A 279,639-nucleotide genomic window follows, 5' to 3' on the forward strand; every position below is an offset into this window, starting at 1 on the left:
GAACTGAAACACACTGTAAACCACTGTAGTCATATGTAAATGTATTTATCTATATGTGGGGTCAAACATGTACACGTTGGGGGCAAGAAAAGTTCAGCAGTGTAGCAGCATGCAGCTAAAACAGACTGATAATACATAAAGTTGAAAGGGGCGGCATCTGTTACCCTCCGTCCTTCGCCAGATGTGTCTATGTTGCCTAGGTTACTGTTCTGGGCAATCTCCGATTTTGAATATGAAAAGCTGTGTGCGCATATCCGCTTCAGAAGCCGCGCGCTCTATAATACATAACACCTGTGCTCAATCCATGTCGCTCCTTTTTTTCTCTCTCTCTCTCGCTCTCTCTCTTTAAGTTTGTCCTCTTTGACACCCTCGAAATGACGTGTAAACGTGTATAACGTAAATCAGAAAAGGTTACGTTCTGTGTTATCTCCGTGCGCGGTGTTCTTCTGTGTGACATATAGACAAGACAGAATAATTTAAATCACGAAGAAGGAAGGCCACTGCACATATATTAAAGTACCGGCATGGTTAATGAACGTGCATCTAGGTGACTGTGGATACGTTTTGGATAAGGAGACCTGGAGGCTTTGGTAGGCATATATGTGCATGACGTGTTGGTATATTTATAGTACAGCCATGGACAAGTTTATCATGTATTTATTTATTTAATTGGTGTCTTACGCTGTACTTAAGAGTATTTCACTTATACAACGACGGCCAGCATTATTGTTATATTCGACCTAGGTATAACTGACATGAAGACCCACATGCTTGCATATATGTAGACTAGTTGACGTATATATAGACGTAAATGAGAATATCATATTTGCCTGTTTGGTGCTATTGCCACAAGGCTTTACATCGCATAGTAAATTTACTGAGATATGCACCCAGATGTAGAAGACGTTCAGAAGCAACTGACTGAAGACGTTTAGACGTATATAGCTGTATATAGGCCTAAATATAAACGGTATTTCTCAGCGAGCTAGGCCTTTCTTCTAGAAAGTAAGATACATTTATACGTATACCTACACATACGGATATTTCCATTGTATATTCGTAAAATATAGTGATTATGTGTAGAATTACACAGCATAATGCACCTAGAGTCCAAGAACTTTACCTGCAAACCTTGAGGTAAACCTGGAAGTCCATGTGACATTATTGTCGCTTAACAGTATATTTATGAATTTATTTCACTCGTGTTTTGCCCAGTTATCAAGAATATTTCACTTATGCGACGGCAACCTGCATTATGGTGGGAGGAAACCGGGCAGAGCTCGAGGAAACACACGACCATCCGCAGGCTGCTGACACACCTTCCCACGTACCGCTGAAGAGGAAGACAGCATGGGCGAAACTTGAACTCAGAGTGGAAATATTGGTGAGAGGCTCCTGTGTCATTGCGGCGCTCTGGCACGATATAACAACCTCGGCCAAGGAGCACCCCCACCCCCACCCGTGAACAATAAAGCCAGAATATGGCCCCTAAGATCACCTCAGGATTCAAATATTTCGCAATGTCACGTTAATTTTTTTCCATAAATATGACACAACACACATAATCATTGAACTTTCTTCAGTTTATAGAAGAAACACGCCATGCTTGGCCACACGACAAGTTGTTACCCATTGCTACCGTTAAAAGCCAGCGTTCAATAAAAACATGCCTTGGTGGCCTGTCTAAGTGTACAGCATGTATGGTATATCTTGCCGTGTGTCAAAAATTGCATTGAGTTTCCAAAAAAAAAAAATTAAGTGGTTCAAAAGCACGAAAACGCATAATACTACAGTGATCCGGAATTATCTTGTTATACTGGTTGAAACACAGCTCATGTGAGCTATTAAATTGCAACTGTAAGCGTTTGAAGACATTTCATTTGCATTTCTTGTATGATATCTTATTTGGTATTCGTCTTTTTGCAAAATATAGTAACGGTGAAAACTGCGCACCGTGTGACTACGGACCTGGGGTTTGTTTTTTTTTTCTTTTTTTTCATGTGGGCAATGTACGAGTTCAAGCATGTGCGCAGTTGTCATAGTTACAAATGATCACTGTCAGTCAGTCTGGTACTTCCGGTGTCAACATGAGCGAACACGCTTCGTGAGTTAAACTTATATTTTCGTGTTTAAGTCAAGTTTGCTTCATCTTGTAAACTACCTTAGAGAGGACGTTAACAAAGGAATCACCAGACAAAGGAATCCCAGAAAACTCAGGTAACATATTGACTAAAACGCACTATGCAAGTAGCTGTAAGCTTTTCATGTGTTAACATGTTGTTGTTGTTGAACTATCTTCATATCCTATTTCGAAAGTGTACTTCGACCATATCGTGGCGAAATATTCCAGTTCGAAACATGATAAACAACCCCGATCAAGACCTTAAAGGTGTACTAAATTCTCGTGCGAATCGATAGAAGATACCCTTTCAATGAACTGATGTCTCCCCACATATTTTCATACTACTCAGTACAATGGCTTCTTTCAGAGGCATTTAGGAATTGGGATGGTATATATTGACAGAGGCATTACTTATGGATAACAACTCCTGGATTTATTGCGTAGGTGACGTTTCGATGTAGGTTCTTACATCGTTATCAAACCATATGAACATACAGAGATACAAGACAACATATATACAGTAAGAGAGTGAGTGGTGTAAAAACAGGCAACAATGTAACCCAGATAATGGCTTCAGGGTTTAAGGCGGTCATTGTCTAATCTGATGAGGTCATTGTGGGTGCACGGTAGATGGTACCCGCTGTCTCGGTTAAGCAGAACAACCAGTCAGACTACAACAGAAGGAAACTGCTGGAAGCCATCATGATCCGACGACACAATCCACAGCTTAACCGAGACAGTGGGTACCACCTACCAAGCACCTACCATGACCTCATCAGATTAGACAGTGACCACCTTAAACCCTGAAGCCATTGTCGATGTTACATTGTTGCCTGTTTTGACACCACTCACTCTCTTACTGTATATATGTTGTCTTGTATCTTTGTATGTTCACATAAGGAAATCAATTAAAGAAGAAGACAGGGAAAACAATAAGAAGACCCATGGGACCAAAGAAAATTAACACCTAGGAAACGAAGATCAGAAACATGAAAGACATCATAACAATAGGACTATCTCTTGCTTCAACTAAGCGGATGAGGCGAAATCCTTGCTCCTCATTTATACTTGTCGCACCTGTTACAGGCACAGGTTTCCAGTACGCTGGTTTTTCCTGGACGGCGTCCGGTATAGGTGGCGGGAGCTCCTGAACTCCACGTCACAGAGGAGGAAGCAAGAGAACAAAACTGTTAACCAATAAATAAAAGCACTACTGTTTTCTCTCTGTGTAAATTTCTGTATAGGCAACTCATTGTAATTCTTTAATGTAGATCTATGTATTTCTAATGTAAAGATAACGTTAATCTCTATAAATAGCTTACTATTTATCCCCTTTCTGTTAAATGACCATGGCAGCATTTGAACCTATACAATAAGCTATACACATGCTACCACAAAGAGGTTTAATCTCACTAATTGACTCATGTACATATGTAAATAGTATACCAATGCACTGCTATTATGTAACCAAAATATTCATGTGTTAAAAAAAAAAAATAAATAAAACACTGATTTGATGGGCCACGATATCTGCCAGGAAAGTGACCCTAAAACCAGTATTTAAACAAAATTGTATGTTCACATGGTTTGATAACGATGTAAGAACCTGCATCGAAACGTCACCAACACAATAAATCTAGGAGTTGTTATCCAGAAGTAATGGCTCTGTCAATATATACTCAGTACAATGGACCTGCGTCTAGTTGGCTAAACTAAAATTTACTATGCATGATAATTTTAAAAGGTGGAAATAATATTGAAGTTTACTTCTTATATAATGCTTCTTGTTAATAGTGCATGTATTATTATATGTATTAAAGGTCTTTGGAAATTCTTTTGAAAATTGGCAAAAAGCGTTGATTGCAGCTGAACAGAAGCTGAGCTACAAAGGACACATTTTAATATCATTTTAACTTACCTCTCATGAGTAGATTTTGTTGCTGAAAGAATATTTTCTTGTATATATGCAGGAACAGTTCAACTGAATACCAGTGATGTAAGTTTTCTTTAGTTTAAGGATGAACTAATCACTCATTTCAGATCTGTAGTCATGGTGAAAATACATTTAAAGAAGGGAGATGAAAGCCAGTTTTTGTATGAAACAACTGTTACAGCACCAGTTGAGGAATTCTTACATGATGCTGTTGTAATTTACAATGGGCGTCTAAAAGTTGATAGAATATGCGCAGGTAAATGAATTACTGTTTTATTTCTAAGACCTCCATTTTTAATATTTTTTTTTTAATTTTATTTTAATCTGCTTAGTAACAGTTAACCAGTTTATCACATTCCAAGTTATGTTGATATTAAAATTATGTGCAATCTTGTGTGTGTTTAAAGCATATCCTAATCAGTATATAGGACTATCCCAAGTGAGAAGCTGACTATATCATTGTATTTATAACCATATTTATGTGAGATTCTATAGTTTATTGTGATGAAAAGGATCTAAATTTAAATCATTTCAAGCAATATTTCATGCCTTTGAACATAAGCTTTCCACACAAACGGGTCTGCTGTTTTGACATAAATCAAGATTATCTTGAATGGTTTGAAAATGACATGGATGGGGGAAAGAAAGTGTCAGTTTTCATTGTTTTGTTCATGCAGTTTCATAGCACATGCTCTTAAATTGTGTGTAGAAATGGAAGAACTAGCCAAGCATGGGGTTACGCTACCCCCGAATATGCAGGGTTTAACAGAAGAACAAATAGAGGAGTTAAAACTACGTGATGAATGGGGAGAAAAGTGCCAGCCCTCAGGAGGATGTGTGACCAACAAGGATACCATTGGCAGGAGAAACGGTCAAGGTGCGTACATGTACAGCTTCATACAAGAAACACTGATCCTTTGAGCCAGAAGAGGGTGTACCTCTATCATGGCATGTCTAAACCTCAATGCGTTTTTTTGAGTGGTGGTTCAACGAATCACATGTGAAATACAAAGGGTAGTTTCGCAGCCCATGGCTTGGTGAATAAAGGCTTACATAATCTTCCTGACACAGGCAATGTGCTCTATGGCAGTTACATCCTTAAATGACCATGACACATGTTTCCTTCAATTTGCAGCCCCAAATGAAAAAATGGCAGAGATGCTGAGAAAGACAATAAAAGAAGCAAAAGATATGATTTCAAAGGTATTTTATGTGCAGTTTAATTCTACTTGAATGTTATTAAGTGGTATTCATTACTTGCAGGATTTATCTTTTTAATTTGGTGTGCATTTTCATGTAGTGAGTAATCATTGTGACTGTCAATAAAATAACGTAATCCTGGTATCTGAAAAAGGAGGATCTCTGAAAGTATGAAAGGTGTGTCAGTTTGCACAGTGAACTAAAGGCATCCTATTACCATTTGTATATATGTCTAGCATGTTAACATTAATCTGTTTTGATGCCATCTGTAAAGGTAAACATTTTGATATGATTGATTCCTTTTGTCATATTGATTATCAGTGCTGAAGAGATCACATACATAATAATTCTATCCTTTGCCATTCCAGGCAAATGTTGACAACAATAAATTTGTTACACAAGCCACAGTGAAAGAGGCCCTTGACATTTTGCGAGGAGCGACGATGATAGTATACCCCATGGGCTTACCTCCTCATGAACCCATCAAACTGGAGTGTGATAATGAGGAAGATCTCTCAGGCACGCAGGTGAGAGATCTTCAGTTTTAGTCTGCATTCCAGAAAGTTATATTCATGTAGAAGACATGACTAACAAGATTTTGTATGTACATACACATATGTCCAGTTGTGATTTGATGTCAGAATTTGTTATTTTCATCCGTGAGTATGTTTTCATCATCTGTCATGAGATATGTGTAAATGTTATCTTTACATATGATAATAGTGAAGAATTGATGGCATTAACTGGTTAGGTCATTGTCTTTGTGCTGAAGTATGTGTTTTACATCCTTGACAGGCTTCTCTAGAAGTCATTGATCCCAATGCAGCTGCGGTTTGGTTCTCTGGTAAAGAAATGATGCCAGGCAAGAAGTTATGTGATTATATTGGGAAAAATGAGAAAACCAAAATTGTCGCCAAGCTACAAAAGGTGAGCTATTTGAGGGCACATTTTTGTAATTTTCATGATACATGACAACTGTTATTATGTATAGTAATAATTTGATCCTAGAGTGTCGTATTGCTGGGCTACAGTTTACATGCAATCTTCTGGAGAAGACATCCCAACCTGGCCATGACCTGCTGCGTCAGAAGCTGAGGAAATCATTTTGCTATTTATCTATAGATTAGTGAGTTTATGTTAACGCAACCGTTTTTAGCTCACCTTACACAATAAGGAGAGGTATTGTGTGTAGGGGATCAGATATGCTGGCAGTGTTGGTGTCGAGTTTCGTTAATGTTTTGGGCCAATCATAGGGTTGCCGTGGCCACCCATAGTACACAGATAGCCAATCATCGGTAGCGGTTTGCATATCAAAGACCAAGGGAGCTTTTTATATGATAGCTCAACATTTCCTCAGCCATTCACACGGTTGCATTTGCCACCCATAGTACATGGATTTCGAAATGCATTTTAATTTATGCAGTTTTACGAACTGCTCAATCAGGCAAGATACTGGTAGTCTGTGAATTCCTTGTTGTATTTGTCTGAGTGAGTAATAGCTTAACGCCACTTTGTCAATATTGCAACCGTATTGTGGCAGTTATTTGTTTGATATTAACTCGCCAGTGATACATGTCAAAGTACTGACATTTGGTTTACATATATTAAGGGATCAAACTCAAAAGATTTAACTCCCTTGATATGACTTAAAGTTTGCTGATGTGGTGGAAAACCATAAATGCTCATTCAAAAGACCTAAAATGTTAGCCAGACGCAATGGATCAGTTGGCAGAGCATCCACTTCAGGGGCGGTATAATCCAGGGCCAATCCTTGGTCAGGTCAGACCCAAGACGAAGTTGTAACTTCCTTGCTCAACATTCATACGTTGACCCGTATCAGTACAGTGGCTCAGGTGGGCTGGCTTCCCCTGCCTTTTGGAAGTCATCTCAATGAAGCAGCACTAGATAAAAGAACGGAGGAAATCCATCCTGTGGCACGATAAGGACTCCTTCGTCGTAATCTGACTGAAATGTATTCAAGCATGACATTAATCCATTAGCACTCACTCACTCACCCTAATATAGCATAGAAGATGGACAGTGAAATCTTGTTTATGGTAATGTTTTGTGAAATTTTCAAAAAGGAGATGGCATAAGTGGGTTGATAATCTGGATTATCTCCCCTTAACAGCACTGCGTACTTCCTTATTTAGTACACCTTTAATGATTAACTCTTATTGTGTGGGATGGAGTGTTTCTGATATTATTAGTTTTCTACCAGTATCTAGGGGGAGAAGAAGTTTGCACTTCCAGACTAGTTTTCTGGCAGATGGTTTTTAAAAAATGGTTCTATATTGAAAGATAGCCCCGTAAATGGCTGTAATAAGTTATCGATCAAGTTTGAGTTTTGGATCCCTACATTCATTGGGGACAGAATTGTGGCCTTTTTGGAACAGTTTTGTTATTGTATTGAATTGTAACTTGATGCATGGCTTTACAGTAACAAGTTACAGATTAGGTTTGAGTTTTAGGCCACCAATTTCATTTGGGTCAAAATCGTGGGGTTTTTTTCTGTTTTTAAGAGTTTTTGCTAATTTTTTTTAAAATGGTTTACTATTGAATTAAAATGGGATACAAAGCTTAAACATGACAACCTGCAGATCAAGTTTGTGTGTCTTTTTTGTATATTTCCAGCAAAATTTTGACTATGTTCTCTTGTGAACTTGGGTATAGCTATTCTGATGGCCCAGCATGATAGGAGGCATGTTCTGCTGTGGCAGTACTTCCAGAATGCATGTGTTTTAAGTTTCTCAATTGCATTGTATAGGTTAATAAACAAGATGGATAGCAAGAAGTACATGTATCAGTTGTTCAGTTTGTGTGTGTTGTATTTACAGAAAGGGTTAGGAGCCCCGTCCAGAGAACCTGTAGTCAGTCAGGATCAGCAGAAAGAGATGATGGCTTACTACTACAAGAAACAAGAGGAAATGAAGGTACTATGTGCTCTAGTTCTTACTTTAATAGCTATTGCTCTGACAGATTTTGATGTGATGTGTTCTAAAATGAGGTAAGAGATGACTTACATGAATGACTTCATTATTTCTTAAATAATGTGCTTCTTTCCTCAAATACAGATGACCACCAAATTCTACACCTTTCTAGTTTGTGCCTCAAATGTATTGGTTCTGACTGCCTAGTTCACCATTTTTATCAATCTTTAGAAATTTGTTGGGAGAGTACTCTAATTCTAAATAAATAAAAAGCAATATATTTTTCATGGCAGTAATTCATCAGTGATACACAAGCTTTTCTGTGTTATAAGAGTAAAATCTTCAGCACTGACAGTTATAATTGATGTGAAATGCCCATGAATATTTATAAAGTATGTCTGTCAGTACAGATTATCTCTTCTCTCTTACAGAAATTGGAGGTAGAAACTGATGACTCTTACCTAGACCGACCTTGGGCTGATGGCCAACAGTTAAAACGACAGTTCCAGGGTTTAAACAACATCAAATGGGGCCCCAGATAACGCAGCCAGTGCTTTCCTTTCATTCCTTCACCCTCAGTGCATATTTTCACAAAACTGGCTGCTCTGACAATACATACCATTAAACTTCCATTTTCGTTTTGTGGATGTTCAAAATTAGTTTCCTAGATTTTTAGAAGACTATCTTGTTTGTTAATTCATGGTTCAATTTAAGCTCACTTTCATTCAGTTTTGCCAGGGAATGATGTTGCTTTCCATTTACTGTTTCGACTTAATCATTGCTGAGAGAAGTGTGGGGGTGGGATTCCAGAACAGAATAAATGTTATATATGTATAATTATGACAAAAATTCTTGGGAGAACACATGTTTCATAGCCTACACATAATGAGGAAGGGATAGAACAACAATGTTGAACTTTCTTTGCCAAGTTATGCTGTGACACATGGAAGGGGTGGGGGTGAGGGTCTTTGTTATTCATGATGATGTCATACAAACCAGATCAGAATCATTAGAGACTATAAAGAAACTGCTTTTACATAAAGTTACGATAGAAGTTTGAGTTACAAATTGTGATATTGAGACATTCAGTGATACTTCACACACACTAGATGTTGTGGGAGATATGAAACCATCATGTTGATATGTTTGTGATTTCTAACACTTGGGAAATGTATGACCTCTTTATATTAGTTTGACATTCAAATGTGTTAAATAAAGCAATATATTATAACAGAACCATTGTTTTGAATTGTCTGTGAAAAGGGACTCTCCACAATGTTAAATCATTGGTTTGAATCGTAATATTTAGTTACAGTTTACATACTTGTGTATATATGAATGGACTGAGGCTGAGGCTGCACACTGCTGTAGGCGCCCTTATTGTATCAGCTTGCATTTGGTTCCTGGGGTGATATAAAACACCCATCCAAATAACCATTCATGATTCAGGGACCAACAACTTGAATGTAGCAACTAGCTCTGATGTCAGTTCCCTACCTGCTTGGAACACAATCTATTTCTTAACATCAGACCTTAACACTCAATAGATAAATACTACAGTACATAGGCTGCATTTATACCATTCACTTTGCAGCAGACAATTTAACTGTCTTGGGCTACATGCAGTTTGCCAAGGAGTAGGCTCAGCCTAAAGTATACTATTACAGCAGGATTTCTGACTTTGATGTAGTTGACCTACAAAACTACATCTGTTTGTTTCTTTTGTTTGTTCATATTTAAATTAATGTTTCTTTGTGCATCATTTCAGCTGAATGAAAGCTCTCTCTGCAACAGTGCAAGCTATCCTGACATGGTCTTGCAATACATAGCTCTGGAAATTTCTGCATTGTATATAGAGAGAAGCTTGCTGCAGAACTTCATACCCGAAACACTGTAAACTTAGTTATTAATAATTGAACCAATTTCCTATGCTGTGACAACCATCATGTACAGAGCTGTCTCACTTAGATTTATGCAATTCACACAGCTTGCTCATATGGACAGTGTCGTGTCTGAGTCTACCCCAGTTAAAACCCTGTGTCTGGTTTGCTGGGTCAATATTCACTGAATTCAGTGTGTGATAAAGATAAAGGGAGATAACTTCGAGAGCTTGTGATGTCTTTTGACGTGTGGAAAGCGAAACATTAGTGTTTACCGCATGCGAAGACGTGTAATCGGCTGTTTGTTGATGCTCCGCAGCAAAATGTCTTTCTATGCAGTTAGAAAGGGAAGGAATCCCGGAGTATATCAGACGTGGTTAGTATGACTAGGAAGGTCTTTCCGGTAAAGAGAAACCAAAAATCTTAGATAATGATGAACATGTATTGCAACAACAACAACACATGGAACCTATCATATCTGAAAGCCAGACATTCTGATTACTTTTCCAGAGAGAATTTCTTACTGTACGTGTACCTAAAACCTGTATTGTTCATTTTTATGCTAAAATGGTCTCATCTGCCTATCTATTCTGGATTAAATTGTCTTTGTTTTCACCTCCAGTATTCTAGAGTTTGTTTTATGATTGGCTCAGAGCAGCTATGATATCACGTCAAAACTATGAATATATTGAAAAGCAAACGTCCTTTTGCCAGGCTGCATGATGCACAAAATCCACCCAAACATGCCTAAGACATTGTCTATCCAAATGAATCTATTCCCATGTCTACAATATCCACGACAAGCCCACGATTGCTGTAATTACCACAGTCTCCTGACATTAGTGGTCAGTTTAGGAAGATGCTAAACTACCGGTACCCATAATTCTGCCACATTTATATTTATTTATTTGATTGGTGTACTCAAGACATACTCAAGAATATTTCACTTCAGTGACGGCCAGCATTGTGATGGGAGAAGCCACATTTATAGAGAGAATACATAAGTACACAATGCCACTTATGCTGTAGTCATCATTGAAAACTCCAGCAAGCCCCGAGGTACCACATGGAAAATGTTAGGAAGTGAGGGATAATGGGATTCCTCATACTTGTCCGCTTAATTGGCCTCATTGTGTGAGAGGAATGAATGCTTTCGGCAAAAATACACATCTCTTGTTTTCCAACAGGGCACAGTGTCAAGAACAAGTTGCCAAATTCACAGGGGCAAAATTCCGGAAATTCTCCACAGAGGCTGAAGCTTGGGAGTTTGTCAACGAGGATGCAGGTGAGGATAATCAAACATAAATATCTCTATATATCTCTGTATATTTGATAATCTCAAAACATTTCCCATATGATCTTGTTTTATTACCTGCGTTTAACATGATTCTGCCAGATTTATAAGTGTGCTAAGATTATACCAATATGGTATTTAGCCTAATTGCGGCAATGAAAAAAAGTTTCCCTTTCAGGTGTTACCTAGCTGAGTATGTTCTTGATTTAATAGTCCCTCCACTGAACAGGTGTGTTTAATATCCAGGAAAATGTATTCTCATAATATCATACTGATTCCCAAATGTCCTTGTGGATCTGACAGGGGAACTGCTAAAATAATGTGGAGGGTTGTATTATATTTATATGCAGTATTCTTGAAATTTGTGTAGTTTTCAAACATGTTGCAGATTTTTGTTAGTATAACTGATGTAATATCAATGGAGGTGTGTTCTTACGGACACATATATGAGATTCAGATAACGTGATGTATTTGTCCAAAAGGCCCAGGAGAATTGAGACTGAGCTCAATTTTAATAACATTCTTTTTTTTAACTTACTGGAGATATGTATTTGTTTTCTAAACTGGCCTCTATGAGCACTTTACTTTCAGGTATGTCCTCATCTAACTCATACAGCCAAGGGTCAGTGTTGGGAAGTTCAGATAATGGCCTACAATTCAAGATACAGGCTATCATGTCCACTATGAACTTGTTCAAACAGCAGCTCACATCTCTGAGTAGCCTGGGTGATAAGTTGTCTACTGAAATTGAGGATTTGCAATGTGCTGTGGGTTTGCGCTCTGGAGGTCTGAGCCCAGCCAAGTCATATACTCCAGGAGTGAAGCGAGCCTTCACCACAGGTACAAGGAGCGGGCAGTTTGGGCCTCAGCCTCCCAAGAAGAGCAACTTGAGGAAGACAAAATCCCAGGATTCCACCCCAGAATATTGGACAGGTGGGAGAAGAGAGAGCAGTAGAGCTGCGATGATTTATGCCTATGGCAGTGTTAATTCAGCTGAGTCAAACCTGGCTATAATGCCCCCTTTGTATTACCACTCTCACCTATCACCATCCAAGTACCTGCTGCAAAAATCTGTAATGTTGTTTTTCATAAGCTACGACCACCTTCACTTAACGTCAGGCTCCTTTCTGGACAAAAGGTATTAAAACCATTACTTAAGCTCTCGCTCTTCTGTCATTGATACCACCAGAGACCGTATAAACAGCTGGCTTGTATAAACTAAGAATTGCTGAACATGTGACAGGCCAACTTCTTATTGCATGCATGGGTACATGAATTCTACATCATGTGTTATATCTGAACCACAGACTTCCTGAGCTCTATGAAATTCAAGCTGAGTCAATCAAGTCCACCATTAGCCATCACCACAAGCTGTTATTGGGAGAAAAAAATGAAGACAACTCAAGGTGTGATATCTCATTAGTTATGGGGTGCACCATTTAGGTGAATGCGCTACTTACAGTGTAGACTTGCAGATATGATAGATCACACACCAATGCACTTGATTTATACCTGTAGGACTTTTTAACTTCAGCCATTGCTCTGTTTTATTTATTTATTTCTTTTTTTCTATCATGCAGCGTCATCATATCAGGTCTGTTTTTTTAACGAAAAAATATTAAGAGAGGTTCAAAATATTGAAAACATTGCATGATTGCACTATTGACACATACAATACACAGACCCTCTGGGTGCCGCCAGACTCGCTATTCCTGATTGCAGTGTTGACACATACAATACACAGACCCTTAATGTGCCGCCAGACTCGCTATTCCTGATTGCAGTGTTGACACATACAGTACATAGACTCTTCATGTACCGCCAGACTCACTATTCCTGATTGCAGTGTTGACACATACAGTACATAGACTCTTCATGTACCGCCAGACTCACTATTCCTGATTGCAGTGTTGACACATACAATACATAGACTCTTCATGTACCGCCAGACTCACTATTCCTGATTGCAGTGTTGACACGTACAATACACGGACCCTCCGTGTACCGCCAGACTCGCTATTTCGCCAGCATGGCATCAGCTCCAAACCTGGCGTTATAACGAGGTACTTGCCAGCTTCAGATTGCAAGATTATTTCTCTACATCCCGTAGTTCTCTATTGGTGGCAGTGGTGGTTGAAAAGGTTGTAGAATTAGGGTAGTCACAACATCTTTTGTATGGTTCAAGAAGTAATTTTTTTTCATGTTAGATTTTTATAATATTGTATGTGAAAATAATTCTGCAAGATATTGTGAAATTAATTTTGAAATATATTGTGAAATTTCTTCATAGATTTTAAATGAATTTAAGTTACCTTATGGTGCTTAATCATTGCCTGCCCATATATGCATAAATATTTATTTCTTCATTGTAGTACAATAACTACAGAATCTTTCATGGCACAGGTCTTAACCAGTGGGTTTACTCTTTTGCAGGAAAGAAATTCAATGAAGAAGATGGAGTTACAGTGTATACTGATGGAGCTTGTGGGGATAATGGGCGAAATGGAGCCAGGGCCGGGCTGGGTGTCTTCTGGGGTGAAGGGGATTCCAGGTGAGCCCTTCAGCAGTCAGTCACAGATTTTGTAGCAGAAGAATAGGTTTCTTCTTGGCAATAATATGTGTAATGCACAACTTGAATCCAACTCTAACTGGTTCTGTTGCAGCTTTCAGTCAGAAGGGCTGTGGTTTTCTATTGACCTATAAAAACCAAATAAAGTTGACTTGTGTCAGGTAAACATTGTGTGTTATTATATTTCTTGACTATGTTGTCAACAGAAATTTGAGCGAGAGATTACCGGGTAGACCCACAAATAACAGAGCCGAAATCCATGTGAGTACACAGATGTTATGTCAGACACTGTCTCTAGAGTGTGCATTTTAATTGGAATAAATTCTTGGTTTTGTGTTATGGTTGGAAAATACATAGGGTACGTAAGTAGGAAGGTTTTTCTTTTCAGGAAAAAAAAAATTATTCTCAATTTCGTTTCACCATTTAATCCCATTCACCCACTTCAAGTCCTCATCGTATATCTGACATTATTGATCCACATTTGTTCGCTGTTGAAATAGCAACTAAAAATAGTCAACTAAATTTTAGAGGTTTTCATCAGGGGAAGTGACTTCTCATTTCTTGTTATTATGTGATTATCTCCACTTACTGAAAAAAAATTAGATAAGGATGGATAGGTAATGCGAAACCAATGTTATTTTCCACTTGGCTTCAAGTCACTTGTATGATATTTATTTTCTCCTTTTCTGTTAACTAACATGGAAAATGAATACAGATAGTGTATATCAGTGCATCAAATCAGACCCTTATCTTGTAATACTGAACATTTGAAATATAAAAGATTGTGGAACTTGATATGTGAAGAAAAAATCTCAGTGGTTAAAATGCATGTTTGTCTAGGAGGATTTAAGAGTGTATATTTATATAGCTTTACTTTCAAGACCTGCAAATGATATGTATTTAATTCATTGAGAAATTATTGACTGAATCCAAAGTTGAGCTGTTTCTTGTGAAATTACTCAGTAAAGACAAAAATCAGCTGAAGGACAGTGGCAGAGTGCACACAGCAAAATTGTGACATGTGTTTCTATTGCTGTGTTTTACAGGCTGCCAGACGTGCAGTAGAACAAGCCAAAGCCTACGGAATAAAAAACCTCATCCTTCATACAGACAGTCAGTTCCTCATCAACAGTATGTGAATTCTTGTCATATTTAATTTTGTCGCAAGATGTTGTATTCTTAAAGAATTAATTCATGTTATCTTCTTAAAGAATTTATATCGTTATTAAAATTATGTTTTAATTCACTGTGTTTAGAATCCATATTGTTTATTCCTATTTTGTGGATATTGGTTTTACATGTATAAATTTGGTTACAGGATATTCATGCACTGATTTTCTCCTTGCCAGGTATTACAACCTGGATCAAAGGCTGGAAGAAAAATGACTGGGTGAAAACAACAGGAGAACCTGTAATAAACAAGGAAGATTTTCTACAACTAGATCGAGTTATTCAGGATATGAATATTAAATGGGTGAGTGGGACTGTTGTGCAAACAGAAGACTGTCTGATGTGTCACTATCTTCTTACTGTCGAGGTCTAGTATGGGCTTTTGATAAGAAACCACAAAATTCAGTTTGTTACCAAGTAATCTCAATACAACTTGCACGGGATGGATGAGTCATCTCTGGCTTTTCGGATAGGTGATCCTACTCTGGCAACACTGGTCTTTCTGGATTACCATCAACACATTGGGTGTATTAAACTTCTACATTTCACCAAAGCAGAGTAGATGTGTCCACCTGCATGAATTATCTCAACTAGCACCCTGTCATCAATATTGATCCTGGTTTCCTTTAATATAATAGCATAACTTTGGTTTGTTTGAATCATTCTAGTTGAGCAATGTAACAGGTTGTGATGGCTGAAAAAGTGTTGTTTCCTTACATTCTCAAAATCGAACAACTAAAATTATGTATCCCTTGAGTTTAGTTGTGTTTGATCTATTCTACAGGTATCTGCACTTCCTTTGTCCCCTACAGTAGCCATTACCTTTATCTGAACTGAGGGGTCGTTTTGGTTGTGTAAAATGGCATGCTTCTCAATTTATTCTCTTGACCTTGTTGTTTCAGGTTTATGTCAAAGGTCACCATGGAATTCCAGGGAATGAAGCTGCTGACAGACTTGCCACAGAAGGAGCCAAAAAACCACAGCCATGTTCATGACAATGTAAATAAACTGTACATACATGCAAAGGATCTCAGAAATTTTATGTGTCTGATGGCTGGGAATTATTGAAAGAAAATACAATTGAAATGGGAAATTTCTCACATTTGGATTGCCAGTGATGTCATTTTCAGTGTTTTGTGTTTTTTCTTACTTAAAATTTCAAGCCCAGATTTCAGACCAACCTCTTGCTTGTTTCTCTGTGGCTTCATACTGGGTACTCTTTCAGGTACATGACAAAGGATGATCATTTCCTTCAGGCTTTGTTAGTTTTCCGCGCTTTGTCAGTCCCTCCAGGCTTTGTCAGTTCTTCCAGGCTTTGTTAGTTTTTCCAGGCTTTGTCAATCCCCCCAGGCTTTGTCCATTCCCCCAGGCTTTGTCAGTCCCCTGGGCTTTGTCAGTCCTCTCAGGCTTTGTCAGTCCCCCCTGGCTTTGTCAGATACTTCAGGCTGTGGTTGGTAGTTTGATTCCTCCAATCCATTTTTGGTTCCTTCAAACTGTGTTAGATTCTTCTAGGGTGTGTTTGGTTCCTCCCTGTAGTGTTTGGTTCTTCCAAGATATGTTTGGTTCCGCCAGGCTGAGTTTGGCTGCTCAGGCTGTGTTTAGTCCCCCGTGCTATGTCTGGTTCCTCCGTGCAGTCTTTGGTTCCTCCATGCAGTCTTTGGTTCCTCCATGCAGTGCTTTGGTTCCTCCATGCAGTGCTTTGTTCCTCCAGGTTGTGTTTGGTTTCTCAGGCTGTGTTTGGTTGCTAAGGCTGTGTTTGGTCCACCATGCTATGTCTGGTTCCTCCATGCATTGTTCAGTTCCTCCATGCAGTGTTGGGTTCCTACAGGCTGTCTTTGGTTTCTCCATGCAGTCTTTGGTTCCTCCATGCAGTGCTCCTCCAGGCTGTGTTTGGTTTCTCGGGCTGTGTTTGGTTCCTGCAGGCTATATTAGCTTCTCCCAGCTATGTTTGGTTCTTCCAGGCTATGTTTGGTTCCTCCCGGCTATGTTTGGTTCCTCCAGTCTGTGTTTGGTTTCACGGGCTGTGTTTGACTCCTGCAGGCTATATTAGCTTCTCCCAGCTATGTTTGGTTCCTCCAGGCTATGTTTGGTTCCTCCCGGTTACGTTTGGTTCCTCCAGTCTGTGTTTGGTTTCTCAGGCTGTGTTTGGCTCCTGCAGGCTATATTAGCTTCTCCCAGCTATGTTTGGTTCCTCCCAGATATGTTTGGTTCCTCCAGTCTGTGTTTGGTTTCTCAGGCTGTGTTTGGCTCCTGCAGGCTATATTAGCTTCTCCCAGCTATGTTTGGTTCCTCCCAGATATGTTTGGTTCCTCCAGTCTGTGTTTGGTTTCTCAGGCTGTGTTTGGCTCCTGCAGGCTATATTAGCTTCTCCCAGCTATGTTTGGTTCCTCCCAGATATGTTTGGTTCCTCCAGTCTGTGTTTGGTTTCTCAGGCTGTGTTTGGCTCCTGCAGGCTGTATTAGTTTCTCCAAGCTGTGTTTGCCTCCTGATCATAGGCCTATCTTCTGTTGTATGTGTGGAGTACTCCTTGAGCACAGCATGCAACGGCAATCTGCCCTCCTCGCACTGTTCATGACCATTTGTACAGTCCAACATTTACACAATTACACTTTTCTTCCGTAAAAGTGCTGCACATATCTGTACACCATTGCTGGAAAAGCTGTAGTAATGTGAAAAAGCTTCTCTGGTTTCTTCCACTTCCACATGTCATTGCTGAAGTGTAATGTTAATGTGACGTGAATAATTTGTGTCACAAGCAAAACAAACATCTTAGATTAGCTTCCATTTCCAAAAATCACAACATTGTATAAATGCAACACACAGGATTTGTTTTTTTGGTTCATTTTTTCTTTATTTATTGTCCTTTTGTTTAAAGCCATGTTCTCAATTGTAAAAAAAATGGAACTTTACCTAGTATGCTAGCAGTTTGGAGCCCCACACCTTTACGATCTAACTCGCCCAAATATACATGACTTTCCTTATGATACAGATTTGCTACTTTGATTAATCTTTAATGTTGCTTTCAAAATTATTTTTGTCACATCTAGGTCCTCTGTAGCTGACACATTTATTGTGACGCCTCCATGGAATACGACAAGGACACCTGGCACTACGCCATATCCAGTCACATTTTACGGACACTGGGTCAACCAGTACTTAACCTTTTTCTAATAAATGTTAAGCAAAATGCAAAGTAGTACCAAGATGTAAGTGTTGACTGGACTTGAGACTGGATCTACCATTTAGGAAGCAAACGCTGTATCCACTTTGCTCAGCAGTTGGTCGGTGATGAAACAAAAACTATAAACGACAGGGAGTAAGCACTTGGAATGCATATTTTTTATATTTATTTACAAATTATTTAAATGGTACACTTATAAAATAGATACAATAATCTATCTGCAGACCGTAAAAATCATTCTGGGTATACATTAAAATGTACAACAAAATACAGCAACATGAACAACCTGTGATTTCTGCCGAGAAAAAAGACATGTAAGGGGTATGGTAGGTTTACACTTGACCTCCATCGAGCACCACAAAAATTCCAGCTGTCAGACGGCTAAAAATTCTTTGCAAATGCAGAGAAATGAAAAACTAGTATTAAAAGTTTTGTGCAGAAAATCTCAGTATACAGTAACATATACACATACCCGTTTTTGTAAATGCTACAAACAATACATTACAACATTCAAAACCAACAAAATAAATAGTAACAACACATAAAACGGGGGGTGTAGAGATAATGAAGTATGCTATTGTATCCAAAGCAGCCAGTTGTCGTTAAACTCAATGATTTAAATGATTAGAGGGAAATGACAATCTCAAAGGCAAGCCTTTGTATACAACCTATTCAAAACGATGTCTGAAAATATACCTTTACTTTTTAGCATGTTTGAATGCTAAAACAAATATTTATCACTATATTAATAGTGCTTTGAAGCAGTAACATTAAAAGACTTTTTTTCTTCCTGAACCAGATTTTAATTCTGAAATTAGCTCACTGCCACTGAAGTTCAGCAGGTGAAAATGTAGATCTACACTGCAGGAACCTTGAGGAGTTTCAAAAATTGCACTGAATTATTTTTAAAAAATCAAAAAAAAAATATACGGCAAAAGTATTTTCAGAATGTTTCTCACTGGAATATATTTGATTGGTCAATATCTTGACACCTTTACAGTTTAATACTCCAGTTTAATATACTTTTTTTCACTGGTATTTAGCCTGGACAACAAGTGGACACTTGTATAATTACTAATTTTAATGATACATGTTATTTGCTTTTGAAGTGTACTTTCGTTCCCTGAAGTGCATGTACCACAAAGCTAATCAGTTTTTACATGATCACTGACATGAGATATTTTTCTGTTTGACAGGACTAGAGCTTAAGCCAGGAATTCAAATTTGTACAATTTAAAAGCACATATTTAATATCATCTGACATTCACCATCAAGAGATAAAATTCCAGCTTATTATAACTCACTGTAAACCTTTACTTTGTCGTTTTGCTTACTGATTTTGTAAAGTAAAATACAAAAAGAAATTGTAAGTACCATGGCTCAACTGTTTACCTCGCCATGGCATAGCTGCACTATTGCAAGTCAAAATCATTCAATTAGTCAGCTGCTTGCTTCTGTGCTTTGATGTTTTTGTGTTTTGATCATGGTTGTGACCATATAACAATATAACATAACAAAAACATTTGTATCAATTAATAAAAAAAATTGTGATTCTTTTGAGTTTTGTTTCACTTCACTGGCATGTATTTGTATTTTTAGATACATGTATATTCAATCAGAACATGACAGTTTATGCATACACTTTCATTAAGCATGTTATCCAAATGACATGTTAAGCCCATCTTAACCTCACAGACTATATGTTTCCAAATGACATGTTAAGCCCGTCTTAACCTCACACACTACGTTTCCAAATGACATGTCAAGCCCGTCTTAACCTCACAGACTACATGTTTCCAAATGACATGTTAAGCCCATCTTAACCTCACAGACTACATGTTTCCAAATGACATGTTAAGCCCGTCTTAACCTCACAGACTACATGTTTCCAAATGACATGTTAAGCCCTTCTTAACCTCACAGACTATATGTTTTCCAAATGACATGTTAAGCCCATCTTAACCTCACAGACTATATGTTTTCCAAATGACATGTTAAGCCCATCTTAACCTCACAGACTACATGTTTTCCAAATGACATATTAAGCCCATCTTAACCTCACAGACTATATGTTTTCCAAATGACATGTTAAGCCCGTCTTAACCTCACAGACTATATGCTTCCAAATGATATGTTAGACCTATCTTAACTTCTCAGGCTATTTTTCCAAAAGACACGTATAGCACTATGTTAATGTGCGTATTGTTTAACCATTGCCAAAAGGACACAATGATGAAGAATGTAAATATTCCTGTAAAATAACCAGTAATGTCCAAGACAACAACCATCTAAGAGCAGGCATGTATATTCAGTATTTCCACGCAAACATGTACTATAGGTTGTATTTATATATAATTTACATCATGTACTCATCATACAATATACACCATTATGACTAACAGGACATTTAAAAGATATTTGGCACTTATTCCATCCTCTCCTCACAAGCAGTTCAAGGTCCATGCAGATCGGACTGAATGGCATCTGATAATTGCAATGAAATTCACAAATTGTTACAAGTCATGGCCAACTCAGGTACCCAGGCCTAGCATTTCAGGGGAATGATTTGTATTACTTTAACTAAATAAACCTGTTCAATATATGGCCTATGTATAGGGATACAGAGTGAACTTCAACACTGCAGGTGTAAAAATGTTCAAAAAGGTTGTTTGTGACTTTGTTCATCAGATTTCTCACAACCATCGATCTGTAAAGTGTAATATAACTGTCCAAAAATCCATTAGAATTCTGTAAGGCTGTCGGTTTGTATTAGTTTCTTAATTTTTCTAAAAAAACAAAAACCATCGACCTTGTATCTGTTCAAATAAGATGAACTGGGCATGACGAGTATTTGTAGACTGTGCATCAGACAGACAGATGTACCCACCAACTTTTGTTGTCTGTTGCATGTGTATCATTAAATCTGAATTTTGATGAATTCATATGTTCATTTATACACCGCCATTAAGCAGCAAAAAAAAATGTAATTCAAGATTCTGACTTCACAATAGCGCATAGTGCCAAATTTTCTTCACTTTCCCACAGTAGCATTCAAAAATCAAATAGCATAATTCAGATACATCTAATTTATATGATTTTCGGGTATTCACCACTTTTTGTTTTCTTGCATGCAAGTTTATGTTAAACTGCACAGATTTTCACTGATATCATTTAATACACTTATGTCACAAGTAATATAATGTGGACTATCGAGTACTCAAGGCAGTACATTCCACATTACGAGGCAGCTGTGTTGCCGTCTGGAATGCGCCATCTAGTAGTGGACTGGTCAGTTCTCGGCTTTAAATGACAGCTGTATCTCAATCCACTTTTCTTCACCAACGAGAAGTGTTGATCTTTTTCTGAAAATTTCCCTACTCTTAAAGAGCTCAGGTAACATAACTTGTTACTGTTATTACAGCCAATTTCTTTCTGTTGGCATTTCAAGGGATATGGATTCACTCTCTCCCTGCTGAAAGGAATATTCACTTCACACCAACAACATTCCCATCCAATCATCTGTGAGTGCAGTTTATCTGGTATGAGCCAATCAGGAAACCTGTTTTCTTGTTCCTTAGCCAATCAGACCAAGGCTTACTGAGGGGAAATCAATTGGTTTCATCCACTGAAATGCTCCTTTTTATTGCCCAGTTGATGCATAGGCAACTCATTTAGGATATTCACTACAGAAGCCTGTAGCTTTCTGTTTATCACCAAGATTAGGGTAAAGTCCACAATGGATCACAGGTATCCAACACATAAAGTAATAAATAAGTGCTCTTCAGAGAAACTCTGTAATGGTTTAACCATAGTAATAATTATTAAGGCTCCGTGACGTGGAGTCATTATGAAGACTGAGTGGTCCTGTGCGCTCACTGCGCAATGTTCCGCGTGGACTAAACCGAACCACTTCTATTACATCTGCAGTAGAGTCCGAGTGGTCCAGAGAATGGATGTCCTCTATGTGACTCCTCATGGAGGTGTGCGGATGGGACGGTTCAGAAATGTCAAGCTTAGCTCGAGCATTCCGCTTCTGCTCTATCAATAGTTTTATTATCACCACTAGCAACAATATGATGAGTCCAGCACATGCTCCTAACACTAAATATAATATGGCTCTTTCACGATTTTCTGCAAAAACGAGGGAAAAATATGGCATTAATTATGACATATGCACATAGTGAATAAAATTTTCAAAATGGAAAACTTTAAGATAGTTTTAAGACAAAAATTACAATTGTATGTTTAGTGGGGGGGGGGGGAAAGGCAGTTAAGGAAATAAATCAGAACTAAAAATGTCAGAAATTAATTTTAGAACTTACTGTGTAAATACTGTAATATTGTTATCCAATCTGCCAGAAACCCAATGGCTCTGGAGTTTGTAACGATGCTAGGGGAGACAACTGTGGCAGTCACATTCACACAGTTCACAGTTGCCACTCCCTGTAGTTCAGGTGAAGATATGGACTCCAGTTCTGTCAATAGCGAATCCGAGTTGGAAACTGCAAAATATAAACAAACAATCTGTTACCAATGTTATCTATTCAGAAATTCCTTTGGCTCTGTGCCAAGATTTCACTGAAAGTCAAATACTGTTTTATGAGCTGCAGCTTAAGCCAGTAAACTGGATTTAAATACGAAGCCCTTTCAATCAAGAGCCAAATTATTTTTTCTGGAGCAATCCATTCAAGTGCTGGGTGTGGAAGGATGAAACACAAAAATGTACCACAGCTTTGTTGTGACCATATGAATGTCTGACAATTAAAACACAATTAGACACACCCACTAGATGCAATAACATAACATTTGATTTAACTCACCAGTTTGCCAATGATTTATACATGTACTTGATACCATGCCAAAGTTTGTGGAGAATGTTTTGAAAAATATCGCTACAAAGCAATTGTAAGACAAACAGTGAACTGCAAAGAAGTTCTATTCCATTGATAATTTGATTGGTTGATTCACTGGGTGGTGTTTAGCACTGTTCAGAGGAATTGTTCACTAATACAACAGGTTTATGGGTGGGAGAAACCAATCAAGTGCTCGGCTTAACCCACTGACCTCTAGGTATCTGACAGAGGAAACCACGGATCTTCGTCAGGTACCTGACGGAGTAAACCACTGGCCTTCGTCAGGTACCTGACAGAGTAAACCACTGGCCTTCGTCAGGTACCTGACAAAGCTTTTGACTTCAAGTTGCTGCCAAAACAGCAAGACCTGGATTTGAACAAGAACCCTGATTGGTCAAGGGCCTGATAGTCACAGTATTGACAATTTGAATTTAATCAGAAAAGTCATGCCCACCTGATGAGGATGGATGTTTCTGATCGGTGATGACAGAAATGGGACCAGGAGATGACGTGGATGTAGTTGTGGTTGTTGTGGGTGCCTGAGTTCTCAGCACCTGCAGTGGTTTTGTCGTGGTGACAGTGGATGATGAGAATGTGACAGTGGCGGCCGCCATGGCAGCATCGTAATGGAACGTTGAAGGTTTGGGAATGTAGCTGGCCTGGCCGTCAAGTCCCACTGCCTTGCCCTTACTACGATGCCTCTTCCGACCGCCCCCAGGGGAACGCCCTCCAGACTTGTGACCCATATCCTTCAGAATATTCTTTGGCACTGTAAGATAAAGTAGAAAGCCTTGTTTGTCATATCTAAGTGGATAAAGTTGATAATACACACCTTTGTCCAGTACCCATAGCACTACCCTCCAATCATAGTAGAAATAATTTAAGTAAAGGAGGTTTCAACAAACCCTGTGATCACGCCGTCATAGGTAACACTTTTCTCTGCACCCTTCCGAAATGCTTGAATCAATAAAGCACCTGCATTATTCCATCTCAGAGGAAACTGGCACCCACCACTTAAGTTGATTGCTCTATATTGTGATTGCTTTTCACTGTGTGATTTTGCTCTCTACGGTTCAGTATGTTCTCACAAAAGACACTTCAGCTAACACTTAGCCCAAACTTAAACCAGCGTAACCTGTCATTTATGCCGAGCAGTAAGCTGTGAAATTTTGTGGTGGTCACAGTGAATGGTATGATTTACACGTATAACATGGGGAAGGACAAACGGGCAAGAGACATGTTTTCTTCTTTGGGCTGTTCAATTGTACAACTATATGCCACTTCAATGCTTCAGCGATTTAATTATCCAACTACCATTTCCATATCTTCCACCAAGTGGCACTTATAAGCCCAATCCTATGAGTTGGAGGTACCTGTAGTTTGCTTCTTTCTGCTTGTGGCTGCACATTCCTACTGCCATCTTATTTATAGTGCTTTAATCATGTATGTGAACCAACATTAGATAAAGTCGACTTTAGTCCAAATGGAAAACTGTTTCTTCAAGTGATGTTTTACTCAATTTTCCAGCTGATGTCTACAATATGATAGATGTCAGAGCAATGTGTGTCAAAATACAACACTTTAAGGAAGAACACTTAAGTTCCATGAATCGTGAAATCTCATGAGTAGCATCAGTTCCGGCTTACCCTTTGAACTGTTAGTGAAGTGCAGAAAATCTCACTCCCTGAGGCTCTTATCCCTGATTGGAGTCACCCTGGCCCTATATTGGGAGCCTTCGGGCAATCAGCCCTCACACACTTTATCAACACATCCAAGCCCAATGTAATCTACACCAGCAGATTCCTCACTAGGATTTAAATTAGCAGCCTACAAATCTCTAGACAATCCAGATAAAAGGCAAACTGATCCACGGGGTGTCTGCCGGACAAAATAAGCCGAACACAAAGGAACACAAAAAACCACAGCTTTGTTCTTTATCTGCGTAATAAAATCTTGTGATTTTATACATATGTAAATGAGGTTTAGAGTTAACCGACAGATCAAAGGACTAAAGCACTACCTTGGGGCTAGAGAAGGCAATAATTCAGTTTGATCCCCCATGTGGACAGGAAAAGGTGTGGCACATACAACACTGTGCAGGGTACATGTACATAAATGTCAATAATGAAAACTTGGTTAATTGACATTCAAGTATAGGACCATAATCAGTAACAATTCTATTTATTCTGGAGTTGAGAGAAAACAACCATTTGCATGGACAGTTTAATTCTACTGAAATATTTAGTTCTACAATATCGGCTAACTCTACTGTATTTATAATAAACCAAGATCAACAGGGAATAAAACAAATAATAATTTAGTTTAAAAATTTAATATAATAAATTGTTGGTGTCGCCAGAAAGCACACTAATGCTCACCACATGTATAAATAGCAGTGAGGTATTTGCTGGTGCCTTGAGCACAGGGGTTCCCAAACACCTCCATGTCCGCATCTACAGTACAGTGCTTACGGCCATGACACTTCTTCATCACAGCTTCTATAGCCATCCCTGACTGGCAGTCTGCAAAGGTCAAAGGTTATACAACAGTGAGGCATTGCAATCTTTTAACAGACAATTGGGAGGGTAATACTGCCAAAATAAAACTGTTGAAAGTTTATATGCCAAGGAAGCACTACAAACAGGATAAAAACTTTTTTTTTTAGATATTTGTTAAACATGTATATATAACAAGCATTCTTGGATGGTGGCTATGTAGCTAATGTAGCAAAAGATATCCCAAACAACTTCATACCAGTCAAGTCTCTGATGTGACATCATGATTCAAATCTAACATAGCATGTGATAATTCACTGTATATAGAGCTACAGATAGGCATTTATAATTAATATGTAGTCAACTGAGCAAAAATCACAAACTTATAGCCAAGATTAATTTGCACTGATACAGATGAAAGTTTCATAAAACTTCATATTATTTCTCTACACCCCACAGCCCTCTCAGAATGTTTCAAAATATTGGTTGTGGGGGGGGGGGGGGGGGGGCAGGGTGTTGAAAAGGTCAAAGAACAAGGCTACTTAATCCTACATGAAACTGACTCAAACAAAGTAATATGGGAGACCCTAAATTTCTCTTCTTTTCATTAACAATTTTTCAGACTTTATTAACTTTTTCCACTACACATATATAGTAGCTGTGGTAATGGTTTGGTGTGGCCTCCACTCCACTGACCTTTAGCCCACCTCTCCACACACATAGTCAGCCCCACACCACTTCACCAATCCACTCATTTACTTGAGCTTGTTTTACAATATCATCTGGAGTTTATAAACTTTACCCACCTAAATATTTACATATCATATACAGGCTGGCTTACAGCTGACAGCAGTTCAGAAAGTCTAAGGTCTGAGCAAATACTCCAGGAAAAAAAAGACAGAAAACACATGGCCTACACCTTGCCACGTATAACCTCTGAGCTTTGCCTTTTGACCTTTCACCCTGTCAGATGACCTTTAGCTCTATCACATGACTAAACAACTTGAGCTGCACATTTGCACAGTTCCTGCACACATTAAAATATGGAGATTTGCTTTCTTTGTTTTCTTCTCAATTCACACATATTTTCCACTTCAGTTCATGTTGACTCATATTGTCAGCACAAAGCTCTTCCAACAAAAGCCTGTTAATGTATGCAAATATTGAAACTCTATAGTCTGGTTATAAAAATCACAAAAAAAAATCAAAAAAGCTTTGCACATATGGGAGTTCTGTGATTCAATACACATGCAACCTTATACAATAACTGAATTTTCTTTAACCATTTCACAGCTCAGAACTACCCTTTTACACTACATTCACAAGATGCGATATGTTGAATGAACTCAACAAATTCTACAAGTGGAATGGAAATTGAAAAGGTCTATTTTATGAGTCACTTTCAGACGAACCCATTGATTGAATGCTACAATCGCTAATCGAATGTAACTGGTCGACTGGACAATCGCTCAATGTGTGCATGACTTCTGGTAGATTTTGAACACACAGTATCACTTTATACATATGCATCCTAATAAAATTATCATTTTCATGTTCAAGATTTTTCTTTTTATTTACATTTAAACTTTATCTAACATACCCTTTAATATGAGTAATGCTGGAAAGCTAGTACTGGTGTAATCAGATAAGATTTGTTACAAATGGTCTAGCCATTTAATTCCTTTCTCTGGTCAACTGTTCACATGCATCAAAGGCACTTACCCCATTTCATGTCAAGCCCTGGGGACTCTCTGAAATCATTTATGTCTCACTACTGAATCATCTCACTACAGCTCTGCTGTCCATGATGAAATTAGTCTTATTGGTAACTTTAGTCCCACTAACTGCATTGCAATTGTAAACCCCTACTGGATCCCCTTGGGTAATGATTAAAGGATTTCCTTACCAGTATCTCTTCCCCCTGATGATGGACACTGGGGGCTCCCTCGGGGAGTCCTGCCAAACATGGCAGAATAGATGACCAGCCTCATAGAGCGGCGACACCACAGCACTAACCTCTCCCCTTCACATGCTGTCTTAGTCTTGAACTCATCTGGAAAATAAATAAATAAATAAACAAAAAAATAAACGAAAAAATAAACAAAAACTTCTCAATGTATGGCTACAGTAAGAATTTATGTTCACTAACTACCACAGACTTAAGATTTCACCAAGCACGTAGTACCCTTTCATTGCAAATGAACCATAGTGAACTTGATCTTGCTAGATAATCACGGTGTCTTCTTCAAACCTCCAGCCACATCCCAATTCACATACACACCAGTACCAGGCATCCCACCTTAAAAGATGCACACAATCTTCACATAGGACATAATCAAGCAAGCTGGCATAAATATACAAAATACCATGAAAATATATGTACATATTTTTTGTGTATGGAGAGTTTGAGTTCAGAGATACGCCGGTTCAAATCTACTGCCAGATATCCTTTGAAGTTTTTTCTGTAGCATCTAATGAAGGTCTGCTGTACAAGTGTGTCTTCAGTGACAGCTGTGTTTTGATACCATGCCCTGGATGTCAGGCTAGTTATCACTGGCCTTGCACGCTCACAGAATTTAAGTGTTTAGAAATGATACTACATGGAGTAATGAAGGCTGCATCAGCCCGCTAGCCTGCAAGAAATGGCCAAATTAAGCGGGAAGTGGGGAAGGAAGGCCATGTAAAAACTGGCCAGCTGTATCGGCCAATCTCCATGGAATTACACCTCATTTCTGCTCTATCAATGAAATCTTCAACGTAGTCTGGGACATCAAATAAATCTTTATGCACAGTTACATGTAATGATTTCCCCAGACCCAGGGGAATGTGGAGGGAGAGAACAGCTTGGATCTGGTCACCCCTGGGAAGTTGACAAAATTCCTCCAAAGCGATTCTTCAGCATTACCCACCCTACCTGATAACTGCTGTAGTAAAGTGAAGCACAATCAGAGGGTCTTGTTTTCAATGGAAGATTAACAGTTAAGAAAGTCCATGATGCAGGACAAATCATAGAGCAATTGCACCCAAGTAGGTTTCATGTGGCTGAATATGTTAAGAAACTATAAAGATGTCTTATTCCTTCAGATCTCCATTCTCTTCCATACCCTCATCCCCTCCATCTCCATCCTCCCACAACAAAACCCCACCCACCCCACCCCCTTTTTGAATACCCCTTACAGAGACCCCCTAATCAACAGTGCAGTCATTCCCCTTCATGCATTTCTCATCCCTGCAGGTCAATCAGAGTGTTTTCACGCTGCATGGCCCTGCCCAGGAATGTCTAATGACTTGACATGTGGGGCAAACTTTGCTGGATTTAGGCCATTCTGGGGTGAAAAAGTCAGCACTATGGGGTGCCTACATTTACCCCTTCAAATGTTCCTGAATGTGGACAGACTAAGCTCATGCCCAGCTCTAGTTACAGATTTGTGTGTAAAACACTGTATCACTTACCTCTACCTCTTTTGTTGACCATTTAACAATGTTTACATTAGTTAACATGTGTACTTTTGTTGGAAACATTATTGAAACAGTGTTACAGTCTCCACAAGCCTTTGTTTACAACCACTGAACCTTACCAATAAAATGTGGCTAACACAACAAAAATGTGATCCTGTAGCTATTAAGCAATCAGATTAAATTATCACAGTTATTACCTCATAATAGCTTTTGTGAATTTAGTGCTCTGTGGTATATCTATATAATGGTAGATATAATGAATGGAGACGGTACAGTGTCAAACTAAATAATTTAGATAGATGTTCACATGAGAAACTAGGATCCAGGGCGTGGCAGTTGATTACAGTTTTTCATGTCATAACACATAGGAAACTACGGAGACAAAGAATCATATAAAGTTTCCTGATCCAGTACTATATTGTGACAGATATGCAATAAGAGTACATGCAAGGTTCCTCACATATATGTGCAACCAGCTCACTCCGAGTTTCCCGCTCAACTGACTTCTTCATGTCACTGCACAACTCTCTTATCATATGTGTGAATACGCAGAAATATATAGTACCATATTTAATATAGCGATCAAGATGGATCAAGATTAGCACACGGAGGCTTTCAAGAATCTTATTTCAAAGGCTGATCTTATTCATAAGACCACACTGCACATATTCATTTGATCAGTTTAAAAAATCTTGTTACATATCTTTTGTCATCCTGTGAATGCTTAATACCTGCCTTGAGACAATCAAGACATTAAACCCACCAGGTGAGCCCCAGCCCTGATGTGCCTTATAGGTAGAGGTCTAATATAGGTATAAACTAAAAGTTTATGAACCGCGAAAGTATAAAGGTTTACCTAAAGTGGGTAAACACCTGTGATACATTCTACTGCTGTCATGTGTGCCGATACAGATGTAGCTACAACACATGAACCACAGGAACAATGTTCTGAACCAGTGAACAATACTTCACTAGTAAGACACAAATGATGCTGATCAGACTATGAGTGTGTTTAGGTCACATTTGTGGCAGACTAAACCCAGCCACCTAAGCAGTATACAAAGGAAACAGACTCAGCCACAACAATGTGTTAATGAGTTTTTAGTGGGTTTAGTGATCAGGAAAAGTGGTGGAGAACAAACTAAGGTCTCTCACACCCCCTTCACCAGCACCATTAAGGTAGACTCTAGAAGGACATCTGGCAGAAAAGATCCTGTAAACATTTGTCCAGAGATAGCCTTAAGTCTGGTCTGGCAGAGTTCCGCTAGAACATGGTCACAAATGCCAGGGCCAAAGGGGCGAAGAAAGGAAAGCCAATCCCTCTGTAAGCATACCCTAGAAAGTTTTCATCTAGAGACATCTCCATGTTGGAGAGATGGACTCCTACTTTACTCCACTGAGCTATGCGATGTCCCTGTGCCAGGGATTGACTTGTGGGTAGTGAGGTGGAGAAAAGCCAGGCTATGCCAGGAATGTACAGCAGCCTGACAGGCAGGAACTCCAGGTCAGAAGACAGTGACAGTACTTAACATTAGTGTCACACCCCCACCCCACTGTCCACCACCCTAGTTGACACCTCTGTAACAAGGACTAAACTCTACAGAGAATAAACGTGATCTATTCAGCGTGATATGTCTAGAAGATAAAATCTCGCTCTTAGACACAATCTGGAACACTAGCTCAACAAAATAGCATTTAACTTTTCATAGCTTTTATCCTGTAGATCTATCATTGCTGACAATATCTGACATTTTATCAAAATTCTTTGTGGCCATGTTGGAGTTATAACTAAATAGCACTTTACTAACAGCAATCTTTTCTTTCCCTTGGCAACTGCAGCATTCATGTTAAATATTTCACAAAGAAATGATACCAAAATGGCAATCATTCACAGTGATTGAGTATACAGTCAATATTTCTTACCCACAAAGTTAAGATTTTCTATTTTCTTATAAGAAAATATAATGTCTGCTTTTTAAAAGTATACTTATTGCAAGAAGATAAATATGATGAGAGTAACTTTATTTCCCTCAGAATTTAAACTTAAGTCTTAGTAACCTCAGTAATCAGTATTTACACAAACTTTGATCACCCCAAGAACATTCACCAAGATAGGTCTGGGCCTATGGTCACTAACACAGAGTGACATCTTGATTGAGCAGAAAGAACTAATAGACTGGTCATCCAACACTTCCCTCTGTCCATCAGCTGCTGACCAGTGTCCTTCAACAGCAGACAGATGGTCAACAGCCACAATCAGACTGACAGAAGTCATTCTCGATTTATGTTCTCATCGGACTCACCACTGTTTCAGTTCGGCCAGTCATATTCATTTACCATCATACAAATTCCATAAAACGTATCAATTAAGAAAAGCATATCTATTCAATGTAATCGCTGATTATGACTACAATTTGCTTTCAAAACACTGAATAATCTTTTAATACATTGTACTATAAATATTGTGTGTTTTTGTGAAAAATCATCCTCTTACTATAACTGAACTCTAACAAGCCAGCCATTGACATCTGGATGGGTAGCTCACTGGGTAGAGTGATTTCAGCTACACAAGAGTCTCATGCGAGTCAGAATTTTCAATGGGTCTTGATTTATCCGTGTAGGAAAACGTATTTATAGGATTAAACACAATACAATCCAATGGTATACAATACCATACACATGTAGTTCAAAGTAAGCTATCAAGAGTAGTTCCCATCTAAATTATGGCTATCAAGCAGAAGGGAACTAAAATCTCTTAAAATGACTTAAGTGAAAACACAACCCATGGAGAATAAATGAACATGGTTTTATGCCATCTCAGCAATATTTTAGTCATATCATGTCAAGATGTATATAACTTGGCCACAAAGAATTTTGGTAAAATATAAGATAATCAGAGCAAGTCTGAAGATATATCCTTCATCGATATCATATACCAGACAGCCAGCATCAAGCCAATTTTATACCCCTGAAGACAGCCTGTCTCATGTCTGAATCTATCAAAGACTGAAGACCATAAATAAACAGAGGCAGACAGTGGACTGGTCAGCCCTCAGAAAGGGTTGTGTGTAGAGGTGGTCAACTGATTGCAGGAGATGTAGCATGACTTGACCAGTGAGTGACCACTATCACTACTGATAATGGATGACCAGATGAGCTGCCCACAGCATGGTGTGTTCCTACTCTGACAGATAGAGGGAATGACAACTGATGTACTTGAGCCGTATTCATCTTCCACATGACTGATTTATACCAATAGTCTTAACGGGACTTAATCAGGCAAGGGAAGATACTGTAAATGACCTAAAATTTTGTCCATGACGAAGTTTGCTCATTTCCCCTGATTCTGATATGTCTATTACTCTAAGAAAGGTGTCTTGAGTTTTCTTTGGAAGATAGGGTGACATACTACTGCAAAAATGCAAGTTTTTACAATACGAGTAATATTTTATGGCTCTAAAAATTATCTTTCTGGGTGCAAGTTTAGGTCACTTCAAGTACACTACTTTGAACAGCCATATGGAGAGGTATTAAACAAGCCTGTTTTAGTGAGCAGTGTGTGGACCTGAGGTTCCAGTGTAAAACAGGGCTTTCAGTATAAGAGATGTATGAGAGACCCACCAGGCAACTTTATGGATGGTTGAAACACCCATCTAATAGACAGACAAACCTGACAGCAATGTCTTCATGTATGTTTACCATGGTAATGAAAAGACTGAGAATAGTATGACTTACTTGGTCTACATTTGTAGGCCACCTCCAGGTACTTTCTGGTTTCTGGGCAGGGGTCCTGTGTGAAGGTCTCGGGGGTGGCGACCACCCGGCAGTGACGGCGGTCCTGACACAGCTTCAGTAACACCTGAGGAAAATACAACAGGCACTTTGTGGTACAATCATGGAATATACAGAGACTTTGTGGTACAATCATGGAATACACAGGCACTTTGTGGTACAATCATGGAATAAATAGACACTTTGTGTTACAATCATGGAATACATAGGCATTTTGTACTATGCAATCATGGAGTAAATAGACAGATTGTGGTACGAGGGGATAAACAACCATGGTACAGTCATGGAATAAATAGACACTTGATCATACAATCATGGAATAAATAGACCTTTTATTGAAAATATGACTGCTGCAAGAATATAACCCCTTTAAAAGCCCAGACACACATGAGGAACAACTGAATGCTTATGTTATTTTGCCACAACTGTGAACAAAAAAACAAACTATGTGTTATAATCATGGAAAAAACAGATAATCTGTATTACAGTGACAGCATTTAATGATTCAGTAAAATGCAGTCAGTGTAAAGAGCAGATATGACACTTTGTGTTAGCACTGTGGAACTAATAGACACTTTATTTAGCAAGAAAACAAAAGGTAGTATAAAAAGTAAAATTTTAATTCCTACAATTCAAATGGAAGAACATATTACTTTCATAGAGTATTCCCTGCTATCCATATAACCTTAGTCATGTTCATGACACATTCATTCAAATTACATCATACATCAACCTCTGTGCAATATCTGAAAAAGTAGCATTATGTTCAGCTGTCCAGTTCTGGTGAGTAACCACTGATTTATGTTCCAATATCTATAACAGCAGAGAAGGAGTGGCTGAAAACTGAAAACCCAGGATCAACAGCAGGAGTTGATCACTGTGACTCAGGGGGGCATTTCTAAATAACTGCTCACCTCCAATTATGACTAAGTGATGGAATCCCATACAACAAAAAAAAAAAAATATATAAAAATAAAAATGAGAAGTACAACAAAAAGAAAACAAAATCATCCAAGATTTTAGAAAATGCAAATCCAGAAAAAAAACAAATGTTTAAACCAACTCTGAAACACCAGATCAAATATGGTACATGTACTGGCTTTAAGCATTTCATTATACGTGATATCAATGTTTGAGACTAAAAGTGAAGATATATTACACATACACTTACTATCTACATACTTTTGCCTCATACACCTCATACGATACAAGTAAACTGTGTCCCCCTATGTGTGATCAGGTGGGTTGTTAGCGAGATTGTTATTACTGTCCACACCTGTACACCACTCTCCACTCTACAAGCCACTTCAATCTTATCTGTGTGCAGACACCCGCTTGATCAAGATCTGAGACACTGCCACCATTAATACTAGATCACAACACTGGATCCAATCAACACACAGGGAGATAAAGATTATATATTGACCAAGGCCCTTATCGCCACATAGGGGATTTGACAGATCCCAGAGGCCTTTTATCACCACTACTTGGAGAAACCATGTGTTATTGTGTGTGAGGTAAATACAAACAAAATGAAATATGAAATTTGTATTGATTATGCTGAAATAACCATATATACTACAACCATAAACCTATATCTTATTTACATAATCCATTTCATAACAAGTCTGTGAATGTTACAGTTTAAATGTACACCTGATACAATCGTGCCGCCTCATTTTTATGCTTAATTCCACCATTTCTTCTGATGCTCTTCACCTGCAGCAGCTTCCTCCCATTCAGAAGATTAAAACGACACAAGTTACACATAGTAGCACATTTCAAGCAGCACAAAGGCCTATTTACCACGTCACGTACGTTCTTACATTATTGCATAATCCCCCAGATTCCGCACTATTGTCCCCTTAAGTCTTTTGTCTCTCGTTCCTTTTAGCCTCCCTGTCAATAGCCCCACAACCCGACACCCACCCCCTTGTTTTCTGCCCAACCTCAGATCCTACATTATGTCACACACATGAGCCCTGGTAAATATTCTTCATGGAAGCACACAGTTGCTGCTCTGTTCCCAGTGTTTCTGTTTTCTCTTTTATACATTGTGTTTTTTTAGGCAATATATTGATTTCCCGTAAACAGACACATCACCTGGCTTATGTGAAGCAATTACCATGACAACCGTCAATTATATGCCCATGAAGCAGACTCCCGTCTAATATACACTGTAAACCTTAACAAGGCCTGACCTAAACAGGAAATAATCAGTCAGCCTCTACACTGACAAGTATCCGTCTGGTCTTCTGGTTAATGGTTATAGCAAAAGGATATTCCTGTTCATCAAAAAGGAATCCAAAGTGAAATTATGTAGACCTAACATTTCAGAATGAAATTACGCACTGTGTAACCTGGGATTTATATGGGCCAGCCTAAAGGCCTGTACTTCTCCACTGGGGGCTTATGGTAGGCTACATTATTTGTAAAATGGTAAAACACTTGAACACAGGTTGCAGTAAAAACCCAACCCACTATAGTACAAGTGGCCCTTCAAGTTTCCCTAAATATTTCATTGCTAATAATGTACAATTGGTAAACAATGACAACATGTTTTTATCACTCCATTTATTAATTTCCCTCATTAACATTAACTTACCATTACTTGTGGTTGGACAATTAAAAAAATAATTCTCTTCCCATCATAAATTATCTATTTATTTATTTAGCTATTTATGTTCTTTGTAAGTTTGTTTTTGGACATATTTAAAATATAAGAGCTAAGGACAGCTTTGTCAATCCTACTGATGCAGCTTGGATTACAAATTCAGATTCATTTCAATTCCGTTAAACTTAATAACACAAATGTATTATGGGCCTACATGTACTGAAAAAGAAATTTAAATAATTCGTGACAGGAATGATTGTTATAAAAATTCTTCAAGGCTTTAAATCAAAATGCCCCTTCACATTTGGTATAATACATTATCCATCATTCTGAAAATCTCTCCAGAAATCTCTCCAGAAATCACTAAAAAAGAAGAACCTTTTTCTTTGCACTTCATCTGATGGCGTGTTAATGAGCACCCGTGCATCTCCCAGACTGACATCTCAGTTGTAATGGATGGGTCCAATCTCCGTATTGTCAGTGATCTGAGTAACATATTCAGATTTTTTATGCTTTAATTAGTTCTTCATAGGGCTTCATCAAAAACCACAAATGGCACAGTTCTATATTTTGAGAAAAACACAATATTTAAAAAACAACTCCAAAGAAGCAAGTAAATAAATGTCAATTAGGCCTAATACTTGCACATCAGCACAGTTAATACTTACAATGTACAAGAGACAGATATTCCATGAATAAGGTAGTTTCACAATCATTCTGCAGGTTTAAGGTAAATCCTCTCAATCAAGTGAATGATGGGTGCATTACCCAGGCAGTCTTATTATGGACATATAGAAATCTCCAGTCCATTGACAGAGGTTTCTTGGAACTGTATGGACTGATCAGGCCTAGCTGGGATCAAAACAGGATGTGAGGTTGAGAGGGTGTGATTGGGCACAAGGAATAAGGCTGTTATCCCAGGGTACACATGGTCTGCGTCTGGGGGGAGGGGCCCTACCCTTAGTTCTGACAGTCACCAGACACCACTGAGTCAAAACCAGAGTTACACACCAAGATGGCCCATCCTTCACCAGCAGGTAATGTAAGACACTGACCACTCCTCCACTGACCTACCTCCTGAGTCAGCCCTGACCAGTGGATACACTGTAATCAATCAGTGACACACTATAGACACTTTGTATCCATAGGCTGGAGAAAAACAGGTACAGTGTATCAAGTCGGCAGAAATGATACATGTACATCAACAATGTATTCATGAGAAGGGCTTCATTGGCAACACAGTGACAGGAGCAAGTATACTGTCATGAAGGTTGTGTCAGTCACTGGAAACTGTGGCCTCATCCTTAATCAATGGAGATTCTCTGTCGAGGAACGCCTTCACCAAGACTCTTATTTCAGACAGCACATAACACAACCCAATTTCCTGGCTAATGCCCTGGCTGTAAACAGAGCCTGTGATCAAAGTGTCTGGAAAAGCCTTGCACATTTCCCCAAGGTGGCTGCAACAGGCACTCGGTACAGATCAACACAATGTTACATGTCGCAGCTTCCAGCAGCCTCCCAAGGTATACTCTCTCTCAGCTCAACTTGGAGATGCTCTTAAAATCAATAGCTCCGCTATTTATAATTCAACCATGACAGAGCACTGATGTCACTGCTGAAGCTGTCCTGCCTACCCTAGTAGCTAGCTGCCCTGTCCTCTGCCCTGTTGGTGTGGCTCTGCTGAGGGACAGAGCCTGACTGAGGTTCTGTGAGGGACAGAGCCTGACTGGGTGTTTCTCCTGCCAGGCAGCTGCCTCTGGAAGGGTTGTGGTTGGGCTCTCTCCCTACCCGCCGTCTCCTCTCCCCCTGGGCAGCCTGAAGCAATCTCCCCAGGCTCCCTAGGTCTGGTCCCTTGACCACACCGCTGATAGCATGCCAACCATATTTGCCTTAGAGCAGGCTTAAGAAAACCAGACCAACTGAATTGTGCCTTATTGCTACCAGCTTGGAGGTCAGCCTGTTGGTCAGTGGCTGGAGTCCTGACATCACACAGTGGACAGGCAGCTGTGGTCAGCAGCAAATAGTGTGAACTTGTCAGCCAGGCTAATAACTACCAACTCTCTTTCCCTCCCACCATGGGTCAGTCACCAGGGCTGTTCAGTTCCAGGCCCTGCCTGCTATTATCATATTGATTGCAGGGCACCTCTTGCCCCCTGTGCGCTACCTCTTTCCCTCTCTCTCTCTCTTGCTCTCATAGAAATCAATGCTGAAGTCTGCTGTAACCTCTTCTCCAGTCAAACAGAAAGAGTGTATCTGACCATATGTACCAGGTACTTAACACATCTGTAGACTGGTGAGATGAAGGATAAGGATTGACACTTGTGGTTATACCTATCAGAGACTTAAGTCCTCAGCTCCAGTTTCACCAAAGGGACAGTGGATGTGAGAAGGGTTACTCAGTGTAATACTACATACACCCCCATGTAGATAATCACTCAGGACACCCCATTAGTAGGGGGGCAAATATATACAAACATGTAACCCCATGCATGGGGGAGTAATTATAAGTAGTTGGTTCAGACCACATACACACACATTAACATGTGGTAGATTACGGTACCTAAGGCATTACATCAGGAACAAGGAGTAGTTATAGTACTGTCCACAGCTTTAATCAGCTTACCATGTATTAACACCAATTTCTGATCTGAACTGACATGAAGTAAACATTCACACCAGGAAATGTAAACAAACTTGCTGGTAATTCCAGAGGCCGATTGTCACTTGCTAACTACTTACATATCAACAATCACAGACATGTACATGTACAGGCCAATTGCCCACTGAGATAGAGATGTTGATGTTATCAGATCACCTCATCTATAATGTGTTGGTTTACAACACTCGATCCGCAGTTTACAGCATGACAAAAACAATAACTGTACACTGTGGCTGTACCAGTAATTCTACAAATATAATAATTAGGAACAATAATAGAGACAAAAGATGTATGACTAACGTGTTTCAACGCATACAAGTGGTGTCCACTGAGTAGCTCCTTTCAGCCTCAACCAAGGACTTACACAATGCAAAGTTTGTAGCAAGGCTATAAGTCCATGCCTGAATGAGACTCATGAATGCAAAACTTTAACACAATACATAAAATACTTAAACATAACATGGATTCTAGAAAAGAAACTTGAATTTAGGAATTTTGCAATTTATGGTAATTCACAGACATGCAGAATATCAACACCAGTACATTCCCCTCAAGTTATTGTGCCTTACACGTCTGCAAAATATGAGCCCAATGAATGTTAACAAGATAACATCCTCAACATTTACCTGGACATTGCTTAGTTCTTAGCAGACACTCATGCCGACCCATTTACCATAACAATGATTTTAACACTCATCAACCAAGTTGTGAGTTTTGTCATTTACAGTAACTAATATGCACAATGAACATTCACGACAGAACGTCCCACTGGTTTCATTGTGCTTTACATGTATGTAAGTACATCCTAGGGTCAACACATGCAGTACTATTTAAGGTGCGACCCTTAACATTTACAGCCATCACTTTTGCTGTTATTCAAGGATATTCAGGCTACAACATAAGCTGCATGTACTTCGTAAGGTAAAGCTGAAATCAAAAGATATCAAGATGAGGACTTTACTATCAATTTAATAACTAAGAGACTTTTTTTTTTTTACATTTTATATTGCTAAAATTTAGACTAATACTATTCACTCTTCACCCAAACCAAAATATCCAACACTGATGAGGAATGCGGGGTAAAAAACTGTGTATGGAGGTTCAGAATTTCTATTTTGGCAAGAATGGCAATTTTATGGGTGTTAAGAATTGTATATCAAGTCACAGAAGTGAGTTCATTTGTCAACGGTAATTAACTAACTTGTCAACCAGCATATTTATGAGTAGATGATATTACCAGAGGGAAGTCAAGAGCCGGGGGATGTTAACACTGAGATGAACTGACAACAGAGTGCTCCACTTCACACAGAATACCTGGAATTAATCACTTACTAGATGATAAAAAAAAACTCTGACAGATGTGAATTATCAGTCTGACAGCATTTTAATGTGCTTAGAATATACAGATGAGTGTTGGAAAGGATAATGATGTCAGAGGTCAGTCTCATTCCTGATCAAACCTCAGATACCTTCACATGAACTGAATCGCATACCAAGGCGCCCGAGTACACTAGCATAGGATTATATACCTTGTGCATAAATATTATTCTGGTACTCCATACATTCTTATAAAATGTAATACAATTATCTTAATAATTAATTATAGTTATATTATATTATATACTATATTATAGTTGTAAAATATCAAGCTTCATCTTAATAATGAGCTCTTCACAGGGTCTTGGAATGTCCTTCAACAGAGCTCTTGCCAAAAATCAATTGGGGAAAATATCAAAATAATCAAATGAAATATATATATACTTTCCTTTTTTTTAATGAAGTATGAAAACCTGTTTTGTTCAAACTAGATGTAGGGTCTGAAAACTGAACCTGATCTGAACTTGCTGTGGTAAACCCATGTACCAAGTTTCATTTCAATATGATGAGTCATTTTCAAAATAAGTCTGGAAAACTTTTGTGATGAGTGGACGGAGTGACAGGTACGGTGCTCACCTACAGCCACTCTCCATACCATAACACCCGCCCGGGTGCAGGTATGGGACTAACAAAAGGGCATTTGGCACTCATCATTATGTCTGGCCTGCTATTTTAATTCAAAACTATATATCAATGACCATAAATAGAAGGCTTATAGATGTTGCCATACACAAATCTATTTATACATTTATTTATTGGATTTGAGTCTTACTCCATAATTTAGAATCTTGCTGGTTACAACAGTAGCCAGCATTATGGCAGGAAGAAACCAGGTAAAACCCGTGGAAATCAATGACCATCCACACATTGCTGACAGATTGTCCCACAAATGATCAGGATGAGCTGGACTTGAACTCACAGCGACTGCATTGTGAGAGGCTCCTGGGTCATTACGCTGCACTAGCAGACTAACCACCAGGCAACTGAACCCCGACACAAATACCTCTGTACAGTAGTACCACTTACACATTATGTAATACATGCCAAGGATTTTAGCACAATATTTTGGTAGCTATGTGGCTGCATCCTGCACCTGGTGTATTGGTTACTTGATGGGCTTTAGTTGGTAAACTCCATGCTTAATATGGGTGAAAAGGGGGCAATTTGTCACCCACATCTGAGTGTAGCAGTTACTGAGTGCCCTAGAGAGTGAGTACCCTAGAGAGAGAACGCTTAACATTCCAGTATTTCTTAGGCAGAAACTGACAAACATTGCCTACCTTTAAGGAAGTTGTGGCCAGACAGTTCGTGTTTTCACGCTTGGGCGATAACAAATCTTTAAGCTGAGTTTTCCTTGGTGGGCACATGTCACGGCTCGGCATGTGTCGCCCGAATTGGGCAAACTGGATGGTTATATTGGTGGTCTCTGGGCACTTGATTTTCAACACCTCTCCTTCACAGGCGTATCCTTGAAATGTGTAAAGTGTACTTGCTAACAGACCTGAGGGGAGAAGAAACATAGATACATATTATATGTACATTATATTTTAATTTATTCTTTACTTTTTTTTATCTTTATTCAATGGTGTATTTCAAATTTGCTAAAATGACTTTCTTGCCTTTAGTACAACAGGAGTCATTATGTACAGACTTGTTACAGTAGAGGAATGGGCTTATTGCATGCTCAAGAAAGTTAGCCTACAAGTAACCCACAATGAAAAACAAATGGGATTACTCTATCCTATCTGAATCCCAATTAACATCACAGACCATGTTGACAACTCAGTATAGGATCCTGTTAGTCTTCTCGAGGTGTATGCAGGAGTTATTCCCCCTGTTTGCATCTCTCAATATTCTTAGCCATGTAGAGAAACAAATCTCACTTAATTATCATTTCGTGTGAAATTTAAACAATCTATATGACACCTTTTGATAATGAAATGCAGAAAGTCTGAAAATATGACATGATCATACTAACAGTTCTTACCAGAAGATTTAGCTTTCAGAAATAATATATATGCATGTATCAACTAAAATTGCTGTCATCACTCTCAAGTTTCGACTGAATTTTGTACTTGTAAATGCATTATTTTAATACTTCACCAATGTCTTAAGTTGTACTAAAAGAAAAACTTTCGGATGTCATCAGCTGTTCATATGTATGATGCTTGAATTTGGTTCCAGTCAGCACTTCATCAGTTCAAATTGGACATAAATAAGTAATTTAACATGTTGAAAGGGCAGCTTTAATGACAAATGAACTCCCGTGTTTTTCATCATTCTCACAGTATAAGCATAAGTCTGCAGGTAGACATACTGTATGTACATATAAGTATCACCCTCTGTATTTATCAAGCACATGTGCTGGTAGTTTTTGTGAATTTTTGTCAAGCCCTTTGTCCCCAAGCACTCACAGCAATGTGTTCCCAGTTAACCTGACAAATTCACTAGAAAATCTTGCTCACATGTGCAACCCATTGCCTTCCCCCAAAAACTCCCCACACAGAGTTTGGGTTTTTTATGAGTTATCCTGACAGACATGCCCAAGTAAAAAGACAGACAGTGACATCACACATCACCATTTCTCTCTCTCCCTAACATAGCCTTTTTTTTCTCAACTTAAAAGCAGTTTTAATTCCCAAATTCAAACTGATAGCATAGCTTTGCAGGCTATTAGTTAGACTGACCTCCCAGCCTTAGTTCACCCAACATCTGGCCAATGTTTTCATGTTTTTTCCGCTTTTTTCTCATTTCCCCTTCTGTACCCCATACCATGCATTCCATTAGCAGTGTGTTGTTAAGTATTGCCCACACTTTTTCCCATCAGCTTCCTCCATAGGTATATTCACAATACCAACACACAACTGGACTTAACACAGAAACTCCCCACTCTGTCAATTTTGTTACAAGCCAAGAATCCACGAGAACCTATGACTTGAATATTAATTTTTTCAAACACAGTAATACAGAGATAATGACTGCAAAATATATGATACAATAATTTTCACTACAGAACAATTGTTTTCTTAAGAGAGCTATAGGTTCAAGAATCTTTGGAAATTCATAACCCTGTTTCTTGTAATTTCTCATAAACCAAACTTTTTCAGTAGGTATGCAGTTCTTTGTGCAATCCATCGGATCTGTAGTCAGTGAAAAAAAAGGTTGGCTTTTAGATGTAGTAAGCCATGGACATTTGCCTGGTGAAGTTACACCACTTATCTCTGTCCTGGGATGAAGTTGATAACAATTCTCTTTACATTGAGCAGAAAAAACTGGATGGCATCAAAGCTAGGAAACCTATAAGAAAACATATCAGGCAGGGGTCATAGAGGTCATTCTGAGTCATGTCAAAGGTCATTAAAGTAAGGGGGAGTTTTGACAGGGTAGATGGTATTGTTTACTTGGGATGTCTGGTGACAGCACCACTTCAAAGGCTCTATCTGGCAAACAGCAGGCCTAGCCAAGGCTATCATGGTATAATCAACAAGGAAGAGACCAGGAACCAATTAGAATCCACCATTTTAGAGCAAACTTTTCTCTACTGTGTAAGCTATGTCAGCTTGAATACACACTACTCTGCTTGAAGACACACTACAGTGTTTGAATATGTGGGTATAGATTCAATGGAGACTTTCTACAACCAACTCCAGCTCAAGGCACATTTATGCATATCAATAATAACAACCATTTCTACATAGTGAACCATATTTGTTAACATGTTTACTGGATATCCAACCTAAATATGTAAAAGCAAACTATCCCAGTAGATAAAGATAAAAAAGGGAAAGAGAATAAAGCTTAAACTCTTTCAGTCTTTGCTGAAAACAAGTCTTAAGAATTCTTGCCAGCACTGTTGAATGGCATAATGCAAAAACTCCCAAAAAAAAAACAATGAGAAATCGTATATTTGATGTTTCAATATTTTGAAAAACTGAGAAGTGATATATTTGAGGTTTCAATATTTTGAAAACTGAGAAGTCGCTAATTTGACATATCAATATTTTGACAAAATTTTATTATCATCTTCAGGATACGCAAGACATTTTATCGAAATACTGAAACCCACAGGGTCAAATATGTGACTTCTCCTTTTTCCCCCAGTATCTATGCTTTTGCATTATGCTAATATTATATTGGTGGGTAAACACATTATTGTTTAAGTGATTCATGGAAATTATTTCATTTTATATTAACGGTGTGATCATGCCCAAGTTTTTTATCTGAGGGACAGCTGGAAGGAGTAGGAGGATTTAACATCAATGCCCTTATCTTAACCATGTGATAGGCTTATAATTATGCATACATTGTGTATACTTACAAGTTTTCAAGTTCTCACATACAATACCTGTATCTGACTAGGAAAAGAAAAGAGTCAGTTTTGATGAATGGTCCTTCTTTACTCTTCAAGACCAAACTAACCTTGACAATTCAGTGCTTTTTTTTTCATATCATACTTGGAGAGGTTACAACACGTACGCCCCTTTCAAAATGATTACACTTTTTATTGGCTAGTTTTTAGTGTATATCCAAGTTACATGAGACATACTCAAAACCACAATGTACGACCAAGTGAGTACCATGGTATACATCAGCCTGACATAAACATGAGAATAGGCTACACTCTCCTGACCTGTAGGGGAAATTGTGCCCTGTGGGTTCTAATCATCAAACAAAACCCTGAGCGAACTGTGAATGAAGAGTCAAGCCCTCAATAGCCTGGTATTTACAAACCCAGTACTCGCAGCCATGGTACTTCGAGGACAGTGCAAAATTCCAGGTAATTAATAGGTATTTGCCCTACCTGGCCTAGATCTTCTCTCTCTGGTTAGTGAGCTAACATCCTAATGGGCAGATTTTATACCTACAGTCGACACCTCTGCTATTAACCCACAGACTGACCTGACACAGGTCTTTACTGATCACATATTTACCTGTAATATTATCAACTCACAATTCACCCATATGGCTTACAGCCATCATACTGTGATATGCGATTTGTAATAACACACCTGTATACATATATATATTTACACAACTTGTAAGGAAAGTGTAATTTACAAACATGGCAGAGGGCAAAGATATATGTAAAGATATTAGGATGGAAGCAAAAACCGTCTATCTGTAATATGTTCTCAATGACAATAAAACATTAAACCAAGTTATTAATTTTTCAAGATCCAAGTTTAAACATGGTATACTTTAATTTCCTGACCTAATCTGCATTTGATTATTCATGAATAAATTACACCCACGCAGATTATCACTAAACTTTTCACTATAGGATAAATAACAAGTTCCTGACATTACGGATGGTCATGTGGCACAAAACTGTTTTCAAAATAACAGCAAATTGATTTGTGAAGTCTAGGATGTACCGGTTTAGCAGTAAATTTACTGATAGTCTGTCCATGCTAGAGTATATATAACACACAGAAGATATAGCCAGCCATATATAGCCACAGGTACATCAATACTCTACAGAAGTGTACTGCCTTGTTAAGCTCCCTCGTCATCTTTCTAGGAGGTACATGTACTTGATTTACATACATAAATTATCCACAAGCATAACTCATTACACTTGAGATTACAGTGAGATGTTAACAATACATTAGGTCACATTCCCTGTGATTAATTATGCATAGATCAAACAGTTATATAATGAGATATTTAACTTCAATACATTACCATTATTTTTCGACAGTTTCATGCCATTGTCATTTTAAACAATGACAGAAAAAGCAAAGAAAAAAAAGATAATTATACCTTGTTTGTTGTAGAATTAAACTTATTAAGAAGGAAATTAGATATTTATAACCTAATTTATTTTCCAGAAAAAAATATAAGGGTGACCTTTAAATGCAGCATGTGTATTGTTAGATTTATTACCCTTTGTTTTTATTCCAATTCAACATACAGTAACAAGAAATGTTTACCAAGGCTGACTTTAAATTATTTTACTGTGATTGGTTGTTGTGCCATTATAAGTACAACACACTGAGGGCAATAATACATAATAATACACTGCATGTTATACAGACTGTAACAAAACCAACTTCATGAACCAAGAAATTATTACTTTGCCCAGTTTACTCACTCAAGAATTCCTAACAGTCTGTGCTAACAGCACTATGAAATCTAGCCCCGAAAGACTCCAACTTCTTGCGTCATTGGAGTTTTGATGCTTACAATGTTAATTTCGTACTCAACGAAGGTCCAGGCGGATTGTCTTTGTCTTTGTTACTAACAAGACTTCAACGACTCCAGGCCAGTATAAGAAAAGGAGTTGGAGTCTTTTAAGGACATATGAAATCCTATCACCCAACCACTTTTCCATCTTTTTCAACAACATAAACTAATCCTTATTTTCATAATTTGCACCAAAGAAATCACCAAACAAAACTTTATTTCCATAATCTTGTGAAAGTGAGTCCAGTGTTATAAGCAGTACAACCTTGACATACATGACCTAACAATGTATACCCTTGAATGTATATATGTATATCCATTAAGGTACACCTTACAAATTTACCTGTCCCAGAAAATTACATCAATTAGCCTAGATATTACAAGTGTCCAACAGCATGATGGATTTTCTCAGATAACTAAAATTACAAGCAGTTTGCCTCTTTAAGTAGAGATACAATGAAAGCACTGTGTTTTCGGATTCATGGCAACTGTGATTTGCCAAACTAGCAGTATCAGATTCAGGATGTGGGTGCCATATTGTTATTGGGTTACTCAGTGTAACACTCAATGGGTGTCTTTAAACTTTGCACTCAAATCCTATACAAGCCTCCTGCTACATCTGGTTGAATCCATCCAATAAGCTAAGGAACTCTAAAGAAAGTTATTTTGACAACCTCAGTATTTCTGCGTTCATTAAGTTACTATCTGAAGAAATATGTTTCTACATGTCCAGTTAATCTACAAGCCATTTATGACTGCAGAACTTTGGCTGATACCATCCTATGATGAGAGTACAATAAAAAGATCTTCTATTTATTATTTGACATATATCCAACATTATATTAAATATATTAATGAATGAATGCATGGAGCACTATATCTCTGTAAACATTTATATGAAAATGTAGCAAATGAAAGCATATACCATACAAACTTACACACTGAAGCAGCAAAACTTGTGTGAATCTATGACTACATTTTGTGCGTTCATCATGTAGTTGCCAGGTCTATGTCAGGTGACACTGACATACAGGACATTTATAATGAACAGGTATACTATCTCTAAAGTGATCACACACCCGACAGGTAAATGATCGAGGTTACCTATACCACCCAGGTGAGATGGGCACACACTCCTATAGAAACCTCACCAACTGTGAAACTCCCTTTTTTCCACAGTAAGCAATCTGATCACCTGAGCTGGGAAAAAGACTTGCTTGTTTTCACCTGCCTAACATCTCCTCTGCTCTGACACAATGCTAACACTGATCATAAGTATAGACACTCTCAAATGTTTTGACTATTTTATCCTCCCAAACAGCCCCAGTTCCTATTCCTCTCACAACATGTATTTACTTTCCTTTAACTAGATCATGCTTTTCCTTACACCATATCAACAAACTTGCTAAGTATCTGGTTGTCAAACAATGAATTCTTGAGAACAGTTTTCATTTAATATCAATTTTGATCTCAAGAAATCACATGATTAGAGAATGTAAATCAAGTTTAAGTAAAATTAATGGGGGCCTCCGTGACTCAGTCGGTTAGCGCGCTAGCGCAGTGTAATGACCCAGGAGCCTCTCACCAATGCGGTCGCTGTGAGTTCAAGTCCAGCTCATGCTGGCTTTCTCTCCGGCCGTAAGTGGGAAGGTCTGCCAGCAACCTGCGGATGGTCGTGGGTTTCCCCCGGGCTGTGCCCGGTTTCCACCCACCATAATGCTGGCCGCTGTCGTATAAGTGAAATATTCTTGAGTACGGCGTAAAACACCAAGTAAAATTAACGTACAATTACCAATATCACAGACTCAGTGTCATATAGAACACTGCTCCGCCACATGTCTACTGATTCATCAATATCTCAGTCTCGGTGTCATGCATAATAATAATGGGAAATCTGCACCATCTGTTTACTGATACACACTGTGCATACTGATTACCGATATCACAGACTCAATGTCATATAGAACACTGCTCCACCACATGTCTACTGATTCACCAATATTACAGTGTCTGTGTCATAATGATACATAACACCACAGCACCAGGGTGCTGACATGCGCTCAGCACTTCACAGCACCTCATTACATAACCTTCACACCTAACTCCCACTCACAATCACCAAAGTTCATCATGCAGGTATTGTTTCATCAGGTGACGTAAGATAAAACACCTGTGATTTCCCACTTGACAGCTTCCTTAACCTATCCGCTAAAGGCATTATCATGATTTATTATGTAGAGCCATAGATATTTCTTACATGGCTGCTAATTCCCACTTATAAAGAAGTCTAGATTATTGTGTCACCTCTGAGTGCACCCTGTGAGCTCTTTGAAGAGCACCCGTAAACACATTTGACTGCATTCCATTATGAATTTGTGACATTTGTTAAGTTTTTTGGGAAGGTTGATGTGTTTAACCATCTTGCTTTACAGCATAGCTGCAGGCTGTAAGTAATGGAATTGTTGTCTCTTTGGGTGGTCCTGCAGAATTGTCTTCAGCAATAGACATGCACAAAAGTAGAAATGAAATACAGTGTATGGAGGCCAAAAACACCCAAAAATTAAACAAAAATCAATAAATAAATATGTCTATGTAACAATGGTTAGCCAATCGCCCATTACAGGCTTTCTTGGTATTAGACTAGCATTAGACCAACCACAGTTTAATAACCCAGTCTTGAGTATGGTGTAAAACACCAATCAAATAAATAAATAAATAAAATAATCCAGTATTTCTAATACTCTATTACCACCATAGCTGCATGAACAACTCTACTGCTTTAGTACTGTAGTTTTCATGATGAGTTTTAACTGCACAGAGCCAGTCATGCATGCATTATTTAGCCTGTTTAATGATTACAATAAATAGTGTATTTATCCCCAATGTTATAAGGGAAAGGACTGAATAAACAGCATGCAATCTTCTCATACTTTACACAAACTGTCCGGCACACCATTTTCTCTCTCACCTAGGAAAACAGACAGACACTGTTGTGCCTAAATAAAAGCTATGGTAAGTGATATATGGCTTTTCCTGGCAACAAAGTCTAATTACTGTCCTGTTTTTATCTGGAAGTCCAGTGTGAGAAAACAAACAGCATGGTTCCACCAGGATTCCTCAGCTTTTACTGCCTCCTGTAACTGACCATATGTGTTCTGTTATCTGATGTTGCAACAGTTTATCTTATCCCAAGAGCCTGGGAAGATCTTATCTCTACCTGTTATCCCTGGTTACAGCTTGATGTGTTGTCTATCCCAACTCCTTCATTACCAGCCATTGATAAGCTCAGATTCTCCCAGTCAAGCTGAATTAAAGCTGTGGTAAACCTGGCTGATGTGTATATGAGGGTGACAGACTGTATCTAATCCCTGGCTGTCCTAGTGTCACAGCAGATAGACCACAGCTGTGTGGGATGTGTACAACAGAAACCCTTAAGACAATATCTCAGTCTAGTACAATCTCAATGTTTATTAAAAACAAATTTAAGAAAATACCATGAACATGGCTATATTTCACTGAATAAGTTCTGTATGTAATTTTCTGGTGTTATTTGGTAGGTCATAGAAGACATGGTCTGCACTGGGTAACAAGTCAATTTACATGATTTAAGGGCATAAAAGTAACAGAAATGGCATATAAATGTTTTGACAATTTTAAACAGTCATCCAGACTATATGGGAATGTGAATAAGGTAATAGGTTAACAGTTCTTTTTTTTCTGCATCAGATATTGCCTGGGAGCCCTATGTGAATAGGGAAATAGACAAATAGTTTTTTGGGATCACAGATATTTTTGGTGAAGCCCAAGGTCATCATGGGGTAACTATGGCAGCCATTCTATAATATACATGTATGAGACAATACTTACTACATTATTTTAAAAGCATCATTAATAAGTGTCTGTAGTGATTCATAAATTCCGGGCCCTTGCAATAATTATTTCACATAAGCCAGTTTTACAACATAATATGTGCTGTCAATTAAACCACTAAAAGGTGTAGGACAAATATTATAAATAAAGTGTTTAACTGTTTATAACACTGTACCAGAAATATTTTCACTTGTACATGTTAAAATACATACAAATGTAAAAAGTGATTACATTAGCATAGTAACTAACAAACTAATAATGAAGATGTTTTTAGAACATGTATTGCTCCAGTGTTCGTGGTGTCCCGGGTGCCAGGTACAAGCTCAGTCCATTAAGGTTTATCTAGTGCACCACACTAGTAGTCAGAGTTTGTTGTCTCAGATCTGACAGAGATAACCCTGCTGGATCCATGTTCACTTCTGTCCTTTTCACTACTGCAAGGGCAGATCAAAGCCCTGTCAGTCCCCTGGGTAAGTGGCATTATCACTCTACCATCAGGAACTAGCACCCACAACCTCTGGCAGGGGAGCTTCCACTAACAACCAGCTGTGCTTCATGCCCCACTTACACAATAACATGAAAACATTGAAGTTTAATAAGGCTATAGCACTGTATAACTATCTTCAAAACACGAAAAAATAATCTGACCATAGTGTATGTTTGTGTGGGTTAACGGTGTTACTTCCTGGAGAAGGTTTTACTAAGTACACACATAACTACTACACCAGCTGGTACTATATGTGCATTACAGTGCCATGATAATTATGTGTACATGATACACAACTTCAAAATGGGACAATTTTTCCAGGACCATGTATTTGTCAAATATCTCTCCAGCATTCGAATACAGAATATAATGCATGCATGTTATTACTTAAGTTCAGAATTCAAACATAGCTACAATTAAAATGTTTAAGAAAGCTTAAAAACTGTACACTGGCACAATGTACCAACCATGATTTGAATTCTTTCCTGTTCTGAGTTTTGCTTTTTAAGGACTTACAATTTATGACTTAAGTATTAAGCTGCTTGATAAATATGGGACCTAGTGCCAGGATCCCAAAGATGCCTTAGACTAAAGTCAGACTTTGTCTTAACGTGTCGTATTATTCCTGAGCTTATATTTGAACTTACACCCTAGTTTTCGATTTCAACGTAAAGAACCACTACGGTTCTCAGCATTGAAGTAAAAATCTTTCGATGTAAGTCCCAATTTTAGCGCATTAACTATTTGAAGATAAGACTAAGTTTGACTCAAGTCTTAAGGCAGCTTCTTGATCCTGAGGATTGGGATCAACACTAGCTTGGTTCATACCAAAGACTTTAAAACTGGTTTTTGTTGTTGTCTCACAAGACACTCAGCACTGAGAGCTTCGACGAAGGAAACAGGACTAGATGGCTTGATGTCAATATAACATGACTGGGTGGGGTGTCATGTCTGGTGTCTTCAGCATGATACTTCAATGTTCGCAGCACAATGGTGGCATGCACTCACCCTACCACAAGAAGACAGTTTACGTTACCACACAGAATTACTTCCCATCATCATATGACTGAAAAATTGTTATGTGCACCGTAAAACCCAAGTATACACACACACAGACACCAAAAATAAATATAATGACACAACAGTTATGTGGATCACAGGAATCCAGTGAACACTGAAGTTTATCATTATATCTTATGTCTTATCATTAAGACACTCAGTAAACTTCTTCACACAAGCCTTGTGCGCTGCTGGCTGTCTATAGGTGGTCACATTCCTGCTGACCACAGAAGCTGGCAGTGACGGATGGCGCAAAGCTCAGACACAATGTCTGATGCCCTACAAAGTGTCAACCTCACCCAACACAATCAGTCAAACAGCCAGTTCTGACAGACAGATCCCCATCATCCGCTTCAAACTACACAAACCACATCAGGCCACAATCAGATGATGTTGTGTGAACACACCGTTTTTACCTGGTAATTGACACCATCAGAGAGGTTACTTGTTTAGCTACAGGTTAATCACGGACGCCAGGCATTCTGCATTTTGCCTGTGCGACTGTAGATACTTTAACAGTGTGAAGAACTTTCCTGAACTACTACTGAACAAATATCTGAAATCTGGTTCATTTTAGGTCTACATATCCCTGAAGTTGTCATAATGTATAAAGTATTTTATGATAAAATATCCATATTTGTTAATTATAACTCCCCAATGTTCCTTGCAAAGTTTCAGTTTCATGTAAATCCCATTTTACGATTCACTGGACTTCTAAAGTGTATTGTACTCATATGAACAGATGAGGTACTCAAGCAGGTAGTTGCTGGAAATCTAGAATAGGTCAGCTTTGTATAGAATACAGAGTACAGCAATATAAATTCCTCCATGTCACAAACTGACACCACTATTAAAACAGCCTGACCACCCACATGTGCACGGGAGAGGTGTGAGAGTGGACCTGCGTTGTGGTTGATTTAACTGTTCCCCCATCCATGTAGTCCACACACCAAACATAGATAACAATACCATGGTTTACTCACAATTACACTAGACACTACACCCTCCTCTCTATACACAGATGCAATGGCACAATCATCTGTATTGGAATATAAGTGTACAAAACACAACAATAGTCCCAGTTTACTTACAATTATTTCACTCACCTCTCCCGCAATAGGCTGACTGAAATACAGGCTTAACCACATCCCATGTCACCATGGCTACAACCTACCCATTCATTATATCCCTTTTCAGAATTCTTCACTGTATATTTCACAACACAACCAATAGCTTATTATTTCATTTAATCACCTGTTAGCTTCTGCATACTTATCATAACAATAGCAGATCTGTAAAAGAATCATGTCTCTAAAATGTTGAAATTACTACTTTCTAGAAACTGATATGAGCTAAACCAAATAGTATATCATTTTTTTTGTAAAAAGTACTGAACAATTCAATTATTAGGAGCAAAACCATTAACTGAAGAATTATTATACATTTAATTACTTAAACAATATTTCATTATGGTTTAATTATCCCATTAGTGCTTTTAATTACTTTTCTACCATTCAATGAAAACCTCTTAAGAACATTTCCTCAAAAAGAACAAATTGAGAGCATTATAAAGTATTGTTGCTCTGCTGCTATGTCACATCTAAACCATGCTGATTAGCTTGTTCATTTGACAGGCTTGAGAGATCACACTACAAGAAAACGCTTTTTTTTTTTTTTTCGTGGTGTAATAGAGTAAGCCTATCAAAGTACAAAACAGCACTTAAAGTCACAATGACTCTCCTTACTGTGAGATCATTGGCTTTTCTGCCAGCCAAGGACTTCGTCTCTTTCAATTTCTTTAAGCCTACAGAAAGCAATTTGTCATCTGTGGCCACCTGCTAGTTTGCCCTGAGTATCAAACCTTCCTTTACCTGGAGAAGACTTCATCTGTGTGCCTGCCCCAGCCTGTAGAGGCCAGCTTAGTACAGTTCAGGTATACACGGACAATCCACCTTACTAAGAGCTCCAATCCTGATTTATTCTACCAAACCACTTCAACCTCACATACACCAAATAATAGAGCTGGACCAGGTAAATAAGGAATCTAGACAGTCATAATTCATGTGCAGGTAGCTGGTTGTACAGGTCAGGAGGACCGGTCACCTTTGTCATGGGATACACTCACAAAGACAGGCAAATACCTGGTTTGATCTGTTGTCAAAATGAGACAAAGGCTGTGCAGCTGAAAGGAATATATTCCACTGCCATTCGTTTTCCCTCTGTTCTCACTTCCTTTTCACATTTTTAACAAGAAAATAATCTCAAACCATTGTTCCCTTTAAAGTGAGGATTTCAAGGGTTTCAAGGGTTTCATGGAAATACCTCGTTAAGTTGCAGGTCATAGCTGCATGGAATGTGAATGTAGATGTAATATCAGCTTGTAACATACACATAGAGCCATTTGTAAACCAGCATGAAATATGTATACTTGAGGAATAATGGAAACATTGAAGATATAAACTTATAGTTTGAATGAATGAAAACTTTATTTAAAGAGGGTTACAGTGTACAATATATATGCTCTTCTCAGATAGCTATAACAATACACGGACCAGATAAATAGTATAGAACATTCCATATTTTAAAACATGAAACAATCAATACTATATCACTACATATATAAGCTGAAATCATAAATAGATAGATATGTGATCCAATTTACTGGTTGAAGTAATTTTCCACATTTTTCTGTCAAATACCTTCCCACAAAACTGTTGAGAAAATTAAACTAACTGCAATCATCATCAGGGAATAGATATGAATTCGTAATCAAACCTAAACTAAATATGTAGAAAGCTCACCACAAAAAAATGTAACGCATACATGTAGGCAGTGTGGTAATGTAAAAAAGTATGATACAAACCATACACTTTTCTGATATCACCCCTTTTCATTCAAAACAAGCACAGTACATATATATAACAACAATTCGCCACAACAGATATATAGACGAATATCACAGAAATGTTGCATATTTGTTTATAGCATTGTTCCTTTCACAACATACATTATGATGAAGTAAAAAATTTACTCTTGGGAACAGGTTCCTGAATATGCTATGGCATAACTCCCAAATGTCAACCAAATTTTGACATGGATCAAATGTGATATGCTTGGTCAGCTTTTGTTTACCAGTTTATGATATTCCAAAAATTACAGTCGGCACACCCTTTACTCTCACCAAACACAAAGCCAGGGATATAACCAACACGTCTGTACAATGAACTACATTTTGAGGTGAAAGTTTACTTTCACACATGTACATACTAACCCTATTTGCATAAGGACTTCAAAATCTAGAGCAATATGTTCCCTTTGTTCTGTAAACATCTGCCTCTTCCCTTTGGGCACAATACCTCTCTAGAAATGGGTCAGTCTTTATGATGATATTATGCATAACACGCTGGGACAAAGTTGATTTTAGAGCAATTTGCACATGGCTTAAGAGTCCTTGAACTTTAACTTCTTCACCATACTGGGAATATTGTTAATCAGACTGGTCAGTTGAGGGTGTGGCTACGGCTGATGATCACTTCCTCTAAGGCCACACCAGGCATTGTTTCCTCTACTGACCACCTGGCACAATTGTTTCGGCTCAGTCAGTAATGTCATGGTCAGTTGGCAAAATTCTCTGGACAATAGCCGGTCATCAACACTTAATCCTTATGTCCCAAATCATTCATCCCTCGACACCTAATCCATCATTATTCAGCTTCGATTAAACCAGCACTTAGATCAGCACTGAACCACAATATTTCTTTCTCCTTGATTTCGCTTTAATTGTTACACATTCCCAGTTCATTGCACACTGAAGCTATTCCATAAATTTGATACACTGCATACTTATGAAGATCCTTGGTCCAAATATTTAATATTTCGAGGTTTCCCAAAATTCATGCTGGAAGCATATCATGCTAGTTAAAAGTGTTGCAAATCACAGAAAAGGTTAACCTAATACAATATACAGGTAGCATCATCACTTAGATGGTTCCACTGCCATAATGGGCTAGGGATAATATAAAGTTTTCTAACAATAGTGTATGTGTAGTGTGTAATTTAATAAACACATTCTGATACTATTTCCCATAGTCAATTTAGTGTAATATCCCCTCTGTAGTGTCTTACGCAAATAATTATGCACGATATATATGATATATAATACACATATGGTGATATCCTTGATATCCCTGCCATGTCGTCTTGCACTCAGGTTCCTCGTTAAGCGAATGGCCCGTGTTAAAACAAAGGAGGCGTGGGTTAAAGGATAGAATACCAAAAATACTGATGGGCAAAACAACAGACCTGTCTACACAACTACTTAGTCACAGCTGAAAATGGTTGTAGCCAGCAGACAGGATAGTAATAATAACATGTTGAATCTCTCAAATTGGTTCACAACTTGACAGCTTTCATGGGAATTAACAATGAGGAATAATGTGTGACAGCTCAGCCTTCAGTGATGAGATGTGGGGGTGTTTGGACTAATTAAACCAGATCGCAGTTCATAAATGGCTAATTTCGCAGCCGCCGGGGAGTCCCAAAAGAGCTTTATTAACTCAGTTCATCCCAGAAGATAACCACAAAGCTGTAAATATTTGTATGGAACTTAACAGGGAAAAAAGATATAAAATTTGAATGTGCCAGCTGTCCATATTTGGGTGAGATTTGTTAGTAACTGGGTGCACTGGGTAACTAGGGCTGTGTGCAGGGACACCCCAAAAAAGGCAAGCTCATCCAGAGACATATGAGCCTGTAGTAAGACTGACAATGGTCTGCGTGAGAACTACCATGTCCCACCATGGTGCAAAGAGATGCAGTCCCACACCTCTTCTCTTCCATCACAAACCCTCCTCTAATCAGATTAGGTACCCACTCACACTCCACACAGGTCAGAACAATGTTCCCCCACCACCACCAGTTTCTCCCCCCCTCCCTCCACCAACAAAAGTTCCCACCAATCTGCAGAATATGGCTTTGACAATGCATTATGAGGAAATGACACGACACTGCTTATTCATTGTTTTCTTTCTGTCTCATTTTCAATAAGCACATACTAATCCATATATGCCACGTATGAATGAATATTATTATGCATACGCATGAACCAATTATATCTTACATCTGCATTGCCTATACCCTGGTCACACTAACATCTATTTATACACACCGTAACAAACGCTACATTTACATGTTTAGTGGATGGTCTGTACTTTGGCATGTATAAGCATACATCGTTTGCATCTGGCCTGGTTTTTCATGAATCATAACTGACCAAGTGAATGTTTCTGTACAACCAGTTATTAACTGCCTTTATGGCAATTGTACAAAGACGGCATGAGGATATCTCAAACAACAATGTTACAAGCTGCATTGCATCAATGCTTCAGTCTACAACCCCCAGCACATGGAGTAATTAATAATAACAGTGACAAAGTTCGATGTTTTGACCTTCTGAGAAAAAAATAAGTCGCATTAGGTTTACGAGGAACAAGTAAGTTTTCATAACAATACCAAATCTGACATCTCTCCTTGCCATAATTAATTTTCAATGTACACAAAAAAAGAAAGCACACAATACTACATTGTTTACAGACAACCAAGTTTTTGTCATCGTACAGTGCCTGTTATTTTATGGTAGCCACTCAATCACTGGAAATCATGCATTATTAGCCATTCTGGCTATTACTCATGTGATGAACAGGTTCTTGTAGACCATTATAGACAACTCACACCTATATAGCACATCAGCCCGCAGCTGCCACTCAACTAGCAATGTACCAGAATTAATGTATCTTGACAGCATGTTACAATCAAGATGACATCTGTCAGCCTGTGATACCAGGTCAGGCCTAACTCCATCTAATCTTAGCCCATTCTGACACTGGCACCAGCAAATTTAATTTCATGACTTTTTCATCAGAAGCCAAGATTTTTTTCACCCATAAAGAAGTCATAAAGTGACAAAGTCTTTCTTCCCCAAATCAAGTACCACAGGGGTTCTCTAGGACAAAACACACCACTCTCATTCATGAACACCTCAACAAAATGAATAACAAAAAGCCTGAAGATTGTTCTTTTGTACCCCTTATCTCTGCGTGGCTGGTTATCAATCAGTTTTGATGCAAAAGTCGACAGAGTGGGTCATAGCTTGTAGATTATCAGGCAGCCTAATCCCTAATCACATGGTGTTAACATAAAACCTTTGTCACCAGGCATGTCTGGGTCTATTTTCCTTTTTCTGTTAACAAAATAAGCAAACAAGTCAGCTTTCACATTAGCTCTGGCACTTGTCTGACAATGTCAGCCATGACCATTCCTCTTGGGGTTTGCAGGGACCTTTGTTTAAAACTTTTATCAATTGACCAGTCTGAGAAAACTGACCCATTAAGCTGTAGCCCCAGTGGACACATGGATTACAAGACTGAAGGGTCAGTTTGGGCAGTAATGAGGGAATCCCTCTAATGGTCAGGCAAGATAAACACTCTGCTCACTTCCTAACACTCTCTGTTCATCTCCACACAGAAGCTCTCAGGAAGGGCATTCTCCAAGGGTACAAGCTGGGCACTTTCTTATCTGGTGGCCTAAACATACAAGTAACCATCAACACCAATCTTCTTGCTAATATCCAACTGTTCAACTGTTTTTGAATTTTTTGTCAAATCTTTCTGAGGTTCAGATATGGTGATCAGAAACTTAAAATTCACCTACATTTATTCCACTCATATGGTGACAATAGGGTATTAAATAAAGAATTTTAAAGCTAAACTTCAGTAATGTCAGTTAAAGATTTCAACACACCTTGTTTGTGTAACTATCCAGACAACTTCACGATAAATATGTTCACCTAATTCAACTAAGATAACTGATTCATTAAATCTGTGTTCTAGAATCTATCAGCCTAAAAACTGGGTTAAACTTGCTGCTAAGTATAACTTAATTCTCAGAAACATTACATATGGTAAACAAAGCAAACACTGTAGCACTCCACTCCAAGTGGATCAGAATGACCCAGAGTTATGCTCTCTTAATAAACATTTTGGACAATAAATGTGAAGTGGAACCAAGTGTTTTATTTCCTGAACTGACAGAGGACAAAGACCAGACACAAATCATTGCTCAACTTTACCTCATACATGTTTAAGGTGGACCCAAATGCCATGTCAGAAAAAGTCTGAATAATGCAATGAAATCTGATCAGCAAAGTTAATAATGAGCTGAGGAAAGTGACTGTCAACTCCAAAGCAAACAGGAACTGTGCCTGCTTAGAAGGATCAAGCTGATGTGCCCTGGATCAGGCTCTGTCACATCTACATATGGCACGACAGTGAAGCCACATGTGGACAGCCCAAGAGGATGGAGACAGGCCCTACAGAATGAAGGCAGGACTAATCCTATAAATTAATGATGTTACAGCAATCAAACATAGATCTGCCCATAGATAACATACTCTCGAGTAACCTGATAGTTTGTGATACACTGTAGGCCATTAATCTTCAAGTAGACAAGACATGATATGTTAGCTCCTACATTTGTACAAAACTCAGCCACATGAGACAGCAGCCTAAGCATGCTAAGACAAATCACCCAGAATTTGCTGATCTGAAGTGAATGTTGTGGCAGACATACTTCTGATGAATACACTCAAAGTTTAACTAATTAGAAAATCACGAACACATGCTTTTGAGATCACATGAAATTGTTCACTGAATTTCAACCTGTATATTGCATCAACTCACTGAATCAGGGTGATTTTTTTTAACCGATCAACTGCCTCAGTCGGCCTACATCTGGATATGAACAGAAAAGATTTCAAATGGTTGATTCCATTCTTGTCGATGTAAAATGTGCGGATGTTATTAATGCATTTCTCAACCACTTCCTTCCCTTGCAATGCTCACTTTACAACTTATCACAACCAAACCCAAGCAAAAACCAGGCTCTGAATGGTACTTAATCTCGCAGGCATCTTAAGCCTCAAATTAACCAACTTACAGAGTACAATGTTCAGTGCAAGAGGGCTTTATTTTACTCAAAGCCTCATCACATGCAAAGATATATGGACAGTTTTCTCATTTGCCATAATGAGACCTATAATTTAACTTTTCACAATTTTATTGTTCCTGTATGCATGTTTGTGTAGTGAATATCTATTTCCAAGATCCCTAAGCAAATGAAGATCATGACATAGAGTTAGCCAGTAAATGTATATACTGGACCACACAAGGTAGAAGTCTGATGCCTGAGCACAGGTAAAACACTCATAACCCTCCAAGGTCCTACCTTGTCCGTTGTCAACACAGGGTATAATGGGGTCACTAAGGGTCAATGTTAGTCACATGGTCCACATTCCACCAGCATCTTCATTACAGAGAGGTGTGAGTCTGAAGAAAAATCAGCTAAATGGGCCCACCCCACTAGGAATGTGATAAGATAACAAAGTGCTTTAACGCCTAGACACAGGAACACCATTAAAGGCTTTCATGTAAGAGCATTGGAACTTCACAAATTCCTCAACAGTATCTATCTAAGACCTGAATAATCCATCAGCCTTAAAGTACCTGTACAAATGGATCTGGGTAATAAGTTAACCTAGAGAGTGGACTAGGTCACACGTGAACCTTAACTCACACTGATTGTGAGGATGAAAACTTACAAACTTCAAACGTAGTTAACCTACATGTAAACTGGTTGAGATACTAGAGAATCATCAATGTTTCTCCCAGAAGAAAAGCACAATATGGAACATTTTTGCAATTCATGCAAACTTTTGTGTACATTTGTGGCTTAAAAACTTGTAATTCAAACTGTAACTGAGTGTTCTCTCACCAACAAGAGCAGCATTCAGTTTTCTTGCAGTACATATTAATGATAGCAGCAGCTTTGAGTGTTGGCTACTATCAGCTCTAATAAATGGTATATGCTATTTAAAAATTGTTGAAAAACAAAATGGTATCAGACATGTAATTAACTAAAAAACATGGAATTACAGCACTGGAAGAAAAACTATTAACCACATTTCTCTGAGCAATCTGTTCAACTTAAATTCCAAAACCCTTTGCCTCAAGGAACGTACTGAAATCTCAAAAACAGAGGCTCCAAAGTTCCTCACCACTCCAACACTGTGGTGAAAACATGCTTGCATAACCTCTCCATTTCTGTTCTTTTCCACTCTTTGAAGGAAAAAAAATGTTGTTTGCTCAGCCTGCAGCATGAATGAAGTGTGGGGGAGGTGTTATAAACAACAACAGTGACAACAACAGGTGATTCTCGCCCCAAACACCCAAGTCTAACATGCACCTCAACGCTGGATTGCACAGGTAGCATGAACAACCTCAAGCCTGGCCAAGTAAACTGTTTAGATTGGCACGATAACAGTGCAGATCAGCTTATGACACAAGCCTGGTTTTACAGACAAACCCTCTAGATCCAACCCGCATGTTAGCCACATGCCAGTTCTTCACAATTTTCCTGAGAAAAGTTAGGTGAATGTGATTAAATACTTTAAGAAAGAAGATTTTGTTTGTTAAATTAAAAAATCCCCATACTGCCACATACAGTAGGCTCCCTATCACCAGACTGTAAATGTGCTAGCTTTTCTTGAACAATGCATTTTAACTGTTTTCCAAATGAGAAACAACAAGAAAAAAAAGGAGAAAAAGCAGCATCTTCAATTCAATTAGTATGCAAATGAGAGCAAAGAAATGAGATTACCTGCTCTTGGGCAGCTAAGAATGCTATGTTAAACACTTCATACAAATAGTGGGGAAATTCAATAGATGTGGCCCCAGAAAGCCTGAGTCAACAGAAGGACATGTCAACGCCTGATGTTTGGCTGATCGGCCACCAAGGTAAGGACAAGCTTTAGCTGAAATCCTCTCAGAAATAAACATGGGGCATTTCCTACATAGCTCAATTGCAAGTGTAACTCCATGTAACAGTGTGCTAAGAGATCGGGCCTTTGGAAGCTGCTCATCTCCACGGGCTGGGACATCTTGGACGCTCACAATGAAAGTGGTGCTCACTTGACATTCAGACCAGTCAGTTAACAGACCACATTTGGACATCAAATTGGATGGGATGCTGGATGCCAATAAATTGTGTAATACATGTCCAGACATTTCAAAGGTGAACAGCATGGCTAAGACAAATACCCTAATTCTTTAACTTTTTCCGTCACCTCTGGAATCAAAATTTTAACACACTCTGTGAGAACTATGGAGTGCACATAAAACATCGCACAGTTTTATAAAGCTTTCATCTTAAGTGGGAAAAATATTTTATCGTCTTTTTTGTAATAATTTTATGCATAAATTTCACTGAATAAAGAGCTTTAGTATTAAGAATACTTCACTTATACGATGGTGACCAGCATTATGCATGCATAAAACTTTGGGCCGTGGAAAGTATGAGACACTTGGAGATAGAATAGTTGGGAGACATTGGGAGAGTGACTGGTGAGTATTGAAAACATTGTAATTAGAATAATGATGGGAATAGCTACATGTATCATGCAACATCTGAAAACTGAATAGCTCAGTACACAGTCTGTGTATGAATGAAATTCTACATGTGCTACACTGTCTATATTCGCTGTGCATACTACACTCATAAATATAAAGAGATGTTTGTTTGATGGAGATGATTTGTATGTTTGTGCCATGCAAGCTTGTTGACCATCCCTCAACTAGGCGGACCGGTTCAACTGTCGTAAGTTGCCCATCATCTAAGTGTATCTGGCCATTCATCAAGTCAAACACCTCTACTCTTCTCCTCAAACTTACACTTACTACTGACAACACAACTTAAATCATGACCGCCATATCACCTACATGTAGCTCTTCTGCGTGGGTTGAAACTTAAATTTAAGCCTCTTTAAAAAAAAAACAACAAATATATTATGCCTAATCCTGCTGCCATTCACTGGGCTGTTATGTGCTTAGTGTAGCATACAACCCATGTGTCAGAAGCCTTTCACTGCCATACAGGTAAGTATTTGTGTTAAACCACATTCAGCTATAGAAGCCACATCAAAGGGTTGACTTCACTTGTGGTCTTGCACAAAACCCACACAACTTGAAAAAATAGGGGTTGAATTAAGAGGGAAAGAGTAACACAAAGTAATTCAATTGGATTACACATACTAGAAGCAATGAAATGTACGAGATTTCTCCTCTCCTGTATTTATAGGTTACTAGCAGGTATGAATGCAGAACTGTTCACAGATACTCCTTTTTCATGAAGAAATGATGCATTACATTTTTGTCACAAATGTGCGCGTGCATATATCTCTTGCTCATTGTGATATAAAATGTCTCAAAAACTATTTGACCTACTTTTTTAAAATCAATTGGATGGTGCATATATAAACATAAAGTTTACAAACTACATAACAACACTGATTTTGCCTCAACATTCACTGCCAAGATCTGTCCGAGCTACAAAAATTTATCAAATTTTTTCAAAAATTCATGTTTAATATCACTTTTTGGTATGAAGATGCTTTAGAGAATGTTACTGTTCACTGAGACCTTCATTGCAACTCTGTCTTACATATACATTTATATTACTAAATGAGACCCTGTTAGTGCAGCTCAGACCTGAATGATGTAAGGTTTGAAATTAATTGCTGGAATGTAGACTGTTTCTGAAGACACAAGAGTAAGGGTGTTTCTGATGACACCAGAGTTAGGGTATTTCTGATGACCCCCAGTTATGGTGTTTCTGATGACCCACAGTTACAGTGTTTCTGATGACACCAGAATTAGGGTGTTTCTGATGATTCACAGTTACAGTGTTTCTGATGACACCAGAATTAGGGTGTTTCTGATGACTCACAGTTACAGTGTTTCTGATGACACCAGAATTAGGGTGTTTCTTATGACACCAGAATTAGGGTGTTTCTGATGATTCACAGTTACAGTGTTTCTGATGACACCAGAATTAGGGTGTTTCTGATGACACCAGAGTTAGGGTATTTCTGATGACCCCCAGTTATGGTGTTTCTGATGACTCACAGTTACAGTGTTTCTGATGACACCAGAATTAGGGTGTTTCTGATGACACCAGAATTAGGGTGTTTCTGATGACTCACAGTTACAGTGTTTCTGATGACACCAGAATTAGGGTGTTTCTGATGACACCAGAATTAGGGTGTTTCTGATGATTCACAGTTACAGTGTTTCTGATGACACAAGAATTAGGGTGTTTCTGATGACACCAGAGTTAGGGTATTTCTGATGACCCCCAGTTATGGTGTTTCTGATGACTCACAGTTACAGTGTTTCTGATGACACCAGAATTAGGGTGTTTCTGATGACTCACAGTTACAGTGTTTCTGATGACACCAGAATTAGGGTGTTTCTGATGACACCAGAATTAGGGTGTTTCTGATGATTCACAGTTACAGTGTTTCTGATGACACCAGAATTAGGGTGTTTCTGATGACCCCAGAGTTGAAGGAGCATCCGCTACTCATGTTCCCATAACCTGAAGTTGATAGGAGATCTGAGACACAAACCTTCTTAACACTCTCAATACTGACTCAAACTAAGAGACAGCTGACAAAACAGTATCTTAATTAAGTGTACTTTCCTAGTGCGTTTGTCTCTTAAAAAGTAGGAAGTTCATTCTGCTGATACCATCAACTGTGAAGATTAGCAGGAAAATCCTCTCATGAGCCTCCTATCTGTGTAGGTCATCCATACCCAGTCCCAAAATGCAACACACCCCTAACCCACCATCATCCCACTAACCAAACCACCATAATGTCTTTAAAGAATCCTAAAACAGTTAAACTATACTACACTATACTACCCTACATCAAATAAATACTTAAATCTTTCATGTCACATCTGTGACTATGATGATGGTACAAGTAGACATAGTGCTGTTAGCACATCTTTTTGAGTCCCCATGCCTTTTATTTCTGAAGATATTTTGAAGCTGGTTCAAGGTTCCAAGAATCTGCCCTTTACTATACTAGTCTGAATCAGAAGAACACGGTCATGATGTCATAATTCTTGAATGCAACCATAAAATCATAAAATTAAAGTTTGCACTAGAGATAAATATATCATCACCATTCGGACGCATATTCTCCACTTCTATCCATGCATATGTCAGTGAATCACAACTATAATGTACTAGTTCTGCTATCATAAAAAAAATCAGCCACATATATAGGAATGCTTAGAATTAAGCAGTATTTAACTGTTACATTACAGTAAAAAGGCTGCCATGCATTACTGGGGGCATCAAGTGTACGTGTCTGGGGAGGGTAATTAATTTCATAAAAATAAACAGGTCAAACAAAAAAACAGAACCCCCCAAAAAACAATGTGCCAGTCAGGTATTTGCATGCATTTGCGTAAAAAGTTAAACTTATTAACAGGTTGGTGCTGGGGTTGGATGAGGTTACAAAGGTGTTTGTTTAACGAACAGGGAAAGTGTTACAACTGTTACAGATAAACCATTTTAACGGCTACTTTTTGTAAAATGAAACACTTGCATCACAGTGACTGTGCATACAAGTGAAGGGGCTGTCATCACGAAATGCTGCAATCATAAAGGCCATGGTCGAGCTCTTGAGACTTAAACATGTCTTCAGGTAAACAGGCAGGCTTTTCTCTTGGAACATTCCGCTTGCTCATGAGACATTTCACAAGGGCATCTAGAAACGATCTGCAAATTATCTGCCGACCGATTTGAAGTCGGTGTTTGTGTGAGCAGAGCATAGCTTGGATTTGTAACGACTCGGGGAATGCCAGCGTCTTTATGCGGGCAGATTTCAAGGTCCGCGTGTTTAAGGTCCGTAAAAGTCTGTCCCGCGGGCCGTAACCTACCGTCTTTCCAAGTACTATCACGACTTCACGGCACACTACCCAAGGCAAAAAACCCACATTAAACGCCTCAGCTACTATTAAGTAATACACAGGTGAAATACAAACACAATGTCTCGATTCTTTTTCACAGCGGCAGCACAATTAAAACGGGGTATAGATCTGAAAAGAAAGACAAAAAAAACCAACATCCTTGATGTTAGACATTACGAGTATGGGCCAAGCGCTTCATGGGAAAGGAAACTGTTTTATTTCATGACAGAGAGACAGTTTATTTGTACTTACCCGCGTTTGCTTGGGCAGAGGTAATCCAGTTTGCCAGATTACATACACTGAGTAGTACAAGGGTTGTAGCGACTTGGCATGGCATGGTCCCTCAGCTTCAAGCCGGGACGGCCTAAGACGGCTCTCTCTCCGTTCCGGCCCTCACACTTTGTCTTAACAGATCCAACTTTACATCCTTATTTACAAGCATAGTTTTCTTAATCCACCTTGTGTCTTCATCAAAATCTTATTCCTATGGATGTCATATCTCGTTCTGCCTCGTGACAATTCATAATTGGGATAATCTCGGATGGTGCACCTAGAAAGTTGGTGGCAGTTGTGGCCTTCCACTGTTTCGATTCTGTTGGCCCGTTCGTTGACTGCTCTGCTGTGCCCAGAGCATTGACAACATGTGCGTCGTGTGGCTAGCGAAGTGAGGCTCCCTAGGCAGCCCCCAACACGTGGGCGGTCAAGCAAGATTCTCGTTCAGCCGCCACACATGATGGTACAAACTATATTGCATAAAGAACGTTGATAAAACCTGTTTTAGGCTTTTTTGGGCTTCAAGTGTTATATGGAACAGCACATCCATTCTACAAAAAAAAATTTTTTTTGTGCTTTACATATGTAAACAAATATTTTTTGACTTATTTTTTTCAAAGGTGTCGATTAGATTCCAGGAACCCCATGTTGGTATAATTGGCTCACACTCCTTCAGGAAAGAAGGCGTGGTCTATATCTGTTAATGTTGCAACAAGCAGAGAGATGTCCCTGAGTTTTCTTTCTTAAAACCTCAAATAGTGTTATTATATGGCATGGCTTGTAGTGAGTCTTTACCTCATCGACCTAGTGTCGAGAAACATCATTTTGTTATGACTGATGTCAAATAACCTGTCATTCATTCAGCGAATCTATTAGCCAATGTATTTGTTGTTACTTACTCAGTAAATACACCCTTAAGTATAGGCACAAAGGAACCATTTATTTTTCAAATGGATCTGATTATACCAGAGCCTTAGTGACTATACATGTAGGGCTATATAGTGCCTCGAATATTCCATCATCTTTTGCGAGGTACCTATACATGACACCTCAGGCTGCAGACAAAGAAAGCCGTGAAGGAGCTCTTCGACCCATCATCATCGGAAAGTACATGTATTCCGGAATCCTCCAACGACAATCCCCGTCATGTTGACTAAATGCATATATGTGTACGTTACAGATAAAAGAACTGGATAATGAGGCACTTTCATATAGGCTTTCTGCTTTTCCTCAGTTAATCTCAACACCACGTGGTGTGGTTAATTCTTAATGACGAGCGTGTTTATTCATGTCAACCATTAATAAATGCAAACGGAAACAGAAATCGGATCGTACTCCATATAGGCAGATGTACTAATAATCTTTTACACCGGGCTCTGTACGTGGGCTGCATGGATTACGTTATATCTGGGCAAATAACTGCATATACACATAACATAAATATCGGCCTATACAGGCAAATAGCTTGAATAGAAGTGAAGACTGCCAACAAGATAACATATTTTAATAGTTTCCTTCGATTTCAAATTTTATCAGCCGCAAAACCATGCCTCTTGTACTGATCTGCTAACACAGTACGTATCAAGTGTCACAGCAATAACCCTGCAGCTGACGTGCTAACCCGTCGGATAATTGCCTAGTAGGTTATTTTTTCGACAGGACCCATGAAAAGACTATCTCCCAGTGATAAGTGCCTACCGTATCACCTGACGTTTACGTGCCGTAGGGGTGTGAGATCCAGAACCGTAACCCCGAGGGGTGAGGGGGAACAGAACAAACCTAGCACAACAAAGCCCTCAATAGATTAACACGGGGCGTAATTGAATAGAATAACATCTTAGGTCACCTACTTCACGAAAGCTGGAACGTGAGAAAGTAACCGAGTCCTCCCAAGACAATTCCCCTTTGTTTTGAGCCCTTGCCGCGCTCCGCGTGAGATTGTGCTCCCCAGGGTAGGGCTCCTCCCACCGGGAATGCTTTGCTTACCACTTCTGCTCCTGGTAAATTTGCTTTACTGGGTATCGGATTATAATAAGGGCATTAATCATTTGACGCTATAAGGAATAGTCAGTTATGTAGTCATATATGTGAAAGGATTAGTGATGATTAGACCTGTATAAGGTTAAACCAACAAAAGGGCTACCTGTGTGTAATCTGATCATGAAAATTATATAATAATTATACATATATAACTCCACGTGTTCATAGCCTTATAGGTTATTGAATATTTGATTGTAATAAATCGAAGATTAAACTCACTTTGAACTCTGGAGGCTTGTTTCTGTAATAACAAATGTATGCATATGAGGAATAGGACCTGGAATGACCCTTTGATAGCCAGTCCTGCCTGAGTTCAAGCCAAATTTTGGCACCATAAGCCTTGATCACTGAGGAACAAGGAACAGGGACATAACATACGGAAACAGCTCATTGGTTTGCTCGTAGATTCTAACCAACTAACTGACCATCAACAAGAGGTATATCTTGTTCGAATTCATCAGTTTGTTAGCCAAACCCTGTCTTTTTGTGCTGGGCGTATCTATTGAAGTACAGTGGTTTCTCAGTCCCGAGTCTTCCCGGTATCTCCAGCCATAACCTAAAACACCATCGATCGTAATGGTGAAACATTTTTAAGTGGGCCAACGTTGCATAAAGCGACAATGAAATAAATTCGTTAAAAATACCGTGCAAAGGTCAAGTGTCAATGTAAATCAAATGTTCTTCTACATGACTATACGGGTGCACGCGTGTTACAAATTTGGTTTAAATTGCTGGCCGATTTCAAGACGTATGAAGTTTACAAGCATGTCTAAAAAAAACATAACTAAAATCACCCAAATCACCGTGAAAAAATTGGCCAAGGTTACCGGAAATGAAGAGGGTTCTTTCCAACGGCTAAGTAAGCTTAGTAAACCTGGTCAAACAAGCCTTCGAAGACATCTTGGGTGTTGACAAGGTAAAGGAGACACATACTCAACGACATTGAACAAATACATCGGAATCAATGAAAAACAATAGGGTTATTCTATATGATGTATATATGTGGTGCTGGTTTGAAGAAGATTTTTTAAAGGTTTCAAGAAATTTCCCCATTAAATATAACCCATATAACCCACAATGACCTGAAAACAATTGGCCAACAGACACAACGACCTTAACACAAAAATAAATCAATATCCATGAAAAACAATGTGGTCCTTCCACATGTATTGATGGACATAAACGTATGTAGTACTAGATTCATGAAGAAAACTTCATAAAGACATGCCTTCTTTACAAGCCTTTCGAAAAAACATAAATTTACAACATCACCCCAAATGACCTTGGAATGATCGGCCTAGATCTCGAAAAATGAATAGGGTTCTTCCCAATGCTGATATATGTGAAATAAGTTTGTAAGCGTGGCTTTAGATGCGTACAGGAGACAGCGCAATCATGAAAAATTACTGCTAGACGGACGAACCGAAGTCGAACCCTACGACTATACAAGCCGGTTTTGTGAACTCGTGTCCGAGCGATATCATGTCTTCCCAAGGGGCAACGTATAAAAATTGACACATTTACTTATTTAATATTTGGTCAATCGACAAGAGGATATTATCTGAAAGGATGTTTAAAGATATATCTTATAGAATACAGCAGAACAATTTATGTTAGTGTTTGGATTTTGAAGTATACACCAAAACTGTATATTTCACCATTAAACACATCGAATTATAGGATTATAAGAAAATTGGAAATATACAAACTATCCACAAGCCTTCAGATACAAAGGCAATCACCTGCATGCTTAAATTTACTTAAATGTACATGGGAATTAAGAAAACATGAAAATTCCAATCATTCTGTCAAGGAATTAATCACCCCATCGATCAACCAGTTTGTGCACAAATAAGCCCAAAGTGTAGTCAAGTCTCACAGTGTAATACCTGTACATTGCACTATACATCTGGTCGTTGCATTTGCACAACCCAATTTGAAAAGTATGTGGGTAATCAACCCGGGTATATATAAAGAGTAATTAATTTATACACCTACACGATACTGCTAATAGGCCGTCATTTGTGGCAACTAACCATTTGGCTTTTTGTTCCATCGGCCACTTATACCGCCAGTTCGGCCATTTCTTTTGTCTCATAAATGAACTCGCCCTCCTGTATGTCAATCAAGTATCAGACACACAAACCTTCCCATTTCACCTTCTAACAAGAAATACAGACTATACGCTGTTCAAACTTGGAAGGATGCATGCACCATCAACTTGCTGTCGTAATTCAGGCTTGATGTTTATGAATGCATCATTTATAGGCGTCTGGTAATAAACGAATGGGCAGTTTTTCAGTGCAGTCTTGATTGAGTTGCTCTACAGCTCGCTCTTTACCATGTAAACTTGTAATTAATATATCATGTATGTGAAATAGCAAGTACTTAGTTTCGATCTCTTGCGTTTGTAAGAAGATACACTGAAAAAGGAAATCGGATTAACACCTCGCACGCACGGATGTCTAAGGTGTATGGGTAGATACACAGGTAAATTGGTTAGTTTATCTATACGCTGACGCGACCTCATATTGACAGTAAAGTTTTCTTTCTCAAGACGGAAACAGTTATTCCCAAATATAACGAACTTACTCTTTCCTCTTTTTCATTTTATATATCTTTCTGTCGCAAATACATGATCTACTTGCCCTACTTTGTATACTATTGAGTCGTGCAATAAAGATTGATTTGAACAGAATTCGCGCGTCAGTTACCGTGCGATTCATACAGCTACATGCTGAAACTGTGATCGAACCCCTTCGGTCAAGGCCCTGATAGTGACGCTTTAACCTTCTGACCTTGCAAAGGTTCCTATGTATGTATTCATTTTTGATTGACATATCAACATATTGGGAAATTCTTTGAATGTTCTCAAAGATGTTTTATTAGTCATAATCTACTTGTATTGTGTTATAACACCAGTAAACCAGTTTTAATTAATAATGCAATATGCAAAAAAACGATCGGCCTGAGCCTCCAAAGGGCTTCGTTGAGTTTGGCTCAGCGAGTGATCCCCCCTTGATATTCCCATACACGCTACTACAATTTATCTATATCCGCGCCATAATGCACATTCCCACATTTATATAGTTTGATTTGTATACAATGTTTGACGGACTTTTCACCATTCTCTTTGTATGCAGGAATATTACATAGATAAATAGTCAACTGCTACATATTCACAGGCCCTAAAGTTTTCTCATTGGATTATTGGAAATTTGTATATATGCATATACCAGTAGGCCCTAATCCATGCAGCCGATATGGTCTTCCTCCAATAGCTGCATAATTAAGACAGCAATATGGCCTTTGTTACTTTAGACGATAAAGTAAAGAGCAACTTTTGCTATCTATGTCTTAAAAAGCACACCATACATATATACTATAGTGACAAGAGTACATTGCCAATGTGACAAGAACGTCATGTTCCGGAGGTCCAGTCGAGATACATAGCTTGTCACTTTTAGAATGGCTATATCTATATACATATCCTCCTCATAACGAGATCTCCACTTTTGGCCGCATTGTCATTGCTTTGGTGAACGCTCAGTAGATAAGGTCATCCAGCGGACTACGAGATAACACGGCGGCATAAAAGAACGGCATAAAACAACAATCAAATAAATAATTAAATATATTAACAAATAAACCAATCAACAATTAAATAAATAAATAATAACAAAAAGGGACTAATATGTAATTTTGCCCGGCTTCCTTTCATTGTTTCAGTCGCCAGAAATTGCCTACAACGGGTTTCATGACATCTCAAAGACCAGGGCTTCAGGGACCTGGGTGCATGGCCCCTGGACCCTCTCTTGTTCGGCTAGGATAGTAACTTAGCGGTCGATTCAACAAAGCCATTGATGACTTCAGAAACTGAAATACGATTTAAAAGCTTATTTTTCGGCTTTAGAAATTAAAATTTTGTCTACCTCACCAGTAGGCCTATTAGCTGAAGACAAAAATTTCCACAGGACCTGGTACGGTAAGGCGGGAATCGGCTCAAGAGAGGTACGATAAAGGAAGTTCAAACTTCAAAATCCCAGAACAGTTATGTAAATTTCCAAATCAAAAGTATAAAACTTGGTCCAAACACCCATAAAAGTTATATGGCTATGAAAGAGATGGTTGCTTGGTAATAACCCGCCAAAATGCACTCTCTGTCAAAAACAGCAATTTTTCGTTCAAACAGGGCACATTGTCTTTAATTTACACTATGAAGATCAACGTTAACCAGAATATCTTTACTTTCACGCGTGTATTCCTACATGCTGTCACAGTGATCACTTTATCATGTGATCAGTTTTGTCTGATTTTGGCAAGTTTATAGTTCGCATTTCGGCCGTAGTCTGTCAGGCATCCTTCAGAGTACAGTGAACTAATGAACTTACTGTGGAGAACAGGTTGCACCTCGCAAAAGAGTTTGAATCATTGTGGTTCTTTTTTCTTTCTTGGGCAACAAACTTTCTGAGTAAAGATATAGGCTAGTGTTGCATTAGATAAGTGTCATTGTGAATTTAAATGGATAATTGTTAAGCTGTGGTAGGCCTATTACGTAACGTGTGGCAACTATAGCGAAATCATACGTAAATCCTGGTTGAGAGCATATGTGGCCCTCTAGCTATCATTAACATGTTGATATGTCTAGCAGAAGTATAAAGCTGAACATTTGTAATATATGTATTTAATTGATTGGTGCATAGAACGTTCTCAATAATTTTTCAGAAAGTTACATTCGTGGTGCATTCATTTTCCCCACTCAACAGTGTCTGGTCCAGAAAAAAAGACATTTCAGTGAGACTGGAGCAGTCTACCATTTTTCGATTTTATGATGTATAGATTGCTTCAGTTTATGATCGGAGATAAGTCGCATGCTTGCCATGTAACAGGAAGAGAAGAGTAAACCAAAACTGAAAAAGAACTTGCCTTACCGCACAATGCCACGTGGTCTAGAGGCGTAGGGGGCGTGCCTTTATACAAAACCACAGCCCTACAGGGCTATCTTCGAACAACTGTCAGGGTTACTCCCCTTCTAAACATTTGTCACCGTGGTGTGGCGCTATTTTCAAACTGTTTTGACAAGGGCAGGTAGTGTGATATGTGGAGAAGTTATTCTACTGTCTGTGCCTTGCGGGTACGGGGGAAAGTAAACAGCGAATAGAGCATTAATTATGACCACAGTGAGGTGTAACTGGTGAGGCAATAAGACTCAAATGTTTTGCCGTCACCTACATTACGTGGCATAACTGTCCTGTAGTGTGGCGTACAGGTAAAATAGCACTGGCCGATGTCGTTGCATTCGTAAGCTGCAAGCGTGCAAATATTCCCTGGCAGGTGCAGCTTCATTAGGTATGGATAGACTATGTCCTTATAACAGAATTAGTGGCTGTAATGATATGTATCTCCACAGAGAACCCAATCAAGGTGTTCACAATACAGGACTAAGGAGCTCGCCACACCTGGTTCAATAAAATTAAACGTTGAGGTCTATTTTCAACAATTTCTGGTTCTGTAAGACGGATCGGAAGCTAGAGACCACATGATCTTCTTAGTAACAAATGGTGTGGGTAAAAAAAAACGGTCCTCCCAACGTTATTGCATAGGCTTATGTGGTTCACACAGTCATTTATACTGATAAAATGATCCAACAGCTCGGCTCTTTTATGTGAGCCCAATCAGCATTTCAGGGGTCTCACGAGTTCACGCAGATATCGGCGAGACAGGTGGGAGCTCTGGCAAGCTAACATACATAAAAGACGTTATTTTACTTTAGTTGCTGGACTGAACACAACTCGATGGCACCGTTTGCATGTAAAATCATGTCTTTTAGCGATGGTAGTTTGCAAGGGACCCCACCTGTCTCGCCAATATCTGCGTGATACCAAGACCCCTGAAATGCAGATTGGGCTTATTTAGAACTGTTGCTCTAGGTTGTGGTTTCCCTGGTATTGGGCTTTAGCATGCTATGTACTCTGTTTGTGACATCAGCAGAGCTGCAAAGCTTACCCAGAAAGTTAATGAAAATCAATTAAACGGTTTCAATGAAGGCAATATCAGGTGTCGGTAAAGCATGAAAATTAGAAGTACACAGCTCATACCACAATTTCATTGCCATTGAATTTCTGTTAATTATTTTTGTTTATGACAAGCATCTGGACTGTATGGAGTATATGATTTCATTATTGCAGATGTGGCCTTATACCTAGTCCTATAGCACAATATGACTGTGTTTTTATAGTTCTGACTTGACACAGAGTCTGACATACAGCCATGACTCTCATTAAAGCTGACAGGAAACTCCTCATACCAGATGCAAGCATGACCTGGTAAATTATGGAGAAATGAATGTGACATGTACAAAACATTGGCCCTTTTACCCTGTTTGGAGATGTGGTTGACTGATAAGTGTCATTAATTATTGGCTGGTGCGGAGCTACCCTGCAGTTGTTGTTGATAAGTTTACGTTGGTAATCATTACTGGTTTATGAGAGCATATGCTACATATGTGTGTCTGTTTTCGGTCAGAACAAGTTCTAAAACAGCCTCCCATCAAAACATCATCCGCCGTATCAGAACAGAAGGCATTTATTTTTTTAAATTCATACACTTTTACCATATCCTAGTAGTTAGGTCAGCCGTTCACCAATATGTAATCAGTTTGTTTGGTAGCTGTCTAGGTATATACATAATGGGGGCAAAATCTCTTATGTATGACTAACCTGACTGTGTTAATTTCCCAGGAAGTATGAATACAACTGCAAGCAAAAGGAAGTGTGAAATATCGGCTCAGACTTCAATTCATTGGTTTCGCCATGGACAACGCCTTCATGACAATCCAGCTCTGCTAGATGCTCTTGATGGTTGTGATACATTATATCCAGTTTTTATTTTTGATGGACAGGTTGCAGGTATGTGATGCTATCAATTATTTTTTTTTCTTTTACATATATGGTATTTACTCAAAAATAGATATATATTTTGTCAACTATGACACTTCTAGCTCCAGGTTTGGAGTTACAGTTTTCCTTTCCTTTGTAATCAAAAAAGGGAGATAAAACATAAAAAAACTATATGTATAATTATACAGGAAACTGAAATAAAAACCTGGAAATGTCTGTAATGGTTGGAAATATTGAGACAAAATTTTTCAATGGTTTTGATGAAAAATATGATAAAACATTTTAGACAAAATTTGTGTAAAAATTGAAAAGTATTTATTCTGTCTTCCAGTTTGTCTTTTAAGAACATTTTTGGAAAAAAAAAAAACATTTCTAAACCCGCAGGAATTAGACTATGCAGTAAATGAGAGAAAAGAACTACAATGGAGTTACAGGAAAGCATAACTGAAGATTTGCTTTGATTTATGGGATGGTGTAAACACTGAAATGTTTTTCTGGAATTTTGTTCATACATGATTATGATATGATTATGATATGCTTAAGATGTGGTAATGTTAATTTGTACATGTATCCTTCTGAAACTTTGATAAGAAATATATCTCCTGGAAAGAAATATTGTTGTCAATGTTTTTTTACTTCAACTTTGCCCACAATGTTATTGAAAGTTATATTGTTGTGAAGAAATATTATTTTAATGTTTTGATCTAATTTTATTACAAGGATAAAATGATTTACAAATTGGAAGCACATTTCTACGCTTAAATACATAGGTCTGAGACCATTTTCAGAATAAAGATAAGGGCAAAAGCTTGTTTCGTAAGGGCGTATGTCCTAAGGGCACCTTTCCTGTTTGGGTTCTGTCCTTAAGGGCTCATATCCTACATTCATCGCTGAGATGACGTGGGTCATCTGTAATTTTCCAATTCAGATTATGTTTTGTATGTTACAGGTGTTTGAGAAATAACCATGAATGTCAAAAATTGCAGTTAAGTAAAATAACTAGGGTATTCCTTTCTTAACCCTGGGTTAAATTTTGTTTGATTTTAATATTCTTGTTTTTAGGAACAGATACAGCTGGGTATAATCGTTGGAGATTTCTTCTTGAGAGCCTTGAAGATTTAGACAGACAGTTTCAAAAGCATGGTGGCCGGCTGTATGTATTCAAAGGAGATCCAGTAGTTGTTCTCAAGAACTTATTCAAGGTGAGTCATGTGAATTCTGTGATGTAAAGGTAGCTAAATTACTTGATTCATCATACACTAAAATTCTGTTTATTTCTTGTTCTGGGATGATGTTACAGGAATGGGGAGTGACAAAACTAACCATCGAGCAGGACCCAGAACCGATATGGCAGGACCGGGACTGCAGAGTTAAGTCCCTTTGTGAAGATGAAGGAGTGACCTGTGTGGAGAAGATCTCTCACACTCTTTGGAACCCTCATGTGTAAGATTAAATACATTGTGATCAGATCATATCCAAAAAGTATCTATGTACTTTGTACATGTCTTGTTATACAGCTATTAAAGGGAATGTGGGGAATTGATCACAGGTGAAATATTTATTCCAGGTGAAGGGTTAAATTTTTAACATAGTGTCCATGCTGGTATCAATTCTGACAATACAAGTATGCATTATATTAAGGCAATTTAATGGCAATCCATTGTAATGTGTATATGTATAAATAACAGTACATATGTTCTGTAATAATGGTTGATAACTCAGTAATTCACACCCTATGGATAATGTGTGTGGGTAGAGAATTACCTGAATTTAGTGTAAAACTGTGATAAAGTTGTACTGTGCAGCAGTGTGCATTAACTTTCTAACTGACCAGTTACAATGGGAGAGGGCATATTTTTTAATCCCGTGAGTTGGTGGTAATGAGAAGCAGAACCTGGCTCAATTGTTATGTCAAAAATGGATTGTAGCACAAAGTATTTATAGTGTTAGAATGTATCAGTTTCTATTGCAACGTCACTCTGTCTTTAACAGGATTTGCACGGTCCATGAAACTCCTTGAATTTTCTGAAAAAAATGAAATTCTGTTTCAAGTATCCGTACTGTACTTGACAGTCCTGGAGAAAAATAAATATTCCTGGAAACTCCTTGAAAATTCTGATTTAGGGTGGAAAGAAATGTGTGTTGTATCCATAATTGTTTATCAAAACGTGAGATTACTGAATTCAAAAGAACTAATTTTTCTTAAACATATTAAAAACGTTTCTTATGTGATTGGCCATTTCAGCATTACATATGGTTCAATTTTCTTTACCTAACAGCATGCAGTGTTTTACTTATTCAGTTAAAAACAAAACCAAGTCAAAACACAGTTAAATCTAAGTATGTGGAGGTGACATTATAGATGCTGCTGTTTGTTGTTGTCTCCACATTATGCATGCTTGATCGGTCTGCGGTAAGATCTAGCTGTGTCATGTAGGCCTAATATTGTAAAATTGTCAAATCAGCAGATTCTTTATTCCATTCAGAGCAAAAGAAATTTATTTGATTGGGGAGAAAAATTAAGGCAAGAATTCTATTAAAGCTAATTTATCTGTCAAATAAACATCCCCCACTTTAAAGTAACCAAATGTCATGTAACTGCCGCTCAAGTTGGGCAAGAAATAAATACAGAACTCATGGAAAACCAAGCAGAAAAAGTACATTAAAAAGATAACTGCAGAAAAAAGGTAACATCTAAAATAAAGTCCTGTTGCCATTCATTTGAAAGGTGCCCATTGGAAATGTCAAAGGATATTGGGACAACATGTCATAGATGCATCTGCTGATGCCTCATTGATGAACGGAGAAGTGTGCATAGTTTTTGTGAAAAACTTTATTCTTGTTATTGTGTGTACTTATGGGAAAAAAATATGTTCTTCAAGAATATGGACACGAGTGTTCTGAGTTGATAAGGTAAACAAAACAGTACAGTCAAACCTGATACCCCTGTTCCAGAATAATAAAGCTGAATGGTGGCCTTCCCCCTGTCACATACATGCTGTTCAATCAGGTCGCCAGATCTACAGGTAAACCAGACAGACCCGTGGGTGACCCGGACTTCACAAAGGTCAAGCTACCTGTGTCTGACAATCACTCTGAACAGTTTGGGGTGCCCTCCCTGGCTGATATGGGTAGGTATTTGAAATGAAATTTTGTGTAAGGAGCAGATGTACTGAACTTAGTTTTCCCCAAAACCTGGCTGTCAGTGTGAGGAACAGCTAAATGACTTTGTATGAGTTCATAGTGAATATTCAACGGAATGACATAGATTTGCCTCCCCTTGAACAATGATGTAGTATAGGAATGATGGGTGTCAGTCACAAAAATTTGTACAGTGCCTAGAGTTTTGTACAAAATGCTTATCAACAGATTTTTGACTTCATGACAACTTGTTTATCTTTTGGGTTGTAACAGGAACAGGAAGTTGTTAAACCGAATGGGCTACTTTAACGATGTAACATGACCTTTATAGTTTAATGGGTTGTTTGATACAGCATGGCTTTGTCACAGTTTCAGTCATCTTTTAATAGGCTGCTCCTTGTAACATGACATTGTAGCAGAACATTGTAACCATTTCATGGTGGCATGAATAGCTTTAGGTAACCTGACTGACTTTGTAACAGTTTCTAGTGTAATGTGTACCTTCGTATACCTGAGATGTTCTTATGGCAGGAGTGAAGCCCGAGTGCAAAGAGCAGGATGATAGAATTAACAAGTGGATGGGAGGAGAGACCAAGGCATTAGAGCTGCTTGAGTCCAGACTCAAACTGGAGGCTGAGGTGAGTACTTGTCAGTGAAAAGCAGATAACAGTAATATATAAAATCAGTAAGCATATTTATTACCTGTGTTTGTCATAGGCAATGTGTAAATTCTGTGGATTGTTAATTGGAATATAATATCACTCATTATCGCAGTGTTCAAGTCTGTTTCAAACTGCATACTTAAAGGCAGAATTTATGCACATAACGTGTCACTAAAGAGGTGACCTTCATAAAACTGTGCAAAATATTTCTTGACATCCTATAGCTCTCTTAGAATGTTTCTAAATGTTGGTTGCAGTTTAAAAAAATAGGGTACAGTAAACTACAAAATTCATGAAATTGGTGTCTTGTGTGTGGTAGAATCAGTGCTAGGGTAAATGATAGGTAGAGTACCACAAAACTGATAAATTTAAGTTTATTAATGTGTCAGTGTCAAGGTCATAGTATATTACTTTTTGTTCAACAGTCCTCATCTGAGAATCTGATGTGTACCTCTAAACTTTAATCAGTAAAGTAACTTAAGTTCATTTTTGTTGAATAGAATATTTCTTACAGCTATAAAATTTATAAGCATGTGTACAACATACAAAGATACAACATACAAATTTCCTTGGTGTCAGTTTGAAGACATTAGCTCCTGTTGGTCCTGATGTAATTACTCGTTGATCATTACCTGCACAGTCTGTGTTTGTCTGCAGGCGTTTGAGAAGAACATCTTCCTGCCCAATCAGCATCAGGTGGACCTGATTGGCTCACCCATGAGCTTGAGCGCTTACCTCAGGTTCGGCTGTGTCTCTGTCAGGAAGTTTTACTGGGGCATTCAGGACACCTATGTTAAGGTACTGTAAGATTGCAACTAAAATTTCATCTGTCTTTACTGTGTTGAATTTTTGTTTGATGAGACAGCTCAGTGTCATTTTTCACATGAACTATTGTGGCATTGCAAGCCAAACTGCAAGTTATAATAGCCTTATGGAAATTGGTAAAAGTATGTCATTAAGTTTGCTGTTCCAGATATCCAGGTATTCAACAATATTCCTTTTTTCTCACTTATTCCTCGTCATTATTTTGAAAGAAAGTTACAGCTGTTTTTTTTTTTTGTTTTTTTTTTGCAGTTGAAGGGAAAAGATGCCCCGCTGTCAGCAACAGCTCAGTTAATGTGGCGAGAGTACTTTTACACCATGTCCCTAAACAACATTAACTATAACAAAGTGGAAAACAATCCCATTTGTCTGAAAATCAACTGGATTAAGGATGACAAAAAACTAGAGAGGTGGTTACAGGTATGCAGTTTGGCCAAGATTTTCATAAAGCTTTAAAAGTGAAATGCACACCTTTGCAAAATTTTTGTCTACAAACTTCTCTTAATCCCTCCACTGATATGAAAGATACCCTATCGACCATTATTTAAAAACATTTATGATGAATAACAGTATTTGACCCCTTTAAGTGAAGAGTCCTCAAGAAATAAAATCTTTGGCAGTTTCTGTGAAATTTTCAATTTGTAACAATAAATCAGGTAGATATGACTGAGTAAAGCAGTTATGCTGGAATGAAGTTGTGCATATTTGAAAGTATGACGCCAACTGTTCATGCAGGATGTCACACCAAAAAGTTTTGTTTCCACATTATCCTATTTAATACTATGCAGTCTTTCTAACAATTTAGGAATGCAATTCAAACTACCTTGATCCTTTAGCCCAGCTTTTAAGATGTACGGGCCTTGATACTGGAGTAGCTCTTTAAGGTTTGTGGTAAGCAAAACATAAATTTTTTATGCTATTCCCTGATTTGTATGTTTGTTGTTCCAGTAGTTTTATTGCATATTTGCAGGGGGAAACAGGTTTTCCATGGATAGATGCCATCATGAAGCAGCTGAGGGCAGAGGGGTGGGTGCATCAGGCTGCCCGCCATGCTGTAGCCTGTTTTCTGACTCGCGGGGACCTCTGGCTTAGCTGGGAAGATGGACTGAAGGTGGGTACTGATAATTGATCGATTGCCACTCCAATAATAACCACACCCACCAAGCATGTTCCCATTTATACACCTGCAGGCTATTTTGTCTGGTAAACTGGAGGTGTCAACAAATATGAAGTATTCTAATATCAAGTATTTTGACTGGTTGTTGCAGTTGGTGATGTTTTAATTGACAGCAATGATTGGTCAGTTCGACAGTAAGTCATCATGCAGAAATCAGCAACATGTCTTCAGCAATGAAATCATAATACTATGTTATGTAAAAGATACATTGTAATTTTAACACATTAGCATATGTAAAATGCCATTTTGATTCTTTGCTTTTAGAGTTCACTTATTATTCATTAGTCTCAACTGATTTTGTTGTCTTCAGGTTAAGATGTCAATGTGCTAAATGTACTAAATGCTTTATTTTGTTTGACTTGAAGGTATTTTATAAATATTTGCTGGATGCTGATTGGTCAGTGTGTGCTGGGAACTGGATGTGGGTTGCAAGCTCTGCGTTTGAGGATGTCCTCCAGTGTCCAAAGTGTTTCTGTCCAGTACGCTATGGTATCCGCATGGACCCTAAAGGAGCATATATCAGGTACTCCAGCCACTGCCCTGAGCTTGAGATGTGACCTTACCGTGTACTCAATATCTGTGGGCATGTGGAGGAATAGGCTGGTCACTCAAATTTGCCATGAAATTCGAATAAAGGCACTGATGTGGTGTCCCCCATTTTTTCGTACTGGTGTAATAATACTCGCGGGGAAAAAACAAAATTGTCACAGGTATGCCTCTACATGTCACTTTAAACCAGATTTCAGTGTAGGTCACGATTTTTTATCAATATAAATTCCTGAAATAATAAATAAAAAGTAACAGTACCTGGATAAACAAAAAGACTTCAAGGGGCACACGTGATTTGCCTACCGGCTTCACCTTGCGCTTGGTGGGTGCTAATCATACACTCCAAATACAATCCTGCTGTCATCCCCTTGTTTCTTCATTTTCTTTTTCTAAAACATTGAGTCCAGCTGATGAAATTCAGCAGTTGCACACATGTTTAGGCACTCAGGCTGGAGAGGCCACATTCTGTGCATAATTACATGTATGTATTTTCCTCGTATCTGGCACTCTCTCTATTGGGATATACTTCGTAGTATATCCACGAAAATACTCAATGGTTGAGAGTTATCAGATCAAAACTGTTAATCTCCTCAAAACTGATATTTTTTCAACTGGCTGTGATAGACTTGCCTTCATGAGCGGAGGAAATTTTGTTGATTTATTTATTTATTTACTATAAATGCCTTTTTATTCGCGGGCATAAACTTTTGCAGAGTTGGTAAGAAGACACATTGCGGGAATCAACTTTCACGGATCGTAACAGAATTTTTAAACAACTGATAAACAAAAATCAAACTTTAAGTAATAAAACAACTCAAGCATTTAAATAACAATGTTACCATTTAAACTTGTGTGTACCTGTAAGATGTGACAAAAATTCTATACAATACAGTAACTTGATCAGACAAAGGAAGTTAATCCTTCTAAGCTTTTAATCTTTTGAAGACGGTTAATCTTTACTAGATGAAGCCCTTACCTGCCGTGTAAGCAAATATTCATGTCACTCACTCCGGGAGACCACGAAGAATTAAATGTGATATAAATAAATCCCACTGTTTAATTCTAATGCATCAGCAGTATTAGTGAAACTTTGAGTGAACTGTGACAGATTTTAGTAAATTTCTCAGAAATCACCATTATGAAAAGGAAGTTTGAAGCCTGGAAACCACCGAGCGATGTATCAGGCGTGTCAGAAAGGTGATTGGACTGGAGGGCAAGTACAGTTGATAAAAAAACGGCCTCTCTCATCGTATTTATATCGTATCACGTGCACACGCCAAGTACAAATTATCAATTTGTATGTCTCCAGCTGCAGCAAGAAATCAACAGCAACAACAACGTCACATTGTGGCGATACTTAGACGGAGCTAAGCCTGCTTAAAAGAAAGCAAGATTAACCCTCTATCAGTTAAGCTGGATTTGTGAAAGCCGGAATACATTCTAATTAGGTATTTCTAATTAACGTGTTTGAAAAAGTATTAGAACTGTAGTGATTGTTAACAAATTTTTAACTCTAACGCATGCTACAGCAATAAATTACTTACATGGGTTTTATATTCGATGGCACTTACTTTCGCAGAAATGTATTTGCTGTGAAATCCACGAATATTAGTACCACACGAATAAAAAGGCATTTACAGTATTTGATTGGTGTTTTACTCCGTACTCAAGATTATTTCACTTATACGACAGCGGCCAGCATTATCGTGGGAGGAAACCGGGCAGAGGCCGGGGGGAAACCCACAATCATATGCAGGTTGATGGCAGACCTTCCCACTTACGGCCGGAGAGATAATTTTGTTGAAAAACTGGATCAATTTGTTCTGCAGTTAGGTAAATAAAATTGGAAATATTTGTATATAGGAGTAACTTTTGCTCCATAGGTCTGGGAGCCTTCTGCCTCGCAGATGACAGATTCATGGATGAAGCAGTCCTGCTTGTCATCCTAATTCATTCAACATCTAATAATGGCGTATGGTGAATCATTTCACACATGATAATGTGCCATTATTTCAAGACGTTATTGTCAGAGATGCAGGAATTTTTGTTTTATAATTGATATGTTTTTAATACTGTCATTCAACAAGTACCTGAAATTCATGTGTACTTGAAGACATTTTGTATCACAAATTGTGGTCAGTCACGTTCAAACTTATTCCAACCATCAGAAATTATCTGCTGTTGTCTGGATTTGTTCTCACGTTTTTATCTCCTGTGGATGACAAAGGAACATCGTCTACTAGCTGTTGAAGAGATAATGAGTTTGTTATTTAATAAATGTACTTCAGTCTGCTATTACAGATGTACATATGGGCCCGCCATCTTGATACCACTACATACATGTAGTATGTTACTTAGATCGGCTATTGATTACATAGGCTGTAATTGTAATTAAGATGTTACTATTCTACCCTGAAAGACATCTAGTTAAAATGTCTGCTTCTAGGGCTAGGTTCCCATTAATTGCACTGTTACCTGTGTACATGTACATGTGTACAAGACACCACCTGTGACTTTGATCCATTCTTAAAGGCAGACAACAATCAATCAAATAAATAAATAAAAATTTAATACCTGCCGTGAAGGTGTCACTGTCTTTGACCTTGTGTGCAGATGTCACTTACCTGTCCTCAGAAAGCTGTCACTGTTTGCCTGTATACATTTGCCTATATAACAGTTTATCTGTGCTTTAATCCGCTCTTGATACTTACCTGTCCTGAAGGTAACACTGTTTACCTGTATACATGTACATAACAGAATTCCAGCAACTTTGATCCACTCTTGATTGCAGACGTTACTTATCTGTCCATTAGAAAGTTGTCACTGTTTACCTGGATACATATACATAACAGACTATCTGTACTTTAATCTGCTCTTGATTGCAGTCGATACTTACCTGTCCTGAAGGTAACACTGTTTACCTGTATACATGTACATAACAGGATTCCAGCAACTTTGATCCACTCTTGATTGCAGACGATACTTACCTGTCCTGAAGGTAACACTGTTTACCTGTATACATGTGCATAACAGGATTCCAGCAACTTTGATCCACTCTTGATTGCAGACGATACTTACCTGTCCTGAAGGTAACACTGTTTACCTGTATACATGTACATAACAGGATTCCAGCAACTTTGATCCACTCTTGATTGCAGACGATACTTACCTGTCCTGAAGGTAACACTGTTTACCTGTATACATGTGCATAACAGGATTCCAGCAACTTTGATCCACTCTTGATTGCAGACGATACTTACCTGTCCTGAAGGTAACACTGTTTACCTGTATACATGTACATAACAGAATTCCAGCAAGTTTGATCCACTCTTGATTGCAGACGATACTTACCTGTCCTGAAGGTAACACTGTTTACCTGTATACATGTACATAACAGGATTCCAGCAACTTTGATCCACTCTTGATTGCAGACGATACTTACCTGTCCTGAAGGTAACACTGTTTACCTGTATACATGTGCATAACAGAATTCCAGCAACTTTGATCCACTCTTGATTGCAGACGTTACTTATCTGTCCATTAGAAAGTTGTCACTGTTTACCTGGATACATGTACATAGCAGACTGCCTCCAACTTTGATCTGCTCTTGATTGCAGAAGATACTTGCCTGTTCTGAAGGAGATGCCTTTACGTTACCTCTTCCAGCCGTGGAAGGCTCCTCTAGAGGTGCAGGAAGCGGCGGGCTGCATTGTGGGCAAGGACTACCCGTCTCCCATGGTGGATCACATGCTGGCAGCGAAGGTGAACAGGAAGAAAATGATGGACATTAAGGAGATAATGAAGACTGATACAGGTGAGATCATGCATATTTGTAAGCCCAGGCTTGTTTAACACACCTGCGTCCTTGGCCAACAATATCACATGATTCTATCTTGTCCTCTCAATTTGGTAGGTGTAATGGTGTCAAAACTACCCTGTTTCACCTGAAGCTGAGCATTTTTCAAGTCACACATTTTGCTTGACTTCAGTTTTAATTCATCCTTCTTGTAGGACCATTTAGAGTTTTTTGTGAAATTTAATGTCTTATCAGAAAAGGTTAAAGTTGGAGAAAACATAAAAGCTACATAAAATTCAGCTGAAAGATTGCGAAAAGTTAGTTGAAAATGTGGTCTTAAATATTTTTTTTGATTTTTGTTAAAGAGATAAAAGCATGTGAAAATAGTTTTTGTATGGTGGCTATTTGAGAATATATAGTATTTGTGTGATAATGTTTAATAAATAAATTGGAACTAGAATTTTGTCTTTTCAACTTTCAAATGTGTTTAACCTGGAATTTGGTAATATTTATATTTTTATACTGTATATTTATAAATATTATCATAATTTCTCTTAAATGCATATGTTTGGGGAGTCAGTGCTTGGGGTTTAACGTTGTACTCAACAATTTTTCAGTCATATGACGACGAAGGAATCTTTAAGATGCATGTACGTGTAACTTGCCTCCTTGTAGCAGGACAGATTTCCACCGCTCTTTTATTTAGTGCTGCTTCACTGAGACGATTTACCGAAGGCAAGTAAGCCGCCTCGCCCGAGCCATTATACTGATACGGGTCAACCAGTCGTTGCACTATCCCCTTCATGCTGAACGCCAAGCGAGGAAGTTACAACTTCCTCTTTTAAAATCTTAAGACATTCATCACATCCTTATTTAGAACATTATTGTGCTGTGACGATAAATATCAAAAGGCGGCCTTAAATACCCATCATACAAAAATATTTTTTACAAATACAATTTTCTCCTGAAAGAAATCAAAAAAAAATATTAAAGCATTGGTGTCCAGATTTATCTACTGGCCCTAATTATGCAGATTATTACCTGTTTAAACAGTATGTTATTGGGAGGGCTTCTGAGAAACATAATAATAACTATGAAACCACCAGAAACAATAGATTTGCTGCCCTAGCTGATCTCCAACCAGCCACTCGGTACTACTCAAAGGGGGATGTCGTAGATGGCCAACCCAAGCCTAGCTGGCCTAAATAACTTGGACATTCCTATCAAAATGATCTCATTTTCAAGATGGATTCCAGCTACTCAAAAGCAAATATACTGCTGTATCAATTTGAATCCATAGTGGACGACGTTGAAATTCCAATTTATGACACTGGCATCTCTGGCCAGACTTCAGATTCCAAGTTTTCAGACCTGTGGTACCCTGTGCATTTTCTGTTTCATTTTGTGTGTTTATTTTAAAATTGAATATTTTTGTACTCTTCTTCCCCTCTGTCTGCTTCATGATAAATATCATTCTGTTCCCCAAAGGATTCAAAATTCATACCTATGTGCAATGACAACACGTTATTGTCAGCATTTCGAAACAGTGATGTAAAATATAAATACAGATAGAATGTGGACGTCAGCATGCCTTGTACAGAGAATTCTTATCTATCAGTTTTCAAATCAGTTAATAGTATTTTATAAGTATATTGTGCGCAGGTGTGATTGTGGAAATTCAGCTGTTTTCCTGTCTTGTTAAAGTTTTCAGCTGTAAAATGGCGAGAGCAGATATGGCTGTTTTCGGTGGTTACAAAATCCGTCCTTTTTGTGCTGTAAATCCATGCCTTCCTTAGGGCCATGTCATCTGGAAACTTGAAAAAACTAACTCCAGGGTTCTTCAATGACCTGTTTTAACAAGTTATGCAGGACAGCAAACCTTTTTGCGGAGAAATTGGATATGCTTGTTATCACTCTTGTAACTTTCTTTAACACTAAACGAAATTGCAAAGCTCTGACAGCTCATGAAGGTTGGCTTTGTATGAAGTAATTCGGCAGGGATTACCGAGTGTTTGGCGGAAAACATGCATAAAACCAGCCTCATTATTTCGTGATATTACTCAGATTAATGTACTCTTTTCCATATTTTTTTACACTCAATTTAACAACATATATAGGGGTAGATAGTTATGAATAAACAATGAATCTGGACACTAATCCTTTAAAGACCATATTTGCAATTAGTTTATGACGCTCGTTACCCTGATTTTGATGTTGTTTTTATGTTTTCTTCTGCAAGTTTTGACAGAAAAAGTATCATTTATAGTCCTTTATGCAGTTCTGAAAGTGTATTTTTACACACCAAACTTCAGGTAAAAAAAACAATTTAAGAAACATGTATAAATCAGTGCTAACTGTTGATACTATGTATGTTACAGGTAAGCAGTATTGTGCACCAGTGAACCAGACAGAGGTGGGACAGTTTGCATTCTTACAGGAACTGACTGACCCCAGCAACACATGCCTCTCCGATGTCACCTGTCAAGCTCTCAATGTCCAGGAATGTATGTAGTCCAATCCATAGCCTGTTTCAAACTACAGAAATATTGAATTCAGAATCCTATGAGACTGGATCCTATTGGTTCAGGATTTTAATATTCGTAATATCCATCATTTTCCACTCATATAGTTCATAGTCATTGTACTACAGGTATGAAAATGTGCATATATGCAGAGAAGATAAAATATGTTACGCTGTAATACATTTTAAAGCAAATTTTCTTGACCAGCTCAAATAACAGAAATTATGCAGTTTGTGTCCCTTCTAAGCTCTGGCCATGTAGTTTTCGGCTCTGTTGGATTTACTAGCGATCGGAGGAGAGGACATTTGGCCGAGATGAGCATTTCGGTCAACTTCGAATATGGACAGACACTTTTTATGTGCGTCTACATCGTTGTGTGACTGACAGCACGTAAAGCAGGCAGGGTTATATGACATTGTAGCATTGTTGGCATCAGGGCCATTATCCTTTAGGATATTTTAGGACATTTTTGTTTATGTTCGCATTATTAAGCTTATGCATATTACATTTTTACCTCTTTGAAATAAACACTGTTCATGTATTCGTTTGTTTTCCTATCTTAGCATTAAAGAAGTTGTAACCTAGATTTATATGACGGCTCCTTGGATCATGCCCACTGAAGCCACCCGTTCCCTAATTATGGTAATTATGTGGTGTGGGGGTTGTCATTAAATATGTGCGGGGGCCTCCGTGGCTCAGTCGGTTAGCGCACTAGCGCAGCGTAGTGACCCAAAAGCCTCTCACCAATGCGGTCCCTGTGAGTTCAAGACCAGCTTATGCTGGCTTCCTCTCCGGCCATACGTGGGAAGGTCTGCCAGCAACCTGCGGATGGTTGTGGGTTTCCCGCGGGCCCTGCCCGGTTTCCACCCACCATAATGCTGGCCGCCATAGTATAAGTGAAATATTCTTGAGTACGGCGTAAAACACCAATCAAAAAAAAAACAAAACATTAAATATGTGAGTCTTTCTGAAGTTTCCCACCCTGTTATAATTTAGATATGTTTGCTAACTGTTTATTCTTGTTAATTTCTCCCATGTATTCCTCAGGGATTTTGATAGCAATTTAAAGTAAAAGAAAGCTAAAATATGAAGTAAGGCTTATCATACAGACGGCTGAAAACTATGCCTAAAAAGACTTCATTTTTGTTTTCTTGATTTTCAACAGAGGAAAGGAATTTTTGAGGACATTATTTCAGTAACATTCAGTGTCGTGATTAGAGCTGAAAAAACTCTTCAGACTTCAGAGTACCTGAACTCTGACATTAAGGTCAATAAAGCCCACCTTATAATTCGTGTTTGAAAGCCTTTTCACAAAAATCTGAAAAAATAAATGAAATTATATTTGTGCATGGTTTTAAGTGATCTATTTAGTGATGCCTACTTCGATTTTTTGAGGTCTTTTCCTTTAATTTTGGGTATAACATAAATGTAAGTGGCAGCATACACCTGCTTCATATGTTCTAATGATTTATGGTTTTGAACAGATTTATTACACATGTAATGATCACCTTTATTGTAGTTCATGATAAGCTAAGCTGGTAATTTGATCACCTTGGTTACGTTCACTAGTTCACATGTGAGCTGCTGTACATTCCTGAGAATGACTGATGAATGTGATTTTGCATTAAATAATCAGACATTTCATGATTTTACACTTTTGAAAAACTGATATACTTATAAACCGTACATGTACATTGTATGTTCTTGTTATCCCATTTACATGTGACTAAACACATTATTCGCATAATTTTTATGGTTCAAGAATATATATTTTTTTTGTTTATGTCTGAAGATGTAATATCTGGATTTTCCTCAGCGCTATCAGTATTTGTTTGTTATTTCAGTATCAAACATTATTTTATCCTAATTTGGGCGAAATACTGTCAACATACTAAACTATTATTGCATAGTGAGGGTCGGTTAAATAACATAACATTGCTCTTGTTAAAAGGGAAATGATAGCTCCTTTACGATAATCACAGGATTTTATGAAATCAAAGGATATTTGTGACAAAAATGTAAATGCAGTTAAAGACCGTATGTGATGGTTGTACATACTTCCCATGACAAAGCCCAACTGATTAAAACCAGTCAGAATTTATGTAGATCTCAGCTGCTCGTTATAGGTTTTTGTACATGCACAAACATTGATGATAGCCTTGCTTGTATTTAATGTATGACCATGATTGCCTATGATATTTTGCTTCCATGTTGTCTTTACTAATTGTAACTGTTGTAACTCAATATGTCTTATGTTTCCTGGACCTTAAAATACTTCTCTTTTGCCATCTTTGCATGACACCTTTTTCGTTTCAAACAGTTTCTATTCTGTCCTGATATCACAATGAAGTTGTACGTTATTGGGTGTTTTTATATTTATATATATTTTTATGTAGTCCTCACTTTTTCAAAAGCTGAATCATCCAGTAATAAAGACTGTGAAGTATTGATACAAATTCAGAACAGCTACATGTATTTGTTGACTTATTCATGTATTTGTTTACTTATTCATGTATTTTATCTTTCTGCGATAAAGGTTACCCCACAGGAGTTGTCTTGATCAGATATATGGTCTAATTTAAAACCCTTAATCTGCTGGCACAGTATCTTGTTGTCTGGCAAATATAAAACTTTCATATTAAACACATATGTATATTAAATTGAAAACACTAGCATAGGTCCATCTTTTGACTCCTTGCAGTTGAGGTTTTATGAAAGGTATCTCAGAGCATCTGAAAGCAACATCCGCACAGATGAGTCAGGGCTTGTTCGGATGTGGATAGGGGAGGTGTTGGACAGTGGTAACCTGAACATCTGGACAGATGAGTCAGAGACTGTTTATGTATCTGACATGTGGTATGGGTAGGGTGTAGGACAGTGGTAACCTGAACATCTGGACAGATGGGTCAGGGACTGTTCACGTATCTGACAGATGTGGTATGGGTGAGGTGTAGGACAGTGGTAACCTGAGCATGCGGACAGATGCGTCAGGGACTGTTCACGTATCTGACAGATGTGGTATGGGAAGGGTGTAAGACAGTGGTATCCTGAGCATGTGTACAGATGCGTCAGGGACTGTTCACGTATCTGACAGATGTGGTATGGGTGAGGTGTAGGACAGTGGTAACCTGAGCATCTGGACGGATGAGTCAGGAACTGTTCACGTATCTGACAGATGTGGTATGGGTGAGGTGTAGGACAGTGGTAACCTGAACATCTGGACAGATGGGTCAGGGACTGTTCACGTATCTGACAGATGTGGTATGGGTGAGGTGTAGGACAGTGAAACCTGAACATGCGAACAGATGAGTCAGGGACTGTTCATGTATCTGACAGATGTGGTATGGGGGAAACATAGGACAGTGGTATCCTGAGCATGTGTAGAGATGCGTCAGGGACTGTTCATGTATCGGACAGATGTGGTATGGGTAGGGTGTAAGACAGTGGTAACCTGAGCATGTGGATAGATGAGTCAGGAACTGTTCACGTATCTGACAGATGTGGTATGGGTAGGGTGTAGGACAGTGGTAACCTGAGCATGTGGACAGATGCGTCAGGGACTGTTCACGTATCTGACAGATGTGGTATGGGGGAAGCATAGGACAGTGGTAACCCGAACATGTGGATAGATGAGTCAGGGACTGTTCATGTATCTGACAGATGTGGTATGGGTGAGGTGTTGGACAGTGGTAACCTGAGCATGTGGACAGATGAGTCAGGGACTGTTCATGTATCTGACAGATGTGGTATGGGGGAAACATAGGACAGTGGTAACCTGAGCATGTGGACAGATGAGTCAGGAACTGTTCACGTATCTGACAGATGTGGTATGGGTGAGGTGTAGGACAGTGGTAACCTGAGCATCTGGACGGATGAGTCAGGGACTGTTCATGTATCTGACATGTGGTATGGGTGAGGTGTAGGACAGTGGTAACCTGATCATGTAACCATGTTCCTTACAGATATGACTGTTTAAGAATATCTTATGTCAGTCACAGGTGTTGCTTTGGCCACCAGCTCACACCAGCCAGGCTCTCTGTTTATGGGATACTGGTGAGGGGTAATTTGCAAGATCATTACAAGTGTGGGTTTACACATTTATTTATCTCTTCTAATCAACTCTCCACAGGTTTTATGCCACCAGGGCTGGCTTTACCCAGCAAAACTGGCTCTCACCTGATGGTTTTAAGTGGAGCTTGGTGCTCAGGGAAAAGCCTTAATTTCCCTATACATATACACTCAAAGTGCTGGCTTGCTTGCCGTTACACAAGGAATTACAGATTTATAGATCAAGAACTCCTCTGTTCTTGTGTTTTACTCTCTGATACCTGCTACAGAAAAATCATAGAGCTAGCTTGGATGACTGCAGGGTATTATCCCAGGGAGTCCCTGTACTGTTATGACAACAGCTTTGTTGCTGGAAGCAGAGCACAAGGTTGAAGACATATGACATCTCCAGGAAATGTGATAATGTGCTTACAGTGGCCATAACAACATGGGTTTAAATTTCCCTGTGGCATTACACTGAGACATGTATAGCTCTTTTACACAGGTCTGCAGTGGATTTCCATGAGGTCTACATGTAATTTTTTTCCTCTGCCACCCCTGCAGCGTATTGTTGTTGTGTCTGTCTATCTGTGTGAGTGTGTATCCACCCGACTCTGGGGGAACCAATGTTCAGTTTAGGGGTTGTATCATCGGAACAGTTTCCTGCACAAAACTCAAACCTTCCTGTACATGTAAGATAAGTTAAAACATTTAATATTGTGCAACCTTTAATAGCCTGATTTTGTTTTACATGAATAAGGCAGTATGAGAATACAGTGTAAATTTTTGTTTTCGTTCTTGTTTGAAATAGGCTACATCTGTTTAAATAGGTACTGGTACATAAAATTATTCAAAGGTTCTTAAAATTCGGTTTCTAATTTTAAGATGGTCATTATAACTTATTTTGGATGTTATTTTCCAAGGTACTATTAAATGCATCTTTATTACTGAAATAACAACCATCTGATTTCCCTTAATACACAGTTTATTATACAAAATTTCCTTTTGTAGTGGTGCTCAAAACATTTCTTAAAGTAATTAACCGTAAGAGGCTACTGTAATATGCGGTTCAGGAGTAAGCAGAGTGTTTCCTTGGTAACTGTGTGCATGATGATTGGCAAGGCTGTATACAGGTGTGCCACTTCAAGCTGTGTTTGTTCGAAGCCTTGTAAGTCACAACCTTGACAAGACAATCTGAAGACAACATTATCCATGTATAGCTGTAGTTAAAACGGCTACATAAAATGAAAATTAATCTGTTTTGTTGGGTTGTTTTTCTTATTGCATTCTTTTTTGGACAACACTGAGAATAATACTGAGCTGCTAAAATGCTTACATGCACAAGTTGACATTTTTTTTAAAATTAAGTATAGATTAAAGGAGGCTAAGCTCGTCTCTCTCGTGCTTCAGGTGCACAAGCATTGTGATAAACGTCTCTCATGCTTCAGGTGCACAAGCATTGTGATAAACGTCTCTCATGCTTCAGGTGCACAAGCATTGTGACAAACGTCTCATGCTTCAGGTGCACAAGCATTGTGATAAACGTCTCTCATGCTTCAGGTGCACAAGCATTGTGAAAAATATCTCTCGTGCTTCAGGTGCACATTCATTGTGAAAAATATATCTCTCATGCTTCAGGTGCACAAGCATTATGAGCTGGGGACCTTTTTTCTGTTATAAATAAGTATTATGTGCTAACAATGGTTACACTGAGCATATGCTGCGGCACAATGATTCCATCTAGGGCATATTTTGACACTTTTCTATACATACTGCTGATTTCAAACAGAACCATTTGACTAGTGTACAAACCCATAAACATGTATACTAGAAAGGTTCACTTCATAAGCAACATGTGACGTTTGATCTTTTTTTTTTATTATTCCATTCAGATAATATTGAGTATGGTGGAAAACACCCAGTCAGATACATGAATAAATACAGGCCTATTCCTTCAGTACAGGTCAGGTCAGAATTTTATTTCTTCGGCCCTTCATAGAAACTGCAGGTTGCCGAGTAATGTCTGGGACCTTCGTGGCATGAGGTAGCCATATGCGTCCATTTCAGATGAGCTGTGCGGTTTTGGTTTAAAGCACAGCTTCATGTTCAGAGGAAGAAAATAATTGAATGGTTTTCTTTCCCTCTCAACTATTCGAGTGCTTAATATTTACCTCTTTTTTAGGTTTTTGAATTTTAGCTTACAATAATTAGACTACCGGTACTGGAGGCATTGTTAGACTGTCATTACAAACACAGCACGTGGTGCTGAAGATTGTGGCCAGATCATGACTGTGGACTTTCAGGTGCAGTTTACACTGTTGCACTATGAAAACACATTGTATATTAACTGCACTTCTCATGTTTGATTGTCTTCGTTAGTTTAACAAGTTTGTCTACATTGTGCTGCATTGGGAGATTTAATTAATTTTAGTTTTTAATTACTTTTGGTTAATTTTCATGATCATGTGATCACATGAACAGAGGCCTAGTTTGTATAGTCCATGTAAAGTTTCAACTCTGGGATATATACAAGCATACATTTCTTAACCTAATGTGAACACTAATTTTCCCGTCATAACAGTATGAGGGCACTGTTTTTAGGGACTTACATGCACATGTCATGGTTACCCTCTGCGTTCAGGTTTTAGGAAATTTGATTTTTTCACACTATGCATAGGGCCCTTACAGTTACAATGGTAGTTCACTGTTGCTCTCTAATCTGAATCCTCTGTGAAGCTCTGTGATGCTGCATAGGCAGCACCTTTAAGTCACATGTTGTGTGTCAGTTATCTGGTGATTTACTCAAAGTACACCGTTTCTTCCACCCATAAAATTAGCTGCTGTCACATGAGTGATTACTTCTTAAACAGAGTGCTAACGCAAGAATAAAATAATTAAACACATATTTTACATCATGAGAAGTGTCACAAGAAAAAATTACTGTAAATCTTCAAATCTTTCCATGTTTGCAAGGTGTTTATTCAAGCATGTTCTGAAGGCGTACTCCGTGTAGACTGATAAAATTATAGTTTTTGTGTAGCCCTGAAATTGGCTGATCCTGCTAATGTAGTTTTGTCTCCAAACTCATGAAAAGGTTGAAGAATTAGGATATACTGACTCTAAATTACCATACCGGTATATTTTTTTCATCAGTTGAATGGACAAACACAGTGTTTTTGTTATGTTTGGTAATTTCTATCAGATTGACGTTGTTGTCAGGAGACAGTCAGGCTATGGTGACAGTTCAAGGTTAATCAAGCTTGCTTATTTTGTCTGTTACCACAGCAACACTGCAGATACGACTATAAACCAGTTGGATTTCTTCTTTTAGTTATTGCCATTGTCACAAATTCTGGTGAACCATGTAGTATCAGTCTGGTATATGGTGACATTTATATAACTGTTTTATTTATTTATTCATTTGAGTGGTGCTTTACGGTGGCCTGCATTATGGTGGGAGGAAACCGGGCAGAGCCCAAGGTGAAACCCATGACCATCTGCAGGTTGTTGACAGACCTTCCCACATGTAACTGTTTTAATTTGTATGTTTGGTTATTTATGTGTACATCCACAGACTCAAGGTTCTCTTGCTTACTAAACCTACATACTAAACATAACTGTATTTTAACAATGAAAACATTCTTACACAAGATCACCTGACCATGAGATAACGTCCTGAAATGTAAAATATATTTATTTATTTATTTCTTCTTTAATCTATAGTTCATGTGCACCCCCCCCCCCCCAAAAAAAAGAACATTTGGGAAAAGTAAGACACCAGTATTGGATATGGAGACTCATCATATGTAGATATATGTAAACACCGTCACACTAATGGACACCTTAAATATCAAATGTCCCTCAAAAAAGTGAACCACGTTTTGACAAGTATATTTTCTCAGTGACAGATAAATCAAATTCAATGAAAATTTTCAGAAACCTTAGGGTATCATCAACAAGCCTGCAAAATATCAAAAAGATCAGATGTAAATTATGCGAGTATTGTACAATTCAAAACAGTAACAGGCTAGCCTTGAGTATAAGTTATTCAACCGGTAGAGGATTCTGCTGGAAGGCATCTGTCACTGAGCAACTGGCATCATGTGGACAAACATGTGCCTTGGCAGAGGCATGATGTGTGCCATTTTCACAGCCTACAAGTACGTAGGAAATGATGATGTATCCAAGGATACAACTAAAACCTAAAATCACTAATGTATATCTGTATAACCTTTTTGTGGGGAGGGGGAAGCAAAGTGTGATATGCCTTCAGGCATACTGTGTGCTACTAGCTACATTGTTACTTTGACTACACGATTATCTCTCAGCAGTTGTTGATTTATAAAGGAGAGGCTGCACCTTGAAATTAGCAATAGACTATAGTTCCATTGGCTGTGGTAAGCCATGTAGAAGTCTTTGACACTGTGTGTGACAGGCATTTGAGTGAGCTGATCACAGGCGTCCTCTACTCAGCTGCCATCCATTAACCAGGTGAGATCCTATATGCATAGCTTTCTGAATTTATCCTATACTTTTTATTATGAAGTTTTTACATGTATATCACTTGGAAAGATGTGTTTCTAATATGGAAAATGCTGCCATGTACCTAGCTTATTTGGAAAAAATGATACAATAATGAAATGTTTTTTTTTGTGGTGGGATCTCATTACTTGCCTTATATAATGCATGTGCCATATCCTGAATTTTTGTAGCCTACGATATAAATTTTAACTTTATTCTCGACCCTTTGGTCAATTGCTGCCAACTTTATATCAGTGAATTAACCTGTAATTAACTGAGCCACAGAGGCCCCTGTTATCTTGTTGTGCCTTGTACTTGTTGGATAACTACTGATCATTTTACTACCATCATAGAAGGTGTTGTTCATGTGCGTGTGCCATTGAAAGTGTTGGTAATATTTATTCTGTCCAAGCAAATACTGCGTAATTCATGATCATACCTGACAGTTAAGCCCTTGTTAATTGGCCTATTTAACAAGTGCATTGTTCTAGCCACAGTCAGCAGACCCCTGATAAAACACCACTCTGGCCAGTGAAGCTGTAGCTTTACATCAAGGGGTTTATACCTGACAAAAACTGGTAGATTGCTCCAGGTACTCTGGTTTCCTCCACCGATAAACCAGATCACTGTTGTACAGGTGAATATTTTTATCCTTGCTGCATATACATGTGTAGGGACTTCCAGTGCTCAGATTGTCCATCTGTATGTCTGTAATTTTTACCTTGTCAATGCATCTCCTACAGTTTTGGTGAAACTTTGCAGGCATAATGGAGAACATTTGAGGCTTCAAATGTGTTGTTTGCATTGCACAGCATCAATTATTTCCAGAGTGAAGGTCTTTTGAACATACATGTAGAATGGAAATTGAAGTTATGTGTCATCTTTCACAGATATCTAGTATGTCCAGTCCCATTGCATGTGTTATTTGGGTAGTGCAGCATCAATTATGGCCTTTTTATCATAGAATTGGAATTAGTGAGTCCTCCTGTAGCTGTGATTGGATTTTCACGCAACTTTATAGACATGATAGCGTACGCATGATAATGTGCATGTGCTATTCAGGTTGCAGTACATCAATTGTTTCCAGTGTTATTGCTCTTAAACATATAGGCGACTCTGTGACTAGTGGCAGCACAATGACCCAGGAACCTCTCACCAATGTGATTGAAGTGATGGAGTCCTAGTTCAGCATATGCTGGTTTCCTCTCTGGTCTGTCAGCAATCTGCGAAAAGTCATGAGTTTCGTCCAGGCTCTACTTTCCATCCTCCCACCATAATGCTGACTGCCATCGTATAAGTGAATTATTCTTGAGTCCATGTAAATATCATGGTAAAGGTCAAGTCACTCTGTGGCTCAAGCTTCAGCTGAAGATGTGTTCATATGTTACAGCTGATAACAAAATGTTCAGTGGCTTTGTTTTTGCTTAGGCCATATGTGAGAAAATGTTAAATTAGTTGTTTGATTGACAGATTGATTAGTTTTTTTTTAATGACTGATTCCTTGGTCGATTAATATTTGATTTCCCTAGGTCATCATTTTCATCAGTATGCCAGGAGACAAGAATTACACTGATGTCACCATCCATTGGTACCGCCATGGTCTGAGGCTGCATGACAACCCTGCCCTTCTGGAAGGGATAAAGAATTGTGGCGCGTTTTATCCAGTTTACATCCTGGATGGAAAAGTTGCAGGTAATTTTCACTAGTTCTTCTCTGTGAGTCAGCCTTGTTCCTTCTCCTCTCAATTACCCACCTAATAATAATTTTAAAAAACCTACATTGTGCAATAAAATAAAATAAAAGTTATTTCGTGCTATTTACAAATACCAAATGCAAAAATTATATGATTATTTGTATTCTTGTGATACCTTAAACATGTGTTCTCCTTATGATTTTGCTATATGTATGCCATATCATGCAAAACCCTCAGTATGATAGCCTCATGGCTTGATGCTCAGCATTTCGGAGCGGAGTAGAGGCAGTGGTGTGCTCAGTATCCGTATACTGTCATTAGGTGAGGTGTTATGTGTGGTGTCTTCTTACATGATGCTTTTGTGGGGCGACACTAAACCTTTCTGCAAATTCATTTGGTAGTGCAAGTGTATTTTTTAATGCATTTCTCACTGAAAAAAATTTATTCTCTCTGAATCCATTATGATAGCTATAAATCCACAAGACATAAATTACTGCCATAATCAAAACATTATGGTGAATATATTGCATTCAGACATGCTCATATAAACATGTGACAAAATAGGGTAGCTGACATGTGTTTATTGTCCTTGTTTAGGAACAGAGACAGCTGGTTATAACCGCTGGCGTTTCCTACTGGAGTCTCTAGAAGACCTGGACAGGTCTTTTAAAAAGCTGGGTGGTCAGTTGTATGTTTTCAAGGGGGATCCCGTCGATATCTTCAGGAAACTCTTCAGTGTGAGTGTCTTTTTTCAGTAGTAAAACATCGTATTGTTACACCATGTTTGTGGTGCTTGATAACTATTACAGGATGTTTAGCAGCTACCCATGGCCAGAGTCTACAGGTGGTGGTTCAAAAGCCTGTCAGCTAATTCAAGTTGAACTTTAAGGTTTTTATGGTTGGAATGAAAATTAAGCTTTCAATGCAATAACCTTTGAATAATTTAGATGCATGTATATCTATAAATTCTATTTAATTGTATCATCCAGTAGTCGGCTGTGAGCAAATATTTTGACCCTCGTTTGAGAAAACTTATTGCTGAACATTTGTTTCATTCTTTGGAAACATCTGATGATAGCAGATAGCATTTCTGTTGTACTAAAAAATCACAGTGGAGTTGTGTAAAATGATGTCTGTTCTGCCAAGGGTGTTAATCGTTGCCATTACAGGACACTGCAGTTTAGACCTTATGCATTGGAGAGCAGTATATAAAGATGAATTGCAGTAGTTGACATTTGTGAATGTGCTTACGGCACATTGTCAATTTGTATGCTATAGCTTCAAAGAGAAACATTACATGTGTCACAAGAACAAACAAAGAAGATGCTGCTGGGATTTCCATGGTTACCTCTCTTAACAGCTTCCATATACTGAGTACCTTAGCAGATGTAAAGGGAAAAAACATTTATTTGGTTTAAAGAAGCTATGGTTTTTGCTGTCCTGGTGGATGCAGTTTTTTGTGCTTGTGCTAGTAACATCTTAAGGAAAAAAAACCAAACAGTTTTGAATATTTAGTTAACCCAGTTGATGTCATAATTTTGATTACAGAAATTCTGGAAAGGAGTCAAGAAGGATTTCATATCAATATCTTTCTCAGAAGCATATATTAAAGTAAAGGTTTTATAAAGGGAATGTACATTTCAGTCTGTCAAAGAAATTTTGTCCATCTTCCAACACACGAACACCTTTGTAAACAGGTAAAAAGGATATTGATGTGTAACATTACAAAGTGGCTGCTTGTATGTCATCTGAACAGGAGTGGAATGTGACAAAGCTGACATTTGAGCAGGATCCGGAACCCATCTGGCGAGAGAGAGATGAGCTGGTGAAGAATCTGTGTATCCAGAGGAAAGTCACCTGTATAGAGATGGTCTCCCACACACTCTGGGACCCTAGGCTGTAATGTACCTCTTCTTATTCTACCACTGAACTGTACAGATCCAGGAGATCTGTACAGAGGCAGCCTCCCACACACTCTGGGACCCTAGGCTGTAATGTACCTCTTCTTATTCTACCACTGAACTGTACAGATCCAGGAGATCTGTACAGAGGCAGCCTCCCACACACTCTGGGGCCCTAGGCTGTAATGTACCTCTTCTTATTCTACCACTTAACTGTACAGATCCAGGAGATCTGTACAGAGGCAGCCTCCCACACATTCTGGGGCCCTAGGCTGTAATGTACCTCTTCTTATTCTACCACTTAACTGTACAGATCCAGGAGATCTGTACAGAGGCAGCCTCCCACACACTCTGGGACCCTAGGCTGTAATGTACATGTACCTCTTCTCATTCTACCACTTAGCATAGTGATCAAGGAAACCTGTATAGAGATGGTCTCCCACATGATCTAGGACCGTAGGCTGTAATGTATCTCTTCTTATTCTACCACCTTACATGGTGATGAAGCAGACTTGTGTAGAGATGGTCTCCCACACACTTTTGAACCCAAGACTGTAATGTAATTCCTTTCCCCTGCTTGATATAGTGACCAAGGATTGTGCCTACAATGAAATGCACTGTTTCCACCAATGAATGACAATGTATTACAGTACTTTATTAAGTTTCTTCTTCTTTCAAGTTGGCATTTCTTGAAAAAGTACTTGTATACTGGAATATACATGTATCATAATTGAAATTAGTGCTATTATCCTAATTCTTCAACCTTTTCACATGTGAAAGAGCAGCTTTTAGTGCAATATATGTACATTTGTAATTTGATTTTGGAGACTAAACTACAGTGGTTGGATTGGCTGCTTTCAGGGCTTCAGAAAAAATATAAGTTTAACAGTCCACAAAGATGAAAACCTTCAGAATATGCTTGAATAAACACTTTGCAGGCAGGTGAAAAGGTTGAAGTATTACAGTACTTGATATTACACTAACATTGATTTCTGATATTTAGGACAATGAAATTGTTTCATCTTTAGGATAAGTAAGAAGAATGGCGGTGTTCCCCCGGTTACTTACATGCTCTTCAACCAAGTAGCCCGCTCTCTTGGGCCTCCCAGTCACCCCATGCCTCTCCCGGACTTTCAAGGCATAAGCCTCCCTGCCAAGGACAATAATGGATTTCGTGTTCCATCATTGGAACATTTAGGTAAGTCTGTGTTTTTTTATAATTCTTGCCTTAAACTGATGTGGAAGAAGCTGGAAGAAACATGAAATAGATGGGTTTTATGTCTGAATATGTACAGTGTAGATTAGGGTGTGGCCAATTATACGAATGTACAAAAAAAAGTCTTGTTCTTGGGGAGTAAAAATGGCCTTAAACTACAGTTTCTCCCAGTAACACTGAGCCAGTTTGTTCACCATAATGTTGTATCCGAAAATTTGTGACCAATGAAGGAAAATAAGCTTAAAGTAGAAGGGTAAGTTTTACACATAAATTATGCCCTAATTCATAACATTTAAGTAAGTAAAAAAAAAATTGGCTTAATTTTTCTTTCCCACATAACCATAATTTTTATTTTTCATAAATCCTTGAAACTATTACAAATGTATTCAAATGGCTTGGAAATTTATTGGCTGAAGGCAGATTAAACAGAAGTCCTCTGTCTAAGCAAATACTGGACAACTTTTATGTTTTATACATTAATAAAAGAGAACTATAGCATGAAAGTATCTACTGTGCTCTAGAACTTTATCCAGCCCTATGGTGGGAGGAAACCAGGCAAAGCCCTAGAAGTGTATATTAAGTGTGTTTTGTATTTGTTCTATTTGTGATGACACATGTTACCTAGTCTGCCTCTCTGTCTGTGAACAATTGCCATATCGGTTGTGGATGTAATTGAAGGGATCAAACCTGAATGTGATGAACAGAACAAGCGTGTGAACAAATGGGAAGGAGGAGAGACTGTGGCACTCACCCTGTTTGAGACCAGGAGGAAGATAGAGGAAAAGGTGAACTTTATGTTTTATACTTTCACATTTGGGAAAAATCTATTGCAAATCATATAAACTGAATTCTAAGCATTTTTGAAGCTCAGTTGCATATTTAATGGGTAAGGGCACGGAATTGTTTAAGAAAGGCTGCTAGACAATACAAATTGAAAAAGAACAAAATTTTTAGCACAAGATATATTTGTGTGGAATGCACAGTCCTGTTATTTGACTACCAAATGTATGTTAATGCAAGTGAAAGTCAAATAAAAATCACATTGGATTGTTGCTGCTTTGGTGGGTTTTTAAGAGATCAGACTTCTTCAGGAGCTTTTCTATGGTGTGTTGTTCTTGGACAGGCCTTTGAAGCAAACAAGGTACTTCCCAATCAGAGCCAGGTAGATCTGATAGGCCCACCTGTCAGTATGAGTGCTCACCTACGCTTTGGCTGCCTGTCTATCCGCACACTCTACTGGGGCATAGTGGACACCTACAAAAAGGTATGCTTTTTACAATTTTCTTTGTTCTGTATATGTGGAGGTAAAAATATGGATTTTGAAAATGAAAAGAGAACTTTATCAAAGGTGTAACTAGCGCATTTCTTTCGCACAAAAAAATCCCATCTTAGGAATTGTTCTTCAACACTGATTGCATATTTTTTTAAAGTTGACCATTGCTATATGCATGAAAAACTCTTACTGGATGTATGGTGTTACACAGCAATAAATAAACAATGACATATTTGAGTAAAAATCGCAGTGCCAAATTTGAAGACCAAGGTCCTTGGTTTGGTTATATATTTTTACATGACAGGTTAAAAGTGAAGAAGCACCCCTGTCTGCCACAGCTCAGTTAATGTGGAGGGAATACTTTTACACCATGTCCCTGAACAACATCAAGTACAACAAAGTGGAAGGAAACCCCATCTGCTTAAATGTGCCTTGGCATACTGATGATGAGAAGCTCAACAGGTGGCTATACGTGAGTTGTGACAGATCTACTTGTGATGGTTTTGAGATCAAATAAATTTAGATGAAGCGGTATATTGTTCAGACCACCAAGAATGTTGTGAGAATATAGAAAATGTATCGGAATATTAATTCTTTTAATGTACTGTACATTACAGCTATCTGTTTTACCACTGACTTGTGAATGGAACAGGAAAACTGAATACATGTATTTGAGCATAAATCAAGCACTAACAGCCATCAAAAAATACAACACATTCATCCCAGCAGTGCACCTTGTAAAATTCAAACTTGGACTGTTTTTGATCTATAAGAGATATGGATTGGACGCTGATTGGATGATAGTGGGGATAGGATTTCCTGGGTTAAAGCCATCGGCCTAAGCCACGTTTGAATAAATCTAGAGTACCTAGAATTTATGGTGTTAAAATGATTCTAAACATTGAAAATGTTATACTCCTTCTTGTACCACTTATAGTGTTATAATGATTGTAAACATTGAAAATGTTATACTCGTACTTGTACCACTTATAGTGTTATAATGATTGTAAACATTGAAAATATTATACTCATACTTGTACCACTTATAGTGTTATAATGATTGTAAACATTGAAAATGTTATACTCGTACTTGTACCACTTATAGTGTTATAATGATTGTAAACATTGAAAATATTATACTCATACTTGTACCACTTATAGTGTTGAAATGATTCCAAACATTGAAAATATTATACTCATACTTGTAGCACTTATAGTGTTATAATGACTTTAAACATTGAAAACATTATACTCATACTTGATTTTATATAGTGACCTGCATTATAAATCTTTATGAACATTATTTTGAAAGGTATCATGTGCACAAACATCTGATTGAGATTTGATGACTGGTAAAGCCTTTTTACTTGTTGATGTTTTCTTTGCTAGGGTCAGACAGGTTTTCCATGGATTGATGCGATCATGAACCAGCTACGCCATGAGGGCTGGATTCACCAGGTAGCTAGGCATGCCACAGCCTGCTTTCTGACCCGCGGGGACCTCTGGCTGAGCTGGGAGAAGGGGCTTGAGGTGGGACTTTTAATAATAAACATGTTACAAGAAGAAAGACTCCTGGCTGAGTGACAGTCATCTGGTGGTTACGTTCTAACCCAGATCATGCTGGTACTATAAACTTTGAAAGGGTCATTTGGTTTTTAGATAATTGTTTAGTCTTTTTGTTATTAAATGTATAAACGTTTAACTCCATGATTTTCCCCATCATTTCTCTACTGTTATGTGACTTTTTGTGAAACTTTCTTCACATACCCATGCTATAGTAATTGTGGTGAAAAATAGTTGCCTAACATTTTTGCCAGCTCACATGATACAATAGGACTGTACTTTTAGCGAGTTTATACTCAAAACACTCATATTGAAAATGTCAGTTTACAGGGACTAAATTGGGATTCCTGTCCTTTGTCTTTATTTGTTTGATTGTTGTGGAAAACCATCTTTTGCCTTTTCTACGATGCTTCATTGAGGCAGCACTGAAATTACCAAGATTGCAACTTTCCTCCTGTAAGGTGTACGTCGATGTAAAGTATGGCCAAAATGATGTTGACAAGAACATTGGCCTCATACTAACATCTTGTGGATAGTCTCTAACAGTCATAACTTGATGCTTCTTATTTTACTACAAATCTTTAAAAAGGAAATCTACACGACTGAATGTCAGACCCAGGATATTATTGGTTAACAATACAATTAAGGAGAAGTGATAATTGCTATCTCAGCTGACGGAAGTGTTTATTATGCATGTATGTACAAATCTCTTCTGTATTGTTGAAACCACCCCAAATGTTACATGCAATCCATCTTACAAGGGCTAGTGTTCTCTGATTTTAGGTATTTTATAAATATTTGCTGGATGCTGATTGGTCGGTGTGTGCTGGGAACTGGATGTGGGTCGCAAGCTCTGCGTTTGAGGATGTCCTCCAGTGTCCAAAGTGTTTCTGTCCAGTACGCTATGGTATCCGCATGGACCCTAAAGGAGCCTATATCAGGTAGCAACACATATTCTTGGAATCTTGATGATTCAATCCTGCATCACTAAGGGTACAGTATACAGTGTTACTTCATTAATTACACAACCACTCAGTGATTGTTAACATGCATGTCAATATTTCAGGGTCAGCAAACATCAGCTGAGCCCAATACAAAGTTTTTTCTAATAAATTTATCCCACTCAAGACCACAACCATGCAAGTTGCTGTATCCACTTAAATTGACCGAGCATGCTTTTGTCGACAATAAGAAATTCAGCATCATTAACATTCAAATAACCTCTACCCTTTTCAGCATATGTGCATGTATGCCAAACTTTCAAACAGTAAAATTCTCCTGATCTTTAAACTTGTTTTGATAACATTAATTGAGTTGATTTTGATGATTTTTGAGGTAATTTCTTCCACCAATGTTTCCGCAATACAACATTTCATTTTAATAGCCCAGCTAACAACTGGTGGAGAACATTTCAAAGGGAGATAATTTACTGCACGCTGTATAAGCTCATAGCAAAGACCATGTGCAATGTTATGCCTTCCACCAAGTAATAGAAACATTGAGTCTGGGAACTTCTGTCAGATGGTTGTGGGAACTGACCTGGTCTTTGTCCATCAGAGGCTAATCTCATACCATGATGGAACACTCAATAACTAGCAGTCCTACATGTATATGAAGAGCAAAATTAAACGCAAGATACTTTATTTCTGTGGTACGACCAGATTACCAGGTAGGCCTGTGGTATGAAAGCCATTCTACTGCTCAAAATGCTCAACAGACGTTTTCAATATTCGCCCGAACTATACATTTACATGTATTGAGCTGACATGAAAACACAGTGAGGCCATAAATGGTAATACAGAAACAATCTTTTTTTTTTTAATTTCATTAAATTTGGTTTTTGGTCAATATTCTATTTTAGTTTACATGACTGAACGTTTCTGTTTGTATGTGTGTATTGCAGGCGCTATGTTCCCGTACTGAAGGAGATGCCCCTGAAGTACCTATTCAGCCCATGGACAGCCCCTCTATTAGTGCAGGAAAACGCCCAGTGTATTGTCGGCAAAGATTACCCCAAACCTATAGTGGACCATTACAAGGCTGCCAAAGAAAACAAAAAGTACATGGACGAGGTTAAAGAGCTCCTTAAAAGGGAAAAAGGTAGTGTACTGGTCAGTGAAAGAAAAGAGCATTCTGATACCTCTGTATTGTACCTTCTGAATAATTACAGACAACTGCAAATCGAGACACATTGAAAGTAAGCGGGTAGATGTTGATTTAAGACACAGCTCAGCAAGGCATCATGCTATACATTTTCTAAAAATGCATCTGAAATTATTGAGAACGTACGATAACCTTTACTTGTTTTCCACTACAGTCTAATTTTTTTTTCCCCACTATAATCTAACTCTTGAAAACTTGCCGACAAACTTAGTATACGCCCATATTGGTGGAACATGAATAGTCTCTCAATGTTTTATAAAAGAAAAATTACCTTCAAAAAGAAAGCTGCCCCCTGGTTAAGCCATAGCAGACAAAAGTCTGTAAAGAAAGGCTGTGTATTTCACCTTTAAAGTGTCAGCGCTCATTTGCTAAGCTATCAAGTGTAACAAACTTCATAACAAGAGCGAGCGGTCAGTGAGGTGATGTGTTCAAATCCATTGCATGCTTTGGAGATTTCTTTTGGTACATGGTTTTATTTGGACTGTCATGCTTGCTTCCTCTCCGGCCGTACGTGAGAAGGTCTGCCAGCAACCTGCGGAGGGTTGTGTGTTTCCACCATGCTCACCATAATGCTGGCCGCCGTCGTATAAATGAAATATTCTTCAGTACGGCATAAAACACCAATCAAATAAATACATAAATTATTTGGACTATTTTCTGATTTCCTCCATCCATAAATTTTACAGTTGTTATGTAAATAAAATATTTTTAAAAAATCAATGAATCAAAGTTTGTTAGGTTCATGTGCGTACATGTATTGCCCAGGACTAGTGAATGAAATAAATGACCAAAATAATCTTGAGTGTTGATCAGAATTACTGTGCCGGTGAATTAATCAATGAATGAAACCTTTATTTAAATCTCAAAACTGAATGGGGGCCTCTGTGGCTCAGTTGGTTAGCGCGCTAGCGCAGCGTAATGATCCAGGAGTCTCTCACCAATGCGGTTGCTGTGAGTTCAAGTCCAGCTCATGTTGGCTTTCTCTCCGGCCGTATGTGGGAAGGTCTTGCAGCTACCTGCGGATGGTCGTGGGTTTCCCCTGGGCTCTGCCCGGTTTCCACCCACCATAATGCTGGCTGCTGTCGTATAAGTGAAATATTCTTGAGTACGGTGTAAAACACCAATCAAAAAAAAAAAAAAAAATCAAAACTGAATGTGAAAATGGCATTGATATGTTACAGACAAGCCTCATTGTGCACCTTGTAACCAGGCTGAAGTAGGACAGTTTGCCTTCCTTCCAGAGTACGAAGATCCCCAGATAAAGTGTCTTGCCAGCGAGACTTGCCACGCTCTTAAGATTGACACCGACTAAACTGTTTGTCAGCCTTTTTTTGTTTTCATTCTTGGTCGAGTTCATAAAAAAGTGGGAATCACTTGTCATAACTTAATGACACAGACAATCATCATGGCTACCTAATGTAAATCTTCACAAATAATGGTTAGAATACAAACACATTTTGACATTTAACACCTGGTGGCTACAGTTTAACAACTGTTATGTTTATTCAATTATATTTATTATTATTATTTATTTATTCTTCTCCCATGTAAAGGAAAAATGCCTTGAACTAAATCACTGGGTTTTTTTTCTTAATGATTTAAAAATTTCTGTTTTGACCTGTAAAGAATCAGCATGATGGATTTAGTAATCTCTATATTTGTCATAATTCATTTCTGTATTTGTAATGGTTATCATATATATATGAAAGCTAATATGGTTGTCAAATTAGTACATGTACAGTGTAGCAGGTGAAAATGAGTATATGCGGATGTAAAAAATAAAATATGTTTTTGGTGTAATGTTTGATAAGATTGCTGTCCATTCTTGAAGAGCTTTCACTCATCCACACATGGCTAATTGTCTGCACATTGTCAGAGGTCCTCTTAATCCACATCACCCATTCTTACCTTCCTGTTCCTTTTGTGCTTTTACACATTTTCACCAATAACTATGGTAGCAAAACGTAACTATCTGTTATGAATGAATGTGATGTTATATGACAGTAAAACCATCCCCACTCGTTTGGTCCGTGCAGGACCAGATTATGGTTGTTGTTTCTGAGTTATGAATATGTAGAGCCTCGTCTGGATAGAAATGCTCACTGGATATACATGTAATCATGATGTACTTTGATAGCCAGATGATTGTGCCCCTGTTTAACACTACTGTCAATCAGTAATAAATGTACAATTCTTGTGTATTCTAGCTGTGGTGTCATTTACATATATTTTTTCACGTGACATGGTGATTCTTTTGCTCAGCATTTGGCCTCTTTGTACTGAGTATGTGGCAAGTACCGGTATTCCAAGGCATACTGATAGCTATTATTAGATAACAGTAGCTATGGTGTTCACAATGCAGATTCATATCTCACTGGGCATACTTCAGTTGTCATCATTATGAACAGTGCAGTGCGATATCTGTCACTGGGTATACATGTACTTCAGCTGTATCATTATTCACAGTGCAGTGTGATATCTGTCATTAGACATACTTCAGCTGTAATCACTGTTCACAGTGCAGAGTGATATCTGTCACTGGACATACTTCAGCTGTCATCATTGTTAACAATGCAATGTGATATCTGTCACTGGACATGCTTCAGCTGTAATCATTGTTAACAATGCAGATTCATATCTGTCAGTGGGCATACATGTACTTCAGCTGTGATCATCGTTCACAGTGCAGTGCGATATCTGTCACTGGGTATACATGTACTTCAGCTGTATCATTATTCACAGTGCAGTGTGATATCTGTCACTGGCCACGTTTCAGCTGTAATCATTGTTCACAATGCAAACTGATATCTGTCACTGGGCATACTTCTACTGTAATCATTGTTAACAGTGCAGAGCAATATCTGTGGCTGGACACACCTCAGCTGTAATCATTGTTCACAGTGCAGAGCAATATCTGTGGCTTGACACACCTCAGCTGTAATCATTGTAAATAGTGCAGGGTATTATATGTGGCTGGACACACCTCAGCTGTAATCATTGTTCACAAAGCACAGTAATATCTGTGGCTGGACACACAGCTGTAATCATTGTTCACAAAGCACAGTGATATCTCTGGCTGGACACACATTAGCTGTGATCACTGTTCACAGTGCAGAGTGATATCTGTCAGTATCTGTCATATCTGTCAGTGGGCATACATGTACTTCAGCTGTGATCATCGTTCACAGTGCAGTGTGATATCTGTCACTGGCCACGCTTCAGCTGTAATCATTCTTTACAATGCAAACTGATATATGTCACTGGGCATACTTCTGCTGTAATCATTGTTCACAGTGCAGGGCAATATGTGTGGCTGGACTCACCTCAGCTGTAATAATTGTTCACAGTGCAGAACAATATCTGTGGCTTGACACACCTCAGCTGTAATCATTGTTCACAAAGCACAGTAATATGTGTGGCTGGACACACAGCTGTAATCATTGTTCACAAAGCACAGTGATATCTGTGGCTGGACCCAATTTGATTTATTTATTTAAATAACATTTCACTGTGGTTTAACACCACACTTGTTTTATTTATTTATTTGATCATTGCATAATGTTATACTCCACAATATTTCACATATATGAAAGCAGTCTGTTTTATGGGAGGATGATACCAGGCGTAAACCACTGATTATTGGCAAGCTACTGATACACTTTCCCACATGACATACAGATATATGCACACCATACTGATGGAAGACTGGTTTTGGTCACAGAGGCCACTACAAACAATGAGAGCCGGAGGGATCCATCAGTGATCTGTCCAAGATTGGGATTGAATAGAGACTGAAAGGCAAGCATCGTAAAGAACTTGGCCAATATTTAACCCATCAGACAAGTCTTTCCAATCCATATACTTGACAAGAAAAGGAAAACACATTGATTTCTTGTTCTGATGTGATGTAATTTATTGCAGTATATCACCATATACCATGCATGACAGTTTAGCACTAAAACAGAAAATCCGTAACAGAATGCCAAAGTAAGTCTTTCTTCTTATTCTCCAAAGGTCATATTTATTTATTTGCTTGGTGTTTTACACTTGAGCTGGACTTAAATTCATAGCCACCACACTGTTGAGAAGCTCCTGAATTATTTTGCTGCACTGGCACGCAAAGCATTCAGCCATGGAGGCCAAATGAAAGTCATAGTTTTATGGATTCATTACACAAAATGTGAAGCAAAAGACAATAATGTGGTGAAGATACAAATGTATAATAAAGCCAACTATGCGTATATGGTGTAACAAATAACAAATATACATACAAATATACTCTACATTTCATCAAATAACCTGGTTCCATGTATATCAGGGGGAAATGTTCAAAGAGAAAACTCTCCTTATGGGAGAAATGTTCTGGATCCAGATGTATGACTGTACAGACACTTTAACGAACATGATACTGAAGACTATGCACATAAACATCTGCGATTATTCTCCAACATTCAAATAAAGGGTTAAGGATGTAACTAGATACACATTTGATGTGACCATGACGACTATAAACAGTGAAGGCTGTATTAAAGTAGACACCTGTATTCTGACAACACCAAAGCAATGCTTTCTACCTCTGATCAGCAGGACAAAAAATGTACTGTATGATAATAGTCATGATGCATGTGAGTGGCTGGAACCTCAACTAGGAAGCAATGGATAATATTGCACAGTTACCACATCTGACTTTCTGTACAATGACACTGATGCAATAAAATCACTTCTTTTTTCATGACTTTGAAGGCTTCAAACTAAAAGGCTCTAACTGGTCATCAGTAGGTAGGACTTGGTTCAGTCTATCCATTAGAGGGACTATTTGTTCAATGTTCATTTTGATGCGGTTTAAAGCTGAAGCGGTTTCATTCACCTTCTGGAACTGTTCAGCACACTTTGAATATTTTTTCTGCCTTTCGCTCATCAGATTCATCAACATCTGAATGGCACAGTCAATCTGACGAAAAAATAGCACACCATTTTACTTCAGTTATCATCGAGGCTAAGAAATAACAGATTTAGATATAATGTCACCATGCATGGATGTCTCCTTCTCACAATACATTTAAGCTCATAAACTATATTTAACTTTATTCAGGTCTCAAAGATAAAAGAATAGCATTTTCACATTAACATTATTTTTTTTGTTTGATTCATATGCCAAACTTTTTGTTTTTACTAATGGACATGAAATTGAGGGTTTCTTCTTACTGAAGAGTATCTGATTGCATTAAACTCTTTGATGTCCCATAGTCTTTAATGTAACTACTCACTTCCTTGATGCGGATGCAGAGAGCGTTCTGGTCAAATGCAACAGCCTCGCTCAGCTGCTTCAGGTGGTCCTGATAGCGCAGACACAGAAGTAAGATTTGACGGTGATCCAGTTTATCCAGCACGTCAGACTCCCGAGTGCTTGTCGGGATGTTCAATGACCCACGCATGATAGGAAGGAATGCTGGGATAGCATTGAGTTTCACCAGTTCTGGGTCTGCGTTGCGATCGGGTGCACTGCCTTCTGCAACAACAACAATGTCGTGCTTTGGAGTAGACTGATCTTTCACCTCTCGAGATTGAAGTCTCGTCTTGCTCACCTTAGGGGAGGATCTTGGGGACTCTGAAAGGCACAAATAAAAATCAGTCATTTATTGTGAAGCAGGAGAACCTTTTTGCACTAGTATTCACTGGTGTATTGCAGCGCATAAATCAATGCTCTAATAGTCTTTTTCCTAATTTTTCATTTTCCTTACAGGAACTTATTATACAAATGTTCACATTTAACAAAATTAACAACAGACACAACATATTACAAACAAACAAACCAGAAGAACATACAGGTCGGCAGTTTTGAGCACTTGTTTTTACTAATTATTGCAATAGGAATAGTAGAAAATGTAGTGACCTGTAACTGTAAATCAACCATATCGTGTCATTTATTTATTTATTTGATTGGTGTTTTACGTCGTGCTCAAGAATATTTCACTTATACGACGGCGGCCAGCATTACGGTGGGAGGAAACCGGGCAGAGCCCGGGAGAAACCCACGACGATCAGCAGGTTGCTGCCAGACCTTCCCACGTATGGCCGAAGAGGAAACCAGCACGAACTGGACTTGAACTTACAGCGACTGCATTGGTGAGAGACTCCTGGGTCATTACGCTGCGCTAGCGTGCTAACCAACTGAGCCACAGAGGCCCCCATATCGTGTTAAGAAACTCTCATTTTTCTCACCTCCATCTATTGGCTTGCTGATAGAGTAGCAGGTGTAGGGGATCTCCTCATCTCTCTGTGACTTAAGGTTACTGCCAGGTCCTCCTGCAGGCAGGCTGCTCTGGTCAGAACCCATGATCCACTACTACAAGACAGGTTCACGGGTGAGATATGAAAACTCCCTCAATACTACAAAACAGGTAAACAGGTGAGATATCAGACAATTACCTCAGTACAACAACACAGGTGAACAGGCTGCTATGGTCGGCGAATAGCAGCAAATCATTTGACTTGGTAAACTAGTGAACTGGCAAGATATCACCACCTCAGTACAGGTACTGTTACACATTCAGAAGCCATGTGAAGCACAGGATGTACAACCGATGCTGCATGTTTTCAGCCACGCCACAAATGTTGGCACATCTGTTGGGCTATGAGAAAATTGCTGTACCACTGTCATCATATGCCTTAATGCCTGAAGTTTGAATTCAATACACGGTGGATGTAGGTTTGAGTTGGTCCATTCTGAAGTCTGAACAGCTGGATTACTCTCAAAAGATGGTTGACCAATACAGTCTTTGACATGTCAACGCACTGGATGATTTAGCGAATCAGTTACAATCATGATCATCAAAGTTGTAAACATCAGTGAGGTGAAACAGAACTGGGGCTCAGCTCTGCACAAGAAGAGGCCAATTAGCTTAAGCTATAATCGATGCAGTCAGCACTACAACACATACCGGTAAACACATGATATGCATACCTGCTCAGTAGGTGAGTGTAATGTCGAGAAATGATTAGCACAGTGCGGGAGCCAAGGGATCACGTAAAAATCCAGCACGTCTCAGAGTACTGTAATTGTATTGTAGGACAGGAATTGCAGCATTCTCAACACTGTTTCTCATCATCAGATAAATGAGAAATATCAGGTATGAATCATCACGTAACAGCCATATTCATAATTAAGATTTGATTTAAAAAATGAATATTATTGTTTTCAGGCAACACCTAGGCCTAAATAAACCATCATATGGTAAATACCTACCGAACTTACAGTATCCACTGTAGCCCCGAAAAATCAAATGAAAAATATATGACATCAACTAAATGATAAATTAGACGTATAGATTTACTCTGCAAGAATTTATCTATACGGAAGTAAACAATGCCATCGCAACTGGGCGGAGGTAAATTTCGTAACCAACAGTGCGCAATTCAGCCCTGTGTCATGGCTGCCGTAGTTTATCCCCCCCGTTGTCGCATAGTGGACTTTTCTATAATCTATCCCACAATTCCATGAAATCCAAGATGTCAGCTTCCATGTAAACAACAAAACAAATGTCAAATAAAAGATGAGTTCTAGTAGTGATAAAAGAAGAAGGGCCCGAGTGCAGGGTGGATGGGCTGCACCTCAAAGGCCCAAGAAGTCATCTGCATCGTCCAGCGCACCTTCTGAGCCAGAAAAATCGAGAATTTACGAAGGTCAGGCATGGATGGGCAAAATCGTCGACCAACCCACCACAGGCAAAAAGTTCATCTACAGAGAGCCAGAAGAAGTATGTGTACTTAAAGTCATTGATACGCTTTAGCAAGCGGTAGAAATTGGCAAAGGGAGACTTCATCAGGTTTTATGTATTGCATTGTACTAGAGAAACTTATAGCATCTGTTATCTGGGGCATATATTCAACCTTTTTGCATGTACATTTGCAGACTTAGTGTTGTTTTAAGCATTTGTTGAAGGCATTTTTAATATGAAAATGTTACATTGTGTGTGAAGCCCTTGTGTTCCCAAAGCCTCCAAACATACATGTAAGTTATTGCCATAGACACAAATTGCATTCAGAGTTGTAGTTTGAAAATGTAGAAGATTTATTTTTTTAATAATTTTTTAATGGTGTTTTATGCCAAAAATAGTCATAGTATATGGCGGAAGCCAGCATAATGGTGATAGGAAACCAGGCAAAGCCAGTGGGAAACCCACAACAAGAATTAAAAGAAATACAGTGGGATAGGCCAACTGTGTGGACTGTGAAGTGAGACTATGTCCTGCATGCTGTTATAAAAAATGATCTGATATTCACACTCATGGTGACACTGAATCCATTGGCATCTCAAGCCGCAGGTGTATGACACTCTTCCAGTTCAGTATAAAAAGAGGAGTTGAAATAGCCACATGGGGCTATAAGTATCTCTGTCAGTTTACTGTCAAATTAAGTGCCAGAGCTTTGAAGGCACCAAACACCTTAGAGTCAACACACATTTTAAAAGCCTTGGGTTTTCCCAAACCAAATCATTTGATACAGCTCAAATACAGGTTCTCCGTATGCCTACAGCAATGGTTAGCAGATCATGAGGTGAGAGATTAGCATGGAGAATGGGTTGGGAGATGTAGGGAAATGAACAACACTAGACCACTGAAAACTAGGCCTGATAATAACAGGAAATTGTTGTACGCAAGGCCTATCTTATGTCACACTACGATAAGAGAAAAGTAATGACAACTGATACACATGGCTGGGCACATTGACAACTGGGCAAAAGTAACTGGAACTATTTGATTTCAGTCGTCAGAGTGTTCATATCACTGCAAGAGTTTCTGTCAAAGGCCAGTTTCGAACGTACGACCGTCATGGGCCTGTACAAGATGGCGCATCAAATCACATGATCTATACATGATATTTACCAGTTCCAGCTGATTGCTTCAAGTAGAACAAGCTCTACTCCCAGGAACTGATTGTAACTAATTGCCAACAAACTAAAAAGCACTCTTGTCATTCCTGAACTGGCTCCTGGAACTGATTATAGCTAGTTCTGACTCCATGCAACTGTGACATAAGCTAGGCTTAAGTCTACAGAACAATCAGTTTTTTCACTTCCGTGAGTAAAGTGTGTAAGTGCGAGTAAAATAGTAATTGCCTCAATGCCTGCATGTGGCTTTGAACACAGAGAGCTCCATTAAGTTAGTGTTTGCCAGTAAGTGACTATATCACTGATGGACTTCCTCCTCTTCCTTCTGATTTCTAAACTGGGAGATTTATACCCTCTGACACTTTATTTATTTCAACCAGGAAAATAGAGGAGATTATTCTGCTTAAATGACATTTACAGACTATGTAATGCCTTAGATGCAAGCTTCCATTGGCCTATCGTCGTCATATGACTGAAAAATTGTTGAGTACGACGTTAAACCCCAAGCACTCACTCACTCCATTGGCCTAGTCCTATGCCTTTACAGACTTAGTTAATGTCACGTCCACAAATAAAGTACTTTAGAACAATAAATATGATCTGGAATGTCAAAGCCAACAGTCCCATGGTCTCTGCTTAGTTTCCTCCCACCATAATGCTGCCGGTCATTGTATAAGTGAAATATTCTTGAGTGCTGCCTAAAACTCTAATTAAATAAATAAATAAATAAATTAAAGCCAACAGAGTTGCCTTAATCATACAATAGCTGTGTTTCTTCATTAAGGACACAACTATATCTCTACACTGAATCAGACATTGTCATATCCAGCTGGTCAAAACTTGTTTACATTCACTTGAATAACATTTCTAGCCGTTGTCAAACATAATGAATTTTAATGTTATTTTGAGAACTGCTACATTTTATTATGTATACATGTATCTTTTGCAAATCATTTCAGGAAATCCGTGTGAAGCCTCCTGATAAAGTCATCACGTAAGTTTTCAGGCAGAAAGCAGTAGGCCTAATGAATGAATGATTGAGTTTATCGCTGTGGTGTCAGCATTTTACCCTTAATCATGACAAGAAAAGACAAGAAAGAAGAACCAGTAAACAGTTTTCAACAAGCTGTTAGAAAAACACTGCAAATGTATAGTATCTATTATAGGATTATGTGTACAAGTTAGATAATTCAGATATAGTATAGTATAGATATACATGCACTGTACTGGAGACATGTAGAGTATTCCTGTGCTATATTTGTATATCTATGGAAAGATGAGTGTGATCATACACACCTATGACGTATCAACTACATGCACATATATGTGTAAGTTCATCTGTAAATCTACACATACATAGATGTGTGATGCAGAACATGTGACTTTAATCATTGAAAGCTCTGTTTTTTTTTTCTTGTTTCACTGAATAATTTTAAGTATGTGGACCCTCACTGACTCACCGGGCTGAAACAATCCAACGCATTACCAATAAGGTCACATATTTGAATCCACCTCTCCTTTGAGTTATCAGGTTTATTCAGTTGCCTTTGTTTTTCTTTGCTTTGTCCGGTTTCCTCCACCTTTCACTGAACACCATAGTGTATTAAAATTTAACTACCTTGAATACTGTGTTGAATATAAATCAAATAAATAAATAAATAATATATTAAAGTTACCATTTAATGCATCTTTGTTTTTCCTGTGCAGAAAGCCTGGTGTGTATGACATCAGTGAAAGTGAGATTGGAACATCCAGGTAGGGAATTGTTTTCTTATATGCTTGACTTTCGTTATGTGTAGCATAGTACTACTTCATAATGTGTATTACTGAAGTCGTGTTTTCAAACAGAAAGAACTAACTACAGTATTGTAATAATACGTAAATAGCAAGGATTTAAGGTATGAGCTTAAACCTTGAGCTTCCATCTGACAAGGAATACAAAGCAGTAGGCCGAACAGATCTATTGTGTGACAGGTTCTCTTCCTTCTGTGACCGCTTCAGTGGCAAAGTGGTTTGAGCGTCCAACTCAAAGTCAGGAGACCTCGAGGAGTCAGGATCAGACCTGTGTCAGGCCATATGGAAGAATTTAAAATGATACTTCCTGCTGCCTCGCTTAGCTCTCAGCACTGAGAAGTCTGACGAAGGAAACATGACTGGTTGGCCCGGTGCTAATATAATGTGACTGGATGGGGTGTCATGTCTGGTGTCTTCGGCATGACACTTCAGTGGCAGCAACACTTTGGCAGCATTCATTCATTCATCCTTTTTTCTGTTACAGTATTGTGAAGTGTCAGTGAACGTATATGTCATATCGGGAGATATCGTCATGTGCTCATGAAACACATTCCATGAAACTACTGTGTAGAAAAGTGTGAGGGAGATTATGAGGCCTTTTGGTTAGCATGCTTAAGCTGCATAATGACCAGGAACCTCCCTCCAATGTGATCGCCATTGTGATCCACCAGTGTGAACCCACCAATGTGAGTTCAACTTCAGCTCATGCTAGTCTCCTTTCTGGTCGTATGTGGGAAAGTCTTGCATCAACCTGTGGATGGGCTGTGCTCGGTTTCCTCCCTTCTTAATGCTGGCCATCATTATAAAAATGGAATATTTTGACATATCTTGAGTTTGGTATAGAACTATGTTCAAAAAAATAAATGAAAAAATATTTTTTGTTTCAGATTACGCTTTTTCCCAGAATTCATTGAGTCAAAGGAGGCTGACTGGTTTTATGACCAGTTTTATCAAGACTTGCCCTGGAGACAGAGGTCTGATGTGAAGAATGGGGAGTCTTACTTACAGCCACGGCTGACGGCTTGGTTTGGGGAGCACCCCTACTCATACTCTGGAGTTACCCACGATAAAAACTCAGAGGTCAGCAGCCCCTTCGTTTTAACTAGATACACATTTATGTATGCTTAATTTACATCATAATTTATTAATATATTTGAATATGGAGCATTTGAGTTTTTTGAGTACCATTTGAATGCAAAATGGCATTCTGTCACAGTGAAAGCTGTCACAATTATTGCTTTTTTTAATTAAGTCATATCATGTACATTGACATATTGTTCTCTTCACGATAATGATTTTCATGTCGTGACGTCAAGATAGTCTTTTACACCTTGACATCATACCAAAGCAATGCCACGGGGCATGAGTTGGCTCTGTGCGACTATCAGGCCCTTGACCAATGAGATTCCATGTTTCAATCTAGACCTCACAGCTCTGGCTGCAGCTTAAAGTCATGTGGTTTGTCAGGTTGATGGTAGTGGTGGATGGTTTACTCTGGGCACTATGGTTTACTCCACCCATGAACCTGCTGGCTGTCATGTAAGTGAAAAATTCTTGAGCATGGTGTTAAACACCATACAATCAATCAGTCAGAAAATCAATCACTCATAGCGCTGTCACCAAAATGTCTGAATTTTGTTGCCAGCATTTGTAAGAAAGTTCTGTATTTCACAACTGTCTAAAAGTTGTTGCTTTTGGCTAAATTCTTGTAACCCTTTGCGTTCTCTTGTGCTCTTGACCCAAAATTTTTTTTGTGAAATTGTGTCAACAGATGACTCCTGCATTACGGCACCTCAAAGCAAGACTGGAGGAGGCGACAGGATATAAGTTTAATTCTGTCTTGGCCAATCTGTACCGAGATGGCCATGACCATGTTCCATGGCACTCAGATGATGAAAAATCACTTCGTTCACAGCCAACTATTGCTTCCCTGTCATTTGGAGACACAAGAAACTTTGAACTGAGAAAAAAAGCACCTCCTGTAAGTTCCCCTAATTAGGTTTTTCCAATAAATAACTTTCTGTGATGTCATAATAGAGATTTGGTGAGAAAACTTCCTCTTGTATTGGAAAACATAATTCGTACCTAGTGTTAGTTGTCTCTCTTGATTACAACCTCCCCCACCACCCCCACCCCCCCTCAAAATATCATAAAATATATTGTACAAAGATTGATACATCCAAAACTTTCATCTGTGAACCCCTCTGTTATTTTCATAAAAATGAGAATTTTTCTTATTTATGAAATTTATTTATTTATTTATTTATTTGATTGGTGTTTTACACCGTACTCTAGAATATTTCACTTATACGACGGCGGCCAGCATTATGGTGGGTGGAAACCGGGCAGAGTCCGGGGGAAACCCACGACCATCTGCAGGTTGCTGACAAATCTTCCCACGTACGGCCGGAGAGGAAGCCAGCATGAGCCGGTCTTGAACTCACAGCGACGGCATTGGTGAGAGGCTTCTGGGTCACTACGCTGCGCTAGCGCACTAACCGATTGAGCCACGGAGGGCCCCTATTTATGAAATAATTCAATATAGAAATAGATGCTGTTAATTCTTCGTTACCGGTTTATATTTACATAAGTATGAGGAGTACATGTATGAAGGAACCCTGTTATGTTGTAAGGTATGTTGAAATCATACTCAGCTAAGACTTTCAGTGCTACTATTAGTACTACTAAACAAGTGATGAGGGGTTTATTCACTTCCTTTGGTCTTCAGGGAGAGGATGCTAACTATGAGTATGCTCAGCATGTCAGCATGCCCCTGAATCAAGGCAGTTTGCTCATCATGGAGGGAGCTGTACAAGAAGACTGGCAGGTAATACTTACATGTAATATGTCATCTCCTCATGTATATGTATGTATACTGTAATTCTTCAACCTTTTCGGGTCCAGCTCACGCTGGCTTACTATCCGGCCCTTTTCTGAGAAGGTGTGTGAGCAACCTGTGGATTGTTGTGGGTTTCCCTCGGGCTCTGCCCGGTTTCCTCCCACCATAAATAATGTTTGCCACCGTTGTATAAGTGAAATTTTCTTGAGTGCGGTGTAAAACACCAATTAATCAATCAATCAAATCAACTTTTTCGGATTTTTGTAAGGTGTTTATTGAAGCATATTCTGAGCTCATTAGTTGATGTAGACTGGTGAAATTATACTTTTTTTGAAGCCCTGAAATTGACCAACCCAGCCAATGATTTTTTATCTCGAATTAAAATGAAAAAGGTGCATATATTTATTGAATACATAAATTGCATTGAATGTTACTCTGTGGTGTTGAGGAGTTAGGGAACCCGAGGATTGAGTCAGTGGTCTAAGTGTGTCAAAGACAATGCAGAAGAAAAAGTGCAACTTCCTGATTTCAAAGTGGAGTTTAAATGATGTGTATACCAAGGCATTGATGGACATGATTGCATGATGATTTTTTCTGGGTAGAGCAACACAGATTCGTTAAATTTTTTCTTTGCTAATGACAAGCTACAGACAATTCAAATTGTTGTCTTAGGGGTGTAATAAATTTTTCTGCAATGTTGCAGGAGAATATAAAACTAAAACTTGCAAACTTGAATTTGTGGAAAGTGTGGACAGTTGCAGCAATTTTACCTACTGAAGATATTTTCATCCATCCTAAAAAACAGAAATCTAAACATCAGGATAGGAGAATACTGATAATAGTGCCATGGATGATTAATTCCCCTTGCTCTATCTGGCAGTGTGGGGAATTCTGTTTAGAAGTTGTTGAATCTGTGCCTGGAACCAAATCCACACAAAAGCATACTCAATTTCCCTTTGGCCTGTTGGCTAGGATGATTAACTCCCCTTGCTCTATCTGGCAGTGTGGGGAATTCTGTTGAGAAGTTGTTGAATCTGTGCCTGGAACCAAATCCACACAAAAGCATACTCACTTTCCCTTTGGCCTGTTGGCTAGGATGATTAACTCCCCTTGCTCTATCTGGCAGTGTGGGGAATTCTGTTGAGAAGTTGTTGAATCTGTGCCTGGAACCAAATCCACACAAAAGCATACTCAATTTCCCTTTGGCCTGTTGCCTAGAATGATTAACTCTCCTTGCTCTATCTGGCAGTGTGAGGAATTCTGTTGAGAAGTTGTTGATCCAAATCCACACAAAAGCATACTCACTTTCCCTTTGGCCTGTTGTCTAGGATGATTAACTCCCCTTGCTCTATCTGGCCGTGTGGGGAATTCTGTTTAGAAGTTGTTGAATCTGTGGCTGGATCCAAATCCACACAAAAGCATACTCACTTTCCCTTTGGCGTGTTGCCTAGGATGATTAACTCCCCTTGCTTTATCTGGCAGTGTGGGGAATTCTGTTGAGAAGTTGTTGATCCAAATCCACACAAAAGCATACTCACTTTCCCTTTGGCCTATTGCCTAGGATGATTAACTCCCCTTGCTTTATCTGGCAGTGTGAGGAATTCTGTTGAGAAGTTGTTGATCCAAATCCACACAAAAGCATACTCACTTTCCCTTTGGCCTATTGCCTAGGATGATTAACTCCCCTTGCTCTATCTGGCAGTGTGAGGAATTCTGTTGAGAAGTTGTTGATCCAAATCCACACAAAAGCATACTCACTTTCCCTTTGGCCTGTTGCCTAGGATGATTAACTCCCCTTGCTCTATCTGGCAGTGTGAGGAATTCTGTTGAGAAGTTGTTGATCCAAATCCACACAAAAGCATACTCACTTTCCCTTTGACGTGTTGCCTAGGATGATTAACTCTCCTTGCTCTATCTGGCAGCATGGGGAATTATTTGAGAAGTTGTTGAATCTGTGCCTTGATCCAAATCCACACAAAAGCATACTCACTTTCCCTTTGGCGTGTAGCCTATGTTATTATCAGTTTCATGAAGGGTTAAATAATGCTAGAGTCCTAGAGGAAATAATCACTCCCTGGTAAAACCAAACTGTCTTCTTTTGATATTGGTTCATGGTATTAAAACCTGCAGTTATGTACTTAACCATTTAATAGTGTCATGGCTGTAGAGCCCTCTTTCCTATTAAAAATATATGTATAAAGAACTTAAATAGGGTCAGAATTTCTCACAGAAAATGGCTCATTGTAATACAGTCAATATACATGTATGTTAATACATTTTAATAGCTTTTGTCTGTCTTATTTATGGTTAAATGTTTCCTATTTTAAAATGTTTTTATTTTTATTTTCCAGCATCGGATCCCGAGAGAGTATCATGACAGAGGTCCACGAATAAATTTAACCTTTAGGATTATCTATCCTGACTGAGTGAAGAGAACAGTTGTGATCTAAGACTGTGATGTGAAACTGGCATATTTTCTGATGTAGTATTGCTTTGTAAATAAATACATGTATGGTTCATGTGTGAAAAGGAAGATTATTAACTCAGATAAAATAAGTTTTTGTCTTCGAACAGTTGAGAAACTTGTGACCTGTGTTATTATCATCTGAGAATTGTTTAAGATGGTCATGAGCCTTGTCTTTCAGCTGTAATGTTGTATCCCCCGTGTCCGAAGCAGAAAGCAATGTTAGGTAAATGTTAAGGGTGATATCTTGAAAAAAAACTGCATGTATTGAGCTCAGGTTTTGCATAGTACAAGTAAAACACAATAATATGAATGGGATGGTCCGTATTTGTTTTTTAATGAACAAAACTTTAAAAAATTCGGTAAATGTTAAATGTTAGGGTTGTTATCTAAAAAAAAATTATGCATGGAATGCAGCTATGTATCCCCCGCGTCCGAAGCAGAAAGCAATGTTAGGTAAATGTTAAGGGTGATATCTTGAAAAAAAAACTGCATGTATTGAGCTCAGGTTTTGCATAGTACAAGTAAAACACAATAATATGAATGGGATGGTCCGTATTTGTTTTTTAATTAACAAAACTTTAAAAAATTCGGTAAATGTTAAATGTTAGGGTTGTTATCTAAAAAAAAAATATGCATGGAATGCAGTTATCCATACATGTAAAGCACAATAATGTTCCGTCGTGAAATCCCTGCATGTGTACTAATTACCATAGATTATGACCTTCGCATATCTCTTGTCTGTTAGAAGCCATGTTACAGTACAAGTCTTGCAGAAGTTTTGCAGCAACATGAATCCTACAGGAGAGCTCTTCGGAAGCATAGCTACCAAATGCTTATTTTATTTATTTATTTTTTTTTTTTTGTAATTTACGAAAACATGAGTCATGAAAATACATTTTTTTCCAGTCATAAGCAGTGAAGTCTTGAACAATGAATAATAAATTGTACAGAGAGTTGAGATACTTTATGTGAATACATCTTAACGTCAGCATTCATGTTATGCATTTAGTACTACACTCCGCGTAAAGGGTACCATACGTGTACCATAAAGCGGGGCATGGGTCATCTTGCAATTCTGAGGAACTGGATCCAATTCGACAAAGCCGACCTCCGCATAACACTTATGTCGAAACGTTTGAGGAAATCTTGGGATCGTGGGCATCTAACGGTGTTGGAAAAGATTCGGTGTGTGCAGGTGGACGACGACTGGTGGCAACTGTCACATGACAGTCACATGGCCTGATGCATCACAATGACTTCGAGCAAACTGTGCTCAACTTTGTGCAAGCATGCGTAAATAGATGCAACTGGATGCTTTGGGTTGCATAAAAGTATGTATTTATTTGATTGGTGTTTCACACTGTACCCAATAGTATTTCACCTCTGCAGCGGTGGCGAACATTGTGTTGGGAGGAAACCAGGCAGAGCTCAAAGGAAATCCACAAACATTCGCAGGATGCTGGAAGACCTTCCCACGTACGGCCAGAGAGTAAGCCAATATGAGCTGGGCTTGACTCACAGCAACCACAATGGTGGGAGCCTTCTGGGTCATTGATCAACATGAACATGGAGTGACTTGCCCTAAGAGAAACACCTTATCGACATGAACATGGAGTGACTTGCCCTAAGAGAAACACCTGATCAACAAGAACATGGAGTGATCTGCCCTAGGAGAAACACCTGATCAACATAAACATGGAGTGACCCGCCTCAAGAGAAACAGACAATCAACATGAACATGGAGTGGCGTGCCCTAAGAGAAACACCTTATCAACATGAACATGGAGTGACCTGCCTCAAGAGAAACAGCTTATCGACATGAACATGGAGTGACCTGCCTCAAGAGAAACACCTGATCAATATGAAAATGGAGTGGCCTGCCCTAAGAGAAACACCTTATCGACATGAACATGAAGTGGCCTGCTCTAAGAGAAACACCTTATTGACATGAACATGGAGTGACCTGCTCTAAGAGAAACACCTTATCGACATGAACATGAAGTGGCCTGCTCTAAGAGAAACACCTTATTGACATGAACATGGAGTGACCTGCCCCAGGAGAAGCACCATATCGACATGAACATGTAGTGGCCTGTCCTAAGAGAAATAGCTTGTCAACATGAACATGGAGTGGCCTGCTTCAAGAGAAACCGCTTATCAACATGAACATGAAGTGACCTGCCCTAAGAGAAACAGCTTATTGACATGAACATGGAGTGACCTGCCCTAAGAGAAACAGCTTATGGACATGAACGTGGAGTGGCCTGCCCTAAGAGAAACACCTTATCGACATGAACATGGAGTGGCCTGCCCTAAGGGAAACACGTTATCGACATAAACACGGAGTGACCTGCCCTAAGAGAAACACCTTGTCAACATGAACATGGAGTGACCTGCCCTAAGAGAAGCGCCATATCAACATCAACATGAAGTGACCTGCCCTATGAGAAACACCTTGTCAACATGAACACGGAGTGGTCTTCCCTAAGACAAACATCTTGTGAACATGAACATGTAGTGGCCTACAGTTAAATTGCTTCGGAAACACCTTTTATATCAAAACGAACATATGGGGACTTGCTCTAAATGAAACACCATATCGAGGTAGAAGATAAAGTAGAAATAATTTTATTTATTCATTTGATTGTTTTAACGCCATACTCGAGAATTTTTCACATGGATCAACAGGGATTAAGGAAGCGGGATTTTTTCCTAAAAATCAGCGATTTTCCATTTACATGCTTCCAGGAACCGGCCTTGAACTTTTAGACCTCAACCCCCTTAAATTCCCTCCCCCCTATCCCACCCTTCACCACCAGCAACTTTCAAAGTACATGCGCGGCCGTAGCTCTGTAGGGCTGTGGTTACGTATGCTATCACAGCCCAGTCTTGTTCCATAAGCTTGCCTTGCACACCTCTGTACTTCCTTTGCTGGCTTTAATATACTACTGTAGGTCACCAAATAATGTGTCTGTCCGTAGTCTCAGCTGTCAGTTCCAGGCAGGTGTCATCACTAGTAAACCCAGACAAGCAGCGAGCATTACGGTGATAGGACGCCGGGCAGAGCGCGGAAAAAACCCACGACCATCCGTAGGTTGTAGCCTTCCCACGTACTGTCGGAGAAGCCAGCATGAGCTAGACTCCAGCGACCGCATTGGTGAGAGGCTCCTGGGTCATTACGCTGCGCTAGCTAACCAACAGAGGGACACAGACCCCCATTACAACTTCCGTTTTTCGGTAGGGACGATTGTAGTTCTGTGAATTTTAGGGTATAAAGTCTTTTTTTGCTCCCAGGCGTCCATTTTTGGTGCACAGGTGCATGCTTGGTATTAAAATGCTGGAAACTGTCTAAACTTTGAGGAGGTATGAGCTTTATTGATGAAAGTTTGAAATTCTGGGCGAGAGGACACAAGGTGTGAGGTAGTGATGAGGCTGCGAGTGACGTCCCCTTGGCGTTGCTAGGCACGCCTCCCAGCTGCCGGCATGGAAAGGTCCAGATTTTGACGGTCAACCTATGTCAAGATTTTTATGGCTTCTTTCTCACAGGCTGGGCCAGGTATGCACCAAAGCTTATTGGCCACGGAATGTTTGGGACTGAGCTACAGCGCTAGACGTTAACATTGTCACGTATGGAAAATTAATAGGGGTCCGAGGCCAGAGCCACGGAGGCCCCCCTCACAAGAAGTCCATGTACAGAGAAATGTTGTCAAGTGAAGCGGAACAATTTGTACATGTTTGGATATGTTTCAGCCAAGGTGTTGTCGCGCATGCTATACATGAACACATGCATATGCCCAGACTAGAAGATTAGCCAAAAAAACGGCGGTAAATCACATTAACAGCTGTCACAGGTGATACAAACACATTGTACTCTTGGTTTTATTTTACACTGGACATAGCAGATACACATTATACTCCCTACGTTATACCCAAAAACATACACCCAGAACAAAAGCATGCTTGTAAATTGCTGCCGCCAGTGTCCAACTGAGGTATCGGACACACTAAGCACTGACACTGAATGATTTGCACTTATCTCCAAGCCCACTGCTGTTTATAACCATTTATAGTTCATTGTTTGCTTACGGCCTTGACTGATATTCTCGTCTACTAACGCCCTTTTATGACCATAAAAAGAATTTTTCAATGGTTTTCGATATGTAGTGTTTGTAACGATCTCTTATCATGATCAAGTTTAGAGCACTATACTATTGCCTTCCTTTGTTGCCATAACAAAGTATTTTTATCATGCGTTGCCGTGTATAGCAACTCCCAGGGTAAGCTTGACATTTTACACGTGCATGATAAACATATGTTGCCATAAGGTCATAGCAGTCACAAACAACTTGTCTAAATTATTTTTGTGAGTCACTCATGGTTGCCTAGAACATGCGTTTCATGTCGTATCTTCTTAATACTATAACTCCAATATGTTTCAAAGGTGTCTTCTTAAGATGGTGTTCAACATAACAATCCGTTTTGCACCTTTGTATAATTTTTGGATAAATACGAAAAATCCAATGTTTTCTTCACCATGTCCAAGATAATGGTAAAATTGATCCTATGCTGCATAGTGCTCGGTCAATATATCCACTGTAGGGTAACATGAGTGGAAGGTTGAATTGGCATTTGATTACTGTGGACAGTGAAGCTTGTAATGTAAGTTGTGTTCGAATTACCTTGCATCGATGAAAAGCGGCAATCATTTGGGAATAGAATGTATTCAGTCAGAATTATACCCACCATTTTACCTTTTAATTAAGTCTCGGTATGATCCACCAGTTTTATTGCGCATAATTGATTTGTACAATGCAGGCTTAACAACTGTACGGTATATATGTATATATGTACGGTATATATGTATATGTATGTATATATGTACAGTGCATGTGAACTAAGATAGTATCCAGTTCAGTGCTTTCATGTACATATATGGACCATGCAGTTTTTTTTTTTATACTTGTAATGATTTGGGTGAGGCGTGCTGTCTCGTTATTATGAACAATGGGCAACAAACTAGTAGGCCCTATTTATACTAATCAAAAATCGACTGGAAATCGACATGACAGCGTAATGGTAAATCTGAATTGCTGCCCACATCTTATATTCGGATTTATGAAAGGTATCCAAAAAATACTCATTAGGCCTGTTTCAACTTACGTACGTGCTTAGCTGTCCTTAGCTGTGATATACGAGGGTCCAGATCAGGCTTGTACAGGTGGGTTTACAGTGGGAGCGGGGCACTATTGGTATGGCGGTGCATACTTATTTGTGGAGTAAGAAGTGGGTGTTTCGCGTATGTGAGCTCTTGTGGGTCCTAGCGCATGTGAGCTCGAGTGAGCTCACACTGGATATAGTCGCCACCCTTTCTGATATCGGGATAACCATCTGTCCGTACAGCACGTGCAGGAAACCAAAAAACTAGAACAGGTATTTTGGGAAACACCAAAGTGGAGACAGACTTCTTGTATAAACCTGTTCGCTTAGAATAGCCAGCCATTGCTTGTCTTGGCAAGAGAACCCGGTCGTGTTTGTAGGCTCTAGTAAACATTAGCAGCGAATAAATGACGATGGCATACCAATTATACCGGGCTATGGTAGATAACTACAAGAAAGGATGGTATTTACATCAAGTTTGAATGCCGCCGGTTTAATCTTCCTAGACTGTCGTATCATTGGTATTGCTTGCCTGACAGGATCATGGTTCAGGGCACGGCCGACTGTGACCTCCCCCTTTAACTTTCCCTGTTTTCAAGCTTACATGCTTTACCCTGAACTTGTTCGGATGATGTCAAGACTATTTAGGATTTATTTTATAGTTACTTTTATGATCATATATATATATATATATATATATATATATATATATATATATATATATATATATATATATATATATATATAGGGGCCTCCGTGGCTCAGTTGGTTAGCGCGCTTTCTCTCCGGCCTTATGTGGGAAGGTCTGCCAGCTACCTGCGGATGGTCGTGGGTTTCCCCCGGGTTCTGCCCGGTTTCCACCCACCATAATGCTGGCCGCCGTCGTATAAGTGAAATATTCTTGAGTACGGCGTAAAACATCAATCAAAAAAAAAAAAAAAAAATATATATATATATATATATATATATATATATATATATATATATATTGAGCCTATCTTTTCAATGACTGATTAAGTGTACAGTTACGAAATTAACTCTTTAGACACTTGTGGTATCACTTTTTTCATGGCTTTCCGTTCTAGGTGCTGAAGAGCACTTTTGCTTTATTTGGATGCTCGTGTAAATAGATGATTCCGCCTGTCATCGCCCACCTGAAGTAGGGTGCTTCAGTATTGACTCTGCCTAAGCATGATACTCATTGTATGATATTGTTGTCTCTATGGCAGTGTCTCTTTCCAGTGATTGCGCAATTTCTGGGGTTTTTTTTGGATTTGTGACACGGCTCATGGGGCTTGCAATTACCTGTGTCAATATCGACCAGGTGTGGCTATAGTCCGAGTTTGTCTTACTATTGCGGAAGGTGCCGTTAAGCATGCAATTGCAGTACAATGGGCCTGGGTCCCCTCACCAATGCAATGCAACCACTAGGGTGGGTCTGATCGATAATAGAGGTCCGAAAGCAGGCGCGCTCACGTGCTCATCGTCACGTACACAGCTGAACTGGCTACGTGCAAAATCTTAACGACCTTAATCTTCTAAGTGCTTTACATATCAAATATTTGAAATCCAGGTAGCCAGCGGGTACAGTCCTCTAAACGGAGTATCACGCCGTCACCAAGGCTCTTTCAGTGTAAAACATGGACGCTGTATGCCTTATAACCTTTGCCCCTAGATTATCCTCTACGTTCTTTTTGGGGGCCTCCATGGCTCAGTTGGTGAGCGTAATGACCCAGAAGCCCCTCACCAATGCTATCGCTGTGAGTTCAAGTCCAGCTCAGACTGGCTTCCTCTCCGGCCGTGAGTGGGACCTGCGGATGGTCGTGTGTTTCCTCTGGGCTCAGCCCGGTTTCCTCCCACCATAATGCTGGCCGCCGTCGTATAAGTGATGAAATATTCTTGAGTACGGCGTAAAACACCTTTCAAATAAATCAAATAAATAAATCTACGTTCTATTTAGGGTACGTTAAAAACTTAATCGATGAGTATAACATTATAAACGGTAGCTTATCGGTTATTGAAGCACCCAATAGAAGGTTATGGTGCTTGTGACTGAAGCCACAGACAGGTAACTAATACTGAAATGGGGATTGTGAAATAAAGAACTCAACAGAAGCAGCGCATAGTTTAATAATGAATGTGTTTGAAAAGTCTGACAAGCTTTTATGTAAGTAAGGAAATTAAGATAAGTGTGGGAAGATTCATACATATAATATGTTATAGGTAACAATTGGTGACGAATTGCCGAGGCTATTAAGAAATTATAAAGAAAGTAGGATAAAAAATTATTTATGAACATTTCGGAATATTTTATTATATTTCTTCTCTTTGTACAAAGCCTATATAATTAATACGCTGTCAGCATGTATATGAATTCATTAAGCTTCACCTGAATACACTATTCACGTGACCACATTCTTTCCACGAGCCAATTCTGTATTTCTGTTATAAATAATGTAAAAATTATATTAATGAGATAAAACCATACAAACATTAGGGTTTTAATCACGCCAGTAATTTAACTGCCATTTGTCTTATATTGAATATGTACACATATTTGTAGAATGTATCAAAATTTTTTAGGGTATATAAAATGAAATGAAGAGGGTTGTTGAAGGTAAAATTTCTATGAAAGGACATGCATATAATTAGATCTCTGACAGAAATGATACATAACGACTGTGTGCGTAGTACAGTGCTTGCTTAGAAACTATGGAATATCCACGTCTTTAAAGGCTGGGAAGTTTTTGGAGGCTATGCGGTGTTCGATGCTTAGAGGCTATGTTGCGTCCAAATGTTTAGAGGCTATGAAGTGTCCACATGTAAAAAGGGCTATAACGTGTCCACATGTTTACAGGCTATGAAGTGTTCATTTTTTTAGAAGCTGTATGAAATGTCTAGTGTTTACAGGCTATGAAGTGTTTTGGAAGGTTTTTGGAAGTGATATTTCATCTCGTATACATAACCTTATTACCCTCTCAAATATACTTAATTAAACAAGCATTTGAAACTATGTGATTAGTTTTTATATAATAGTTTTCAAGAAGTGGTAAATAGGGCTGGTCAACAATATTTGTACATCTCAAATTACCAGCTAATCAGTAGGCCTAATGGTTCAGTTGCAGAGGTCATTTCCTATCTGACACGATAAGAGTGTTCGAGTTAAAGTATATGAGTTTTGCTGTAGAACGAAGAATAATATAAGATGGTTAGTTTTTCAGATGTATTTAGAGTAGAGTGGGCCTATAGCTGGATGAATACCACGACGACATCGATGTAAACCTTTTTCGTGATATGCCGCTTCTGAAGGCGGTAGATCCAGGGTCAATCCTGGATCGGATCACAACTAAGACCTTAAAAAGAGGAAGTTCTAGCTTCCTCGCTTGGCGTTCAGTAGTAAGGGGAAGTACAGCGACTGGTTGACCCATGTCAGTATAATGGCTTGGGTGGGGCGCCTTGCTTGCATTCGGTAAGTCGTCTCCGTGAAGCAGCACTAGATAAAAGAGCGGTGGCAACAAGGAGGCATATTACACGTGCATGCATTCTAAGGACTTCTTCGTCGTCATATGACTGAAAAATTGATTAGTACGACGATAAACCCAAATCACTCACTCGCTGTTTTGGTATGACTTATCAAAGTTCTACATGTAGTACATTAATTACCAACACATTGGTCACAATGACACACGACTGTCAGCCCTTTATAACGATTATTATTACTTAGTGGCCATGCTAGTCATCAGTTCATGACAACACAGTCAACTGAAAGCTGCACCTACACAGTTTTGTTCATGTATTCAATATCTGTTTATGTGTTACGTGAAGTTCTTGACTGCTACCTTGCATCCGCAAACACATTTGTTAACGGAAGAGGGTCATGGCTGAGTGCTTAAAAAGGATATATATACCGCAGATTTTTACCCATATCGGCTACTGTAATTAAATTTCCTGTATTTACCAAGAATAGCTCAGAACATTGCCTCAGTAATATCATACCTGTACTACTTACGGTACTGACTGAAATGTTTCTACAGTTTGAAAAAGTTATGATGCGAACCGTTATTTAAATTTTAGGAATGTTACTGCCAGCCGATTTTTAACGGAAAGACATGCACAGACGAGGCTGATAGCTTGTGAAAGGTAATTATTTAGGCCATGATCCAGTAATAACAAAAAATCGATTTGCGTTGTTCGATTTTTTGCCCAATCTCTCCGGTAAAACCACTTTAATGTGCCTGCCTGTAGGATATATATGAAGGATGAGGTAGGGGTTCAATATGGCCTTAGATATAGGATTTAACCACTCTCACTGTTGGTAGGCCATTGGTGACAACAAGCGGTTGACCGCGATAGTGTGTGTCTTTTGTGCAGCCCAACATTCGTTGAGCTGTCTTCTATCAATATGGTACGCATACATGTACGCCATATCACGCGGGAAAAGTCGTCAGTAAACTGCATACATTGTCGGTGGCATATTGCCCCGGGCATTCCCGTTTCTATGGTGGCTGATAGCGGCCATTTTAAGAAAACCGGGCCCTCCGTGTGATCCACGACTCCGCGGACGTCGTGGTTCTGCGCGGAACACTCGGATGTCGCAGAGAGTTCCGCTGGTTTCGCGGGTGCGCCAAGATGGTGGTGACCGCGATTTGAATAAAATCGCACGGACGGCGCGGTTGGACGCTTTACGCGACCTGCGCGTCTTCCGCGCATTTCGCGACCCATGGAGGTCGTAGTTTTATTAAAACCGCAGTCAAAGATGGATGCTGTCGGCCACCATACGTTTCTGACCGCCATCACATTGTGCACAAGAGTTCAGGTGAATTCATTACATATGCATATATATTATATATGGGCATATATAGTGACTTTTCACTCTGGTTACCACAGCAACCACGGAAGGCACGACACGTTGTCACCTCTGCAACCACATATCAATCATCCTTTAAACTGCACACTCATAACAACTGGTGTGGTGGACTGGTTACGATGTACTCTAGAGGGAAGTTGACCTTTGTATCTCTGTAACATCTGCGAGCTTTAATTGCAGTTTACATAAAACCTTACGTCCTAGACAAACTCACAAAGACAGGGTTTTTTTCAGTAATCAAAATATGCGATCTCGTGACTTGACCAATATCTGGACCTGGTGCAAATTTCAAAATCCCAGCACAATTCTGTAAATTTCGGTATCAGAAGTATAAAACTTGATCGAAGCACTCACGAAAGTTATAGTGCCATAAAAGAGATGGCTGCTTAGTAATATCCCTCCAAAAATGCACTCTGGATCAAAAACGTCAATTTTTCGTTCACTGGTTTTAATTTGCCGTATGAAGACCAACATTAACCACAAAAATATTTTTACTGAAACCTTTATGTGTGCATTTCTACGCGCTGTCAAAGTTTCGTTTTGGTCAACGTTTGTCTTCATATGTAAAACATAAGCTTTGTAATGTGATGAGTTTTGTCATATTTTAGCAAGTTAAAAATCTGTATTGTTGCCAAGGTCTATCAGGCATCCTCCACAGCACAGTGGCCTAACAAAGTCGATGCAGCGAACAACTTGCATATTGGGAAAAAGTTAATCTTGTGGCTCTTTTTTCTTTTCTTTGGAAACATACTTTTGTGTGACTAAAGATAAAGGTCATCTAGCATTAAATAAGTGTTATCATAAATAAGAATAGATAAGCTATGGTATTACTTAACATTGGGCAATTATAGCGACATCATACGTGAATCCTGGTTGTGAGCACATCTGGCCCTATCATTAACACGTTATGCGTAGTGGAAGTATGAGGCTGAAAGTTACATTTGTTATATATTTATTTAATTGATTAGTGCATAACGGTGTGCTCAAGAATTTTTCAGGAAGTTACATTTGTAGCGCAATGATCTACAGTGCCTAATGCAAAAAAAAATGTCAGTGTGACTGAAGCCGGCTACAATTTTTCGATTTTATGACCTATACGTCCCTTCAGTGCATGTTTGGAGCTTTATAAGCCGCATGCTTGCCATAAAAAAAAGAAGTAGCCTTACCAGTATGTCAGCAGCTGTAGTGAGTCTTGCCACTTGAGGTGCACAGTTTCGTGCACTGGGTCTGATTCCCCATCTTACCATACCAGGTCCTTTGCAAACCTGATAATGAAAGTAGTCTTGCATATGCATATTAATTTTCAAGGCAATCGGATGAGATTTCCATACTTCTTCAATATGGGGTTAGGTGGGTCACAAATGGGTAAAGTTTTATGCACTAGCAGGGAGTCCAAGTGATTTGGTGATGAATTGTGTAAGAATTTAACAGCTATTCTTAAAACAATAGGCAGTTTTCAAAGAAAAACCTCCGCAGAAAAAAGGAAAAGGCTTCCAGCTTTGAACTTGGAAGCCTACTAAATGAATAAATGTCGGGATGTGTATTTTATATAGAGTGTGTATTATTTTCCTTATTTTATGTGTATAGTGTTTTTCCGGGACTGCTGTCTGGGACAGAGGACAGAGTAAATGTATATATACAGGTGCGTGATATTTACATAGGCCCTCGCACTTTTGAACTGCCTACTCCACAGTACAACGTTATACTGTCAAATATTTGTAGCCTATTCGCGAAGGGCTGTCTGATAACATTTCATTTTGTTGATAAGCCATGTTAGAGATAAGCGTTGTAAATACGTTGTGTTTCGACTGCAATTAAACATATACCCGAGAGCGTTTAACCTACTCTTGATATGACTTGAGAACAAACACCTAAAGCCGGTGCCAACACAGATAATTCTGTATGATTCCTGCCTATGTGTCATAAACGACCCGTCCTCTGGAGCAATCTCCTTGGTACAAGATGTTTATGTGGAGATACTGCCGGGAGGTGGAAATCAGGTAGCCTTCTAGACACTTAACCTGCCGGGATAGGCATATGTAAACAGGAGTTGAGTTTGGACGTGCCGACTGATGAAAAGATTTTTTGGGAAACCCGCACATTATATCAGCAATTTCTGATCTATGGTCGCTCTAAGACACCACCCTGTGCACAATTAACTTACACTGAGAAACTATCCTGATTGAAAATTGATGATATACGGGTGTTAAAAAAGGTGTCACAGTTAATTCACGCTGAGATATTTTTGCTGAACGAAATTATCTGCTGGAACCCCGCTGGAAGAGGATAGTGGGTATCAGATCTCGGCGAATTAAGTGATAGTCTGTTGTAGATGAAGTTATATACCTATCAGTATTTCACAGGAATAGAGGGCTTTTAGCCAAAAATCCACAGATACAGAGCAGTCTTGCCGTTGTTCAGCCTGCCTGGCATCATGTGACGGTAGCTATATTCAATTGTCACTGAAAACATATGAGCTTGCTTGCGCAATTTCCATGTTAGCCGTTACCCAGTTCCCTCTACTCTAAAGCTTGAGCCCCATAACAGTGGATTGTCAACAAAAAAACAGCGAACGTTACGTAAGCTCCGTAGCCCTATGCAATTCTCATCCCAGGCATTTATTACCATCCATCTGATTCGGTTTAAGTTGTCTGCTCGCGTGCCGGCGCGTGGATGAATGAAGCTGTCGGGCAGATGGGAACATTTTTTTCATCTCCTAGCTCCCGGCAAGATGATGTTACAGTCTGCAGGATTGCTTCTGTCACTCACTACAGACCATCTTCGTACATGACTATACACCGCATAAAAACAGCTGGTACTCACAAACCCGCACCAACAGGAATTCTTTGAGATCTCTGATACGAGTGATAATATATCGTAGACATAAGAGTTTGGGTCTCTGCCTTCTAACTCTATTTTTTACCCGTGTTATAAGTTGTAACAGAGTCGAGCTGGTACCACAGAGCCAGCTGACTTAGTCATCTGTTTACAGGACGTCATTACCGGTCGGAAGACCTTGCATCTGTTATCTCCTCGGCGAAACTGAAGTAAAACACAAGCTTCCTTCGCGTTTGTCCCCACGCAGAGCTCTTACTGTACACAACGAAGCGAGACACCAAGGAGGAAAATCAAACGTTAAAAAGCAGTGCTTTATTCTGCAAATTTGTGTATCCCTCTCCTGATTTTCTGTACGGTCTCAAATCACTGGAATATTTTGGGACTACAAACATAAAGGAGTGGAGTGATTTTGTTACGGAGTCCACAGATATTCCTCGTGTGGCAACAGGGGATGCTGTATACTCAAGTCTGAATGTCAAGACACCTTATCTTCTTATGGCTGTACACGTCATCGTCGCCCGTTCAGGGACCCGTTTGTAGGCGATGGCACAAATCGAAAGTGAATTCCATATCGAGAACGACTTTGTCTCAAACTATTGCCAAAATCGTCAGGAAAGTTGAGCGATTGAAGTGAAACATGTCTCTATCACCGAGTCCGTCCAAGAAACAACTGACCCAGGCGAAGATAGTTATGTTGGGAGGCTGTGGAGTCGGTAAATCAGGTATGTATATACAACTTACACAAATCATGTCTGTTCAAGAATTGAGCTAAAAACACGTCTACGTCAAATCGTTTTGTACTTTAGCTGCTGCTAGTGACTACACAGTTTTATATATATGAAGAGATTAAGAGGCCTGCATGCTGAGGCGTACAGAGATAGGTATGTAACACCAAAGTGTGTTCTTCGGTAAATTAAATGAGATAAAACACCTAAGAGGAAAGATTCGTCGTGTTAACATAAACCAAACCAAAAACAGGTGCCAAACGTTTAATCAGCATTCGCACCTTGGAACCTTTCGTGTTTATGGTGTTGCTAAATGGGTCTCTAAACAAATTCGTTCAAAGAGATGAAACACTGAAGCATCACCTGGTCTTATCGGTCGATCTACCCCTGAACTTTAGCGCTATCTTCAAATACAGACAGATGTCTCATCTCATTTCATGTCTCCCATGGAATCTGAGGCCTAAGCGTGTAAGCAATTCTGTGTGTATCAATATAAATTTAAGACCATCCTTGTAGCTAGACAAATTATTGTAGCGAATCAAGCCGACTGTATGTTCAAAACATTTGAAATTGTATGAGTACTCCTTACCACACAGTTGCATTGTTGTCTACTGGTAGTCTATCTGTTACCACACAGTTGCATTCTTGTCTACTGGTAGTCTATCTGTTACCACACAGTTGTATTGTTGTCTACTAGTAGTTTATCTGTTACCGCACAAAGGTATTGTTGTCTACTGGTAATCTATTCGTTACTGCAAAAAGGTATTGTTGTCTACAGGCAGTTCATCCGTTACCGCACAAAGGTATTGTTCTCTACTGGTAGTCTATCCTTTACCGCACAAAGGTATTGTTGTCTACTGGTAGTCTATCCTTTACCGCACAGAGGTGTTGTTGTCTACTGGTAGTCTATCTGTTACCACACAGTTGCATTGTTGTCTACAGGTATCCTTTACGACACATTTGGAGTTCAGCCTACAGATATCCCTTACCACACATTTGTACTGTAGTCTACTGGTATGCCTTACCACGCATTTGTATTGTAGTCTACTTCTGTCCCTTACCACACATGTGTATTGTAGTCTACTGGCATCGCTCACCACGCATTTTTATCCCTTACCAAATATTTGTATTGATATCCCTCACCACACATTTGTATTGCAGTCTACTGGTATCCCTTACCACATCTTTGTATTGTACATTAAAAAACTTAATCTGTTAATTTTAACAAAAAAGGCTATTGGAATGTGTTCGACTATTGCAACACATCACTCTGTTAAATATAACACACATATTCCATTAATTCAACGTCAAATTATATGTTTTAACAGACTAACAGGATATTAATATGACACAGTATTAAGTTATAAGAGAATACATTCTAGCATCACTCAGACTTTCTGTTGAATGTAACAGATTAACTTCTTGAGTGTATTAGTATCCCTTACCACACATTTGTGTTGTATTAGTATCCCTTACTACACATTTGTGTTGTATTAATATCCCTTACCACTTTTCAGCATTCGTTGTAAGGTACATCACCAAGCGCTATATTGGAGATTACGAGAACAACAAAAGGTAAGTAGATCCCCCCCCCCTCTCCACCCACTGTAACAAAGCCATTATTGTGTAAACTATGATCACTGCATGTGTTTCATCTGAGGGAACCGTTTGAGTTTCTCCAGAATCATATATAATAGCAGCAGAGCCGTGAGGCTATTTCCTTGTGTGATTAGTGTCGGTATAATTAAGACACACGAGTTTTGTGCATACTGCTCGACGGTTACCGCGTAAATGTAGCAGTGTGTGGGGCCGTGTGATTGGATAAAGCCAGTCGTATCTCACCTTGTTCCAGCAGAATAACTACGAGTTTGACAACATTCATTACGGATCCCTCTAAGCGAGCCTGGCTGAGGTTACCCCCCTACCAAGACGGAATTTTCACTCAGCAAGTTTTTCTTTACCACCGAAGCGTGCACACCATCAAAACAAGAAAGACAACCCGCTCTCGTTTGCAGTAGGCCTATGTAGAATACCCTGGCTTATCCTTTGGTGTCCGAGGTACCGAGGTACATAATTTTGGTTAACAACACCAACGTTTTCTCTTCTTATAATAGACTTATCGGCTGGGCCGGGCGAACCTTCTTTATATGAGTTAGTTATCATTGCTTTGGTATGGAGGGTAAAACCCTGTGTGTTGGTGGGGGGGGGGGGGGGGGGGGGGGGGGCAAGGGAGTTGTTATCAGTGCAATGTTTTGATAATTTTAATAATTTATTTAAAATTCTGAAAAGTTGTTATAACGTTAAAAGCAGTTCAAGTTTAACATTATTCTTTCGCTATTTAATAATTGACGGTCTACCAAACCGGAAGGGCCTGCCAAAAAAAAAATGCCCGTGATTATGCCGTAGACATCACCTATTGCAACTGTCATATATAACTGGGTACGTTAGACGTATCACTACTTCATTATTTTATAGACATTGCACAGCTATATATGTCGTATGTTCCTAACTGTAAAGGACCTAAGTCACGTTATGGCCGAAAAACTGTAATTGTGGTGTTCAACCCATAATCATTTGTTCATTCAAAGGAGATAAACGATGAGGGTGATCTTTGTTTTGTACCTTTCAGAAATGGTGTACACTCACAAAGTGAACTCTCCCCGAGGGGACGATATTACCCTGGAGATTGTGGATACAGCTTCGCAGGTGAATGCAAACAACACAATATTTCCTGTTGATAGCTTTACAACCAGACCTTGTTTATCAGAACGAGCCATATAGATGAAACACTTGAATGTACAAGGCTGGAGTGCCCGCATGTTATTGCTGCAGTATAGCATTTAAAGCCTTGATAGCAGGGTTTAACGACATGGCTTCCTCCTCTGACGGGGTCTGGTTGCGATGCAGTGGCAATAAATATTGGCTGCCTGAAGGCTTTTGTCGGCAGGCAGTAAACACGATTTGGTGATTACATGTGGATTGTTCGCGCACAGATGGTATAACATCTATACCTATGTGGTATAGCATATACTGTGCACTTTAACCCTGCATGCGTAATAAACATTGCATACTTCACGTAACACCTGGGTTAGCCGTATTCCTATCACAAAATTTGCATCCCCAAAGCTCAGTTTCACAGGGAAATTTGTTGAAATGTAAACGCTGATAGATCGAATATGAAAATTTAATATGAGGGAGTGAATGTGTATACAGGCAAACGTGTTTTGGAGAAAATAAAGTAAATACGTGTCACACCATCAGTGAGAAGTAATGTTGATGACCTACATATAAAGGCGGTTGTCGAGTAATTTAAAAGAGAGTATCGAGAGTCATATTATGACTTGTTTAGCACTTGCATGAATGAGTGTGTCTTTTGCTTTTGTAGATGTGCGTTCGAGTGGGAATCAGACCCGTTAGGTTACAACTAGCCTTGTTACTCGGGGAGAGTTTGAATAAGAGCTATACATACAAATGTAACACAGAGGGCTCTCAGTTACGTAAATGTCCCGAAAGGACTAGCTCTGTAGGGTTGTACGCTATCGCAGCCCTGTCTTGATTCATAAGCTTACCTGAAACCTCTCTGTACTACCCTTACCGGCTTCAATACACTACTGTTGGGCGCCAAAAATGTGTCTGTCCGTACTCATAGTGTCTCAGCTATCGATTCCAGGATACGTGTCCCCATGTGTCTTCCCTAGTGAATCCTGACAAGCATGAAACTGGTGAAAGCTGTATAAATTCGATAGTAAACGTAATCACAGCCCTACAGAGCTACCAAAGGACAATGGGGAGCTACATCTGCAGTGAATTTATGGCTTGAAATAAGAAACTACGATAGGTTTGAAGCAATATGCCGATGCCTTCTGAAATGTTATTTGTCCTTTTCTTAGCAGTATAGCGAGGTTATAGAAGGTCGGTATGTTGGGTCTACTCTTCGAAATTTGATATTAAGAACTCAGTTATAGGCCTATGCAGATTGAATAAATATGGTACTCAGAACCACAGAACAATATTAATTGTTTTCAATACCAAATTGTTATTGCTTATTGTTGTTGTCATTGTAGACTTCTTCTGCCGACTTGGAGAATCATATCAAATCCGGAGATGGATTCGTCATGATGTATTCTGTGACAGACCGGAACTCCTTCTGTACCATCTGTCGTCTTAAAGAAACATTGTACCAACACAAACCCGTAGAGATCCCGCTAGTTCTCGTGGCGAAACAAGAGCGACATCCTAACCGCGAGATCTGTCACAGAAGATGAAGGGACAGCGCTGGCAGCAGATCTTGACTGCCCTAAATATGAAATTTCCGTAGCGGACAGCCCACAAGGTGTTTTGGAATCTATGGACGAACTTCTACGTCAAATTTTACGAGAACACGTCAAAAGTTTGACCCGACTGCCCGTCCACCAGGCCCAGAATCGAATAAAAAGTCAAAACTTCTGAACATGAAGAACGCTTTGAAGAAACGAATCGGTCGCAGCAGAAGCGATACCTTCTGAGAGTGCCGCATGGGTGCCAAAAGTGTGCTAGTGTGGTTTCATGGTTGCAAAGCCACACAAATCAGGCAAAGTGTGTAGTATATGCCCTGTGGTGTGGTAGGAATAAAATGAAATTATATTCACCAAATAGAGTGTACGTATTTATCAAAATAATATACATGTACACGGGATGCTACCTTTAATCATATTCATTTAAATGCTAAATTCGTTCACGCGGGAATTCCGTGAATAACTTGGAGTGTGTCTGCTAGCTTTTGGATACAATATACTGATCATAGAGTGCTAATGTCTAACTTGTAACCATTATGTGTGTCTTGATATATACATGTAACCAGTCTGTCTGCCATCGACTTGTGTTCTTCCCAAAATAAAAGGAAAGCTTGTGCAATAAAAGTAAGATGTCTATTAATGGAATATCAATGATCGAAACGACACTTGTCTTCAGTATACAGAGTGAAGAAAGTGTACAGTGTGATTTCTCTTCGATTTGCTAGTTGGCGCGAGACTATCTTTTATTAGCAAAGTAACCACGTTCTCAATAATGTATCAACAGTGCACATTAATCAACCTTCAATTTATATAAGTTGGCTTCAGCTACTAGATTTAAAAGGAATTAGTGTGCGTTACATCCATAGACTTTAAACCAATATACATGGACATACCATGATTATCGTTACATCTATGACACGTGTACTAAAACATAGACCATACCTTACGTTACATCTATGGCACGTGTACTAAAACATAGACCATACCTTACGTTACATCTATGGCGTTTGGATCAACACATGAATCATATTTTACGTTACATCTACGGCGTGTGTACTATTACACCGACCATAGCTATCATAACGTCTATGACGTGTGTAACAATACATGTACCATATTTTACGCTACATCTTTGGCGTTTGTACCAATCTATATGCGTGGAAATAAACATTCGTATACCAATCGTCACCCAGTATGGACGTTTCAGGCCAGTAACCGCAAGACCAATGTACAAAATGACGTCTAACACAAACCATTAAAGAACTGAAAAAGTATATAAAGTACGAAATTAGCATGGAATCATGCAAAGAGAAGCAATCGACAGTTTTCAATGATGTTGGAAAAGCGCAAGGTATGTTCTAGGCGACTGAGTGAAATCAGTATCCAAATCGTGTACCGTGCTAGTAGAGAATTTGTGGATAATAAAATATGTATCTCAGGTGCTCTTCGATTGGAACTGTTCGTATATCCAATTCAACGCGATAAATATACGGCCCACATACATACCGTGTTTTACGTTACATCTATGGTGTGTACAGCAATATAAAGACCACATTTCATGTTACATGTATGCCATGTGTATCGACACATAGGCCCTATTTTATGTTATATACATCTATAACGTCTGTACCAATACACAGACGGGTCAGGTGATGCCAAAGACTTTAAAACATGTTAATTGCTGCTGCCTCGCTTGACGCTTGACACTCATCACTGAGAGATGAGAGCAAGGAAACACGAATGATTGGCCCAGTGTCAGTATAATGTGATTGGGTTAGGTGTCATGCCTGGTGTCTTCGGCATGATACTTCAGTGGCGGCAGCACTTTGGCGGCATGGACTCGTCGTACCACAAGAATATACAATATATATACACACACACCTAATGACAAGGTTACGACGTACGAGGTTGAACTCCAAGTATACATACATATATACATACCAATACACAGACCATATTTTACGTTAGATCTATGGCGAGTGTACGAATACAGAGACCACATTTATCATAACGTCCATGGCGTGTGTATCAGTACACATACCGTGCTTTATGTTACATCTATGACTTGTGTACCAATACACCGGCCATATTTTACGTTACATCTGTGACTTGTGTACCAATACACCGGCCATATTTTACGTTACATCTGTGACTTGTGTACCAATACACAGGCCACATTTTACATTACATCTGTGACTTGTGTACCAATACACTGGCCTCATTTAACGTTACATCTGTGGTGTGTGTAGCAATACACAAACCACATTTTCCGCTACATTTATGGCGTATGCGTCAACACATAGGCCGTATTGCACGTTTCATCTATGACTTGTGTAGCAGTACACATGCCATCTTTTACGTTCCATCTAAGGTTTGTGTACCAATACACATAGCATATTTTACGTTACATCTATGACTTGTGTACTGATATACCTGCTATTTTTTTCCGTTTTATCTATGAGAAATATATACCAATACTGTAGTTTACTGTTCATTTAAGGCGTGTGGACCAATACGCCCACGATAGCTTACCTAACATACATGGTTTATGTGTACCAATGCACTGGCCATACTTTGCTATTCATATATGAATATGATGTGAGCACTCCGGTTTCCTTCACTCATAAAACTGGTCATAGTTTAGGTCCACTACCAATTCAGGTAATGGATTTCTTGTTTTATCTAAGGCGTATGTACCAATTTACCCACCATAGTTTATGTCACATCAGGATGTTACCTACGAATATGGCGCATAATTCATTTCAGCCTGCTGTTCGAAGAGTCATTCGAACCTTTGTCCAAATAACACAAGACAACCTCCAATACTGTACCCAGGAGTTCAAGATTTACAGAATAGTTTGTGTTTACAGCAAATTTAACCAAGCTTAGTTCCAGCAAATAGCGTCGGTTTCCATCTCTGGTTGCCAAGTGCTGCTATCGTATCTGATCGATACATCCGCTCCCTCTCCAGAAATAGCTGGCCCAGACGAGCAAAGCAGACGCCGCCATGTAGAGAAGTAATCGATATAGACATTCTAACCCTTTGGCCTTTCCTGATTTGATAGAAGACGTATCATGACTATAGAAGACATATCCTGACTTAAAAAGATCTACCCTGACTCGACAGAAAGATTATTTCGACTTTGTATAGGAGACCTTTAATGCATCTTTAAACTTTTGTGACTTTACAGAAGAGAATATATTTATTCTGCTCCATGCATGGAAGACCTATCCTGACTCGACAGAAGGTCTTTAGTGATCACTGACCTATCCTGGCACTGCGCATTATCTATTCTGATTCAAAAGAAGACATATTATGACTCTGTTTTGGAGATCTATTATGTCCCTAGATATATATATATATATATATATATATATATATATATATATATATATATATATATATATATATATACAGAAGAACTATTATTGGCCTGTGCAAGGCCAGCCATTATTCATTTAGATTGTAAGGCTCACGTAATAAACACTCTTTGCGTTCCCCAATTAAGCCGTACAGAAATATTTAAGCGGTAAACGGTATGTCAGATTTAACTCTTTACCCAAAAAGTTAAACCGTGTCAAACGAATGATTTTTACATGTGACAGTAACAAAAAATTTGGTTTTCGTCTTGATATTGTATTGGTGTTTATAAATATTTATTAATGTTGTTTATGTTTCTGTTTTATAACGATCTTGATGAAAATATTATCTGTGTAAATAGTATTTATCGTGACCCGACCGAGAGCCTCCCAAGACTATACTGTGGTCCATACAAAACTTATTCCAATTTCAAAGAATTGCAAAACTTTTATGACATGAAAATACAATTCACATGGACCACCTGTGAAACTAGTACCCACTGGAAAAAAATGCCAAATATATGTTTCTGTGATGAAATTAAAATCACAATTTCTTGTTTGAATGAGTGAGCGAGTGTTTTAGGTTTAACGCCGTACTTAACCATTTTTCAGTCATATGGCGACGAAGGAGTCTTTCGAGTGCCTTTAATGAGCCCCCTTGTTGCAGGACGGAGTTCCACAGCTCTTTAATCTAGCGTTGCTTCACAGAGACGACTTACCGAAGGCAAGTAAGCCTCCCCGCCCGAGTCATTATACCAATACGGGTTTACCTGTCGGTGCACTATCGTGTGAACGCCAAGCGAGGAAGCGAGGAAGTTATAACCTCCTCTTTTAAGGTCTTAGGTATGATCCGACCCAGGATTGACCCTGGATCTACCCTGCGGGCTTAATTGAGCTTGTAGTAACTGTTTTATAAAGTTTATTAGGTTATGGATATATACCAGAAGAAACTCTGAAACACCCGTTAGGTTAACACCATTACCAGGCAGAGCACAGTTTTTGCGAGTAGGTGTATAAGCCAACACGCCGTCTGATGGTCCAACCCAACCGTAAAGTTCTTTGATCTTGTTTGCTAAACACCGAAGATATATATTCAAGTATCTCAAGGAATTAAGGCAAACTGTTTCATTCAGCGTCCTAACACTGTTGTTTATCATGCTGAGTATCAGTAATTTACTAATGGAAACTTCTGCGATGACATACAGGTTAAAACCTCTGCTTTGATGTTCTCACAGACATGCCCGTCTCCGGGATAACTCATTTGTGCTGAATACTGCTACAGGAGTGTACATAAATGTCTGTTATATGTCTGTCTTAATATGTCATACAATAACGATAAGAAAATCGATAATCACACCTGGAAACGTGCATAATGAATAACTCAGAATTCTTCACCGTGTAATCATCATGTGGTTCTGTTGTTTATTTGATAGAGTGTCTAACGCAAGACCTGTGGTATACTGAAATACTGAAAACACCCAGCAGTTTTGGCGCATGATGGTTACCTGGCTGTCATAGCAGCGATTACTACAGGCTTTACACTGATGGCAACATTAGACGACGGAGATTAATCGCATTCTCAGCTAAACAGGGCTAATGAAGAGTTATGCTTTGCTTTAATATGCCTAAAACAGACAAAATTATGTTATGAAATCACATTCCTACATTTTGGGTACACAAGTAGAGCCGAAGGGATGTGAAATGGGTCTATGGCTCTTTTAATTTTGTTTAACTTGTAACAAATGATCAGCTGCATTGACGTACAATTTGTTGGTCTTCTCCACCCACAAAGGGCCCATCAGTTATCCTGGCTGTAATGAACCTGGCAGCAGTCCTTTACACCATTTTATCTTAATTTAATCTTCCCCAGCTCATAATGACATCAATTTAAAGAGAATACATTGTAGTAGAATGTCATATCATGATATATTATAAAATTGTCCCTAAAAATTTTTGGCACCTATGTCTACAAAGTTGTTACCATTTCTTATTTATCTTTTGTTTTACTGGTCTTTTACCCAGTACTCAAAAATATTTCACTTATACGACGATAGCCAACATGATGATGGTAGGAAACCAGGCCTTGCCCGGGGGAAATCCACGACCAACCGCAGGTTGCTGCTAGACCGTCCCACGTATACACTTTATTGATTGCTGTTCGCGACAACAGGTCAAGGCAACATATCGAAATACAAGTTTAGGATTGTATAGTTATATCACAACAGGAAAAATATAGCAAGGACATAAATTACACGTACAACCTTTTTTCCATCTTTTTCAGAAATGTATCCAAATGTTCATCACATAGCCTGGCCCTAACGCAAACGTCATTAACAGCTCATTTCACAATTCAACAGATAACTTCTTCAAAGAACCACAAAAAACATTGATTTATTGTTTATTATCGTTCCCACGGTTAGGAAGATCAACTGTTGGGCAGTAAACCAATGGGTCGAGCAGTGCTGCAGACATTTTTTTCAGAGGGAGTGCGATACTCCCGACATTCCAAGACAGGGATCCAGCTGAAAGGGACTGGAGAAAATCGAAAGACATACATGTGCATACGCCTACATGTACACATATAGGCCGGTACCGGTACACAGGTTGTTTCCTTTGCAGTTACGTATAGGACTACAACAAAATGAATGTACATGTAGATTGATCAGAATTTAAAACTTGTCATGACATTCCAGAATATTCTTACTATCTTAACTCTGTCTAACGAGGAATGAATATGAATGACGTTACTAGGCCTTTATAGTTTTTACATCAAGCCGTGCGGGGTTTATTTCAAAAAAGTTACTCACTGACAACTTTACCTTTTCTTTGGTTGTGTTTTGATAGCAGGTCTAATGTTTAGTGACTACCCAAATGCGACAGGTTAAACATTTCTTGACCTGTACACACGAACAACTGACATCGTGGGATCAAAACATAATACCGGTACGGTTGTTGATGTTGCTTTGTAGGCCTATGCTAAATCCAAATGTAGGCCTACTTTAGAGGACAAGAATTTATTATTTGTGCCTTAATTGTTGGCAGTATATAATATAAATCTGAAGTGTTTTCTGTGCATGTGTTACTAGCCGTTCTCGGCATAGTTATCTTCCATTGCATGACCTTCTCTCTTCAGAAATAACAGATACGTGTACACATCAGAAACTGCACACTCGACGATACTTAAACGCAGCACACTTAATTAGCTGACGATCTGTGTAGAAATGAAACGAGACATTTGGAAATGATACTAGGATAATTGCATGCAACGGTAGCAAAACTTGCAGCATAGTAACCCAAATTGCCATTTTTTAGCCCTTGATACATGTTCTTCATGACAAACACTAGAGAATGGCGCAAATGCAATTATCACAGTAGGCATTCTCCACAACGGTGTGTTGTGGTATAGAAGCGTTTGATGTAGCTTTCAGTTCCTGAAAACTAACACGTCGTGGAGAAAGCTGAGCACATAAATCAACGTAGAGATCTTACTTTCGATTTTGACAGGGCTCTTTGCTTTAAATCTCGCATGTACGCTATAGATTCAAGAATTTAGGCCTGCACGCAAATCTTCAGTGCGCTCTGTTTTAATTTTAGACGTGCACCATCTAATTTTAAGCTCATTTACGCGTGCACGCTCCTTATCCATATCACTGTGGTCAAGATCAAATGGCATATACCTGCAGCCTGAGAACTTCGAAAGTATTCTTTATTTTCACCTTTTTGATGACTACCTAAGCACTAGATTGCTGTAAGATGGACCTACTAATGATTAGGAGCTGCTAAATAAATGATTACGGTTACGGTCCTCAAAATAGCGTAATCGCCTTTTATAACCTTTCGAAATATAAAACTAAAACAATAATAAATGAAAAGAGGACTCCAAACATAATTAAACAATTATTATTAATTCAGTGTATGATCATTACAACCAAATCCTAACAAAACGGTGAAGAAGCCGTCACGAAAGGAAGCTAAGAGACCTATTTGACCAATACACACGGTCTATTCAATTAAACGCACTATGACTGAGTACTTGGGTGAAACTACTTCCGGAAAATTGTCAACATTTTTCATGACTCTCAGCCGATTCTCGCCAATAGACTCATAAAATGTGCTTACCTCATAATGGCTATTTACCCAGGCTTAGTTCTGCTTGCCTAAATAAAAGTTTTGAAATATACACGCTGCTGTTTATGTGCCTGTACATCAGGCCTACATCGCCCCATTCAAGCATTTCAAGTATATGTAGTGAGTGAGTGAGTGCTTGGGGTTTAACGTCGTACTTGACAATTTTTCAGTCATATGACGACGAAGGAATCCTTAGAACGCATGTAATATGCCTCCTTGTTGCAGGACGGATTTCCACCGTGTAATGAGTGAAATGAACCACAAATCTGAAGAGCATAGCTATTGTGTCAAGTGTGAATAATATAACAATTGTGTCACACGTATGGAGAGTATAGCCACTGTGCCACGTGTGTGAAGAGTGTATCAATTGTTTCAAACGTCTGAAAAGTATTGCATTGTGTCACACATGTGAGGAGTATAGCAATTGAACCATACGTGTTAAGTGTATACCAATTGTACCACAAGGGTGAAGATTATAGCAATTTTGTGTCACACTTGTGAAGAGCATAGCATTGTGCAGCACGTATGAAGAGTACAGCAACTGAACCACATTTGAAGAGTATAACATTGTGCCGCACGTGTGAAAGGTATAGCAATCGTACCACACGCATGAAGAGTATAGCAATTTTTGTGCCACGTGTGAGGAGCATAGCATTGTGCCGCAGGTATGAAGACTATCACAACTAAACCACACATTTGAAGAGTATAGCACTTGAATCACACATGCGAAGAATATAGATGTGCCACACGCGTGAAGAGTATAGCAATTGTACCACACGCATGAAGAGTACAGCAATCATACCACGTGTGTGAAGAGTATAGCAATTGTGCCACACGCAGATTATAGCCATCGTGTCACGTGTGTGAAGAGTATAGCAATTGTGCCACACGCAGATTATAGCCATCGTGTCACGTGTGTGAAGAGTATAGCAATTGTGCCACGTGCAGAGTATAGCCATCGTGTCACGTGTGTGAAGAGTATAGCAATTGTGTCAAACGTGTGAACAGTACAGCAATTGTGTCAGGCGTTTGAAGAGTATCGCAGCTGTTTCTGAATGTACCCGTATGTTTAATGTTAGTGGAGGAATGTGTTGATTTAAATAAATACTATGATACAAGGACATTTCAGCTATTCTGAAGAAACGAAGAGAAAATTCCTCTTTACTGCAACAATTGCAATAATTGCCAGATGTTTCAACTAATAGTGATGACAGCCATAAAGAAATATTGGGATTTTTAAATGATAACAAAACCGACTTTTTGTAAATATACGTGTTTTTTCCATAAAATAAAAATATATCATACATGTTCTCCAAGTTCAGAATACTATATATCAATGGTATAGCTGATATATTCTTGGGTACGGCGTTACACCTATATCAGAAGCATTTCTCTACAAAAAAAATTGAGCACTCAACTTCACAGCTGCCAAAAATATGTAAAGTGTCAATCAAGTTCAACATCATCGAACAGTCACATCAGATAACATGACTTTATATGTGGAGAAAACATAAAAATTACATAAAGTTCAGATGAAAGAGTGTGACAAGTTAGTTGTAAATGTGGTCTTCAATGTCTTTTTCGATTTTTTGCTAAAGAGGGAAAACATACTTGAAAATATTTCTTGTACGGTGGGTGTTTAGGACCACCTTTTGCTATAATAGTCTTTGAGTAATAATGTTTTACGTGAAGATATATATAACATATTTTAATGGATATATCTTAACTAGATATTCGGTCTTTTCAATTAACAAATGTGTGCAACCTGGATTTTGACCATATTTACATTTTTAATATATTCATTAATATTATCATAATTTACACTGAACTCATGTGTTTGGACATAAACAGCACATTTGCATTTAAATAAATATTTAGACAGGCATCACATCTTTATTTAGAACATTATTATTTTATGACGACATATACGAAGAGATGGTCCCTAAAACCCACCATACAAAAATATTTTCAAACACCCTTTTATCCTGAAAGAAAAAATCCTAAAAAAAAAAAAGATTATGGCCATATTCGTAAATAAGTTTTCGCGTTCTTTCATCTGATTTTGGCATCATTTTATGTTTTTGTCTCTTTCAAACAACCAACAACACAAAGAACGCAAAAGAGGCAGCCAAAAGCCATGTATTTGAAAAATGGCATATATGATAATTGAGCAAATATAGCTTCTGCTAAATAAAAGAATAAGCAGCTTTAATTTGTATACAAGAACACGCAACTTTGTGTACAAAAGTAATTGACTGTGTATAGGAGCAGTAAACTGTGTACAGGAACAAACAGCTAACAGCCTTGTATACAGACAGTACACCTTGCTGTATATGATACAGCAAGCACTAAAGCCGCTTTATCAGATCAAGATCAAGATTTATTCCGGGAATATCTGACTTATTATTGGATTCCTCATCCGCATTTGAGCTATTTCATCCAAAAGATATACTATGACAGTTCAAAGTATTAACGAACATAAAATCCCACTTTGACAGAATTATAGAATTTCAGTAGCGAAATCACAGGTGAATCATATATTAGGGCATACGATTATTGGTAACTATAAAATATATAAATACATACCTAAAAATATAAAATCTCAAGTGCAATAATGATTACCGTATAATCGATAACAATCAATCTACTTAATAATTTAAAATTAGTAAATGTATTCTTACACTGTAAATAGCTTTCTAAAATTCTCTTTCATGTACGTCAACAGCAGTATATAACTGATACGCAAACAGATTTCTGGACAGATTATATATATGCATAGATATCTTATTGCTGTGTCCAGCGTCCTTTCATAAGATTGGACACCTTGCATACAACCCATGGACGGAGAAGGACGTCCTATGGTTTCAGGGCTACCACGCCACCATATACAAGAGCCCCACAGCAATATATCCAATAAATAATGTGATTTTCAAGCAGTAGCTCATCGACGAAAATCGACGAACAAGAATGGGGCAAGCGCCATTTCTAAGTTGTGTGCACACTGTGAAAACAATGTAGAAATGTAACGGCTGTTGGGGTTTAAATCAAAATCTTTCAAATCACATCTTTTGAGCCAAAACATAAATATATCATCTCTAGTTCTTGTGTTGTACAATATAACAATAAATACCTGTCAAAAATTTGGCTACTTGAGGCGCTAGCGCAGCGTAATCACCCAGGTGTCTCTCACCAATGCGGTCGCTGTGAGTTCACGTCCAGCTCATGCTGGCTTCCTCTCCGGCCATACGTGGGAAGGTTTGTCAGCTGCGGATGGTCGTGGGTTTCCCCCGGGCTCTGCCCGGTTTCCACCCACCATATTGCTGGACGCCGTCGTATAAGTGAAATATTCTTGAGTACGGCGTAAAACACCAATCAAATAAATAAATAAATAATACAATCATATAAATGAATCAGTTTATGCATTCTGATTCTATGAACCTACCACATTCTTCCTAAATGTAATTAGGCACATCTATAGTTGTGCACATCTATTACTAACAAACACACAAGATTTTTGCTCAAATCTACAGTGTACATAGCAACATCATGGAAACTATTCACATAAAAGTATACTATATGGAAGGACAAAACAATCTCAGCATATTACATCAAATATAACTTAAAACTCTAAAGTAAGCAAGCGTTTAGGAATATTTTCGAGTAGGGCGTAAAACACCAAGAAAATAAATCAAATAAATCAAGAGTTTAAGCGAACCCGATACATGCGCTCGAACAATTGGTCTTTGGAAACATGTAACAGTGGTTACTCACTGCAATTCTGCTATACTGCTGAGTGAGAGAAAGTAATTCACTTCGGTTTCAAAAATAAAATTGTTGTCATGCCTATATTAATCGACGTGCCATCTCATAAGTGAACGAAATAACACGTAAACATTAAAGGTATGCATGCAACAGTTTGCCTTTTATCTGTTTACCCCCACGGCCGGTTGCTCAAATTCCAGGTCACTATCACTGTCGGACTGTACGCAGACAACTGCTTGACCATTGCTTCCTGAATGCAACAACCTTTTTAAGCCAACATCGTTTTCTGCGATTCCATTTCTCCGACGACAGCAGACATGGATGGTTACGGTCGTCACCAGTAGGATAATGAAGTCAGCCAGCGCGTGCCATGCAAAGAGTAAGGTTACCAGTGTTAATTCCCCGTGGTCGTCGGCCTTCCATGGTACTGCATTTGGCGATGGGTTGTAAAGAATAAAACCAACTTGCCAAAACCAGGTGCCCTGAATAAGCGAAAAGTATGCCCGAGCCAGAGGGGACAAGATAGAATGTCGATATTTCATCTCTACAATCACCGAGATGATACAAGCGTACACCACATACAACAGCAGTGTATGAACGAGAACGTCCAGTTGAGAGCGGCCATGAAGATGGAATTTGAAAAGAAGTCCTTCGACCATGAATGCCATAGCAAGAGTTACATACTCAGTGTCACGTGGAAGGGGGGCCTTGAAATGTTGTAACAAATCAATTACACCATTGAAACCGAAATACGCAAACATAGTGGCATGTTGAGCATTTCCCATGGCAACAAACTTCCCATTGTTGAATCCTGTATATATCTCTATGCTCAAAGCAATTGTCGTCAGCAAAACTTTGAGCAAACCTTCCAATGGAAAACGCTGAAGTTTGCCGTAAGGAAAGTAGAATGAAGCAAAAGATTTGAAGCGCGTGTCTCCCTTTGAGCTTTGTAGAAACTTGACGTAGGCGCAGGTAGTTAAGAAAAATGCATATACAATGAAGAAGCTACCGGGTAAGGCGTGACCCCCAAACGAGCCCATGATCCAGACCGTAAAGAGAACCTGGAAATTGTAAAGAGTAAAAATAAATGAAGTATATATTATCTATTGGTGTGCCCTCCCGTGTCCCGAGATCATGCTTTGTATAGTTTACACATGCGCCATATAATGAGATGCTTTTTACACGTATATATGTCTGACATAGAGAAACTATACAAACTGGCATTTCACTTCATAATGTGTCCCATAACTGCATATAACTCTGCTTTAGATTATGTATATACAGTCTGTCGCTATATATAGGTATCATAGGAAAACATTTAAAAGAATAAGGTGTTTCAGCTCAGAAGATGGAATTACACACTGCGGATATGACAATGACGAAGTAACTGCCAAACTCAAAGAAACCTTGGCTGTAAGAAAATGGAACAGAGCTGGAAATGTTCAGTGAGGTATTTTGAGTTTTGCCTTGTACTTTTCTGTATTAAATTTTTTCAGGCTCGATTATTTTATGTGCGCTTAACTTTGTAGCTGCGTGGCGTTGTTTATAATACCACTAGTGCAGGAGGCCCAGCGCTTATATGTCATGTGACGTCACGCGGGACTAGCTGACACGGTAAAATGGCGCACCCATTTAAGTGCCTTTGACGATCATTTGCTATTTATTCTTTTGATAAGCGTTGTGGATGTTTTTTTTAATATTTTTAGAACACCCTTGGAAAACTTCTTTGAGAATTACTTCAAATTTATTCACTGAGTTGCTATTCACTTTAAAGACCTTGGTCCTCCATGGTCATAGCTGATTTGTGAAAGTATTACAAGTAAACTCTGTCAAAAAAGAAAGGCAACCCCCGTATTTTAGAGATTTTAATATTTAGTTTTAGGACGGCACAACTTTTTTCTTATTGAAGACAGAAGTAAGAAATTTGGCAGAATAATAATCAAGATGGTCATGTTTAAAACTGTCTTTTCAAAAGTCATTTCACAGACACCAGTTGCTCACCAGGGGGCGTCTTCCTCAGTATCTCGTATGACCACCACGAGCTGCAATCACTGCACGGCATCTCCTTGGACAAGAACGGATAAGACGCCGGATTTTCTCCTGGGGAATGGCCCTCCACTCCTCCTGTAACGCAATGGCGAGCTGTTGAAGCGTCTGTGGCGGTGGCTGACGTTGACGCACGTGTCGATCCAGAGTATCCCACAGGTGTTCAATAGGGTTGAGGTCTGGTGATTTAGAGGGCCACGGCAAGACACTGATGTTGGAATCCTGCAGAAAGTTCATTGTTGCACGTGCAGTATGAGGCCTGGCGTTGTCCTGTTGAAAAAAGCTGTGTCTGTCGGTCAATAATCGGGAGAAGGTGAGGCTGTAACACGTGGTTGATGTAACGTTGGGCTGTCAGGTTCCCTGGAACGATCACCAATTCTGATTTCTGGCTGTACGAGATGGCTCCCCAAACCATAGCACTGCCTCCGCCAAATCTGTCCACCTGCCGGACGCAGATGGGCGCAAAGCGTTCATGACGTCTCCTATACACAAGCTGCCTTCCGTCCTGACGTGTCAAAAGAAAACGGGACTCATCAGAAAACCAGATGCGCCTCCAGTTTTGTAAAGTCCATATCCTTACGTTGTTGCACCACCTGAGTCGTAGGCGTCGATGTAAGGGGCGTAGTACAGGTCCAACAACTGGTCTACAGGCACGTAAACCCGCTTCTTTCAGACGGTTCCTAATCGTTTGAGCCGACACTCTCCTCAAACCTGGTATATGTGTGGCAGTCACGGTTGGTAGGGCATGCCGATTACGCAGGTGAAGGACCCGGTTGTACCGATCTTGAAGTGGGGTCGTGATTCTTGGCCTTTAAAGTTGTTGTAACGGCTCCAAAGTCGGGATATCGTTGTTTTGTGAACATTTAGGTGTCGTGCAATAGTACCAAAACTTTCCCCGGCTTGAAGACGACCAATGGCGATATTTCGGTCGGCAGCACTCAGTCGCGGCATTTTACCGACTGCCTATCGTCGACGAATGAATGAATAAAATACGAAAGCACATAGACTTTTATACACCCCCACACTATAACTGCCATTGACATGATTTGCATCTGAATGGTACTGTGTGCGACGTCAACAGGGTCAGTCCATGCGTTGTGACGTCATAAGCAATAAAATACACTTAGGAGAGAAAAGGCAGTTGTTTGGATGGTAATCTTCATTAAAAACGTGTATAATTTCATTACATTTGGCTAAAATTTAGTTTTATCTTTATTTTAACTTTATTCGAACGAATTTTTGATATCCGAGGACAGGGGTTGGGTTTCTTTTTTGACAGAGTTTATTATATTAAGTAATACTAATATTTAATTATTATCAAATATTTATACCGGTAGCATAAATCAAAAACCATTACATGTTTAACGCTACATAGCGTAGTTTCCTCGGATTAATCCAAAATAACGCAATATAGTGGGATTCAGTTTGAGAGGGGAGCAAATATTCGCAAAGCTGTGTTTGATGTAGGCCTTGCCAATTCATAGCTGTACTAGAGTCAGGCGTTTCTCTTGAACGGTAGACCCTTACAATTCCTTTCTAATGTTCAATTAACAATCGACGGTTGAACATCGATCTCACATTGGTGCAGTTGACAACGACGGTTAAACCGACGTGTTACACACAAATTCCGCGCAAAAAACTAACACTAACTAAACAAAAACACTTGCAGAGTTTAAACATTCACGCAAAATATCCTTAATTTAACATTATGATAAATTCTATACTCTTAAAATTTCTTTGACCTTTTGAACGTTAAAATTTTCAGTTTTTGAACGACTGACTATACTTAGAATCTAATATAATAGTTAACAGGGACTAATACAACAGTTAACCGGGGGGAGGGGGAGCATATTAACGGCATATTAACGGATACTGCTTCCACTGCATCAGCCACTACCCCCCACCTTACACACACCACTGCCATATTTTACAACGTTCCGCCGTTCCTGAACATAGATACATTCCGCCATCTACATTATACAGGGCAATAACTGGGACAGGTAGAATTTTCACACCGGCAGGAGTTACATTGTCACTGTATGATAAGTTACCAATATCCGGCAGATGATGTACACAATGATAAAATGCACACACAACCTCCAATATTCAAACGGCAAAATGTGTATTAACCAATTCCGTCCGCCTTCATCCCAGACATAATTTACCTGTGATATGTTTACGTGTCGAGAATCACGTAGAGCCAGTGACAATACATAGGCCAAGGGTTGGCTACTAGTTGCTGTACTTTGGAATACGTCTAGTACCTAATCAGCCCAACCACCTTTAAAAACCGCCATCAGCAGCCTAACATATTTCACTAAAACTAGCAGCTAGCTCCACAAACGTGTAACGGAAGACTGGTCATTATGGTAATGTCTACCCACCTTCCAGCTGTCACTGGTAGAGCGTCCGCTTCGGGACCGGCAGATCCAGGATCAATCCTTGATCGAGTCACACCTAAGACTTTAAAAGAGAAAGTTGTAACTTCCTCGCTTGGCGTTCAGCATGAAGGGGATAGTGCAACGACTGGTTGACCTGTATCAGTATAATGGCTCGCGCGGGCCGGCTTACTTGCCTTCGGTAAGTCGTCTCAGTGAAGCAGCACTAAATAAAAGAGCGGTGGAAATCCGTCCTGCAACAAGGAGGCACATTACACGTACATGCACCCTAATGATTCCTTCGTCGTCATATGACTGAAAAATTGTTGAGTACGACGTTAAACCCCAAGCACTCACTCACTCACTCCAGCTGTCACAGGCACAGACAACGATGTTTCGCTTCTACAGGACCACACGTCCACCTATAATCTGATAGACTAGTCCACTTATACGCATGGGGTGTTATGGTAGGTCTCTCCACTGCGTGTCTGTGCCCATATATAAATACCTGCGTGTATTAGTGGAAGTGTTAAGTACGTCTTGGTTAGTGCCATTCCATTAAACAGACAAATATGAAATAGGCAAAGCCTCAGACCGAACGTGGTGTGTAGGCCTACATATACATTGTACATCTACTAGGCAAATTAATGACTACATATAATTTATTATCTACTATCTGCATTTAACCCATTTATACAGAAGCTGAAAAAGTAAACAAAGAATAGTTTTGTGTTGTTGCATGTGGTTCATTATTCCATTATATGTACTCTAAATGCTGTCTGGCTGCGTATAAATCTTGTAGGCTGTTCCATCCGCCTCACACGGCATCTTGCATTGTTCGTTGTAGGAATACATGTACAAAGCCTTTGTATTTCTTTCCACTAACTGTTTCCTTATTATATATATATTTTTAATCGAGGGTGATATAATTACAAAAAAAAGATTTGCTAATGGAATACAAGCTAAGTTATTGAAAACACTTCATAGTAAAAGTGAAAAAACACCGAGTTCGGTTTTTGTATCTTTTTCTACCTAGTAGAGATAAGTATTGAGTAAAGTATCTGGCAAGTGTCAAGAGAACCCTTTCCATTCGAAAAAACATCAGTGTGTAATGTGAAAAGTCCGTTGAAGCTAGCGTACAGCATGAACCGATAGCTGGTTTGCGCATAATTGCTAGGATACCTCCATAACCTCAAGGCTGAACTTCGTGGAGTAGGCCTACTCGTCTTTGGTAGGACACTTACCAAAGGCTACCAGAAGTATCCTACCGAGTCTACTGTCTCCACAGAGACGGTAACCCCAGCATTTTGACTGGTCATTCCCAATACATGCAAGTTACATAGTCACGCCATATACTCATGTCCGAGCGCCAAGACAATTTACTCAATGAAATGAACGCTCTGTTTTTATATAATCGTTGATTTCTCGCTGAATACAGCAAGTTGTGTATTCTGAATGTCTGGTCAAAAGTCAAAATAATTATATACCTACAGGTCTTGTATTTATTTATTTGATTGGTGTTTTACGACACTCAAGAAAATTTTACTTCTATGACGGCGGCCAGCAGAGCCGGGGGAAATCCACGCAGATTGCCGACAGGCCTTCCCACGTACAGCTGGAGAGGAAGCCAGCATGAGCTGGACTTGAACTCATAGCGACCGCATTGGTGAGAGGCTCCTGTGTCATTACACCGCGCAAACCACCTCGGCCACGTAGGTTCCCTACATGTTTCGTAGATTTATAGCTGAAGTTCTTATCACCAAACACCTATGGAAATAGAATCTATTGCAGGCTCATTGTAGTGAATAGCCCTTGCACACGTATATCCATACATCAAAGTTTACTTTAAAACTAAGGGGCTATATGTAATTAATTCGGTCACTTCAGTGCATGTTCACACCATATAATGATTGCTATACCGATGATATATTCAAACAGCTTCATTCGTTGTCTGGGCTCAGTAACTTTATGAGGGACCATGCAAATGCTGAACAAATGTATGACTTTATTTATAGTGAACTCGGAAGGATGGGTTTATTCACAAAAAGTATGGGGGTCTCCATGGCTCACTTGGTTAGCGCGCTAGCACAGCGTAATGACCTAGGAGCCTCTCACCAATGCGGTCGCTAGGAGTTCAAGTCCAGCTCATGCTGGCTTCCTCTCCGGCCGTACGTGGGAAGGCCTGCCAGCAACCTGCGTGGGTTTCCACCGGGCTCTGCCCGGTTTCCACCCACCATAATGCTGCCCACCGTCGTATAAGTGAAATATTCTTGAGTATATTGAGTAAAACACCAATCATATAAATAAACAAAAAGTATGCTCATTATAGTTAAATTTTGGACAATGATGTATGGTTGTCTCAAAGTACTGGAAATGTTAATGTTTTCTGTCACCTGTGAATCTAAGGTCAGGAGGCAATTTCATGCAGAATTGGAACGAGCGTCAAAACACATCCACTAGAGTAAGTTTCCATGGAACTTTCAGTAGTTTTTCTTTCCAAACTTAGTATTTAAACGTTATTGATGTTCCTAAATTTATTTCGATACTAACACGATTACGTGTCTCCTCCCATCGATTACAGGTGGAGATGGGTAGGTGGTACAAGCCACGGGCTGAACTTATAGAAAGCGGAAATGTATACTGTGTAATGCATTAGAGGATGAGTTTCATTTTATTCTCGTTTTCCCTATGTTTATTAATTTGCGAAAAAAAATATATTCTATCCTTTTTCGGGTAACATCCTAACGCATGGCAGAAACTGGATTCACTACTGACGGAAATTTCCAAATCTATTGACAAAAGTCTTTTTATTTTCAAAAAGACTTGAACTGAGATAAATTATACAAGCTGTAACCCGCCGCCATGCATGATATAGTTATCTTATGTCGGTATGCCGTTGGACTAACTGGTCTTGTGCAATAAAGTATTATTATGAAAGACTGTACGGCCATGATCTATCACAATTTCACTTCAAAACACCAATCAGTGGGTCGAAACAGCAAGGAAAGTTCCCACAACGACATCTAACATAAACCACCAAAGAACTCAGAAAGTGCGAAATTAAGACAGCATCATGCAAACAGAAGCAGTCAACAAATTTTAGTGATGTTGGAAAGGTGCAAGTATATGTAGTAGGTGAATGATTGAAATCAGTATTTAAATTTTGTACTATGCTAGCATATAAGTTGTTGATAATGAAATGGAGTTAGTAGTTAAAAGTTCAAGTTGTAACTTGTAAGTTCAAACTAAAATAGGTAACCTAATTCAAATTTGAAGTTAGAAGTTAGAAATTATAACTTGTAACTTCTAACTAAGGGTATCTAATATGCATCTCAGGTGTATATATTATTTCTTGCGGTAGGGTACTGGTCAGACTGGGTTCGACTGGGTTCGAATCGTTTGCACCCCCACAGTGGTAGGAGGAATGTGTGGGGGTGGCGGGGGCGGGGGATTGCAGTCGTACAGTTTCTAAAACTGTTGTGCGGATGGTTGTACCCCTAAGTGGATGTTCACAACAACATCATTTTTGTACGGTTGGATCAATGTCGGTAAATTGTCGTATTTAACTCTATTAATAAATGAGTTCTCGATATCAAAAACGAATTATCAATATCAAGGGGCCTCCGTGGCTCAGTTGGTTAGCGCGCTAGCGCAGCGCAATGACCCAGGTGTCTCTCACCAATGCGGTCGCTGTGAGTTCAAGTCCAGCTCATGCTGGCTTCCTCTCCGGCCGTACGTGGGAAGGTCTGCGGATGGTCATGAGTTTCCCCCGGGCTCTGCCCGGTTTCCACCCATCATAATGCTGGTCGCCGTCGTATAAGTGAAATATTCTTGAGTGCAGCGTAAAACACCAATCAAATAAATAAATCAATATCAACAATTTAAGACTTTATTGATACTGATCAATATATTTTCGATACCGGTATCGAAATGTTTTATACACTGTAAACTTGGAGGTACCACATACTTGTTTTTCCTGTAGATTAGACTGACAGACGCATGGATGGACAGAGGATGGGACGGGAGTTTCGTCTGCCAATATGCCGGTAAGATGACCACTGAATGCGGCTAAACAAACAGTAAATAATTTGAATGCATGTTATATTCTGTGACATTTCTGGCCCACACTTTCTAAAACCTCAATTGTTACTTGCCCGATTGATATCTTGCTCAGAAACGACTCATTGCGACATGTCTGGTTTCTACACAGCCCCGACTCCGCTGCATAGCTAACCCTGCGACTGGTCATTGTAAATCTATACAGAAATTATTCCCGGACTCACGTAAATGGAGTCAAATGAATTATGAAAAATGTTAGACAACCTTTGTTGACATCAATTTACCGTTCACCTGTCTCACCCTATTCCAGATGCACAAATGACACCTCTTTCTTTCAGGAAATCCTCAAGTTCACAAACATTCAGCTTCTCAATCTTCTCTGCCATTCCTCCATTTCCTTACTTTTTATGAGACTTTTTGCAAACAATTATAGCGAATGTGATCAAATATAGTTGCCTAATATTTCTGACAGGTCACACGATACCGTTGGACTTTTTCTACAACGAAGTTGCAACTCGAAACTCCCCTATTGATTTATCATTATACATAATTCTTTTATCGATATTGATAGTTCATTTAACAAATCGTATATAATACTTTTTCTCGTTATGATCATTTTATTTTACATTTTATTCTGTGAAATTATATCAAAAGAATAAAAGGATGATACTTTTGAAATGCTTTCGATCGAAATATGACATGTTTAAAAGAAGGGCTGTCTCGTCCTTTAACAGTTATAAGTGCTCTGAAACAGGAATTGTCCAGTTCATATCATCACTATACTATATTCAAGCATTTTATCAAAGCTACACCAACAAGGCTTGATTTGCTCACACTCATTGCACGTGGGAACCACATGATTGAAATCAGTATATTGCGTACACGTATGTTCTGCACACTTTGCGAAGTTCTTCACTAATTTGCAAAAGGTACGTCTTCGTGGAAAGGTGAATAATTCTTCAGTATGACTTTCACAACAATCAAATAAACTAGATTAATCTCTCTCGGGCTTACCTCTTCTAACCCTTGTGGACATCTATATCTAATAAGTCCATACTAATTGAAACGTACATGTACCCCACTCTTGAAATCCAGAACGTTTATATCAACAGTTGTTACCATGATATATGATTCCACCGGTCCCATATCGAAGTGCTCCTTCTCTTTAAGTATGAACATTCTCTGCATATCTATCCAGAATTTAATTTACCACAGCTAATACATGAACTTTCGTCCTTTGTTAATATGTAAACGGCTAATATTAGCATCTTTGATCTGTGAACTCAATCCTATCCATAAAACATTAGTTTTATTTACAATGTTGTACTCGAAATGACAAAAATATAATTTCTCCTTGCAAGATTACATTGCACATTACAAATCATATTTCTTGACACAAACATCGACAGTTAGAAGATGCAGTGAAATGTTTTATGAGGGTAATGAAATGAATAAATAATTTGCCTATACTCTACCCAGATTGTAAATATGCCCTTGAAGAAATACAACAAGATCTTTTGCAACAAATAAAGAAAACTGGTGGATACAATCATAAATGAATCAGATATCACCGTCAGTGTCAGACTGTACGCACACAGCCAATTGATCATTGCTTCCTGAATGCAACAACCTTTTTAAGCCGACTTCGGTTTCTGCCATTTCATTTCTCCGACGACAGCAGACATGGATGGTTACAGCCGTCACCAGTAGGATAATGAAGTCAGCCAGCGCGTGCCATGCAAAGAGTAAGGTTACCAGTGTTAATTCCCCGTGGTCGTCGGCCTTCCATGGTACTGCATTTGGCGATGGGTTGTAAAGAATAAAACCAACTTGCCAAAACCAGGTGCCCTGGATAAGCAAAAAGTATGCCCGAGCCAGAGGGGACAAGATAGAATATCGATATTTCATCTCTACAATCACCGAGATGATACAAGCGTACACCACATACAACAATAGTGTATGGACGAGAACGTCCAGTTGAGAGCGGCCATGAAGATGGAATTTGAAAAGAAGTCCTTCGACCATGAATGCCATAGCAAGAGTTACATACTCAGTGTTACGTGGAAGAGGCGCTTTAAAATGAACTAAGAGTTCAGTTAAAGCATTAAAGCCAAAATAGGCATACATTGTGGCATGCTGGGCATTTCCCATGACAACAAACTTTCCATTGGAGAAGCCATTATAGACTTCGATTCCTATCCCAACAGTCGTCAGCAAGAGTTTAAGCACAGCTTCAAGCGGCACACGCTGTAGTCTGACACAAGGTACATAGAAGAAGGAAAAAGATTTGAAGCGTTTGCCCCTTCGTGAACTTTGATGAAATGTGACACACGCATTAATACTCATCATAAAGGAAAAGAGGATGAAAATACTTCCGGGAAGGACATGGCCACCGAATGATCCCATTATTCAAAATTGTAAGTCAACCTGAAAAAAAAAGAAAATAACTATAACGTTTACCAAGCCTGTTAGTCCACGACTAAATATGAATCTTAGTGCGAGGGTGTAGGCGAGCGTTTTGTGTGGATTGCTTGTAGTTTAACTTCGCTGTTATCATTTTTCCGTTTACATGACTAGGATATGTCCTTCTAAAAGTCCGACAATTGTGTGTGGTTTACTAGTAGTTTAACTTCGCTGTCATCATTTTTCCGTTCAGAGGCCTGCGTGGCTCAGTTGGTTAGCGCGCTAGCGCAGCGTAATGACCCAGGAGCCTCTCACCAATGCGGCTCTGCCCGGTTTCCTAAGACCATAATGCTGGTCGCCGTCGTATAAGTAAAATATTCTTGAGTACGACGTAAAACACCAATCAAATAAATAAACAATTTTTTCCGTTCACATCACTCTAATATGTCCTTCTAAAAATCCGACAATTGCGTGTGGTTTGCTTGTAGTTTAACTTCGCTGTCATCATTTTTCCGTTCACATGACTATGATACGTCCTTCTAAAAGTCCCACAATTGTGTGTGGTTTACTTGTAGTTTAACTTCACCCACCCCAACCACACAACCCACCCCCAGATCTCTTATATTTGTTATTTGTGGGCAGCATGGAGCGACCACCAGATACGCGTGTATCTTCAACATAACATGGTCACAGTAGCAGGAGGATATAGAATACATTCAAATCGAACATGTTTTCATGACTGATTATTTGCGCCTGCGTCTTCCAGCTTTTCACTGCGTTGTTTGTTCTTCCTAATTCAAGACAATTATTCTTGGGCAAGGCCAAAACGAAAAGTAAATAAATAAATAAACATAAATCTGGTGTAGCTGTCAAAGAGTACACTGTAGGTATGGGTTTCCCATCTATCACTGCATGCATTTAAACTGTCCTCACACTGCATAATTCACAAAATGGCATGGATTATGGATCGTTGCAGCACAATCATTCAACAGTTCATTCAATAAGGTTTACTGTATATTTCACCTAAAGTGTAGCATTTCAAGTGTCACACTTTTCTTGATTCTAATTGATTAATCCACATAATAGGCCACTAAAATTTTTGTCAAGTCTGATTAATTTCTTCTCAGACAAACCAAAGTTTTTACATCAGAAGTATAATACGTGGCATTTCTGGGTTACTGAGATATTAATTACCTACCTGAGAGTCCCACTTTAGGTTCACCAGCTTGGGATAACGTGCGACTTAAAAGACTCAAGCTGCATCGATGTCGCGAAAGTCAGATGACCCGCGGTTCACTAAATCTCAATTAGCGCATACACACAGCTCTACTGCGCTCTTCGTCCAGTCGAACTCTGCCTTGTTTCAGGTTGCAAGTAAAGTATATAATATGTTAGCGCTGTTGTTTGTTGAAATGACGATTCTTACTGGTGGTCAGGCTTGGCCTCTCTATTGAAGGAGGGGCGATTGGATGGGAAGACTGGTAACATGTGTTACCTGAGATCTACATATAGTGAGCGACAGCTTATTTTATCAAAATAAATATGGGTTGCTCGTCATAGTCAGGAGCGAGACGCGTTATTTTAGCTGTTGCATTAACCATGCTGTCGCATACAACAAAGGGAGTGAATGTAGCACACAATGGAGTCAAATGCAAACTACCCTGTGTGGCAAATGGCATAGGTGTGCATAGATATGAAGGCCGCGTGAGTTTTGCACAACCTGTACTCCCTGGAAACTTCCTTCTAGTTGCCTAGGTCGACACAACACCCGCGGCTGTCAGAATGAGGAGGGTCGTAATACCCGGTGCCGGTGCCGCGTGGTGGTGGTGGTGGTAGTGGTGCTGTGGGGTGGGGGGTGTGGAGGAGGGAGTGGGATGGGGTTGGGAAGGGGTCGTTGAGGGGGTGGCGTAATTGGAAAAACAGAAGCATTTTTACAGAAAATTGTGCATCAAATTCCATAATTTTCAATTTCAAGAAAATATTTTATGGTGTTTTAACATTGTTTCTTGTTGCTTCATCGATTGGTGTTTTACGCCGTATTCAGTGTTTTTTAAACCATTTTTGACAGCATCCAAATTATTACATTTGTCAATTTCAGGGCTGCCATGCATTGATTTCCTTAGCTGCAAACTAGTTCATTATACAGATAGCTTCGCATTCTATGTGGATCATGTCATCATGAATGCAGCACAATTATATATCGTTTTTCACGGATCTATTTTTAAAAATATTAAACATAAGCGGTCCAAGTATATATACCGATGAGGTGCACCTTGAGGCGCACCTTTTACTATGTGTGAGCACAAGGTGCTGCAATAATGGACGATACGGTTTAAGGCTAATTTCCCAGACGACTTTAAACAAAAACTACGCACGAACTAAAAAACTATGCATGAAGTAAAAAGTCAGCAGTTTTCAATGATGCCAAAAAGAAAAAAATGATGCAAGGAATGTTTTATAAAGGCGCATGCTAGTGTATACAAGTTATCGTTAATAAATATATGTTAGCCTATGCGCATTGATTGCACCTGTTACACCCAAGAATGTAGTGATACTATTCAACACGATGATGCAGGTCTACATACTGTTCCAACATAACCGCAGGTTATATTTAACACGATGATGCAGGTCTACATACTGTTCCAACACAACCGCAGGTTATATTCAACACGATGATGCGTGCCTACATACTGTCCCTACATAACCCCGGGTTACATTCAACACGATGGTGTAGGCCTACATACTGTCCCTACATAACCCCGGGTTATATTCAACACGATGATGTTGGCCTACACCCTGTCCCGATACAACTCGGGTTACGCGAGATTAGACACCAGTATGAGGTATATATAGAGCGCCAGAAATTCTGGACGCCCCAACCATATTTATTTACAAGAGAACTGTACTGTATGTTTATTGCTGTATCCAAGAAAGGATAACTAACAATATCAGAAATGACGCTAAACCTCCTCTTGCTAAGTCGGTGTAAGACGACAACCTTGCCTTTGTCCACGTAACATGACTGTCTGTACAGGCTATAGTTTCCTGTTTGAAGAGGTGAAATGATCAGATCTCTGCATTATATTCTGATACTGACACTTCAAAACTTCCTCGTATACAACGTCGCAGCTCTATCTCTAGATTCTGCATTTCCTGAATTTGTCACTAAAAATGTCGTTTTATATTCTGTGGCTGTAGTTACATTCGGAAACAATGTTCACTTTAGACATCACTGAAACCACTTGCAAATATTGTTAAGAAATCTTCAACAGTATGCCATATTCATATATTCTATTTTGCTCCACAAGACCCAACATTATGAAACGCCATGGCGCTACACTCCTTGTGCCGACATTTTCATGTTCAGACCACTGGCGTGCCTATTTATTCCATACATTATTGATGTCGTATTTCGCACAAAATATGTATGGTATGTATATACATGCTTGGGGCTTTGCGTCGATTTTTCGGTGGCCTCCGTGACCGAGTGTTTAGCGCGGTGCAATGACTCAGGAGCTTCTCACAAATGCGTCGCTGTGAGTTCAAGTCAATCTCATACAGGCGTCCTTTCCGGCCGAACGTTGGAAGGTCTGACAGCAACCTGCTGATGGTCGTGGTTTTCCATGACTTATCATCACAATACTACAGCCATACCGTGGAGACCATATGTAGTGAACATCACGTTATTCCAACAGAAAATGTCACAAATAGTAAAAAAAGCACAACACTTTATTTGAAGCATGTTAATATATTTATTTGTGTGACATTTTTAAGAGTTCAAGATATAGAACGCTCTAACGGCGACGCCTTGGTATAAATGTACGCGTGATTGAGCAAATACCAGTGTTATACGAGAAATGAGGGGAACATACAGGACAGTGTAAACAATAGAGTACTGAATGCTGATCAGAAACACACTGTAGGAAAAGTAACGTAAAATGATAAACGTTACATGGTCAACACCACTCATAAGCTAAGGACATATTTACAACAAGGAGACAGAGGAAATGCTCTGTGTAATTTAATACACTGTAAACAACATATTTGAATACAAATTCTGAGACGTCTGGAAGGAAAGAAAATTGCGTGCCCGGATATATGTAGCACATAATTAACAGAAAAAGTCTTTCACTTGGAAGATCATATAAAAGATAAACGGAAATGTTATCATGTGAGACATAAGGATAGACGGAACTTGATAACAATGCCACTAACGGTTCCGATATAATCATGCAATAAGCATATAATAAATATTGGTGTGTCTGCAAACACGTGGTTACACATGAAGATATGTTTCTGAGTTTCTGTTACGTGGTGTAGACGTTTGAAGCTTCTACATGCAGTCTTTGCATTCTACCATCCGTTTCAAGCTATTTCTAAAGACGCCACATCGTGATACACCTTATAAGTACATACGTACTGGGGTCATATATACATGGAGCTACGCTTCTATATCTTAACTGCACTGGGGCGATATAAAAAAAAAATTTATGTAGAGAATCCGTGAACGTATGGAATCAACACCACTTACAATAGTATAGCAATCCGTGTCCCATGGAATGAACACCATCTATCTGCAACAATCCGTGTTCATAAGGAATCCACAGCATTTATAAGAGTGTAGCTCGGGAGCAGTTGTAACAGCTGAGCATTTATTTTTATCCGACATAAAAGGAAATCTTTATAAAGACAGCTAATCAGACAAAACATTTTTTATCATGGTATACGATGGACACTACAATAACCTTACTTTTATTGGGTAGTGCTGGTGTTAATAAGGACCTTAATAAAAATATAGCCAAACACGTTTGTAATTTTATTCACCATACCAAGCCTTTAACTACGTAATATATCCTTTCTTCCGTAAGTTTATTGTGATTTTTTCTTCCTCGTATTTCTGTGTAAATTAACAGTATGCACCTTAAAAAGGTCCACGTTGTATATATATGTTCAACATTTCTAAATGCACCTGTTAATCATTGTGTGTATAAAAAACATCGCTTAAAATTAGTAATGGTTGTACATGTATGATGAAAACAAAGCTATATGCTTAATGTTTATACAGTGAAATAAAAGCTTGAAAAGAAAATAAGGTGTCACAATCAACAGCATTTATAAGAGTATAGCAATCTGTGTGCACAAGAAATCAACGGAATCTAAAAGGGTGCAACAATCCGTGAGCACAAGGAATTATTGTAATGCCGGTCACAATTTGTAATCAGGAACACTCAAGGCAGGATTTACTTATCTACTGAACACTTTATGAACGATAGGAAAACATGCACATATAAATTAGACAGATTCACACTAGCTGGTGTAACTTCAGCTATGGTGCAATTGTATCGCAGAGTCGGTGGTTCCGGGGCTCTGGGTTTTCTTGACAAGTGACAGTACATTTTTATACAAAAACATACAGCATAGTAACAAACAAGTTTTAACAAGGTTTAGAGATATACAATTCTAACAATAACGTACATGACTGGTCCTGATATGCAGCGTTGCGGTGGATTAAAACAGTAGGTGGTCACCAAGCCTACAGTTCCACTGCAAGACCAGATTAAAACAGATTATGTGTAAGGCCTGCTAACATTCACAATACAACAGAATCAACGGAATCTAAAAGGGTGCAGTAATCCGTGAGCACAAGGAATTAACAGCATTTATAAGGGTGTTGCAATCCGTGAGCACAAGAAATCAACGGCATCTATAAGGATGTAGCAATCCGTGAGCACAAGGAATCAACGGCATCTATAAGGATGCAGCAATCCGTGAGCACAAGGAATCAACGGCATCTATAAGGATGCAGCAATCCGTGAGCACAAGGAATCAACGGCATTTATAAGGATGCAGTAATCCGTGAGCACAAGGAATCAACGACATCTATAAGGGTGCAGCAATCCACGAGCACAAGAAATCAACGGCATCTGTAAGGGTGCAACAATCCGTGTGAACAAGGAATCAACAGCCTTTATAAGGGTTTAGCAATCCGTGTACGCAAGAAATCAACACTATTTATAAAAGTGAAGCAATCCGTGTGCACATGGTATAAACACCATTTATAAAGGTGTAGCATTCCGTGTGCACATGAAAACAACAGCAGTTATAAGGGTATACCAACCCGTGCGCACAAGGAATCAACAGCATCTATAAGAGTGCAGCAATCCGTATGCACAAGAAACAGCATTTATAAAGACTTAGCAATGAGTGTGCACAAGGAATCAACAGTACAATCAATAATACATACAGAGTCAACAAAACATATCGGGGAGCGCTGCAAGCCCTTTCTTCCAAATCAACAATATATTAGCGTATAAAACGTGTAAAGGATTTCATATAGCAACTATTGCAGGTAGTGCGATGTGACAAGAAAAATATCATCAGCTGACTAAACGTTAGAGACAACGGGCCTCGTTTTGACAGTTGGTGTAAAAACGCAAATGTTGAGTCCTCTAAGGATGGTATTTCTGTCTTTGTTTCCAGGGCGTAGGACCAGCACAACTGGGAGGGGAGAGGTCTTATTTTTGAACAAACAGTTTTTACACCAACACTTTCCCCTTCCCAATTTTTAAAACTGAATGTATAACAGGTTAGTTTTCAGGACGTCGGTGTCTTTATATAACAAGAAAACAATATTCAATTATGTAACATTATCTTAGCGAACATTAGCTACACAGCTGGGCGTTTGATGCCACAGAGTCGTGTCAAATAATTTCCTTACTGTACAATGTACCATCGGAACCAACCCAATAAATTACTATTTAGAGTCCTATCTGAGATCCAATACAGCTCATTATTTACACGGCTGTAAATATATACTCTAAAACCCTTCTGCATATAACACAATTAAGACCCCAGCCCTGATATTATGATAGACACTTTTACGTTTGTACCTAATACTTATATGGAGTGGAAACAGTATTGCTTTAATATAACTCCATGAAAACAGTGCACAACAGTGCATACATCTAAAACTTACGGGGGGCCATGATATTCACATTAATATGTTCATAAACTATTCTGCACTAACTTCCAACTTTCCAAAATAAGCTCCACAGCTAGACCAAAAAAGGTACAAGATTACATGAAAAACACGTATACACTGGAAGCAAAAATACATTTTCTCACAAATATAACTATGAAAAATAAAGTAACTGCTTGATAATAACTCTGTGAACCTGAGGTTATATATTTTTCTTCATTTTTATACCACGAATACTTTTAGTGTTACAGCTAATTACTGTAATAGTACTTAGAATCTATTGTCATGCACGTCTGTTATTCGTGAAGAGCTGCTTTAGAAGTCACTATGGCGTATATGTTTTCTCTAGCTGTTTCCCCAAAACATATAAAACATAAGATAAGTATACATGAGTTTGCCTTTTATCTGTTTACTCCCACGGTCGGTTGCTCAAATTCCAGATCACTGCCACTGTCAGACTGTACGCACACAGCCGACTGATCATTGCTTCCTGAATGCAACAACCTTTTTAAGCCAACATCGTTTTCAGCGATTCCATTTCCCCGACGACAGCAGACATGGATGGTTACGGCCGTCACCAGTAGGATAATGAAGTCAGCCAGCGCGTGCCACGCAAAGAGTATGGTTGCCAGTGTTAATTCCCCGTGTTCCTCCTCGTTCCATTTTATTGCATTTGGCGATGGGTTGTAAAGAATAAAACCAACTTGCCAAAACCAGGTGCCCTGAATAAGCAAAAAGTACGCCCGAGCCAGAGGGGACAAGATAGAACGTCGATATTTCATCTCTACAATCACCGAGATGATACAAGCGTACACCACATACAACAGTAGTGTATGAACGAGTATGTCCAGTTGAGTGCGGCCATGAAGATGGAATTTGAAAAGAAGTCCTTCGACCATGAATGCCATAGCAAGAGTTACATACTCAGTGTCACGTGGAAGGGGGGCTTTGAAATGTTGTAACAAATCAATTACACCATTGAAACCGAAATACGCAAACATGGTGGCATGTTGAGCATTTCCCATGAATACAAACTTCCCATTGTCGAATCCTGTAAATATCTCTATGCTCAAAGCAACTGTCGTCAGCAAAACTTTGAGCAAACCTTCCAATGGAAAACGCTGAAGTTTGCCGTAAGGAAAGTAGAATGAAGCAAAAGATTTGAAGCGCGTGCCTCTCTTTGAGCTTTGCTGAAACTTGAGACAGGCACAGATAGTTAAGAAAAGGGCATATATGACGAAAAAGGTACCGGGTAAGGCGTGGCCCCCGAATGTGCCCATGGTCCAAAACTGAAGAGAGCTCTGAAATAATAAGAAAAACAAACATCATCAACTTAAGAATTCAGGCCGATTCGATACAGAAATGGTTGACGTTCTTGCGACATCGGCAACAATATGGAAAGCTGAGAGCAATGTTCTAAATAGTCGATTGTGCCAGAGAGAGTTCCAGTTTTTCAATATTGACAGAGGTACTAAATACAATTATATACAACACTATATGAGTATTTATATGAACGCTTTCCGTAACATATTAAAGAAACCAAAGCTTGAATGATTTGTACTGCCGCTTCACATAACTGTAACAACACACTAAAAGCTCCGTGCTGCTTGGAAGACAATTATGATGTGTTTCTACGGACCTGCGATTGCGCCTGCGTTATAGTCCATTTCATTTAGAGAGTAACATTATGAATTAGAAAAAGTGTTTTAACTTCATTGTCCATGCAATAATGTGAACTTCAAACACATCAATGTGTAGAGCTTACGTTGTTACGTGTAACTGACTAAAGGCAATTTTGTAACGAGTATCAACCTATCTTACAGGTAGCTGAAAATAGGCGACTCTGTAAAAGAAAAAGACTATACTTCATGCGATTGCTCAACGCATTCGTTACAGTCTTTCCTCGGGCAATGCGTTCACAATGTGTTTACCTGTATAACCTACCTACAAAAATCCTCGTCCCATACATTAAAAAACGGGACAGAACCACAAGGGCGGATCTAGTGAATGATAGTGCGGATTCGATTATCACAGCACAACAGGCGAGGGTACAGAGGCCGCCTAGGCCCCGGAAGCCCTACAATCCAAGACAGCCGGAGATGCGTTCTCAGCCGTTTCGAGGATATTTTTTGCCTTCTAAGAGCTTCTCAAAGTACATACTATGTGTTGAAGCTCTATGGAGCAATGTATGCGCAACAGTCACTCTGCCAACGTCTTCTTATATTGGAACCTGCGATCTTTCTCTCTGCTTATTTACTTTTGATTTGTTTTCTACGCAGTATATTGAAATTTATATAATTTTGTATTTTAATGCAATCGTACCGAGAGCTCTCCGCCGTCCGTAGTCCTGACTGACTTCATATAAATGTCAATACATTTCATAGATCAAATAAACGAACTGGCTGCGAGGATATTCTAAAACGTTTCATTTCCATGATCGCGGTTATTTGCATAGATTGTGGGCACCTTATACCACGCAGAGGAAAACCATCCACGAACCAAAGCAAGTCACTGACAATCTACCCCATATGTGGTAAAATTGCGTGGCCGAAAATGAAAGTGTTAAAGGCGAGGGTCCAGGGGCCACTTAGGCCACGGAGGCTCTGCCACCTTAGATTACCACAGACATCAGATTGAGCAGACATTCAAAATTAGGGCACTAATACATAGAATTCAAGGAGTACAAAGCCGTAAAAGCTACATGTTTAAAATTTTTTTAAAAAGGATTAAAATTTGGGCGGTAGTTTAAAAGTCTACCCGCGTAACATTAGGTGAAGGTCCAGGGTTCAGGTAGGCCTCGGAAGCTCCACGACCCTAGATTGCTGTATGTTCGAATTTTCAGACATTCAAAGTTAATTGGTGCCCCGAGACTTGGGGTCAAAAAGAGGACGGGGCCGAAAACTGACAAAAAAATTTAAACTTAAAAATTGTAGAGAAGCGAAAGTTGTGTATTTAGCCAAACGCAAAATACTCCAGGGTATTCATGTAACTCCCATTCTCAGAGGAACTATCTGACCAGTAATCCCAAAAGTAATTGCATGACCGTGCATAGACACTGGTCATAGACACTGGTCACCAGCTGTCCTTCATTTTGCCCATATACTACTTTATACATAACGGTTTGCACACGACTACAATAGGATGTAAACGTAAACGGGCCAGCGCGGCGCAAACACCCAGGAGCCTCTCACCAATGCGGTCGCCGTGAGTTCAAGTCCAGCTCATGCTGGCTCCCTCTCCAGCTGTGCGTAGGTGATCGTGGGTTTCCCCCGGGCTCTGATTCGTATCCTCCCACCATGATTATAACCGAATTATTTATATGTGAAATATTCTTGGGTACGGCGTAAAACACCAATAAAATACATAAATAAATAAATAAAATCAAACGACACTGGCGTATTCATATAAATACGTGTGGCTCCCTCTCGTGCCGATCAACCCTTGACTTGTCAATAAGGTTAGAAAAGAAGGTAGAGAAGAACTCGAAGATTATAGTTTTAAGGTAAATGAAGAAGTTACGCCAACAATGTGGGTTGTAGAGAACAAAAGCAACCAGCTGACCTGAGTAAGCACAAATTAAGCCAAGGTGGTTAATTCATTTGTTTTTAGTAACCCCTCTATTTGATGCATACTTTCAATCAATAGTTGCTTATTTTCGGAATTGAAGTCACCGATAAACTTACTGGGAGTCCGGAACCAGCTTAGCGCCCCAAATTCTTATTCTAATAACTCTCATCGTTGAGGTCACCACGGTATACGCTACATAATTTTAGGACTGACCACTGGAGTCTTTGAAAAATTATAGTTTAGACCCATTTTTACGTCCCAAGAAGAAAGTTCAAAGCCTCCCTCCTTGTAGCTTAATATGATGGGACCCATCCTGAACTACATAGTATATGATATAATGGTTGCGGCTTTACGTTGGTCAACCATCTTTTTAAAAGGTTACCTGGTTTCCCTAATCCATAACTGCCCTAAACCTGGCATAAGGAAAATATTCTACAGAATGGCATTTAACTCAAATCAAACGAAATGATTAAATTCAAACAAAAAATACTTTTCACGGACTTCCCGACGGCTTATCCACCTCAGCATGGCTAAGTTAGGGTCAATAGACCTAAAACCTCGATACTCGTTAAGAACCACTGCAGTTGCACATAATATACAACTATTAATAATCACGTCTTGAGGAAACCGTCATTGATCTTAAATCCATTAAAGACCTTCCAGGTTTAACTGCGCCTTACGCTTTGTCAGTAGATATGGAAGCTCGAATCACCAAGTATTTTATTTATTTATTTATTTGATTGGCGTTTTACGCCGTACGACGGGGCCAGTATTATGGTGAGAGGAAACTGGGCAGAGCCCGAGGGAAACCCACGACCATCAGCGGGTTGCTGGTAGACCTTCCCACTTACAGCCAGAGAGGAAGCCAGCATGAGCTGGACTTGAACTGACACCGACCACATTGTTAAGAGGCTTCTGGGTCATTACGCTGCGCTAGCGCGCTAACCGACTAAACCACGGAGGCCCCTCACCAAGTATGAAACAGTTCCAGGGAATAAAGGGACTACATACACTTCCATGGATACAGGACCAAAATACACAGCTCCATGGACACAGGACCTATACACACAGTTCCATGGATACAGGGCCTACAAACACATTTCCATGGATACAGGGCCTATACACACAGTTCCATGGATACAAAACCTATACACAGTGTCATGGATACAGAACCTAAACACACAGTTCCATGGATACAGGGCCTATACACATAGTTCCATGGATACAAGATCTATACACACAGTTCCATAGATACAGGACCTATACACACAGTTCCATGGATACAGAACCTATACACATAGTTTCATGGATACAGAACCTATACACATATTTCCATGGGCACAGGACCTACATACACAGTTCCATGGATACAGGGCCTATACATACAGTTCCATAGATACAGGACCTATATACATAGTTCCAGAGAATACTGGGCCTATGTACACAGTTCCATGTACACAAGACCTATATATACAGTGTCATGGATACAAGGCCTACATACAAAGTTCAATAGATACAGGACCTATATACACAGTTCCATGATTACAGAACCTACATACACAGTTCCAGGAACCCAGGACCTATACACACAGTTCCATGGATACAGGACCTATACACACAGTTCCATGGATACAGGACCTATACACACAGTTGCGTGGATACAGGACCTATACACACAGCCCCATGGGCACAGGACCTATATACACAGTTCCATGGTAACATGACCTATTATACACAGTTCCACAGACACAGGACCTATATAAACCCACCTCAAGGGAACACAGGGCCTACATACACAGTTCCAGGGAATACAGGACCGATATACGCAGCTCCATGAATATGGCACCTACATGCACAGTTCCAGAGATAACCGGGCCTCTATACACAGTTCCACAGGATATAGAACCTAAATATACAGTTCCATGGTTACAGGACCTACACACACAGCTCCATAATTACAGGACTTATATACAAAGTTTCAGGGATACAGGACCTATATACAAATTTCCATGGATATAGGACCTATATACAAAGTTCCATGGATACAGGACCTACATTCACAGTTCTAGAGAATACTGGGCCTATATACACAGTTCCACAGGATACAGAGCCTAAATACATAGTCCAATAGATACAGGACCTACATACATAGTTCCGTGCATACAGGACCTATAGACAAAGTTCCAGGAACACAGGACCTACACTCTTCCAGGGAATAAAGGGCCTATATGCAGAGTTCGGATACAGTACCTTAATATACAGTGCCTGAAATACAGGACTTATGTACACTGTTCTATGGAAGGCAGATCCTATATAGACTGTACCAGAGGATACCAGACCTTAATACACAGTGCCAGTGGATACAGAACCTATGCATACTGTTCCAGGGGACACAAGATGTATATATACATTGTCGGGGGATACAGAACCTATACACACTGTCTCCAGGGATACAGAACCTACATACACTGTTTCATCAGATACAGGATCTATTTACACAGTTCTAAGGAATACTGGATCTATATACACAGTACCAAGAAATACAGAACCTATATGTATGTACACAGTTCCAGGACCGATATAAACAGTTCCTTCGGATACTGAGCCTATATATATATATTTTCAGGGGATACTGGATATGTTCCAGGGATATACAAGACATGCACAGTTCCATGGGATACAAGACATAAAAACACGGTCACAGGGACTATACAGGGCATAAATCACCGTTCTAAGGGATACAGGACCTAAATACAAGCCAAGTACTATCCTTTTGGATGTTGCTATACGTGTGTAAAATACCTGTGGCAATTGCGACGCTCCCCTGAAATGTTAGCGCTATGGGTGGAGCTACATTAGACCCCACATAGATCTATAGCCATTAAGGCAATAGTAGTGAACAATACGGCAGTGTGCAGGCCTAAACCACTCATTCCATTCTTAACTGCTAAACTACAAGTCACATACCACGTAGCCAGCCCAATTTATAAAGCCGTACGCGGTCGAGCGCTGATCTATCTAGTGTAGCCAAATTATCATGGGGTCGACCAAAAAGCTTTTTCTGACCAACGCTCTGCCGGTCTGAGATCCGGTCTGGGTATTGTGGCCAAACGGCAATGGGAAAAGACTCAAAACCCCTGCAGATTTAATTGCTGTGGTGTGGTCAACACTCGCTACGCACCAATAACCAGAGGGTGCCAGACGCTAGGCTTATACACATACACACATCATATACGCATGACAGATCAACGCCTTTATATGTAAACGCCTAAAATCCCATTGCGTTGTAGACATAATAATGCGTCCTCACATAAAAAATGTACACAATTCATGTGAATAATAAACAAAACACACAGGTATTAACAAATGGCTACGTAGTGTGTTGACAGCTGATAACGATGATTTCGGCTCAACCTGCTCCGCCTGACCCGCCCATGACGATTACACTACCTTAGGCATAGAGGCCTATAGATGGTTGCGTTTCCGTCGCGTGTGTAAGTCATCGTATTTATGTACCATAGATGATTACCACGAACGGATATTAACCCACCTGACAGCTTCACCAAGGTTCCACCGGGCAAAGGTCACGTTAAGAGACTTCAACTCCGACAGTCTGATGCAGTTGCCTTGCGACACGTAGGCCCTATACATGTACTAGAAATATCTGCAGGCGAGACCAGTCCATTTACGCGTGGGGGGGTAATAGATGTTCGACTTGTTTCGCTCTGTCAAAACAATTATGAACCTAAATACATATTGCCTATACGTTATCTTATGGGAATATTTGCTTGATTCTTGTAAAATTAAACTGTTACTGGTGTAAGTGTAGTATATAAAGGTCCTACATTGATGCTAGTAAACATCATTTTACAGGTTTCCTTCCGTTTTTTATTTTTTTAAATAGATAAATAAATATATTTACCGATATGCAGAGGGTGGTAAGCCTTTTTTCTAGCTCCTTTCCACACAATGCGCGCGCATAACGCGCTTCATCAAATGTATTAAATGTACAACAGCAGCTAGATCAGCTCTACCAAAAAAACAAACTTTTCATTGTGTGACAGGCAGTACTTTTTATCACCTCATCAACCGCCCTTGTTCTTTGACCTCATGCCTCTAGCTGTGGTCATAACTGTTGCAAGGCGTAAGCCGTTTCGGTACTTATTCTCTAATTATACATGTACATATATCTGTCCTAAATAATTGTTCATATGTGCAGCTATTTTTATGTGCAAATAATGGCATATGCGCAATTTAAGTGGAAGTCTTTTGTACCTACACGTAAAGTAAAAAAAAAATTTTTCTCTCTATACGTATATAAGATTTCAAAATATAGATATAAAGAATAGCGCATATAAAAGAATTTTACATATGTACACTAAGCATTTAGTTTTACATATGTACAGAACACCATGACACAGGTAAAATGTTTTTGCTCATTTGTGCAGTTAGAGAATAAATATACCAAAACGGCTTGAAGTGTGTGTAACACCAGAGGAGTTGAAAACATTAATCATTCCGTGCATTTTAATTTTGAAGGAAAGCAAGGGTTTTGATTTGAGCAATAGTTTTCACTCGTTGACTAATAGGGTCTGTGTAAAAAAAAGTCGGTACATCTACACAAAAGTTTTCCACATATGTACTAATAACCGAAGTTTTTAGACATATGTACAAATATTTGAACTTAGCCTATGAGTACAATTCTTTCATGTAGTATTTAAACTTTGTTACAGAAAGGCTTCTCATATATACTGTACGAGCTCATTGCCACTTCTCTATGAATAGTTAAGGGCGGATGTGGACGAATATTTGTTCGTGAAGCCGAGGTGAAATGAGCTTGCGAGTTCACAAATCCACCACGCAAAAATAGAACGAGTCTACATAGGCAAGTATTTATTCAATAACCTTATTATAATTCCCCAATTACCAATCAATTCAACTGGGAGGAAAACTTTAGACGCCGAAAATAAAAACTTACACAAAACTTTGAGATAGTAAACCTCGTTTTGTTTGTCATGAATGGCACAAGACTGTGTATACAGAGAGAAAATTCGTGGTGCATCGAATGACGTCACGGTAACGTCACTTTGCGAATGCCGACGTGCAATATGAACGTTGAAAGCAAACATGGAGGGTGTATAATAAAGGTTAAAAAAGGAATAAAGACAAAAAGAAAAGATGAAATGTATATAACCTGCACAAAAATCTACGCATGTGGCGTATTTGGTTTTTCCGTTCAAATTTTGTTTATTTAATATACCCAATATAAATTTAGTTTAAAACTTCATTAAAAACCAACCTACATGGGAATTGTTACATAACTTTTAAGTGTTCCACATCCCACGCCATTCTCTAATTTTACAGAAGTTGCAAGGAACTATGTAGCCATAGCAAATACTGCACAGGCGCAGATCCAAACGCTATAGAACCTGTTTTTTTTTTTTTTTGTTTTTTTTTCACCATTTCTACAAGACGCACCCTGCAAACAGACACAGTTTATAGATTTTATAAGTTGTATTATCGTGCGTCAAAGGTGCAGACAAATATCCGCATAACTTGTCAGTCTGTAGCCTGGAAGAACCGTAGGCCTCGGTGGACGAATTGTTCGTTGTCACAGCCTGCTATGTTGACCCCCTTGTACTGGACGATCCCACTAGACGAATGTTTCTAATTTGATGTATCCAAGGAGGTCTACACAGGACGGCCTTGCATCCACGTTTCATTAAGTACAGCTCAGCCCAACACGTGTCAGTTCACACGATGCTCTCCACGGACAAACACTGGGTGGAAACCAAAATCCCTGAGTTCGATCGTAAGTTCGGCGGCCATTGTTTGTGCTTGACTTGAGAGGCGAGGTTCCACTCAATGGTCACTCGTGCAACAAAGGGACGAATCAGACTTTGATTAATCGATGCAGAAATTAAGATGTCCATTTCTGGAAACAAAAAATGACCACAACCTTGCCATCTTGAAGTGGATGGTTGAAAGTCCATTTACTCAAAGACATTTTACTCCATTCAAGAAATCGTGAACCTGTACAGCCCTTATATGTATATGAAACAGGACATGACCACGCAGTCACCACCGATCACACCATTAAAAAGCTTGTTTTTGTACTCCTTAATATACGAAGTATAGGCCTATATGATATGGCCATTACACAGAAGTAAAAAAAATCTCTGCTGTCTTTTAATTGGGGCGTAGAAATGGCTTTATGCTACAGTTTTCCTCAGGCCCAAAGGGTTATTCCAGAAATTAAGAAGTCTGCTGTTGTGACGTCAACGATGATAGCTGAGAAAACATCTTCGATGACGTCAGAACCTAATATTTCCGACCACTAACGGATAATATACATAACATAGAGGAGTTATTATGAAATATGAAAAATGCATCAAAAATGAAAAAAAAAATTCTTTTTGTTTTTGCGTATCTTTCTTCATTTTCCTGAAAATCCTACTCTTCGTTGTATAGTACTTTTTCATGTATCCTTTGATGCATAGTGCAGCATCTGACGTATAGCCACACAGCCTCCACATAGTCCAGAGATTATATAGCTCTAAACCAAAACATACAGGCTGAGTGCTGATTGATACATACTTAAACATGCTTGGGTTTTTATGTGGTACTTAATCCTATACAGTGTGACCCTATGTTTTATGGCTCTGACTTGACTCTGACTCTTGACTCCTGATCAATTCCTGATCGAAAACAACGTGTCTCTCAGCAGGATATTGCCCAAAACACCCTAAATTTAGTACTGGAGTGAAGTGGAGTGAAGGACTTGAAGAACTACAATATAAAATAGGCTCGTCAAACCGCATGCGCATTATCCAACCTTTGTAAAACGTTATAAATCTGATTCTTTATTACACTCGCCAATGCATATCCTTTTCAATAACTGCTTATCTGTCATTTTGATACCAGTGGTCAGTCTAGTCAGAAATGGCAGGAACCACACAGGAAAATTAAACTGAAACAAAACAGCTTAAGTAATACTAGATAAGAATATATTTGCCATTAACTGGGTAAGTAGATCCACAAATCCAACATGTTTGATTTTGCCTCTAATACAAAATTATTTAAGTTAAATTTAACATGCATTGATAAATGCCCCCTAAATCAGCATATGATCTGTATTTGATAAAATGGAATATTGTGTATTTCTGATTACACTTTGTAAAAGGTGGCTTATTTTATCCTAATCTCACAGACCATTTTTAAAGTCTTTGATATGCATGACCTGGCGTGACCTGGGCTTGATCCTAGATCTCTCTTTTTTGTCGTAGACGCTCTAACCATTAAGCCACCAAAGTTGTGATCATTGGACGGTCTTCAAACCCATTCACTTAGATACCAGTATATCATATCTAAAGAATTCTTTTGTCTACAAAGTGCATCCGCCCCAAGTTCCCGAAAACCCATAAATTGACATATAGGTTGAAAGTTAAATGTGAGGCCTGTCCTTATAAAATAATGTAATAAGCAGAAAGTGGAACAGCCTCAAAAGTAAAAGAAAATATAACAGGTACAATAACCAAAAGGTACAATCTCGACTCGGAAGCATTAATTATGGACTGTTGCCATACATTATGCTTACCGAGCCATCAACCACTGTTGAAGCAAAACGTTGATACATGGGGGAAATAAGAAACAGTACTGGTACAAGAAAAATGAAACGCACCTTCGTTCAAAAATATCTTAGTTATAGTAAGCTTGAGGAAACACTGTATATTGCCATGCCCTTTCGCAAAAGGTCACGGGAAGCCAATTTTTGTAACTTTACTTATTTTAGGAAACAATATAAAACAATATAAGATTTTTTAAGTCCTGGTGATTTAAAACCAGATGCCAGAGGACAGTGCAACAAAATAATGCTAACGACAGCATGCACTGTCTGTTGATGAGGTATATACTGTATATGCCTATACCTCATACAAAGCACTTTTTTCTTAACACTGTTGTGTTCCACATAATAATCTGAAGGGAAAACACCGTGCTGACCGTTAGTTCTTCTCTTTATTGGGCAGTCCAGTTTGTGAGTAAAGTGTTCACTGCTGGCTGTCCTTATAAAGACACAGAGAACAGTTGTCAACCACGACTTGTCCCTTCAGGTTACGCTTGTGTTGTGTTCCGTATGGTGACCTAATATCTAATCACTGTCTGATTAGACATGGTAACCACAGGACTATTGGTTATAACACAAACCCAAATTAAGGCGAGGCCTGTTGGCTTGCACTGATTTTAACAATGTACCTAATAATCAATATTAATAAGTCTTACGCATTTAGCACGGCAAAATAATACACGCTTATTCCTACATCTTAATTGGTAAAAATAAGACCATATTGGTATATAAAAATACACAATTAATTCATATATGTATACCCACTTGATACGCATATGAACATACAATAATTCTTTATTTTAATATATACATGTAATACCTAACTGATACCACAATTTATTCACATGTTCCTATGAACATAGAATCATACAATGATTCTTTACATTAATATAAATATATAATACATAATTGGACACACTCCGATAACAATTGTCCTTATACACCATTAAATGTACAATACAACAACACCATTAACGTCCATCGTGCGCATGGTGCATGGGGTTATGATACTTTGTAGCTTATGCATACTGTTTTTTGACAGGTGACATCAGTTTTGCTGCCGGAAGCACTATATGATGATACTAGCTGTACATGTGTTTTACGTCATTCAGGTTTATATGTATCTATTTATTTACTTGACTGGCGTACTTCAGAGTACAGACCCGCAAACTCAGGGTCACCTATGTGCATCTGAAATTCATATCGTCTCACAAAATGGGTTCAGGTGATACAGTGCATGATTGTTTGCTTCGTTTAGTCTGAAGCAATCTGGAAGGCCGAACATGTGCTACTCCTACACTGTGTGTTCAGTCAAATTGTATACACCTGAGTATAATACACCTGAGTACTTTACTATACCTGAGTAGTTCACACCTAAGTATTGTATACCTGAATAGAGTAGAACACTCCAGTACACTGTGCACCCAAGTATTGTACATCTGATTACTGTTGTAGAACACCTGGATACCGGAGAATTCCCGAGTATGCTGTACTACAGTAATCGGATGGACAGCCACCGTGGCCAAGTGATTAGCGTACCAGCGCGGCGTAATGACTCAGGAGCCTCTCATCACTGCAGTTGCTGTGATGAGAGGTCCAGCTCATGCTGGCTTCCTCTGTGGTCGTAAGTGGAAGGTCTTTCAGCAACCTGCCGATGGTCGTGGGTTTCCCTCAGAATCTTTCCGGTTTTGAAATATTCTTGGGTGAGGTGCTCGCGTATTCAATACCCAGGTATACTAAAGCATCCAGGTGTACAGTACCTGATTACTGAACACACCAGCATGCTTCCTTGATATAAAATGTACGACCAAGAAGTCAATTTTAGATCGACAACTCATATACACACAGCCTGTGTGTGTTTGGTGGACTAAAGTATGATTACATGGAATGGTGTTATAGTCACAATGACACTGTCTTACCATGGTTGAGACACAATTGTAAATTTCCATGTCTTTGGCGTTCAAATATCAGTCCTCATATAGTCATATCAATGAGTTGCATCCCATGACAACCGGTTTCGTTTTTATTCGACACATTTTTATTTGCAGAAAATACAATACAAATAGATAATACAGAAATGACATCTTAGATCACAGTTATTTTGTAAATGCAACGAAATGAGATTTTTTTAAAAAAATATTTGTACATGTTATATGACTACGGTAGGATGTAAATGTGTAAATGTTGCCTATAAACGTATCCGCTCATCTTTGTAGCGTATGAATACACGCCTGGATTTGCTGATTCACGTCAACATCGTGCAAATCCCCACAAATTCTTCAGATTCGTGAACAGGACTTCCTTGTATAAATGGTGCTTTAATATTACGATTTCAAAATACAATTTCTCTGGAGAGTATTCCTTACAAGGTTTGTCAACGTATCAGTTATAATAATAAATCACTTTCTTGAATGGTAATCTTGTTTCCAGTTCCTCCACTAAACTTCTCACCATTTTCTTCAGTGATGTATATTTATTTTATCCTGCGGCGTGAAACATCAATCAAATAAATAAATAAACATCCAGTAAATTTTGTTTCTTTTCGGTTACCGCTGATCATTATGTCGTGTCCATGTCTGAGAAAATCTCCTTGAAGACACCTTGCACATCCGCTGAGTGGATCTTTTCTTCCATCTGACTGAGCTGGTCGTCAAAACTTTGCGAATCCACTGAGAGCAGTCCAAATAACGTTTCCAATTTGGTTAAATCAGGTCGGCTAGAATCCAGCTTAAACTGAATGGGACTGTAATCTGGCAGCTTGGACACCATTTGACCTTGAGAATGCTGGTTTCTCAGGAAGGACACGAAAACGAGCCTGGCTGGATACACCTCCTCGTGGTACTTTTTAAACAGGGTGTCGAACCTGCGACAAACATAAAGTTTTAACATTACCTGCTGCCAAGATAAAGAAAAGACATGCTCATTCTCAGTCGAGCCTCTGGAATACCTACACGATTAACCTGATTTCCACTGTAATCGTACGCAAGGAAAATGTACGCATGCACCACGGCCGAGTTTGACAATCAAAGCCAGTTTTCAACAATTCTACTTACGACTCATTTTGACAAAGGCCGTTTTCCTCTTCATCTGTGACGACTATAAATGTTTTCACCACTTCTTTATCCCGGTAGAATGGGTAGAGGCTAGCTGCTGGAGTGGTGCCACCATTAGCCTCTGTCGACACAGCCAGCTCCAGGACCTGCGAGTCAGACAACGTACACGCTGAATACATGTAGATCATTGGGTAATTATGATACGATGGAAGGGATATCACAAACAGCACTGGCTGAGGCAATATGTCATCCTATTCAGTTTATTAATTATGCATGAAATTGAATACTGAATTTGTAATGTTTAACTCAGCCAACAAACGGCGCCGTTTGACAAAGTAGTTTCCAGTATTAGATTTCCTTATCACATTGGCCCTTACTAACTATTGCTTACATCACGTTTATTTCTGCGAGTTGCTGATGTGAATGCCATTTATTAAACAAGTCTATAAACGGAATGCATGTGGTGTCGTTGTCGTTTAAGTTTGCACATCTTGCACTGGCGACAGTGCTCCAAAAACTGTGAGAAAGAAATTTGAATGACTCTGTACAAATGAGGAGCGAACGGTCAATGGCCCTCTCAGTCTCACCTGCTCGACAGTCTGGGGTAGAAATGGCGACTCTCTGGTCTCTGTGTTGAAGAAGACAAGCTTGGCAGCTGTGATAGTGGACAGCAAGCCAGCAATGATTGTACTTGTTCTGATTGATACCTCCATAGAGCCCGAGGCGTCCCCCATGATCACAACGGGCGATTCCAGCTGTATTCTAACAAAAACAAACACACCGTTCATTGGCTCATTAATCACCATGGACTTAATGATTCACTGAATGATTTCATGTATGGCTTACAGTCTGGCTCACAGACTGACAGACTTACTCCTTGACTGATCGACTGTTTTATTGGTTAACTGATTGGTTAACTAACTGATTGTTGATAGGTTGATTGGTTGGTTGGTTGATTGATTGATCGATTGATCAGTAAGGACATTTTAATAATAAACTGTATAAAAGGGAATGGATTATAACTTACTTAATATTTTTAACCCTCTTCTCAGCAATGTGAACAAGATCCTTCAAAAAGGGGACTTTAGTTGGATCGCTCTTTTTGGTTTTAGACTTCTTCCCTCTGCGGAAATGAGAGAACCTGGCTGGGATGTTTTCACGAATCATCTTCAGCGTGAGAAGTCTCTCCAAGAGCTTGCCGTTAGGGAGAGAGACACCCTCCCCGTCCCCCAGACGAGACTCGATCACCTTGTCAGTCTCGGGGCACTGCAGATCTTCATAGTTCCTGAGAAAAGAAATCAGCGTAATGCTCAATCATTTATTCAGTCTCATATCCACTCATGTCCATAGAGTTAGGTAGAAGAAAGATATGACAAACGCCTGATGTGTACACACCCTTCACTTGAGTGACGGCACCGAGTGAAAGATGAAAGGCTTTCCAAGCTTACCAAACTTGAGAAAAACTTCGTCATAACCAAAGTGTAGAGCCAAACTTCGGATGATATGAATGTAAAAGTCAAGAACATCCAGAGAAAATGCAGAACAGAGTCCACAGTGTGATAATTAGGAAATGGTCACAAGCAACCGTGTAAATGTGCCTCTTGTCAATCTTGAACACGCACTCTTACTGCCCTGTCACTTTCGGTGGCAGCGCCAAGACGTTTGGCCATCAATAGTTTTGTGTCGTCATCACACTTCGCTTCAGCGAAACGAATAAACAATTAGAACGATGATAATCGTGTAGCGTTAGAAAGAAAGAAAGAAGTCTATTTAATCGTTGTGTTACTAGGGGCATATATTCTCGCTTTTTGCGTAAAAAGGCAATTAATTTCAACTTTCTCACTTAATGGTTATTCGTGCAAATGATCTCAATGTCTACCTTCATGATGCCAGAGGTATGAACAGAAGAGGTTAACGTTTAATACATTGTAAGCGCCTTACCATATGACCTGATCCAGCGTGCTTGTGTAACCCGCTATCCGGGCCTTGGACTTTGCTGTCAGGTGACTTTTCAGCTCCTTAATATGACTAAAAGGTAAAGGAAACTCAGCCACTAAAGCGTTCACGTTCTCCGCTGTTACTGTCTCACAACGACTAACCATAGTGCCCTCCGGGGCAGGCTCTCCGAAACAGAAGGGGAGGAACCAGGGCAACTTGGGAAAGTCCTGTAACAACACCAACACATAAACATGTTAACCACAATTTTAACGGATGCAATGCGAATAAAGACAACAAAGAGGGGCAAACATTTTCTAAGGTATGAGCCGAAGGGTTCGTAGATATATATTACATACATGTTTTGTGGAACTGGTGTGGATTTAGCTTCTGATTACTAGTCTTATGCACAAATACATTACACAAGACTATTTCACTTACAATGCAACAGCAGTCAGCCTTATGGAGGAGGAAATCGAGCAGAGCCTGATAAAAACCAATGAGCATCCGCAGGCTGCTGACAGACAGTCATGTAAGACCGGAGAGGAATCAAGCAGGAGCTGGACTTGAACCCACATGGACCACATTGGTAAGAAGCACCTGATCTATTGTACTGCCACAGCACGCTATCCACTGTCAGGGAGCGATTGTTTTAATTCGGAGCGGGGCGGCAGGACAACAGCTCACCTTTTTGGGATTCAGATGGCAGATATCGGCTAGTTTCTTCCACTGCCCCTTAGGGAAGTGAAGGGCATAATATTCCAGTTCGTCTTGGCTGAATGACTGTACCCAGCGTCGGACATGTTTACATACAGCTCCACTGGCCGAGCCATGCTGTTAACATAAGGTCATGGCACCGTCAAACAATTAGACACATATATATATATAAGACAATTGCATACATATGTATATACATGTATATGTAAGTAAAAAGCTGAAAGTTCTTTCAACAGGTAGCAAACCAAGAAATAATTATTCTAATCCTTTTGGATAAGGTTACTTTTTATGAAATTGCGTGTCACTGTCATGTCAGTAAGAACATTTTGAGATTGCACAAATATGCACAAGCTTATATAATTGTTCTCGTTAGTTTTATCTAAACCATTCGCTTCCATACAACTGAATTACAGTTAACTGTAATGTTACATCTATATGTTGTTATGTACAGTAGTTGTAGAATGGTATTTACCGTTCAAATCCATTTTATGTATGAGGTTTATTTTGTATTAACATATATACATTATTTTGATTGGTTGATTTGTGGCAGAAACCAACCTTTGGTCGGATGTTCTGCAAATTCTTGATCCCCATTTTCATTTTGGATAACTTTTGCTGTCCAACTTTGGCATTAGACAAGGTGAGTTGCTTTAGTCTCTTTTCGAAGTGACTCATTCTTCGATTACTATCCAATAGTGTGAGAGCTTTCAGAACCTCAACCAAGCCGAACGATTTCTTCAGAAGCAGAAGAGCATTGGCTAGCTCGTGGTCATGGCGCGCCCAGGCTGCTGCCAGTCCTCTAACTCGGGCATCTGAAACATAATATATTTCATTCAATAACTGACTTATTTAGCTAACAGACTTATTCATTGATTTAACATCATCATATAAGTTAAAAATTCGATTAAACAAGAGTCACAAATCTGATGACTTTAATAATTATTTACTTACTTAGTCTGATGACTTAATAATTACTTATTAAATTAGTTAATTTTGGATCGATTGGTGGCTTTTCAACTGAGTAAAGTTTGTCTTTAATTCATTCATCTACCCAATGGTTAATTAAATGTTCTACGTCATACTTGATACTGTACTCATCCTCAGATTATCAAAGACTAGCTATAAGCTGTACTCACTTTGCGAAATTTGTACGCCATTCTGCAGCAATGTGGCTAATCCCGCAATGTACCGCTCTTTGTTATGTGTCTGTGCCTCGAAGTGGTGGTCAAAACTAACTGCTCCCCTAAAGAATGACCTCACATCTTTTGTTATGTCCAATGACTCTTTCGTTTCTAACGATTTGTCTTCACTTTCTGGATTTAGATTGGGATGACTGCCTGGCCTTGGTCCACGACCTCGCCCTCCTCCGCGGCCGCGACCTCGACCTCTTCCGCCCCCGCGACCCCGGCCTCGACCTCTTCCTGGCATGACTGTTGACGATTTTATTTATCACTAACCAACTAAGCCTATTAGAAGAACGAGGTGTCTTGTTTTGAGTCCGTGGCTTACAAGCTCTGGATTAAGTTAAGTTACCTGAAGAAAAAGTGAAAGACAATTACACATGGTATAATACACATACAGACAGGCACGGATAAGCTGTGGCTATTTCAATAGCCCACCCTAACCAGATTATGCATGCCTCTATAGTAATAAATATGTGCTGATCCAGGGATTTGTTACACGTACATGAAAATATCTCTCTTATCAATCGCAACCGGCCCGGATAGCACAGTTGGTAGAGCGTCCGCTTCGGGACCGGTAGATCCAGGATCAATCCTTGGTCGAGTCACACCTAAGACTTTAAAAGAGGAAGTTGTAACTTCCTCGCTTGGCGTTCAGCATGAAGGGGATAGTGCAACGACTGGTTGACCCGTATCAGTATAATGGCTCGGGCGGGGCGGCTTACTTGCCTTCGGTAAGTCGTCTCAGTGATGCAGCACTAAATAAAAGAGCGGTGGAAATCCGTCCTGCAACAAGGAGGCACATTACACGTGCATGCACCCTAATGATTCCTTCGTCGTCATATGACTGAAAAATTGTTGAGTACGACGTTAAACCCCAAGCATGCACTCACTCACTCAATCTTATCAATCGCAAGACCCGCATGTACATAGTCGTTTACTGTTAAACAACGGTCAGTAAACTAATATGCAGCATGGTACGCATGGTACATGATATACAGGTTGAATTTGCGCAATATATATATATATATATATATATATATATATATCTTAAAAATATATATATATATATCTTTAAAAAAAAATATATATATATATGTATTCAGATCATCGCATAAAACAGTTTAATATAAATTAAATGTTTTGACAGGTCTTAAAATCATGCTTCATCACTACGTACCAGGATAAAAGCACAGATATTTGCACAAAACAAACTGTAAACAATATTATATGTAATTATAATAAAGATTATGTTATTACGAACATGACATTACAACGTTCAAAATACTCACCTGCTTGGCTGGTTTTCATGATTGGGTGTAGTGTACATTGCTTATACGTTTCACTCGTGTGATATATATATACACAGGGAGCGGGTGAATATTTCACCACACGCCGACACTGCCGCTCGAACAAGGCACTACTTATTCTTGCGCGAAGCAAATGAATCCTGCGGTGTACAACTCCCAAACTAGAGTAGAAAGACACGTTTCATTGAAAATAAATTCACTGCTTCAATTATCAACACTGGTTAGATAACTAAATGTCTAAGGTATAGACATTTTTAATACCAGGACTGAAGAATACACAGATAACTGCGCATTAATCTGAGAGAGTGATAAGGCGGACGTGTATCCAGGTTGCGTTGCATGTCATCAGCCAGTGGTGTAGTATAGTGTTGACTACACGTGTCGCAAACTTTCTCGGCTATTCCATACTATTTCGGTATATGGCTCTTTCGTGGTTTTGCTGAGTTTTGCATGTTATACGTACTAGATAGAAGAAAGGTACTTATGAATGCTGACGCATCTCCGTGAAATCGCGTGCATGAATTGTTCTTCACTGTGTACGTATGAGCGATACGCTAACCCACTATATGGCATTGGATGCGAGTAGGCCTACGTCCATATTGAACAAACACATTCATATATACACGTATACCTATGTTTACACTGACATTGCATAGCCTATTCAATATAGGCCTAGGCTTATTACATTAACCGTTAAGCAATCTGTAAGTATAAAACAAGCAGGGAATATGACATATAGGAAGAATAAGACTCGCTATAAGACAGCCTATAGCTAGTCTTATTGTCTTTGGTAATCTCAGAATGAGAATAGCATCAGGCCTGATGTAGAACATTTAATTAACCATTGGGTAGATGGATGAATTAAAGAAGACATTTACACGGCTAAAAAGCTACCAATCAATCCAAAATCAACTAAATAAATAAGTAACTATTAAGTCGTCAGGCTAAGTAAATAGGTCTATATTCCATGCACAAATTTTGTATTTATTTACTTTTTTTTCAGTGTTCCTTCACTGATCGAAGCATATCTGGCTTTTCTCTTCGTAGTGTGTTGATTGTGTTTGATTTCACCAGAATATTTTATTGGGTTAATTAAGTTTAAAACCTATAAAGTTTGCCTGCATACAGATGAAAAAATAAAATGTATACAGAATGTTCAGATAATAGCCAGTATTATAATACATTCTATACATTAATTTTAATAACCCCCCCCCCCATACCTCCTCCGAAAGAAAAATACACACAAAAAAACCAATTATGAAAAACCGTCCAAAGCCTGAATGTTGCATGAATTGAAATTCCTCTTACCGAACTCATTATGACAAATTTATGTTCCTGACTTTTTGTTAAGGTTTTTTAAATTTATTTATTTGATTGTTGATTGACGGCATACTTATGGATTTGTCACTTATAAGACAGTGTGGTCATTTTTATGAGTGTTTGGAGAAAACTGGTGCGCCCGTTATGAAAGATTATTTTTTTTTATTCTTTACTATGCCATCATCACTCCATAATAAAATGCTGACACAGTGACTCAGAATGAAGCTTTCGTTTCTCGGAAATACATTAATTGTGTACTAGGAGTATGTATTGCAGAGGTTCTCACTATGTTTGTCGCCGATTGGCTAATTAACCCTATAGTGTAGGTAATATACAACAGTGTAGGCCTACATATACTAAACCTGTATTCTGTATACAGGATTCAACTGGAAATGACGTATCCAACGTAAGCCAGAGATTTAAATGATAACAATTTCAACCATTTATTGTCTTGGACATGGGAGTTAATCCTTGTCTCCGTTGTCATTCACAACAAGATGAGATATGAATTGTGCAAAGAAAGTATTGAAGTTTCCACTTTAAGTAAAACCAAGAGATTCTTTAGAGTAGGCATCTACAGTTATATCATGCGAATAACTTCAACAGCCACACAATATATAGTATCCCTAGTGTATCGACCGAGTTTCACCCTGTATGCTGGATTGTTGTGCGTGACTATATTCCCAAGTTTCATTGGAACAAGAGGAGTAACTCGTATACGCATTCACAACGTTCTACCCGTGGCAGTTTATTACGGGTACGGGGATCGGTTTGTGCACAGTTATAAACATTCAGGGTTAATATTTAAATTCATCTTCTAATAATAAAGTTGGTCTATTCAGTATGATTTCTAGCATGTATTCCAGTGTATAACCTCGTAATGACGAGGTTTTTTAATTCCGTATCCGTATCATGGCAAATATTTCGAGTTAGGCATAACGTTATAAATCACATACGTAAAGTTTAACAGTTTTCGCAAGACTTGCGAGATAATGGCAGTATTTTAAGTATGTTATTTGATGCAGTACGTATTAGGGAGAAACTTAGTTTCTTTATTTACGTGGGCAATTGTCTTTTGTCAAATTGACTATTGTTTGGTATTTATAGTGCAGTTTGCAGTAATGTCACAGCTGCTCTAAGCCAGTCAACACACTCTTTGGTCACGTGACTAAAGCATTGCCAATGAAAACAAAGCGAACTTAGCCCAAGTTAGCATGAAAAAAATACATAGCTTTTAGGTAAGAAGTTCTTTCTGGAATAGTAATTAGAATGTGTCTGGCATTAAAATATGGATTCAGTGTCATGTAGTGCTTTAATCTTTAGAAATCGGCATTTCGACCATTTAACTCCGTGTTATCACGTGACCTCCTGCGCTTTGCCAGGAACTCTGAATTATCACTTAATTACCATAAAATACTTAATGGGCGAATTTGGTATGAGCACATATGCTTATAGCCTTGCATTGCATTTCACTGTTATTGTACGTCTTGTATTTCTGTACTTTACAGAACGCACGTCACCACGTCACACCATGTCATCACACGACCACCATCATCACCGTAAACATATAGGGCCTACCAACATCTAATTCTGAATATATGCTCTTGTACATGCATATGTACCAAACATCGGTCTCTCTTGGGCGTTTGTCGGTTTTTACCTCCACATATAATGATTTCCACATATATGTTTTGAAGAATTTGACGTATACAGTCGTTTTACACATATGTAGGCCTATGGTTAGAGAAGAAATACTCAAACGGTTTGCCATAAACCAGCTACTCTCTCTAGCTGTGGGTTCTGCGCGCTGTATGCGAGAACTGTGAACAGGCCTGTGTAGATCGGAATTTTACAATTGGTCCCTGACAAGTGGTCTTGTGACTGTCACGTGATAGTGAGCGTTCAACCGTGCAAAATGGCGACCGCCTTGATCGCGTTGTTGTTTGGGCTTCTAAGTTTACACGGCACTCATCAAGACTATCTTCCAAATTGGCAGTCACTAGACTCTCGACCTTTGCCGCTATGGTATGACCAGGGAAAAATCGGAATCTTCATGCACTGGGGAGTATTTTCCGTACCCAGTTATGGCAGCGCTTGGTTTTGGTGGTATTGGAAGGGAATAAAGTCTCTGAGATATGTAACCTTCATGGAGGAGAATTACAGGCCAGGCTTCACCTATGCGGACTTTGCCCCGATGTTCAAGGCAGAATTTTACGACCCTGTTCGATGGGCTAAAATTTTTAAATCGTCTGGCGCACGGTAAAGTTGAAATAAATAAATAAATAAATACTGGTAAATAAATAATCTGGCCAAGACGATGGAGTACTGTACCGGTACCGCTTACTTTAGTAAATTCAAACGTTGAGATCTATTTTCGAGAATTTCCGATATATAAATTAAATGCTATGGTCTATTTTCAACATTTTCTGATATTTAGCTGCAGGTTAATATCAGAAATGGTCGAAAATATACCTCAACGGTTGATTTAATTGGACTAACTTTAGCAGTGGAAAATTGCCCTGATCAGGTGATGATCACTGCACAGCGTTCACACAAGTGTAATAATTATTGCTTCTTGATAATTAATTTATACCCGAATTAATGAATAATAATAGAAAATGAAGAATGTGAAATCAGCAGTTGTTTTTGTATTCTATTTCCACCAGAACAGCAACAAATTTTGATTTGATTATGTGTGTTGTTAATATACATGCATATGTGTATGCTTTGGGTTAAACGTCTTCGTTGTTAATAATCTCCAAGATGTTTATAATACCATACAAATGTACAGTATGGATGGCCATCAGCATATCACTATAGGCAAGCTATATACTTTACTGTATCTAATAACAGTGGCACCTCACTGTACTACATAAAACCTACCCAGTATAAAAGCTCAGGACACCACCTCACGCCATAATTATGATATCCAACCAAGTTAAAGGTAGTGTACCATATGTATCCTCTGGTCCTAGGTTGTTAACCTGCTATAGGTGTCAGAGCATAGGATTTGACAGTTTGGTATTATATGGCCTTGCTCTAATTGCAGCTTAATTCTTTCAGATTTCCACATCTAAATATATGTCTGCAGTCTAATAATTATACAGTGTACAAACCTCATTATTGTCATGAGTCTACACCTCAGTGCAGTGCATAGAGCAGTAGTATCACTGATAATACAGGGATGTTAAATGTCCTCATTCTCATGTTGCAGCTATGTTGTACTGACAAGCAAGCATCATGAAGGCTTTACCAACTGGCCGTCTAAAGTTTCCTGGAACTGGAACTCCATGGACACAGGACCTCACAGAGATCTTGTTGGTAATTGCTTGATCATGAATTTCTTAATGTTCTGTTATACCAGTAGTAATGCATTCTTTGTTGTACAGAAATTATCTGTGTAGGAAATATCAGATCTTGATATAATTGTAAATCATATTGAAAATTTGTCAGTCAGTACCAGACATACCAGTGGCAACACATCACTATATAACATGGGGATTTCATAATTTACAAAGACAGGTACATGTGTCTTTGAAAAGCGACTTATGGGTTGATTCATTTACAGATGTATTTGATTATTGATTTACCCTTCTCAGGAATAATTGACTTCAGTGACAGGATCAAATCAGTTCACCTCCTCAGGTAAAAAGACTAATTTTCTGACCTAGTCATCTCTTGAGAGGACCCCTTAGACATCTTTTTCAGTAATCTTCATCAAACAGCTCTCTATTTTTCTGACTTCAGGTGAATTAGCAGCAGCCATTCGGAGTGAGACAGACATGCACTTTGGCCTGTATCATTCACTGTTTGAGTGGTTCCATCCTCTTTATCTGCAGGACAAAGCCAATAATTACACCACACAGATGTTTGTAAAGGTACCGTAACTGACTTGATACATTGTGATTCTGTACCCTTACCTGAGGTGTAAGGCATAAAAGGAGGTGCAGTACACCACATTTTAGAAATATTTAAGAGAAAATAAACAGGCATGTTTCTGATAGCAAAAGAATTGTACTGCTGTATGAAACCTCATCTGCACAAAGTTAAGACTATCAGATATCTACACAAGTACCACCTGAGTATTAAGTTATGCTCCATTTATATAGGTTATTACCTGTATAAATGTGATAACCGTTTCGAGGGGAGAACAACTTTGAGTATACAATCGAATGTTCAGTTTTACCCAGGGTTTCTCATCAACCACCCACTCACTCAAGTCACTATAGTTAGAAAGCATGGCCAAAAATTGACCTCTTGACAGGCTTACCTCCCCTTGTAGTGAAGGCGATGGGAGATGTTCAGTGAATTTCAAACATCATACACAATATTGTGTTGTAATTATACTGCCCACCTTGTAAATTGTCAAGTGTCTTTTTGTATTTACAGCTGAACCAACTCAAAAAATCTGAATTTCTTTTGGCAATAATGAATGAATTTCAATTTTTGGATTGAATTGGTGTTACTATAGCTATGTCATGCAAAATTTTCTGCCTGATTTCCTTCACAGGTCAGTACGTGGGTGGCCCTGTACATTAAAATTCTGTGTCCAATGAAAGGCTCACCTATATGTTCATTACATTCTGCAATCATTGCCCCTTCTCAGAATCCCACGTAAATATAAACCTTTCATCTGGACTGCTTGGGTGGCCTAATGGATAGAGTGTCCTCTCAAAGTCGGGAGACCCAGGATCAAACCTATGTTGAATTATACCAAAGATTTTAAAAATGGTACTTGCTGCTGAAATCATTTGGCACTCAGCACTGAGAGGTTAGAGCAAGGAAACAAGACTTGTTAGCCCTGTGTCAGTATAATGTTAGTGGGTCTGGTCTGGTGTCTTCAGCATGATACTTCAGCGGTGGCAACACTTGGCAACATGGACTCCCCCTGCCACCACAAAAAGATACAGTATATATATATATATATATATATATATATATATATATATATATATGTATACATACACACACACACCTCATGACTCCTTGTGGTCATATGACTGAAAAATTGTTAAGTACAATGTAAAATGCCAAGGATACACACATATATATTTATCTTGATCATAGGGGTATTTCTATACTTCGTTTTTGTGCTGTTTGATCACACTACATTGTTTTAACTGTCAAGTGAAAGGTAAATATTGTGGTGAATTTATATACTCATCAGGTTGCTCTCAGACCCTTGGATAGGGTCACTATCCTGGGTGACACTAACCTACGCTGAGGTAATGACACACGTACATGTATGTAGTCGGAGAGATCAATCAAGGGGGACAACTCTGTGGGTCACATAGAGGTCAACACCACACCAGTCCCTTCGTGTAAAAGATCTGCGTGTGGTCTGTATGAACAATTGTGAAAGAAAGAACATTTGCGAAAAAATGTTCAAACATGTGTACAGAATATTGATAGCCTATTTCCCTTTCCTTTGGGTGTCTGGCTGCACTGGTAGTAGACAAAAACTAAGATCCCCATGAAAAAAGAAAACACAGGAACACTGATGTGAAGGTAATAATGGCTGCTGGGGTGTGAATTTTATGAACACAAATGAACCAGAGGGGAAGTGAAGAACCTCCCGTGGGAAGCATTTGGAATCTTATTGTTGCCATTTGTGTTAATGGCACAGTAAAATGGGGTTGACAGATATGGAGAATCGGTTTCTAGAAGAATCTGGTTTAGATCTGTCTTTGCCGTTGGATCCAGTCTGTATCGAAATAAGGTGGTAAAACCAAATCAAACTTGAGGAAGTGCGTCCGATCATTCACACATTTCTTGCAGCGAGCCAGAAAAGCAGTGTCTGTGGATAGTCATTTCTATCGTTTCCATTTCCTGCTGTAGGTGAAGGACGGCACTTGCAAGTGTCTCCACTGCCAATATCCCGACAATGCAGTACAATAAATTTATGGTGTTCGACACCCAGTGGCAAAGCTTTGCGTAGAAAGAGCAGCTGACTATCTACGTTGTCTCCCTTGCACTTGCCTGCATCTACATGGGGGGTGGGGGGCATTTGCAGGATGTAGTAAAATCTAGGCTTATTTCTCCCAGTCTCACACAATGAGGGTCTTGTAGCCAGGCATCAAGTCGTCTGTTGTTGTCAGCTGTTAAGGCAGGATGGACCATGTGTGGGTGAACACCAAAGGCTGCACTAACTCTGGGGTCTGAAAGCTGATCAGTAGACGTGTTCCAAGATGACAAGTAGATGTGGTTGGCAATGGCATGATCGAGTTGCCGAGCAGGATCGTGAGAAAAGATGTTTCCAACGATTTGCAATATCTCGAGTCATGTGGTGAAAAGGAGTCTTTAAAGATTGAGATGTGTATCAGTAATTTGTAAGCCCTCGCGTAATGGTTTTGGGACGTTAATAAGACTTTGCTCTGAGAAAAGTTGTTGGAATGAATTCCTGGTTGGAATATCCAAGAGCACCAACAGATTAGACCGAATCCTCCAATGTATGTGCGAGGTAATATGGTTAGAGGGGCTGATACTGAATAGCTCTGGCTTGACGCTATTCCCCGTCTGATGCTTACTGTAGATCTATATAACAATCCTTGCGCTATTAGTGAACTGGATGTTGGAACGGTCATGTTGGAGGGAATAGATTCCTGTACGATTTTACTTTCTTCTTGGCGCCCAGTTGCTGTGGCCCTAAGATAGATCCAGCCTTATCCCCCTCTGCATCACTCCAGATCTCATCCAGTACAATCAAGTCATTCCATGACGGTTGATTTCCAGAACTTGGCTCAGATGTTCCCGAACATCAATTCGCTGGGATCGTAATCTGAGACAAAGTGAGAATCGTCTAGGTCCAAGTCATCCATCTGAAAATAAAGGACAGATGAAAGGATAACAAGTACCATGCACTAGTGTACCCTACAATTAGTCAGAGAAGCGTTTGGGTGGCTTGATTTTTCTGCCATGTCGTGTGGTAACCGACTTATGCTTTACGTGATCATTGTGTTGCATGTTTATGCCCGAAGCCTTGGCAGAGGTGCCTGGATTAGAGTCTGTGACAGCATGGGTAACCGTCCCTGAATGACCAGGTAGAGGGGTGTCCTCCACAAATGAGTCTGAACTAGAAGCAGTTCTAGTACTAGCATGATACGGTGTATTTGAAGAAGAAGTGAGCGGTAGTGAATGGACTTCACTCTTAGCAGGAGAAATAGAAGATGCCTCATCACGTCGAGATTCAACATTGCCAGATGTTTGAGATGTCAATATGTGATGACGCAGCTTCCTTAACCACAATGGAAATACGCGATACCTGAAAGGTTAAAGCTCGTCATGGTGTATAACAGATCTTGCCTTCTGACTTTGCCTAATGTGTACAAAGGCGGCCTACATTCAGTAACCACACAGGCACCACTCCACATCGGACGGAGTTTAGCACTGACCAGCAACAGTGGATGAGTTTTTTTCGAGACAATGTCACCAATCTGAAGAGCCTTTTCAACCACTTTCATGACGTAATCTCGCTTTTGGCGAAGTTGGCTTTGCTTAAGACGGTCACAAGCAAGGCTATGCATTTGCGGTAAAACTATGGTTTCACCCAGTCATCAACAGAGTACTGAGGTAGGTGGTTCTCTGCTGTACCTAGAAGTAGGTCAAGGGGTTGGACGACCTACCTCCTTAGCATGACCTGGTTAGGCATATAACTGATTTGAGGGTTAACCATGGAATGGAGTTCCATTGCAAGAAGTGAGAGATCACGATCCCAGTGTTCTTCCGTTCTATGTAGCAGCGTATCATATACAGAGCAATTCTATTGTAACGTTCAGTTTGACCGTCTGAAGACGGATGCTATGGTGTTGTTCTTGTTTTAGTAATCTGTAAGACATCACAGAAAGCCTGAAAAAAATTACTATGAAAGTTCCTACCCTGATCAGTATGGACTTCCAGGGGACAGCCAAACGTTACAACGAAATGAACCAAAAAACTTCTCTGCTACCTGTACTGCAGTTTGCTCTGGCAATGCTGCCATCTCAACCCATTTACTGAACTGATCAGTCATCATCAACACATACTTGTTCACGCCTTCACCTGCATTAAATGGCTCAAGAATGTCAACATGGACAGGCTCCATAGGGTACCCTGCATGGTAAAATTTCAAGGGGGCCTTTGAATGAACATTTGATTTTGTGTTTCGGCCAGAAAATCTTGACCATTGATTGTGTGCCCGTGTACAGTAGTGGCAATAATCTAATGTCAGACTCAACTTTGTACTCATCATCAGGGAATGGTTGGTCTTCTCGCACGGCAAAGGATGTATGTCGTTGAAAGTAAATGTGGGATCGATTTGATGTGCTGTGTTTGTAGCCATCGATTGCCTTATGGTTAGGGACTGCTGCTTTACGTATTTGAGCGCCTGATGAATGCTATGGGGCTCTCTTTCCATTGCAAACTATGCAGCATCATTTTCCTTACAGCCGCGAAGGAAGCATTGGGTTGATATGGGATCAACAGTTGTCTTATCAGACATGGCGTAACCATCTAGGGCCAAGAAGTGTACCCGTTGGAAGAATTCTTCTAAAGATTCCAGATTCTCCTAAAGATTCTTCGTCCCTCAGTCGCAAGTGTTGCAACTGACGCCTGGCTGAAGCTGGAGTTTCCTTATGACTGAAGTGTCTACGAAGTTCTCTTATCAGAGATCTGAAATCATCCCTGAATACCTAACCTGTTCGGATATTCTAGGGTAGTATGAGTTAAACAGTCAAGCAATCAGTCGACCTTCTTATGTTTTCCCTGAAAGTTGTGTTTGACTGAAGCAGTTTCGGCTTTCAAGGACGCTAATTCAGCATGAAGCTGGTTAATTATTTCGGCCACATTACTTTAAACAGCAGGATTTAGTGATATTCTACCCACCTCAAGCCAGCGTTTCCAAGTCTCATATGGTACACTGCTTTCATGGACCAAATCAGTAATAGACAATGTATCTGTTGTACAGAATAGTCTAATAATACACTCGGCCCTTTTGCTACCTATACTTTCCAACTGAAGGAGCTCTTGCTTAGCAGCTGTTAGGATATTTATAGCTCCCATAGCAGAGAAATATGACAGGTACTAAAAACGTTTAAAGGAGAATGGAAAAGGCTAGTGAATGCAAGGTTATTATGGTAGTGTATTAGCACAGTGTATTAATAGCTATACCTGTATGTGGAGAAAAAGGTCACAAAATTTCTACGTATATGCCTTATGTTTATATGTGGGGACTATTAGTATAACTGTCAAAATTACACCAAAATGTTTTAAAGTGAATGCATGGAAAACCAAAGAAAACGAAAGAACACTAACACAGTACCGCGGCAATACATTCAGTGTGACAGGGGTATGGTAAGATTGTATTTATGTTGAAAAAAATACGTTTATTGAATGTAGGGTTTTCAAAAAAAAATGTGGTGATTGTGCAGTGAAAAAAAATACTCAAGCTATGAGCAGTAGAGGATGTTCACCTAAAATACGCGAGTTTGAGGGCCAAGGTCGTAACAATGTCAAGGTCGTGTAACGAAAGTGCAAACAAAACGTATTTTGTCAAACGCACGTAAAATAATAGCGGCAAAAGAAATATTATTATATACTAATACGCACGGGGGATTTCTGGACAACAAAGAAGCCAAGTAACCTCTCAAAAAGACAGATATCCCGTACGTAGAATCTTCCAAAGTCAAAAGAAAATGTATTCAATATGTATTCAAAATCTTCCCTCTTGTACCTGAGTTAATGCTGTCAGGAGACAACTCCATCTTAATGCAATGGCTTTCGACGGCCAGGTGTGTTCTGCTCAGAGCACAAGGATTCCATTTAAAACAATTTCTGCACAAATTATCAAAACTATGATTTGAATCTGATGGCGAAATATAACCATTTGACGGCACCTGTTGTTCTGGTTGCGCAGTCTTGCGATCATTTGAAGACCGTAATTTATTTATTTAATTGTTATTGAAAATCACACTCCGTGATTTTTTTCAATAACAAGATGGTATACCGTACAGTTGTATTTCATGGAGGAAACTGGTGTGTCTGAACAAGAACCAAATTATTGACGTGAAAATAAGAGAATCGGGTCACAAGATAATGTAAACAAAATGGAGTTTTAAAATACTGATCCGAACTTTTAAGAAGTGCAAGACACCTTTGAAATGCGTGCCTTGTGCTACAGCTCGTTATGTTCTCTCCTCAGGCTAAAACCATGCCAGAGTTGTATGAGCTCATTAATACTTACAAACCTGAGCTTCTGTGGTCGGATGGAGACTGGATGGTAACAGATACGTACTGGAATGCAACACACTTCCTAGCCTGGCTCTACAATGAGAGGTAAAACACATAGACAATCAGTAAACCTAGTAAATCCATAAAATCCTAGGTAATGTGTTCCCCGAAGGAGGCGAATGTAAGCTTGTATAAGGTGTTCAAAGTCCATGGAAAGCAAAATCACTCTAAATTTCAGGGTTCCATACCTGTTACTGATTTTTTATCCATCTCTTGAATAAAGAAACATACAATGTATGTTCGTGATTAAAACATGATTGCTTCATTGTACAGTTAGACTTTTTGTTAACCTCGTGTATATATGCCTTGATGTGACACTACATAGTTTCATGAAAGCATACAATGTTTGACTGTGTATCTTTACCACACAATATGGTTTTTCATTTGTGTGATGGGAATTTGTTATAGGAAAGTTTAGGGCAGTATTTCATCTCCCGATATGGTGTATCTGCCTCTTTGGTGATTTGAACTCTTTGATTTCAGTCCTGTAAAGGACACGATTGTGGTGAATGACCGCTGGGGAAAGAATATCCGATGTCACCACGGAGGCTACTTCAATTGTGATGACAAGTTTAACCCACGTAAGATTTCATTGTAAGAGACCTGCTTGACTGACATGTTTTAGTGCTAACGGACAGGTGGTTAAAGCGCTGGTTCACTGTGACAGTTTGGCCCTGAACAGTGAGGCCCTGTGTTTGAATCTTGCTCCCACTGTTGGCTCCTGCTTTAAGTCAGGAGGTTTGTTAGGCACCTGTTAATGGTCATTTGTTTAATCCCGGATTAATTCTCCGCCCATAAACCTGACCAGTGTTGTATAGGTGTAAAATTCTTGCGCACGGCGTTACTCTTCTATGAAATAAGCCTAGTGGTGATGACGTATTATGAAGTACTTCACTTTAGGATAGTCCAGAACTAGCCTGGCTTGATCGCTTTACACCAGCACATTCAGAAGGTTTGGAGAAATTATGTTGTTCTGACGTTATTGGGGATATCACCAAACCCTGATACCGGGGTTGGTTCCATCTCACTTGAGTATAAATTTTCATATTTTTTCGGTTTATTGCAGGTGTCCTCCAGAAGCACAAGTGGGAGAATGCAATGACTTTGGATAAATACGCCTGGACGTACCGACGCGATGCTCACCTGGAAGACTTCCTGACCATGGATGATCTCACTCAAATACTGGCAGAAACCATCAGGTCAGCTGAAGTTCTTCACAAGGCCAGATGATCTTTACCTCAGTCTTATTATTAAAATATACAAGAAGACAACCCAAACTTCAGCTTCAACTAGTCCATTCATTTTTGATGGTCATCTGATATCCTGGAATGTATTAAATGATTCTTCGCTGTTGTGAGATAGGACGCAAATGTATATTGTTGTCCCTTTCTCAATAGTAGGGAACTTTGTACATTAAAGAGAAAGAGGAACTACGCCGATTTAGCTGACAGTGGAGATAGGGTTAAATCTTTCAACCTGGTTCACGCTTAAATAAATGTACCATACCTAAAATTCAGCTTACGCAAGGCATAGCCTGGACGTGCCTACCTCTTACACCAGCCAATCAGAATCCATTTTGTATCCCTTCAAGCTGTGGCACAGGTTTGCGATCTCTTGTGTTCCTTCCTATTGTTTCTGTTTCCAACATTCTAGGGGACACAGCTGTATAATTGGAAGAATTGTTTTGTTTTCCGTCTGGTTCTTAGCTGTGGCGGTAACTTGTTGCTGAACATAGGCCCGACAGCACATGGAACGATTACCCCGATATTTGAGGAGAGATTAGGCCAGCTGGGACAGTGGTTAGGTGTCAACGGGGAAGCCATATATTCCTCATTTCCGTGGACGTTCCAAAATGACACTCTCACACCACGTGTCTGGTAGGTCTTTCTTGCAGCACATTTTCATTAGTGTCCAATACTTAAGATTTTTAACACCCGTTTGTTGTTTTTTTTTTCCAAACAACCCCAAAAAAGAAGAAAAACAGATATAACTGTTTAAAATCAGTCATATTTTATGCTTCTAGAATTTTTGGATTTACAGAAGTAGGCTTTGCTGTTCACTACTTGCAGCATCACCAAGCTTACACGTTCACGTCTATATGGTATCAAATAGCCCTCTTTGGAGTCAATTTATACTATAATGAGAAACAAATGAAAATGAAGCAAAAAATGAAACACGCTCAGTCCTAGCAGTACAATCAACAACTGATATGGCCCTGATCTTTGGGACATTTCTGTGAGAATACATTTCAAAGTCAGTAATAATTATTAATGTTTTACATCATTTTATCCATGTTACTCATCTGTGAACCCGTGGACAACTCCAGCAATCTGTCAAAATTAAGTAGCTACATACATAGTGAGGAGAAGTCAACAGCTAAAAGACACTGTGCTTTGAGGTACACTGGAGCTGATCTCCAGGCAGTAATCTTTGATTCGTCTAAACGTGAGCTGATGTACAGACAATTTGCTTTGATTCAGGCACACTGTGATTGGTGTACAGACAGTTTGCTTTGATTAAGGCACACTGTGGCTGATGTACAGACGATTTGCTTTGATTCAGGCAAACTGGATGATGTAAAGACAATTGCTTTGATTCAGGCATACTTTGATTGGTGTACAGACAGTGTGCTTTGATTCAGGCACACTGTGGCTGATGTACAGACGATTTGCTTTGATTCAGGCAAACTGTGGATGATGTAAAGACAATTGCTTTGATTCAGGCATACTGTGCATGATGTACAGACAATTTGCTTTGATTCAGGCACACTGTGGCTGATGGGTAGACAATTTGCTTTGATTCAGGCACATTGTGGCTGATGTACAGACAATTTGCTTTCATTCATGCATACTGTGGTTGATGTACAGACACTTTGCTTTGATTCAGGTACACAGCAGCAGATGTACAGATGAAGAGAATGGTCTACGCCATCGTGCTGGACTGGCCTCGGAATTCTACCCTATCTCTTGGAGCTGTGAGTCCTACCTCCACTACTCAGGTTACCTTACTGGGGTATTCAGGGACCTTCTCCTGGAAAAAAGGCCCTGGAGACGGAATCACTATTGTCATTCCCCCTATTCCAGCTAACAAAATGCCTTGTAAGTGGGCCTGGGTGTTCCGGTTTGAAGGCTTGGAGGTGTGATTGGAAAGGAATCTTAAAGTATCATAAGGGTACTTCAGCAGTTCTGAGAATACCCAGTGTGTAGTGATATATCAAACTCCATTATCCAACTACTCGCAACTCCTAACTCATACTCCTCACAGTGCATGAGCCGCTCCCATCACTCTCTTTACATGACAAACACCACTAGAAGAAACTAAACGTCTATTGACCTTCACCATTAGTGTTGTTGTGCACAGCTACAATAAACAGGTGTCATGACAAACACCACTAGAAGAAACTAAACATCTATTGACCTTCACCATTAGCGTTGTTGTGCACAGCTACAATAAACAGGTGTCATGACAAAGACTACTAGAGGAAACTAAACGTCTATTGACCTTCACCATTAGCGTTGTTGTGCACAGCTACAATAAACAGGTGTCATGACAAACACCACTAGAGGAAACTAAACATCTATTGACCTTCACCATTAGTGTTGTTGTGCACAGCTACAATAAACAGGTGTCTGTTGGAATCATGCTGTGAATACTTCGGATAAAATGCATTACATGTATATGAAGTATGTGCATTAACAGAAACAAAGGTTAAGACAGAATTTGCCAGCAGTAGCGGTGATGTAAAGAAAGCATAGTGAGTGGAGCATGGCAGAATATGCTCCTAACCCAGTCTATTAATCAGGTCAAATAGTTATCTCCCTCTATATAATTTACTAAATTCTAAACACTTATGTAGGAAATGATATACCCAATTCAGGATCAGACGGATTCTTTTCTTTTACAGCTAACACAAATTTATACAAACACTTAAAGAACGAATAAGTTTAACTCCCAGAGATGACATTCAAAAGGAAAAGTGGAAACTATTTCACTCACCTTTTTACCATTTCTACACAGAACATATGTCCAGAACATTTTTCTAAAAAAAAAAAAAAAAAAAAAAAAATAGGAATTCCTGAGTAAAGTGGAAAAATCCCTTGCCTGATTGAAAACTCATTGAAACGTTAGCAGATGTTGTGTGCAGTCTTTGTTATACTTCTACAGTTTCAAATGTACATGTAGTACTCAATTGTCGAGTTTTGACTAATTGAAAGTACACTGTTAATAATACTTTGTGCCTTTACTTTTGCATTTGTGTTATTATGTGTAAATTAAAGATGTCCTTGATATACACCCAAAGTGCTTCTAACAGTTTTCATACAAAAGGTTTCTTAACAGATAAACATGAACTGTTAACTTAGAGGAAGTTTATAGAGAGCTTTTCTCAGTGATGAAATGTACATACCTATGTGAGTTTATTCACTAAGGGGCATAAATTTATATGGGCTCTTAAATTTTTTTTTCTGTCAACAAGTGTTACATACTTGCACGCATGCACGCACATATACAGATGAATATGTTATGAAATGTTTTGTGATGTCAAGATTTGACCAGTTGAAACAGAATTTTAACTGTGTCTTTACCATTCCATTTGACTTTTTTAATATAAATGTTTTTTTGTTATGCTTTATTAACTTATACACCATTGTGCATTGAAAAATCGTAATATAAAAAGTCCCTAGATATTAACTATTACATAATTGCCAACTTGTCTCATTTATAAAATATAAATGTTTATTTGCGGAGATACTTGTGCTCATCGTAAATATATGAACTTTTATTTGTTTTACAAGTTACAGTTTTCGGTGTATACGCAAGTTGTGAAATCTTTTGTGTCATGTTCTCAATACGATTATCATCACTCCATCCTCTCTTGTATTTGTAATATTGATCAGCTGCTAATTACAAATTTTTATACTCTATTGACAAAGTAATTCGGTTTCATATCAAATAAAATGGTACAGTTTGGTCCTGCTACTTATTCATTCACTGTATTAAGTTTGAGTTGTGTGCTACATGAAACAGAAAGAGAGGATTTGAGTGTTACTTTGTATTTGTGTGTTCACTTTTTGATAATCCAAAGATATGCTGGAGATGCAATGTAGTCGATTTCTCGAGAAAAACAGTGATAAATGCGGGATAAACTGCACATTGTCCTTTATTTATCATTATTATTTTCTTCTGTTTGACCATCTATCCATAAGGTTTGTTTTTGTTAATTTCTAAAAAAAAAATAGGAATGTGCAGAATCTCATACTGCAACAAAGAGTGCTTGGGCAATCGTCTGAAAAGCATAGCATTTCGAACCTAAAATACGCATCTCCATCTTATTACGACCATAGAGGTAGAAGATTACGACCAACACTTAGCATATGGCTGTTACCGTTGCCTGCCTTTATATATCAGGCAGGAATAACAGACATTTGATGGCAGCTATTGATATAAACACAGCATCCAGTCAAATTTTAACAGTTTCCTAATTATGGACAGTAAAGACGAAACAACAAAAACATTCATACGTTTTCCTCACAAACGGCCCGACGGAAAGGTAGAACGGTAAGGCGTATCATCTGCGAATGGAGACTTGAGACAAAACTTGTCAAAACAGCTGGATGTTGGTAAGCTTTCGTACTAAAACGTGATGTCAAAATACTTTCGATCGACTCAGCCCGCCCCGTGATAAAGATCTCAGTGCATTTGAATGACACGTCTGAAATTCTTTTTGTCTAAATGCTTTGCCAACTCAAGCTGGTGACTGGATAAGCATGACGGTCGGGTAGCTTCGTGTTCAAGACGTTCAGCTATAATAGTCGTCGGATCATGGTGTAAATGGAGCGATATAGAACGTGGCGATTAACATTGTGTGACTTGCTTTAATGAAGATGAAAACAAGGGAACTCATTGTATTCCCACCTTAGAAATATGATAGGTCCAGGGAACTCAATGATTTCTTGTAGACCAATTCCAAAAAAAAAAACAGAAAAAGGGTTATAACGCCCTATATAAACGCTGCAATACATGGAGACCCGAGGACGATCTACACATGATCCAAATGGCAATAGAACGAATCGTGTTCTTCTGTGACGTTGCAGTGTGTGTGTACTTCAAATATGTGTTATGAGCACGCCTACACAGATAATTATGACGTAATAAAGGAAAGAACAAATGAGTTCTTGATACAGACGGGAAGGAGTTTTATATGTTCCCCAATGTGGTAAACTTAGACTACTGAACTCGGACATCAAGATCAAATTATAAACCGTAATCTCGTAATCTAGTGTTAAAGTTTTGTCCCATATGAAGTCGCATAAATGTACATCAAACCTTGGCGGGGAAAACTCACAGATGTAGGCTTAACGTCTTCGAGAGGGCTTATTTATAGGCCTACAGCATAGAGAGTAAATCCAAAGCAGCGTGACAGTATGGTAGCTGGCAAATGGTCAGAAGTAACCAGTCAGATACTGCCTCTTGTCAATTTACCTCTGTCATGGTTTTATTCTTACTATTCATGTAAATGCATAAATTGTAGCAATTTACTCGCCCCCTATAGCACCATGATTTAAGCAAAATTAGGTACATGTAAGCCTCACAGTAAAAAAATATGCAGTGATGTTAATTGCAATTTATTAGACGTCACTGGTCTAGAATTACTCAAAATGCTGTGTTGTCATCACATTTAACATACAATCACATTAAAACCACCGTGTATGCTGGAGGAAATGGCTTTGCTGACACAAGTAAGCAGGCCAGCCGACCTCGGCGAGGTTTGTGAAATGTGGTATGTCGTGTTGTTGACACTGATCTGCAGAACCCTTATCTAATTTCTCCAACATTTTATATCAAGGCATTTATAAAATAATCTCATCAATGTATGGCTTTCAGCAAGTGAATTAGCACGTTAATATAATTTAAATATATGCCGATATGCAGAATTTACATTAGCTTGTGCCTTGGATGACATCGCTATTTCCTTGCCATCTGTACAAAGTCTCCTTCCAGCGGCAGATCGGAAGGAAATGCAGTTTGATTCCTTGACAAAGTAATTGGCATGTGCCAAATCTTTTGTAAACGAGTAAGAATATTAAAAACATGTTGAAATCAAGATGAGTTATCTTCTCCCACAAAAGCAAAACCACGAATTAGCTATGCTGAGATGGGCGCCGAGGATATTTTATTTATATACCGCGAATCAAAGAAGAAGACAATAAACTCGCCTTCCCTTGACTAAAAACAACTTTACAAGCCCAAAGGTAAAGGGTGGTATTTACCCTAAATAGTTGTCAGCCTAATAAACATAAGTCACTATAATATTTTTAGATGTACACAAACCCGGCCACATCTGTTATAGGCCTATTAGCCCCAGACCACGTTCAGTCTCCAAGGGGGGAATGGGCACATGGTAACGTGTGAACTGATGACGCCATCATTGTGACGTCACTTCCCAGCTGCAGATGGAAATTGATATAATAAAGACCTTAGAAGTTACAAAGTGAAACTGCATTGTAACTAATTCACTTATTCTACTGTTAAGGTACAAGTTACGAGATGAACTTCTATTATCCTTTCTTTAGGTGGTTAAAGTAAATGATATGCGCCAAATATGTAGAATTTGCAATATCCTCTCCCTTAGTTGGTTTCTTGAAATTTGTGCAAAGTCTGATTTTATATAATTTCACCGGCAGATCGGAAGAAAAGGGCCTTGACTGCAAGTATTTCATAATTTAATTCTTTGTTACGGGAAGCGTCAATTGAGTTAAAGCTTACATTAAAAACTCAGAAGAAAATATTAGCGTTGGTTTGACTGATGTATCCAGTCTTGCTGATTAAACTCATTACTCGTGCTAAGTATGACTCCTTTTAATTGAACTAAGTACAGGCATTGAAAACAATGTGCGTCAGAGAGCTCTCACAAGCGTTCAAGTCGAACCCGATACATGTGAATCCCAGCTTTAAATCGGTAGACTGTTCTGCTGCTAAATGTATTTACTGTTACATCTTTCTTTTTGTTGATTGTCATTATTTTTTTTATTTCATTTTTTATTAGTGAGTTAAGCTGTAACCAAACCATTAACCGGTTTCGGCACAAAACCGAGTCTCGGAATTAATCGGAATTTGTAAGTTGGTCCCTTACAAGTGGTCTTATGACTGTCACGTGATGCGTTGTATTCAGCTGTATGAAATGGCGACCGCCTGGATCGCGCTGTTGGGGCTTCTGTGTTTACCCGGAACTCATCAAGACTACCTTCCAAACTGGCAGTCACTAGACTCTCGACCTTTGCCGGTATGGTATGACCAGGCGAAAATTGGAATCTTCATGCACTGGGGTGTATTTTCAGTACCCAGTTATGGCAGCGAATGGTTCTGGTGGAATTGGAAGGGAGCGAAATATCTTGGTTATCAGATCTTCATGGAGCAGAATTACAGACCAGGATTCACCTATGCGGACTTTGCTCCCATGTTCAAGGCGGAATTTTACGATCCCATTCAGTGGGCTAAAATTTTGAAGTCTTCTGGAGCACGGTATGGCGACATCGCATTGTTTAAATTAAGAGCATAAATTTACTCATTCATTAAACACTAACTGATCCTGCGGCCTGTTTCACAATTCCCTCAGAGTATATATAGAAAGTGGATGAATTATGATCTAAATTTTGTGATATAATCAGAAGAATAAACTTAAGTCATCAACACGGTTTTTGATTGTAGACAATTTTAAAGAAGCTTTACAACCCTCTGAGCTGTACTTATCCCCATCATCATCTTCTTGTTGCAGTTATGTTGTGCTGACAAGCAAGCATCATGAAGGCTTCACCAACTGGCCGTCTAAAGTTTCCTGGAACTGGAATTCCATGGACACAGGACCTCACAGAGATCTTGTTGGTAATTGTTCGATCAGGAATTTCTTCATATTCTGTAATGCCTTAATGGATGTTTTGCTGTGTAGGAATTTTGTGTGTATGAAATAATACTATGTTTTATTAGAAAGGCGCGTCGGAAGCAGTTGGAAAAGTGCTATGGCCATGGCTTGACTATCCCAGCGCAAAAGGCGAGAGCCCAAAGGCTGCCTAGGGCCTCAAAGTTCATTTTGTTGGTCCCGATTAAGTTGGATTGACTTTACTTTTGATTTATTTTGTTTACTGTTTTGTAGCTTTTTTGTTTTTTTTTTTTCTTGATGAGAAGAGGCTGTGCTGGTCATACTGCTTCCGACGCCACTGTTAGATTGTGTTCATACTGGATAAATGTCATTTCCAGTCAGTACCATCACAAACATATAATATTTAGATCATTGCGATCTTGGTGATAATTTGTTTACATATACTTTTAAATGCATTAATACCTTCACAGGGAGGATCTGCTTTGTGGTACTTTCACGAAGCTCTTTTAACGTTACAAGCTCACAACTACCAAGACGATGTAATGCCTACAGTACTGGTTGTTGTGGTAGTTTAGTGAACGTAATGTTAAGAGTGCTTAGTGAAACCGTATCGAGGCGTACAGGTATGGGACTAGAGACTGATGGATTCCCACGGAGTGTACATTTAGATTCTGATAAAGCATGATGAAAAGGCTTGTGTTGATTAATTTGTGAACTTCATTATTGATTTATGTGACTTATATGTCGGAATGAAACTAGGTCACCGCCTCGGGTGCAAAGATTTCCTGACTTGAAGCTGAACCAATAAGAACATGAAGAACTGGGTTTGAGCAAGTGTCAAAAGTGCATTTTCAGAGGCAAATAAATGTCATTATTTTTGGTGCTGAAACTTTCAATTTTTCAGTAGAATATCATCCTGTGTTACAAGCAAAACTCAAAACGCTTTTCTGAAAACAATAGAACTTCCAGAACCAAGAAAAATGAGTAAGTTAGTCAGGGACCAAATTGATGGTCATTTAGGGTATATTGTTTGTCCAGCAGACACCAAAAGCTCTCTGTTTTTCTGACTTCAGGTGAATTAGCAGCAGCCATTCGGAGTGAGACAGACATGCACTTTGGCCTGTATCATTCACTGTTTGAGTGGTTCCATCCTCTGTATCTGCAGGACAAAGCCAATAATTACACCACACAGATGTTTGTAAAGGTAACTGACTTGATACATTGTCATTTTGTACCCTTGCCTGAGGTGTAAGGCACAATGTACAGGGATACAGATACCATGGTTTACATAAATATTAACTCTATTGCATGTAACAACTTTCACCAACAAATTTGACCTCCTTCCAAAAATAAAATACAGTTTGACAACGATGGTATTTTCACCTTGAGCTAGAAATAAGAAATAGTTTGAAATTATGGCACTTTGTCCAATTTCCCTGTGGTCAACCTGTTTGTGACATGCTGCATCTGACACATGGTTTCAACTTACACACAACAACTGAAGATGGATCTGTATGACTGCCACTGTGTGTTAGACGTCATCTAGGCCATTGCCATCCGTTTTGACTTTGAAATTTGCAAATCCGAAAAATAGCATCACAGTTGTTTATGGGTATTCTGTGTTCATTTAAAAAAAACAACATGTATTTGATGATAATGTTCCTCTTTAATTTACCAGAAGACTTCAGAGGGAGTATTATTGCATCACTAACTTCTAGTCCTGCTGAATGTCCTTCCAGGGTTTGCCAGGTCAATCCCCCAGAGTCCTTCAGGCCTTTGAGGCCCAGTAAAGATACTTGTTATATCATTGAAATCATGCAGTTTCTGAGGCTCAATAAAGGCGTCCACCTTTAGATTCAACTATGAAATTTCTCAGGAACATGCAGAGAGATGCATCATACATCTACACTTCTTACTTATCTGTCTCATCACATCTTGTTTCACCTTTCACTTATCCAGCTGCTATGTTCTATCCTCAGACTAAAACCATGCCAGAGCTGCATGAGATCATTAATGCTTACAAACCTGAGCTCTTGTGGTCAGATGGAGACTGGATGGTAACAGATACGTACTGGAATGCAACACAGTTTCTAGCCTGGCTCTACAATGAGAGGTAAAAACACACAGACAAACACATGCACACACAGTGTGTTAAAGGACAAGTCAAATAGACATGAAAAAAAGTACAATAGTAATGGATAGTGTGTTCCCCAAAAAAGGCCTTGTGTGCACTTTCAAGGTGTTGTTCAGCCTTATACAAGTAGGTGTCTTTGACAAGATATTTCAGTGAGACAACATTATACAAACATATATACAATACAGGAACTGTCCCGCTATTATGAGACAGTGAGTGAGTGCTTGGGGTTTAACGTCATACTTAACAGTTTTTCAGTTATATGACGATGAAGGAATCCTTAGAGTGCATCTAATGTGCCTCCTTGTGGCAGGAAGGATTTTCACCGTTCTTTTATGTAGTGCTGCTTCACTGAGATGCCTTACCGAAGACAAGTAAGCCGCCCCGCCTGAGCCATTACACTGATACAGGTCAACTAGTCGTTGCACTATCCCCTTCATGCTGAACACCGAACGAGGAAGTTACAACTTCCTCTTTTAAGGTCTTAGGTGTGACTCAACCCGGGATTGACCCTGGATCTACCACTCCAGAAGTCATGAAATGAGCAGAAATAAGGCGGTTAAAAGTGATGTGAAACTCTGAAAAATCAAGCAAGCAATATCATGCTTTCTTCTCCTCCTGTTATTGCCTCTGTAATGATTTGAACTTTCTGATTTCAGTCCTGTAAAGGACACGATTGTGGTGAATGATCGCTGGGGAAAGAATATCCGATGTCACCATGGAGGCTACTTCAATTGTGATGACAAGTTTAACCCAGGTAAGACAAGTCATCATGTAAATATGCAAGTCATCATCAACATCATGTAACAGCCTCAAACAGCATTTTTATGTAGTGAAAAGGAAATCACGTCATATCTTGGAGTATTGTATTAAAGGCATATTAGAAAATCGCACTGCAGAATACCAGCTGTAGAGAAATACTTATTAATGTACTTCAGGCAATACCAATTTCATTTTGTTTTATGGGCAAGCCATTTCTAAAAACTTAAAAAATGAAATACAAAAAGAAAACCAACCTTGTTATTTTGTCCATTCTCCATGTTTTTTATGATTATCCTGTATTTCCAGTGGTAATGTACTAGTACTAATGGTGAATTAATTGATAAAGTAGTATTCCAGAAATGTTCTAAAAATATTACAAAATTCTACCCCGCTTATCAACAAAATAAATAGCCAATAATCTACAGTACCTAGCCACTCATTTGGTAATGCCATGTTGCCATGTTGCCATGTTATAGCTAACTAGAGTGACATCACTAAACCTAGAACTCTCCCGTACCATCTGTATTAAACAATGGGACAATGAGAAAACACAAACAAAAACGCCTGATACCCAACCAAAGAGTATCAGTTCCATCTTCAAAGGGCCAATGTTTCTTTTAGTTAAACACTCTCACCCTCAAACCCCCACTCCCCACCCCAGCCCCTGTCCTCAACTCCCGACACCTCAATAAACTGGCTGACTTGGTATATGCGTATATGTGAATTATCACGCAGTACGACATTAAAAGTCTGTTAAATAAATAATTCTTACAGGTGTTATTTTTGCCCTATAATAGCCTTGTGTCCACCCATATTCCACCTGTTGTTTGGATCTTGGAAATCATGAACATATGTACGTGTAATAAAATAAGTAAATATCTTATGCAGGTGTCCTGCAGAAACATAAGTGGGAGAATGCAATGACTCTGGACAAGTACTCGTGGGGTTTCAGGCGCAATGCTCACCTGGCAGACTACCTCACCATGGACGATCTCACTGACATACTGGCAGAGACCATCAGGTCAGCTACACTTCACTGCTGTAGTCTACACATGGGGCCGAACGGAGAAAACTTGTATAGGAATATCGCTATGCATATATAAAGGATGTGTAACTATTAAATGCATCACTTTTCAGAGAAGAAGCAAATTACATAGTTTAGAGTTTTTCTGTGGAATTGTATTTTTTCTGTACAAGTCACAAGAAAGTCTGTTGAAAGATGTTATTGTTAGATGTTCTACACACACTCATCTGATCTGAATCACACTTGAGTTTGGGAATTGATGTGAGGAGCTGGCTTTGGCAGAGTGGTTAGGGCACTTGACCTACAATCACCAGGACACACAAGATGTGGGTTCAATACTGGCCTTTGACAGGGATTTTGTTAGTTCTCTTCTCGCTGCATGTTCTTCTAAGCCTGCAACTAAGCAGGCATCAACTCAAGTGTTGCTTGGCATGTAAATAACATAGCAAATTTTCAAAACACTAGTTGGATTAAATTTGTCAGTCACCCCTCTGAAAGTTGTATGCAGGCCTGATGTTTATGGGCGCCTTACCAAACCTACTAAAGATATGGTTAACCCCATGTGTCTCTGGTGCCCCGAACTCCCAAAACTGACCGCCGTAAGTGGAATATTCTTGAATACGTTGTTAAATAATAATCAAGTAAATAAAAGTACAATTGTCATGGTCAGTATGTGATTCTTCAGCCTGCAGTATACCATGTGACCTGACAAAAATGTTTTGCAACTATGTTTTATTACATATACATGTGTCATGAGCATCAGAAAAAAAGTTTCACAAAAAATTTTTTGGAGCAGACAAAGGATGAAGAAAATTGAGGAGCTGAGTGTTTGTAAACTTAATAAGTTTGTGAAGGAAAGAGGTGTCATTTTGTGTCTCCACGACACGGCAAGACAGGTGGTCAGTAAATTAAAGTCAACCAAAGTTTTGTGACATTTTTATCTGGGCACATGATACGTTAGGATTTTTTTACCATTGGCGACAAAAGTGTTTCCCTATGGGAAAATACACTGAAGACAACCTAAACATTGACAAGGGTTAGTTATTGTTTAGGTTTCTTGAAACACAGCTCTATTATTGTAAGACTTGATTTGTTTTTTGTCTGGTTCTTAGTTGTGGTGGTAACTTGTTGGTGAACATAGGCCCGACAGCACATGGAACGATTGTCCCGATATTTGAGGAGAGATTAGGCCAGCTGGGACAGTGGTTAGGTGTCAACGGGGAAGCCATATACTCCTCATTTCCGTGGACTTTCCAGAATGACACTCTCACACCACGTGTCTGGTAGGTTCATCTTGCAGCACATTTTCATCAGTGTGTCCATTAGTAAAGCTTTTTAACAATTCTTGAGTACATTTAGACTTTTAGTTTACCATTACTAAGCAAGGCGAGATATTGTGAGTATGGGGAGAAGTGGCATCAGTATTAATGTCACTGCGGAAAGCTAATTTCCATACAGTAATTTGGTCACAGAATATCTTGTTGAAGGCATTTTGTACACGTAGTACACTAAAGCTTTTATGTTTGGGTCAGACAGTCTTTCAATATTTACCATGTACATTTTAGGTTTTATGAACACGTTTGAAGTTGTGCACCTTTTAAATGTGAAATGGTGCAATACACAAATTTTTGCCAAAATACCACTGTTTGGTGTTCTGGCCGGTCATTCAAATCCCCATCAGCTGTGTGAATAATGGGGTATCATGTGACTAGGGTTAGTGATTTGTATGTCGATAGAGCTGATGGATAGACAATATGCTTTGATTAAGGCACACTGTGGCTGATGTACAGACAATTTGCTTTTATTCATGCACACTGTGATTGGTGTACAGACAATTTGCTTTGATTCAGGCGAACTGTGGCTGATGGACAGACAATTTGCTTTGATTCAGGCACACTGTGGCTGATGTGCAGACAATTTGCTTTGATTCAGGCGCACTGTGGCTGATGTACAGACAATTTGCTTTGGTTCAGGCGAACTGTGGTTGATGTATAGACACTTTGCTTTGATTCAGGTACACAGCAGCAGATGTACAGATGAAGAGAATGGTCTACGCCATCGTGCTGGACTGGCCCCAGAATTCTACCCTATCTCTTGGAGCTGTGAGTCCTACCCCCACTACTCAGGTTACCTTACTGGGGTATTCAGGGACCTTCTCCTGGAAGAAAGGCCCTGGAGACGGAATCACTATTGTCATTCCCCCTATTCCAGCTAACAGAATGCCTTGTAAGTGGGCCTGGGTGTTCCGGTTTGAAGGCTTGGAGGTGTGATTGGGGAGGAATGTCAGAGTAGCGGTACTTCATGTGGCTTGCTGTGAGGACATCCACATTGTAGGGATGTGTCAAGCTTTATTATGCATCTAATTGTTACTCATAACTCAATCTGATGTTCAGGTTGCATTGTTACCTCCCTTTTTATGATTGAGTGAAGTTGAATTGCGAAAGATGATACATTTTATTGCAATTCACGAGGATGGTTGGGCCGATTCTTTTCTCCACAGCAGTTTCAAATTTATGTAACCATTTAGAGAAGATATTGAAAATTAACTGATGTACATTGAGAAAATACAATGTGAATCATTTTGTAAAAGTTTGTGGATGATGTAAATTGTAAAGATTTGGCCACTTGAAACAACTGTGTCAGTATTGTGTGTCTTTAACATTCCATTTGCCTTGTGTTATATGTATTGAACATGTTACATATTAATACTCTCTAACACTAAATTGTTTCAAACATCTAAATACTATAAATCAACAGATTTGTCAAGATTTCTCATTGATAAAATGCGCATATATTCTGTGAGAACTATAGAGTGTAGAGCAAGACATTTTGCTTACAAGTTTTATAAATCCTGCATCTTATGTGACATAACCAAATCATTTTTAGCATCATTTTCATAATAATTATATGCATAAATTTCACTGAAAAAAGTGTTTCAGAGGTTGAAAAGGTTAAAGATTTACAGTGCATGGATAAATTTTGTGAGGCACATAGTTTTACATACACTTGTTGTAAATTTATGAAATTTATAATTTTAACAAATGTCATAATTCTATATTTTTGATGTACTTGAGCATAAGGTGTGAAATATTTTGTGCAGTGTAAATTTCTTGATATTGATGTCACTTCCTGTAGTTGATACAGAAATCCTTGTACATATTCCATGTTGTATTCTACTGTTCAGGTGGCAAGGGAATTTGTTTGATGCATAAAAAGGGCACAGCTTGTTCCGTTCAGAAATTGTCTTTCTGTGATAATATACAGTTGTATGATAAATGAAACAAGAAAAGGTAGATTTTGTTTTCACTTTTATGCTTATGATTAATAAAGATACTTGATATCAATTCTTTGAATGAACTCTCAACAATTTGTTAATGTTATCATTGATTTTCACATGGACTTATATGCAAGAATATAATTAGGTTATAATTTATCCAATAATCCGAAGTGGACGAGACGTTGAATTCTACAACAAATTTTCTGGAATTTGGGAATCAACAGTTACAGAAACACGGAGAGCATATGCCTCAGGACCCTCAAATGCCGTTAACATTCAATGTTACTTCCCTTTGCTGCAGTACAATACAAAAAAATATATGCCTCTGTGGGATTCAATATCACTTCCTGTCTTAGACGGTCACATATGATCCAATCGATTTCATTTTGAGGAAAATACTAAAAAACTACGTGCTTTAACCGATGAAGGTACATGTTATGAAGTCCTTGTTAGCCCAAGTTACCTCTCAAGGTTGACTTCTTAGATTCTGTGATGCAGTAACATATGCAGTGAACATGCACACAAGCACACGTGGGCCAGTTTCATGAAGCTGACTTAGCTAAGTAATGCCTTGACTACAATGACAACACTTTGTAGAGTTATGAAGTGCATTTCCCCCGCGCTCTGCCCGGTTTCCACCCACCATAATGCTGGTCACGGTCATATAAGTGAAATTTTCTTGAGTACGGCGTAAAACACCAATCAAATAAATAAATAAAGTGCATTTAGCCATAAAGGGCAACTTCATGCTAAGTGCACTTCATGAAACAGGTCCCAGGTCTAAAGAGTCCATGTCAGTATATATTTGGGGCAGCTGTTTCGAGAACATCAGGCATCAGGCCAGTGTCTGGCTGTTACCAAGAAGATCATGCCCCAGTTTCACAAAGCGGCGTACAACATTCATTTTTATCGTACATCTGTTATACAATATTTAGTGTCACTATTCCTATACCATTGTCCTATGTGTGTGATTATCATACATGTAATACATCTCTGTGAAACTGGGCCCAGGTGGTTAAAATCCTTAATCATGCACATTGTACCTGACATGATGCAGTGCTTTTTGTCTTGGCTCTAGTCTACCTATGGAGTAGTCATATCAGAGCAGGATTGCTCTGCTGGGCATAAACACCAATCAGTTACATATACATACAATACTATCACCATAACATTCCACACTCAAGACATTCTCAGCTTAAAGAAATCTTGCAAAAAAAAAATCATTAAACAACACTTCTTTTGTCAAACATCTTTTTACTTACAAAGATAAATTTCAAGCATACAGTTCAGAATTCACGATTTGGCCTGTTTTTAGATTCTGTCCACCAATTGTGGCCATTCAGTAATCAGCACTGGTCAGTGTCAGAGTAAATGCACATATAATGTAAAACAATAAATCTGAATGATTGTTTACACGAATTATACATAATAATGTGTATAATGTTAGAAAATTTGGTGGAAATAAAAGCCTTGTTACATACAATATTAAAAGCATACTGCATGTTAAGGAAGACTACACACAAAGTACTGTGGCATAACAAGCACAATTTTGTGAACAAAAATTACAGTGTCACAGAATGAGATTCAAAGTATATTCTAACTGACTTGTCGCTGTATAACTGACACTGATCTGATTGTCTACTCACATACAGTCTTGTCTTAACCTAGTTACATTACTTAGATGTTCAGACGACGGAGACACACATACCAGTAATCATTATCTTGCACTTAAATTTTAATTAAATTTACTCATTAATGGTGATACATACATAACACTAAAAAGAAGCTAACACTGTGTAAACAACTATTGACCACTGGGACGAGAGGTTCAATGAAGTCAATGAAGAAAAGCTTTCTTCAACCAGTTCACCTTATTAGGTAATAAGCATAGGTGTGTCTAAGCCATGCAAAACTTCCCGAACTATGGTATCTCCCTTAAAACAATGCGGCAGGTGTCAAGAAGCGACACTGATGTGTGATAGGGCGTGCTGGCTACTCTATTATCATTATTTGGGTATGGTGTAAATGAATCATTCTGTGTCGACTGATATAAACACTTTTTCTTATACATGTAAATGTGCTTGCGCTTATTTCTTCTAATCACATTTCATTTCGTCAGGCTTAATCATGAATGGTATACTGCTATTGTTCTCAGTCAGATTATTTTTCTTTTTATCTGACAAGTGGGTTTTTTTTCGTTCTGCAAGAAAACTGTATGCCAGAGCTGTTAACTTTCTTCGCGTGTTCATTACCAAATCACTGCAATCAGATCCAGAACCGCTGATCTGATTGCATTGAAGATTAATGTGAATGTACATGACTACTGGTGCCATCAGGATTGAAAATTTTATGCAAATAACTGCATGCAGTTCTAGTTTAAGTAGAGAACTAAACAGTGCATTGGAAGTAAGTTCCCTTCAAAACTGTATTTGACATTTTCGAAGATAAATTTCCACACATTGTCTCAGTAATCAAGTTAACACACTGTAGCAAGGATTACCTTGTAGATACAGACATGTGCAATGAGCATGCGCAAACAGATTAATGGTCGGATTATGAAATTGTGATTCAAGATAATTCTGTATTAACAAAAGTGAATTAATCACTTTCAAAATGTCATTGTGGGTGTCTCTGTGGTCAGTTATTGATGAAACATCGTGTAACCAGCAGTAAAGGATACAGTGTGGGTCTCCAAATGGTGTGGTGGTGCATGATGGACATACTACACATCAAGCTGAATCTATGCATTGCCAACTGATATGCATCAGACGATGTGATGTCCGTTTTGGTCAATAAAAATGAGAAGAAAACAAAACATTGTACTACCTGACAATGTAAGTATCACAAGTCCCATAAGGTCTCTGAACTCTTGCTTTGTTAACCATGCCTTGGTTGTCAAATGTGGATAGGGCTATTGCAATTGGGCAGTTGGAAGCAATCACATCAGTAAAACAAGTTGCGCTTCCAATGGAAGTGAACCCAAATGCCATTCATAAATTAGGTGCAAAACTTTTCAACACTGGAAATGTAAGGAATGCGCCAAAAAGTGAAAGGCCCTGGGCAACAACACAGCGAGGAATTGTGGACACAACACTCGGGAACAGAAGGTCATCTGGTATGAAAGTAGTTACAATCATAAACTTCGTGATCCAAAGATCATTCCATGCATTTCGTTCAATCAGTGTTTTAAAAATGGCTGCAAAATACAAAGAATGAAAACAGAAAACGTTTTAACAGCCTTAACAAGGGGAAAATGCAACCAAAGTAATGTTTTCAGTTTAACTTTTTGTGACAAACACTAAAATCGGTGTTTCCCTGACTAGTAACGGCCTTTGGTGGTGGCAGCGTCCTGGTCTGGGCAGGAATAAGTGCTACTGGTAAAACAGATTTGGTTCCTCTTGAAGGAAACTTTGAACCCCTATTGAACGTAAATCGCTACACTGACACTATTCTCCATTCTCAGGTTTTGCGAGCTCACTATCTCAGTGCGATACAAAATGGTGCTTATACCAGATTTTAACATTATCTTGTCATACACGTAGTCAAAAATATCTTGAATCTTTAATAGTAAACCAAGAATTCGTTCCGCATGCTCATTCAAGCACATCTGTATCTACAGGGTAATCCTTGCTACAGTGTGTTCACTAGATTACTGAAATGCTGACTGCAAAATTTAACGACATTTTGGCAAATATCTTGGTAAATGTCAAACACAGTTTTGGGGGGAACTGCTTCAGGGTTTTAATTGCAAAATGTTACCAACTTCAGCAAATCCATAATTATTTTATAAATCTTATAAAATAAACTATTTATAAGTAACTTAGTTTCATTATTTTCCCAATTGGCTTCCGCTAGCATTATGGATAGCAACCCTTGCAGAATATATGGCACACTAAGGGAGACTACTCTTCACATTTTATGAAGAGCATGCTCTAAGGATCTAGCATGCTCTAATGCCTGCTGACCGCCATTACTTCAAGTTAAGATGGACACAATTCAGCAGTTCCTAAAACATACTCAAAAATTCCAAAGTAATATGGCATTCTGTGACATGCAGAAATAACATGATCAGCTATAGGCCTAATCAACTTCAATGCAATTTTACTGCCTTGCAGAGCCTTCTTTACAGTAAGCACACCCAGATTTGCAAGTTTCTGGAAACAGACAATAACAACACATGCCGGTCCAGCCGGTTGATACACATGTAACAAACATTTGAGAAATACAGTTCCAGCCTTGATGACTCCAAACATAAGTACTGCCTTTAATAGACATGATCAAGTGTGTGTCCATATATGTGATGCAGGTGGAACACACTGTGTGTGCCCATATCTGTGAATCAGCCTGAACAGATTCTAGTGTATGTGTGTGTCCATATATGTGAATCAGCCTGAACAGGCCCTAGTGTATGTGGGTGTTCGTCTATGTGAATCAGCCTGAACAGACTCTAGCGTATGTGTGTGCCCATATCTGTGAATCAGCCTGAACATACTCTAGTGTATGTGTGTGTCCATATATGTGAATCAGCCTGAACAGGCCCTAGTGTATGTGGGTGTCCGTCTATGTAAATCAGCCTGAACAGACTCTAGCGTATGTGTGTGTCCATGAATGTATATCAGTCTGAACAAATCCTAGTGTATGTGTCTGTATGTGTGTGTCCATGTATGTGAATCAACCTGAACAGACTCTAGCGTATGTGTGTCTATGAATGTGTATCAGTCTGAACAGATCCTAGTGTATGTGTCTGTATGTGTGTGTCCATGTATGTGAATCAGCCTGAACAGACTCTAGTGTATGTGGGTGTTCGTCTATGTGAATCGGCATGAACAGACTAGTGTATGTGTATGTCCCTGTATGTGAATCATTCTGAACAGACTCTAGTGTATGTGTGTGCCCATATATGTGAATCAGCCTGAACAGACTCTAGTGTGAGTCCATGTATGTGAATCAGTCTGAACACTCTAGTGTGAGTCCATGTATGTGAATCAGCCTGAGCAGACTCTAGTGTATGTGTGTGTCCCCATATGTGAATCATTCTGAACAGACTCTAGTGTATGTGTGTACCCATATATGTGAATCAGCCTGAACAGACTCTAGTGTATGTGGGTGTTCGTCTATGTGAATCGGCCTGAACAGACTAGTGTATGTGTATGTCCCTGTATGTGAATCATTCTGAACAGACTCTAGTGTATGTGGGTGTCCCTGTATATGAATCAATCTGAACAGACCCTAGTGTATGTGTGTGTTCATGTATGTGATTCAGTCCGAACAGACTATAGTGTACAAGTGTGTCCATATATGTGAATTACTCTGAACAGACTTTAGTATATGTGTGTCCCTGTATGTGAATCAGTCTGAACAGACCCTAGTGTACATGTGTGTCGATGTATGTGAATCAGCCTGAACAGACTCTAGTGTATGTGTGTGTCCATGTATGTGCATCAGTCTGGACAGACTCTAGTGTACTGATACGCTTCCCACCGCCAGAAGAACAATCCAACAAGTAATTGCATGTCCACGAAAACACAGCTTTTTGGGCAGCCAATAATGCATGCAGTTACTGTCTGTGCCCTTTACTCAGTAAAGATCACCAGTGGTAGTTTCAACCCCTGCCATCATGTTATAGTCTTGATCAAGCAGAAAGGATCAATCTCAATTAATACAATAGTTTTGTGATACCCAGGATATCGTTAATACATAATCATAAAGTGTGGGCGCAACGGTCAGGTACAAAGCTGACCAGCAGACTGCTCGGCTGGGGAGCCATTGTGCAGGTCTAAGATCAGAATCTTGGCAATATAAAACTGACGGTCAGTAGGCACAAAGGTAGAGACATGATTTACTACTATTCAGGTGATCAAAGAAGTACATAGTTATACACAGGTGTAGTTGAAGTGGTTTATATACCCATATAGGTTGCCAAGCATTTCTCAACTGGGGAGTTTCGAGTGAAAACTCTTTTTTGTTGAAGGTGAAAGCAGTCCTCCTGTAAAATGTGACATGTGAAAAATGTTAGGCAACCTTTGTAGACATTAATTTACCACTCATTTGCCCCACTGTGTTCTAGAGGCAAAGACACTCCTTTCCTTTACAAATTTCTCAAGTTCACAAATGTTCAGCTCCTCAATTTTCTCCATCGTTTGTCCTCTCCAAGTAATTAATTTTATATGAAACTTCTTTCAGACACTCATGTTATAGTAAATGTGATCCCACAATAGTTGGCTAACATATCTGACAGGTCACATGAGGCAGAAGGACCTTATTTACCTTTAGCAGTAAAAGAGCTCGAACTCAAAACTGACCTATTGGTTAAAGATCACTGTAACTGCATTTATGAAGAATGAATGCAGCTCTTAATGCGAACACACATTTGAATTAACACGGATTAATTAATCTCTGAGAAATCCTTGCGAAAAATTTGTACAACCTTCAAGAAGCTTTTCAATGTGTTCCAACAAACACAATGTCCGATTTCCATGTGTACCTCTGTAATCATCTCTTCTAACGTACATGATGTAAAGGTATAATGGATGAGCTGTAGTAACATTCTGCATTGTAACTTTATCACCTGTACTTTTAAAACACTATTTCACACCAAGCATAATTACACCAGGAACATCCAAGATGGGTGATATGTTACAAATACTACATATCACAGGATAAATGTATAAGGAAGTTGGGATTTGTTGTATTAACTTCACAAATACTGGTATACATGCACATGGATTATTGAGGCAGTTTTCACCAGCTTAACAGCATAAGAATATGCAAAGCATTCATCTTCTGTAGTAGAGATCAGGACCCACTTGCATGAGGCCCCCTTAAAAGTTAAGATTAAGTAACTACCACGGCGACATAATGCCTACAGTGTTGGTTGCCAATTTTGGTTACGTGCTCTTAATGTTAATTGGGCTTCATGCAAGCAGGCCCAGACTATTTGGCAAGTACATTTTTATAGTGTTTGATTTAAAAATGTTCTGGTTTGCTGTTGTGGTTGTCGTTGGGTCAAGATGAAATACATGTAGTTTATTTGTCAAAGCATATCCCAATGCATGTGCTGTATGAATGTACATGTCAAGCCAACAAACAAGCATCCTGACAAGGCCAATGTCAGGTATCAAATCCCATCTTGTCAGGTACAAACAGCTTGGTGCCTGACAAAGTGCACATGTAGATAACTCAGGTTATCTTCAAAGTCCACTAAGTGGACTTAATGGAGTTTGAAAATTGTTAGTCTCATCTCAATAAGTTATTTGTAGACTAGAAATGAACACCATTATATGTGGCACTAATGCTGCACTCACATCTTTCTGGAAGATAATACTGTTTGTAGCATAGCCAAAACTCTACAGATTTTTACAGATGTTCAAATTCTTTTGGAATTGTTCACATTACTCAAAGCAATAGTTTGGGACATCATATAACAGACAAGGTCAATACTATGTTTAATTATCAAGGGTGTTCCTTGATAATGAAAAATGCCAAGTTTCAATAGAATGTACCTTATTTCAACACATACACACACACACTCCAAAAAATCACAAAATATTTCATCCAAGAATTCACCCTAACAAGATTGCATTAAAACATTATCACACACACCATCAACTGTGGTTATGTACATATTAATGCCTTGTATAATGATCAAATGATGAAATGATACATTGTGAGAGTAAACAGTAGATAATCTGTTACCCCAACAGAAAGCACCATATGACATTTAGTATGAAGATCCACAGTATCATCACCTGTCACAATGACAGGCCGAGATCTCCTCTGTCATGTCATTCATTAACACAGCACAGTATGGGACTATCACAAAATAAGACTATCAATGAATATATGAACTATAGGATGAAGTATGTGTTATCTGATTCTACCCAGGAGTTTGTTAACAGGTGTGAGTTCTGACTTGGGATCGGGCGACAGAGAGCTCCACGAGGTGGCCTCGCACTGGTCCAGGTATGGGCATGGGTCCAGGACCCCGCCTTCAGAACAGCTCCCCTCCACTCGCCACAGCTCCCCTACCAAACTGTCCACCCACACCTCCAAGTCTTTGCCAGCTTTCCTGGCATTCTCTCCAGCCATGTGTTTGGCTGTGTCTACATCATCCAGCTGAAGCACTGTGACAAAGTCTGAGAAATCCCGACCCGCGTAAAGTCCCGAGGGCCCGTTGTGGGTCAAGGCCGCCTCCACGACAGAGATGGCACGTCCCTTATACACCGTCAGAGGCACGACTAGAAAGCAGGTCTCAGCAACGACCTGCCACTTGTACATGACCTTCACAGTCCACACCCCTGGCCTAAGGGGCTTCTGAAGGTCTGGCTTTTGGCTGGCTGTGTTTGCACCAGCTACAAGATCCACATCATAGGAGGCAGCCACAGTCTTGGCTGGGTCTACCCAGGCCACAGACAATGTGTACGGCTCCCCCTCCCCCCACACGTGCTTAAGCACCACATCACTGTATGGTCCTAACAGGCCACCAAAGTTCCGGAACAATCTCTCCTTTGGATCAAAGTTTTCTCCTACCTGATAAAAAAAACAACACAATATTGTACATTTAACAATCCTAATGCCACCTTAAGACACAGGAACAAGATATTATGTGACTCATAGTTTCCATGGACACTGCTACCAGGAACAGGTCATGCTTTCACAGTTTATCAGTCCATTTTGTCTTCATTTTTCTTTAAATGAACACGACTATGGTGACATGATTATGAGCTACAACAGAGGTCAAGATAAACTGATTTACTAAGACTTAAGACACTGGAACAAGCCAACACCTGGTACCCACCTGTAGTGTCTTGAGACGCCCTATGGGCCCCGTGGGGCTTAACACTCTGTAAATATGGACAGGGTGAAGATGGCTCTCTAGAGTGTACATTTTGCCTGTGCTGAGAAGCTCGGCCTGGAACATGACCAGCAGGCCATGGAAATGATTGGACTCTGTGAACAAGGTGACCTGGAGAAGCTTGACTGGGCGGAAGTTACACTGACTGCTCCCTGAGCCTAGGTCCCTCAAGGCCAGCCTCATGAAGGAATGGTAGAAGGTGAGATGGGAATCTTTGGTGTTTGATGGCTGGTCAAGGTGATGATACTCATTCTGCCAGTAGCTGTTCAAGCCAAGGGTGTCTGTCAATCAATCAAGAGATCGGCATTAAGTGAGCTCGGGACAATTTAGGGAAACCAACATAAAACATTATTTTCTTGTGACTCACTCAAAGACAGAATCGCCACAGAACAGGCATAGCTGTATTCTACGAGGTTACGTTACAGTGGTGAAACCTCTTCTAAAACATGAATGTCATAAGACACTGGGTTAACTCGTATAAACTGGGTGAAGAAGATTTATTTACTAATCTGAATACAACATACATAAGACTCAATCATATGGCAATTGTCATGTTTACAGATGGTGGAAACCAGGATAGATAAACATAAAACCCTCCATTTCAACAAGTAACAGACATACCTTCGGATGTATGATACGAGTTGTGCCAGCAAAAACCCGAATCAAACACATACCTTAACCAGGCAAAGACTTGGAGAAAATAACTACAGTAAATACATACCAGAGGCATAAGCTCCATACAGATAAGCATCTACATCATTGATGATCTCCTGATTTACTATGGCCTCAAATTTTCGGGCAAAAAATATGGGTTTCTGCTTCATTGACTGAAAAATAAATGTCAAATGTTTATTTTTTTGATTGGTGTTTACCTACTCTCAAGCATTTTTCACTTCTACTATTATTAAAAGGATGGTCAGTGTCACCGTAGAATAAAACCTGAGTGTCGAGAGTAAACCACCAAACTTTGGCAAGTATCTGACTAACATTCCTATGCCTGATAAACAGATTTTCCCCAGCAGAGTGAGCTCAAGGAGTATGCCAGGTTAATAGAAGACATGTGACCTGCAATAAACTCCATGTATCAACATGCACACTTTAAGATACCAGAACAAAGTGACATTGATTTGTGTGATGTCCACAGTTTATAGAATATAGAACATTGATTAAACAGGATTATATCAATCTTCTGAATTATGTTTTGGGTGTGTTTGGGTGTCAAATACTGCAAAAGTAAATTAATGATATTCTACTGATAGTTTTATCTCAACATATATAACAATATCTTGGGTATTTATCACAGGTAGCTCTGTCAATTTACAATAAAATTGTTCTTCCCCAAGGCCTTCACAGAGAGAACAATATATAGGACACATGTACTTCCAAAAAAGTCCAATCCAAAAAATACATATCAATATACATAACACCAGATAAAGCACTGTGTAGTTTGAAAAGTGAAGGTACATGCATTCATACATACAAAAAGCAACAACACAACCAAAGTGCTGTCCTCGCAATTGTCCCAGCCAGCAGGAGAAGTAATGTTAAAAGATAGGCATTTCATGTACCATTCCATGATGAGGAAACATCATTTTGCACTGGTATTTTACTTTGCTGTCATAATGACAGAGCTTGAAAACTACGTATGAAAAGACGTATGTATCTTTGGCAAAACCCTGTCCCTGAGAAGAATATTCTGATACGCTCTACAATCCTGTTAATGATGAAGTCAAAGCATCACTCCATTTTTAGTTTTCTGAAACTGAGACATGTAACAGAGCTTTGAAGTTAGAAACTACAAAATCTGATCACTCACCAATATCTTTTCAAAGTCTTCTGGTTTAAAATCATTAGGAGAGCACCCACACCAGTCGACAATATGTTTATACTGACATTTGCAACCTTGTTTCCTGCGCCAGTTGGTGAGGTGAAGATTGTTGTCAATCACAAACTCACAAAATTTGCTATTCTGTAACACTGTATGGAAGAAAGACTGGAAAATAAACCGCACACAATTAGAACTGTTGGCTTTATTTCAATATAGAAAGAAGAGACATGTTGAGACATGTTAGATACAGCTCTCAATTCATTAATTTTTGTTGCTTTAATACATGTATATTATTATTTATTTCTTCATAATATTATATGAATCATTTAAAGTCAATGAATTGTTATTATATCAAGATTTTGATGAAATTGATTGCAAATAAAACAGTCTTAGGGCTTGAAGTCTTGTTAGAAGACAAAGTAATTCTGAACAAAATCATAAAAAGCAAACAAAATCACACCAAGATAGCTGAGTGTTTTTGATTCTTACCTCCGCTGGCAGGAGAGCAAAGCTATAGAGATGCCTGAGCTGAGTAACCAGCTCATCTGTTGAGGTAGTAATGTACTGACAGAAGTCCCTATGGAGGCCCACCCAGTCACTGCCCCCATCCATGCGGATCCCAGTGGGCAGTGTGCGAGATCCCAGCCTCCACATGCGATTCTCACACTGGTAAAACGTCTTGTCTAAACCCTGCTTCTTTATAAACCTGACAGGATAAAACAACTGACTTAATTCAGTTCCAACACAAAATTATCCATCTACATGTGCATCAGTGACTTTTTAAAAGCATACAAAGACATCTGAACACATTGAACAGAAAATCTAGAGCTTTCAATGAACAATTATATTCATGCTACAGGAATATCATTAAACACTCTTCGTTAGCAGTTGCAGGGGCACTTCAGGGGTGTTCAACTACATCCGAGCAAGACCAATGATGATGTAATTTTTTGAAGAAAAAAAATGACCGTTGACAGAAACTATGCATAATATAAAGGGGTAATCAACACGTATAAAAATACACCCACAATGAAATGTTTTCAACAAAAATTCCAGGGCATAATTTTCTTCATTTGGCACAGAAACATAATCTTTGTTTCCTTTTCATGTATCCTTTAAATCCTTTAAATATGTGGTAAAGAGACATTTTGTTTACAGACACTAGCCTATCACAGTGTCCCACAATCTCAGCAATGGAAGTTTATTTTTGTCCTTACCTTGGAGTATCTCTCCCATGAGATCTTAGAAAATTAAAACCACGATAATTTGTTAAAAATGCCACTAAGTTGGAGTCTGTCCTGAAAATAACAAATTAATAACGTCGTTATTCTTAAACAATGCAGAAAATGAAAGATGCGAAGAAAAAGCTTTTTTTCATAGGCTGTGCATGAATTATTCAAACATGTCTATCAATCGGGTACCGGCAGAATTTCCTCCCGCAACAGGTGGCTCTAGTGTGACTATAGGACTTGTACATCACACGTCTCTTGTTGCACGACTAGAAACATGTTGCGTTCTGCTATTTCATCTGATGCGCTGTTGACCCTGGAGTGGAATGCCCAGCGTCACTGATATGACATAATACGTCCCAATTCGGGCTTCTGCCGGTATCCCTTTAGGTAACAAAACTCAAAATGGCTGACTGTAACATCCATGAAACTTTCCAGCAGATAATCAGGTGAGAAAAGATTACTTTTCCTTGATTGTAAGTACTCCATCAGTTCTCTGTGAGAAGAAAAAGGGTTATTAAGTCCACCTACTGTATGGGGAAGTCTGATTCGCTGAGGTTAACAAAGTAGTCCCATTTCCACTCTTTGATATCCAGCAGCTCCTTCATACAGTGTAGTAACATGGTTAACAGACTTGCCCCTCCCCAAATGGTGGCGAAGCGTTTCTGAGATATCCTCACATTCGGATATACAGACAGTAGACGGGACAACTCTCGATGCAAATATTCTTGACGCTGAAAGTACAGTTGTCTTTAGCTGTCAAACAAACTTATTATGCAAATTAGATGCATACAGATTTGGGAAATCATGCAAGGATATTTGAACAACTCTGTGAATGCATATCAACAAAACATTTTACAAGTACAAGTAGGGGGACTCCGTGGCTCAGTTGGTTAGCGCGCTTGCGCAGTGTAATGACCCAGGAGCCTCTCACCTATGTGGGCGCGCGTTCAAGTCCAGCTCATGCTGGCTTCCTCTCCGGCCATAAGTGGGAAGGTCTTCCAGCAACCTGCGGATGGTCGTGGGTTTCCCCTGGGGATCTGCCCAGTTTCCTCCCACCATAATGCTGGCCGCCGACATATAAGTGAAATATTCTTGAGTACAGCGTAAAACACCTATCAAATAAATAAATCAAATAAATACTAGTACAAGTGCGTAAAATTCAACATGCAGAATTGATGATCTACAAAATTTTACCAATGCTAAATTACTAAATATATATCACATGCAAAGAAAACACTAATATGGAACATTTAAACCATTAAACACAGTCCATAAAAATGGCCTGATTTATTCTTTTATAATTCTTTCAACCCAGTAAACTGCATTTGAAAATTTGGAACCTATGGTGGACTATTTCTGACCATATTGGGACCAGTGATATCACATCAGGTATTTTCCATTTAACTCATACAGACTGCCAGAATTCACCATTCAGGATGCACGTACATATAGATCTATGAATACGTTCGCAGAATGGACTTTGAAATGTGCTATTTGAAGCAAAAAATATGGATGCAATGCCACAGAAAGCCTCTGGTTCGTTACAGACCACCCCAGAATCTCCTGTTTTAAAACCATTTTACTCAGTTGGAAAACTTCTAAAAAAAAATAAATCAAGTTAATTTCTTGGAAAGTGTACAATGGGCTTTCATCTGCTGTATACTTTATTTTAGTGTTTTCTTTGCCTTTAAACAAAATCCATATTCTAGCTTCCTCAGACTAAACATCGACACAAACCAAAATAACCATACTTACAACATCTACATGGATGAGGTAGTAATGGTTGACATGGAAGATAGCCTTGAAGAGTCGCAGCACTTGACGGAGTGCTCTCCCATTAAAGGTGAGAACATATGCTATTCTGACAGCATTGACAGGATGGGTTCCACCGCCTTTCACAAAGTGAGAGCCATGTTTGATTTTCTCTGAGAGAAAAAAAAAAAACATAACAAAAGTGTAATCTCTGGAAAATGTTAGCAAAAGCTTCTCACAGATTTTATTTTAAGAATCACCGACCATTTTTTAATTACTGTTTATTTCAAAAATTTCACAAGGCATTTTTTAATCTTAGTTATTTTCCTAGCAACAACATATGACATGCAAAAACATTAACTAACATTTCAGATCGTGGATAATTTTTTACACGAATCTTTGGCCTTAGAAACCCCAAACTGAGCAGCTGAATGGCAGAGGTTATTCCTGTAACACCTCCTTCATAATCATAGAGTTCGCCTCATGCATATATTTTAATCTACATTGTGACAAATTTTGTGATAGAAATGTAGATGTAAACTTACGGCCTAGCCCGGTACTGAACACCCTCATGGCCAGATGTCCTCCACATTGCTCTCTGATATCATGAGGACAAAGACTTGAACACTTCCCCTCGGGCAGGCTGCCATGGTTACCGTAAGTGTCACCACACCAACATTCCCTCCCATACTGGACTCCAGCGTACTTGAATCCTTAAATGACATAAAGGTTGTCAATAATAAAATATTTTCTTGGAAAAGGATGAAAATAAAACAAAAAAAAATTAATTTATAGTGATATATCCTATTTAGCATAACTGAATCAATCAATGGTATATACGCATATATATCTGGTGAGCATAAAAAAATGGGCCATACTTTAACACTCAATATCTCTGAAACCCTCTTACGTGAGCTTCTAAAAATTTACACTCAAAAGCCATTGTGTCCTAAGTATACAGACCAAATTTCAATTTCATCCTTTAAGATTTCTGTTCATGGGACCAAAATCAAAATAGAGTCAAAAACGCATGTTCCAGACATTTCAAAAAGGATGTTCTACCTTGTTTTACTTGAAAAGGTAATCAATTCCTTGTATGCCGCAGAGAAAACCATCTTGATTCAGCAAAACTTGAGCCTATCTGGCACAAGGGTTTCTCTGACACTAGAGCCAGACAATTTTTCCAGACGACACTTGATTGGCACGTGTCACACAAGTGCAGCGCGCTCTACTCATGACACGACAGGTGACGCAATGTGGGTCACTGGAACGTGCGTTTTTGAGGCTGTGTTTTCATTTTAACCCTGTGTACAGACTACTCAAGCTATGACCTTGAAAACTGGTCAGTATATTAACAAAATCATGCCATTTGAATGTCTAAAGTTTGAAAGGGTTTGAACAAAGGATAATGGAGCAATGCAGCATCAAAGTACGGCCCATTCTTTAATGCCCACCTGAAATATATATGACACATGATATAACTAGCAGGTTAACATGCTACGAACTTCACTTACAATGAAGAAAGCCAGTATCAAAGCGACGTTATCTAATTAAAGAATTTCATATCACATCAGGGGCCTCCGTGGCTCAGTTGGTTAGCTCGCTAGCGCAGCATAATGACCGAGGAGTCTCTCAAAAATGCGGTCAAAAAAAAATGAGTTCAAGTCCAGCTCATGCTGGCTTCCTCTCCGGCCGTACGTGGGAAGGTCTGTCAGCAACCTGCGGATGGTCGTGGGTTTCCCAAGGGCTCTGCCCAGTTTCCACCCACCATAATGCTGACTGCCGTCAGTGAAATATTCTTGAGTATGGCATAAAACACCAATCAAATAAATAAATAAATAAATCATATCACATCAACTTACATGAAAATCATATTAAACAATGTCTATATCACAATAACTTAAATTTTCCTTCAATATTAAATCAAATATGATTTACATACACACAGGAATGAAGTAGCATAACCAATCTGTGATTTAGCTTTAATTAGACTGTCAGTTTGTTAGTCTAAAAAAGTCTGGCTGCCTTTGCCATAGAGAACATACCTGCCTGAAGACAGAACATAGCACACTTTGTCGGGGAATTGTCCAATGGGAAATCAGCATGATGCCCTGTCAAGTCACGATTTTTATAACTGTCTTGGAAACAGCCTTTGTACTCCCCTGTGTTGTTAGCTAAAAATGGCAAGACAAAAGGTCACCCATATCATGAATCAGATCTCTGGAAAAAGGCTTCTAATATTAGCCTAGAATTCAGATATTAAATGAATCATTCATCACAATCAAACCAAACATATGCAACTCTGAGTCTCTCACATGAAGTACATATTTGGTATTTATGTCTCTGCCAAGTTACACTTAATTACTTCCCCAACTCCAGATGTGCGGGCACAAAATGAGCGAGAACATGGCAATTATCCCATTCCATCTCTCACAGCATAAGGGTTAATCACACCCACCCATGGTGATTAGAAGGAATATTGCCTTAATAGCTGAGCTAAAGAGACCATTTAGTGTACACCTTACGCATGTGAATCCGCACACCACAGTAATGATTACAGTACTGAATGACTTTACAGACAGGTACATATATGGTACTTTAGAGAGAAAAGACTTATAAGTCCTTTTGCTAGACAGGTTTTCTGTATATTTGCACACAAAGAGTAACTGGCCCAACCTACACAGTGAGCAGTGTATTCAATACTACGGGCCCACGACTTTACTCAAATCTCTGAAATGAACGTGTAACCCTTGGGAATATTCCAGGCTCTGTAACAGATAGCCTGACAATCAAAATGATCAGCTGCCTAATACCTCTCATATCCTGTCATTTTTTTTATGTAAACCATATAATATCTCCCTCAAACTTCATGAACGGTAAAACAGTTGCAGGGCCAAAGAGCTCTAAATCACCAGAATACATATGTCATGATGTACATGTAATCATGACACCAATGCACAGTCAACCTTATAGCATGTTATGATTTTGACTTTTTAAAGCATGGTGCAGCATTAATAGATAAAAGTCAAAGTCTTCCCATGGGAACTATCCCATATGTGCCATGTGTCTCTTGTAAGCTTCAAGCAAGACTACACAATATAGTACCGTTGACTATTTATTTGCCTGAAGCTTATCAAATCTGGTGAATTCAGAAAACTGACTCTGAGAATTTGTATGAGCCTATGTCTTGCGTAATCTATCCATTCACAAACACCTTAATAACTCAGTTATGCATACATATCAGTCATTTAGTTATTTACTTATTTAATATCAATTTTCCCTTATAAATATGATGATCAGTGAAAGAAACTAGAGTGTCAAGCCTAAAGCACCAACCTTAAGTTACTGATGAGCTTTTTCACATGACAAAACAGACATGCACACTATCAATTCTGTTGACAAAGTATTCCCAATATAATCATCCTAATGACTGACAGGTGCATATATATGTACCTTTAAGGTGTTGTTACCTTTAAGAGGACAGAACCTTGGTAGAGACTTGGGGTAGAGAGTTCCTGCCTGAGCCTGACACACAATATCAGCAATCTCTTGTTTACACTCCGCTGTTTTGGCACGGGAAAGGGCAGAGACTGCCTCTGGGGTGGATATGTTACATCGTGGTTTATAAGTCTTTATCACATTCTCTGTGTTCTTATCTGGTCCGTTTGGACCATTGTCTCGCAGATGCTGCACATTTCTCACATTGTAGCCTGCTGGAAGGGCCTGAGAACAGATCACAAAAATATATAACAAGATTACAAAGATGAGGAATCTCAGACAACTAATTACAGGTATGTATATGTACACTGCAAGGACAGGACTTCATGATATGATCAGTGTAATTCAATACTGTCATTGCAATAGCCTATTATAAAATGTATTACCCAAATTTACCTGTAGCTATATAGCTACAGGTAAACACAGCAAACAAACATAGCAGAGCATGTGCCAAACCCGCAGACCAGTCTCAGGTGGCAGAGTACCAAGCACGCACAGAATATCAAACACATTCCAATATGATAAGACACGTCATTAGTCACAGTAAATAACAGAATAAACACTGCTGATGCCCAGACTGACCAGTCCCCTGGTATATTTACTATGCTGCTAAGCCATGAGGACAGATTTGCAAATATCCGCTGATCTGATAAAATATAAATGAATCAGAGTAAACAAAAGAATAAGGAGTGCTAAAGTCCATGAACCAGATGTGTGTGTGGCACTGGGGATAGGTCATTTTTAAACAAGACATAAAGTGACAGGATACATAACTTCTCACTAATAAGAGTACAAAAAATGTTGAATTCATGTATAATGCTGCCCAGACAGACTGTAACATTTCGGCTGAAGTATGCATATATATTCATGTGGACATATGCCATACACTAACTCACTAGCAATTATCTAGATATACATGTAGAACAAATAATACAGTTTTCTGCAGTTGAAATATAGCGTTAATTAATGACGTCTCATGAAACCTTATAACACAATAAAAATTCAACAGGGCCTGGCCCGTAGCTTTTATGGGCCCATCAAAAAGATTTGTAGGTCAGAAGTTCGGGATCCCAAATAACAAAATTTTCATATTTTTGTGCTACAGCTGTATTTGCATATATAAAAATTGTAAAACTCAAACATTTGGGAAAAGGGTGCCCAAACTATAAACATTTAGATTAACTTCTGTTTAAGTACAGCATAAAGAGTTTCTGGTCACCTTTAAAACAATAACCATCCATCCAGAATGTTCGTACTGTCCATACACTGTATGATATGTCACTCAGCTTCCAAATTCCAAATAAAACTCCTTATCTTTCCATTATGAGTTCTTGTACTTCATTTCAACATTATGGCTGTTTGAACTATATGTCATCCTGCAAACCAATGTCTAACTATGTGACAACGTGGTGATGTGTGCATGGAGTTCGGCTGTATAATCTCTGCATGACGGATTACCTCACCCTAAGCCTGTAAAAGTTTGCACTAACCAAGTCTATGTTCAGATGAAGTCTAAGTCAATAGCCATGCATACTGGCAGGCCATCAACCAGGTGTTCAACATGCTACAGCAGCCAGACTTGGCACAAAACCTCTGTAGTCAATAAAGCATCATCCCCTCAATTGCATATTACCCCTTTACATGTTAGTTCCTGTCTAAATAACTTAAGATATATATACATTTTTAAAAGCAAGGCAGCTGCCACTCTAATATTCCTGTCCCCATATGTCACAGAGGCTGGCATGTGTAACAGACAACATCCGCTGATGAGATAACAGGTGCAATTCTCTTCAATCTTCTAATCACCAGTAACACAAATTAAAGTTAACACATGAAGGGTTGCTGTATAGCCATTCTTCACATGTTAACCAAGATGTTTCAAGAAACAAATTTACCCCAATCAGTCCTAGATAAATGTATCGCCACAATGATCACTAAATTTCATTACAGACTACATTTTATAAGAAAAGTTCACAGATGTGTATAGCTCACTATAAAAGAGTGTGCAATTTTGGAAATGTTTATATGTGTGACCGAGAATAAAAACAAGCTCCTTATGCACTACTCTGTTACAGCCGTTAACTTTCTGCTTCCCATTTTTTGAAGAGTACAAGTAAAACAAAGCTGATACATGTATGTTTTTTTCTCAGCTTGTCATAGCCATTTATTTATTTCATGATAATTGTGTGTATTATTCCAAATACAACAATCTTATCAAGCATGATATTTTCTATCATGCCCTGTGTTGACATCAGTACACAAGTAAGATATATTCACACGATTCACAAAAGATCTGAAATGACTGCCTAAGGCCATCAAAGATATGCATCATAAAACTTTACTGGATACATTTTTGAGGCCATTATCACAGATTTAGACAGAATTTGAAATCAGGCCATCTCATTTGCAATTTTCAGCTACATGTATTTTCCCTATCTCTCCTCTGTTAATTTTGTTACAATAAGGCGCACCCATGGCTAAACCTATGGCCATTAATATGTGCTCTTAATGACTATCATAGCCTTGCTTCTGAAAAATTTGGTCTACTCTGTTTAACTGTTTAGTATGATGTTAAACTGGTCTATGACTACTGTTGAAGTCTGGCTGTCAGACTGACGTTATATCTGTTCTGTGTTTAGCTTCAATATCAATATATAATCTACAGTTCTCTCTTCCTACACTTATGTCCTATGAAAGTGTCCACAAAACTGGTTTACCAAGTCAACCCAATGTTGCATTGTACATAACATCTGACAAATCAGTTATCTACACCTGTAAAAATATCAAGAATCCTTCTGGCTTAAACAAGTCATTAATTATCCTACCCACCACAGAGATGACAGATACCACCACATGACCCACCATATATGCTACACTCATCACAGTTTAGCATTTTTTGCAGACAGTGGGCTTTTCAGGTCTTAGAACTGGTAGAGAGATTATGGTCACCAGCCCTGTAAGGTTGACTCATTGAGCACATGTATACTGGAAACAAATAGAAACATGTCTTGACCAATCAGCCAGGCCCCTTTAGCACAAACCATGTGTGGACAGTATACATATACTGCAACATGTGTTTATATGGAATGCAGACCTGTCTGGACTTCACATTGAGAACATCTGCTTACTTCACATAACATAGGACAAAAGACTCCTAATCCTAAAACAAAAATAGAGACTAGCTATTATAGATTTCATATTGTCTAGTTTCACAAAGAAACCAGTGTAGGGCATGATAACAAAGCTAAAATCTCTCAATTGGGGTAAACCTGTAACTTTCTGAAAAAAAAAACATTACATTAAAAAATCTAAAGATTGATTAACAATTCTATATAAAATTATAGTTAAAATGTAAAACACTCAAACCAAATAATTAATACTCACCATTGTAATATCTTATTTTTTTTATTAAAGACAAGTTTTAAGTGTCATCACATTCTCAAATTTATATGTTAAACATGTATCACAGAAATGAATTCTTACAAGGACTGCTGTGTTAGATATTTAACGAGCTCTTTCATTCTTCTTGTTACATAAAAGAGTATTATATCAATCGTTTCATATTTATACATGCCTATGTCCATGCAACAGTGCAAATGATCTCCTACATTGTTTTAGTGCAACTCAAAATGTTACTGTTCAATTTAAACAAATGTACAGCACTGACACAGTACTAAGGTAGAGTTTGAGCATTTTTTTTTTTTCAGTGAAATTGTCTGTTTGGAAGTCCATATGACTGAAGTTGGGCGTTACGGTAGAAACGTCCAGCTTAGCTTTGGGCTATTCTGTCCCAACCCTTCCCAGAATTTTCAACATATGTAAAACCCAGGTGACAAAGAATATGGTAATATAACATGGGATAACTGGGTAAAAATCATTTCATGTTTCCACAGTTGTAAAGGCTAGGTTTGTCCTGGGCCTCTTCTCAGATCGTCATTGTGAAAAGCTGGCACTTAATGAACTGACGTTACTTTACCAAGTGATAGCAACCTCAAATTTCAAATTTCATCACAAGAGTTCAATTAATTAAACTGAACACAGGATTTGAAATTTACCTGCATTAAACATCAACTGTTGAAAATGGACCTCAACATTTAATTTAGTTGAACCAGTCAAGAGTTGGTTGACTAACTGTCAATACTCTAGTTCCGAATGTGTCAGTGCATTTGGTTGGGGTTATTCTACCAGTCATGTTGGAAAAACTAATTTAACTATCTATATCTCAATAGTTTTTGTTGTACCAGAATCATGAAGTTTACACTCGGCGCCTTATAATAACCCAAAACCCCAGCCATGGACTGTCTCTGTTTGTAAGCCTTTGATGACACTTTGTAAATGGGTCAGTTATATTCTTCCTGTTACTAAGACTGAAAACTGGAAGTCCAGCCTCGGCAGGTTAGAGGACTGTCAGCCGTGCTGGGCGATCCGCCGTCTGACAGGCCTTACCTAGCTCCGAGGCCGTCCGCCCGCTGCTTACACACACGTACCTTCACAGCGCTCACCGAGCTATCAGCCAGCCCACGAGATTCAAAACCAGTTTCTGAGTCCCAGCTCGGTTCATACTTCGTCCGACGGTCGCTCGCCGCGTCCTTTTGATAAGTACTATAAAAGCTAAATGCCAGGAACAGCTGTGTAGCCAGCATACAAGAGGCTACAAAGAAAAATCGTCTGTACCTAGAGCAAAGTCTCTGTGACGAGACCGCTCTCGATGCTGCCATTCTGCAGGCATCGACCTTTCTCTACCTCCGCACACTGAAGAACGCCTCTTTACAGCTGACGCGAGCGGACAGAAGCCTGAATAGCGGTATCATATATCGCCCGCAGACATCATTTCTCTTTATGAATCGTTTATAGGAACACAGTTCCTGTGTACGTGACGTATACTTCGGGGCTTTGTTACCTTTTTTAAAAAACTGATTTTATCAAAGAATCCAGTTGTAGACGGAAAATGAAGAAATCAACATGTGGTTCACATTTGACCATTACTACATGGCCTATATAGCATATAGTGATATCAAACCTTGGCCTACGTGTAGGCCTATGCAATCTGATTAAAATCACATCGTGTGTATGCAGCTTCGCTTACAACGAAGCGAAATACATGCGATCTGATTTTAATCAGATTGACATGTATGAAGAGTTTTTTAGTACTTTAAACTACGCAGGTACCAAAGCTGTTTTAAGGCACCAACAGTTAATATATGGATTATTATATACGGTACTATAAATCAATAGATTTACAGACTGCTGCACTTGGTCTTAAGTCTACCTTTGTTATTTAGACCATAACATTGTACATATTGCACATGTACATTGTGGAATATTAACCAACATAATCAACATTTGTTCAGTATAAAAACAATCACGATGTTCAACACAAATAGCATGTGTACGCTGAATTGTAGGAAAGGAAGAAACTAAGCTTGTGGCCTGCAAGAAGACGCACGCACGCCCTCAGTTTGTAGCCTGCAGTATATGTTTGTAGGCCCACATATATGCCTCGCCTAGTATAAAGAATGTGTTTTACAGATGAAATATATGATCTCAACCAGCGTTCGGTTACCTGTTCTTTTCTTTCTTCTGATTGTTGTTTAACGCCATCCACACTGTATAATATTTCACTTACATGATGGCCTGGAGTAAACCACCATGCAGTCTTTCTTAAGCAGTCTTCGTGGTATAGGCGCTGAAACGTGAGTAAAGCTAAACCTCTGTGAGACTACCAGAAAGAAATTTTTAGAGCTGGTTTAGTTGATACGCTCGACTGTTACAAATTAAACCGATAATTGGTATTAATTAATTGCCTTCTTAGGCAAAGTACAGGAAATGTCCCTTAAGACAGGTTGATCCTAACTGACAAAGCCACAAAGCTAAAATAATATTTTGCTACAAATATGATGGCTGTACTCAACTATTCTAATTAAACCGAAGTCCAAGTCTTATAAGACTTCAAGACCTTTGACCCAAACCTTGATCGGGCTATCATACCCGAAAGCAAATAATAGTGTTGGTTTGGTTGCTGTACCTAATCGCGATGTGTAGTTAAGCTCAATACTGGCGCTAATTAAGGCCCTTCTTAAGTGGACAAAGTACAGGGATTTCCACTTAAGAAACATCGACCCTTAATTACCATACATTTAAATGTATTTTAGCATTGGTTTGGTCGATGTATTCATCAATGCTAATTAAACTGATTTGAGGTTTTTGGTGGCAGTGCGTAGTCTAATTAGTACAGGATATAGAACTCAAGAAAGGCCGTTTGGAGGTCTTAAACGTTTTAGTATCTCCGATGATATATATATACATGTGTCTGGCCGTCGTCGTATAAATGAAATATTCTTGTGTACGACGTAAAACACAAATCCAATAAATTATTAAATATTGACAATACGAGAGATCACTATTAACTATTGCTGCCAAGAACCCGAGAACAATTAATGGAAGCCAGGGAACCTTAAGAATTCCCGGTCCGAGAACGGCATTGACCCCATGTCTCATGTGAGCTCTCGATTAAAAGGAAACACCTTGATCCACCACGGCCGCTCTGCTCCCGCCATAGACTCAGTGTTATACGTCCAATATTAGCGCATATAACACCTGCTAATTCAGCCATCTATAAACTTTTGGAATATTTGTCAAATCCGTTTCTATTGAAATATGATGTATATATACGTTTTGATTCGTTAAGAGTTCATAATTGTATAGTGATTACATAAATAAAATCTCAGATCCACTGAAAATATCTTCAGCTGAGATACCAGTCTTTTTTTAATCATATCAATTCGTTTCTACTGGATAAAAATGTTACCACGTACTACTCAAGCTTATACAGTATGAGTCGCATGATACCGTTTTAAAGGCACCATTCAGCTTTATTTTTTTAAGGAACTGGTAATATTCAATTCGTTTCGGACATTACTAAATTCTAGACAAAACTGCATGTTTTGCACACAGTTGGTAACTGCAAACTTCTATATATAATGGACTTCAGCTAATACGAATTCATGCAGATTTGTCTTCATTCTTCTGCCAGTTAACGTTTACACCTAAAGTCTGGTATTTATACAAAAAAAGAAACTTTTTTTTTCTTTATACAGGATTTACCACTTATACCTCTGCTTAGCGGATTTCGTATAGATCTTCCATTTCTATACCTTCTCATCTTATTTTGTCAAAACTCTCATGATCAGTTGGAGTGTGTATAATTTTTTGCTTAGTCAGTTGCACTTGAACATGTGTGCATGAACAATCTGCAATGCAAGATGCATCCAGCTATATGTTCCGCTATATGCAGTGATCCACGTATCCCGCGCTCATCTATATATAAATGTGTATGGTATTGGATATGACTACACTCTTGGTGCCCTGCTTCGTTTTCGCCCATGTGAATACCAATCGGTGTACAGTTCTTTTAGAATCCCAGGACACGTTTACCAGTTTACATAATGAGGACGGCGCTGTCGACGGATGGTAATAGTTTGATCTGCCAGATTAACCATGGGTCCTTATTGAAGGCTAGACTGATTTCCGGCCTCGATGGCTGACTGACCACACTCTCTAAATACCCAATTCCAGAATCGATAAAAACTGTTTACCAACTTTGAAGGATCTGCATGACGTTAATAACAACATGTTATCCCTTCTGGTGTGAGATATCAGAGCTTCCCAAAAGGGTGGCGAAAAAAAAAATTAAACTAAGCCCAGAGTGTGATTTCCAAAAAGAAACCTTTTGAAATAAAATAAGGGTATCTTGTCCACACGAATGGAGTTGACATGCTCGAAAAAGTCTGTAGCGGTGGCATCCATGGTGTGAAATTCATCCCACTGGCCACCGGAAATTCAGCCAGACATCGAGGAGTTTGGATTATTAAAATGCTAAATATAGTCAATGGAAATGTCAGAATTGTAATAAAACTGGTCTTTATGGACATGGAAAAACGAGAGAACGTCATACAGCCGTGTTAGACGATACAATACTTCAGATGACATTGAGTGAATTGATAGGAAAGCATGAAGCAGTTTGTATGATTTGCCCAATACATGAATACTTTGGCCATGCAAAAACGAAGGTCACTGTCCTGTATAAATCTGGTGACGACATTTTAATATGTATTTAATTGAGAAAAAAAGTTCTTCCGATATGGAGAAAGGGTACAGGAAAAACAAACAAAAACCAATATATCGACGTATTTAATACATAAACCTAATTAAATCATGGACGGAGATTTTCTACTGAAAATATAGGATATATACCGGTAGGTGTCGTTCACAAAAACGGGCTCAAGGGTTTGATTCCTACCATGCATGTGGCTCTGTGGACCACTAGCGATCTGATATATACACGTGTGGTTTGTGTATACATATATGGAGTGTTTAATAAGGGTTTAAATTTAAGAATTGTTCTGATTTGAAATAAACAAATAATGGTGTCATTTTGTATTCGTTTCACGATTCATCCGTATATACAAATTGTAACTGTTTTGGAGATAGGTATATAAGGATGTTGGGATTATATATCCACCGCAGAGAATGTGTTTGTGACGTCCGTGCAAGTTTAACACAAGGCCATCCAATCTTCGTCTGTATGAAATTCTGAACACTTCTTCATAAAGCTATTCATATCCCGTTTCCGGTTTATTTTCTCTGATCTATATCTAGACTTGTATCCAGTTTTCGCTCCTTGAGTCTAATCGGCACTAGTGAGATTAAGATGCTGCTGTTTATTTACAAGGTACGTTGATGGTGATTAGATAATTGATTAAAAATTAGCGGAAAATATATATTATTCCATAACCTTCACGAAACAATGGACGTCTTAGGCAGTTTATGCTCTTAGGAACAATTCAGAGAACTTTGGACATATACACATGGACCTAACCCTTCTACACCGTTTCAAAATTATCCATTGACATTAAATTTATTTCTACATACATATGTGTATTTTTCTTGAGTAAGGCTTAAAACATCAATGGGATAAATACGTCTATATATATGGGATAAATACGTCTATATATATATATATATATATATATATATATATATATATATATATATATGGCATGCTATGTACATTACATACAAGCGACACATTGGCGCGCTATTTTCCCATGCATATGTGTGCCAGGATTATCTTCGCGTTAACGTTTGCAAGCTTCGTACGTGCAGTTGTCCGCGACATACAATTTGCATGTTTACTGTGAATTCTAACGACTTTTATACAGAAACAATATATATATATATATATATATATATATATATATATATATATATATATATATATATATATATATATATAGTATGTATCGATTATGCTGTCCAGAAGATGTCCAATCTCAAGGGTGTATCAGTTATCATGCATGCATACAAAGGATGACTTAAAATGCTGGCGACGTTGGATTCTTCCTCACATATGTCAATACCTTCAGTCATACATATTATAGCAGGTCTGGGACATCTTATTCAGAAACAACGGGATGTTGCCAGCTTTCTTCCTTTTAAACTACTATATGTTTGCATGCTGTGCCATCCGTATTCTGCCGCCCGTCCTCTAAGCCCAGTGTAAATAATGGGTAAAGAGAACATTCATCAGACACTGTATTGTTCTAAGCTGCAGTTATACCTTCACTGAGTTAGACACCTGCAAATGCATAATCCACAATTTTCTTGACATTGTTACATATATAACCGCTGGCGTCCAGTAGAATGGACAAACGGTTTCAAAAGCGATATAGTAAGGTATAGTAATAATAACACAAACCACCAATGCGCCATCAAGCCATAGAACTGTCCAGAACATATGCAGTATACCTGTAACATGCAAGACGACTTTGTATTTATACGACGACTTCACTGATGCCTTAACATGTATATTCTGCATACTTGGCTTTATACACGGGTACTATATGGATAAGTCACTTGATAGAGGAAGAGATCTTGTATTTGGTGCTTGCCGATACATAATAAATCATTTAATTTTCGTGTATATACATTGACAATAGGTAGTATATACGGTTTTGGCACTGTGAGAAACCAGGAAGGAGAGGGGGGCAGGAGAGGGGGACGGGCGAGTACAGAGCTTTAAATAGGCTTAGAGGATTTGGTGGCGTGTAGCGCAATTATGTAGGCATAGATGTCGATCTGAACAATCTCCTGGCTCCAATATATTTCGTCTGTGTCACCATGCCCCCCCCCTCCCCGCTCCCAGTTTGTTCTGTATCAGAATAGCTTTAAGCAAAACAATTCACTTCCTATACTGCTTTGATGAAGATGAACAATCTACTTGAAGCAACGATTGGACCATGTAACATTGTTATTTTATGTTTTAGAAATCCAGGAAAATTTATATGTACTAGTAGGCCCTCTAGCTATGCAGAAAATGGACATTTATGAATACAATACTATTTGCTGATATGTATACGTTAAAACTGGAGTGGTAGCCTTACAACGCCTTGGCAATCAATAGGGAACCAGGTGGGCAGGATTAAAGACCCTATTGGGTCCGATTTCAGATCATTTTAATGTTTATTTTTAGGTAGCAGAAGTTAAACTTCGGATAAATATTACCTTAGGACAAATTTGCAAAATGTTCCACTTCCAACATCAAAAACCGAGGATAGTAGGTTTTAAATCCTGATTCTGTCGGAAATGGCTTTGTGCAGTCAACTCAGGGAATTTAGACACTGGAACTAATGTTCTCACTGTCCTATTTTAACAGATTAAGGCAATACTCCGTGGCTGTTTTCTGTTTGGACCTATACCGATGAGAATCCTGATAAATGTGATTTAACTGTCAGTAAGAACACTTCAAAATGTACACTTACCACCAGCCATTTACAACTTTCTTTCAGACTACGGTCTAAGGTTGGACAGTGATCCACATAGAATGAAGGAGCCACAGATTTTATGCAGTATGTAAAGCCTTTGGAGGATTGGTATTGGATTTTGACTAGACAATAAAGTGACTCATTTGTATTAAGGCTTTCGGACGGTGAGCAAAATCTTTTGGTCGAGGCAGATGGTGACAGGTGGTCATTGATGAGAAATGGCCATAAGCGCAGGTTTGACAACAAATAAATAAATAAACATAATATTCACTATGGTGGTTCCATCATTTGCTGAAATGTTTTCGTCATTAACTATGGCGATTCCACCATACTTTTAGAACTATCTTGCAAAGTGCCATGCAAGAGACTAGACACTGGACTCATTAAAGAACGAATGAATGAATGGATGCCTGGGGTTTAACGTCATACTTAACAATTTTTCAGTCATATGACAATGATTTAATGTGTCTTCTTGTGGCAAGGCGAGTCTGTGCTGCCAAAGTGCTGCCACCACTGAAGTATCATGCCGAAGATGACACCTCACCCAGTCACCAGGGCAATCAGTCCTATTTCCTTGCTCTAACCTCTCAGTGTTGAGAGGTTAGAGCAAGTATTTGCCAAACAAGGTACCATTTTTAAAGTCTTTGGTATGGCACAATCCAAGTTTGATACCTGGCCTCCCGACCTCGAGGGCGACGCTGTAACAAATTAGGCCACTGAAGCCGTCGACTCATTAAAGAAGAAGACACGCATGCATACCACTATTAGTCTTTGGTATGACCTGGCTTAGGTTGAGACACCCAATCCCATACTGGGTCAGGAACTCACATGTTAGTCATAAACGGATAAATGGTTGAACCATGCAGGGACAAAGTGATATGGTATGATCCTTCCAAAAGCCACAATGAGTGTCCATGGGAGAAATATGGGACCTTTACAAAGAAATAGCATTGTAATGTCAAACCAAAATGAAGCTCTTTGATTGCTCACATTATGACTAAGAGAACTTTGGAACTTGTGTCATGAGGTTAGAACATAAAACATGCTGTCAGATGCTGACAAGTGTTAATACGAGAAAGAAACTTCTTTTATGAAAGACAAGGATGCATAATATATTTATTTATTTGATTGCTTTCAGATGACGTACTCAAGAATATTTCACTTATATGAGGGCGGCCAGCCTTGTGCTGTGAGGAAATCCAGCAATGACATCAACAGGCTGGCAGACTTTCCCACATGCTACCATGTGAGGAAGCCAGCATGATCTGGACTTGAAGTGATCCTGTTGGCGAGATTTGTCTCCTAAGTAATTGTGCTGCATGCATACAACTCCCTTGGTCACTGCAGCTCTCAAGGCTACATTAGAAAACTCTATTAAAGCAACTACCAAGTGAACCTATTTAACACACTAATCAAACAGACATGTCTAATATCTTTGCCATAAATAAATAAATAGAAGCTTTGTAATTTCTGTACTGCAAGACACTGAAAAAGATTTATTTTATAAGCATCTGTTGGTATACACAAGTCTTTTCTTGGTTCAGTTTTTATAGACATATATATCAACAGATCGTTTTTGTAGTCCTGAAATTGCTTTCATGCTGGGTTCTGTTATGAACACCTCAGATATTAGAGAAAACAACACTGTTCTAATAAAGTCAACTTACATACTGACACATTTTTAAAGACCCCATTGGCAGCTTGGAAACAGGAGCCTGTGCGTGCTAGAGTTTTTCCAACTACATCCTCTTCACATGTACATGAAAGGCTGATATTCATAAAAGTACAAATTCAAAAAACTTGTTACTGTATGTTTATCACATTACATTGTCAAAGATCTCAGATACTTCAATGCTGTTCCTAATTAAATATTGCTAACTGAATACCAATATGTCTACCTCAGCAATGTCTCAATAGAATGTAAACTATCCATCAAAAACTTGCAAATTTGATGAACTATAAGTTATCTAACATTACAATTTATAAAAAAAATATGAGAGCACATTTCTTTTTTTAATTCTGAGAAGTGAATGTTATAAAATAGGTACCAAAAACTTCTCATTTCTGATATGTGCATTCAACAGACAAGTGTGAAAAAATTGAGATATTAAAAAAAAAAAAGATTACCCTAAACAAAAAGTATTTTGAAAAGCTGAATGTGATATACGCAATCCCATCGGCAGATTGAACAGCTTTATATGTGCAAAACTAAGAGATAGTAATTTACTATTTTCAGTTGGCTGCTTTAATAAACCAGAAATCTGATCCGCTGAGCTGTATTTGAAATAGGAAGTTATTTAATCCCCACATGAACCTGAATACTGAAAATGGAATCCTTGTGCAAAACTGTATACTTTTATATTCATGTTCACGTCATCTTATCTGAAGTACACATCTAAATACGAAATCATTGTCTGAAGCTTCTTTACTTCCATGATGACCTTACTGAAACTTGATCAAAACATCTACAATTTAAATAGGAACCTTGTTAATCTCAACCAGCATACCAAAAATGAAATCCACATCTGAGGCAGTCTTAATTCCCTTGGAATCACATCACTGAAAGTTTTTTCACCAGTTTTTGCATAGACATGTTAAGTATTCTAGAAAATGGTAAAACTGGAAAATGTCCTTATGAAAATAGTTTTTCAAGGACCACTAAAAGTAATACGCATATTGAAGACTTGTTCAAATGTTGCAGTCAATACCAAAGTTCAAAGTACAAAAATACAAATAAATGACTAATAACATCTATAAAATGTAAAAAATCACACAACATATTTTTCAGAAAACTCAATAAAAACATTTCTTATTAAATATATCTTCAAAAAAAAATCAAAACATAATACACATTTTGCAAAATAAGTGAATTCTGACACAAGATTCAATAATTATATCAAATCAATTTGATTTATCCGATTTACATATGCAGACTTGATAATATAACATTAAAGAACAGACAGTTGCAGAAAACAGCTGAATTTGAAGTTTTCTCAATAATTTTATCTATTTTTTACTTCACTCTTTACCCATGTATGAAAGTAAATTTTTTTTTACATTATAATGATAATACAGGAACATGTATAAACACACAAATGCCAACAAAAAGATCTACTTTCAAAGACTGATATCATACACATACCCTTGGCATCCTAGTAAGCTAATAAGCTACATTAGTGCAGTTTTCATAAATCAAACAGAAAGTTCTACCTGGAAAACAAAACAAGTGTTAAACAAGAACCTGTTGCATGAGCTATCCCTTACCTTTACCCTGAAAATTAAACATGCTAATATGTAAATGACAGGTAGCAGGTTTATACCCTTGTTGGACAATAAAACACATTTAAAACTAATACTCAACTATATGTGGCTAGATTACAAACAGATACACCTGTATAGACACCGTCTGAAATTGTGTTTTCATAAAACCGATGAATCTATTCAACATATCATGCGAATATGTACACCAAGACAAAACTATTACATTTTATGATTTCATCATAGTCTATCAGCCCTTACAACCAATGTTGCTTCCAAAACTCTAGAGCCTGCTTGTTTGGATGCAGCTTCAGTCAGGAGGTTTGTCAAAAGGCCTAGTTTTCAACACTTCCTAGTTTTTCCAGCTATAAACCTAACAGTCATATGTAAAATTTTCTTAAGTATGATATAAAGCCCCGATCAAATAAATACATAAATAAATAATTACAAATTTGAAGCAGATACATTTGCAACACTGACAATACAAAAAACTCAACAAGTGTCTGCCACTGTGTTCTATCCCATATGCTAAACTCTTAAGTTTTAATGAATTATAAAAATATCACAAATTCCTGGTAGTCTTGGATTTTCCTGTTGTGCCCAGTAAAACACTCAATGCTTTCCTCGCCTCCCTGGAAAAAAAGGAGTTTTCCATTAAAAATTCATGTACTGGGACTGATTAAATGTACACTGAAAATAAGACAGCCGCCATTCCTGAGACAGGAACTTGCAAGCAGTGAAATCTTATCCCGAAATGATCACATACACTTAGTGAATATCAGCAGAATTTCTCAGCAGAGGCATGGCAGTCTGAACACCATGGTGCAGGGTGATTTAACAGCTGACAAGTCACATCTGACACTTGTACCACATTTTATATATGAGCTGAAGCACAAGTAACATTCCACAGTAAACTGTGAACTGCTCGGCCAACTCCAAAAAGCTAAAGCACATCGGTAAATTAGGTTTAAATAAAAACTTTTCCCCAGCAAGTTATGGCTTTCTTTCCCCCCAATTTATGGTGACCTAAACTATTAGTGAGAACTCATGACATCGATAGCCTGGAAGTGTTCATACAGTAAATTATTTGTATGTATAAATAACAGACTAAGCAAAAGAAAAATACAAAATACCAGAATCCATACTGAACAGATATGTTAGAGTACCAGATGTTCTGCTTTATGTAGTTTTATATATACTACTCTCAACAAGCTGAGAGAGACCTACTGCAGAGTGGATAACGTATAGCTATATGATAGAAGATCAATAAAGATATAAATAAAGTGTGACAAGGGATCAGACAGACAGCAACTATATACATAACTAGGTTGTATAGGTCCATCATATTACCACTTCTTTATAAATTAGGTTTAGGTTTCTGTATTACTAAGAAAAAAAAATCACAATACTTTTAATTATAACAACTGCTATGATTTCTTGTACAATTTACTTGAAAACATACAATCAAAATGCTTACATTAATATTGTTTCATTACTTTACCAGTGCTGGGAGGGTGTCGGGTGGGGAGGCCAAGGGCTACAAATTCACTCCAGTTTGGTTGTTACATTTATTTATTTATTTGATTAGTGTTTAGCACCATACTCCAGATTTTTAATCAATTAATTTATTTATGGGAGGAAGAGACAAGAGTGTCTGAGGTAAACCACAGACATTTGACAAGTAATTGTTGAACTTTCCCACATGTTACCTACAAACTCAAATGTCATACTGGTGGAAGGCGAGAGATCTCCCACAAACTTCACCTACCTAAAGGGCTACACCAATGCTGTTGGTTGCTTACTACCACATAAAAGAGTCTGACAGAAAATTAACCAAACCTTGTGCCCTAGCGATTGAAAAACAAGTATTTTAACCATCTGGCTAGAAATGCCAGTGGGAGCCTTTTTTAAAATAAAAACTGATATAACAATGTCAAATTTAACTCTTTAATTTTCTGAACTCCTGACTTTTACTCTTCATATCAGAGCCAGTCTAGGGTGCTTTTCAATACAGTGATAATACAACACAGTTCAGCACCACATTTCATGTTAGCTGCAGATACTAACTTCTCCGTAACAATTACACCCTTGTAATCTGTGTTTTACACTAACTGCACCTTAAAAGCCAATTTAAACCATCCAGCATGGGTTCTATCTCAGGATGACCCATATTATATATACAACAATGTGAGGCTTACCAGACCTGAAACCTCATGCAGTGGTATAACAGCATGTCGTCCATCAGATCATATCCTGTCATGGTCAACCACTGCCCTGCACTTTATAACTGCACAACTGGCATACATTTCCCAGCAAATAAAGTCTCATAAGGTTTTCATGACTTTTCCTCATAAGGTTCAACTACATGTAGATTAGGAAAATGATAGCAGAAAGAATAAGTTGATAATTATGTCTCAGTCTTTTAATCCAGTATGAGTATGAGAACACCTTTTTGACCTACACTGATGCAAGATTTTTACCTAGACCGAACACCACACTGACAAAATTTAATTGCGAAATATAGTGCAAACACCGGATCTGAATTCTGCATATATGATTACCAGTGCTTACACTGAAATCATTAACACATATAATGTATTAACATGCACATCTGTTCATCAACACACACACATTATTCAACCAAGCAAATGTGTGGTTAAAAACATGTTCAACATTAAGTGCATTTTTTCACACATTAACCACAGAAGAAATGATGCCTTCTGGACATATCCCTTTTTTGTAGTTGAAAGGAAACATATAATTTATGACCTGACACCTGATCATATTATATCACTATTGCTTGTAAGTCCTAAAATTCCACATTTTCTATCAAAGGATATGTGTATTAATTAGGGCATCTATCCTCTAAAAAGTCTGATAAGCCCACGTGTGTCTCATTGATATTGCAGCCTATTCGATCTGGTCATATCAATGCTAGCTAGATATTAAATTTGTTGTTCCCTTCTCTACAAGCTGGTTGTCATTATATCTTCAGGCAAACAGCAGCAATTAATAAAGGAAGCACTGCTGAGCACAACAATGGCCCATCACTGCCAATCCAGAAGCCATAAACACCATTCTAAAGTGTGCTTAACAGTGATACCTATCATAATATACAAACAATGAGAGCAGCTGTTTGATTTCCTGAAAAGGCCTGCATGGGCTTAGGATGTCTGTTTGTTTGGCTATGCTGATGTACAAACAGGGCTGTTGGGGGCAGACAAGGGTATGGAAGTCATTAGTGTTTGGGGTATCCCCCCCCCCCTCTTTTCCTAGCACAAGAGAGGAACCTTGGAACAATGACTCTACCACCACAGCTAACATGTAACAGCTCCCAAGCCACATACATGTAGTGTGGTTTATCAGTCCACAGAGAAAATAAACCCACTTATGATTGGTTGTAAAACAGAAAATTTCAAACATAATGTTTCCCAGGACTCTGCCTAAATACACTTACCCTAAATGGCCTAAAATTTCATCCATGACTAAGTTGCACATTTTTCCAGATGCTGGGAGTTCTATTGATTTTAGAAAGGTGCTTTGAGAGGTGTTTAGAAGGTAGGAGAATATCCTAGTGGAAAAATGTACATTTTAGTACCAGAAGTAATATCTCATGACATTTATTCGCCTTCCAAGATGGTCTTTTGTGGTTGAATTTTTAAGTCATTTAGGGCACTCCAAAAAAAAAAAAGAGAAGAAAAATGCATTTCTTTACTTTTTTTCCTTGTACTTCACATGTCTGAACTCCTGAACTGTAACTTTCTACCTCTGCATGCTGAAGTCTGACTCTAATCTTCTCTGCCGTGTAGAGTCATACCCAGTCTGGTCCTCACTGGTCAAGGGCTGATGGACTCCCACCATAAGCCATGATCCTACTACTGAGTGAGGTGCCAAGTTCACATGTAAAACAGCTGGTTTCATCATATGGCCCAATGAACACCTTGGCTGGAAGAATCATTCCATTTCTCAGTATGCAAAGCACTATAAACATGATACATTCATATCATGCAATATCAGTGCTAATCTAATAAGCAAGTTATGCAAGTGTGCATGTTTGTTAATTATTTCACGCAAGCTTTTACAGTCACAATGTAAGTTCCATCACCTTCACTAATCAGCCAAGAGGTGCTCCCTACAGTTTTTGCTTCTGAGTTCCAGACTTATTTGAAAATGTACGACCAGACTGGCCTATGTAAAGTTAATTTTGGGGCAAACATATGAACATGTAGGTAATTTACATATGATGAGGCCTGATATTTTTTGATATGGCAATATCCTAGGAAAACGTTAGTTTCCGATGGTGCTAAAATCCGTAACACTTCTTACTCTCTGAGAGGTTAAAAAGTGAACATAATATGACTGAATAAATAAGACTAGACCTGCAGATGTACACATAAGTGTGCAAAGTTATTTTGTTGGCTTACAAATACTTTTGCGATAATATGTTAAAAATCTGCAAATCTGCATGCTTCTTGCAAAATCTGCACAAATAGTAAGAGAATCTGCAACTGGTAACATGCATGTCACCAAACAATCTTGTCAGTGTAGGTAAAACACAGAAATGCAATGGAATCCAGTGGTTTTTAACGAAAGTTTTTCACTGTATATCATGGCCAGACCACATGGTCCAAATCGGTAGAGTTACACAAGTTTTCTTTTGCCGACAAGTAAAAAGTTCATGTTTAAGTGAGACAAATGTCAGTGTTAATCAGCATGCTTCCAGACACATGTTACAGGCTGGAAGAAGTTTGCGTTCTGGTTAGATACTCTGACCAAGTTAGTCTGTCCTGGTTTGATACTCTGCTCTCTCAGCTGTGTCACACCACAAGCTCCTGCTTTCTTATCAACACAAGGGTTGCATTTTTATCTGTCCTAAACTAACACATCTAATTTATTATCAAAGGTAACAAGCTGAGGGTTTTCAGGGCAACCTCTATATGTTTCAATTCTTTTTTATCTCCATTAGAAAAAAATCTGCTGAGGTCCCTAAGTAGATGAGAAACACATGTAGAAGACGAAACAAAAAATTGAGGAATTTATCCAAAAATCGTTTATAGGTTAACTTTACTTCAGAACATTAAAGAAATTATAATTTTACCCACTTATCCAGGATGGTTTTCAAACCATAAATCATGTTTTATATGCAGTTTATAAGTCCACATGTAAACAAATATACTCAGCAAATGATAGGGAAGGCAGATAGACTCACAGAAGCACAACTCTTGCATTTATTTATGCAGAATAGATTAAAATTTTCATTCACATTTTGTTTTCTTACTCAAACAGGGCACTATTATGACAAATCCGTGCTTTAATAGCTATTGTGTACAATGATCATTAGGGGATGCATCTGATATGATTTCCAACAATAAACAACATGTCAAATAGCAAAATGCCACCAGAGCTGTCAAGTCAGCTGGGAATGGCTTATTTATTAGAGCCCAGATATTACAAAATAGTCCAACCTTTACAATGTAGAAGAGAAGTTATTCAGATGTTAAATTACCAGTTAACTGGGATTGGAGATTATCAAAATGGTCCATACAACCTACCCTGGAATATCAACATTTCCTGCCAATTAAAAAAATTAATTTGTTTATATCTTGAACAAAAAATAATTCACATTTATAGCTTTAATGGTGCCCCTTATTTCACTTATTCTAGTCCTTGAGTCATCTTCACCATCACAAGATATTATATGTACCATATTAGGCCTGGGGAAAAATGCCTACAGATATTGGCTAACACTTGAGCTTCATGTCTCCATATACATTTCTACACAAAGCTGCTCATTCTCCAACTACTAGCTGGGGGGCCATAATTTGGGACATGGGAACAGCCATAATAAACCATGGGTCATCAACATGAAGGAAATCTACAAAGGGCTGAGTGTTCAGTCTTGGAGAAGTTCTCAACAGTAGAGTTATATATCTTATGTGTGGCAGTCTCACACATGGTGTGTCTGCATGATCACCACGCTTCAACCCCACACCTCTCTTTGGGATCATAGACCCTCTGCCACAGGAAATACACCCTCATTCCCATGTTGCTTCATGGGGTAACAGTTTTTACTTTTCCCCATGCTACATGTATATCAAGCTGTCAACTACAGTAATAACATTAAAATGAAAATGAGAGGAAAAAAAAAATGCCATTCCAAACACTTCGTAAGAATGTTTCCATCCACAAGAAATGTGGGAATGCGGGACATTTCATGGGACAAAAAATATACTCCTATTAGCCTACACAAATACTGAAATGATTATCATCACAGAGAGTTGAAGACAATATCTCGATTGATAGAAGTCAAATTATACCAGTGCTAGGTGATCAAACACAGATGTGACAATACCATAACCCTATAAGTACCTTGACCAAAACCTTTGCACTTATGGTTTATTACACTGTTGCTGCACAACAGCCCTTCCTTATGAAAGAGAGCAAGAGTGCAGGATAAAGCTGTACAGGAAAACCCGTTCTGTTAGCAGCCTACAATACTGCTGGCTGGCTGCGAGATTTCACTCCATATCTCAGTCAATGGTGTTCAGCATCAACTCCTCAGGGAGTGGCAATACAGTTAACACACAGTCCTGAGTTAAGGGACGAGCCTATCAGTCTACAGATATGTGCAATAATCCAGATTTTCCCCTGGGGTCTGCTTTCATACAGATAACTGTATTAATCACTGACAACAGTGACCTACCAGCTTCATCTACTCTACCAGTAATCTGATTACACAGACCAGGGAAGGATAATCTATACGATATACTCAGAACAGATCTGGAATAGATACGTTTCATTAGTTACCACACAGTTAATTACTTCTTGAGCTAAAGAAATACCCCTCCATTTTAATCATGCATACATACTGTTGCATATGGATACATGATTTATTAATTTGACACTAAACAGTTACAGGTTTCAAATATGTAATTACTCCAGACAATATAATTCAATTGTACAAACTACTTTCATATAATCCATATATGTCAGTTTCCCTCAATAAAGATTAGACCTTACATATCTCTAAAAACAGATTGACAGATCAACTCATAACCGACAGTTTTAAACATACATATTTCATTGAAGATTAATCAATAAAATATCAACAGAAAAACATTTAATAATATATCTTTTTACAGCCTCAAGAATCTGCAAGATTTATTTCTTTGCTTGATGTTTAATGCTGTTCTCAACCATTTTTCACTTACATTATGGTCAGGTTTATAGGTGAGAGAGACTGGAGTAAACCACCACTGTTCGACAAGTACCTGCCAAACCTCCTGACTTAAAGCTGCAGCGCAACCAGCTGGAACTGGATTTGAACATGTAATCCATAGCCATATCAATACTTAGATAAAATCATATTTTAAGTTTTTCCATTCTTTTTAGATCTGTTTTGTCAGAACAAAAAAAAAATGAAAAATGAATACTCAGACTTGTATATGCCTTAGTTTACAAAATAGCTGATACATGAACTATCGTGTCTCAAAGTCCATTGAAATGGTGAACATGTGCTTGCCACAGTTTGACACAATATATGGCATTTTCTGAACCATATTAGCAGCGAGTGGCATTATCTCTCTAGCCATCTGTGACTGGCCTGATACAAATGAATATTTCCTGACATGTACAGGGCACTCTGATAAATGAGGAAGTAAACTGCTACAGGACCGTCATCACATTGATTTATTCTCTCTGTTTCAATCCTCCCCAAAGGCTTCCAGTAAATCAAACATGGCCGACACCATCTAGCAGCCAGCGGGTCATCTGGTCAGACCTTAATGGAAGTAAGCACGACCAATAACCAGTTAGGCCAAGCCCTAGACTCAATTGAGTCGTATTATATTGGATAAAGTAATGTGTACCACCAGTCCATAAATTAAAGAATCAAGCTCAATGAAAACCCTTTTAGTCTTGTGTATGTGGCAGCCTCCTTATAAATAATTATAAAACACACCTGCAGAACACCATGTAACTGGTCTCCACTGATCCACTTTTCACAACTGTCAATGATGATTTCAGAGATGTCAGAAGGTACATCTTGTTACAGTTTTCACCTGACAGAATCTCTCCTAGAGTATGGTCTTATGCTACAAGGTATTGTACAAGTGCATGGAACATTCTCTAATCAAATGATACATTATTCTCAAAGGTACACTTGGAAAAGTGTTCAGGTCAGAATTACACATGGTACATGTGTCACTATTCCAATGTTTTCCCTCAAGGAACAAGCATATTACTAAGCAAATTTTTTCTGCATTTTAACAAAGTGAATTTCATGTATGATTACAACCATGCATAGTACTGTATTCAAACATAATTTTAGTTTAATTCAATTTTAAATCATTTGTCCGATATAAAGGAAAGGAGCCTTGGCTGTGTAGTCCATCTGTGATATCATCATTAACATAAGCCAGAAAGCCATGTCTTTGTCTACTAATGAGGTAAAGGGTTCATTGTTATTCCTCAAAGAGCAAAACGTTGAAAACATTTGTCAAAGCCTATTAAGAACACAGTAATTAGTTTTCACAAGACCTGGAACACACCTGCACCTTGGTTTATTAGGTGTTGTTTTACGACTACAATCCTTCTTCTGACTGGAAAAGGCTAGATTCTGGTTAAAAAAAAAAGTGCTGTCATAGTCTATATTTATGAGTTTAGGGTGGAAGTTTGTTGTTGTACAAAGCTGTGTGTTGACGGGTTAGGCATAAAGCTAGGCCAATCCATAGATCAATACTGGTCTCTCTCTCTCTCAGAGATAACAAAGTTAAGGACAGGACTTGGGCGGGCTCACAGGGGAACGGCATTGCCCCCCAGCAGGGGAAGAAACTCTAATCTCATTACCTTAAAACAATAACCAATCTTTGGCGACAGCCAAAGTCTCCCCACCTCAATTTGTCCTTTTAGAGAAGAATCCCTAGTTCCGCTACGAAGCCAATTCAATCTCTCATCCAACCAAGACCACCACTCACCACTTTCATGAGGTTTCCGCACAATTGAAAAATCAATACAAAAAATTCAACTCTTGCTTATCTCCACTGCAGAAAATGTTTTCCACTACCTAGGGAAATCTGTAAATTCGCTCTGGACAGACAGTTTAAGTTTATGGCTTTTTAGGACTCTCCCTCTGGTATGTCAGGCAATGGCTAGGCCAAAAGTGGATAAAACAGTTTTCATATAAAGCTTTAAGGTAGAAATGGAGGGGACAATTCAATTAACCACCCTGTTATGAACAGAACATATCACACTTGACATGTATTTTAAAAATTGTTTTGTTTACACAGCACTTTATCCGGATAAAACTGATGACTATACAAAAAAACAGACATATAAGGTAATTTCGTCTATGTTTTTCACATGTACTGTACATGTTCAACCTTTTCAACCACCAAAGCACTTTTTTCAGTGGAATTTATGCCTACAACTATTTTGGAAATGATGCTAAAAATGATATGCTTGTGTCATTAAAGATGCAAGTTTCATAAAAGTCTACACCCCATAGTTCTCTCAAAATGTTTAAAAAATATTGGTTGCAGAAACAGTTAAAGAATTAGGGTATTCAGAAAAATATGGTATGTAACGTCTACCCAAAAGGAACTTTGAAAACGAAGACAATGCACTGTGGCATATAAAGCCACAAACCGGAGTAAAGTATGCAGTCTCAACAGTTTTCTCAAATTAACATTTTTATCAAACCATACTCATGTCAGTAAGAGATTTTGTTTTACATGCTAATTTATTCTGTGATTAATCTTGTCATACAATATCTACAGCTATTAATATTTCTGACCTGTGTTCCACAGCTGATCATCGCATGATTCTCACGACAAACTTTTATTTTAATTGTTACTATCGAGTGGAGCAAAACTATGCTAAAAAATCATTTCTGATAAATGCATGATTTCAGGGTACCAATGGCTAATTAAGGTATTCATGACATCAAATTTTAGTTATTTATTTATCTGATTGGTGTCTTATACCATATTCAAGAATACTTTATTTCACCTAAACTTAAGTTCTTTCAAGTGACACATTTCCCTTGTCATAATTCTGACTGATTCATCCACCTTACAGGGCCATTTCAGAGTTTTCAATCAAGTCTGATTAGTTTCTTATCAGAAAAACTTCAGTATTGACATTAAAAATTGCATTTTAAGGCCTTATATTCAAGTGTATTTTTACATACCAAAAATCAGTATATCACTTATATGATGGTGGCCAGCATTATGGTGGGAGGAAACAGGGCAGAGAGCCCCGAGGACACCCTCAATCATCAGCAGGTTGCTAGGAGACATTCCCACGTATGACCAGAGAAGGCAGCAGCATGAGCCCGACTTGAACTCACAGCGATTACATTGGTGAGAGCCCCCTGAGTCAATGTGCTGCACTAGAATGCTGCCCATGCAGCCACTGAGGCCCCTCATGATATCAGATAATTCAGTGACAAACACAGAAAATTCAATGACAAACACAGAAATCAAATTGTTCTGTGGTAACTGATATTAGCTACAATTTATTCTATGTGAAATCCATTAAAGCTGTGTTTTTGTTAAACATCAGGATAAAAGCTAGCCGTCTGGGTACAGAGAATTTCTGCTTACCACAAACTCAGACAGAAACAGGACTAAGCTGAGAGACATTGTAATCACAGTACATGGGGTCCGTGGCCACCTGAGGCCATCTACAGGCTCTGCCTGGATAACATGACTACCATGTCAAAACCAGGCACTACTGGTTTAATACCAAGCACCCAGTCGCAGATATGGCATACATCCTCTACTTGACCTGCATATCATCTCAGTCTAAACATGGCTTCCTGTTTTGCAGGCATTGCTCATCATTTTTGATGTGTTCTGCAAAAAGGCCAGCAACAATACATCATGTTCAAAAGGAAACACTGTGTTTTCTTAATGATCAAGTAAAGAAATAAATCAACATTTAATACATACATGTAGTTGTACAGCTAACAGATGAGTAACGTGACAATATAAAACGAAGCCTTTTAATCAAATGCATAAGATATAACATATTGAAGAACGCAACACCTGTGGGTTTGTCAAAATGCATGTTGCAGGAGAATTAACGTTTGACTAAAACCTAGTCTTAAAGTTTGTCTTAAAAGTATACCACTCCTCCCTCAGAAAATACAAATTCTGTAGAGGTCAAATCTTATGTTTACCATATCTCTCCAAGTGACCACATATTATGATTACCTTCATTAACAGATATCAGGTGGGCCTACATGCCAGAGTAAAGGTTCTGGTGCCAATAAGCATTGTTCTCTGGGCGTGCAGTACCTACACTTAATGAGGTTAGGGACTAAGGGGTTGGTTAGGAGTGTCTCCATAAATATGAGCCACTGCCGCAGTCTGCAGCTGTAAAACAGACCATGTTACATAAATACTAAGCTCTTACATCATGTTCTCAATGCCACTCATACAAAAGGATGAACAATTGACATTATTGCATCTGGTCAGCACATGCCTGTCTGCTATACATTAAACCAATGACACAAAGAATCCTTACTGTAGCATGCAGCCTTAAGAAATGTCAGAAGAAGAAATAGTAAAGCAATGCTCTCCATATGTCAAGTTTTATCGGATGCCCTTTTTCTCCCAGTTATAATAGCCCCTGGGGTAAAACAGGAGAGAGAATATCAGGTAACTAGGGGGAGCTACTGAAAGATGCTAGTAACTGAGCATGTCTGTCCTGCTTTTTGCAGCACATGTTACACCGGGATAGGACAGTGTAATAACCCATAGCAGCTCACTATGCAAACAAAAGTGAAAGGAGGAAAGTGTTACTCAATTACAAGAATGTCTTAAACCATTCGCATCATAGTCTCAAACAAGATTTCTGCACCTGCTTTGTATTAAAAGTTTCTCTCAACATTAATTTTGCCTATTCTCTTTACAGGTAGTTTTCTGAAAATTCCTATGCTGTAAAATTTACAGTGCTGCCTAACTAAAACAATATGCCAGAGATTCCTATCAAGAAACCCCACCTGTCATAGAGCTACAAGAAGACCAGCCCCAATAAAATAAAGAATCTCAGAGCAAATGGCCTACTGGCCTTTAATATAATATAGAAAATATTTATCCAAACCAAAAACTTTACAAATTAGATGAGGTATTGTCATATCAGATGTGATTTTTCTTTGTTTTGCCTGCAATAAAACAGAACATCTTAGTGTTTAATTTTATGACAACAGTTTTAAAATGGTAGAAATTTAATACATATAAGGACACTCTAGCCCAAAGAGTAACATACGTTCTTCATGTACTTATATCCCACAACAAAACAATGAACACACAAAAATGTGTCAAAGTGTACCAACTCCCCCCAATCAAAAAATTAAAAATAAAAATAAAATAGAGAGTATAAACCAATAGGACTTACATGGCCAAGACTCCTTCTGACCTCTCTTTTTCCCGAAGCACACGAATGATGCGCTTGTCATTCCAATTCAGAGTATTAAAGGTTCTCACAATCTGCAAGATAAGATCCAAATTTTCTCTCTGCACATGTGATTTGCAATTGCACCTTGCACTTTTTTACATGTATTTATTTGATTGGTGTTCAATGGTACTCAAGAATTCTTTACTTTTATGATTGATGAGGGTTTGGTTTATGGCTGGAGGAAATTTTAGCTGGGTACTACCATTCTTTGTCAGCTACATGTACTTGACAAACCTCTTCACACAAAAGAACTTTCGAGGCCACGAGAAGTGGATTTCCACATGTGATCAAGGCGAGGCAGTCCTAGTTAGCCGGCGCTTTAACCGTTAATTGGGAAAGTGAGGGTCCTCCATTTTTCAAGCACATCTATTTTGTGTAAGATGTACATTTGTACAGTAATTTTATTCTAATGGCATTCTGCATACTAAAACTCACAAGGGTTGCAATATTATAACACCATTATTACAAGATTGTAAATAAACATGGTTTTGATACAATATATATGTATGCACGCTTGGAGTTTAAAGTCGTACTTAACAATTTCTCAGTCATATGACAATAAGGAGTCATTAGGTGTGTGTACATATTTTGTGTCTTCTTGTGCCAGGGTGAGTCCATACCACCAAAGTGCTGTCGCCACTGAAGTATCATGCTGAAGACACCAGACATGACTCTCCATCCAGTCAAATTACACTGACACTGGGCTGACCAATTATGTTTCCACACTCTAACTTCTCAGTGCTGAGCGCCAAGCGAGGCAGCATAAAGTACTGTTTTTAAAGTCTTTGGCATGACCTCACCCGGGTTCAGTCTTGAGATTTCCCGACTCCGAGGCAGAGGCTCTAACCATTAGGCCACCAAAGCAGTCTCAAGACAATAAACTGTCATCTTAAAAAGTCAGAAAAAGTACAAAATGAAAACCGATCTTGTGTTAAGGCTCACCATGATACGGACATATTCACTGGAATCCAACTCAATCATCTCTAACAGTTGTCGGATGATTTTCTCGCTCTTCATACCCAATGTGCCCTTATGTTTTTCAAATAAAACAATTCAAACATTTTATTGATATGCCTAATGGAATATTCATAATTACACGCCTGCTATAATTAAAAATAAATCAATCAAAATAACCAATCATCGAATAGCTGGTGGTTTACTTAAAGTTGCCTGAAACAGTGTTAATTGTTGAAACTTAATACATGGACAGTATTAGTATTTATGTTTTCAAGATGTATAACAACCCGCACATGTTTACTGTACTATATTTAACTAAACTCTCCTGTTGAAGAATGTATGCATCACCTACCAGTGATATCACAGCCTGAGCTCTGATGTTTTCATCAGTATCTTCTAGTCTCCTATAAATATTTATAAACAGCATTAAAAAAATGTGTAAACAACAGAATTATTGGTTTACAATAATGTCTCATCTCCAGAGACATCATGGGTGCTTTAAAATTAGTATACACAATCAACACAGACTAGTGCCACACCTGACAATAAGAATCCTATAAATACTGAAAACCTATAAAATAACATCTCCGACAGTTTAGCAATGAAAACCTTACCCAAGGGTGAACAAATAGGAATACTTACTGTTCAACTCTTTCACTTGCTTTAGGGAACATGTTCAATGCAGTGATTGTCTTAGCCACTGATAAACGCACCTCCTGCAGAAAATGACACACAGTAACCATCATCTAATAGCATACAAGCTTTCTACTTCTTCAAGTGTTTTGCTTCTTTGATACAGTGCTTAATGTGAGCTAAACTGGTCATGTTTTCATTTTTCAATACAATAAATCGTGCCCTTTATAGTCTAAAGCTGATTGAAAAGGTTAGTTTTTTTATTGCACTTTGTTTTTAAGCATCTACAGAAATACACTAAAAAACATTCAATCCATGACAAAAAAGATTTGTGTTGTGAGTTTCAAACAATAATGTGATGTTGTTGTCAGTACTTTTTCAGTTGATGTATGAAGCCTCCTATTTAACTTCACCCCAACTCTGTACTTTCTTCAACAATGTTAACATATGAATACACTGAACAAATAAACTTGATTAAGTATGTGTAGATACATGTTGGCTTGATTGAGAAATTAAAGACTCTGTTGTACAATGTTCAACATTCAAGATTAAATTGGTGTGTGTTTCTGCAGATTTACTAAACGAGATTTATGTATGTATGTCATAGGAGTATAAAATACTACTCTAATTCTTCAACCTTTTTGCATGTTTGCAGGATGTTTATTTCAGCACATTCTGAAGGCATTATTCTGTGTGGACTGCTAAAACTATAATTTTTTTGAAGCCCAGAAAATGGCCAATCCCACTAATGTAGTTTTGTCTCCAAAATCAAATTGAAAATGTGCATAAATTGCACTGAAGTTGCTCTTTTATGTGCAAAAAGGTTGAGGAATTAGGGTCGTATACAACAAATAAAACGAAAAAAGTGAGTTTGGCACAAACAGGAATTCATGAACGATAATATGCTGCAAATATCAGGTAAAAAGTAGCTCTATTGGAATTTTCCTTACTTTCAGTTGGCTGCTTTAGCAACTAGAAGTGTACACACAACATTCCTACGACATATCTTACTCACTGTGATTGGTTCATCCCACAACTTCCTCTCCAGCAGATCATACACTTTCTCTACTTTCTCATCCTTACATACAGAATGGATCCCTGTACGCATAAATTACATTAGTGAACAGACATGGAAAAATGAAAAAAAAAAAAAACAAACATTGGAGATACAAAATGCAGCAACCGTGATTTGAATTGACATCTAAATCTGATAGCAATGAATAAATCTGCTGAAGGCAAAGAAAACACTACAATCAAACATATATCTGACAAAATGTCTTTCACATGATATATGGATCAAGTTTAATAAAACCTAAATGGACTTTATCATCTGCTTCCTGCACTCACCCTGTCACCACTTGCAAAATGCAGACAGAAATTGTGACCACCCTGAGTGAATATGTACCACTATGTGTCTCAAAGAAACTGTACATACATACTTATTAAAGAGAAGGAGGAGTTTTACTGCCAGGTGCCTATACTTTCACACTGGGGACATTCTCAGTAACTCCAGCACTTCCTCCACCACTGCCTAGATGTGTGTAATATATTATGTGTCTCTATTAACAAAGTGTACACATTACCTAAGAGAATGAGAAGTTTTGCAGCCAAGTCCCTGTATTTCCACACTGGGGACACCCTCAGTAACTCAAGGACTTTCTCCACCACTGCCTACATTGTGTATAATTATGTCTCTCTATTAACAAAGTGTACCTAAGAGAATGAGAAGCTTTGCTGCCAAGTCCCTGTACTTCCACACTGGGGACACCCTCAGTAACTCCAGCTCTTCCTCCACCACTGCCTAGATGTGTGTAATATATTATGTGTCTCTATTAACAGAGTGTACACATTACCTAAGAGAATGAGAAGTTTTGCTGCCAAGTCCCTGTATTTCCACACGGGGGACACCCTCAGTAACTCCAGCACTTCCTGCATGATTGCCTGGATGTGTGTAATACATTATGTGTCTCTATTAACAAAGTGTACACATCACCTAAGAGAATGAGAAGTTTTGCTGCCAAGTCCCTGTATTTCCACACTGGGGACACCCTCAGTAACTCAAGGACTTTCTCCACCACTGCCTACATTGTGTATAATTATGTCTCTCTATTAACAAAGTGTACACATTACCTAAGAGAATGAGAAGTTTTGCTGCCAGGTGCCTATACTTCCACACTGGGGACACCCTCAGTAACTCCAGCACTTCCTCCACCACTGCCTAGATGTGTGTAATATATTATGTGTCTCTATTAACAGAGTGTACACATTACCTAAGAGAATGAGAAGTTTTGCTGCCAAGTCCCTGTATTTCCACACTGGGGACACCCTCAGTAACTCCAGCTCTTCCTGCATGATTGCCTAGATGTGTGTAATATATTAATTGTCTATTAACAGAGTGTACACATTACCTAAGAGAATGAGAAGTTTTGCTGCCAAGTCCCTGTATTTAAACACTGGGGACACCCTCAGTAACTCCAGCACTTCCTCCACCACTGCCTAGATGTGTGTAATATATTATGTGTCTCTATTAACAGAGTGTACACATTACCTAAGAGAATGAGAAGTTTTGCTGCCAAGTCCCTGTATTTAAACACTGGGGACACCCTCAGTAACTCCAGCACTTCCTCCACCACTGCCTAGATGTGTGTAATATATTATGTGACTCTATTAACAGAGTGTACACATTACCTAAGAGAATGAGAAGTTTTGCTGCCAAGTCCCTGTATTTCCACACGGGGGACACCCTCAGTAACTCCAGCACTTCCTCTACCACCTCCCAGTCCGTACAATTCATCTGCTTGATCAAAATCTCTATAGCCTGTCAACAAGGGGAAATACAAGTACTGAGAATGTGGAGCCTGTCAACAAGGGGAAATACAAGTACTGAGAATGTGGAGCCTGTCAACAAGGGGAAATACAAGTACTGAGAATGTGGAGCCTGTCAACAAGGGGAAATACAAGTACTGAGAATGTGGAGCCTGTCAACAAGGGGAAATGAATTGAAAATGTGAAGAAATTATAGTGATTTTCACTGACCAACCACTCTGCTTTAAGAGACAAACAAACTTTCCCCACCCTTCCCTTTGTGTTACAGGGTTCGTACAGGTATATGAAAATGTAATTCAAGGAGTTTTCCAGGAATTTTTTGTAATTTTCAAGGCTAGTTTAAACATACGATGGACCAAATTATAGACTATATTTTAAGTCTGAATTATAGACGATTTAATTTGCCTGCATGTATATTGAATAGTACACTTGCTTTTGCAAGAAATATCTGCCCTTCACCTCTGTAATGCGACACATTCTTTAACCCGGCCTTGGCTCAGTACAAAAAAATGAACGCCATATATCATTATGCAGGGCTTCCTCTGGGTCAGTATTTTTTTTTTTAGCCAGTCACTTTAGCCACTCATCAGATTTTGTAGTAAATACTATTTTTCTTTAGCCATGCTTCCTTAGCTGCCATGACTCTTGTAGGTCTCCTGTAATTCGTTATCTGCCTTGGTGTAGCTGCTAGAATCAGACTGGTCTCTTCCAGCTATATCTGGAGCTTATCAAACATTACATTTAGAGCAACTGCCCTCAAATAATGGACCAATGCTTGGCAGCATGTTTTTGTTTTTTGAAAAACAATCAATCCTTTTTTCAACCTATCTGTAACATCCCAGTAAAATGTAATATCCTCTAGCAGAAAAATTAATTAATTAATTTTAGTTACGAAATTAATTTAGTTACGAAATTAATTTATAAATTAAGTTTATTTAAATGCAACATTATGATCAGTACATTGGAGTAACACAGTCTGACAGGAGAAAACCAGAGGGCATACACATTTATATAACGGCACATATTCTGAAACATTTAATTTACTTCAAATCCCCCCCAAAAATTTATTAAGTCGAAAAGTTAAAATTTTTCATGGGAGGTAACCTCATTTACAGATGTAACTCTACCCTGATTTATTTCCCCTGGTAATTTTTCTTTGTTTTTTCACAATTGGCGATGAAAGGCATCCCCCAAAATGCCATGATCCTTATTCGTTATTTAACAAAAAAGATTTCAAGCATTATTTAATGTAAGTCAACTTGCAACAATGCTGAATCCCCTTTGTAGATTTCTGTCAAGTAATTGCCATACAACTGTGTTGTTGTTTCCCCGAGATGAAGCCATTTGAAATGAAAGTGGATTACTTTCAAAAGAAAAATTGCGAAAATCTGCTAAAAACCCCAGAAAATTCTCATGGTGATTTTGTATAACTTTAGTATTTTTTCTTCAGTAAATAAAATTGTTGCCAAAAACATTCGCATTTTTTCAAATTTTGTCACCATTTCAAAAAATTGTTCTTAATTTGCGACAATGGCGAGTGCCAGCGGAAGCCCTGATTATGGGAGAATTATCAGCAAGCTCCCGATATACAACAGACAATATTTAAGTTCGGGACAAACTAAGATTTTCAAGGAGTTTCCAGGAGTATTTGTCTTTTTTAAGGACTCTCAAGTATTTGAAAATGAAATTTTATTTTTCAAGCATTTTCAAGGAGTTTCAATGACTGTGCGCACCCTGTGTTAGACTTGAACAAAAGGGAGACAATTTATATACGACTTTCCGATGCATTTCACCTGACAACAAATGGTGATGAATAAGGTCTGCTGCTGTACCTAAGCCATGTGAGATATATTTCATACCTTTAGCTTTATAACATTAGTACCCTAGCTTTGTGACGTGTATTTGTACATTAGCGTTGTGATCTGTATTTATACCATAGCTTTGTGAGGTGTATTTGTACCTTAGCTTTGCGATGTGTATTTGTACCTGAGCTTTGTGGTCTGTTTTTGTACCTAAGCTTTGTATGTGTATTTGTACCATAGCACTGTGATGTGTATTTGTACCTTAGCTTTGTGAGGTGTATTTGTACCTTAGCTTTGTGAGGTGTATTTGTACCTTAGCTTTGTGATGTGTATTTATACCTTAGCTTTGTGATGTGTTTGTACACCTTAACTTTATCATGTGTATTTGTACCTTAGGGTTGTGATGTGTGTTTGTACCTTAGCTTTGAGGTGTACCTTAGCTTTGTGAGGTGTATATGTACTTTAACCTTGTGATGTGTTTGTGTACCTTAGCTTTATGATGTGTGTCATAGTCTTGATGTAGTGCAGACTTCAGTCGAGCCTTGGCATATTTATCAGCCACACACATTTTCCCCAACAGAATGGCAGCATCAAAGGCTATCTCATCTGGGTCTGGATTTCTGCAGAAATGACTCAATACCTTGACCAATTCAGGGAATGACACTGTACTCTGAAATTAAACACAGCTACATGAGAGCAATCATGAAATAATTACTTTAAGAACAGAAACATAATGTGATGTAAATCTAAAATGTTACTTTTTTTTGAAGATAAAAAAGACACGTTGCGTAAAAAGTGAAGTAGACAACAGGCTAAACCAAGCAAAAAGAACAAAGGATTTGACTCACCATACACAATGTGGCAAGAGCAAAGTCAGAGACTCACCTTACACAATGGGATAAGAGTGACTGATGTGACTTATCCTGTACAATGTGGCAAGAGTGAAGGATGTGACTCACATTGCACAATGTGGTACGAGTGAAGGACGTGACTCATCTGGCACACTGTGCTCAGAGAGAAGGATGTGACTTCTCCTAAACAGTGTGGTAAGAGGGAAGGATGAGACTCACCCTACACAATGTGGCAAGAATGAAGGATGTGACTCGCCCTGTACAATGTGACAAGAGTGAAGGATGTGTCTCACCGTGTACAATGTTACAAGAGTGAAGGATGTGTCTCACACTGTACAATGTTACAAGAGTGAAGGATGTGTCTCACACTGTACAGTGTAACAAGGGTGAATGATATGACTTATCCTGCACAATGTGGTAAGAGAGAAGGATTTGACTCACCCTGTACAATGTTACAAGAGTGAAGGATGTGACTCACCCTGTACAATGTAACAAGAGTAAAGGACGTGACTCGCCCTGTACAATGTGACAAGAGTGAAGGATGTGTCTCACCATGTACAATGTAACAAGAGTGAAGGATGTGACTTATCCTGCACAATGAGGTAAGAGTGAAGGATGTGACTCACCCTGCACAATGAGGTAAGAGTGAAGGATGTGACTTATCCTGCACAATGAGGTAAGAGTGAAGGATGTGACTTATCCTGCACAATGAGGTAAGAGTAAAGGATGTGACTTATCCTGCACAATGAAGTAAGAGTGAAGGATGTGACTTATCCTGCACAATGAGGTAAGAGTAAAAAATGTGACTTATCCTGCACAATGAGGTAAGAGTGAAGGATGTGACTTATCCTGCACAGTTAGGTGTGACTCACCCTATACAATATAATACTGGCGACGGATGTGACTCACACCTCACAATGTTGTAAAATTGAAGACTGAGATTCATCCTGCACAATGATATTAGTGAAGGATGTGACTCACCCTACATAACGCAGTAAGAGTGAAGGATGTGACTCACCCTACACAATGCAGTAAGAGTGAAGGATGTGACTCACCCTACAGAACGCAGCAAGAGTGAAGGATGTGACTCACCCTACACAATGCAGTAAGAATGAAGGATGTGACTCACCCTACAAAATGCAGTAAGAGTAAAAGATGTGACTAATCTTACACAATGTCATCAAGCCGATGGATATGACTCACTTTACATAATGCTGTCAAACTGATGGATGCGACTCACCTTATCCACATATTGCAAGTTTTTGCCCTCAGCCATGGTGTTGATGAGATCAGAGCGAATATCTGAGTTCCCAATCACCAGAAACTGTAGAATAACCTCCATGACATCATCATCCCAACAACCTGTAAGCAATGTACATATCTAAAATTGCCTGTAAATCATCCAAAGATTTGGCTTGATTCTGACTCATTCATATACCTTATATATGCCTTAAGGTGTTTTGCTGTTTGATTAATTTCTCATCTTTATTTTCTTCTGAAAGTGCATTTTAACATACCAATATTCTAGTATAGGGGAAATACAGTATAAACCAGTGTTCAAGGTTTTCACATGAAAAGTTTAAAACTCTACTTGACGAACATGATACTTGGGAACATACATGTAGTGCGCATAATATGAATTGAACTTACAGAGTATATTTATTGATTCTTTCTTTCAAGTACCTATATCCAAAGATTAAAATATCTATATTTCACTTTTTTATTACTTTTGAAGGTAAAACAATCTACAGACGCCAGTGATGGCAATTGGAAACATTTATCAAGTTGATGACAGTGTGGTGAAAAAATATTAACAAAAAAGTCAACTATACCAATAAGAACTAGAGACTTTGCAGCCTCGTATTGTACACGTTTCTCTTCATCTTTATGGATTCTCTCTTTGAGCGCAAAAAACACCATGGCATCAGAACATTTGAGTAGTCCAAGATGCTGTGAAAAGTAAATAAAACACAAACTCTGATATAACATAATGTGATGCCATCAAGGCCCTGATCGACAAAACAATTTCAAACTGATTGTGACTAACATATGCCATAGTTTTTGCCACAGATTACAACCACCATAGATTACAATTTTTTGTTGACATTTTCTAAGCATAGGATTAATTATGCTCAATAATGAACAAACAGCAACGTACCCTTAGTCTTCTAAAATTTGGGACAGATATTATTAGTGTTGAAAGTACAATATTACATTTCTTTACCAGCGTTTTGGAAAAGTAAAGATATGAGTATGTTGTTCATTAGATGGCCTAACTATGTAAGGAAAAATAAACTCAATTTACATATATATAGGCTTAAATGAGCAGACCTGGCGTCACAAAAATTACAAGAAATTGGGTACACCAATATTGCTTAAGATTTGAAGGACATGAAAAGCCTAACGCAAATTGTATGTTCCACAGAGCAGACAGAATTAAAGCTTATCTTCGAAAACATGTAACAACAGGAAGACTGGTAGAAAGGCTACTGAAGAGCTTGCCTGTAGGAGACACATGAAATACCACCTTTAACATTTAGTTCGACCAAGCCATGAGTTTTGTGATGTACATTAATTAACATCACCTTCATGTTATTGTGCTTACATGTATGCAAAACTAGAACTCAAAACATTGAATACACAGGACACTAAGAGATGAAGTTCGTAATTTTTGGTAATCAATATATCAACGACCAAGAAAGAATCATCACCCTCATATAACCGAGCTTTGCTTGCATGCAAAACCTGCGCTCAATACACGCAGTACTGTCTGAGATACCACCATTAACATTTACAATGGTTTCACTGTTCTGACACTGACGCCAAGAAAGTGCACTACACCTAAAAACAGCTTAAAACTTCTTTCCTCTTTTATAAGAACACATAATTACCTTTGCTGCATCTATTCTCTCCTCTACTCTCTCTGATACCAGGTTTATATGCACAAGAGTCTGAAAAGAAATAAAAATGTAAAAATTAGAATTTTGACTGCTAAATATAAATGACTTATAAACACAATAAATGTTACTAGATGCAAGTACTACAGTTTGAAATAATTATTCCTTAGAAAAGGTCAAACAACTTTTGAGTTACCTTGACTCTTTCCCACTTCATGCCAGAGTGGTCCATCCCACTGCCTTTGGGCTTCAAAAGGGTCCATTTGTTAGCTGAAAAAAGGAGGTAGATTTGTCAAATTTTAACAGTAAATAAAGACAAAATAAATAATAATAAAATGAAAACATACATTGAGACTTATTATTTAGCCATATTATAATGATTAAAGCCAATAACCCATCCCATGGAAGGCCACCTGAAATCATAGTGAGATACACGTGAGCTAAGCTGGAAACTTTACCTGGGCCAAATCTATAAAGAGATGAAAGAGAGACAACTTTTCAGAACACATTACAAAAAAAAAAAAACATAAAAAAAATCACAGGGAACAAAAAGCTCTTACGTCCTTTCAGTTTTGCTACTGCCTTTGCCACAGCAAAATGAGACTTGATCTTCCGTCTGTCAACAAATAAAATGGCACATTAATCAATGAAGTTCTTAACAAATAAGTTAAACAACATCAAGCAATAAAAAAGTGTAAATTTGCAATTTGTAAATGATCCCAATGCGCGTCAGTTCCTCTTAAAATTAAATAATGTTCTCTTTAACACACAAGTTTACTTTCATGTACAGAAGAAAACTGAATGTTTTACGTCTTTGCGTGCACATGTAATCAGGGATTGAGATAGACGTCTATTTTAATCCCAGATGTAACACAGGAAAAGCGTTTAAAAAGCATTTAGATAGAGAAACAAACAGTCATACTGAAAACGCCCAAAAAAAGAAATGTGAACAAATGGTTGCATGCAATGACATGCAAACAAAGGGAAAAAAGTATAACATATTTAGTCACCTTTTCTTTTTGTAGTGTGTACCTGTTTAAGAAAACACAATGGCCTGTCCCTTTAATTATAAGTGATACAAGTTACTAGTAACTTAGATGTACACTTACTGCAGTGAGGCAATGTATGTATATCTTTATCAGCAATTTTACCTTGCAGAAAGAAGACTGAGGGCATCCAGATCACCTACGACAGATGCACTGCCACCATTATGGTTGGAGGAAACTGAGCAGAGCCCAGAAAAACTCAAAACCATCTGCAGGCTGCTGGAAGACCTTCCCACATACGGCCGGAGAGGAAGCCAGCATGAGCTGAACTTTAACTCACAGTGACCACATTCGTGAGAGGCTTCTGGGTTGTTACACTGCACTAGCGCGCTAACCAAATGAGCCATGGACCCCCCCCCCCCCACGCTGTTTTATAATAGCCTGACCAACTCCTGTTAACACATGACCAGGTAATGTGATTTTTAACAGTTATAAGAGACAACAAAAATCATGCTAGTGACAGAACATACTTGGTGTGACTATTGAGTAAACACATGAAGTATAATCATGCACATGTAGTGTGTGAATGCATCCATACACCACACTACAATACATCAGCCTTCAACACTGCATAAAAATCTACTGCATTGTAGCACTCCACTACCAGGAAGAAATGCAGGTGGAACATGCAGAGAAAATGTCAACTACCATGAAGCAAATATCACTGATGCACTACTCCACATCACCATACAAGACAGATTTCAGCGTAGATCGTGCACTATGGAAATTGTCACAAGGCACTAAACCACCACATATAGAACAGAATGATCCACAGGTACATTGGAACTATACACAAGCAACATGTATATGTACTCTATATACAGCTATACAACACACAAGATACACTGTCAAGCCATGCATCACTAATGTAATAGCAGTATGAAAGATTTCTAGATCTGCAGGCACTACAAGAGTAAATTTACCTTCGCAACTTAGAGAGTTCCATTGGTGAGAGAGATTTGGCACTAGAAAGTGCCCTGAAATTGTAAATATCATGGTAAAATGTAATACTCTCTTAAACTAAAAAATACTTAATACAAAAACAAACTACGTGTCAAAAAACAACCAGTCTGAGGATGGATCAAGGGGGATAACTCATAATGTGGACAAAATTCTACTACAAAGTAATGCTATTGAAGATCTTGCTGCGCTATGTTGGATACACAACTTAACTGAATTTTAAATCATGCCAAAATAATTCTCCCCTCCTCCCCTCCCCATGCTTCCTTGCAGGCTTTTGAATATGTCCATATTGAATATACTACTATTATTGTGGGCAAACACTGGGTGAGACTTACGAATCTTTAGATCCACATGTCCTGGCGGAAGCCGTGACTGTGCATGTGCCATCACTCTCCAGTAATTTACGAAGACGTTTTTCTGTTGCACTAGGACCACCCAGGCTTCCTCTGGAAGATTCCCGATACAAACTGAATTTTGTTTCCTCATATAAGTTATGTTGATCTACGATTCTCTGCGCAGGTTTCCTCTTGTCATCTGTCACGTCACAGTAATAGCTGGAGAGGCGAGGAAACTCCAGCTCATGGTTCTGTGCGCAGAATGTAACACATACAGAAGATACCATCACAGAAGCAACTCAGAATGGATAGAGATAGAACTTGGCATTCACTGTTTTCATGACTATTCTTTACAATGCATAAAGCTGCATTTTTGTTTTTTGTATTTACATTAACATATCTTTTGGTGTTAAATGATTTTCTGTTCTCACAAATCAAACTTTTCAATCATGGATATTTGTACATTTCTAATATCATAATAAATACTAAGCATGTGAGTATAAATGTTCTAAAGCGCTGATTTTAAATTACACATAAATAAGTAGCTTTGTTTTCCAAAATTTCGGTCTTATTAAATACCCAGTCTTCCAAGTTTTATTTTCTTCAACATCAACAATACACTACATGCATTAACAATATATACTAGCTGCATTAGAAGCTCAGAACTTACAGTCCTGGTAAGTGGTAGTTTTTGTGGAGGGGGTATAGGGTTTGGGTAGTACACCATGCACCCAGACCCTGATGTGCCAAGTCTCTTCAGCTGTAGTTTGGGGAGGGAACTGTTCACATCTGTCTTTTCACCTGATGGCACATCAGCCTTCTGAATACAGGTAACATATAGATGACTAATTACCGAACAAAAAGTAGGACAGCAGAAAATCTTTATTATTTATATACAGTGTATTCAGTATTAACTCAATTCAACATTCAATTTTGAAAAATTCAAGAAAAGACCATGGCTTAAGTTGAACGTACATTATGTTTACAATATCTTTAAGTACAGAGACTTTACTAATTCCCAGGTAATCAACGTAAGTGTAACCTTAGAAGTACATATATGTATGTAGTATATATGAATCTTAAGCAGACTTCTGAAAACTTACATTTCGGTCATCTGAAGAGATCTTACTCCCAGCTGTTTTGCAGAAAGTAGAAAAGTACTTCATTTACTTAGAAAGCAATGGGGGAAAGACAACTTTCAACTTTCACACAAAAACACTGATAAATTCACAGTCAAAAAGTTAATGAAGATGTAAAGAAAAGACAATTATATTCACTTGAGAATGATTCAAGACAAGCATCCTTAAAACTGCAAAAACATTTCAGATTTGTTTTCTTTGTATTTGTTCCTGTCAACCATCTGGCATCAATTTAATCCATAGCTCCACTTCCTCAGAAAAGGTATTGACAAATGAGTTATCAACATTTGGATTTCAAATCACTGAATAAGTGAGAAGAAAAACAGAATGAACTACACATTTTGCTGCTGAATAATCAATGTTCACCAGTGTTTAATCAAGTACATGTATACTTACTGTCATAACTCTGCGCAAAGCTAGCCTCTGGCTTCAGTTCTGGTTTTGTCGGCTTTGACTTGACAGACAACATGGCAGCATTGTACACCTTATCTGACATCTGGTTCAAGCGAGCCATCAACTTGTTGAGAGCTATTTTCTGTGAACATCCAGAACCATTCAAACTCAGATATTTCCTTCTACACAGCAGACACAGTATTCAGAAATACATCAACTATAAGTTTAATGAATGTAGGCCTGTTAAGGTTATGTTACACAATGCATCACTCAATATGACTCTATTAATCTTCAAGTTAGATCTTAATGAGAACAGTAAAACTAAGTGTCTCTTACATGTATGTCTTGAATGTCACTGCCCTTGCGATGAGGTCTCCAAGGTAATGCCAGCATGTCACTCTGAGCTGAAATATCAAATAAAAGTATTACATGTAGAATCCTTCTAGTACAATAATAGCGACATTATTAAAACATGTACCTCATGTATATTAGTTGACACACAACTAAAACAACTACAAGAACATGTAATTAAAGTTATACTTCAGTGAAAATGACATGTATAGAAATGGAAAACTGTTACACTAAACTTGCTGTATTATAAATATATAGTACAAATATATTTCCAAGGTCAAAATGGCATCTGCCTTTTGAGGCCTCAGGGAAAGTAACTTTGTATAAGATGTTCACACCATATCAAAAATCACAGGCCTCACTTTAGAGGGGAGTATAAAACTGGGGATGCATGCTCAGTTGTCAGGGGAATGCTTTGGATACTCCATTATATGTGGCACTTTAATGTGAACAACAAATTTAATTCAAACTGAATATGTCTAACTGAACATCAATATGCACACTGCAAACTAAATGACAAGTATCCATCGAGCTAAACATCATGTAAACGTACTTACAACGAGACAAGAAAGATCCTGGAATGGCTAATGCCATCTGGTGGTAAGACAAAGGATCAGCATCACACAGTGCACGAGAAATCTCACTGGACTCAAAGCGGTGGTGTTCGGACTGCCAGTACTTCATAGCCTCATCTCTATCACTTTCTGATTTAATTTCATCTGAAAAAAAAAAAACACCACTTCTTATGAAAGGCAAAACACACACTAGCGTGAAGTTCATGTCACATGAAAGACTATTAAACACTGTCCGGGAAAATAGTCTATTTTTTTGGAATATTTTTCGATTTAATGAAATGCATTTAAATCTTTAGATCCTACTGCGGCCTTTTCTGACCATATTGGGACCAGTAATGTCACTTCAGCTTTATGCCACTTCACACACATAGATTGCTATATTTCATCATTCAAAATGCACAATTTTTATATGTTGACTCACCACTAGCTGTACCTCCCACAGGAACAAGACTGACTTGGCTTTCCCGGACACTTGACTTGTCTATCTGGCTAACTGAAATATCATCAATAATCTGACTTCCCGGGTGACTTTCACTTTCACTTTGTAGTCTAATTAGAGGATGCTCTCTTATGCCTACATCATCATCCTCTTTCTAAACAGACAAAAGAATATAAAAAGTTATTTCCACACAGGTGTATATTCACCCAATGATGTACACAATCTATTTAGTATTTTGACAAATAGTCATTGAAATCATCATTGAATTCAAATTTAAAAAACAAGATGAACACTTGCAATTTGGGATTTCATCTTACACATTAAATAACATGTAAGCAATACTTGTTGATTGACAAAAAAAATTTGCTGTATTCTTTTTACATGTTTGCAAGGAGTTTATTCAGGTGTATTCTGAGGCCATTATTCTGTGTACACTGATGACATTATACTTTTTTTTGAAGCCCATGAAAAATTGGTTCATCCAACCAATGCCGTCTTGTCTCTCAATTCACATTTAAAAGGTGCATAAATCATACTGAAAGCTGCTCTTTCAAATGCAAAAATGTTGAGGAATTAGGGTATTATAAGATACTAAAAGTTCTTACAGGGCATGCAATCTGTCCAGCAGGAGCACTGTGAATTAGCCTGGGCCTTTCACAATCTTCAGAGAATTCCTTCATACCATCTGAGGGTTCACAGACTGTCTGCTTTGCAGGAGACTTGATTTCCACATGGTCAATCTCATCTCCGGTGTGCAGGGTGCTGTTGTCAGCTATAACTGAATCTTCTTCATCGGCATGAACTGACAACACACTGTCTGATGCCTGTGTTATCTTGTTCCCAGCAGAGCCATCATCATTGAAAGACAGGACCACTGCTGATCTGGTATTTATGAAATCCTGAGGAGCTGCTCTGTTTATAACATCAGTGCTTGATGTCACTTTCTTTGGTGAAGAGATGTATTGCTTGCACACATGTTTCTACAAAGTATGATGAAAACTTGCATAAAATACATGCAACAAACACAGAGTCTGAAATATAAGCATCTCATGGAGTAGTAAAGAAAAGACATTGTCATGCAACGTATGTGAAAAAGCATTCCTACCTTCAAAAATCAAAAAAAAAAAATCAAACTCACAGATAATCGTTGTTTCCCCATGACCCTCTCCATTCTCCCCTCCAACCATGCCACTCTTTTGCGGCATGCAGGGATATCTCCTCTCCCTGCAAGTGCCCTCTCTAAGTCAGCTCTTGTATGGGCTAACTCATGACTGATTTTGCTAGCAACCTGCAAGGTAATGGCAGATAGGTTTCCGTTTAATAAAAATTATGTTCTTGAGGCAAAGTAGACTAAATTTGTACATGATTACCATATACTCTCAACACAATGACATCAACTATGGGAGTGGTGATAAACTTATATTACCTGTAGTTTCAAAACTTCATATTCAGATTGCTTCCTCAACTCTTCCACTTTAGCCTGGATAACAGAAACTTCTCTTTTGCTGCGGGTTATTTGTAATTCAGTTATCAACTTATCAAGTTGATCCTGAGTATTTCTTACATTCTCCACCTGGAACAAAGTGTAAAGACAACAAGAGTTCAGGTAAACACGAAATACACCCTGACAAATGCATTAGTTTCAAATGAAAGAGTATCAGCAGCAAAGTAGTGAGCATAACCCATGAAGGGAATTTTCATGGGTGTTGATGATAGGTATGTCATTACCATGACAACCATGCAAGTGGAAAAATGTGTCCACCACAACTGAAAACTTTCTGTGGAAATGAGTTGGAGTTGTAGCAAGAATGCAGAATCATTTGTATTTATATAATATATATAAGGAAAATGGTTATCTGGTTACCATGACAATCAGGAAAATGGACAAATGCCAATTGTGACGCATCGTCATCTGTGTATCTATGTATCCACCATAAATTAAAGCTCTATGTGGAAAACTGTTGGAGTTATAGCCTGCACACGAAATCATATTCTATTTTAATAATCTACACAGGAAAAATGGCAATCTGGTAACCATGACAACCGCACTAATGGAAAAATGTGAGTCAGGACACATCATCATCTGCTTATGTATGTATCCATCAAAAATGAAAACTCTGTGGAAAACTCTTGGAGTTATAGCCCGGACACAAAATCATATCTATTTATATTGTATACTGTATATAGGAAAAATGGCTAATAATGTGCTCCAGTTAATGTTGGGCGCGAAAAAAATCAATTACCACATTACCATAATGTTTTATATCGTTATAATCTAAAACCATATAATTATACAACATTCTAGCATACAATAAAATTTGACATTTTGAGCTGATGTCTTTTTATAGGTTCCCAGTCTAAAAATACAATGAACCATAAACTTACCACTGACATCTGTATATACATCATGAAACATCGGGGCAGGGATTATCATTAGCCATCAATAATATTATTTAAAAAATGTACCAACTTTTCACTGAAGCTATTATACAAATATGACAGTCAACAGGTATATTAGTGAAGACCAAGCCTAGAAAAAAGCTGCAGGACAAGGTCTTCCAAGTTTGGTACATGATGAAACTACCAATAACATGTAAATATATAACAATAAATAACTCTTTTAATAATGTGGGTAGTTTCAAAATTTGTCAATCAAGTCAAGCACCAGCTTAACACAATATTTTCAGGCTTGAAGCCTTACCTGTTCTTGTAATAGAAGGTCTGACTTGTGTTCTATGGTGTACTTCTCTTGCAATGGTATCCCACTCTGGACAGAGCTAGGGGGCTCAGATAACACAGCTGCTGACATTCTATATTTTTGCTTCAAAATGGAAATACAAATTAATCTGATGATACCTAATAAACTTTATGCCATCAAAGATATCTTGCTACAGAGATACATGTGAGTAAATGATATCAGTGTACTGCATTATGACAAAAATAATTCACTATAATTCAAACATGAATTTGTCATTATAAATTTAATCAAGAACAAACCATTAGCCATTGTGAGAACAAGGTCAACAAAAGTATATTTTGACTGAATAAACACATTATTCTTCAGTTTATTTTCCATTCCCCTATGTAAAAAGATTTATTCTGAAACAACTAGGTCTATATACTGTAGAGAACTTCAGATGCTAGCACAATTCTAGGACTAGCCTTCATACAGTCTAGCCCTACCACATTGTATGCTTTAAACTGGTGGTAGGCGAGATCGCATTGTAGCACTTGGAGCATTCGTCAAATCTGATATACATTAAAACTCCGCCTCGACGTTCTCCTCCACCACCATGATTTGGCTTTGTTTTGGCTACATGAAAATCTCCATTTCTACCCCTCCCATACATACCCCTGAATACTGGAACATTCAGAGCATAGGTTTGGTAGAGTGCTCCAAACGTTTGAGTGCAATCTCGCCTACCGCCAGGTTAAATCATAACGATGTGGTAAGGCTAGACTGTAAAGCTTAGCCCTAGAATTGCGCTATTTAGAGGCCTACCATACTTAAGTAATATAGGCCTGTAGAGGCCTAAAACATTACAATCTGATTCGTTGAAACGCAAAAAGTTGAAAGCGTCAAAACAAAATTTGTACCTTCTCTCAATTCTTCAAAGTTCTGGATCAATCTTTCGAAAAACAAGCATCTACAATTAAGTTGTTAAGTAGTCTATACAGTTCGAATGGACGTTGTTGTTGTAGCAAAGGGATGGCGTCTTGTTGCTAGGCAAACTTTACCTACAAGTTTCATACTTTAAATGACGACAGAACAATATTAAAATCATGGTGATATACTAATCTGTCGCCCCTTTGGATGATTTCCGAAATATTAATTAACCCAATCGACCAAATAATAAATGATTTACTAATTTCAGTTACATTGTCCTACCTAAACCTTCGCGCACTTGTCGCTACCGGAAGTCGACGAAGGTAGCCTCGTTGTGGGTCTTTTTACTCAGCCATCTTGACAAGGTACACGCCGAGAAAATAAATAGCGTACAAAATCCTAGGGCATCCTGGGTCTAATAACTTATATTCTCTTCGTTTCACAAGGCGATGATTCAAATAAAGAATAATTTGGTTTGCAGCGATGCGTTTTGAGCGTTTATCACGTTGGATTGTCAGATATACTAATTTTATTGCTAGCACTATCCACCACCAGCTGCAACAACAACATAGGTGTGAGTGCAAACTGATCAACGCTCTACTATGGCAAGGTTTTGTTGATCTTAGCAAACGCTGTTGGTGGAAAGCATCAGGTACAAGGACAGAAAAATGTCATATATTGTTTGAATTTTAGCTCTAATCTTAGGCTTGAATGATCTCATGTTTGAAATATGAACTTGACAGTCGCTGAATGGATTATATGATATTAGTCTACATCTTCTGCTCCCTTAGGCAGTCGTTAAGATTTGTAAAGCCGAGAGTGCTTTTACGTGACGTCAATTTTTTTTTGCGAATTTGATTTTCACAATGAACATTTGAGAAATGGGTCTTGAACCAACACCAGGATTGACTTTATCTGTACAACTGCCCCCAATTGCAGCATCTTAAACATCTACCTTCTGTAAAACCACAGTCGGAAATGGGGTAACTCCTGCCGAGTTGCGGAGAGGAACAGCCCAAATGTGTCTGATTGACGGTAAGGGACATTTTCCGCTGTCCACAGACGCAATAAGTCTTCACTAGCAAAGTCAGTGTGTTCTTACAAATTAACTAACCCGTTTTTATTTTGGCCTAACCAAAAAAGTCAATCCCATTAACACAAATTGACTAAAAAGGGACATTTTCAGAGTTAACCCTACTGTGGCCGCCATCTGAATAACTCGTCAACTGCTAGGGTATAGGCTTAGAAAATGTGAATATTGTTCATGGACAGACGTGATTGCCTTGGAGCCTTTTGGTTTGCCAAGGTTAGTTTTCACATCAGGTTAGTTAATAACATAGACCACAAGGTTGACGTTGATTAATTCTACGGAAGATTTAATGTGTATTCGAACAGCGGTAAATGTTCCTTAATGTCAATCCTACCCATGCCAGTGCTGCACAGTGACTCAGGAGCCACCAATGCGGTTGTTGTGAGTTCAAGTCTACCCCTTGTGGCTTCCCCTCCGGCCGTATTTGGGAAGGTCTGCAGCAACAAACATGGGTTTCATTGTATAAGTGAAACATTTTGAATATGGCATGAAACACTTGTCAAATAAATCAATTTTATGCAGATAGTCCAGTAGTGCTGTGCAGCCACAAAATCCTCAATGCAGAATGGTGCTTAATACGCTGTAGTCACTGAAGGAGCAGATTTTTCAAGTGATTTCTTCAAATGAAGTAATGCCTGCATCCACTAGTATTTTTGCATTGTTATCAAGCACTTACCACTGAGAAAACCCCTTCGACAAGATTTATTTTCGCGTCTCCTTTTTCTGAAAAATCATTTTCTCTTCTCTGACTATTTGGC

General features: G+C 38.7%; 16 protein-coding genes across 21 annotated transcripts; 8 read left to right on the top strand and 8 right to left on the bottom strand.

Moving 5' to 3' along the window:
* Positions 1-2,080: 2,080 nt before the first annotated feature.
* Positions 2,081-9,413, top strand: LOC135482040 (cilia- and flagella-associated protein 298-like). The gene is made up of 8 exons (XM_064761865.1): positions 2,081-2,217; positions 4,163-4,311; positions 4,765-4,932; positions 5,191-5,258; positions 5,624-5,782; positions 6,051-6,182; positions 8,093-8,188; positions 8,617-9,413. Exons 2-8 carry the CDS (start codon positions 4,173-4,175, stop codon positions 8,725-8,727), a joined length of 873 nt encoding a protein of 290 aa, XP_064617935.1. The 5' UTR covers positions 2,081-2,217; positions 4,163-4,172; the 3' UTR covers positions 8,728-9,413.
* A 911-nt stretch (positions 9,414-10,324) lies between these two features.
* On the top strand, positions 10,325-18,204 carry LOC135480380 (ribonuclease H1-like). 2 transcript variants are annotated; one of them, XM_064760219.1, is made up of 9 exons: positions 10,325-10,441; positions 11,253-11,350; positions 11,951-12,292; positions 13,793-13,910; positions 14,135-14,189; positions 14,975-15,059; positions 15,278-15,402; positions 16,001-16,097; positions 18,146-18,204. In XM_064760219.1, exons 1-8 carry the CDS (start codon positions 10,344-10,346, stop codon positions 16,091-16,093), a joined length of 1,014 nt encoding a protein of 337 aa, XP_064616289.1. In that variant the 5' UTR covers positions 10,325-10,343; the 3' UTR covers positions 16,094-16,097; positions 18,146-18,204. The 2 variants fall into 2 exon arrangements, with proteins under 2 accessions (XP_064616289.1, XP_064616282.1); XM_064760212.1 differs by lacking the exon at positions 18,146-18,204 and having other exon boundaries at positions 16,001-16,595.
* A 3,001-nt stretch (positions 18,205-21,205) lies between these two features.
* Positions 21,206-65,585, bottom strand: LOC135480368 (protein eva-1 homolog C-like). The gene is made up of 8 exons (XM_064760201.1): positions 65,257-65,585; positions 40,812-41,032; positions 32,822-32,945; positions 27,534-27,680; positions 25,511-25,654; positions 23,587-23,901; positions 22,602-22,781; positions 21,206-22,410 (listed from the first exon to the last, which is right to left on the bottom strand). Exons 1-8 carry the CDS (start codon positions 65,339-65,341, stop codon positions 22,082-22,084), a joined length of 1,545 nt encoding a protein of 514 aa, XP_064616271.1. The 5' UTR covers positions 65,342-65,585; the 3' UTR covers positions 21,206-22,081.
* Positions 65,586-72,433: 6,848 nt separating this feature from the next.
* On the top strand, positions 72,434-86,875 carry LOC135473709 (cryptochrome-1-like). The gene is made up of 12 exons (XM_064753578.1): positions 72,434-72,666; positions 74,058-74,225; positions 75,279-75,418; positions 75,517-75,659; positions 77,172-77,347; positions 77,889-77,995; positions 78,677-78,817; positions 79,094-79,261; positions 79,812-79,952; positions 80,384-80,541; positions 84,185-84,381; positions 86,742-86,875. The coding sequence occupies exons 2-12, from the start codon at positions 74,063-74,065 to the stop codon at positions 86,873-86,875; spliced, it is 1,668 nt and encodes a 555-aa protein (XP_064609648.1). The 5' UTR covers positions 72,434-72,666; positions 74,058-74,062.
* A 574-nt stretch (positions 86,876-87,449) lies between these two features.
* Positions 87,450-107,408, top strand: LOC135473698 (cryptochrome-1-like). The gene is made up of 12 exons (XM_064753567.1): positions 87,450-87,527; positions 96,983-97,145; positions 97,744-97,883; positions 98,903-99,045; positions 100,076-100,245; positions 100,942-101,048; positions 101,387-101,527; positions 101,841-102,008; positions 102,926-103,066; positions 103,883-104,040; positions 105,003-105,199; positions 106,444-107,408. The coding sequence occupies exons 1-12, from the start codon at positions 87,477-87,479 to the stop codon at positions 106,572-106,574; spliced, it is 1,710 nt and encodes a 569-aa protein (XP_064609637.1). The 5' UTR covers positions 87,450-87,476; the 3' UTR covers positions 106,575-107,408.
* Positions 107,409-109,156: 1,748 nt separating this feature from the next.
* Positions 109,157-112,710, bottom strand: LOC135470027 (BLOC-1-related complex subunit 5-like). Of its 4 annotated transcripts, none has more exons than XM_064748744.1 (4): positions 112,509-112,710; positions 111,485-111,608; positions 110,530-110,870; positions 109,157-110,213 (listed from the first exon to the last, which is right to left on the bottom strand). In XM_064748744.1, exons 2-4 carry the CDS (start codon positions 111,597-111,599, stop codon positions 109,992-109,994), a joined length of 678 nt encoding a protein of 225 aa, XP_064604814.1. In that variant the 5' UTR covers positions 111,600-111,608; positions 112,509-112,710; the 3' UTR covers positions 109,157-109,991. The 4 variants fall into 4 exon arrangements, with proteins under 4 accessions (XP_064604814.1, XP_064604797.1, XP_064604823.1 ...); XM_064748727.1 differs by having other exon boundaries at positions 111,485-111,652; XM_064748753.1 differs by lacking the exon at positions 112,509-112,710 and adding an exon at positions 112,227-112,488.
* Positions 112,711-112,749: 39 nt separating this feature from the next.
* On the top strand, positions 112,750-121,644 carry LOC135470018 (alpha-ketoglutarate-dependent dioxygenase alkB homolog 3-like). Its single transcript, XM_064748714.1, has 7 exons — positions 112,750-113,019; positions 115,112-115,146; positions 115,860-115,907; positions 116,834-117,026; positions 117,718-117,927; positions 118,675-118,773; positions 121,137-121,644. Exons 1-7 carry the CDS (start codon positions 112,816-112,818, stop codon positions 121,209-121,211), a joined length of 864 nt encoding a protein of 287 aa, XP_064604784.1. The 5' UTR covers positions 112,750-112,815; the 3' UTR covers positions 121,212-121,644.
* Positions 121,645-133,166: 11,522 nt separating this feature from the next.
* LOC135482211 (ras-related and estrogen-regulated growth inhibitor-like) lies at positions 133,167-139,888 on the top strand. Its single transcript, XM_064762082.1, is given in 6 exon segments — positions 133,167-134,836; positions 136,357-136,411; positions 137,467-137,545; positions 138,904-139,059; positions 139,061-139,258; positions 139,261-139,888. Coding segments are annotated over 6 exon segments (657 nt in total). The 5' UTR covers positions 133,167-134,751; the 3' UTR covers positions 139,345-139,888.
* Positions 139,889-146,351: 6,463 nt separating this feature from the next.
* LOC135479558 (transmembrane protein 45B-like) lies at positions 146,352-155,152 on the bottom strand. Of its 2 annotated transcripts, none has more exons than XM_064759451.1 (2): positions 154,794-155,152; positions 146,352-151,424 (listed from the first exon to the last, which is right to left on the bottom strand). In XM_064759451.1, the coding sequence occupies exon 2, from the start codon at positions 151,401-151,403 to the stop codon at positions 150,525-150,527; it is 879 nt and encodes a 292-aa protein (XP_064615521.1). In that variant the 5' UTR covers positions 151,404-151,424; positions 154,794-155,152; the 3' UTR covers positions 146,352-150,524. The 2 variants fall into 2 exon arrangements, with proteins under 2 accessions (XP_064615521.1, XP_064615526.1); XM_064759456.1 differs by lacking the exon at positions 154,794-155,152 and adding an exon at positions 152,365-154,763.
* A 4,912-nt stretch (positions 155,153-160,064) lies between these two features.
* Positions 160,065-161,252, bottom strand: LOC135467946 (transmembrane protein 45B-like). Its single transcript, XM_064745933.1, has one exon. The coding sequence runs from the start codon at positions 161,250-161,252 to the stop codon at positions 160,407-160,409; it is 846 nt and encodes a 281-aa protein (XP_064602003.1). The 3' UTR covers positions 160,065-160,406.
* A 7,377-nt stretch (positions 161,253-168,629) lies between these two features.
* Positions 168,630-169,508, bottom strand: LOC135468017 (transmembrane protein 45B-like). The gene has a single exon (XM_064746060.1). The coding sequence runs from the start codon at positions 169,506-169,508 to the stop codon at positions 168,630-168,632; it is 879 nt and encodes a 292-aa protein (XP_064602130.1).
* Positions 169,509-181,315: 11,807 nt separating this feature from the next.
* Positions 181,316-187,616, bottom strand: LOC135466327 (uncharacterized). The gene is made up of 9 exons (XM_064743764.1): positions 187,598-187,616; positions 186,261-186,657; positions 185,683-185,936; positions 185,095-185,241; positions 184,414-184,637; positions 183,500-183,757; positions 183,060-183,234; positions 182,473-182,618; positions 181,316-182,282 (listed from the first exon to the last, which is right to left on the bottom strand). Exons 2-9 carry the CDS (start codon positions 186,550-186,552, stop codon positions 181,979-181,981), a joined length of 1,800 nt encoding a protein of 599 aa, XP_064599834.1. The 5' UTR covers positions 186,553-186,657; positions 187,598-187,616; the 3' UTR covers positions 181,316-181,978.
* A 3,234-nt stretch (positions 187,617-190,850) lies between these two features.
* LOC135466338 (alpha-L-fucosidase-like) lies at positions 190,851-203,257 on the top strand. Its single transcript, XM_064743774.1, has 8 exons — positions 190,851-191,194; positions 192,150-192,256; positions 192,683-192,813; positions 199,110-199,243; positions 199,682-199,779; positions 200,265-200,397; positions 200,905-201,075; positions 202,085-203,257. The coding sequence occupies exons 1-8, from the start codon at positions 190,851-190,853 to the stop codon at positions 202,338-202,340; spliced, it is 1,374 nt and encodes a 457-aa protein (XP_064599844.1). The 3' UTR covers positions 202,341-203,257.
* A 4,101-nt stretch (positions 203,258-207,358) lies between these two features.
* On the top strand, positions 207,359-214,780 carry LOC135462120 (alpha-L-fucosidase-like). The gene is made up of 8 exons (XM_064739483.1): positions 207,359-207,718; positions 207,972-208,078; positions 209,147-209,277; positions 210,053-210,186; positions 210,867-210,964; positions 211,858-211,990; positions 213,106-213,276; positions 214,008-214,780. The coding sequence occupies exons 1-8, from the start codon at positions 207,378-207,380 to the stop codon at positions 214,261-214,263; spliced, it is 1,371 nt and encodes a 456-aa protein (XP_064595553.1). The 5' UTR covers positions 207,359-207,377; the 3' UTR covers positions 214,264-214,780.
* Positions 214,781-223,085: 8,305 nt separating this feature from the next.
* LOC135477123 (xylosyltransferase 1-like) lies at positions 223,086-237,152 on the bottom strand. The gene is made up of 12 exons (XM_064757281.1): positions 236,922-237,152; positions 232,407-232,659; positions 230,982-231,110; positions 229,482-229,649; positions 228,940-229,109; positions 227,713-227,915; positions 227,170-227,250; positions 226,442-226,658; positions 225,941-226,117; positions 224,846-224,951; positions 224,068-224,405; positions 223,086-223,799 (listed from the first exon to the last, which is right to left on the bottom strand). The coding sequence occupies exons 1-12, from the start codon at positions 237,150-237,152 to the stop codon at positions 223,137-223,139; spliced, it is 2,736 nt and encodes a 911-aa protein (XP_064613351.1). The 3' UTR covers positions 223,086-223,136.
* Positions 237,153-246,859: 9,707 nt separating this feature from the next.
* Positions 246,860-278,079, bottom strand: LOC135482224 (uncharacterized). The gene is given in 28 exon segments (XM_064762098.1): positions 246,860-247,147; positions 258,918-259,009; positions 259,920-260,006; positions 260,287-260,338; positions 260,577-260,650; positions 261,583-261,665; positions 263,256-263,385; positions 265,683-265,865; positions 267,287-267,408; positions 267,879-267,996; positions 268,938-268,997; positions 269,140-269,213; positions 269,504-269,559; positions 269,954-269,975; positions 270,913-270,966; positions 271,288-271,301; positions 271,303-271,538; positions 271,958-272,107; positions 272,391-272,422; positions 272,823-272,961; positions 273,156-273,223; positions 273,728-273,889; positions 274,167-274,338; positions 274,790-275,164; positions 275,323-275,472; positions 275,611-275,757; positions 276,886-277,005; positions 277,782-278,079. Coding segments are annotated over 27 exon segments (3,030 nt in total). The 5' UTR covers positions 276,994-277,005; positions 277,782-278,079; the 3' UTR covers positions 246,860-247,077.
* Positions 278,080-279,639: the final 1,560 nt, after the last annotated feature.

Source organism: Liolophura sinensis, chromosome 1, assembly GCF_032854445.1.
Source record: "Liolophura sinensis isolate JHLJ2023 chromosome 1, CUHK_Ljap_v2, whole genome shotgun sequence".
In the NCBI taxonomy this organism is placed as follows: Eukaryota; Metazoa; Mollusca; class Polyplacophora; order Chitonida; family Chitonidae; genus Liolophura; species Liolophura sinensis.

What these genes read in the sequence shown, in the direction of transcription:
- LOC135482040 (XM_064761865.1), top strand. Translation starts at nt 4,173, where the DNA reads ATGGTGAAAATACATTTAAAGAAGGGAGATGAAAGCCAGTTTTTGTAT. An exon ending in TGGCAGGAGAAACGGTCAAG is followed by an intron (nt 4,933 to 5,190) that starts GTGCGTACATGT and finishes TTCAATTTGCAG; the next exon opens with CCCCAAATGAAAAAATGGCA. An exon ending in TTGTCGCCAAGCTACAAAAG is followed by an intron (nt 6,183 to 8,092) that starts GTGAGCTATTTG and finishes TTGTATTTACAG; the next exon opens with AAAGGGTTAGGAGCCCCGTC.
- LOC135480380 (XM_064760219.1), top strand. Translation starts at nt 10,344, where the DNA reads ATGCGAAGACGTGTAATCGGCTGTTTGTTGATGCTCCGCAGCAAAATG. An exon ending in GTTTGTCAACGAGGATGCAG is followed by an intron (nt 11,351 to 11,950) that starts GTGAGGATAATC and finishes CTTTACTTTCAG; the next exon opens with GTATGTCCTCATCTAACTCA. An exon ending in AGGATATGAATATTAAATGG is followed by an intron (nt 15,403 to 16,000) that starts GTGAGTGGGACT and finishes TTGTTGTTTCAG; the next exon opens with GTTTATGTCAAAGGTCACCA.
- LOC135480368 (XM_064760201.1), bottom strand. Translation starts at nt 65,341, where the DNA reads ATGCCATGCCAAGTCGCTACAACCCTTGTACTACTCAGTGTATGTAAT. An exon ending in CTCTGCCCAAGCAAACGCGG is followed by an intron (nt 41,033 to 65,256) that starts GTAAGTACAAAT and finishes TTCTCCCCTCAG; the next exon opens with GTCTGTTAGCAAGTACACTT. An exon ending in AATATTACAGTATTTACACA is followed by an intron (nt 22,411 to 22,601) that starts GTAAGTTCTAAA and finishes TCGTTTTTGCAG; the next exon opens with AAAATCGTGAAAGAGCCATA.
- LOC135473709 (XM_064753578.1), top strand. Translation starts at nt 74,063, where the DNA reads ATGAATACAACTGCAAGCAAAAGGAAGTGTGAAATATCGGCTCAGACT. An exon ending in ACTCTTTGGAACCCTCATGT is followed by an intron (nt 75,660 to 77,171) that starts GTAAGATTAAAT and finishes CCCCTGTTCCAG; the next exon opens with AATAATAAAGCTGAATGGTG. An exon ending in GATAATGAAGACTGATACAG is followed by an intron (nt 84,382 to 86,741) that starts GTGAGATCATGC and finishes TGTATGTTACAG; the next exon opens with GTAAGCAGTATTGTGCACCA.
- LOC135473698 (XM_064753567.1), top strand. Translation starts at nt 87,477, where the DNA reads ATGACGGCTCCTTGGATCATGCCCACTGAAGCCACCCGTTCCCTAATT. An exon ending in CCACCCGTTCCCTAATTATG is followed by an intron (nt 87,528 to 96,982) that starts GTAATTATGTGG and finishes TGATTTCCCTAG; the next exon opens with GTCATCATTTTCATCAGTAT. An exon ending in ACACTCTGGGACCCTAGGCT is followed by an intron (nt 99,046 to 100,075) that starts GTAATGTACCTC and finishes TTTCATCTTTAG; the next exon opens with GATAAGTAAGAAGAATGGCG.
- LOC135470027 (XM_064748744.1), bottom strand. Translation starts at nt 111,599, where the DNA reads ATGGGTTCTGACCAGAGCAGCCTGCCTGCAGGAGGACCTGGCAGTAAC. An exon ending in CAGCAAGCCAATAGATGGAG is followed by an intron (nt 110,871 to 111,484) that starts GTGAGAAAAATG and finishes TGTGCCTTTCAG; the next exon opens with AGTCCCCAAGATCCTCCCCT. An exon ending in TCTGCATCCGCATCAAGGAA is followed by an intron (nt 110,214 to 110,529) that starts GTGAGTAGTTAC and finishes TTTTTTCGTCAG; the next exon opens with ATTGACTGTGCCATTCAGAT.
- LOC135470018 (XM_064748714.1), top strand. Translation starts at nt 112,816, where the DNA reads ATGAGTTCTAGTAGTGATAAAAGAAGAAGGGCCCGAGTGCAGGGTGGA. An exon ending in CCCACGATAAAAACTCAGAG is followed by an intron (nt 117,027 to 117,717) that starts GTCAGCAGCCCC and finishes TTGTGTCAACAG; the next exon opens with ATGACTCCTGCATTACGGCA. An exon ending in TGAGAAAAAAAGCACCTCCT is followed by an intron (nt 117,928 to 118,674) that starts GTAAGTTCCCCT and finishes TTTGGTCTTCAG; the next exon opens with GGAGAGGATGCTAACTATGA.
- LOC135479558 (XM_064759451.1), bottom strand. Translation starts at nt 151,403, where the DNA reads ATGGGCTCGTTTGGGGGTCACGCCTTACCCGGTAGCTTCTTCATTGTA.
- LOC135467946 (XM_064745933.1), bottom strand. Translation starts at nt 161,252, where the DNA reads ATGGGATCATTCGGTGGCCATGTCCTTCCCGGAAGTATTTTCATCCTC.
- LOC135468017 (XM_064746060.1), bottom strand. Translation starts at nt 169,508, where the DNA reads ATGGGCACATTCGGGGGCCACGCCTTACCCGGTACCTTTTTCGTCATA.
- LOC135466327 (XM_064743764.1), bottom strand. Translation starts at nt 186,552, where the DNA reads ATGCCAGGAAGAGGTCGAGGCCGGGGTCGCGGGGGCGGAAGAGGTCGA. An exon ending in AAGAGGGTTAAAAATATTAA is followed by an intron (nt 183,235 to 183,499) that starts GTAAGTTATAAT and finishes TGTTTTTGTTAG; the next exon opens with AATACAGCTGGAATCGCCCG. An exon ending in TACCCCAGACTGTCGAGCAG is followed by an intron (nt 182,619 to 183,059) that starts GTGAGACTGAGA and finishes TCTGACTCGCAG; the next exon opens with GTCCTGGAGCTGGCTGTGTC.
- LOC135466338 (XM_064743774.1), top strand. Translation starts at nt 190,851, where the DNA reads ATGGCGACCGCCTTGATCGCGTTGTTGTTTGGGCTTCTAAGTTTACAC. An exon ending in ACCTCACAGAGATCTTGTTG is followed by an intron (nt 192,257 to 192,682) that starts GTAATTGCTTGA and finishes TTCTGACTTCAG; the next exon opens with GTGAATTAGCAGCAGCCATT. An exon ending in TGATGACAAGTTTAACCCAC is followed by an intron (nt 199,780 to 200,264) that starts GTAAGATTTCAT and finishes GGTTTATTGCAG; the next exon opens with GTGTCCTCCAGAAGCACAAG.
- LOC135462120 (XM_064739483.1), top strand. Translation starts at nt 207,378, where the DNA reads ATGGCGACCGCCTGGATCGCGCTGTTGGGGCTTCTGTGTTTACCCGGA. An exon ending in TGATGACAAGTTTAACCCAG is followed by an intron (nt 210,965 to 211,857) that starts GTAAGACAAGTC and finishes TATCTTATGCAG; the next exon opens with GTGTCCTGCAGAAACATAAG. An exon ending in ACTCTCACACCACGTGTCTG is followed by an intron (nt 213,277 to 214,007) that starts GTAGGTTCATCT and finishes GCTTTGATTCAG; the next exon opens with GTACACAGCAGCAGATGTAC.
- LOC135477123 (XM_064757281.1), bottom strand. Translation starts at nt 237,152, where the DNA reads ATGGCAGCATCGAGAGCGGTCTCGTCACAGAGACTTTGCTCTAGGTAC. An exon ending in GTATGGAGCTTATGCCTCTG is followed by an intron (nt 224,406 to 224,845) that starts GTATGTATTTAC and finishes ATTGATTGACAG; the next exon opens with ACACCCTTGGCTTGAACAGC. An exon ending in GGCGTCTCAAGACACTACAG is followed by an intron (nt 223,800 to 224,067) that starts GTGGGTACCAGG and finishes TTTTTTTATCAG; the next exon opens with GTAGGAGAAAACTTTGATCC.